The sequence below is a fragment of the Oncorhynchus mykiss genome, chromosome 2, assembly GCF_057628025.1.
Source record: "Oncorhynchus mykiss isolate SJ-2025 chromosome 2, ASM5762802v1, whole genome shotgun sequence".
Taxonomy (NCBI): domain Eukaryota; kingdom Metazoa; phylum Chordata; class Actinopteri; order Salmoniformes; family Salmonidae; genus Oncorhynchus; species Oncorhynchus mykiss.
In genome coordinates, this window is record NC_143023.1 from 90983245 (window position 1) to 91271602 (window position 288358).

Below are 288358 nucleotides of genomic sequence, written 5' to 3' on the forward strand. Positions count from 1 at the left end.
ACGCCCTGGCCTTAGTTATCTTTGTTTTCTTTATTATTTTGGTTAGGTCAGGGTGTGACATGGGGTATTTATGTGTTTTGTCTGGTCTAGGGGTTTTGTATGTATATGGGGTGTTTTCTAGTCTAGGTGTTTATGTAAGTCTATGGTTGCCTAGATTGGTTCTCAGTTAGAGGCAGGTGTTTATCATTGTCTCTGATTGGGAACCATATTTAGGCAGCCATGTTATTTGGGTATTTTGTGGGTGATTGTTTCCTGTGTCAGTGTTTGTGCCACACGGGACTGTTTCGTTGCCAGTTCATGTTGTTGTTTTGTAATTGTGTTCATGGTGAGTTTTCTTATTAAATACCATGGACACCTACCACGCTGCATATTGGTCCGATCCTTGCTACACCTCCTCTTCAGAGGAAGAGGAGGAAATCTGTCGTGACAAGCGCAACTTTTACAACATACTGTAGTTATTCTGTGTCACACCTCCTATAGGGAAATGTATTATATGACGCATGAAAATGGTCCTCATAAAAACATTAATTGAGATCCGAACTGAACAAGAAACAGAGAACAAGACCAGATTTTACTGTAGATAGTGGTTTCTTCTTTGCTTAATTATTTCTGTCAGAATTTCTGAAAATGACAAACCAATGTATTTCTTAGAAAGGGGTAGTTTCTGCGAATTGCTAGTGACACAACAGTAGATTTATTTTAGGACTGAACAGTCCATCATGAAGGGAGTTTACAAAAGTAGATACAAAACACTGCCTATACATAATCCTTGCATCCTGTTTGGAAATGAGCTAATGCACAGATTCTTATATTAGTTCAATTAACAACAAGAGAGGCGTTTCATTTGAAACCTCTTGAAAACCCCCACTCTTCCTTTATTGAATAGGGTGTCTGAAGTGGTGTCCCTTTGCCAAGAATGTGTTTCCCAGCTTCTACGGAAAATCAGATGGAATAAGTGCATTTTACCCTCAATTGTTGCTCTACTCAGCAGTACTGTTCCCAGTACTGTTCCCTTGTGAACGCAAATCTACTGTATCCTAAGATAACGTTATCTGTCACTGTAGTCAACATCTGCTGGGGCGGAACACTAAATGCAAGTAAGTTGCTGATAACATCTCTAAGGCTATTTACACTTGCAGCCCAATTCTGGGGGGGGGGGGGGTTCTCAGATAAGTTATTTTGTGCATAATTGGGCAAACGATCAGAATTGGGCTGCCTGTGTAAACGCAACCTATGGCTCCTACTATGCCTTTCAGCTGGACTTCTGGGGGAAACAGTTTGTGTTTCTTGCGCCTCAGGCACAAGTTTTAATCAAAGATTTTGTCATTGTTCTGTGAGCTCCATTCAGTCCTAGTGAAGGAGGAGGGCTGAAGGACAACAGCCATGTGCCAAATACTATAGATGAAGCAAACAGTCAGTCTAGTTCTTAAAATGTTTTGGGAACTGACGATGGATTGCAAATCATCCCTGTGTTTACTGACGACAAAATGTTATTTTTATTGTCGTCAGATCTGTATTCACAAAGAGCTCTAATTTAGTTTAATTGGTACACAGAACATTTTCCCCAGGATTTATGCTTGTTTAGGTGGGATTCTGAAAATGTTTATCAGGCTTTCTTCTCTCAGCTTCAGCAGTGGGGTCTTCCTATGTTTACCAATGACCAAATTAAGAATTCAATTAAAAAAACAACCTCTCTGAAATCAAAGATGGGGGGTTACTGGGCACCTTTAACGTGTGCATAGCATCATGAAATCAGCAGATTATCGGGTGTTTTGTAATCCAATGTTCAACCCAGTGTCAAAAAACTGGGTCTCCATTAAAGGTTGTGGGTCTTCCAGCAGGAGAACAACCCCAAACACACATCAAAAGCACCCAGGAAAGGTTCAAGAAGAGATGCTGGACTGTTCTGGAGTGGCCAGCGAAGAATCCAGATCTGAATCCCATTCCAAACCTATGACGAGAGCTGAAAACAGTAGTTGGTGGAGGGCAGCCCTCAAACATTGAATATTTAGAGGAGTGCAGCAAACCATTAGTAGAAAGGTGCTGCAAACTCATTGATGGCTACTATTCTGTCCATGCTATCTGTCTTTACCAAACGTGTATTTTTTTTTTCATAGATTTTTATTTTACTTTAAAGGAAATAGGGAATTATTTAAGAAAAGTGCAAGGGTGCCAATATATTTGGCCATAACTGAATGTGTATTTTTCTCCTGTCACTCAAACATGTCCAAAGCGTCAAGTGCTAATGACTCAGTAGGTTAATTACGCTGCTACGATAGTATAGCACACATCTGTTTCCCTGTTCATCCTTATTGCATGACAGTTCTCCTCGCATGTTTTGCTGTGATCATTTAGATGGGTGCTGCCAGCTGTCCAGTGTTGATGAGCAAGTGAGCATGATTGAAATTCAAACCAAACCCTCAAATGTCCAAGGACATCAGAAACGTCATGGATTCCTTAAATCTCACATATCTCAGTTTTGGAAAATACTGACTTTATGACCAAATGTATTCTACTTACAATTTGTTGTCAATTTTTGGACTAGAATTTATGTTTATTACTACTACCGATACCACATATGTCGTTTTCAACCCGAGAAGTCGATTTAGTTCCTCTTTCATTTATATTTGTAAATAATTTATGAATGTGTAAAAAAAAACGTTTTGATACAAGGGTTTGGATAGTTATTGCGTTGACAAATTCCACATGCTGCTGACTCCTCACCCTATTCTCACAAAAAAATGCATTTGAAACATATACTGAACAAAAATATGAATGCAACATGTAAAGTTTTGGTCCCATATTTCATGAGCTGAAATAAAAATTTAAAAAATGTTCTGTATGCACAAAAAGCTTAATTCTCTCAAATTTTGTGCACAAATGTGATTACATTCCTGTTAGTGAAAATGTATGCTTTGCCAAGATAATCCTTCCGCCTGACAGGTGTGGCATATCAAGAAGTTGATTAAACAGCATGATCATTACACAGGTGCACCTTGTGCTGTGGACAATAAAAGGCCACTCAAAATGTGAAGTTTTGTCACACAACACAATACCAACAGATGTCTCAAATTTTGAGGGAGCTTGCAATTTGCATGCTGACTGCAGGAATGTCCACCAGAGCAGTTTCCAGATAATTAAATGTTCATGTCGTTTTAAAGAATTTGGCAGTACATCTAACCGGCCTCACAACCGCAGACCACGCGTAACCATGCCAGCCCAGGACCTCCACATCCAGCTTCTTCAGCTGCGGGATCGTCTGATGAGGGGGAGGAGGAGGGGGGATGCTGAAGAGTATTTCTGTCTGTAATAAAGCCCTTTTGTGAGGAAAAACACATTCCAATTGGCTGGACCTGGCTTCCCATTGGGTGTGCCTGGCTCCCCAGTGGGTGGGTCTATGCCCTCCCAGGCCCATCCATGGCTACACCCCTGCCCAGTCATGTGAAATCCTTAGATTAGGGCCTAATGAATTTATTTCATTTGCCTGATTTTCTTCTATGAACTGTAACTCAGTAAAATATTTGAAATTGTTGCATGTTGTGTTTATATTTTTGTTCAGTACAGTTCCTTAGACTTCATGGTATCGTTTCTGCTCTGACATGCATTGTCACCTGTGGGACCTTATATAGACAGGTGTGTTTCTTTCTAAATCATGTCCAAACAGTTGAATTGGCCACAGGTGGACTCCAATCAAGCTGCAGCGACGTCTTAAGCATGATCAAAGTAAATTGGATGCACCTGAGCTCAGTTTGGAGTGTCATAGCAAAGGTGTGAATACTTATATAAGCTAAATATTTCTGTACTTAATTTTCAATAAATGTGAAAACAATTCTAAAAGCATGTTTTCACTTTGTCATTCTGTGTAGGTGGGTGAGCTTGTTTGGCCTACCACTTTGCAGCTGAGCCGTTGTTGCTCCTAGACGTTTCCACTTCACAATAAAAGCACTTACAGTTGACCAAGCAGCTCTAGCAGGGCAGAAATTTGACAAACTGACTTGTTGAAAAGGAGGCTTCTTATGACTGTGCTACGTTGAAAGTCACTGAGCTCTTCAGTAAGGCCAATGTTTGTCTTTGGAGATTGCATGGCGGTGTGCTCAATTTTATACACCTGTCAGCAACAGGTGTGTGTGAAATAGCTGAATCCAATAATTTGAAGGGGTGTCCACATACTTTTTTTATACACTACCGTTTAAAAGTTTGGGGTCACTTAGAAATGTCATTCTTTTTGAAAGAAATTTTAAAAAATGGTCCATTAAAATAACATCAAATTGATCAGATACAGTGTAGACATTGTTAATGTTGTAAATTACTATTGTTGCTAGAAACTGCAGATTTTTTTGGGGAATATCTACATAGGTGTACAGAGGCCCATTATCAGCAACCATCACTCCTGTGTTCCAATGGCATGTTGTGTTAGCTAATCCAAGTTTATCATTTTAAAAGGCTAATTGATCATTAGAAAACTATTTTACAATTATGTTAGCACAGCTGAAAACTGTTGTCCTGATTAAAGAAGCAATAAAACTGGGCCTTCTTTACACTAGTTGAATATCTGGAACATCAGCATTTGTGGGTTCGATTACAGGCTCAAAATGGCCAGAAGCAAAGAACTTTCTTCTGAAACTCGTCAGTCTATTCTTGTTCTGAGAAATGAAGGCTATTCCAAGCGAGAAATACAACGCTGTGTACTACTCCCTTCACAGAATTGCTCGCATGGAATAGCCTTAATTTCTCAGAACAAGAATAGACTGACGAGTTTCAGAAGAAAGTTCTTTGCTTCTGGCCATTTAAAAAGTATTCAGACCCTATACTCTGTACTTTGTTGAAGTACCTTTGAAAGCGATTACAGCCTCGAGATTTCTTGAGTATGACGTTACAAGCTAATTTCAGGTCTCTCATGAGATGTTCGATCGGGTTCAAGTCCGGGGTCTGGCTGGGCCAGTTAAGGACATTCAGAGACTTGTCCCGAAGCCACTCCTGCGTTGTCTTGGCTGTGTGATTAGGATCGTTGTCCTGTTGGAAGGTGAACCGTTGCCCAAGTCTGAGGTCCTGAGTGCTCTGGAGCAGGATTTCATCAAGGATCTCTCTCTACTTTGCTCCATTCATCTTTCCCTCGATCCTGACTAGTCTCCAAGTCACTGCCGCAGAGAAACATCCCCACAGCATGATGCTGCCACCACCATGCTTCGCCGTAGGGATGGTGCCAGGTTTCCTCCAGACGTGATGCTTGCTTCTCATGGTCTGAGTGTCTTTTGCATGCCTTTTGGCAAACCTCAAGTGGGCTGTCGTGCCTTTTACTGCTCCATTTTTATGGAATGGTCTGCCTACCCATGTGAGAGACGCAGACTCGGTCTCAACCATTAAGTCTTTATTGAAGACTCATCTCTTCAGTAGGTCCTATGATTGAGTGTAGTCTGGCTCAGGAGTGTGAAGGTGAACGGAAAGGCACTGGAGCAACAAACTGCCCTTGCTGTCTCTGCCTGGCCGGTTCCCCTCTCTCCACTGGGATTCTCTGCCTCTAATCCTATTACATTGGCTGAGTCACTGGCTTTCTGGTGCTCTTCCATGCCGTCCCTAGGAGGGGTGCGTCACTTGAGTGGGTTGAGTGGATCTTCCTGTTTGTGTTGGCGCCCCCCCTTGGGTTGTGCCGTGGCGGAGATCTTTGTGGGCTATACTCGGCCTTGTCTCAGGATGGTACGTTGTAGGTTGAAGATATCCCTCTCGTGGTGTGGGGGCTGTGCTTGACAAAGTGAGTGGGGTTATATCCTGCCTGTTTGGCCCTGTCCGGGGGTGTCCTCGGATGGGGCCACTGTACCCCGATCAGAAGGGGATTCATGGCTGATTTAACTAGTAATTACCAGTTGGAGGGCCGACTCATTGGAAGCACAAGACGTAGACCTACACTTTGACATATTGTGGAAGCATTGTAAAACATATAGTTTTTGTTTAAATCGATAAAAACTACAATACAAAAATATAAAAACAGCCTAGCGCCCGATTTCAGGTACTTATTTAAGAGAGGCACTTCCTATATATTTACTTTTTTGTTACCTCTTGAGGTGTGAAAACTTAAGTTTAATATGTTCTCTTTGGGACATTATGTTACAATTAGGTGAAATCAAAAAGAAAAACATTTACTCACTGTCACAATGTTTATTATATCACTGACAAAGTTTTGGCTTGGCGGATCAATACCTAAAAATGAATTTAATAAGCTGAATTAGGAACCACTTTGAACACCTGTAGAATAGACGTTATAGCATTGCATTTCTGGTATATTGTCAGGCATTGCATGCATTTGAGCAAAGATGGAAATGTATACTGAACAGAAATCTACAAGACCCTGCTAGGTAAAGTCCCCCCTTATCTCAGCTCGCTGGTCACCATTGCATCTCCCACCTGTAGCACACGCTCCAGCAGGTATATCTCTCTAGTCACCCCCAAAACCAATTCTTTCTTTGGCCGCCTCTCCTTCCAGTTCTCTGCTGCCAATGACTGGAATGAACTACAAAAATCTCTGAAACTGGAAACACTTATCTCCCTCACTAGCTTTAAGCACCAACTGTCAGAGCAGCTCACAGATTACTGCACCTGTACATAGCCCACCTATAATTTAGCCCAAACAACTACCTCTTTCCCTACTGTATTTAATTAATTTATTTATTTTGCTCCTTTGCACCCCCATTATTTTTATTTCTACTTTGCACATTCTCCCATTGCAAATCTACCATTCCAGTGTTTTACTTGCTATATTGTATCTACTTTGCCACCATGGCCTTTTTGCCTTTACCTCCCTTATCTCACCTCATTTGCTCACATCGTATATAGACTTGTTTATACTGTATTATTGACTGTATGTTTGTTTTACTCCATGTGTAACTCTGTGTCGTTGTATGTGACGAACTGCTTTGCTTTATCTTGGCCAGGTCGCAGTTGTAAATGAGAACTTGTTCTCAACTTTCCTACCTGGTTAAATAAAGGTGAAATAAAATAAATAAAAAAAGAAATATATATGCATCATACAACAATTTCAAATATTGTGCAACATTTGCCCATTATTCTTTTCAAAATTATTCAAGCTTTGTCCAATTGATTGTTGATTATTGCTAGACAATCTTTTTCAGGTTTTGCCATAGATTTTCAAGTAGATTTAAGTCCAAACTGTAACTCTGCCGCTCAGAAACATTCACTGTCTTCTAGGTAAGCAACTCCAGTTTAGATTTGCCTTTGTGTTTTCAGTCTTGCTGAAATGTGAATTCATCTCCCAGAGTCTGGTGGAAAGCAGACTGAACCAGGTTTTCCTCTAGGTTGTTGCTGTCACGTCCTGGCCATAGAGAGGCTTTTATTCTCTATTTTGGTTAGGCATGGCTGTGACTAGGGTGGGCATTCTATGTTCCTTTTTCTATGTTTTTCTATTTCTTTGTTTTTGGCCGGGTATGGTTCTCAATCAGGGACAGCTGTCTATCGTTGTCTCTGATTGAGAACCATACTTAGGTAGCTCTTGCCCACATGGGTTTTGTGGGTAGTTGCTTTTTGTTTTGTACCTGACGGCGCTGTTTCGGTTGTTCTTTTTGGTACTTTGTATTTAGTGTTCAGTTCTATTTAATAAATGAAGGTCCTCACCTTCTTCCACCAACGGCCGTTACAGTTGCCTGTGCTTAGCTCCATTCCATAAAAATTTTTCCCCAGTCCTTATTACAAGCATACACATGACATGATGCATCCACCACTACTGTATGCTTGAAAAAAAAAACGGAGCTTGGTACTCAGTAATGTGTTGAATTGGATTTGCCCCTTCAACATAACACTTTGTATTCAGGACAAAAAGTGAATTGCTTTGCCACAAATTTTCAGTATTACTTTAGTGCCTTTTTGCAAACAGTTTTGGAATATTTTTATTCTGTAAAGGGTTCCTTCTTTTCACTCTGTCATTTAGGTTAGTATTGGGGAGTAACTACAACGTTGTTGATCCATCCTCAGTTTTCTCCTGTCACAGCCATAAAACTCATGGTGAAATCCCAGAGCGGTTTCCTTCCAGTGACTGGGTGTATCGATACACCATCCAAAGTGTAATGAATAACTTCACCGTGCTGAAAGGGATAATCAATGTCTGCTTTCTTATTTTTATCCATCTACCAATAGGTGCCCTTCGTCGCAAGGCTTTTGAAAACCTCCCTGGTCTTTGTGGTTGAATGTCTGTTTGAAATGTACTGCTCAACTAAGGTATGTTACAGATAATTGTATGTGGGGTACAGAGATGAGGTCGTAATTCACAAATCTTGTTAAACACTATTATCATTCACAGAGTCCATGCAATTTATTATATGACTTGTTAAGCCCATTTTTTATTTATTTATTACAACATTTTCTCCTTAACTTATTTAGGCTTGCCATAACAAAGGGGTTGGGTTGAATACTTGTTGACGTTTCAGCTTTTCTTTTGTATTAATTAGTAGAAATGTCCAAAAACATAATTCCACTTTGACAATATGGGGTATTATGTGTAAGTCAGTGACAAAAAATCTCAATTGAATTCATTTAAAATTCAAGCTGTAACACAACCTGTGGAAAAAGTCAAGGGGTGTGAATACTTTCTGAAGGCACTGTAAATATTGGGCTGTGAGACCCCTTACAGCTTGGATTCCAACCCAGCCAAATGCGACTCTGTGTTACATTTGAGTCAGTTCCCACACATTTATACTTTCCATTTATACTTTCCAAAAACTGTAAATGAATTTATCATCTGGAACTAAACAGAAACATAACTACTCAACATCGGGTAACAATGTACTTCCTGACTGGATAGTGTGCTGACTTTACTGTTGTCTTGTGACACATAGTCAATATCGCCCATGGTGGTAATGTAGCAGGACTGTTGCAAGTATTTAAATATGTAGGGCAACTTGTCGCTCCAGGCGTTCCTCTTGATCCAACCCTCATTTACATCCTCAGCCAGAAACAACATTAACGTAGACATGCTGTTCCCATACTAGAATAGATTTAGAGGTGAAACAAGTGAAAGTTATTACACAGGCACTTACTCGCACTTACTATAAAATCAGATACTTTTCCTGGCAAAGAAAAACAGCTCCAGATGTGAAATTCTTTCATACCATTTCATAGTATGAGAAGTTTAATATTTTTCTTTACCTTAAACAAAAGTTTATGATACACTATATATTGTAGTACCCACATTGACAAAAAAAGTGTAGGTAGGATAATTGTTCTCATAAAGTCAGCATCTTCCAAAAGGAGATTTGTGCGATTTAGGGAGGATTCCTAAATCCTCAGATATTTGGGGTTTGGGTTTTGATTTCAATCATGCCCAGTCATGCCCAATAACACAGGATGGTAACGCCTAGGGAGGCAACATGATATGCACTGATTAGATTGTGCATTGTGTGACCGGTTTAATTACGACATATTTTGACGTATGTTAGCTGTCAGCTAGCTACCTGACGTATGTTAGCTGTCAGCATACTTTATTGAGATGTATAAAATATACGCTACATATGCAAAAGTATGTGGACACCCCTTCAAATTATTGGATTCGGCTATTTCAGCCTCACCAGTTGTTGACAGGTGTATAAAATTTAGCACACAGCCATGCAATCTCCATAGACAAGCATTGACAGTAGAATGGCCTTACTGAAGAGCTCAGTGACTTTAAACGTGGCACCGTAATAGGATGCCACCTTTCCAACAACTCAGTTCATCAAATTTCTGCCCTGCTAGAGGTGCCCCAGTCAACTTTAAGTGCTGTAATTGTGAAGTGGAAACGTCTAGGAGCAACAACGGCGAAGTGGTAGGCCACTCAAGCTCACAGAACGGGACCACCGAGTGCTGAAGTGCCTAGCTTGTAAAAATAGCATGTCCTCGGTTGCGATACTTACTACCGAGTTCCAAATAACTGTTTGTCGCAAGCGTCATGAAATGGGTTTCCATATTCGAGCAGCCGCACACAAGCCTAAGATCACCATGAGCATTGCCAAGCGACGACTGGAGTGGTGTAAAGCGCACCACCATTAGACTCTGGAGCAGTGGAAACGTGTTCTCTGTTATGATGAATCACACTTCACCATCTGGCAGTCCAATGGATAAATCTGGATTTGGCGGCTGCCAGAAGAATGCTACCCGTCCCAATGCATAGTGCCAACTCTAAAGCTTGGTGGAGGAGCAATAATGGTCTGGGGCTGTTTTTCATGGTTCGGGCTAGGCCCCTTAGTTCCAGTGAAAGGAAATGTTAACGCTACAGCATACAATGACATTCTAGACGATTCTGTGCTTCCATCTTTGTGGCAACAGTTTGGGGAAGTCCCTTTCCTGTTTCAGAATGACAATGCCCCCGTGTACAAAGCGAGGTTCATACAGAAATGGCTTGTCGAGATCAGTGTGGAAGAACTTGACTGGCCTGCACAAGCCCTGACCTCAACCCAATCGAACACCTTTGGGATGAATTGGAACACCGACTGCGAGCCAGATCTATTCGTCCAACATCAGTGCCCAACCTCACTAATGCTCGTGGCTCAATGGAAGCAAGTCCCTGCAGCAATGTTCCAATATCTAGTGGAAAGCCTTCTCAGAAGAGTGGAGGCTGTTACAGCAGCAAAGGGGGGACCAACTCGACTAACCTGTACTCCCACACATTGACTCGGTACCGGTACCCCCTGTATTTAGGATCGTTCTTGTTTTTTCTTTTTACTTTAGTTTATTCAATATTTTTTTACTTTAGTTTATTCAGTAACTATTTTCTTAACTCTATTTTCTTAAAACTGCATTGTTGGTTAAGGGCTTGTAAGTAAGCATTTCATAGTATTTTGTATTCGACGCACGTGACGAATAACATTTGATTTGAACTCCATATTCATTCCCATGATTTTAGAATGAGTTGTTCAATGAGCAGCTGTCTACATACAATCGATGAGGATGGAATTTCCATTGTTATAATAAAATGCACAACATACATGCCCATGGCCACGTTCCACATGTTGACGTGGCCTGCTGGCAATCAATAGGCTTCCGGCATTGCCGGTACATTGTTCTCTAACTTGCAGAGGTGGGTAGAGTACTGAAACTCTGTACTTAAGTAAAAGTACAGTTACTTAGATTGTCATTTACTCAAGTAAAAGTAGCCCTCTTAAGAAACTACAACAGTTTTTAGTCAGAAAACTACTTAAGTACTAGTTACAATTGTAGTTAGCAATTCTTTTACACCTTAAGGTAAACTGTTACAGCAAACAAAAAGAACAACAACTTGTTGATTTGACATTCATTTGTTATTTAAGGGTGCCAGCACCATTGTGCAGATGTCCTCCAGCACAGGAAGACACCAAACAGAGTCTCAATCAAGGTTGACTTAATAATACATTGGAATAATTTAGCAATTTCAATAGAATTAAATCAAATTCATTTCACAATATAATTTCAAGTACATGTGATGGTGAACGCAAGTGAAAGATTTTCACCAAGTGTGATGTTTCATTTTTTCCTCAGAATGAAATATCAAGGAGGATCAGGTTAGTGATACAACAGTCAAACAAGAATCAATATCGACATTCCACTATCAATCATGTTACTAGTATGCAAATCAGACACATTTCAGCGTGGAAATAAACATCAGCATCAAGGTAGTAATAAATAATCCAACAGTGCAGATATGAATTGTCATAATCAACTCAATCATGTCTTTCCTGCCAAGGTACTTGGCTGGCCACTTCTCCTCCCCCCCAGTTGTGCTGCTTCAAGCCCGAAAAAAATAGACATTTTTTATTTCTAGTTGCTAGCAATTTTGCACAAAAATCCTACCGATATGATGCACTGTATGACAGATATGCTTATAGGCCTTGTCATAAAAACAATGACATTTACACACACAGAGATTGAGAAAGAGCAATGGAGTGGGAGAAGGCTGTGCTGAACGGTTGATCTAACTAACGTTAGCTAGCTAACATTACATGGTTGACACTGTAGCTAGCTAGCTTAGCCAGGTTATCCATATTACAATAATAATAAACACAAAAATCTACAATAAGAAAAGCTAATGCTTTAAATATACTGAACAAAAAATATAAAATGCTACATGCAACAATTTCAAAGATTTTACTAAGTTACAGTTCATATAAGTAAATAATTCAACTGAAATAAATGAATTCAAATCAAAGTTTATTTGTCACGTGCGCTGAATACAACAGGTATAACCTTACAGTAAAATGCTAACTTACAGGCTCTAACCAATAGTGCAAAAAAGGTTTTAGGTGAACAATAGGTATGTAAAGAAATAAAACAACAGTAAAAAGACAGGCTATATACCGTAGCGAGGCTACATACAGACACCGGTTATTCAGGCTGATTGAGGTAGTATGTACAGTGCCTTGCGAAAGTATTCGGCCCCCTTGAACTTTGCGACCTTTTGCCACATTTCAGGCTTCAAACATAAAGATAGAAAACTGTATTTTTTTGTGAAGAATCAACAACAAGTGGGACACAATCATGAAGCTGAACAACATTTATTGGATATTTCAAACTTTTTTAACAAATCAAAAACTTAAAATTTGGGCCTGCAAAATTATTCAGCCCCTTTACTTTCAGTGCAGCAAACTCTCTCCAGAAGTTCAGTGAGGATCTCTGAATGATCCAATGTTGACCTAAATGACTAATGATGATAAATACAATCCACCTGTGTGTAATCAAGTCTCTGTATAAATGCATCTGCACTGTGATAGTCTCAGAGGTCCGTCAAAAGCGCAGAGAGCATCATGAAGAACAAGGAACACACCAGGCAGGTCCGAGATACTGTTGTGAAGAAGTTTAAAGTCGGATTTGGATACAAAAAGATTTCCCAAGCTTTAAACATCCCAAGGAGCACTGTGCAAGCGATAATATTGAAATGGAAAGAGTATCAGACCACTGCAAATCTACCAAGACCTGGCCGTCCCTCTAAACTTTCAGCTCATACAAGGAGAAGACTGATCAGAGATGCAGCCAAGAGGCCCATGATCACTCTGGATGAACTGCAGAGATCTACAGCTGAGGTGGGAGACTCTGTCCATAGGACAACAATCAGTCGTATATTGCACAAATCTGGCCTTTATGGAAGAGTGGCAAGAAGAAAGCCATTTCTTAAAGATATCCATAAAAAGTGTTGTTTAAAGTTTGCCACAAGCCACCTGGGAGACACACCAAACATGTGGAAGAAGGTGCTCTGGTCAGATGAAACCAAAATTGAACTTTTTGGCAACAATGCAAAACGTTATGTTTGGCGTAAAAGCAACACAGCTGAACACACCATCCCCACTGTCAAACATGGTGGTGGCAGCATCATGGTTTGGGCCTGCTTTTCTTCAGCAGGGACAGGGAAGATGGTTAAAATTGATGGGAAGATGGATGGAGCCAAATACAGGACCATTCTGGAAGAAAACCTGATGGAGTCTGCAAAAGACCTGAGACTGGGACGGAGATTTGTCTTCCAACAAGACAATAATCCAAAACATAAAGCAAAATCTACAATGGAATGGTTCAAAAATAAACATATCCAGGTGTTAGAATGGCCATGTCAAAGTCCAGACCTGAATCCAATCGAGAATCTGTGGAAAGAACTGAAAACTGCTGTTCACAAATGCTCTCCATCCAACCTCACTGAGCTTGAGCTGTTTTGCAAGGAGGAATGTGCAAAACTGATAGAGACATACCCCAAGCGACTTACAGCTGTAATTGCAGCAAAAGGTGGCGCTATAAAGTATTAACTTAAGGGGGCTGAATAATTTTGCACGCCCAATTTTTCAGTTTTTGATTTGTTAAAAAAGTTTGAAATATCCAATAAATGTCGTTCCACTTCATGATTGTGTCCCACTTGTTGTTGATTCTTCACAAAAAATACAGTTTTATATCTTTATGTTTGAAGCCTGAAATGTGGCAAAAGGTCGCAAAGTTCAAGGGGGCCGAATACTTTCGCAAGGCACTGTACATGAATGTATAGTTAAAGTGACTATGCATATATGACAAACAGAGAGTAGCAGCAGCGTAAAAAGAGGGGTGGGGGGAGGCACACAATGCAAATAGTCCAGGTAGCCATTTGATTACCTGTTCAGGAGTCTTATAGCTTGGGGGTAAATACTGTTGAGAAGCGTTTTTGTCCTAGACTTGGCACTCCGGTACCACTTGCCATGCGGTAGTAGAGAGAACAGTCTATGACTGGGGTGGCTGGGGTCTTTGACAATTTGTTGGGCCATCCTCTGACACCGCCTGGTGTAGAGTTCCTGGATGGCAGGTAGCGTAGCCCCAGTGATGTACTGGGCCGTACGCACTACCCTCTGTAGTGCCTTGCGGTCAGAGGCCGAGCAATTGCCGTACCAGGCAGTGATGCAACCAGTCAAGATGCACTCGATGCTGGAGATGTAGAACCTTTTGAGGATCTCAGAACCCATGCCAAATCTTTGTAGTTTCCTGAGGGGGAATAGGCTTTGTCGTGCCCTCTTCACGACTGTCTTGGTGTGTTTGGACCATTCTAGTTTGTTGTTGATGTGGACACCAAGGAACTTGAAGCTCTCAACCTGGTCCACTACAGCCCCGTCGATGAGAATGGGGACATGCTCGGTCCTCCTTTTCCTGTAGTCCTCAATAATCTCCTTAGTCTTGGTCATGTTAAGGAATAGGTTGTTATTCTGACACCACCCGGCCAGGTCTCTGACGAACCTCCAAACAAGCTTCAATGCCACACAACACTCCTTCCGTGGCCTCCAACTGCTCTTAAATGCTAGTAAAACTAAATGCATGCTCTTCAACCGATCGCTGCGCGCACCCGCCCGCACGCCCAACTAGCATCACTACCATGGACGGTTCTGACTTAGAATATGTGGACAACTATAAATATCTAGGTGTCTGGCGAGACCATAAACTCTCCTTCCAGACTCATATTAAGCATCTCCAATCCAAAATGAAATCTAGAATCGGCTTCCTATTTCACAACAAAGCCTCCTTCACTCATGCTGCCAAACTTACCATAAAACTGACTATCCTACACTCTACTCAGCAAATTGGATGCAGTCTATCACAGTGTCATCTGCTTTGTCACCAAAGCCCCTTATACTACCCACCACTGCGACCTGTATGCTCTCATTGGCTGGTCCTCGCTACATATTTGTCGCCAAACCCACTGGCTTCAGGTCATCTATAAGTCTCTGCTAGGTAAAGCTCCGCCTTATCTCAGCTGACTGGTCACCATAGCAACATCCACCCGTAGCACGAGCTCCAGCAGGTATATTTCACTGGTCATCCCCAAAGCCAACACTTACTTTGGGCGCCTTTCCTTCCAGTTCTCTGCTGCCAATGACTGGAACAAACTGCAAAAATCACTGAAGTTGGAGACTCATATCTCCCTCACTAACTTTAAGCATCAGCTGTCAGAGCAGCTTACCGATCGCTGCAGCTGTACACAGCCCATCTGTAAATAGCCCTTCCAACCAACTACCTGCCTCATCCCCATATTTGTTTTTTTTCCGCTCTTTTGTACATCAGTATTTCTACTTGCACATCCTCATCTGCACATCTATCACCCATGTTAATATGCTAAAATGTTGTTACTTTGTCACTATGGCCTCTTTATTGCCTTACCTCCTTATTTAATTTGCACACACTGTATACAGATTTTTCTATTGTGTTATTGACTGTACGTTTGTTTATCCCATGTGTAACTGTGTTGTTTTTGTCGCACTGCTTTGCTTTATCTTGGCCAGGTCGCAGTTGTAAATGAGAACGTGTTCTTAACTGGCCTACCTGGTTAAATAAAGGTGAAATAAAATGAATTAATTTCAGCTCAGGAGACATGGGACCAACACTTTACATGTTGTGTTTATATTATTGTTCAGTGAACAAATATCAATTTAATTCAACATTGACATTCTCTACAGATTCCTTTGTAAATGTCAAATCAATAAAGAGTAAGCTCTGTGGACTTGCTACTTCAGCATTGCCATGATCACCAGAAACTGTAGCAGTGCTTTTGAATAGTGGAGGCCCAGTGGCACTTGTTGCAGCAGAGGCATTATTTATTGCAAACCCATTTCTAATATTCATTTTGACCCCGATGAAGAAACACGTTACAGTAGCCTACTCTCAAACTTCATTTCCGAACGATCACTGAGGCACACTGTTTACCTAATGCTCCACCCACTACTATTCACTTGAATCAGCAGTAAATAGAGACATGCGCCTTAAGATGTTTTTATGATAGGTCTAAAACCCTGTCAATCATAATAAGCCTACTTGAGCCATATTTTATTTAATATTACAATTATTAATTTAAACTAAATAGGCAGAATATCAAAATCATACATAAGTGTCATAGCAACAAACAAACAAAATATGTCATACAAGATTTAATTCAACCATTTATTTTATTTGGACGGGCAACGAGGTATGATAGGGCAGGCATAGCCCCCTAAGGCCCGTGCACAACACCCGGGCTAGAAATTACAGCACTTTTTGTACATAGTCCTGGACAATCCACTGAGAAACAACATACAAATAAGTCACTCCTTTAATGCAAAATCAGTTATATGTGAGGCACAACAAACCTGTGACTTTGAGGGCTGACTTGAGGGCAATGGGCTAACTGAGGGCTGGCTGCAGGGATGACTCCATGACTTGCCACATGGGTGATAAACTCTAGCAGCCATTTTGTGCTAGAATTCTCACCACACAACAGTTCTGGGAATGGAGAGGCAAGGACTTCAGTAACGCTTTGTTTGGATATCCTCTACAAACTATGTACAGACTATCAGGAACATCTCATCTTGTCAGCGTCGTGTGTATAGGTGGCAGGGAAGTCAGGCGCAGGAGAGTCAAAAGGGAATGTAAATGTCTTTTAATAAATGTCCACGTAACATGCTCCATAACACTAAAATGTACAGACATAAACAAACATGGGTAAGAGGACCCGTCGCGCACCTATACAACATAAAACTACACTGACAATAAAATAATCTCTGACAAAGACATGAGGGGAAACAGAGGGTTAACCTGTTAGATCTCTAGGGGCGCTATTTCATTTTTGGATAAAAAACGTTAGGTTTTAAGCGCGATATTTTGTCACGAAAAGATGCTCGACTATGCATATTCTTGACAGTTTTGGAAAGAAAACACTGAAGTTTCAGAATCTGCAAAGATTTTGTCTGTAAGTGCCCCAGAACTCATTCTACAGGCGAAACCAAGATGATGCATCAACCAGGAATTAGCAGAATTTCTGAAGCTCTGTTTTCCATTGTCTCCTTATATGGCTGTGAATGCGCAAGGAATGAGCCTACACTTTCTGTCGTTCGCCCAAGGTCTTAGCAGCATTGTGACGTATTTGTAGGCTTATCATTGGAAGATTGACCATAAGAGACTACATTTTCCAAGTGTCCGCCTGGTGTCCTGCGTGGAATTCGGTGCGCAATTGCCAGCTGCTCGTACTTTTCCATTTGATATAGGGGAGAAACCATGTGTCCAAGAACGATGTATCAATGAAGAGATATGTGAAAAACACCTTGATGATTGATTCTAAACAACGTTTGCCATGTTTTCAGTCGATATTATGGAGTTAATTTGGAAAAAAGTTCGCGTTTTGAGGACTGAATTTTCGGATTTTTTTTGGTAGCCAAATGTGATGTATAAAACGGAGCTATTTCTAATACACAAAGAATCTTTTTGGAAAAACTGAGCATCTGCTATCTAACTGAGAGTATCCTCATTGAAAACATCAGAAGTTCTTCAAAGGTAAATGATTTTATTTGAAGGCTTTTATGTTTTTGTTGAAATGTTGCGTGCTGGATGCTAACGCTAATGCTAACGCTAAATGCTAACGCTAAATGCTAACGCTAAATGCTAACGCTAGCTAGCTACTTTTACACAAATGATTGTTTTCCTATGGTTGAGAAGCATATTTTGAAAATCTGAGATGACAGTGTTGTTTACAAAAGGCTAAGCTTGAGAGATGGCATATTTATTTCATTTAATTTGCGATTTTCATGAATAGTTAACGTTGTGTTATGCTAATGAGCTTGCTGATAGATTTACACAATCCTGGATACAGGGGTTTTTTCATAGCTAAACGTGACGCAGAAAACGGAGCGATTTGTCCTAAACAAATAATCTTTCAGGAAAAACTGAACATTTGCTATCTGAGAGTCTCCTCATTGAAAACATCTGAAGTTCTTCAAAGGTAAATGATTTTATTTGAATGTTTTTCTGTTTTTTTGTGTAAATGTTGCCAGCTGAATGCTAATGCTAAATGCTACGTTAGCCATCAATACTGTTACACAAATGCTTGTTTTGCAATGGTTGAGAAGCATATTTTTAAAATCTGAGATGACAGTGTTGTTAACAAAAGGCTAAGCTTGAGAGCTAGCATATTTATTTCATTTCATTTGCGATTTTCATGAATAGTTAACGTTGCGTTATGGTAATGAGCTTGAGTCTGTATTCACGATCCCGGATCCGGGATGGGGAGATCAGAAAGGTTAAATACACAACAGGTAATGAATGGGATTGAAAACAGGTGTGTGGGAATACAAGACAAAACCAATGGAAAATGAAAAATGGATCAATGATGGCTAGAAGACCGGTGACGTCGACCGCCGAGCCCCGCCCGAACAAGGAGAGGCAACGACTTCGGCAGAAGTCGTGACATCTTCATGTCTGTAGTCCATCAACAAACTATTTATTTCAACTGCTGTTAAATTGTGCAGTTGAGATGCTGCTGATAGTCTCCTGATTGTTTGTTGTTCCTCTTTAGATGGGCTTGGTATTTGTGCAAACAAAGGGACACACTGTTTGAATATTCCTGACAGGCTACAGATATGCTGTTGAAATGCTGTTGATAGTTTGTTGAACATCTGTAGATGTTTTACAAGCACTTTCTTGTTGAAAGTCAACAGAAATGCAGTTGACAAGTTCCTGATAGTCTGTAGATAGTAGAGCATCTACTGATGGACTATTCAGGGACGGCGGTTTAAAATGAGCTGGTTGGCTAAAACCGGCACTTTTACTGAAACGTTGATTAATCTGCACTGTCCCTGTAAAAATAAAAAATAATCATAAAAATAAACTTAAACTCAAACCAAGCATTAGCTGACAGTGAACTTCTCCCACTGTCAGCAAGTGAAGGAGGATAGTGTGCAAATGTAAAAAAAATAATTTAAAAAGTATATATACTTTTTGGGGTAAGCGTTGCAGCTTTGCTTTATAAACCAGATTTGTTTATATTATTTGCTTGGTGCAGGGACTCAAGACATACTCACTTATCAGCCAGGCCTTCCGAAATAGACTACAGGAATCACTCTTATTAATCCTTAATTGATTTGTGTTTGCGGACTATTCATAGGCATTAATTCATTAATTACAGATTCTGTTTAAAGCATATTACCAGATTAATTTCTCAATTGTTCTTTTTTTTGGTAACACAGAACACTGTAGAAAATACCTAACTTCAGAGAAGGATGTCCGTGCATGTTATTTTTCGGTGGAAAAGCGAGAAAAAAACAAATGTTGAGGTGTAAGAATTTGGACGTATCATTAAATACATTTCCAGAAGGAAATTGGATCAATCTTCATGTAACGTTCTGTAACGCAACCTTGAATTCTGAAAGGTAACAGTGAATCATACATGGAGCAGACGGGTTGAGTCTGTCATCATATGTGCTGTAGTTATGGCACAGTTTCACATTGTAAAAATGTGCACTCTTTATACTTTATCATAAATGAGAACAGAACTCCCTTATTTCATATCTGTATTGTTTTTTTAAAGAGGTACATAGTCCAATGAGACAGATCTTGCTAACCTTGTCTTTCCCTCCTGAATTCCCTTCTTTCATATCTTTATTGAGACAGATGAGATGGATGTATTTGGACACTGACACATTTTGTGTTGTTTTGGCTCTGTACTCCAGCACTTTGGATTTGGAATGATATAATGACTATTAATCTTAATTTGAGGGTATTTTCATCCGTATCTGGTGAACTGTTTATAAATTACAGCTCTTTTTGTACATAGTCTCCCATTTTAGGGAACCAACATTATTTGGACAAGTTCACTTGTCACTATGTGATTTGAAGAATTTAAAAGTTTAGTATTTGGTACCATCTTCCTAGCACGCAATGACTACATCAACATTGTGCCTCTACAAACCTCTTGGATGCATTTGCAGTTTTTTTTTATTGGCGTTTCAGATTATTTTGTACCCAATAGAAATTAACGGTAAAATTGGAGTTACTTTTATTGTAAATAAGAAAATAATGTGTTTCTAAACACATATTAATGTGGATGCCACCATGATTATGGATAATGAATGAATTGTGAGTAATGATAACAGAGAAGGTTAGAGGCATAAATGTCATATCCACCCCCAAAAATGATCACCTCTCCTGTTATTGGTGATGGTGAGAGGTTAGCATGTCTTGTGGGTATAATCTTTGATATTTTACCCGTACATTTCCCAGTTTCTTTCCTTGCCTTTGATTGTCAACACAGTAGACTTCTACTTGGGTGGCGTATTGCTCAACTGATGCAAATCGTAGGGCAATTGTACAGTACATTTATCATTCATATCATCAATTTAATAAAAAATTCCCGTAGAAGAGTAATTACAGGAAAGAGAACGCAGGTCAATCAAGAGATGTTGGGATACAGTGCAGTCCAACCGTCCTTCCTCTTCACCTCCACACTCCTCTTGGTCTCGACTGCATGCACACATGAACGCGCAAACACATACGCACACATAAAAAACACAAAATCAACCTTCACATGAAGAATTTCTGGGTCCATCGGCGATAGGCAAACTCCACAGGCTGCGGTGTAACCCTATCCAACATGGGACCTTCAGAGCCATTTGTTCTTTCAACCTATTTGACAGTCTCTGCATAAGAGACTCTCTGAACTGCCCTTGCTTTTGGCAATCTAAATCTCTTTCACCCTTTTCGGGCATTCTAACTTGACATGTGCCCTGCTCCGTAGATCAAAACATGACAACACAGCAAATCCATCAATTAGGGTGAGACCCAACACACGTATTTTCTTATCAGCAGAAACACACAAAATCAAAACAAGCCCACTTCTCCTGATTTTCTCCTGATCTTCTCCTGACCGTCACCTGATCTTCTCCTGATCTTCTCCTGCGCCTCACCCGATTTTCTCCTGACCTTCACCAGATTTTCTCCTGACCTTCACCTGCTTTTCTCCTGACCTTCACCTGATTTTCTCCTGACCTACACCTGATTTTCTCCTGACCTTCACCTGATTTCCTCCTGACCTTCACCTGATTTTCTCCTGACCTTCACCTGATTTCCTCCTGTTCTTCACCTGATTTTCCCAATGGTTTTACCACCATTTTAGATGTTTCAAACTGATACATTAAGTCACGGACTCACCAAGACACAAACACATGCTGTTTATAGTCATGAAGAGGCTATACACGTCACTCAGTGGAACATCATTAAATACCTTTGACCGCTTGGTGCCTGGCGGTCTGTGTCACCAAATCACATGAAGCTGATCTGAAGATGCCCGTCACTGCTGGCAGATAAACTGATTTAGTTCTACAGATCAACGAGGGCAAGTTTCAGGGGGGACGTCTACAAAGGCAAGACAAATAGACAGGGGTTGCGTCACAAATGGCCTTTTGCGCCTGGAGTTGCTGGCTGAGATGAGAGGGGCCCTGTGGATGATAATTGTAGGAGTTATGAGGGTGTATATTAAACATGAACAATAAAACAAATAATTTTTTTAAGCAGTCTAAGATTTGCTGCTGTTCAATGGTCATTTAAATTAATCATAATATACTGTCTTGATTATAAGTAAAACATATATAACCAATATTTCTTCTGGGCAAAGTACAACATACCATGTCTTCCAGAGCTGCTTTGAGAACCCAAGTGGAAATATTTTATATTTGAATAAATTACAAATAAACAACTAATGCATACACACTGAACAAAAATATAATCTCAAATTTTGCCAAGATAATCCATCCACCTGACGGGTGTGGCATATCAAGAAGCTGATTAAACAGTATGATCTTTACACAGGTGCACCTTGTGTTGGGGACAATACAAGGCCTCTCTAAAATGTGCAGTTTTGTCACACAACACAATGCAACAGATGTCTCAAGTTTTGAGTGAGCGTGCAATTGGCATGCTAACTGTAGGAATGTCCACCAGAGCTGTTGCCAGAGAATGTAATGTTCATTTCTTTACCATAAGCCGTCTCCAACGTCATTTTAGAGAATTTGGAAGTACGTCCAACCGGCCTCACAACCGCAGACCACGTGAATGGCGTTGTGTGGGCGAGCAGTTTTCTGATGTCAACGTTGTGAACAGAGAGACCCACGGTGGCGGTGGGGTTATGATATTGGCAGGCATAAACTACAGACAATGAACACAATTGCATTTCATCGATGGCAATTTGAGTGCACAGAAATACTGTGACGAGATCTTGAGAATCATTGTGAGACCCATTTTTTAAAAAGGTATCTGTGAGGAACAGATGCATATCTATATTCCCAGTCGTGAAATCCAAAGATTAGGGCCTAATGAATTTATTTTAATTGACTGATTTCCTTATGTGAAATGTAACTGTGATCTTCCTGTCTGGGTTGGCGCCCCCCCCCCCCCCCCCCCCCCCTTGGGTTGTGACGTGGCGGAGATCTTTGTGGGCTATACTCGGCCTTGTCTCAGGATGGTAAGTTGGTGGTTGAAGATATCCCTCTAGTGGTGTGGGGGCTGTGCTTTGGCAAAGTGGGTGGGGTTATATCCTTCCTGTTTGGCCCTGTCCGGGGGTGTCCTCAGATGGGGCCACAGTGTCTCCTGACCCCTCCTGTCTCAGCCTCCAGTATTTATGCTGCAGTAGTTTATGTGTCGGGGGGCTAGGGTCAGTTTGTTATATCTGGAGTACTTCTCCTGTCCCATTCGGTGTCCTGTGTGAATTTAAGTGTGCTCTCTCTAATTCTCTTTTTCTCTCTTTCTTTCTCTCTCTCGGAGGACCTGAGCCCTAGGACCATGCCTCAGGACTACCTGACATGATGACTCCTTGCTGTCCCCAGTCCACCTGGCCGTGCCTCTGCTCCAGTTTCAACTGTTCTGCCTTATTATTATTGGACCATGCTGGTCATTTATGAACATTTGAACATCTTGGCCATGTTCTGTTATAATCTCCACCCGGCACAGCCAGAAGAGGACTGGCCACCCCACATAGCCTGGTTCCTCTCTAGGTTTCTTCCTAGGTTTTGGCCTTTCTAGGGAGTTTTTCCTAGCCACCGTGCTTCTACACCTGCATTGCTTGCTGTTTGGGGTTTTAGGCTGGGTTTCTGTACAGCACTTTGAGATATCAGCTGATGTACGAAGGGCTATATAAATAAATTTGATTTGATTTGATTTGACTCAGTAAAATCTTTGAAATTGTAGCATATTGCATTTATAGTATTGTTTAGTATAATATACTCATATAATATATAATGTATTTTTCTACTATATCTTTAAATATGCTATCATTTCACTTCAAAAAACTGTGTATTTGAAATGAATAGTTCTTGGTCTTTAAGTATACTATATGTTCACTACAGCATTGCTTTTTAGTATTTTATTACACTATATGTTCCCAATCATTACACTAAAAGAGCGACTGCCTTTAAAAACAACGAATGCTTTTGAAAACGGATATTATTCAGAAACAGTTATTCTAGTGTCAAAATTGACTACAAAGTGTAAATAGGATCATTTTGGTCATAAAGTCTCGCCTTAAACAATTTGGAACATCCGTGTGTCACAACAGGTAAATGAAGGTTGCATTTTGATTTGAAGCTGTCCATTTGTCCACTATCATGGGGTGAACAGCTGTGGTGATTGCCCTCGATCCAATAGCATACACAGTGAGACAGACCTGCCAGGCAGCTCTGACATTGTTTACATAAGACAACACCTTGCACATGTTTTTACTTGAGAAATTCTGCACAAAACACCTTAGATGTAAATTTGCTCAACTATCACATCCTCTGCTAAAACATAAAAATGTATTACAGATCTCTTTATTACAGATCAATCTTAGATTGATTCTGGGGGTTCTGAGGAAGTGAAATAGCCTTCCACGTCTGCAATGTATCATGGGGGACAAACATCATTAGACAAACTTGGAATCAGTCAGGAAACACACTTCCAAGACTGAAATCTCATTTTTCTAATGAGCAACAGAAAAAAACACGTGCCAATCGGCATCTTCAGTGGCTCTTTAACTTCTTATGGCTGGGAGCAGTATTGAGTATCTTGGATGAATAAGGTGCCCAGAGTAAACTGCCTGCTACTCAGGCCCATTTGCTAACATATGCATATTATTAGTAGATTTGGATAGACAACACTCTGAAGTTTCTAAAACTGTTTGAATGATGTGAGTATAACATAACTCATATGGCAGGCAAAAACCTGAGAAAAAAATCCAACCAGGAAGTGGGAAATCTGAGGTTTGTAGTTTTTCAAATCATTGCCTATCGAATAAACAGTGTCTATGGGGTCATATTGCTCTTCCCAAGGCTTCCACTGGATGTCAACAGTCTTTAGAACCTTGTTTGATGCTTCTACTGTGAAGGAGGGGGGAATGAGAGCTGAATGAGTCAGGGCTCTGCCAGAGTGGCATGAGCTGATCACGCGTGCTCACGTGAGAGTTAGCTGCATTCCATTGCATTTCTACAGACAAAGGAATTTATGATAAAAACATCCTAAAGATTGATTCTATACTTCGTTTGACATGTTTCTACGAACTGTAATATGACTTTTCGTCTGGACTTGCCCGCGCCTCATGAGTTTGGATTGTGTACTACACACGCGAACAAAAAGGAGGTATTTGGACATAAATTATGGACTTTATCGAACAAATCAAACATTTATTGTGGAACTGGGATTCCTGGGAGTGCATTCTGATGAAGATCATCAAAAGTAAGTGAATATTTATAATGCTATTTCTGACTTCTGTTGACTCCACAACATGGGGGATATCTGTATGGCTTGTTTTGTTGTCTGAGCACTGTACTCAGATTATTGCATGGTGTACTTTTTCGGTAAATCTTTTTTGAAGTCTGACAGCGGTTGCATTAAGGAGAAGTTTATCTAAAGTTCCATGCATAACACCTGTATTTTCATCAACATTTATGATGAGTATTTCTGAAAATTGATGTGGCTCTCTGCAAAATCACTGGATGTTTCAGAAGCAAAACATTACTGAACGTAACGTGTCAATGTAAACTGAGATTTTTGGATATAAATATGAACTTTATTGAACAAAACATACATGTATTGTGTAACATGAAGTCCTATGAGTGTCATCTGATGAAGATCATCAAAGGTTAGTGATTAACTTTCTCTATTTCTGCTTTTTGTGACTCCTCTCTTTGGCTGTGTTTTTCTGACTAGGTGCAGACCTAACATAATCGTTTGCTGTACTTTCGTCGTAAACCCTTTTTGAAATCGGACACTGTGGTGGGATTAACAACAAGTTTATCTTTAAAATGGTGTAAAACACTTCTATGTATTTTAATGATGAGATTTTTGTTGTTTTGAATTTGGCACCCTGCACTTTCACTGGCTGTTGTCATATCAATCCCGTTAGCGGGATATAAGCCATATTAAACACACATATTAAAAGTGTACTTAAATGTCATACAATTTAATCAAAATGTAGTATATTTATTCAAAATACAGAGTTGTTCTTAAAGTTGAAGCATAGTTTTTGATTAAACTCTGCTCATGATTTTTGTTTATTTATTTCACCTTTATTTAACCAGGAAGGCAAGTTGAGAACAAGTTCTCATTTACAATTGCGACCTGGCCAAGATAAAGCAAAGCAGTTCGACACGAACAACAACAAAGAGTTAAACATGGAGTAAAACAAACATACAGTCAATAATACAGTAGAAAAATGAGTCTGTATACGATGTGAGCAAATGAGGTGAGATAAGGGAGGTAAAGGCAAAAAAGGCCATGGTGGCGAAGTAAAAACAATATAGCAAGTTAAAAAAATATATTTAAAAAATAAATAAACACTGGAATGGTAGATTTTACAAGGGTATGTTTGGCAGCATGAGTGAAGGAGGCTTTGTTGCGAAATAGAAAGCCAATTCTAGATTTAACTTTGGATTGGAGATGTTTGATGTGAGTCTGGAAGGAGAGTTTACAGTCTAACCAGACACCTAGGTATTTGTAGTTGTCCACATATTCTAAGACAGAACCGTCCAAAGTAGTGACTACTTTGGACGGGCGGTCAGGTGCAGACAGCGATCGGTTGAAGAGCATGCATTTAGTTTTACCTGTATTTAAGAGCAATTGGAGGCCACGGAAGGAGAGTTGTATGGCATTAAAGCTCGTCTGGAGGGTTGTTAACACAGAGTCCAAAGAAGGGCCAGAAGTATACAAAATGGTGCCGTCTGCGTAGAGGTGGATCAGAGACTCACCTGCAGCAAGAGCGACATCGTTGATGTATACAGAGAAGAGAGTCGGTCCGAGAATTGAACCCTGTGGTACCCCAATAGAGACTGCCAGAGGCCCGGACAACAGGCCCTCCGATTTGACACACTTAACTCTATCAGAGAAATAGTTGGTGAACCAGGCGAGGCAATCATTTGAGAAACCAAGGCTATCGAGTCTGCCGATGAGGATGTGGTGATTGACAGAGTCGAAAGCCTTGGCCAGGTCAATGAATACGGCTGCACAGTATTGTTTCTAATCCAATCCAAAATTGGTTAGGATGATATCGATGAGGGTGCCCGTGTTTACGGCTTTGGGGTGGTACCTGGTAAGTTCATTGATCATTTGTGTGAGATTGAGGGCATCAAGCTTAGATTGTAGGATGGCTGGGGTGTTAAGCATGTTCCAGTTTAGGTCGCCTAGTAGCACAAGTTCTGAAGATAGATGGGGGACAATCAGTTCACATATGGTGTCCAGAGCACAGCTGGGGGCAGAGGGTGGTCTATAGCAGGTGGCAACAGTGAGAGACTTGTTTTTAGAGAGGTGGATTTTTAAAAGTAGAAATTCAAATTGTTTGGGTACAGACCTGGATAGTAGGACAGAACTCTGCAGGCTATCTCTGAAGTAGATTGCAACACCGCCCCCTTTGGCCGTTCTATCTTGTCTGAAAATGTTGTCGTTTGGAATGAACATTTTAGAATTTTTGGTGGTCTTCCTAAGCCAGGATTCAGACACGGCTAGAACATCCGGGTTGGCAGAGTGTGCTAAAACAGTGAATAAAACAAGCTTAGGGAGGAGGCTTCTAATGTTAACATGCATGAAACCAAGGCTATTACGGTTACAGAAGTCATCAAGAGAGAGCGCCTCGGGAATAGGAGTGGAGCTAGGCACTGCAGGGCCTGGATTCACCTCGATATCACCAGAGGAGCAGAGGAGGAGTAGGATAAGGGAGTAAGTATGATGAGGGAGTATGATGACAAGTACACTATAAGTATAGTTTCAATGACATTAATGAGTTTCAAAGTTCTTGCTCAATTTTTGTTCAGAAGAGTGAAGAAAAAGAGAACGTTGACAATGAAATTGATTGTTTATTCTACATACGGGAACATGCACAGCTGCGAAACATGCTTTTTCATAAATCAAGAATATATACTTAAGTATTCTTCAAAAAGGTATATTTAACTTTAATATATCCTTTGGACATTTAAAGTATGCTTTAAAAAAAAGTATATTAAAAATAATCAGCATATTATCCAACATCCTTTTCTGCAGGCAAAGTATTAATTTATAATGTTTTTGTTTTTCACATTTAGCATATTCAATTGTTTTGATGTTCATTTTCCAACTGAATAATTTTATCAACTTAATATGAACAAATAAAATGTGAAATTCCACTGGTACAGTTTTAAAATCTGTTTCCATTAAAATCCCACTCCCTCCACAATCGCTTTGTAAATAGGCTGTTGTATCATTGACTGAGAGGATGCAGTTTTCAATCAAGGTAACCTTTGCATGGTTAATAACCAGGGGCACAACTTTCACTGGGGACCGGGGACGGGGGGACATTTCCCCCAGTTTTACCATTGGAATGTGATGAATATCTCCTTCAATGACACTTGGTCATGATGCCAAAATCAAGATAACAAACAGGTCAATAGGAATCTATGATTAAAGGGATAGTTTATCCAAAATGTATGTTTGGGTTAAAACTTTGAGTTGTATCTTTAGGCCAGAAGTAACAGCATCCACAATCATATGTTGTTCACTTTTGCCCCAGACAGGGGTTAGCATGATAAGCCCTGTCCATTAAGCCACTGGTGAGTTTGCTCACAGCAGGTAATCAATCTGCATTTGAGTGGCTAATGGAATACAATATAACACAACTTTGTTGTCTATGTTACAGCAAATGACAGAAACAGAAGTGGCTGGCAGGCTACATGAGGAAATAGTTCCAGTTTTAAGAAACAAGATTTCAGCGATTATTTCAGCAGTTTGCAAGTTTAAAAAGCCCTGTCGAAGTTGGTTTGAAATGTTTTTGAGGAAGTTTTGGCTTGCAACGCAGTTTTGCTTACGTCGGTACCATGTATTACATACATTTTGGAGGAACAATGCTAATGCTAACTCTTGGCTGTGGCAAAAATAAATAATTATTGTGGATGCTATCACTACTGACCTACAGACACAACTCAAGGTGAGAGGAATTTGATCCAAAACATACATTTTGGTTGAACTATCAGGAAAAATACTTTTTGATAAATCCCCATATGCATTTCTGTATCCTCATGGTGAGTGAACAAATTATATAATCTGTTCTTCAGAACTAACAAGGCTCAACATGTATGTCAGTCTTGCAAAACATACAGAAAGTACATCTTCAGCCCTCTAGGACATTGGAGGTTACAGAGAGATGTTAAATGCCAGTCAACATAATTACCATTACCAAACTATCCCAGATGATTACATCAAAGGAATGAAAAGTGAAGTGTATACCACAGAGCTTTAGAGTGAAGAAACACAGAAAATAACTATTATTTTGACCGCAGCAATGAACTAACTTCAACATGCTAACAACGAACTTCTAACTTACAATTAACAATTTACAACAACTAACTTCAACATGCTACAACTAACAATTAATTAACTAACTTCAACATGCTAACTGCATGTTACGAGGAGCTGGTGAAATCTGTCCAACCACCAAGTGACTGCTAACTGCCCCTCGGCTGCAATCATCATCAATGTGGCCCCCATAGAAGAACTTGGAAGAGCAATGCAGCCTACCACCTTTGAGATCAAACCTCTTTGTTCTGAAAGGTGGTTATGCAATTGGACACGTGATTGACAATGACTGAGGTATGAGCCAGAAACAATATACCATCTTGTGATTCAAGTCAAAAAGACTAATGCACACACACAAACAAGTTGTATACACACACACACACAGCCACTCAAGCACGCACACAGTCAAACACAGTCACAGTCACACACACAGACCTTGTGGAAGGCCCTCCGAAAATCTCTTCTCCTGTCCTCCTCTCCCTTGACATTTACCATCCCACCCCATTCTTCAACACTCCACAACTTCTTAAGACTTAAATCTCCCATCAACTCAACATAGAGGCAGTTCCACCCATGTGTTGTAATAAATCACCCATCAGAACAGAGTGTCCCAGATACCATTTATTTTAATATCCTGTCAGCTCTGTATGAGAGTCCCCAGAGGCATCCTCACGGCTCCCTGTGAACAAACGGCCATGCCCTATGACCCTTGACCCTGACTCATCGCCTGCCTTCCTTTGAGGTAGATTTTTCCTTTACTCTTTGATCTCAACTTTACTCTGGTTACATTTCAAAGACGAGACACACACTACCCACTGGGCACACACTGGTTGAATCAACATTCTTTCAATTTAATTTGTCAACACATTTTGACATGGAATCAACAGGGAGAATACATTGGACTTTAAAAAATTGTATCAACCAGTACTATTTTCATCTCATTTCAACCATCATTGTTAACATTGAAATTAGGGTAAAACTTCAAACTTTTTTTTATTTTTTATTTCACCTTTATTTAACCAGGTAGGCAAGTTGAGAACAAGTTCTAATTTACAATTGTGACCTGGCCAAGATAAAGCAAAGCAGTTCGACACATACAACGACACAGAGTTACACATGGAGTAAAACAAACATACAGTCAATAATACAGTAGAAACAAGTCTATATACGATGTGAGCAAATGAGGTGAGATAAGGGAGGTAAAGGCAAAAAAATGGCCATGGTGGCAAAGTAAATACAATATAGCAAGTTAAACACTGGAATGGTTGATTTGCAGTGGAAGAAAGTGCAAAGTAGAAATAAAAAATAATGGGGTACAAAGGAGCAAAATAAATAAATAAAATAAATAAGGTAGGGAAAGAGCTGGTTGTTTGGGCTAAATTATAGGTGGGCTATAATGTGCAGTAATCTGTGAGCTCCTCTGACAGCTGGTGCTTAAAGCTAGTGAGGGAGATAAGTGTTTCCAGTTTCAGAGATTTTTGTAGTTCGTTCCAGTCATTGGCAGCAGAGAACTGGAAGGAGAGGCGGCCAAAGAAAGAATTGGTTTTGGGGGTGACCAGAGAGATATACCTGCTGGAGCGCGTGCTACGGGTGGGTGATGCTATGGTGACCAGCGAGCTGAGATAAGGGGGGACTTTACCTAGCAGGGTCTTGTAGATGCCAGTGGGTTTGGCGACGAGTATGAAGCGAGGGCCAGCCAACGAGAGCGTACAGGTTGCAATGGTGGGTAGTATATGGGGCTTTGGTGACGAAACGGATGGCACTGTGATAGACTGCATCCAATTGGTTGAGTAGGGTATTGGAGGCTATTTTGTAAATGACATCGCTGAAGTCGAGGATTGGTAGGATGGTCAGTTTTACAAGGGTATGTTTGGCAGCATGAGTGAAGGATGCTTTGTTGCGAAATAGGAAGCCAATTCAAGATTTAACTTTGGATTGGAGATGTTTGATGTGGGTCTAGAAGGAGAGTTTACAGTCTAACCAGACACCTAAGTATTTGTATTTGTCCACGTATTCTAAGTCAGAGCCGTCCAGAGTAGTGATGTTGGACAGGCGGGCAGGTGCAGGTAGCGATCGGTTGAAGAGCATGCATTTAGTTTTACTTGTATTTAAGAGCAATTGAAGGCCACGGAAGGAGAGTTGTATGGCATTGAAGCTTGCCTGGAGGGTTGTTTTAACACAGTGCCCAAAGAAGGGCCAGAAGTATACAGAATGGTGTCATCTGCGTGGAGGTGGATCAGAGACTCACCAGCAGCAAGAGCAACATCGTTGATGTATACAGAGAAGAGAGTCGGTCCAAGAATTTAACCCTGTGGCACCCCCATAGAGACTGCCAGAGGTCAGGACAGCAGACCCTCCGATTTGACACACTTAACTCTATCAGAGAAGTAGTTGGTGAACCAGACGAGGCAATCATTTGAGAAATCAAGGCTGTCGAGTCTGCCGATGATGATGTGGTGATTGGCAGAGTCGAAAGCCTTGGCCAGATCAATGAATACGGCTGCACAGTAATGTTTCTTATCGATGGCGGTTAAGATATCGTTTAGGACCTTGAGCGTGGCTGAGGTGCACCCATAACCAGCTCTGAAACCAGATTGCATAGCAGAGAAGTTATGGTGAGATTCGAAATGGTCGGTAATCTGTTTGTTGACTTGGCTTTCGAAGACCTTAGAAAGGCAGGGTAGGATAGATATAGGTCTGTAGCAGTTTGGGTCAAGAGTGTGTCCCCCTTTGAAGAGGGGGATGACCGCAGCTGCTTTCCAATCTTTGGGAATCTCAGACGACACGAAAGAGAGGTTGAAAAGGCTAGTAATAGGGGTGACAACAATTTCGGCAGATCATTTTAGAAAGAAAGGGTCCAGATTGTCTAGCCCGGCTGATTTGTAGGGGTCCAGATTTTGCCGCTCTTTCAGAACATCAGCTGACTGGATTTGGGAGAAGGAGAAATGGGGAAGGCTTGGGTGAGTTGCTGTGGGGGGTGCAGTGCTGTTGACCGGGGTAGGGGTAGCCAGGTGGAAAGCATGGCCAGCCGTAGAAAAATGCTTATTGAAATTCTCAATTATAGTGGATTTATCAGTGGTGACAGTGTTTCCTATCTTCAGTGCAGTGGGCAGCTGGGAGGAGGTGTTCTTATTCTCCATGGACTTTACAGTGTCACAGAACTTTTATGAGTTGGTGTTGCCTGTGTATAATGGGGGCTGTTCGATGCCAATGCAGAACGCCATAGGATGAATCAGTTCACATATGGTGTCCAGAGCACAGCTGGGGGCAAAGGGTGGTCTATAGCAGGCGGCAACGGTGAGAGACTTGTTTTTTTTTAAAGTTGAAGTTCAAATTGTTTGGGTACAGACCTGGATAGTAGGACAGAACTCTGCAGGCTATCTCTGCATTAGATTGCAACACCGCCCCCATTGGCAGTTCTATCTTGTCTGAAAATGTTGTAGTTTGGGTTGGTCTTTTTGGTGGTCTTCCTAAGCCAGGATTCCGACACAGCTAGAACATCTGGGTTGGCAGAGTGTGCTAAAGCAGTGAATAAAACAAACTTAGGGAGGAGGCTTCTAATGTTAACATGAATGAAACCAAGGCTATTACGGTTACAGAAGTCATCAAAAGAGAGTGCCTGGGGAATAGGAGTGGAGCTAGGCACGGCAGGGCCTGGATTTACCTCTACATCACCAGAGGAAAAGAGGAGGAGTAGGATAAGGGTATGGCTAAAAGCAATGAGAATTGGTCGTCTAGATCGTCTGGAACAGTTAGGCTCAAGTTAGTAATTGATGGTAGCTTTTAAATGCACTATTTCTACACTGATATAAGGCTGTAAAAAATAATTTTGAGAACTTTGAGGGCTTTCAGAGGATAAGATTCAACCTTGCACACTTTCACTTTTGGAATTTAGGCATACTGTTGTCACAGATGGGTTAGGAATAAGTCCGCTGAGTATCCAATCCTCTTGGTGGTGCAGATGTAATATAACACGATTTTGGTATTCACTTTGATTGTTGAGGCAAGACACACCATGCAGCAACAAAATGTATGCAATTTCCTGTTAATCCCATGTCATTTAATTTGCAATGATGTCCAGCTGAACAGAATCACATCCCCACTTGAACCCTACTTCTATTGATATGGAAAACATAAGCATTTACTGACAATGTTTATCCTAGTGCAGCTGTGATATTAGCAATGAGAATGATGGAAGCAGCATAGCGTGTGTTTTCCCCCAGACCATGGTCCAGTGTTTTGCTCAAGCAGGTACAACAATCAATGTGCTGGTAGAATTTAGGTAGCCTTGTTCTCAAATTAGCTTTGTTATTTGCTTTGTTCAACAGTTGTCTCTCCTGCAGGAGTTACAAGATAGAGATAAGACATAACCCCTCTCTTTTTTATCATGCTGTGATGTCACTCTCTCTGTTGTGAACTTAAAGCAGATTAACTTCATAGAGGTTAGATGAGGTCACCATGAAAAATTGAGTCTGTGTGTGGAGCTGATGTCAAAGATAATGGTAGCTGATAGCTGTCAATAACAGATTCTAGTGTACTTTCATTTTTTGCAAAGAAACATGCAAGCTGACAGCTGCCAATAACAGACTAGTATACTTTAAATTTGTACATAAAAGCATGTCGAAAATATGACCTTCGGTGGAAAAGGTCCCAAGAGTGGATATACATTTATATAATCAAGAAACGATCTATGACCTAAATAACTAATATTATTCACTAGCTAATTGTATCCATCGCTTATCAACTAGAACGCAATCTACACAAGAGTGCAAAAGATGCAGCCAGGCTGGAAGTGTAGTCTTCATCGCCTTGACTGTCAGTAGTGCCCCATGCCCCAAGGACCTGGCTCTACACAACAGGGGCTGGGCCTTTTTCTCCCATGCACCACGCCTTAAGAACTCCCTTTCTGACAATCTGAGAGCTGCTCAAACTGCCTTTTAAAGCAGGTCCTAAGCCTCATCTCTATTGGCTGTTCTAGCCTTCCTCTGATACTTTGTTGCTTTCATGAGATATATATATATATATATATTTTTTTTTTTTTTTTTTTTCTCAACTCCGTATCCTCCAAAACAGCAGCCACCCATATGGATCCTCACAGAAGTGCTCAGGCCTGCATCATTCCCAAGAGCTTCTGTGTTTGAGACCATTGTTCGTGAGAGACATCAAAGCAACGGAGGAATTTTTTAGGTCATGGCCGATCAGACACAGCAGCCCAGATAGGGGTCATCCTCAAATGAAATCTGAGATCTGAGATTTGAGATTTGATCACAGCAAGTGTTGGGTTGCTTCCAAGTGACACATGCAGCATCACTGTGGGGTTCCACTTGACCGAGGGAGCAAACCAACCCTGTGGTTCAATGTATGAGGGAGAGGGAGTGAGAAATATTGAGAGAGAGGTTGACAGGAAGGGAGGGAGAAATATTGAGAGAGAGGTTGACAGAAAGGGAGGAAGGAGGGAGAGTTGAGGACATGCATCTAGCCTGCAAGCATTAGAGCAGTGGTGTCAAATTCATTTTGCACAGGGGGCTGCATTCGGTTTTCAATGAGGTCTTAAAAACATGCCCAATTATTGTTTTATTTAACATTGATGGTCCCTAGTTGTCTAGCTTTCATTTCAGTTATTATTAGCGAGCTGGATACAATAAAGTTTTAAATTGGTTTAATTTTATTCATTAAAAAAATATAATTCTAAAATAATATATATTTTATTTATTTTAACTCAAACCACCCGCAGGCCAGTTGGACCCCCTTGAAGGCCACATGTTTGACACACCTGCATTACAGAGAAAGGGAGAATGAAAGAGAAGGAGGGAGAGAGGGGGGGTATTAAAGTATGATAATTTCTTCTATAGATGTTAGTAGCCTATGAGAAACATTCTAGTGTCCAGTGAGGGTCTGACTACTGTACAAGTTCCTAACCGTTTGGGTTGAACACTTCCCTGGTCTAGAGCAGTTTCTCACCGTTTGGGCTGAACACTTCCCTGGCCTAGAGCAGTTTCTCACCGTTTGGACTGAACACTTCCTTGGTCTAGAGCAGTTTCTAACTGTTTGGACTGAACACTTCCCTGGTCTAGAGCAGTTTCTAACTGTTTGGACTGAAAACTTCCCTGGTCTAGAGCAGTTTCTAACTGTTTGGACTGAACACTTCCCTGGTCTAGTGCAGTTTCTAACTGTTTGGACTGAACACTTCTCTGGTCTAGAGCAGTTTCTCACCGTTTTGGCTGAACACTTCCCTGGTCTAGAGCAGTTTCTAACTGTTTGGACTGAACACTTCCCTGGTCTAGAGCAATTTCTCACCATTTTGGCTGAACACTTCCCTGGTCTAGAGCAGTTTCTCACCGTTTTGGCTGAACACTTCCCTGGTCTAGAGCAGTTTCTCACCGTTTTGGCTGAACACTTCCCTGGTCTAGAGCAGTTTCTAACTGTTTGGACTGGACACTTCCCTGGTCTAGAGCAGTTTCTAACTGTTTGGACTGAACACTTCCCTGGTCTAGAGCTGTTTCTAACCGTTTGGACAGAACACTTCCCTGACGGGGGTATCATCGGATGGGGCCACAGTGTCTCCTGATCCCTCCTGTCTCAGCCTCCAGTATTACTGGTGCAGTAGTTTGTCGGGGGGCTAGGGTCAGTCTGTTATATCTGGAGTATTCTCCTGTCTTATCTGGTGTCCTGTGTGAATTTAAGTATGCTCTCTCTAATTCTCTCTTTCTTTTTCTCTCTCGGAGGACCATGCCTCAGGACTACCTGGCATGATGACTCCTTGTTGTCCCTAGTCCACCTGGCCGTGCTGCTGCTCCAGCTTCAACTGTTCTGCCTGCGGCTATGGAACCCTGACCTGTTCACTGTGATTACTATTATTTGACAATGCTGGTCATTTATGAGCATTTGAACATCTTGGCCATGTTCTGTTATAATCTCCACCTTGCACAGCCAGAAGAGGACTGGCCACCCCTCATAGCCTGGTTCCTCTCTAGATTTCTTCCTAGGTTTTGGCCTTTCTAGGGAGTTTTTCCGAGCCACCGTGCTTCTACACCTGAGCAGTTTCTAACCGTTTGGACTGAACACTTCCCTGGTCTAGAGCAGTGGTTGTAACACATACATAGACTAATAGTGGTTCTAAAGGGGACGTTTCAACCAGTAGCCTTTGAGATAACTTGTATGTGTCCCAAATGGCACCCTAATGCTTCTGTAGTGCTCTATGGGCCCCGGTAAAAACGTGTGTGTTGGGTCTCACCCGAATTGATGGATTTGCAGTGTCGTCCTTTGATCTACAGAGAAAGGTACTTGTCAAGGGAGTCATTTCAGGAGTCGACATTGCTATACTTAAGAATGTTCCTGGAGTGGACAATGCACTAAGGATGAATCATGTGGTAAATGGCAAGAAAGAGAAGAGTGTCTCTTGTTTTATTTTAAATTTTTATGTGTACTGTCCAGTGAGAGCCTTTGTATCCAAACATTTGCAATGTAACCACTGTAAAATGTTTGGACATGTATCAAGTGTCTGCAGAATGGGAAAACGTGAGATATTATTAGCATTTTATTAGGATCCCCTTAGCTGTTGTGAATGCAGCAGCTGCTCTTCCTGGGGTCAAAACATGAAACATGACATAATACAGAACATTAATAGACAAGACAAGAACCGCTCAAGGACAGAGCTTCATAAATGTAAAATGTCACACATAGCCAACATACCGGAGGCATTTATTATTTTACCTTTATTTAACCGGCAAGTCAGTTAAGAACAAATTCTTATTTAAAATGATGGCCTACACAGGCCAAACCCGGACCGATTGTGCGCCGCCTTACGGGACTCCCAATCACGGCTGGTTGTGATACAGCCTGGATTCAAACCATGGTGTCTGTAGTGACGTCTCTAGCACTAAGATGCAGTGTCTTAGACCGCTGCACCACTCAGGAGCCCAATTGTGCCGTGAAGTGTGGCTTTATCTGTTTTTTTAAACCAGATTTGCTGTTCACTTGAAAATCTGAGATGGAAGGGAGTTCCATTCAATATTGGCTCTACATAATATTGTATGCTTTCTTGGATTTGGGAACTGGGAAAAGACCCCTGGTGGCATGTCTGGTAGGGTAAGTGTGTGTGCCAGAGCTGTGTGTAAGTTGGCAATGCAAATGATTTGGAATTTAACACATTGTTTCTTATAAAAATAAGAAGGGATGCAGTCACTCGCTCATCTACTTTTAGCCAAGAGAGACTGGCATGCATACAGTAGTATTGATATTAGCCTTCTGATGACAGTGAAGAGCAAGACGTGCCTCTCTGTTCTGGGCCAGTTGCATTTTTTTCTAGGTCCGCACTGAAATCTAACAGTACAGCTCCCACCATCTTCTTATTATCAATTTATTTCAACCAATCATCAGGGATTTGTGTCAGTGCAGTACATACTGAGTACTCTTCTCTGTTAACATGCTAAAAGTGTTGTTAATTTTGTTTACAAAGAAATTGTATTGTAGCTGTTAAAAAAAATCCCAAAGTGTGCTAAGAGTCAGCAGCAAGCTGATTGGTTGGCTGTTAGAACCAGTAAAGGGTGCTTTACCATTCTTGGGTAACGGATTGACTACGGCTGCCCTTCAGGTCTGAAGACAAACATTTTCTCAGATAAAGAATTACAAATAGGAGTGGAAATGTGGTCCTCTACCATCCTCGGTATCAATAGTAGGTGGTTTCTCATTATTGAAAAACAGTTTTTCCACCTCACCAACTTTACAGAATTCAAAATGACAATGCTTTTCTTTCATGATTTAGTCTTTTATGTATGAATATGATGTCTCACAGCTTGTTGGCATTTCATGTCTAAGTTTGCCTACTTTACCAAATAAATAGTCATTCAAGTAATTGGCAACATCAAAAGGTTTTGTGATAAATGAGCCATCTGATTCAATGAAAAATGAAGTTGAATTAGTCTTTCTGCACATTTAAAGTATTCAAAAGCTTTTTCCATCATACTTTGTCATTTACCTTGGTTTCATAACACAATCTTATTATTGCTCAGTCTACTCACATCATTTCTCAATTGACAGTGACAACTGCTCCAATTTAGATCATTGTGGGAATGACTGACGTATTTTTTTATTTGTCATTTTGCAGATGCTCTTATGCAGAGCAACTTACAGTTAGTGCATTCATCTTAAGACAGCTAGGTGGAACAACCACATACCACAGTCATAGTATGTACATTATTCCTCAATAAAGTAGATATTGGCAAAGTCAGAGTTAGTTAGGGGGGGGGGGGGTCAAATGTGTGTTAGATCATGATGGACTTATTTATTTTGGCGAAGTTAGGGAGGGGAAGTTCCTCTTGCTGCTCCATAGGGAAGTAACATGGTCTTGTAGTGGATGCGTGCTTCAATTGGAAGCCAGTGGAGTGTACGGAGGAGCAGGGTGACATGGGAGAAAAGTGTTGTAACTGTGGTGAAGACCATGAAGCTAAATCCTTGGAATACCCGAAAACAGTGACAGAAATTGAGGTTGCCAGGGCCTCCCGAGAGGCGCAGCGGTCTAAGAAACTGCATCGCAGTGCTAGAGGCGTCACTACAGATACAGGTTCAATCTTTGGCTGTGTCATAGCCGGCCACTACCGAGAGACCCATTAGGCGGCGCACAATTGGACCAGCGTCGTCCGGGTTAGGGGAGGCCTTGGCAGGCTGGGATGTCCTTGTCCGATTGTGTCAGGCTGGGATGTCCTTGTCCCATTGTGGCAGGCTGGGCTCATGCACCTTGACTTCGGTCGTCAGCTGTACGGTGTTTCCTCTGACACATTGGCTTCTGGGTTAAGCGAGCAATGTGTCAATAAGCAGCGCGGCTTGTCGGGTCGTGTTTCGGAGGACACACGGCTCTCGACCTTCGCCTCTCCCGAGTCCGTACGGGAGATCCAGAGATGGGACATGACTAACTACCATTGAGGAGAAAAAGGGGTACAAAAAAAAATAAAGATGTAAAAAATTGAGGTTGCCAAAGTCAGTTCAGAGAGTCTCGTAGGCGGATGCTGTTAAAAATGTTGATGGAACAAATGGCTCTGTAGGTCCCATGGTGGATGATGGGCTTACACCGCAGACAATAATTCAGAAAGTACTTTGAAACTCATTAATGGCATTGAAACTATACTTATAGTGTACTTGATCATTCACAATCAGTTTCATAAAAAAACAATGCTTCATCTTAAAAACAACTCCAAGTGCATTTTGAACGATTATACGAAATTACTATAAAATTGTATGAAATTGAAGTACACTTTTAATAAGTATGTTTAAGTATTGTATACTAAAAGACTGAAAAATAATGAATTTCAACTAAACTTTTAATGTGTTTTGAGGTGAAATTATAGTATATTTAAATATATACTGGAAAAATACATCTCGTAATTGAAGGATTTTATATTACAGTGCCCCTGGAAAGTATTCATGTCCCTTGACTTTTTCCACATTGTTGTATTACAGCTTGAATTTAAAATCGATGAAATTGTACATTTGTGTCACTGGCCTTCACATATACCCCATAATGTCAAAGTGGAATTATGTTTTTCAATAAAAAATGTTTACAAATTAATAAAAAATGAAAAGCTGAAATGTCTTGAGTCAAGTGTTCAACCCCTTTCTTATGTCAAGACTAAATAAGTTCTAGAGAAAATGTTTTGCTTAACAAGTCACATAATAAGTAGATGGCTCTCACTTTGAGAGTATGGGGGAGATATTAAATTACGCTTTGGATGGTGTATCAATACACTCAGTCACCATAAAGATACAGGCGTCCTTCCTAGGAAGGAAACCACTCAGGGATTTCACCATGAGGCCAATGGTGACTTTAAACCAGTTACAGAGTTTAATGGCTGTGATAGGAGAAAACTGAGGAAACTACTAGAAAACATCATAGTAGTTACTCCACAATACTAACCTAATTGATAGTGAAAAGAAGGAATATTCCAAAACATGCATCCTGTTTGCAAGAAGGCACTAAAGCGATACTGCAAATAAATTTGGCAAAGATATTAACTTGTTGTCCTGAATACAAAGTGTTATGTTTGGGACAAATCCAATACAACACATCACTGAGTACCACTGCAGAGATTGAAGAATTTTGAAAAGAATAATGGGCAAATGTTGCACAATCCAGGAGTGGAAAGCTCTTAGAGATGTACCCAGAAACATTGCTGTGGGAATTAGTTTGGGGGTGGGAATGCAGAAAAAAAACAATTGCCCGCACTTAAGATGTCTATATTGGTCACTAATACAGGACTAGTCACTAATACAGGACTAGTCCCTAATACAGGACTAGTCCCTAATACAGGACTAGTCACTAATACAGGACTAGTCACTAATACAGGACTAGTCACTAATACAGGACTAGTCACTAATACAGGACTAGTCACTAATACAGGACTAGTCACTAATACAGGACTAGTCCCTAATACAGGACTAGTCACTAATACAGGACTAGTCACTAATACAGGACTAGTAACTAATACAGGACTAGTAACTAATACAGGACTAGTCACTAATACAGGACTAGTCACTAATACAGGACTAGTCACTACTACAGGACTAGTCACTAATACAGGACTAGTCACTAATACAGGACTAGTCACTAATACAGGACTAGTAACTAATACAGGACTAGTAACTAATACAGGACTAGTAACTAATACAGGACTAGTCACTAATACAGGACTAGTCACTAATACAGGACTAGTTACTAATACAGGACTAGTCACTAATACAGGACTAGTCACTAATACAGGACTAGTCACTACTACAGGACTAGTCACTAATACAGGACTAGTCACTACTACAGGACTAGTCACTAATACAGGACTAGTCACTAATACAGGACTAGTCACTAATACAGGACTAGTCACTACTACAGGACTAGTCACTAATACAGGACTAGTCACTAATACCGGACTAGTAACTAATACAGGACTAGTCACTAATACAGGACTAGTAACTAATACAGGACTAGTCACTAATACAGGACTAGTCACTAATACAGGACTAGTAACTAATACAGGACTAGTCACTAATACAGGACTAGTCACTACTACAGGACTAGTCACTAATACAGGACTAGTCACTAATACAGGACTAGTAACTAATACAGGACTAGTCACTAATACAGGACTAGTCACTAATACAGGACTAGTCACTAATACAGGACTAGTCACTAATACAGGACTAGTCACTAATACAGGACTAGTAACTAATACAGGACTAGTCACTAATACAGGACTAGTCACTAATACAGGACTAGTCCCTAATACAGGACTAGTCACTAATACAGGACTAGTAACTAATACAGGACTAGTCACTAATACAGGACTAGTCACTACTACAGGACTAGTCACTAATACAGGACTAGTCACTAATACAGGACTAGTCACTAATACAGGACTAGTCACTAATACAGGACTAGTCACTAATACAGGACTAGTAACTAATACAGGACTAGTCACTAATACAGGACTAGTCACTAATACAGGACTAGTCCCTAATACAGGACTAGTCACTAATACAGGACTAGTAACTAATACAGGACTAGTAACTAATACAGGACTAGTCACTAATACAGGACTAGTCCCTAATACAGGACTAGTAACTAATACAGGACTAGTCACTAATACAGGACTAGTAACTAATACAGGACTAGTAAAGGCCCAGTGCACTGTTTTTTGTTTGTTAAACTAGTGTTTTCCAGCATTTGTAACTTGAGTCTGATAATTATCTGTACAAAACAGATAATCTGATAATACTTGTGGGATATAAAAATACTTGCTTGATATGTTTTCTAGTTTCTTGAAATACTTTGCAAATGAAACTTATTTCTATGTGAAAACTGAAATGGTCTATTCATTCCTTTTCCTAGACACTCAAAGCAGAGATGCTGAATTTGTTTTGTGCCCATGTTACAGACTTCTATATTGGTTCGCTAATACTAGTAAAGGCCCAGTGTAGGGCTGTGGTGGTCATCATTTTAGACAGGTGTAAATAAACATGATATAAAGAAAATGGAGTCTATTTCAAAAGAACAGAAAAGCATTCTTTGAGTTGTCCTTATGTTAGGCCCTGATCTGGCTGTGCCATATGACTGTGGGCTGCACTAGTTAATTTAGCAGACAACATTTGCTTAGAATTTCGTGGCATTATTCTATAGTATTTTATAATATGAAGAATACAATTGAACATAGCTGAATAAAATAGAAAGGCTATTTTCTCCAAACGATTTGAGGGAGCGCACACATGCGGCTATTCTGTGTTGAGCAGTTAAAGAAAGTTATTTATGTAACTTTAGTTGTCACACAAATGTTGGGCTATATGTTTAGATTTTTAATACATTCTAAGCATGATGCGGCTAATGATGATTTGAAAAAAGTTGAGTGAAAGGCATGAGCTCTGTTTTGTTTTTGTGTGCAGGCTGTACACACTTCATCAGTCTCTCACTCACAATTTGACAAGCAATTTGACAACCACGGCTGCATCCCCTTGGTGTGGACATAATGCCCCGTAAAAAAGCCATGCCTTTTGCGGCCAGTGGGCGTTGTGCCCTTCGACTGAATATAATAATAATTATAATTCCTTTCTCCAAACTGCATGTGGAAGTACCTCTCACTCACATGGCTCTCTGTCACGTGATTGGGTCTTTCTCACAGGCTACAAGTGAAGACAGACACATCGGGGATGCAACTTCTTATGTCCTTATCCAAGTCCGAGGAGCATATGAAAGATAAGGAACTGTCCACATTTACTTTTCGTCAGCCAACAAGATGAGTAGGCCTTACGAACAGCAAAAGCATTAGCCTATGTCAATCTACTATCCCCCATAGTACAAAAGTTGACCTATTCTATTCTGTGTGAGAAATAAACATTTCAAACATAGTCTGGGGCAGTTGTGGGATGCGATAGATCCCAAGTTAATACCATTGGTATAAAAAAATGTTTTAAGCAATGAGCCTGACGCAACAGGATGAGAATGTTTAGCTTAAACGCATGTAATGGTTTTATTATAAAGGTGCATTTTTATGGTGAGAATGATCTTCCTCAAACTTGAAACTCATGCTCTGCCAGTTAGGCTCTACTCCCATTGTAAAGCAGATTAATGTACTTCATTTTAAGAAGTTATTTGGCCACTTAAGTTGATTTAATTTAAAAATGGAAAAAGAGATTGAAAAAGAGATTGGAATATATACAAAAAAAGATGAAAAATACTAAAAGTAAACGAGAGGACGACAAACCACATCTGCACTGCTACACCATCCTGGAAATCAAATAATGTTTGACGAGAGTGCACAACAACAACAAACTTATCACGGCAACTGGTTTGATACATTCACCTCTGAAAGTAAATAATGTACATTCAGTAATCTTGCTCTGATGTATCATCTAGAGAGTCCCGGTTTGTTTTGTTTGATAATATCCATTTTTAAAATTCAGATGTAGGAGCTGAGATCTACAGTTTGAACCCTTGCTGTGTCTGGCTCCACACCCACCCCACCATCTAGATGTGTAAAATTTAGTTTAATAAGCTAATGATCCATCATGTATGACATTCCTGGGAATGTGTAAACTTAAATTTTGTATTACCATATCATTTTTGTATGTTCTCTATAGTTATGTACTTGAAAATGTATCAATTTACCAATTCGGCATATTTGGGTAGACTTGATACAAAATATTATCCAGTATTGCAATGTTTCACTGGATCAATCTGAAACTTTGCACACACATTTGCCATCTAGTGGCAAAAATCTAAATTGCACCTAAACTGCAATATTACATTATGGCCTTTATCTTGCATTTCAAAGACGAAAAAAAAAAATAATAATAATATACATGTTTTTTAGTTTGTATTATCTTTTAACAGATCTAATGTCTTATATTCTCCTACACTAATTTCACATTTCCACAAACTTCAAAGTGTTCCATTTCAAATGGTATCAAGAATATGCATATCCTTGTTTCAGGTCCAGAGCCATAGGCAGTATGTCATTTTAGGTGAAATTGTAGTAAAAGGGTCCGGATCCTTAAGAGGATTTATAAAGCCGCCGCCACACCTCTTTTGTTATCGTTTGAATTTTCCAAATGTACTTATTGAATTTATTATTTATTTGAATCTACAGCAAATATGACCTGATTCTAATTTAATTTTAATTGAACCTTTATTTAACTAGGCAAGTCAATTAAGAACAAATTCTTATTTACAGTGACGGCCTAGGAACAGTGGGTTAACTGCCTTGTTCGGGGCAGAATGACAGATTTGTACCTTGTCAGCTCGGGCATTCGATCTAGCAACCTTTCGGTTACTGGCCCAACGCTCCAACCACTAGGCTACCTGCCACCCCTAATATTTCCAAATAGGACAGCAGAATCTACAGCAAGTATGAACCGATTCTAATATTTCCCACTAGGACAGCATTCTCTGGTTGAACTCAAATGCACCTGAGATGAAAAGCATGCTTTGCTTATGTTAAGCTACACAAAAAAAAGTGATGTGCTTATTTGGAGTTCTAGGATTCTACCAACAGTGAACTACTGTGTGTTTTTGATTTTCCCAACAGGCTTACAACGAGCACACATGAAACAGTACAATGCCACTTCAATTGTCTCCTAACAACCTCGGTCATCAAGCCAATTTAGGGTATATTGTTAATTTCACTTGAGAGCTGTACCATGATGTTATCAGGCAGCTGGTCACGTGTATGCTTAAACTCGCTACATACAAATATAGAAAAAAATTAACACTAGGGAGCATGTGAAATGAGTCAGAACAATGCTTGGGATTTGCAACAGCTCAGAGCTGTTCTCATGCACGACGCAACACGGAATGCCTGGATACAGCCATTAGCTGTGGTATATTGGCCATATACCACAAACCCCTGAGGTGCCTTATTGCTATTATAAACGGGTTACCAACGTAATTACAGCAGTAAAAATAAATGTTTTGACAAACCTGTGGTATACGGTCTGATATGGCTGTCAGTCAATCAGCATTCAGGGCTCGAACCCCACAGTTAATAAAAAGGAACCGTTCACAGTAGAGGAAGAGGGGAAAGCAGCATCATTCTAACTCTACTAAGTCAGGACAAATATAGAGTCTTAAGAGGAAGTACACCATGTAAGAAAGAGCAACAGCTAACAATACAAACAGTCTTCCATTATATGTATTCTCATAGATCTCTATCTCCATGTCTTTGGGGCACAGACTGGCTCAAGAATGCACAAAGCGTAGGCATTTAAAAGCTAATAAGGTAGGATGACAAGAGATTCATTGAGCCTATAATTCAATGTTAAAATAGATGGTCCGATCACATGGATGTAATCACATTATAGTGCTGTGATCAAATGCCAGAGCAATAACAATCTCCCCTTGGCATCTGAGCATCATCTCAGGCCATCTGGACTGTTGCTCAATTGGCAGTCAGCTATCGTCATCACCCATGAACACGTACGCTCATAAACGCACACATAGGCAGACTTAAAATCACAGTAGAACATTAGAGAAGCATTAGCCATTTATGAAATCACAGTAGAGAACAAGTAAAGATAATTCAAATGTAACCATTAGCCATCTAATGAAATCAGAGCAGTCTTTTAACCACATCCTTCATGCATGCAAACAACTTAATTCACATGAGAAAGGATGTTGAAACGCTCTTTCAAGTATACAGGGTGTGTTTGATTTACCTCTTGAGCATCATCGAGGGCACACTGCCTGCCCTCCAGGACATTTACAACACCCGGTGCCACAGGAAGGCAAAGAAGATCATCAAAGACCGTATGCACCTAAACAACATCAAGAAGGCACAGAGACAGCACAGGTGGTTCAAAGCTGGAGCAGAGAGACTGATGAACAGCTTCTATCTCCAGGCCATCAGACTGTTAAACAGTCATCACAAGCTGGGCTCTGCCCAGAAACCCTTCCCTGAACCTTAGTCACTGTTACTAGCTGGCTTTCTTGAAAGAGAGACATGGTCATTAAACACTGGACACTTAAATAAAGTTTACATACTATTTTACCAACTTCATATGTACTTACTGTATTCTAGTAATGGCTCATTCTATACATATAACTACTGATTAATACACACCTTTTCTATTCATATACCAACCACACACACAATTCACAAACATTTATATTTACACCACTGTTCAAAAGTTTGGGGTCACTTAGAAATGTCATTGTTTTGAAAGAAAAGCACATTTTTTGTCCATTAAAATAACATCAAATTGATCAGAAATACAGTGTAGACCTTGTTAATGCTGTAAATGACTATTGTAGCTGGAAACGGCAGATTTTTAATGGAATATCTACATAGGCGTACAGAGGCCCATTATCAGCAACCATCCCTCCTGTGTTCCAATGGCACGTTGTATTAGCTACTCCAAGTTTATCATTTTAAAATACTAATTAATCATTAGAAAACAATTTTGCAATTATGTTAGCACAGCTGAAAACTGTTGTGCTGATTAAAGAAGCAATAAAACTGGCCGCCTTTACACTAGTTGAGTACCGATTACATGTTCAAAAGGGCAAGAAACAAAGTACTTTCTTCTGAAACACGTCTATTCTTGTTCTGAGAAATGAAGGCTATACCATGTGAGAAATTGCCAAGAAACTGAAGATCTCGTACAATGCTGTGTACTACTCCCATCACAGAACAGCGCAAACGGGCTCTAACCAGAAAATAATAGAGTAGAAGGCCCTGGTGGACAACTGAGCAAGAGGACAAGTACAGTCGTGGCCTAAAGTTTTGAGAATGACACAAATACGGATTTCCACAAAGTTTGCTGCTTCAGTGTCTTTAGATAATTTTGTCAGATGTTACTATGGAATTCTGAAGTATAATTACAAGCATTTCATAAGTGTCAATTACAAAGAGTCAATATTTGCAGTGTTGACCCTTCTTTTTCAAGATCTCTGCAATCCGCCCTGGCATGCTGTCAATTTACTTCTGGGCCACATCCTGACTGATGGCAGCCCATTCTTGCATAATCAATGTTTGGAGTTTGTCAGAATTTGTGGGGTTTTGTTTGTCCAACCGCCTCTTGAGGATTGACCACAAGTTCTCAACGGGATTAAGGTCTGGGGAGTTTCCTGGCCATCGACCCAAAATATTGATGTTTTGTTCCCCGAGCCACTTAGCGCTCACCTCGTCTTCTCCGGACAAGCTTTTTTCCAGATGCCCAAACAATCGGAAAGGGGATTCATCAGAGAAATGACTTTACCCCAGTCCTCAGTAGTCCAATCCCTGTACCTTTTGCAGAATAGCAGTCTGTCCCTGATGTTTTTCCTGGAGAGAAGTGGCTTCTTTGCTGCCCTTCTTGACACCAGGCCATCCTACAAAAGTCTTTGCCTCACTGCGTGCAGATGCACTCACACCTGCCTGCTGCCATTCTTGAGCAAGCTCTGTACTGGTGCGGCCCCGATCCCGCAGCTGAATCAACTTTAGGAGGTGGTCCTGGCGTTTGCTGGACTTTCTTGGGCACCCTAAAGCCTTCTTCACAACAATTGAACTGCAATCCTTGAAGTTCTTGATAATCTGATAAATGGTTGATTTAGGTGCAATCTTACTGGCAGCAATATTCTTGCCTGTGAAGCCCTTTTTGTGCAAAGCAATGATGACGGCACGTGTTTCCTTGCAGGTAACCATGTTTGACAGAGGAAGAACAATGATTCCAAGCACCACCCTTCTTTTGAAGCTTCCAGTCTGTTATTCGAACTCAATCAGCATGACAAAGTGATCTCCAGCCTTGTCCTCGTCAACACTCACTGTGTGTTAACGAGAGAATCACTGACATGATGTCAGCTGGTCCTTTTGTGGCAGGGCTGAAATGCAGTGGAAATGTTTTTATGGGATTCAGTTAATTTGCATGGCAAAGAGGGAAATCGCAATTCATCTGATCACTTTTCATAACACTCTGGAGTATTTGCAAATTGCCATCATACAAACTGGGGCAGCAGACTTTGTGAAAATTAATATGTGTCATTCTAAAAACTTTTGGCCAAAACTGAACATTAGAGTCTAGTGTCTAGTTTGAAAAACAGAAAGAACATTTGTGAGACGCAGACCAAATGAAAAGATGCTGGAGGAGTGCTTGAGTGCCATCTGTCAAGCATGGTGGAGGCAATGTGATGGTCTGGGGGTGCTTTGGTGGTGGTAAAGTGGGAGATTTGTACAGGATAAAAGGGAAGAAGAAGGAAGGCTATCACTCCATTTCGCAAAGCCATGCAATACTATACCCTGTGGACAGTGCTTAATTGGAGGCAATTTCCTCCTACAACAGGACAATGACCCAAAGCACAGCGCCAAACTATGCAAGAACTATTTAGGGAAGAAGCAGTCAGCTGGTATACCGTCTATAATGGAGGAAAGTCACCGGATCTCAACCCTTGAGCTGTTGTGGGAGCAGTTTGACCGTATGGTACGTAAGAAGTGCCCATCAAACCAATCCAACTTGTGGGAGGTGCTTCAGGAAGCATGGGGTGAAATCTCTTCAGATTACTTCAACAAATTGACAACTAGAATGCCAAAGGTCTGCAAGGCTGTAATTGCTGCAAAAGGAGGATTCTTTGACGAAAGCAAAGTTCGAAGGACACAATTATTATAACAATTAAAAATCATTATTTATAACCTTGTTTACGTATAAAGGTGAATAAAGATGAATAGAGGTGAAATAAATACATAAATAAAAATGGCTCGACTATATTTCCTATTCATTTTGCAACTCATTTCATGTATGTTTTCATGGAAAACAAGGACATTTCTAAGTGACCCAAAACTTTTGAACGGTATTGTATATTTTTATTTATACATTTGCTAAAATTTCAACAAAAAAATCACTTCATCATTATGGGATGTTGTGTGTAGATAGATGAGGGATAACCGTAATACATTTTAGAATAAGGCTGTAAACGTAAACGTAAAATCAAGGGTTCTGAATACTTTCCGAAAACACCGTACGTATAGATTGCATTTTGATTACTGTTACAGTGCTATATGGGTTAATTTGATTACTGTTGCAGCGCTATATGGGTTAATTTGATTACTGTTACAGTGCTATATGGGTTAATTTGATTACTGTTGCAGCGCTATATGGGTTAATTTGATTACTGTTACAGTGCTATATGGGTTAATTTGATTACTGCTGCAGTGCTATATGGGTTAATTTGATTACTGTTACAGTGCTATATGGGTTAATTTGATTACTGTTGCCGTTCTTTTTGGGTTAATTGGATTGGTGTTACAGTGCTATTTGAGTTAATTGGATTGGTGTTACAGTGCTATATGAGTTAATTGGATTGGTGTTACAGTGCTATTTGAGTTAATTGGATTGGTGTTACAGTGCTATTTGAGTTAATTGGAATGGTGTTACAGTGCTATTTGAGTTAATTGGAATGGTGTTACAGTGCTATTTGAGTTAATTGGATTGGTGTTACAGTGCTATATGAGTTAATTGGATTGGTGTTACAGTGCTATTTGAGTTAATTGGATTGGTGTTACAGTGCTATTTGAGTTAATTGGAATGGTGTTACAGTGCTATTTGAGTTAATTGGAATGGTGTTAGTGATATTTGAGTTAATTGGATTGGTGTTACAGTGCTATTTGAGTTAATTGGATTGGTGTTACAGTGCTATTTGAGTTAATTGGATTGGTGTTACAGTGCTATTTGAGTTAATTGGATTGGTGTTACAGTGCTATATGAGTTAATTGGATTGGTGTTACAGTGCTATTTGAGTTAATTGGATTGGTGTTACAGTGCTATTTGAGTTAATTGGAATGGTGTTACAGTGCTATTTGAGTTAATTGGAATGGTGTTAGTGATATTTGAGTTAATTGGATTGGTGTTACAGTGCTATTTGAGTTAATTGGATTGGTGTTACAGTGCTATTTGAGTTAATTGGATTGGTGTTACAGTGCTATTTGAGTTAATTGGATTGGTGTTACAGTGCTATTTGAGTTAATTGGATTGGTGTTACAGTGCTATATGCGTTAATTGGATTGGTGTTACAGTGCTATTTGAGTTAATTGGATTGGTGTTACAGTGCTATTTGAGTTAATTGGATTGGTGTTACAGTGCTATATGGGTTAATTTGATTACTGTTACAGTGCTATATGGGTTAATTTGATTACTGTTACAGTGCTATATGGGTTAATTTGATTACTGTTACAGTGCTATATGGGTTAATTTGATTACTGTTACAGTGCTATATGGGTTAATTTGATTACTGTTGCCGTTCTTTTTGGGTTAATTGGATTGGTGTTACAGTGCTATTTGAGTTAATTGGAATGGTGTTAGTGATATTTGAGTTAATTGGATTGGTGTTACAGTGCTATTTGAGTTAATTGGATTGGTGTTACAGTGCTATTTGAGTTAATTGGATTGGTGTTACAGTGCTATTTGAGTTAATTGGATTCGTTCCGACATTACAATGTTTTTTAAATAAAAATGTATTCCATGTCTTTGTGTCCTTGGACTCTTGTCCGGAAGTGAAGTTCCTGCAATTCTATCAAGTTTCCCATGGGGGTTTTGTGCTGTGTGTTTAAATACTGTATTGTGGATGTAGCTCATTTAATTACACTGCTTATACTCACCACATATTTATGGATATACTAGATTATTCTGTCAGTCTAATATATCTACTGCTGTACATATCATTCTTAGTATATCTTGTGTGAATTCATCCGGTGTATATATGTATAGATTGCATTTGGATTTATGTTACAGTGCTATTTGGGTTAGTTGGATTCGTTACGACATTTCAAGATGTATTACTTTTAGTTTAAAAATATTATTTGTGTGCTTGTTAACATTTTACTGCATTGTTAGGAGCTAGTAACGTAAGCATGTCGCTGCTCCCTCTATCTGCGTATGCGGCCAATAAACTGATTTGGTTCGATTTTGATTTGGAAGGATGATGCTGCGTTGTGGAACCTGAAAGAATTTCCATGATATATGGTCAAAGTATGACATTTAAAACCATCAAGGCCCTGACAGTTAAAATCTGCTTAAATGGAGCTAAAATACACATAGAGCACGATATCCAGGCTAATACCATTGAAATGCAATGTTGAAAAATTATCCATGCAACTAACTACTGTTCCCATGTGAGGATTTTATGAATTCCTCTTTATCACTGTGTAGATTTCCATTCCCATTTAAACGTTCTAACGTGTCAAACCGAACAATGTTTTCAACTGTTTATTCATATTACATAATGTGAAGAAACCATTATTCAACATCATGGTCATGTTGCAGCAGTTCCTACCCTGGTTATAAGCCTTTATTGTTTACATGGGCACGTGGTAAGTGGATGAGGTGATTTTGGTCTAGTCTGGATACCCCTTTAAGCAACAGGAAAAGGAATAAATCCAATTAGCTATTCATATAATGGGATTATGCACACAAAACATTATCAGCCTTCATTATCAGGTACCAATATTCTGTGGGACGGTACATAGTACCTTGGATGTAAAACTCCCTCAATCTTAATCAGAGAGGATGGTGGTTGGGTATACATTTCTGTTACTCACTGATTGATGTACAATTCGTCATCCTGTTCGTTGTAAGTTATTATAAAGCTTATTTCTCACTTTGTAAGCAAAGGTCTTCAGTTGCATGGGAAAGCACTATATCTGTCTGCCTACGTCCTTATTGTCATTCCACCACCGCAGTGGTCTACCTTGCACCCTTGCCTCCTATACCAGAAATACATCACGTTGAGTGCCAATTGACTTAGTAGGTGGGACTAGACTCAAGAGGAAGTGGGTTTGAAACTGAGCCAAACAGTAAGAGTTAAGGGTACAGCAATGTGCCGTGTTACCTCACTGCTTCCACCCTAATCAGGTTGGAGCCTGAGCATGTAATCAAATTTTATCTAACCTACCTTAATATTAATAAAAGATTGATTGATTTAATCATTAATCCTAATGATATTGTGTACTGTAACCTTACCTCCCACTGATAAAAACAGCGCTGAAATCAGAGAACAAGGTTGAGCTGCTACCATATTACTACATGAAGTGCCGAGGGACTGGTGCCAGAAATGAGGGCTAGGAGTTGTTTCTGGTCTAGGCCTGTGTAGTGCATGGGTGGCTCCAGGGAGAGGCCTGCTAGGAGTTGTTTCTGGACTAGGCCTGTGTAGTGCATGGGTGGCTCCAGGGAGAGGCCTGCTAGGAGTTGTTTCTGGACTAGGCCTGTGTAGTGCATGGGTGGCTCCAGGGAGAGGCCTGCTAGATGTTTCTAGTCTAGGCCTGTGTAGTGCATGGGTGGCTCCAGGGAGAGGCCTGCTAGGAGTTGTTTCTGGTCTGGGCCTGTGTAGTGCATGGGTGGCTCCAGGGAGAGGCCTGCTATGAGATGTTTCTGGACTAGGCCTGTGTAGTGCATGGGTGGCTCCAGGGAGAGGCCTGCTAGGAGTTGTTTCTGGACTAGGCCTGTGTAGTGCATGGGTGGCTCCAGGGAGAGGCCTGCTAGGAGATGTTTCTAGTCTAGGCCTGTGTAGTGCATGGGTGGCTCCAGGGAGAGGCCTACTAGGAGTTGTTTCTGGTCTGGGCCTGTGTAGTGCATGGGTGGCTCCAGGGAGAGGCCTGCTAGGAGATGAAGCTCCCTCATGAATACGTCTAGCACTCCCAAGAAGAATGTATTACTACATGCATGCATAATACAACCACCCCTACTCAATGACCAAGCTGTCAGAGGAGGCAGGTCTAGGCACAGTGAGAATTCCCTGGTGCTACCACTGGTGTAATGTGACCATACAATTTTTTTTATACCTCAGTCCATCTGTAGCACATCCTGTTAGCTAGTTTCAGAAACCCCAGACCTAGGTATGCCAGAACATTCTTAATGTGGAAGGCAACTGGTCTGCCTAGGGAGACAAGCTGTTACCAAAAAATTACACATGTAGAGGTGAGATGCAGTCATAAAGTAAACAGCCTTTATTTGAAAACCACAACCCTGAACCCTCCACTACCATCACCCACCCATGAGTCAACACAACCCTGAACCCTCCACTACCATCACCCACCCAGGAGTCAACACAACCCTGAACCCTCCACTACCATCACTCACCCAGGAGTCAACACAACATCTGGGCTGCTATTACAAAAAGGGATATAGCTTTAAAAATGTAAGTGTTTTTGGTTACCATACAAAATAATGTAGTTCAATGAAAAATGATTAATGTATCAATTAAATTACAGGTGAACATATGTAGGACCAAAGTGATAAATATGGTGATTAAAAATATTTGAAATGTTAGTTGGCTATCTTAGTGGCTGATTGACTAATGTCCTCTGTACAACTGATACCATTACAGGCGAGACAGTTCTTTAAAGGTATGTTTTCAACACTCTTGATTGATTACAATTGTAACACTTTCAGAGCACTTGTATTGCATGATAAAAGATAGCTATGCTAAACGTACCATATATTTCAAGTGGCAAACAATGACAGTACTTAGAGCTTACAGTGCATGTAAAACATGTACATGCATCTGTACACACACTAACTAGCACAATACGTTATTTTTTTAGGAGCTCAATGATAAGTAATGAATTATCATGTTGAAAATGCTTTTAGAGTTAAGGGGTCATACCTGTGGCGTAGGCCCCAGGCCAACCATCATATTACACTGACAATGTTTCTCATTTGTTGTTACCAGATTTTCCATTTGAGTAATGGTTACGGACAGAAATGGTTGATGAACAGATGGACACACAGTCATCATTTAGTTAGCGTGAAGAGAAAGGAACAGATTGACACTGCACATGACAGTATCTGTATGTAACTAATCACCAGGATACAAAGATCACAGTACACTGAGGGGTTAAATAAGGTTGTAAAAGCTAAACAACAATAGGCTGGAATAATCGCTTTTTGTTTCCTCATGACATTCCAGGTAGTTCCAACTCAACGACAATCTTCGTGTCCATGAGAATGACAGCCAAAGAAAATCAAGATAGCATCAAAAGGTAGCGCAATCCACTGTTGAAAAAACATTATTCAGATGGTTGCAGATGAGCGCAAGAGCAAGACGAGTGTGGGAAAATCTAGTGATATTTATTACATTCACTGTATGTGTTAGACTTGATGTTCATGAGATGGAGAGAGAGAAAGCGAGAAAGAGGGCGAGAGTGTGCGCGAGAGAGAGGACAAGGTCAACGATGTGAGCTACAGAAGGAGATAGAATCCTCTTTCTTTTACTCTTGTTCTAAGGAACTTAGCCTTAAAATGCTTTTGAAAAAATGGGCCTAGTTCAGTACAAGAAGTGTGCTGTGAAATCATCTCTCATTGAGAGAGGAATCTTCTGGTGTAAATGAGAAACAACACATGGCACAGCTTGAGGAAGAACATGGGGTGAGGAAAGAGGTGGAGAGAGGTGAAGAGGGTGGAGGAGGGGAGAGAGGGTTGAGGAGGGGGGAGCATATGTTAATCCTCACACAAACAATGCTGTTATTACTGAAATAAGATATACAGTATGATACGTGAAGACTAATATGCTCTGAGGCAACAAACAGGAAACCATACACCTGTCTTGTGGCGGGTCGGTTGGTGTGTGTGGGTAGGTGTGTGTGTGGGGGTTGAATGAAACAACAGCTCCAAATGGCATCACTGTAAGATAAGGGCTGTGCTATGAGCAAAGCAACACTGACTGCATGGAAATCAGGAAGCACAGGGTGAGATCAATAAGAGAAAATAGTAAGTGGAAGATGTCAGAGGAGGCGGGGCTTGGCGTCTGTCTGCACCGTGGGGTGTAATGTAGTATAATATGCAGGTGCAGCAGCTGTAGTAATGGGTTATTTGGAGATGCATACAACATACAGAGATCCTGCCTGCCTGAAGTGGGCCATGAGGTGTTCTTTATGTCATTTCCTTTAAGTCATTTCCTTTAATTGTTTGTGATGCAATCATTCCTTTAAAAAAAAAAGTGAGTGAGTTACACAAAAATCTAATAAAATCCAGTGATCAACAAGTAGGCTAGTAAACGTAGCAAATCAAACAAGCATAAATAATTAGCATACGATAAAATGCCATTCAGAAAAAAACAACACATAGGGTTTTGCACCTGTAGTGAAGATTTAAAAAAAAAAACTGTGCTTTTCTTGTGCTGTGCAAAAAAAATAAATCCCTTTTAGATTTTTGCAATGGTGTTAAAATAAAAGGGACACAGCAGGTAGGGCAGCCTGTAAGGGAACGCAGCAGGTAGGGCAGCCTGTAAGGGAACGCAGAAGGTAGGGCAGCCTGTAAACATGATAAACAAAACAAACGAACAATCAAAGGAGTTAAAGCATGCATGATGAAATGAGGAGGGCATTTGTTCATGAAAACCAAAACATCTTTATGGCTGTGTCCGAAATGCCACCCTAATTATTATATAGTGCACTACTATGGGCTACTACCCTATGGGCCCTGGTCAAAAGTGGTGCAAGGGGCCTTGCCTGCTGATATAGGGAATAGGGTGCCATTTGGGACGCATCACATCTGTGATTCAGGAGCTGTAACTAGCTCTACCAAAAAGTAGTCCTGCACTGCGGTAAATAACAAGGTTAATCACCGCTTAATATGCGCTCAATCTCCTCCAGTCTCTTCAAGGCGGCCGCCCGTTTCTTTTCTATGTCTTTAATCTCTTTTGTGGATTTGCTCTTAGTCCGCTGCTGCTTATCAGCCTGGCCATCGTCAAGAAGCTCTGACTGGATGTTGCCACTAAGGCTTTCTGCCGAGGAGGATTTCCGTACATTCTTCTTACTCCCGGCCCCAGCACTGCCAGTGGCTCCCCTCCCTTCCTCCTCTTCCTTTCCTCCTCCCCCTTTCTTTTCCTCCTTCATGGATGGCGTAGCTGCGCCCTCTGCTGACGCTGGGCTCAGCGGCTGCCCTGCCACGGACATGGCGGCCATCTTACCGCGCACGATGCCCAGGTGGCGACGCACATACTCCTCATGGGGTGCCAGGGCCAGCGTTTCCTCCAGGCACCGCTCCGCTCTCGGCAGGTCTCGCTCCTCAAAGTAGACCACACATAGGTTGTGTTTCCCCTGCACGTTGGTGGGGTCCATACTGAGGATTCTCTGGAAGCAGACCTTGGCCCCCTGGGTGTCCTTCTTGTGGTTCATCAGGATATCCCCCTTGAGAATCAAACCTTTAACATGCTCTGGATGGTGGCGTAGCAGCTCATCTAATACAGGCAGGGCATCCAGCTCCCGTCGGGACTGCGAGTAGAGCAGGGCCAGATTGAAGAGGGCGCTACGGAAGCCTGTCTGTAGACGGATGGCCTCCCTCATCCAGCGCTCGGCCGCAGTGTTCTCGTTGGCGTCCATGGCCAGCATGCCCAGGTTGAAGTAGCCGTTGGCGTCATCTGGCTCCTCCTGGACGTAGGTCAGGAAACGACGATTGGCCTCCGGACGGAACCTGGGCTCACCTGTAGAGCACACACAGACGGCGCGCAAGCACACACACACACACACACACACAACACACAAGTTAGGGTATTTGTTTATTTAACAACAATAATTGTTTTTGTAGCTGGAGGTAGGGGTGATTTGTTAATAAAGGCATTCCAATGGTTAGTAGTTAAAGGAGGGACAAACGCATTCAGCACATCAATATTTTCACATTTTTTACAGTATTTTATGTATTTGAATAATAAAAGTTCTAAATATGCTTCATAAGGGTGGGAACAAATACATTGTAAGTGGTTTTAATGGGGTTTTGCTCTTCTGATTGTTTTATACTGTTTAATCAAACTTTAACCAAAAATATGTTTCTGCATTTATCTATTTCTGCATATCCTTCACGCATTCGTTATCATTTCCACACTGTAAAACCTTTGTTTTGTCGTTTTATGCCTCTATTTTGTAAGAAAAGTTACTTTTCCTTTATCAGAATAATTATTCAAATCAAATCAAATGTTATTTGTCACATACACATGGTTAGCAGATGTTAATGTGAGTGTAGCAAAACGCTTGTGCTTCTAGTTCCAACCATGCAGTAATATCTAACAAGGAATGAATAAGAACATATGGAAGAGCGATGGCCAAACGGCATAGGCAAGATGGAGTAGATGGTATACAGTATTTACATATGAGATGAGTAATGTGGGTATGTAAACATTATATACAGTGGCATTGTTTAAAGTGACTAGTGATACATTTATTACATGCAATTTTAAATTATTAAAGTGGCTAGAGATTTGAGTTAGTATGTTGGCAGCAGTCACTCAATGATGGCTGTCTAACAGTCTGATGGCCTTGAGAAAGAAGCCGTTCTTCAGTCTCTCGGTCTCAGCTTTGATGCACCTGTACTGACCGCGCCTTCTGGATGAAAGTGGGGTGAACAGGCAGTGTGTAGTTGGTGAGCAATGTCCATTAGGATGTAGAGCAACATCATTCCTAAACACCAGATTTATTCATACTGGGTCCATTCCACACTACAGTTGTCCTTGGTGGTTGTCCTTGATGATCTTTTTGGCCTTCCTGTGACATCGGGTGGTGTAGGTGTCCTGGAGGGCAGGTAGTTTGTCCCCAGTGATGCGTTGTGCAGACCTCACTACCCTCTGGAGAGCCTTTTGGTTGTGGGCAGAGCAGTTGTCGTACCAGGAGGTGAAACAGCCTGACAGGATGCTCTCGATTGAGCATCTGTAAACGTTTGTGAGTGTTTTTGGTGACAAGCCAAATTTCTTCAGCCTCCAGAGGTTGACGAGGCGATGTTGCGCCTTCTTCACCACTTTGTCTGTGTGGGTGGACCATTTCAGTTTGTCCGTGATGTGTACGCTGAGGAACTAAAAACTTCCCACCTTCTCCACTACTGTGCCGTCGATGTGGATAGGGGGGTGCTCCCTCCGCTGTTTCCTGAAGTCCACGATCATCTCCTTTGTTTTGTTGACGTTGAGTGTGAGGTTACTGTCCTGACACCACACTCCGAGGGCCCTCACCTCCTCCCTGAACACTGTCTCTTCGTTGTTGGTAATCAAGCCTACCAGAAAATATAAAAAACGATCGGCCTATATCGAATCTCCATTGCTCTCTAAAATGTTTGAAAAAGCTGTTGCGCTGTAACTCACTGCCTTCCTGAAGACCAACAATGTATACGAAATGCTTCAGTCTGGTTTTAGATCCCATCATAGCACTGAGACTGCACTTGTGAAGGTAGTAAATTACCTTTTAAATGGTGTCAAAACCGAGGTTCTGCATCTGTCCTCGTGCTCCTAGACCTTAGTGCTGCTTTTGATACCATCGATCACCACATTCTTTTGGAGAGATTGGAAACCCAAATTGGTCTACACGGACAAGTTCTGGCCTGGTTTAGATCTTATCTGTCAGAAAGATATCACTTTGTCTCTGTAGATGGTTTGTTCTCTGACAAATCAACTGTAAATTTCAGTGTTCCTCAAGGTTCCGTTTTAGGACCACTATTGTTTTCACAATATATTTTACCTATTGGGGATGTCATTCGAAAACAATGTTAACTTTCACTGATATGCAGATGACACACAGCTGTACATTTCAATGAAACATGGTGAAGCCCCAAAATTGCCGTCCCTAGAAGCCTGTGTTTCAGACATAAGGAAGTGGATGGCTGCAAACGTTCTACTTTTAAACTCGGACAACAGAGATGCTTGTTCTAGGTCCCAAGAAACAAAGAGATCTTCTGTTGAATCTGACAATCTTGATGGTCGTACAGTCATCTCAAATAAAACTGAAGGACCTCTGTGTTACTCTGAACCCTAATCTCTCTTTTCACGAACATATCAAGACTGTTTCAAGGACAGCTTTTTCCATCTACGTAACATTGCAAAAATCAGAAACTTTCTGTCCAAAAATGATGCAGAAAAATTTATTCATGCTTTTGTTACTTCTAGGTTAGACTATTGCAATGCTCTACTTTCCGGCTACCCGGATAAAGCACTAAATAAACTTCAGTTAGTGCTAAATACAGCTGCTAGACTCCTGACTAGAACCAACAAATTTGGTCATATTAATCCAGTGCTAGCCTCCCTACACTGGCTTCCTGTTAACTTGTTGGGGATAGGGGGCAGTATTTTCACTTTGGATGAATTGCATGCCCATAGTGAACTGCATCCTACTCTGTCCTAGATTGCTATATATCTATATATCTATATATGCATATTATTATTACTATTGGATAGAAAACACTAAAGTTTCTAAAACTGTTTGAATTATGTCTGTGCGTATAACAGAACTCATAGGGCAGGCAATCTTGCAAACAGGAAGTGAAATTCTGAATGCGGGTCTAATTTTAAGTCATCGCCTCTTCACTTCCAAATAAGATATGGATCTGTTAGCACTTCCTACGCCTTCCACTAGACGTCCTCATTCAGTAGAACGTGGAATGGAGCCTCTGGTGTGAACTTTAACCGAATGGGAGGGGAATGAGTCACTGTCCTGGCAGAATGCAATTTCCCTGTTGTGCATTTGTCTGTTGATATCACCATCGTTCCATTTGGCTGCAGATGAAAACGTATGCTCCGGTTGGAACGTTATTGGATATATATGAAAATAACATCCTGAAGATGAATTCTCTACTTAGTTTGACCAGTTTATTCGACCTGGAATATATATTTTTGAAGTTTTCGTCCGAGTTCTCGTGGACCAGCGTTAGCTTTTGTGCTAGCAAATGCAGCTAATTGGACACTAGTATTGGACATTATGGAACAAAACAACGATTTATTGTGGAACTAGGATTCCTTGCACTGCATTCTGATGAAAGATCATCAAAGGTAAGGGAATATTTATGATGTAATTTCGTATTTCTGTTGACTCCAACATGGCGGAGAAATATATTTCCGTCTGAGCGCCGTCTCAGATTATTGCATGGTAGGCTTTTTTCGTAAAGTTAAAAAAAAATCTGACACAGCGGTTGCATTAAGCACCAGTGTATCTTTAATTATATGTAGAACATGTATCTTTCGTCAAAGTTTATGATGAGTATTTCTGTTATCTGGCGTAGCTCTCTGTAATTACTCCGTATATTTTGGAAGCATTTCTGAACATGGCGTCAATGTAAACCGAGATTTGTGGATATAAATATGCATATTATCGAACAAAACATACATGTATTGTGTAACATGTCATATGAGTGTCATCTGTTGAAGATTATCAAAGTGATTAATTTTATCTCTAATTCTGCTTTTGTGACTATCCTTGGCTGGGAAAAATGGCTGTGTTTTTTGTTTGTTGATTTGGTGGTGGTCTAACATAAATATATGTTGTGTTTTCGCTGTAAAACATTTTAAATATCGGACATGATGGGTAGATTAACAAGATGTTTATCATTCATTTGTTGTATTGGACTAATGTGTGAAAGTTAAATATTTCTAAAGAATATTTTTGAATTCCCCGCGCCACCTTTTCAGCTGAATGGGGGGGAGGGGGTTCCCCTAGGGAAGGCCTTGCCATAGCAGGTGGCAAGGGCTGATTTCAAGGTTTTACTGCTAACCTACAAAGCATTACATGAGCTTGCTCCTACCTATCTTTCCGATTTGGTCCTGCCGTACATACCTACATGTACGCTACGGTCACAAGACGCAGGCCTCCTAATTGTCCCTAGAATTTCTAAGCAAACAGCTGGAGGCAGGGCTTACTCATATAGAGCTCCATTTTAATGGAATGGTCTGCCTACCCATGTGAGAGACGCAGACTCGGTCTCAACCTTTAAGTCTTTATTGAAGACTCATCTCTTCAGTAGGTCCTATGAGTGTAGTCTGGCCCAGGAGTGTGAAGGTGAACGGAGAGGCTCTGGAGCAACGAACCGCGCTTGCTGTCTCTGTCTGGCCGGTTCCCCTCTCTCCACTGGGATTCTCTGCATCTAACCCTATTACAGGGGCTGAGTCACTGGCTTACTTGTGATCTTCCATGCCGTCCCTAGGAGGGGTGCGTCACTTGAGTGGGTTGAGTCACTGACGTGATCTTCCTGTCTGGGTTGGAGCCCCCCCTTGGGTTGTGCTGTGGCGGAGATCTTTGTGGGCTATACCCGGCCTTGTCTCAGGATGGTAAGTTGGTTGAAGATATCCCTCTAGTGGTGTGGAGGCTGTGCTTTGGCAAAGTGGGTGGGGTTATATCCTGTCTGTTTGGCCCTGTCCGAGGGTATCATCGGATGGGGCCACAGTGTCTCCTTTGACCCCTCCTGTTTCAGCCTCCAGTATTTATGCTGCAGTAGTTTTTGTCGGGGGGCTAGGGTCAGTCTGTTACATCTGGAGTATTTCTCCTGTGTGAATGAATTCCCTCCCTCCCTCTCTCTCTCCCTCCCGCGGGCCATGCCTCAGGACTACCTGGCATGATGACTCCTTGCGGTCCCCAGTCCACCTGGCCGTGCTGCTGCTCCAGTTTCTGTTCTGCCTGATACTCTCAATGATCGACTATGACAAGCCACCTGACATTTCCTCCTGAGGTGCTGACTTGTTGCACCCTCGACAACTACTGTGATTACTATTATTTGACCATGCTGGTCATTTATGAACGTTTGGACATCTTGGCCATTTTCTGTTATAATCTCCACCCGGCACAGCCAGAAGAGGACTGGCCACCCCTCATAGCCTGGTTCCTCTCTAGGTTTCTTCCTAGGTTTTGGCCTTTCTAGGGAGTTTTTCCTAGCCACGTGCTTCTACACCTGCATTGCTTGCTGTTTGGGATTTAGGCTGGGTTTCAGCTGATGTAAGAAGGGCTATATAAATACGTTTGATTTGAATGGAACATAGGACAAATATGCGCAAACATGACAGATATGGCAAACCTGCAACTCCATATTTGGAAGCGCTTAGGTCACCTGACTTTTGGCAGGGATTTGATGACAAGAAAAAGACAAGTTCTCACACGTAGACAAGTTCTCACAGTTACCACGGTAGAAAGTGTTTAGTATTAGAAGAAAAAAAGTTGATCCATTGATGCTGTTGACCTGGATCACTGGTTGCTACGGAAAGAAGGGGGTGAGTGTAACCGGTGTGAAATGGGTAGCTAGTTAGCGATGCTCGTTAATAGCGTTTCAATCGGTGACGTCACTCGCTCTGAGACCTTGAAGTAGGTGTTTCTCTTGCCCTGCAAGGGCAGCCACTTTTGTGGAGCGATGGGTAACGATGCTTCGAGGGTGACTTGTTAATGTGTGCAGATGGTCCATGGTTCAAGCTCAGGTTGGGGCGAGGAGAGGAACGGAAGCAATACTGTTACAAAGTCTGATCCCATATCCTACACCTCCCCTCTACCTTTTGCATGCCTCTCCTGGGGAAACGGCTAGAGGCCTCAGGAATACTTATGTCTCCTTAATGTTCATCGTCTGTGCAACATGAGACAGTGGATGGATTATAATCACTTACAATGTATGACAAATCCTTCACAATTTAGTGGTGCTATCACACTGGCCAGCTAATTCAAATATTTTGGTGATAAATGGGTGTACACAGCAATAGTGTTGCAAACATAGCATAATCTAGGGCTAGGGTTTTGATTATTTACGTTGGACATACTATGGTTACACAACATGGTTAAAATATTATGGTTACCATACTATAATTTCTGCCACCTTGAAAGGCAAGCTTCAACATGGACAAATGAGAGGCTGCCAGAGATTTATGGAAATTGCTTTCTATGGGTACAAACCTTTTTCTACGACTACAAAATCACTTTCTACAATAACTTTTTTATTTTCGAGAACTTCTTGTCTACGCGTGAGAACTCAAATCCCTGACAAAAGTCAGGTGACCTAAGTGCTTCCAAATATGGAGTTGCAGGTTTACGCATCTCTCTCCTATGTGCAAATCTTTATGGCATTCATTTTATTTAAGGCCCTCGATTTACAAATACAAATCAAAAGGTGTTTGTTTGTGGAAAGTGATTTCCATTTGTGGATTGGTGATTTCCATTTGCGGAAAGTGATTTATATTTATGGATTGGTGATGTACATTTGCGAATACATTTGGCATGATATTGATCCCATACATTCGGGCTTCCTTGAGATCAGAAGGGCCGCACTTAACATTGATTATCTTTAAATCGCCATCAATTTCCTCTATCCATTGCTTTTGACGCTCCCTGACCATATAACTTTCTTTTGACTGTTAGCAAGTTAGGCAGAGTAAAGAGCGTATAAATGTAGGTTCATTATCATTTCTACACAGGTTCGATTTGGTTTTAGTAATTTCAATGTCGATTGAGCTAATGTTTACCCGAGAAAATTAAAAAAATTACACACTCCCCTACGTATTTATTTGGACAGCGAAGCTAAAACTTTCAAATGTTTAATATGAGGTGACAGTACAGAATGGCTCCATTTATTTGAGGGTATCGTCTGTTCAGAAATTAAAGCACTTTAAGCATCTAGTACCCCCATTTGAAGGTGTCACAAGTATTTGGACAAATTCACTTATAGTGTATTACATATAGTGTTTGGTCCCATATTCCTAGAACACAATGACTACATCAAGCTTGTGACTACAAACTTGTTGGATGCCTTTGCAGTTTGTTTTGGTTATGTTTAGGATTATGTTGTGCCTAATAGAAATGAATGGTAAATAATGCATTGAGTAAATTAGGAGACACCTTTATTGTAAATAAGAATATGATCTGTTTCTCAAAACTTCTACATTAATGTGGGTGCTACAATGATTACAGATAATCATGAATGGATCCCGGAGCAAAAACCCTGTGCTATCCTGGAGCACAAGTACAAGACATTACAAGGCTGCTTCCGACTTTTCTACGACAGATGTCAGGAGCTGACACTGTTGTAGTCCATGTGGGGTCAAGCAACATTAGGAGGGCTAGCTCAGAACTTATGAAATTGGATTGTAAAGAACTGATTCTAGCACTAAGATTCCAAAAAGTGGCCAAATATTTCAGGTTGTACCATCGTTGGGCTGCGCGTATGAGATTCAGCAGGCTACTGACATTACACACCTGGCTAAAAGATTACTGTAGCTCTGTTGGAATCACTTTTACAGATAACTTTGACACCTTTTGGAAACAGAATGACGAAGTCCATCAAAATCGTCTTGGCTCATGGACTCATTTCAAGGCTGCGTTGACAGTTAATCCCTTCCATTGTGTCGCTGAGTAGTCATAATGCTGCAGCAAATGATCATTATCCAGGGGGCGTTGGCAGATAACGTAAGTAACTTAATTTGTGTCCCACTAACTGCCCTGAATGCCTCTACAGCTATTATATGGAGTAATTATGTGCCTATGAACCAGAGTTACAGTATACTGTTAGCACAGAGGTGGTGTGCCCTAGTAGGAAGTCACCCTGCACAAATATAAACAACATGAGCATGTCTACTTCTGATGAGCTTCCCACTAAAGCAATGAAAACAATAAAGCATCCTAGAAAAGTGATAAAATTGCACACATTTTCATACAGCACCAGTCAAACATTTGGGCACAGATTGAAGGATTTGTATTTATTTGTTCTATTTTCTACATTGTAGAATAGAAGTGAAAACATCCAAACAATGAAATAACACATGGAATCATGTAGTAACCAAAAAAGTGTTAACTTCTTAAGGTATAGGGGGCAGCATTTTTACTTTTGGATAAATAGCGTGCCCAATTTCAACTTCCTGCTACTCATGCCAGGAATATAAGATATGCATATTATTAGTAGATTTGGATAGAAAACACTGAAGTTTCTACAACTGTTTGAATCATGTCTGTGAGTATAACAGAACTTATGTAGCAGGCAAAACCCAGAGGACTAACCGTTCAGATTATTATATATTTTTTTTTAGGTCTCTGTCTGTTCACTGAGTTCTCATTGGCAAATGCTATTTTGTAGGAACTGTTTTCAGTTCCTACCGCTTCCACTGGATGTCACCAGTCTTTGGAATGTGGTTGAGGTTATTCATTTGTGCAATGAAGAAGTATGCCATCTAGGAACTGCGTAACACTGTTGAGAGTTGGCCAAGGCATGAAAAGTAGCGTTTGTTTCCTCTCGTCCTCTATTGAAAACAGATAGACCCGTATTCAATTTGATCGATTATTAACCTTTAAAAATACCTAAAGTTTTATTACAAAAATAGTCTGAAATATTTTGGCAATGTTTATAGGCAACTTTTAAAATACTTTGTAGTGACATTGCGCATTTTGGAAGCTGTTTTTTTCTGGATCAAACGCGTCAAATAAATTGACATTTTGGATATATATGGACGGAATTAATTGAGCAAAAGGACCAATTGTGATGTTTATGGGACATATTGGAGTGCCAACAAAAAAAGCTCAAAGGTAAGGCATGTTTTATATTTTATTTCTGCATTTTGTGTAGCGCCTGCAGGGTTGAAATATGTGGAGGCCAGGTCATCTGATGCAGCACTCCATCACCCTCCTTATTGGTAAAATAGCCATTACACAGCCTGGAGGTGTGTTGGGTCATTGTCTTGTTTAAAAACAAATGGCAGTTCCACAAAGCACAAACCAGATGGGACGGCGTATCACTGCAGAATGCTGTGGTAGCCATGCTGGTTAAGTGTGCATTGAATTCTAAATAAATCACAGACAGTGTCACTAGCAAAGCACCCCCACACCATCACACCTCCTCTTCCATGCTTCACGGTGGGAACCAAACATGCGGAGATCATCCATTCACCTACTCTGCGTCTCACAAAGACGGTGGTTGGAACCAAACATCTCAAATTTGGACTCCACCGGTCTAATGTCCATTGCTCATGTTTCTTGGCCAAGCAAGTCTCTTCTTCTTATTGGTGTCCTTTAGTAGTGGTTTCTTTGCAGCAATTTGACCATGAAGGCCTGATTCATGCAGTCTCCTCTGAAAAGTTGATGTTGAGATGTGTTTGTTACTTGAACTCTGTGAAACGTTTATTTGGGATGCAATTTCTGAGGCTGGTAACTCTAATGAACTTATCCTCTGCAGCAGAGGTAAGGCTGGGTCCTCCTTTCTGTGGTGGTCCTCCTGAGAGCCAGTTTCATCATAGTGTTTGACGGTTTTTGCGGATGCACTTGAAGAAACTTTCAAAGTTCTTGAAATGTTCCGTATTGACTGACCTTTATGTCTTAAAGTAATGATGGACTGTCGTTTCTCTTTACTTATTTGAGCTGTTCTTGCCATGATATGGACTAGGTCCTTTACAAAAAAAGGGCCATCTTTTGTATACCACCCCTACCTTATCAATACACAACTGACTGGCTCAAACGCAGTAAGGAAAGAAATTCCGCAAATTAAGGCGGCACACCTGTTAATTGAAATGCATGCCTCATGAAGCTGGTTATACAGGACTAAGATGTAATCCTACTCGTCGGATGTGGTAGGGCTTGAAAACTATTACTGACTACAAAGGGAAAACCAGTCGCAAGCTACCCAGTGACGCGAGCCTACCAGACGAGCTAAATTGCTCGCTTTGAGGCAAGCATCACTGAAACAGAGCACCAGCTGTTCCAGACGTCTGTGTGATCACTCTCTATGTAACCGATGTGAGCAAGACCTTTAAACAGGTAAACATTCACAAAGGCGCGGGTCCAGACGAATAACCAAGACGTGTACTCAAAGCATGCTCGGACCAACTGGCAAGTGTCTTCACTGCCATTTAACCTCTCCCTGATCAAGTATGTAATACCTAAATGTTTCAAACAGACCACCGTAGTCCCTGTGCCCAATATAGCAAAGGTAACCTGCCTAAATGATTACCGCCTCTTAGCACTCATGTCGGTAGCCATTAAGTGCTTTGAAAGGCTGGTTATGGCTCACATCAACACGATCATGCCAGGAAACCTAGAACCACTCCAATTTGTAAACCGCCCCAAAAGATCCACAGATGACGCAATCTCAATCGCACTCCACACTGTCCTTTCCCAACTAGAAAAAAGAAACACCTATGTGAGAATGCTGTTCATTGACTACAGCTCAGCGTTCAACACCATAGCACCCACCAAGCTCATCACTAAGCTAAGGACCCTGGGACTAAACACCTCCCTCTGCAATTGGATCCTGGACTTCCTGACAGGCCAACCCCATGTGGTAAGGGATGATCATCAACATAAGTTTCCCTCAAGGGTGAGTTTTTAGCCCCCTCCTCTACTCCCTGTTCACCCACAACTGCATGGCCAAGCACGACTCCAACACCATCACTGTTGCTGACGACAACAGTGGGAGGCCTGATCACCGACAACAATGAGACAGCCTATAGGGAAAAGGTCAGAGACCTGGCAGTGTGGTGCCAGGACAACAACGTCTCCCTCAATGTGAGCACAAAGGAGCCTATCGTGGACTATAGGAAAAGGAGGGCCGAACAGGCCCCCATTAATATTGACGGGACTGAAGTGGAGCGGGCTTAGAGTTTCAAGTTCCTTGCTGTCCACATCACCAACAAACTATCAAACACACCAAGACAAGTAGTGAAGAGGGCACGACAACACCTTTTCCTCCCCAGGAGACAAAAGATTTGGCATGGGTCCCCAGATCCTCAAAAACGTTATACAGCTGCAACATCTTCAGCATCCTAAACGGTTGCATTACCGCATGGTATGGCAACTGCTCGGCATCTGACCGGAAGGCACTACAGAGGGTAGTGCATAAGGCCCAGTACATCACCGGGGACAAGCTTCCTGACATCCAGGAGAAAGGCCCCAAAAATTGTCAAAGACTCCAGTCATAGACTGTTCTCCCTGCTAGCGCATGGCAAGCGGTACCGGAGCGCCAAGTCTAGGACCAAAAGGCTCCTTAACAGCTTCTACCCAAACCATAAGACTTCTGAACAGCTAACAAAATGGCTACCCAGACTATTTGCATTGCCCCCCTCTTCTACGCTGCTGCTACTCTCTGTTTATTATCTTTGCATAGTCACTAACTCTATCTACATGTACATATTACCTCAATTACCTTGACTAATCGGTGCCCCCGCGCATTGACTCTGTACCGATACCCGCTGTATATAGCCTCACTATTGTTATTTTACTGCTGCTCTTTAATTATTTGTTACTTTTATTTTTTTATACTTATTTTTCTTAAAACTGCATTGTTGGTTAAGGGCTTTGTAAGTAAGGATTTCACTGTAAGGACTACCTACACCTGTTGTATTCTGTGCATGTGACAAATTCAATTTGACTTCATGGTTAAATAAAGGTTAACTAAATAAACAACCTTCCCCACTGCTAAAAGCCCTGACTGAGCCAGGGTCGTATTCACTAAGAGCGAAACCAAAGCAAACGGGCTGAAACAGGAGGTGGGATCACCTGAACCTGTCCAATATGAAATACTTGTTTTAATTTCTGTTACATAACATTTAGCTATGGTGCTTACTAATGAACACAACCCTGGGCTGATCAGCCTGAGTAGCTAAGTCACTCACCAGATTCCTGCATGAGCAGGGCAGAGTTGAAGAGTGCCAGTTTGTGGCGTGGGTTGAGCTCCAGGGCATGGTTAAAGTTCTTCAGGGCCTCTGAGGGCTCCTTCATCTCGATGTTGACGATAGCAAGGTTGTACCAGAGGTCAGCGTTGGTGCTGTCCAGCTCCAGGGCCCGCAGGTAGGCGTCCCTGGCCTCCAACGGCTTGTTCATCTTCAGCAGCAGCTCCCCTCTGGGTTTGGAGTTTGCACAGAAAGAAAGGAGAAATTAAGTCTCCATTTTGGTTCTGGGGGGTTGAAGCAGCAGGCGGGAGCATTTCTCAAGCCAAATCTAAGCTCACCTTCACGACTGACTATTAAATTGAAAGAAAAAAAATAGTAAGAACAATTCCAACATCATCTATCTATTGTTATCCCTTGCTCTTACCTGTTCTTGATTATGGTGATACTATTTATCAAAGTGCAGCTGCCTCTACTCTTAAACCCCTGGATACCGTTTTTCATAGTGCCCTTCGCTTTATCACAGGAGACAGTGTTATTACTCATCACTGCATTCTTTACCAAAAGGTGGGCTGAACCTCTTTGAACTAAGATCACATCATGACTCTCTTTTTGTTTACAAAGCCTGCACCACAAGCTTCCGACTTACTTAACTTCACTGTTAAGAAATAAAATGAGCCAGCCTTTAGTTTTCTTGCTCCACACGTTTGGAATGAGCTCCAAAATATATTTGTAATAGATGTGTTAGTGTCCCTAGGGCAGTTCAGGCAGCGGACAGAGGATTCTTATAAAGAAGAATGTGTTTGTTTTAGTTGACTGTGTTTTGTGTATATTTATGTTTGTCTGTGCAATACACACTACCGGACAAAAGTTCTAGAACACTTACTCATTCAAGGGTTTTTCTTTATTTTTACTATGTTCTACATTGTAGAATAATAGTGAAGACTTCAAACCTATGAAATAACACATATGGAATCATGTAATAACCAAAAATGTGTTAAATCAAAAAACATTTTATATTGAAGATTCTTCAAAGTAGCCACCCTTTCTTTGCCTTGATGACAGCTTTGCACACTCTTGGCATTCTCTAAACCAGCTTCATGAGGTTGAACGCATTTCAATGAACTTTTAAGAAGGCACACCTGTTAACTTGTGGAATTTCTTTCCGTCTTACTGTGTTTGAGCCAATCAACTGTGTTGTGACAAGGTAGGGGATATACAGACTATAGCCCTATTTGGTAAAATACCTAGTTCATATTATGCCAAGAACAGCTCAAATAATTAAAGAGACAAAGGTCAGTCAATACAGAAAATTTGAAGAAGTTTGAAAGTTCAGTCGCAAAAACCATCAAGCGTTATGATGAAACTGGCTTTCATGTGGACCCACAGGAATGGAAGACCCAGAATTAGCTTTGCTGCAGAGGATAAGTTCATTAGAGTTACCAGCCTCAGAAATTGCAGCCCAAATAAATGCTTCACAGAGTTCAAATAACAAACACATCTCAACAACTGTTCAGAGCGGGACTGTGTGGATCAGGCCTTCATGGTCAAATTGCTGCAAAGAAACCACTACTAAAGGACACCAATAAGAAGAAGAGACATGCTTGGGCCAAGAAACACGAGTAATGGACATTGGAGATTTTTGGTTCCAACTCCTGTGTCTTTGTGAGATGCGGTGTGGGCGAATGAATGATCTCTGCATGTGTATTTCTCACTGTAAAGCATGAAGGTGGTGGTGTTATGGTGTGGGGGTGCTTTGCTGATGACACTGTATGTGATTTATTTCAAATTCAAGGCACACTTAACCAGCATGGCTACCACAGTGTTCTGCAGCTATATGCCATCCCATCTGGTTTGGGATTAGTGGGACTATCATTTGTTTTTCAACAGGACAATGACCCAACTCAACTCCAGGCTGTGTAAGGGCCATTTTGCCTAGAAGGAGAGTGATGGAGTGCTGCATCAGATGCCCTGGCCTCCACAATCCCCCGACCTCAACCAAATTGAGATGGTTTGGAATGAGTCGGACCACAGAGTGAAGGAAAATAAGCCAAAAAGTGCTCAGCATGCGGGGGAACTCCTTCAAAACTGTTGGAAAAGCATTCCAGGTGAAGCTGGTTGAGAGAATGCCAAGAGTGTGCAAAATGTATGTTCTGAAATTGTATATGCAGGCCTCCCACGTAAGAGACACTGGTCTCAATGGTGGCTCCCTGATTAAATTAGGGTAATTAGGGTAAATTATACCCCCTAATTAGGGTAAATTATACCCCCTAATTCCCTATTTGAGATATCAAACATAACACTAAAATAGGTGGTCAATATCCTGACAAACTATAATAAATAAATGCACATTGAATGCACACAAGTGGAAGCTTCTTATCACCGTCAGAGAGACATAGGTGAAGGGCAAGAAGGGTGATAATTTAAGTTGATGGAGATCAACAACAACCCATTCACACTACAGTATATGGGAGAACAGAAGCATGCCCATTGCCCTGCCTCTGTCACCTCTAGGACAGCCCAGAGAGGAAGAGAAGTGGAAGAAACAATAACAAAAGGAGGAGAGGGACATTACCTCTTCTCCTGTGATTCCAAATAATTGTCAGTCCGTTTCTGGTGAAGACACCACAGGCGTGTCTATCTACTTGTGGTCTCCAAACTCCTTCCAGCGCTTTGTTCCCTTGTTGAAATGTTTTATTGTTGCTTTCACATGTTAAAAACGACATTTGCGAAATCAATATTATATTACAATAGTTGATAACGTTTCACCATGCCATTCCTTTACCGTTTATTGCAACGTTTAAGACATTTCTGATTCAAGTGAGATACAGGCTAAATTGCTACGTTTTCATTTGCCTTGGGCGGAATGTTTATAGTGACCATGAGCGTTTACAACACTCACGAGGTAGAAGTTCTGATTATTTTTATTACAGTAACATGTAGGCCTATTTGTGTGCTGTTTGGTCCTGAGAGTTTCTCCGTCTCTATTTTGCCACTGTGAACGTGAATAGATGTCGCTGGCCTGAGCACCAGAATAGGTGTGGCCAAATGTGGCCAAGTGCCCATTTTGGAATGTTCCCCTCAGTTCAAGTTTGACAACTCATTGGGGAGGCTGTGTCTGAGCCTAAGAGACCCCACCTATGCCTTGCAATAACGGTTAGGACAGGTTTTGCCTGAGGCTTTTTTTTTTTTGCTGGCATTTTAAAATCAGAGGTCTGTATATACAGTATACTGGACAAAATAGAAATGCAACCATTTCAAAGTTTTACTGAGTTGCAGTTCATTTAAGAAAATCAGTCAATTCAAATGAATGAATTAGGCCCTAATCTATGGATTTCACATGACTGCGCAGCCATGGGTCGGGCCTGGGAGGGCATAGGGCGAACCACTTCGTAGCCAGGCCCAGCCAATCAGAATAGTTTGTTTCCCAACAAACAGGCTTTATTACAGACATAAATACTCCTCAGCACTGTTCCCGCTATGATGCGCACTGGCGCACATTAGCCCGAGCAAAGCCCTGCGACTGCATAGCAGAAGAAATACTGTATCAGCCCAAGAAGAGAAGCACGAGATTGAACTTCACTCAAATTTGTAGAGTTTTCCCTGTTAGTTAACATTTTCAACGTTTTCCTCTACTGTGGCAATTGTGATCGAATCAACGCAATATTATCCACTTTCAATGCAACATACCAAAACAAGCTATCCAAGAGATTTTGTTGTAGGCATAACGCATCGGAGTAGGATTCTATTGCATTTGATTTATTTAACCTTTATTTAACTAGGCAAGTCAGTTAAGAATAAATTATTATTTACAATAACGGCCTAGGAACAGTGGCAGAACAATAGATTTTTACATTGTCAGCTTGGGGATTCGATCAAGCAATCTTTTGGTTGCTGGCCCAACGCTCTAATCACTAGGCTACCTGCCGCCCCAGTCCATACAGCTACCCGGGTTCTCAGTACATTGCGCAGACAGGAATAAACACACAGGACTCAGCCAGTACTCTACACAGACCAGTGCGGCATAACCAAATCTGAGCTGCAGTAGGCCTATATGCAAATAGACCATTGCCATATATGGATCTGTGCCATTTACTTTGATCTGGACTGTGTTTACAGCAGTGGACGTGAGTAGATGAGCTTGTTTTGAGATCAAAGCGAGTGCTGCATGTAGCCACGTGTGCACATTTTGTTCATATCCTTTAATAGTTAGTGATGCGTAAGATGGCACCAACAGACAGGACCAGGAATATGACTTTCCCAAATTGGATCCTTTGTTCGCACCCCCCAGGGCAATTGAAATTATCCCAGGGGCTAGTCTAAGACGCCGCCGGCGGAGAAGAAGTATTCAGAGGACTTCTAGTCCGACTCAGGAGGAGGGCACACCATCCACTGCTTCCGAGTATATTACTCGCTGATGTTCAGTCTTCGGACAATAAAATAGATGAACTCAGGGCGAGGATCTCCTTCCAGAGAGACATCAGAGACTAACATACTCTGTTTCACAGAATCATGGCTTTCACCTGATATACTGCCCCTGCCCATACAGCCATCTGGGTTCTCAGTACATCGCGCAGACAGGAATAAAGAACTCTCTGGGAAGAAGGGCAGTGGTGCATGTTGCATAATTAACCACTCATGGTGTGATTGTGATAATGTACAGAAACTCATGTCCTTTTGTTCACCCGACCAAGAAAACTTAAATCAAATGCCAACTGTATTACTGCCCAAGAGAATTCTCTTTGGGTTATAGACACAGACGTATATACTCCACCTCAAGCTGATAACACAACGCCCTCAAGGAACTACACTGCACTTGATGCAAACTAGAAACTACATATCCTTATCCTCCTACATTTATTTTATCTGGGGATTATAAAGCAAATTTGAGGAAAACGCTACCGAAGTTCTCTCAACACATTGACTGTAGTACTAACGCTGAAAAAAAAAACGTGACCACTGCTATTCTCTCTTCCGGGATGCCTACAAGGCCCTCCCCGCCAAATCAAATCTTGACTCCATTTTGCTCCTCCCTTCCTATAGGCAGAAACTCAAACAGGAAGTACCCGTGCTAAGGCCTATTCAATGCTGGTCTGACCAATTGGAATCCATGCATCAAGATTGTTTTGATCATGCGGACTAAGGATATGTTCCGGGTATCCTCGGAGAATAACAATGTACACAGGGACATGGTGACTGAGTTCATCAGGAAGTGTGTAGGGGATGTTGTTCCCGCTGTGGCTATTAAAACCTACCCAAACCAGAAAAAGTGGATAGATGGATGCATTCACGCTAAACTGAAAGCGCGAACCACCCCATTTAACCATGCAAGGTGACTGGGAATATGGCAGAATACAAACAGTGGAGTTATTCCCTCCCTAAGGCAATCAAACAGGCAAAATGTCAGTACAGAGACAGAGTGGAGTCACAATTCAACAGCTCAGACAAGAGATGTATGTGGCAGGGTCTACAGACAATCACGGATTACAAAGGGAAAACCAGGCACGTCGCGGACCCAGACGTCTTGCTCCTGTACAAGCTCCCGTAAACACTTCTTTGGCCTCTTTGATAACACAGTGCCCGCTCCCAAGGACCGTGGGCTCTCGTTCTCCGTGGCCGACGTGAGTAAGACATTTAAACATGTTAACCCTCGCAAGGCTGCCGACCCAGACAGTATCCCTAGCCGCATCCTCAGAGCATGGCTGGAGTGTTTACGGACAGATTCAATCTGTGGCGGCAGGGTAGCCTAGTGGTTAGAGCGTTGGACTAGTAACAGGAAGGTTGCAAGTCCAAACCCCCGAGCTGACAAGGTACAAATCTGTCGTTCTGCCCCTGAACAGGCAGTTCCCTAGGCCGTTTTGAATTTAAGAATTTGTTCTTAACTGACTTGCCTAGTTAAATAAAGGTAAAATAAAAATAAAATCTCTCCCTATCCCAGTCTGCTGTCTCCACATGCTTCAAGATGTTCACCATTGTTTCCTGTACCCAAGAAAGCAAAGGTAACTGAACTAAATTACTATTGCCCCGTAGCACTCACTTCTGTCATCATGAAATGCTTTGAGAGGCTAGTTAAGGATCATATCACCTCTACCTTAGACCCTAGACCCACTTCAATTTGCTTACCGCCCCAGTAGACCCACAGATGATGCAATCACCATTGCACTGCACACTCCCCTATCCCATCTGGACAAGGGGAAAATCTAAGTACGAATGCTGTTCATTGACTGGGTCCTGGACTTCCTGACGGGCCGCCTGAAGGTAGGAAGCAACACCTCCACTTCACTGATACTCAACAAAGGGGCCCCACAAGGGTGCATGCTCAGCCCACTCCTGTACTCCCTGTTCATCCATGACTGCATGGCCAACTCAATCATGAAGTTTGCAGACGACACAACCATAGTAGGACTGATTACCAAAAATGACAAGAGGAGGTGAGGGCCCTGGTGGAGCGGTGCCAGGAAAATAACCTGAGCTGGACCAGCATCGTCCGGGTTAGGGTAGGGTTTGGCCAGCTGGGATGTCCTTGTCCCATTGCGCTCTAGCAACTCCTGTGGTGGGCCGGGATCATGCACGCCGACACGTATGGTGTTTCCTCCGACACATTGGTGCGGCTGGCTTCCGAGTTAAGCGTGCACTGTGTCAAGAAGCAGTGCGGCTTGGAGGGGTTGTGTTTCGAGGACGCACGGCTCTCAACATTCGCTTCTCCTGAATCCATACGGGAGTTGCAGCGATGGGACAAAACTAACTACCAATTGGACATGACGAAAATGGGGAGAAAAATATTGTAATAATTTTTTAAAAAGTAACAAAAGAGCTGATTGTGGAATTCAGGAAAAAGCATCAACGGGGGCACACTGCCTTCCCTCCAGGATACCTACAGCACCCGATGTCACAGGAAGGCCAAAAAGATTAAGGACATCAACCACCCAAGCCACGGCCTGTTCACCTCGCTATCACCCAGAAGGCAAGGTGAGTACAAGTGCCTCAAAAGCAGGGACCGAGAGACTGAAAAACACTATCACTGGCCTACACACAATACACCATAATGTCAAAGTGGAATTATGTTTTTCAAAATGTTTACCAACTAATAAAAAATGAAAAGCTGAAATGTCTTGACTCATTAAGTATTCAACCCCTTTGTTATGGCAAGCCTAAATAAGTTCAGGAATAAAAATATGCCAAACAAGTCACATAATACATTGAATGGACTTTGAATGTGATTTTTTTATGAGTACCTCATCTCTATACCCCACACATACATTTATTTTTAATGTCACTCAGTCAAGCAGCGAATTTCAAACACAGATTCAACCACAAAGACAAGGGAGATTTTCCAATGCTTTGCAAAGATAGGCACCTATTGGTAGATGGGTAAAAAAAAAAAAGAAGAAGCTAACATTGAATATCCCTTTGAGCATGGTGAAGTTATTCATTACACTGTGGATGGTGTATCAATACACCAAGTCAATACAAATATAACAATGTCTTTCCTAACTCAGTTGCCGGAGAGGAAGGACACCACTCAGTGATTTCACCATGAGGCCAATGGTGACTTTAATCGCTATGATAGGAGAAAACTGAGGATGGATTCATCCATTCATCCTGTTTGCAACAAGGCACTAAAGTAATAGAGCAAAAAATATTGCAAAACAATTAACTTTTTGTCTTCAATACAAAGTGTTATGTTTGGGGCAAATCCAAAACAACACATTATTGAATACCACTCTCCAATGTTATTAGTATGCTTGTAATTGTTAAGTACTAGGGAGATTTTCAGGATAAAAAATAAACGGAGCTACGCACAGGAAAAAATCCTAGTGGACAATCTGGTTCAGTCTGCTGGTTCAGTCTGCTTTCCGTGTGTTATTTCATAGTTGAGATCTTCACTATTATTCTACAATGTAGAAAAAAGTAAAAAATAAAGACAAATCCTGGAATGAGTAGGTGTCCAAAATTTTGACTGGTACTGTATGTATATAGTAACCAAAAAAGTGTTAAACAAATCAAAACATATTTTAGATTCTTCAAAGTAAGCCACCCTTTGCCTTGATAACAGCTTTGCACACTCTTGGCATTCTCTCAACCAGCTTCAAATGGAATGCTTTTCCAATAGTCTTGAAGGAGTTCCCAAATATGCTGGTCACTTCTTATCCTTCCCTCTGCGGTCCAACACATCCCAAATTAAATCAAATTTATTTATATAGCCCTTCGTACATCAGCTGATGTACAGCATCAAAGTGCTGTACAGAAACCCAGCCTAAAACCCCAAACAGCAAGCAATGCAGGTGTAGAAACCATCTCAATTGGGTTGAGGTGGGGTGATTGTGCAGGTCATCTGATGCAGCATGCCATCACTCTCCATCTTGATCAAATAGCCCTTACACAGCCTGAAAGTGTGTTGGATCATTGTCCTGTTAAAAAACAAATAATAGCACAAACCAGAGTTCGCCATGCTGGTTAAATGCGCCTTGAAATCAAAATAAATCACAGACAGAGTCACCAGCAAAGCACCCCCAAAACATCACACCTCCATGCTTTGCGGTGGGAACCACATGTGGAGATCATCCGTTCACATACTCTGCGTCTCACAAAGACTCGGCAGTTGGAACCAAAAATCTCAGATTTGGACTCATCAGACCAAAGGACAGATTTCCACCGGTCTAATGTCCATTGCTTGTGTTTCTTGGCCCAAGCATGTCTCTTCTTCTTATTGGTGTCCTTCAGTAATGGTTTCTTTGCAGCAATTCCACAGTTGAAGTCGGAAGTTCACATACACTTAGGTTGGAGTCATTAAAACTCGTTTTTAAACCACTCCACACATTTATTATTAACAAACTATAGTTTTGGCAAGTCGGTTAGGACATCTACTTAGTGCATGACAAGTCATTTTTCCAACTATTGTTTACAGACAGATCATTTCACTTATAATTCATTGTATCACAATTCCAGTGGGTCAGAAGTTTACATACACTAAGTTGACTGTGCCTTTAAACAGCTTGGAAAATTACAGAAAAGGATGTCATCGCTTTAGAAGCTTCTGATTGGCTAATTGACATAATTTGAGTCAATTGGAGGTGTACCTGTGGATGTATTTCAAGGCATACCTTCAAACTCAGTGCCTATTTGCTTGACATCATGGGAAAATCAAAAGAAATCAGCCAAGACCTCAGAAAATAAATTGTAGACCTCCACAAGTCTGGTTTATCATTGGGAGCAATGATATGAAACGCCTGAAGGTACCGCGTTCATCTGTACAAACAATAGCACGCAAGTATAAACACCATGGGACCATGCAGCCGTCATACCGCTAAGGAAGGAGACGCGTTAGGTCTCCTAGAGATTAATGTACTTTCGTGCGAAAAGTGCAAATCAATCCCAGAACAACAGCAAGCAAAGGACCTTGTGAAGATGCTGGAGGAAACAGGTCCAAAAGTATCTATATCCACAGTAAAACAAGTCCTATATCAACATAACCTGAAAGGCCACTCAGCAAGGAAGAAGTACCTGCTCCAAAACCACCATAAGAAAGCCAGACTACGGTTTGCAACTGCACATGGGGACAAAGGTCGTACTTTTTGGAGAAATGTCCTCTGGTCTGATGAAGCAAAAATAGAACTGTTTGGCCATAATGACCATCGTTATGTTTGGAGGAAAAAGAGGGAGGCTTGCAAGCCGAAGAACCCCAACCCAACCGTGAAGTAAGGGGGTGACAGCATCATGTTGTGGGGGTGCTTTGCTGCAGGAGGGACTGGTGCACTTCAAAGTAGATGGCTTCATGAGGAAGGAAAATTACGTGGATAAAATGAAGCAACATCTCAAGACATCAGTCAGGAAGTTGAAGCTTGGTTGCAAATGGGTCTTCCAAATGGACAATTACCCCAAGCATACCTCCAAAGTTGTGGCAAAATGGCTTAAGGACAACAAAGTCAAGGAATTGGAGTGGCCAACAAAGCCCTGACCTCAATCCTATAGAATATCTGTGGGCAGAACTAAAAAAGCATATGCGAGCAAGGAGGCCTACAAACCTGACTCAGTTACACCAGCTGTCAGGAGGAATGGGCCAAAATTCACCCAACTTATTGTGGGAAGCTTGTGGAAGGCTACCCGAAACATTTGACCCAAGTTAAACAATTTTAAAGGCAATGCTACCAAATACTAATTGAGTGTATGTAAACGTCTGACCCACTGGGAATGTGATTAAAGAAATAAAAGCTCAAATAAATAATTCTCTATTATTCTTCTGATATTTCAAATTGTTAAAAAAAAGTGGTGATCCTGAATGACCTAGGACAGGGAATTTTTACTAGGATTAAATGTCAGGAATTGCAGAAAACTGAGTTGAAATGTATTTGGCTAAGGTGTATGTTAGCTTCCGACTTCAAATAAATGTATGTGTGTGTGTGTTTGTATGTATGAATGTACACTGCTCAAAAAAATAAAGGGAACACTAAAATAACACATCCTAGATCTGAATGAATGAAATATTCTTATTAAATACTTTTTTCTTTACATCGTTGAATGTGCTGACAACAAAATCACACAAAAATTATCAATGGAAATCAAATTTATCAACCCATGGATGGAGGTCTGGATTTGGAGTCACACTCAAAATTAAAGTGGAAAACCACACTACAGGCTGATCCAACTTTGATGTAATGTACTTAAAACAAGTCAAAATGAGGCTCAGAAGTGTGTGTGGCCTCCACGTGCCTGTATGACCTCTCTACAACGCCTGGGCATGCTCCTGATGAGGTGGCGGATGGTCTCCTGAAGGATCTCCTCCCAGACCTGGACTAAAGCATCCGCCAACTCCTGGACAGTCTGTGGTGCAATGGAGCGAGACATGATGTCCCAGATGTGCTCAATTGGATTCAGGTCTGGGGAACAGGCGGGCCAGTCCATAGCATCAATGCCTTCCTCTTGCAGGAACTGCTGACACACTCCAGCCACATGAGATCTAGCATTGTCTTGCATTAGGAGGAACCCATGGCCAACCGCACCAGAATATGGTCTCACAAGGGGTCTGAGGATCTCATCTCGGTACCTAATGGCAATCAGGCTACCTCTGGCGAGCACATGGAGGGCTGTGCGGCCCCCCAAAGAAATGCCACCGCACACCATGACTGACCCACCGCCAAACCGGTCATGCTGGAGGATGTTGCCGGCAGCAGAACGTTCTCCACGGCGCCTCCAGACTGTCACGTCTGTCACATGTGCTCAGTGTGAACCTGCGTTCATCTGTGAAGAGCACAGGGCGCCAGTGGCGAATTTGCCAATCTTGGTGTTCTCTGGCAAATGCCAAACGTCCTGCACGGTGTTGGGCTGTAAGCACAACCCCCACCTGTGGACGTCAGGCCCTCATACCACCCTCATGGAGTCTGTTTCTGACCATTTGAGCAGACACATGCACATTTGTGGCCTGCTGGAGGTCATTTTGCAGGGCTCTGGCAGTGCTCCTCCTGCTCCTCCTTGCACAAAGGCGGAGGTAGTGGTCCTGCTGCTGGGCTGTTGCCCTCCTATGGCCTCCTCCACGTCTCCTGATGTACTGGCCTGTCTCCTGGTAGCGCCTCCATGCTCTGGACACTATGCTGACAGACACAGCAAACCTTCTTGCCACAGCTCGCATTGATGTGCCATCCTGGATGAGCTGCACTACCTGAGAACTTGTGTGGGTTGTAGACGCCGTCTCATGCTACCACTAGAGTGAAAGCACCGCCAGCATTCAAAAGTGACCAAAACATCAGCCAGGAAGCATAGGAACTGAGAAGTGGTCTGTGGTTACCACCTCCAGAACCACTCCTTTATTGGGGGTGTCTTGCTAATTGCCTATAATTTCCACCTGTTGTCTATTCCATTTGCACAACAGCATGTGAAATTTATTGTCAATCAGTGTTGCTTCCTAAGTGGACAGTTTGATTTCACAGAAGTGTGATTGACTTGGAGTTACATTGTGTTGTTTAAGTGTTCCCTTTATTTTTTTGAGCAGTGTATATACACACATATTATATGTATATATACACACATATATAAATATACATACACACATATACATATATATATATATACACACACTACCATTCAGAAGTTTGGGGTCACTTAGAAATGTCCTTATATTTGAAAGAAAATCCAATTTTTGGTCCATTAAAACAACATAAAATTGATCAGATATACAGTGTTGACAATTTTTAAAATTGTATTTATTTAATTTAACCTTTATTTAACCAGGAAGGGCTCATTGAGATTTAAAATATATTTTTCAAGAGCGTCCTAGCCAAGATAGGCAGCACCAAGTCATTACAAAAATTACAGACAAACAACATGAAAAACTACAAGTTATCTAGTAAAAACCATAGAATTCACAATAGTATAACAAAATCAAAAACAGCAAATTAAAAACATTGACAGGTCAGGGAATCAGTATCAAGATCATTCATCCGTGATTTAAAAATACCAATCGAGACAAGTTCTTCCAGTTTTAAACTCTTTTGTAAGGCGTTCCAAGACGATGGCGCAGAGTACATAAAAGCCCTTTTACCAAATTCATTTCGGACATTTGTAACAGTTAGCAGGATAAAGTCCAGCAAACGAATAGAGTACCCACCACATTTCTGACCAATAAAAATGCCCAAATTGTTGCTGGAAACAGCTGATTTTTACGGAATATCTATATGGGCGTACAGAGGCCCATTATCAGCAACCATCACTCCTGTGTTCCAATGGCATGTTGTGTTAGCTAATCCAAGTCCATCATTTTAAAAGGCTAACTGATCATTAGAAAACCCTTTTGCAATTATGTTAGCTGCTGAAGACTGTTTTTCTGATTAAAGAAGCAGTAAAACTGGCCTTTAGACTAGCTGAGTATCTGGAGCATCAGCATTTGTGGGTTTGATTACAGGCTCAAAATGGCCAGAAACAAAGCGCTTTCTTAGTCTATTCTTGTTCAGAGAAATTAAGGCTATTCAATGCGAGAAATTTCCAAGAAACTGAAGATCTCGTACAACGCTGTGTACTACTCCCTTCACAGAACAGCGCAAACTGGCTCTAACAAGAATGGGAAGAGTGGGAGGCCCCGGTGCACAACTGAGCAAGAGGATAAGTACATTAGAGTGTCGAGTTTGAGTCGCCTCTTCACTGTTGATGTTGAGACTGGTGTTTTGCGGATACTATTTAATGAAGCTGCCAGTCGAGGACTTGTGAGGCGTTTGTTTCTCAAACTAGATACTAATATACTTGTCCTCTTGCTCAGTTGTGCACCGGGGCCACCCACTCTTTCTATTCTGGTTAGAGCCAGTGCTGATAATGAGTCTCTGTAAGCCCATGTAGATATTCCATAAAAAATCTGCCGTTTCCAGCTACAACAGTCATTTACAACATTAATGTCTACACTGTATTTCTGATCAATTTCATGTTATTTTAATGGACAAAAAAAATCGTTTTTCTTTAAAAAACAAGGACCTTTTAAGTGACCCCAAACTTTTGAACGGTAGTGTATATAATTTTTTACAAATTGATACTTGAAGTAAAATAGCAATATAATATCTTACAAAAATATTATTGCGATACGCAACCATTGATTTCACCCCCCCCCTTTACCTACTGATATATAATGTTAGATAAGGGGCCTTGCCAGCTGATATATGGCTCTAGTAACGGGCCCTTACCTGCTGATATAGGCTTGTTTGAAGTCGGGCCTCATGCTGATGGCCTGTCTGTAGAGCTGGTCAGCCTCCTCCAGCCGTGAGTCGTTGGTACGGATCAGGTTGGCCAGGTTAATGTACACGTTCAGGTGGTTGGGCGCCACACGGGTGGCGTACTTCTTCCCTGGAATGATCTGGAAGAGCATAATCAATGATTATGCCCCTAATTTTAATTTGTTTATTTAACCTTTATTTAAATAGTCAAGTCAGTTAAGAACAAATTCTTATTTACAATAATGGCCTACCCCGGCCAAACCTGGACCACGCTGGGCCAATTGTGCGCCGCCCTATGGGACTCCCAATCATGGCCGGATGTGATACAGCCTGGATTCGAAACAGGGACTGTAGTGACAACTCTTAGACCGTTGCGCCACTCGGGAGCTCTGAGTTTACTATACATGTTTATTATACATGGACGGTATTAGATCACACTATACAACAAGTTTGCATTGTTTTGGTTAGCTCTGATAGGTAAGGGGTACTTGGACATTAGATATTCCAGGTTAACTTTAACCACCAGAGACTGTAGGGAATGTAGATCATGAGAGCCGTGTGAACACGTACTTAAATAAATAAAAACTTTTCACGAGCCTAACCAATGTTTCGGTATGTCCTTATTTTGTCAAGGAAAGCTAGGCAGAGAGAGACATTTTTAAAAAACCAACAGAAAAGAAAACTTAATGAGAAAACAAGTCCCACCATCTTGGAGGGCAAATAATGATTGAGCATATCTAGAATACCAATATAATTCAGATAGAACTTCAAAGTCACTGGAAACCTCTGATGTGGGCAATCTGCTCTGTCATGGCCAACATGGTGTCCCACATTACAGTGGGATTGTCAAGGAAACAAATTCTGTCATACATCTGTCATACATCTATACCCTCCCATTCAGAAAAGACAGTTCTACATTCCTACACTAGCCACACACATAGCTAGAGAGGTAGAAGATATATATTTTTTGTTTTCTTCTATTGAAGAAAACCATCTATCGAATCAGAGTTTACACAGTTTCTCAAATAAATCATGAGACCATGACAGACTGAGGCTAACAAAAGCTACGCTTTTCTATTCAATCAGTGTACATTTCCTCCATCGACAGGATCACAGAAGCTTATAAAACACGTACTAAAGCACCATATCGTTAAGTTTCATTCCATGGGGTTGTCGGTCGTTGGATTCCCAGACATAAGCGGAAATCTGGATATAAATAGTTAACTTATTTGGAAACCCAATAAATAAGAGCTATGATCAACATTAGTGTACTGTATCTAAGTGATTATCATTGGGCCCCACGCGGATATCCTGTTCAGGATCGTCAGCATGGGGCCATGGATACATGATAGCCATAGCCGCCTGCGTGCTTTAGCTGAAAAACCTCTTCAAAAGATACAACAAGGCCTCGCCTGTACTGTTTTGTGACGCTAACATTAAAGAAATCAGCCCCGCTGCTGATTCCCAAAATTGCAATTTGTTTTCAAAGCTGACCCATCGCAAGGGTAGTACAGATCAAATAAGTTTCCATAAATACTTTTTTTTTTTACAAGTAGATTGGATCACCAAACTCGTTTCATGTTCATTTTTCATGAATGATAGAATAGTGGGAACTGGGCAGTTACAGAGAGACAGTAAAGAGGCACAGACAGAATGGCCGAGACAGGGCTTGAAGTCTGGAGTTGGCAGCGCTACCGCTAGGCCAGCCTGAGGCACTGCCATTTCCTTATTTTACTTAATTCCTGAGATAAACAACTTTTAGGGATTGGGGAGGGAAATCAGGTCAGCCTCCCATTGATCTCTAACAACATCAACTAATCATAAGAGGCGACAGAGCTGTATGTCTTAGCATTATTTTTTATTTACCTTTATTTAACTAGGCAAGTCAGTTAAGAACAAATTCTTATTTTCAATAATGGCCTAGGAATAGTGGGTTAACTGCCTTGTTCAGGGGCAGAACAACAGATTTTTTAGCTTGACAGCTCGGGGATTCGATCTTGCAACCTTTCGGTTACTAGTCCAACGCTCTAACCACTAGGCTACCCTAAGAATGTGTTCTTGACTTGACTATTTAAATAAAGGTGAGCATGACCTAAGACTATTAAACTGACTATAAAAATGATCAAGTCCTCAAGAGACCTTTAACTGATGATCAACTATCTGTAAAGTGAAGAAGAGCCCCTTTAGTAACGTCACTCCTAAGATGGAGGTTTGGGTAGGAAGTCAGATTGGTATCTAAAAAACATCATAAACTCATTAACATACCAGAGGTAAATTACTTGCAATGCTTAACATTAGACAGCTAAACATGATTTAATGACTAAAAAAACAATCAATTCATGCCAAAGGTAGGCTTTTCAAAAGGCAGGGGTCCTCAGGTGCTCCTTTAAGATTATCCTGGTGCTCAATGATCTATCAAGCTTTGACAGGACGACATTGTAAATTATAATTTGTTCATAACTGACTTGCCTGGATAAATAAAAGGGTTAAATAAATCATATAAATACAAAAGGGTGAATGTAGCTGACAACACAGAAAACACAACACGTAGAGGGATTTAGTTTAAAATCCTGGCCCTGGCACAATGAACAACACTGTTCCTCCCACTCGCTGCTGTTACCTCCCAGCTACCGATTCCTCTCGTCGTCATGTCCTTCAAAGGATGATGAAGGTGAAACAGTGGGAATAACAAACATGACTGATGTTTTCCCTCTTAAATACACCTGGGTGTGTGTGGCCTTGTCACATACCTGTGGCATGAGGGATTTGGCAACCAGGTAGGCGTCCTCAGCCTCCTTGGACTTATTCAGGTTCTTGTAGGTCCTTCCCACATTCATATGGGCTCCAATGTCATCTGCAGGGACATGCCACAGGAGAAGGTACATGGGTTAGCAAAGACAATTTCGCAGGGATATCAAGCCTGCGTGGGGATTAGGGATTAGGAGCATATGCAAAGCCAGTCAGGTGGTGGCTTGGCTGGACACTGGCAGTACATCTGATCTGATGGAGTTTAGCGGAACATTGTGTGTGTGCCAATTGGCACCCTACATTCAATATAGTGCACTACTTGTGGAATGCATCCATTCAATAGGACCACATAATACAGCTCTACTGTGGCGGCGGGTGGCTGTGGGGTTTAGGGTTTAACGAGCGGAGCAGCTTGTATGAGGCATTGACATGATTAAGATTGCCAACGCTACAGGGATGTCACAGGATATGTCATTAGGTTAAAATGGGCATTTAGATTAAGTATTTGCAAACTACACAGCCCTGTGAAAAAGTATTTGCCCCCTTTCTAATTGTCTCTACTTTAGCATATTTTTATAATGAATGTTATCAGATCTTCAACCAGCACCCAATGTTAGATAAAGGAAACCTGAGTGAACAAATAACACAACAATCATATACTTATTTAATCTATTTCATAAACAAAGTTATGCAACACCCAATGCTCGTGTGAAAAAGTAACTGCCCCCTTACACTCAATAACTGGTTGTGCCACTTTTAGCTGCAATGACTGCAACCAAATGCTTCCTGTAGTTGTTGATCAGTCTCAAATCGCTTTTTGGCAAACTTGAATAAACTTTTTGGATGACATGGGTCCCATTACGCATGGCGAAATTCAAACACTGCATTCCACAGTAAGAATCTCATACCAACGGTAAAGCATGATGGTGGTAGTGTGATGGTTTGGTGATGCTTTGCTGCCTCAGGACCTGGACGACTTGCCTTAATAGAAGGAACCATGAATTCTGCTCTGTATCAGAGAATTCTTTAGGAGAATGTCAGGCCATCTGTTTGTGTGCTAAAGCGCAGCTGGGTCTTGCAGCAAGACAATGATCCAAAACACACAATCAAGTCTAAAAAGCAACGAATTTGAAGTTTTTAAATGGTCTAGTCAAAGTCCAGACCTAATCCCAATTGAGATGTTGTGGCAGGATTTAAGATGAGCAGTCCATGCTTGAAACCCCACAAATGTAGCTGAGTTAAATCAGTTCTGCATGCAAGAGTTGGTCAGAATTCCTCCACAGCGATAAGAGACCGTTCAACAACTACAGGAAGCATTTGGTTGCAGTCATTGCAGCTAAAGGTGGTACAACCAGTTATTGAGTGCAAGGGGGTAATTCCTTTTTCACACAGGGAAATTGGGTGTTGCATAACTTTAATTAAATTAAATAAGTATACTTTTTTTTTGTTATTTGTAAACTAAATTATTATTATTTGGCCCTGCTGGTCATCTATGAACATTTGAACTTCTTGGCCATGTTCTGTTATAAACTCCACCTTGCACAGCCAGAAGAGGACTGGCCACCCCTCATAGCCTGGTTCCTCTCTAGGTTTCTTCCTAGGTTTTGGCCTTTCTAGGGAGTTTTTCCTAGCCACCGTGCTTCTACACCTGCATTTCTTGCTGTTTGGGGTATTAGGGTGGGTTTCTGTACAGCACTTTGATATATCAGCTGATGTAAGAAGGGCTATATAAATACATTTGATTTGATCATCATGGTTATGAAAAGCAGACTGATGCTGAAAGACTGGAAAAAGCAGGAAATTCTGATCGGCTTACAGAGATAATCTATGGAAACTATTGAGGGACAAAACTTCGCAAATATTTATAGCTCAACCAAGTTTCCTGCTCAATGACACGACCAGTGAACATGACATGTTGGTAGAGAGGGCTTACCTGGCAGTTTACATAGGGCAACACATTGAGTAAAAATAGATTAACCTACCAGTATATTATTATTTTTCCTCTGCCTGCACTGTCACAGAAGTGAAGTTCTATGAGGACAGCCAAGTCATAACGTCTTAGTTCTACAAAAGTTAACCATGTCACACGCTAACTTGTATGGCAGTCAACCCTGTCACCCTGTAGGGGAGAGTGGGGTAAGTTGAGCCAAAGGGTTTTTGTTGTGTAGTTAGATTAACAACTCTCTCCACATAAACTGACGGGAGGATTCATGAACACCTCTCCTCAGCCAGCAATAACATCTTACTGAACAATTCTTGGATCTGTCCCAAATTGCAACTTTTGACCACAGTCCTTTGAACTATATGGGGGAAAAGGGTGCTATTTGGAACAAATCCCTCATTTCCAAGGCAACATCTTAAAGAAATGCAACTCCTTTTTTTTCCTTCTCCAACATAAAAATATATTATCTGTAGCTGTATAAGCGATTAGCAAGGCTTTGCGTGATTCAATTGAAATATGACTGTTCTAGAGGAGCTCAGAAAATAAGTTCCTTTTCACACAAGTACATCACAATACAAGTACTTTACATTACAATGCAAGTAATGTGCATTATAATGCAACTAATTTTACATTACAAGTACTTTAAGCATTGTTTTTCATAATAACACCATTGAGCAGACTCAATTATATTATATTGATCAGAATCTTGCTATCTTGTCATCGTCTCATCTTCAACCACAGCCTTGAAGCCCACCAGAAAATAATGGGAGATGTCTTACCTGGTTGGACCCGGGTGGCCTGAAGGAAATATCTCAGAGCTTTTTCATAATTGTTTTGATTTTCCAGAGCATGACCAACATTATTCCATAGCTTGGCGTTGTTCTTGTTGACCTGAGGGGAGACAAGGCAATCAATCGAAGAAAAAAAACGGAGGAAAAACGAACAAGGAGAACAATCTTGGTGAGTTTACTGTAAGTTAGGCCAAGAATGAGGAGATGTGGGCGACATACTTTTAGGGCTGAGGTAAACAGTGTATATTCAGATTCCCAGTCCCAGTTTCTGTTGAAGGTCTTGACTGCGTGTGTGGCGAGGAGGACTCCAATCATCAGCCAGGAGATCTTCCTCAAGTGTCTGGTCAATTGAGGGAGAAAGAAAATAGAAAAATGGTGATTCTGTTAAAATACTGTAAAAGACAATAGAAAGCACAAAAAATACCCCACTCAAATTGATAAATGGTGTCTATTGATTAAATTTTTTTTTTTATTGTGGCTACAGACAGTGAGGGCTGGTTTCCTGGACACAGATGAAGCATTGTCATGGACGATTGAACGTGCTTCTTTTTATTTTAATTGTATTATTTCACCTTTATTTAACCAGGTAGGCTAGTTGAGAACAAGTTCTCATTTACAACTGCGACCTGGCCAAGATAAAGCAAAGCAGTTCGACACATACAACAACACAGAGTTACACATGGAATAAACAAACATACAGTCAATAATACAGTAGAAAAAGTATATATACAGTGTGTGCAAATTAGGTAAGATAAGGGAGGTAAGCCAATAAATAGGCCATGGTGGGGAAGTAATTACAATTTAGCAATTAAACACTGGATTGGTAGATGTGCAGAAGATGAATGTGCAAGCAGATACTGGGGTGCAAAGGAGCAAGATAAATAAATAGAGTATGGGGATGAGGTAGTTGGATGGGCTATTTGCGGATGGGCTATGTACAGGTGCAGTGATCTGTGAGCTGCTCTGACAGCTGGTGCTTTAAGCTAGGGAGATATGCGTGTCTCCAGCTTCAGTGATTTTTGCAGTTCATTCCAGTCATTGGCAGCAGAGAACTGGAAGGAAAGGCGGCCAAAGAGGAATTGGCTTTGGGGGTGACCAATGAGATATACCTGTTGGAGTGCGTGGTATGGGTGGGTGCTGCTATGGTGACCAGTGAGCTGAGATAAGGCGGGTCTTTACCAAGCAAAGACTTGTAGATAACCTGGAGATAACCTGGGGTTTGGCGACGAGTATGAAGCGAGGGCCAGCCAACGAGAGAGTACAGTTCGCAGTAGTGGGTAGTGTATGGGGCTTTGGTGACAAAACAGATGGCACTGTGATAGACTGCATCCAATTTGTTGAGTAGAGTGTTGGAGGCTATTTTGTAAATTACATCGCCGAAGTTGAGGATCGGTAGGATGGTCAGTTTTACGAGGGTATGTTTGGCAGCATGAGTGAAGGATGCTTTGTTGCGAAATAGGAAGCCAATTCTAGATTTAATTTTGGATTGGAGATGCTGAATGTGAGTCTGGAAAAATAGTTTACAGTCTAACCAGACACCTAGGTATTTGTAGTTGTCCACATATTCTGTCAGAACCGTCCAGAATAGTGATGCTGGACGGGTGGGCAAGTGCGGGCAGCGATCAGTTGAAAAGCATGCATTTAGTTTGTCTTGCATTTAAGAGCAGTTGGAGGCCCCGGAAGGAGAATTGTATGGCATTGAAGCTCGTCTGGAGAATAGTTAACACAGTGTCCAAAGAAGGGCCAGAAGTATAGAGAATGGTGTTGTCTGCATAGAGGTGGATCAGAGAATCACCAGCAGCAAGAGAGACATCATTGATGTATACAGAGAAGAGAGTCCGCCCAAGAATTGAACCCTGTGGCACCCCATAGGGTAGTTGGTGAACCAGGCGAGGCAATCATTTGAGAAACCAAGGCTGTTTAGTCTGCCGATAAGAATGTGGTGATTGACAGATTCGAATGCATTGGCCAGTTGGATGAAAAGTTCTTAGTCCAACACTAGGTTTATTATCTGTGTCCGTAAACCATCCTTGAGAGTGGTCCATTTTTAAAGCACTTATTTTATGCTTGGGAGACATTTATTACCCCATTACACTCCATGCGAGTAAGTGTTGGAAGGGAACTACTATCTCCATTGGTACCAGATTTGTTTGTGCCGTCTTGCCAACTCCTTTGGTCATTGTTGGAAAGACCACACAAACAGATCTGGGAAGCAGGCTAACTACTGTAATACTCACCTCTTATGGGAAACAATCCTGAAGCCATGTGCCACGAGGACACAGAATCCCATACTGGGCACATAGAGCACCCTCTCTGCCACCACAAAGCCCACAGGGAAGAAGAGGTTTGAGGCTGGGATGAAGGGGAGAACAATCAAAGACAGGGCCTGGAGAAGGAAGAGGAGGAATACAACCTTGAATGAGCCTACTTAAATACACGTATTGTTGTATTTTAATGTTCTTCTTATGAGTGCACTGGCACAGAGCAATGGGTTAACATAGATTTCAGCTGTTTGGATACGCAGTATATACACAGCACAGAGTAAACACACCATATCAGTTTAAGACTTTCCCTTACATGTTAGCATATCTACATGATAAATATGGCAAGATAGTTATGTGACCAATTCAGGCTGATGGGAGGACACCAGGATAAATCTGTTAGGAGTTACTTATCACTTCACACACCATATCAGTAGAGCACTCTAAATGAATGATTAAGCAAGGTAGAACTTTCCCAGCATGCATGTGACTCAATTCCTTCTCTCTTATCTGTTGCAATTACAGAGTCATTTTTGGAGGAAACCCAGTTTCAAAGCTTTGTACTAGTTGTGAACTAGGGAGGCAAACGAAGGTATAGAAAATAACTTGGCAGGGAATGCAACGCATGTTATGTTACTTTTATTGCCTTACAAAAAATAAAGAAGAAATGCTAATCCAGATTTAACAGAAGCACAGCAGTAGCATAGTAGGTAGGATTTACTATTGAGGCCTGGTCTAAGCCTCGAGGAAACAGAAGAGTAGGTGTGAAGTATGGAATTCAATGACTGTCGTGTTGAGTTCAGCAGTTTAAACTGAGATTGTGTGACTGTGAAATCCAGCAGTGTGCTGTGGTAAATTCTTAGTTCACGAGTGTTGTCAAACATAACGTCTGTAAGCTGTTTACCTGCTTGCAATATGATTTTAAGTGGCCCCCATTTGACACCTCAAAAACTAGCCTGTCAGATTATTCAAAAATAATATTTGATGTTGGAGAAGTACAAAAGGCCAAATGCTGTTCACAATGAAGCAATTGCTTCAGTGGACTCAGAACTTGTCATGGAGCTTTGAATTATGAGTTTGTAGAGGATTATGCCTATATTAGGATAAAACTGTAAAATAACAAATGTTCTATTGTGGTACAGTTTCAGACACAACCCAATAAGGCTGAGCCAAAATCACGCCCTTCATTTACAGATGAAGGTCAATTGCACAACTTTATAACCAGTTATTATGCTGTTACTATATATGCACTTCTGTATGATTTTATACACATTTTGTTTTTCTATCATTTTGATGTAAGCCTATTGCAGTGGTTGGTGATTTTCTTGCCACCCCAAAACTTTTTTTGTAAAAAAAACTAACCATTTTAATTCAATGTAATTCAAGGTATGAAATTGTTATTTTCAAAAACAAATCTCTTTTTAGACATAGTTCTGGTCAATTTGCAGTGTACAAATTATTAGAATTATGTTCCGGCCCACTGACCATGAGCTCCAACAAAAATCATACCGCGGCTGAATCTAGTTGCCAACCTCTGGCCTATTCACAAGATATTCTTCAAGTTCCCCATGCGCCAGTCCGGCAGGCGGTACCCGGTGCATCAAGGCTCAGACAAAAATACTTCTAAACAGCTTCTATCCCCTGGCCATAAGGCTGTTAAATGGCTAACAACTACTGCTCTCCCGTTCCCACAGACTATCCAAACTGACTCTGTCCCCATCCACAGGTCTCTACCCACACCGATACAACCTACTCTGCAGCTAAAATGATTACTGATTAGTATTACTCCATTAAACTGCTGCTCATTAATTATTGATTGCTATAAACATTAGTATTTATCCTGCTACTGGTCACAATTCCTCACGTTTACATGTATATACACTGCTCAAAAAAATAAAGGGAACACTAAAATAACATCCATCCATCTGAATGAATGAAATATTCTTTTAAATACTTTTTTCTTTACATAGTTGAATGTGCTGACAAAAATCACACAAAAATGGAATTGCAAATTCGCCACTGGCGCCCTGTGCTTACAGCCCAACACCGTGCAGGACGTTTGGCATTTGCCAGAGAACACCAAGATTGGCAAATTCGCCACTGGCGCCCTGTGCTCTTCACAGATGAACGCAGGTTCACACTGAGCACATGTGACAGACGTGACAGTCTGGAGGCGCCGTGGAGAACGTTCTGCTGCCGGCAACATCCTCCAGCATGACCGGTTTGGCGGTGGGTCAGTCATGGTCTGCGGTGGCATTTCTTTGGGGGGCCGCACAGCCCTCCATGTGCTCGCCAGAGGTAGCCTGATTGCCATTAGGTACCGAGATGAGATCCTCAGACCCCTTGTGAGACCATATGCTGGTGCGGTTGGCCATGGGTTCCTCCTAATGCAAGACAATGCTAGATCTCATGTGGCTGGAGTGTGTCAGCAGTTCCTGCAAGAGGAAGGCATTGATGCTATGGACTGGCCCACCCGTTCCCCAGACCTGAATCCAATTGAGCACATCTGGGACATCATATCTCGCTCCATCCACCACGCCACGTTGCACCACAGACTGTCCAGGAGTTGGTGGATGCTTTAGTCCAGGTCTGGGAGGAGATCCCTCAGGAGACCATCCACCACCTCATCAGGAGCATGCCCAGGCGTTGTAGGGAGGTCATACAGGCACGTGGAGGCCACACACACTACTGAGCCTCATTTTGACTTGTTTTAAGGACATTACATCAAAGTTGGATCAGCCTGTAGTGTGGTTTTCCACTTTAATTTTGAGTGTGATTCCAAATCCAGACCTCCATGGGTTGATAAATTTGATTTCCATTGATCATTTTTGTGTGATTTTGTTGTCAGCACATTCAATTATGTAAAGAAAAAAGTATTTAATAAGAATATTTCATTCATTCAGATCTAGGATGTGTTATTTTAGTGTTCCCTTTATTTTTTTGAGCAGTGTACATTTGACTAGTCATGCTTATCAGTCTGTGGGTTAATTGGCATAATTTGGGGAAATTAAATTGCCGCATGTTTAAGAGATAGTATATTCTTTTTATATCTTATCACACACATATAGCATACAGATACAGATACTTTGAGCAGAAAATATGTCGGACAGCGTGAGAGCTGCTGCTACAGAATCTCAAACGGCAACAGAAGGCAAACTTCATCAGCATGTCACACACCACTTTGCAATGAGCTGAAGGCTATGCATTTAGAAGAATATACTTAATTGTTTGAAACCTGAATGTTCTAATACATATGAGGCATGTTTTACCTTGCATCAAAGTAGCCTATTAGATCTCCTCTCTTTCTAAATCTCAAACTGACATTTCGTCCACTTAAAACCGCTGGCATTTGCAGAGCCCTTTTGACAAAGGTGTTTTCCTGCTAATTGCATTATGGAAGGAACATCATTGCTGTGCTTATAATGTGAAGAAAAAACAGTTCATCAAAATGTTAAGCTAAACATTTTGATATGTTGCTTCACACTCATTGCTTTTTAACATACACAATATATATGCGACTCGTTTCAAGAAACTAGGCGTATGTCGCAAGTCACTACTTCACAGGAGAGGCATTTTAAATATTTTTTGGGGGCAGAAATGCCTTCTGGAACATGTGAACTTTCATGTGCTTTAATAACAAACTTGTTTTCCATCCATAAATATGAATAAAATTGTTAAAATTACGAGCATAATTTGTTTAGCCACGGAAAAAGCCAGGAAACTTCCCGCTAGCCATGATTGGCTGAGATAATGGATGGGCTGGACATGACGGGAGACGAGTTTGGATTGGTCTGCCATGTAGCATGCTTCCATTTATAACGTGAGCTGTTCAGTATGTGTTCACAATCCTTTCTACCGCACCATTTTTGAAAGATATAACAGCCATCGAGAACCACAAACGTTTTGTTACTTTTCTCAACAACGATTCCCTGAATTTAGCAGCAGCTGATAACAATAGTGACCCATCCACTTAGCTAGATGTGGCTGGGGTTGGTTATAGCATTTCCTTCACATGGCCCATCAATTTAGACAAGTGTGTCTGATAAGCATCATCTAATAATGATAAAATATTTATACAATTTGTTTATCTGGACACTTTCTGTTTTTGATATTGGTGCTATGCAAGTAACCACTTCACTGTACTGTTTACACCTTCTGTATCCTGTGCATGTGACAAACTTAGATTTTATTTGACAAAGCGTGTGTTTACCACATGGACTCACGTGAATCCTTAAAGAGATGGGTGGGGCTAAGGCTTAAGAGGGTGTGAACGATGCTGAATGGGTGTAGACAAAGAGCTACGGTATGTGCGGTATGTATGCGGTATGTGTTACAAAACATTCAAGGGCCATTTTCTCAAAAGCAGTGTATGATATAACATTTTCTAGCTCTTAGTCTCTACTTTTGTCCAATATAAAAAACACCAAATTGTGATACTTAAGACCGAATCGAGGCGGTCTGTCACATATACAAAAGACACACCTTCAAATGAGTGGATTCAGCTATTTCAGCCACACCGGTTGCAGACGTATATAAAATCGAGCACACAGACATGGAATCTCCATAGACAAACATTGGCAGTAGAATGGCTTTACAGAAGAGCTTAAATTACTTTCAATGTGGCACCATCATAGGATGTCACCTTTCCAGGTCAGTTCGTCAAATTTCTGCCCTGCTAGAGCTGCCCCGGTAAACTGTAAGTGCTGTTATTGTAAGTAGATACATCTAGGAGCAACAACGGCTCAGCCGTAAAGTGGTAGGCCACACAAGCTTACAGAACGGGGCCGCCGAAGCCTGAATGCTGAAGCCTGTAAAAAAGTCTGTCCTTGGTTATAACACTCACTACAGAGTCCCAATCTGCCTCCAGAAGCAACATCAGAAAATAACTTTGTTGGAAACTTCAATGAGTTTCATGGTGGAGCAGCCTAAGATCACTGTACGCAAAATGCCAAGCATCTGCTGGAGTGGAGTAAAGCTCACCGACATTGGACTCTAGAGCAGTGGAAACGCGTTCTCTGGAGTGATGAATCACACTTCACCATCTGTCAGTCTGATGGCCTAATCTGAGTTTGACGGATGCCAGGAGAACGCTACCTGCCCAAATGTATAGTGCTAACTGTAAAGTTTAGTGAGGCGGAATAATGGTCTGGGGCTGTTTTTTATAGTTTGGGTTAAGCTCCTTAGTTCCAGTGACGGAACATCTTAACACTACAGCATATAGTGACACTGTAGACGATTCTGTACTTCAAACTTTGTGGCAAGTTTGGGGAAGTTCCTTTTTCAGCATGACAATGCCCTGGTGCACAAAGCGAGGTCCATACAGAAATTGTTTTTCCGAGGTCGGTGTGGAAGAACTTGACTTGCCTGCACAGAGCCCTGACCTCAACCCCATCAATCACCTTTGGGATGAATTGGAACACTGACTGCGAGCCAGGCCTAATTGCCCAACATCAGTCGCAGACCTCGCTAATGCTCGTGGCTGAATGGAAGCAAGTCCCCGCAGCAATGTTTCAACATCTAGTGGAAAGCCGTCCTGTTGTTACAGCAGCAACATGGGGACCAACTCCATACTAATACCAATGATTTTGGAATGAGATGTTCGACGAGCAGGTGTCCACATACTTTTGGTCATGTAGCATTTTTTTTAAATTATGTAGCCTAGGCCTACTGGTTGTAGGAATTTGGGATTTATCCACATCTGTCCCAGAGCCTGTTTGGAATAAGCTCTTTATTTATATGGTCCTAGTCGACAATTACCCTGAGTTATCCCCCCTTCCTATGTGTTACAGTCATTATATGATATATATAACAAACAGCATGATTGCTTCGGCAGCGCTTCAGAGGGCCCAGGAAGACAGTTGCGGAGGGTGTGTGGACCTGCAGACACCTAGCTAAAAGAAGACACAGGGCCGGGCTGCGTGAAATAACGCAAGGTGTTTTTTTGCTGTTGTCTATTTTCACATACTCGGGGAGATCCAAGGGCCAGTCAACTTGGATGAAAGGGTTTGAAACAGCTACATTACAAAATATGCATTATGTAATAAACTCTAATTTAATGTTAACGGTTAATGCAGCATGACTTAGGGCTACACTCCTCATCTTCCATGGGTGGAAATAGAACATCATGTTGCTGTCATCACAGCAGGTGGCTACAAAGTCCAAATAGATGCCAGGTCCTATTAAAAAGGTATTTAAGACCTGAAGTAGACCTATAAATAATAACAACTGCCACATTTGTTTTCTTTAGTTTTTTGTTAATGTGGCTCATTTTCTTCTCTACCCATTTCACCCCATCATGTTATATTTCCTTCCTTTTGGAATTTGTATTGGTGAACAACAAGCTTGGTAATTCCACCAATTCTTTGCTCATTGCAAAACAACAAGCTTGGAAATGCCACCAATCTGGAACATTAGTTAAATAACTCTAGTAAGTGTTCCAAATTGAGAAGTCTGTAGTAGCCTAGAATCTACAACACCCCTGGGAACAATGGTGACCCATCATTCAGGGCCCCACCTGTTTTGAGACCTACCTGTTTTGCATGTAATTCTGTCATTATTTGGCATCACATGTCAGTTTAGCAAATGTAAAAAACAAAACAAATAATCCTTGAGTTAATAAAGCCTAGCTCAGTGCTATCTGTGGTGGAGGGACAGTCAGCGAAAGCACAGAGCTTAGGTGTTGTTAATCTTCTCTGGTTGCGCCATGATTGGCTCAGGGTTCTGTCACTCATTGGAACACTCAGTCACTGCAGAATCTACGGGAGAGCAAGGCAGTTCAAGCCCCCCTAGGGTGCTACCATAGATTTACAGTAAATGTCCATCCAAGAAGGCTCAAGGTCATTGGCCACAGATAAAACGATGTGAAATCACGTTCTCTCTCCCGTAGCTTTGATTGGACTGATGACCACTATAAATCTCCCGTAGCTTTGATGTAAACATCATATTTTCTAAATCTTAGCTAGCAAACTAGATAAGCAGTCATCATGAATGACGTCGACAATCTACTCCCAAAGCTGACTCTCTCCCCTCTGTTCTCATCTTCCTAGATCAATCTGCTGCCGTCGACTCTGTGAACCATCAGATCCTCCCCACCCTTTCAGGGCTGGGTCTCAGGCTCTGCACACTCTAGAATTGCATCCTACCTTGCAGGCCGCTCTTACTATGCCTGTGATATGGTTGTCCCACCTAGCCATCTTAAGATGAATGCACTAACTGAAAGTCACTCTGAATAAGAGTCTGCTAAATGACTAAAATGTAAATGTAAATGTGAGAAAACAACTCAAACGTTCATCGACCACTGGACATAAACAATACACGACAAGTCGGAAAATCTCAAATTAAAAAATGATCGGTTTGGAAGGAAGCAGTGGCTAACTGCGAGAGTCGCAAATAAATAACTATTTTGCTTCCCCTGCCTGTTATTCAGTGGAGAGGGTGTGTGGTCCAAGTCTGGGTTTAAGGACTTAAAACATCTGTCTGAAAAGGTCTCAAAACATGAGAATTGTGTATCACATGTAGACAATGCTGTTTAACACGGATAATTGGGAAATCAAACATTGTGGCTCAGCTACACACCGCATATAACGAGCCATCGACCTTTATAACTAACAAGCGGAGGAGAATAGGTATGTGCTTGACAGAATTACAGCATGCATTAAATTGTGTGGTTGAAAGAATAGGCTTATAGGTTATGTCTGTTTCTTAATCTAAATTATGGCTTTTATCCGTTTCTTCGTTCCCTTATGCCATAGTTTGTACATCTCCTTTGTTATATTGCTTATATACTGTAGATATATCTTATTCATAATTTTAGGCAATATTCCAATTATGCATTTCATTATTTTGCTCACTTTGTGTATTAATTAGCTCATGTGCTTTTCACCGCCAGGAGGAAGTCTAATCCCATTCAAATATTTTTGTTAAAACAAAACTTTCAGGAATAGGCCCATGTAATTTCAGTTCATAATGCGAGGGTTGTTTAGTTTGTGCAATGTGCTATCTGTGTCAGTATATTGTGGATCCTCATGATTGTATTTTCCATCCTTTATAGACCACATAATAGAACACTTCAAAATGGTAGGCTAACCACTGACTCTCACCCCCTCGCTCTGTCTCTCAACTTAAAGACTAAAGTTTAAGGTCTTAACATCTTTCTGAATTTATCTGAACTAAGATTTATTTAAATGTCTTTTGCTTTCCATTTCGTAAGTGCCGAACGAATAGGTCTACTTCGTTAGAGATCGTTGGCTTGCACTAGCTTATAACTAGAGCTAAGTGTTAATGACATATTAATAAAAATATTATGAATTTACTGAACATAAATGTAATAAAGTTTGTGTATGGTTCAAAAGTCAAAACTCATGTTTTGTTATTATAGAAGGAGAATGTGGTTCTTATCGACTTACACAAATCCCCAAGGAATCAGCAGAAACCATGTTTATTTAAGCAAGTCAGCTATATCAGCTTTGGGTTTTAAAAAGGCAAGTAAATGAGGCGGAATGAACTGTTTCACTGCCAGACGAGGCCCCACTGATAGCCAGGTGTAGTGGTGGTAAGGTTTCACTCCATGGTGCTGAAGGAAAGCTCGGCTGCTGGGACAAGCTTTATGTAGGCCCTAACAGTTTGTGGTAACCGTTTTTCACCGCTTTCGTGAATTGAATGTATTGTTTAGCGTTGTGTAGTGTAGTGGCGTCGCTGGTATGCATCTAAAAATATTGGTTGAATTTGACCCACCAAGATTTACATGCTAAAATTGCCACTGCCTGGGAAGGCAGTTGATTACCAGCATCCCTTGCAGACAACACAAAAGCTCATTCAAATTTCACACCTTAAAAGGGCTCGGTGGTTTCCCAGACCCAGATTAAGCGCTTTCAAATGGAGAAAGTGTTCAGGAGTGCAAGTGTAGCCTTATTAATCTGGGTCCCGGAACCCAGCCCATAAGGGACAATTCAGAGTTCTAGGCCTAATTCTATATTAGGATATCTCCGATGTTCTAGATTATCATGCAGCCTCAAGTGTAACAAAAACTGACATTTAATGTAATTAAATTAGACATTTAATGTAATTAAATGTAATTAAATAATTTCCATTATTATCAGGACATACATTCTGAGTTCGGCAACAGTGGTGGACTCAAATAGTTTGGTTTGGAAGACACTACACGAAGAACAGAAACAATCCATCAATATAGCCGAAACAATGTTTCCTATTGGTCTAAAATAAGTAGGCTATGGGGGATTTCTGCAGTGGGGATAAAAAAAGAACAAAAAAACTCATAATAATAGCCAAACCAAATAGGATCTAAATGTAGTCTCATCATATCCTTAAGCTAGCTGTTGAGCTATGAGCTTTCTTTCTCTTAGAAATCAGAGTAACCATTTCTTCTACATTATTGTGATTTGTCGTGGGGAGGGTAGGGAGGGTAGGGTAAAAGCAACATTGTGAGCAAGTTCACTGACCCGTGTTGATTCGGAGAGAACACACTAAGGAAGAAGTCATTGGTCTGTTACTCTGTTACACTCCGTTCTATCACTTTCTCTTCCGCTATCTATGGGCACGCAGAGGATACAGTAGAGCAGATTCAGGGCAGGCATCCACACTGCTGAACTTTCCACTAAATTTCATTCAGGAGAGAACAGAAGTGGTGTAAGCCAGGCTGAGGATACAGAGAGATGCCATCTGTTGTGACAAAAGAGTAAAACAACATCCCAGGCTTCCATGGTATGTTGTACAGAATATGAATTGTCTTGACTTTATAAACACAGAAGGGTTAGGCTGTGTGTAAAGTAGATGGCACAGTGAGTGAAACTCAACGCCAAGAGGTCATCATTCACTCTACAAGTCGAACTTATTGGCCCAATGTGGGAATTTCCACAGTGATGTTTTGATGTCTTTGTCGTGACTGCAGTTAGGTTATTGTCAAGCAAATAACTGCCGGTCTTACGGTAATTGAGAAGTCTGTATAGCCTTCAAGCCACTGACGCAGACCTTGGGACCGTCTACATTTTAAAAAGTCTAATAAGTCAATTTAATATAGCCTACACAAATCACAATAAATCCATTATTTATTTTAGACAAGTCTACATAAACATGATATGAAGGAAATGTAGTCTATTTCAGAAGAAGAGAATAGCATACTCTGAGTTGTCCTTATGTTAGGTCCTGATCTGGCTATGCCATATGGCTGTGAGCTGCACTAGTTAATTTAGCAGACAACATTTGCTTAGAATTCTGTGGCATTATTTCGTATTATTTTATAGTATGAAGAATATAATTGAACATAGCTTGCTAAAATAGAAAGGATATATTCTGGCAACAATTTCAAAGGAAGTGCACACATGCGCACAGACGGTTATTTCAAACATGAACATATGCTTTATTCTGTGTTGAGCGGTTAACAAAGAAACTGGTCCTCCTATATGCTTAATTTAGAGGTATTTATGCAACTTTAGTTGTGATACAAACGTCGGGCAATATGATTGGATTTTTAATACATTCTAAGGCTGCATGATGGGATTCTAATGATGATTTGAAAAAAGTCGCAAGCTGCACACACTTCAGTCTCATTCACAATCTGACAAGCACTTGATAATATTCTCACCAGGTCTTGAATTTTCCCAGTGGCACCCCCTTGTGTAGCCGTAATGCCCCATAAAACAATCCATGCCTTTTGCGGCCAAAGTGGGTGTTGTGCCCTTCGGCTGAATATAATAATTATAATTCCCGGCTGCTGTGCTCTGAAGCACTTCTCACTCACATGGCTCTCAGATGTAGCCAATGCCCGTCATGTGATCGGGTTCCTTCTCACAGGCATTTCAGCTAAGAAGTAGGCTTCAAGGGAATGAAGACAGACACACTGGGGACGTTACTGCGCATATTGAACATGATAGAGCTGTCCACATTTAGCCTACTTTTAGTCAGCCAGCAAGATGAGTAGGCTTAACGAACAGCAAAAGCACTGTCCTATGTCAATCTATTATCCCCCATAGTAAAAAAGTTGGCCTATTCCTTCGGTACAATAAATAAATATACCAAACACTCTGGGACCGTTGTGGGATGGAATAGATCCCAAATGAATACAACCCCTAGCATGAAAAAAAAGTTTAAAAGCAATGAGACTGATGCAACAGATGAGAACTTTTAGCTTAAAATGTTGTGCCCGGGTTGTGCTGTGGCGGAGTTCTTTGTGGGCTATTCTCGGCCTGGTCTCAGGATGGTAAGTTGGTGGTTGAAGATATCCCTCTAGTGGTGTAGGGGCTGTGCTTTGGCAAAGTGGGTGGGGTTATATCCTGCCTGTTTGGTGCTGTCTGGGGGTATAGTCGGACAGGGCCACAGTGTCTCCCGACCCCTCCTGTCTCAGCCTCCAGTATTTATGCTGCAGTAGTTTATGTGTCGGGGGGGTAGGGTCAGTCTGCTTTATCTGGAATATTTCTCCTGTCTTATCCGGTGTCCTGTGTGAATTTAAGTATGCTATCTCCGATTCTCTCTTTCTTTCTCTCGGAAGACCTGAGCCCTAGGACCATGCCTCAGGACTACCTGGCCTGATGACTCCTTGCTGTCTCCAGTCCACCTGGACATGCTGCTGCTCCAGTTTCAACTGTTCTGCATGCGGCTATAGAACCCTGACCTGTTCACCGGACGTGCTACCTGTCCCAGACCTGCTGTTTTCAACTCTCTAGAGACAGCAGGAGCGGTAGAGATACTCTGAATGATCGGCTATGAAAAGCCAACTGACATTTACTCCTGAGGTGCTGGCCTGTTGCACCCTTGACAACCACTGTGATTATTATTATTATTATTATTTGGCCCTGCTGGTCACCTATGAACATTTGAACATCTTGGCCATGTTCTGTTATAATCTCCACCCGGCACAGCCAGAAGAGGACTGGCCACCCCTCATGGCCTGATTCCTCTCTAGGTTTCTTCCTAGCCACCGTGCTTCTACACCTGCATTGCTTGCTGTTTGGTGTTTTAGGCTGGGTTTATGTACAGCACTTTGTGACATCAGCTGATGTAAGTGCTTAATAAATAAATTTGATTTGATTCTTCACATTACAAATACAGCAGTGCACACAGGGCAGTAGGCTATAAGTGCAAATGTTCCAAAATGCAATCAATTAGCGGGAAAACACTTCTCGAAAGTGACGCTAAATGTGATTATGCATGTAATACTTTATTACAAAGGTGAATTTTTAATGGTGGAAATTATCTTCCCCAAACTTGAAACTCATGCACTGTGTATATTATGCCAGTTAGGTATCGGTTATAAAGCAGATTAATGTCCTTTAATTTGAAGAAGTTATTTGGCCACTTTGGTTGTGATACAAACCTAATCAAAACATATAGGCCTATGGGCTAGGCTACATGAGGTGTGATACTAACCTTATTAAAACATATAGGCCTACGGGCTAGGCTATATGAGGTGTGATACTAACCTTATTAAAACATATAGGCCTACGGGCTAGGCTACATGAGGTGTGATCCTAACCTAATCAAAACATATAGGCCTACGGGCTAGGCTACATGAGGTGTGACACAAACCTAATCAAAACATATAGGCCTATGGGCTAGGCTACATGAGGTGTGATCCTAACCTAATCAAAACATATAGGCCTATGGGCTAGGCTACATGAGGTGTGATCCTAACCTAATAAAAACATATAGGCCTATGGGCTAGGCTATATGAGGTGTGATACTAACCTAATCAAAACATATAGGCCTATGGGCTAGGCTACATGAGGTGTGACACAAACCTAATTAAAACATATAGGCTTATGGGCTAGGCTACATGAGGTGTGATCCTAACCTAATAAAAACATATAGGCCTATGGGCTAGGCTACATGAGGTGTGATACTAACCTAATCAAAACATATAGGCCTATGGGCTAGGCTACATGAGGTGTGATCCTAACCTAATAAAAACATATAGGCCTATGGGCTAGGCTACATGAGGTGTGATACTAACCTAATCAAAACATATAGGCCTATGGGCTAGGCTACATGAGGTGTGATCCTAACCTAATCAAAACATATAGGCCTATGGGCTAGGCTATATGAGGTGTGATACTAACCTAATAAAAACATATAGGCCTACGGGCTAGGCAAAAAAAGGCATGCGCTGTTCCTTGACTTACTGCTCAAGCTGAGTATCATTCAAGGGATAGGCTAATATTGTCACCCACCAGACTACTCTAGATTTAATGTTCTTTACATACAGTGCACAAAATAATATATGTGTGAAATGAGTTTAGATTTAGAATGGACCATGATCATGCACCTGTCGGGGTATAGGGGTATTGTTGGAAAAAATACATGTATTTAAACAGCGAAAGGAGGATGCTTTTAATGTGGTTCATTTTCATGCCAGCCATGTAGGCCATACTCCTGTTGTAAAGCGAAGCAATGTGCTTAATATTAGGAAAGTTGATAGATAAATAAATATAGTAGCCTATAGAAAGCTGATGGGATCCTCTTTTTAATAGATGTCATCAAAACTCTGTTTTCTCACGCAATTGCATAGCCGATAGAAAGATTTCACAAAATGAGCTCATGGGCAATAATGAACTATTTGATTAGATTTCAGTACATTTGCATTGACGTCAGAGTGATTAGAGGGACAATAGAGTGCTGAGTACCAGGCAGTTAGAAAGTTTGGTGGGTTACTAATGATCAGCAGCATCAGAGCTTGGAGAAGCCTATTTACGTGACTAAACAGTCATGTGGAATTTGAATGCTGTTATGACCGCTGGTGTGGAGGTAATACGGTAAGCCGTAACAGCCCTAGTTACAACTGGTAACTTCAGGTCAGAAACAAACCATACTAGTGCAGAAAAATTCCACACCACAGATAATAATTTCCATGACAGCTGCCAAAAGCACATTGGACAATGCAACGTGTAATAGCAAAAGAAGAAAAATAAATGTATTTTGATCTGGCAAAACCACAACCACCAATAAAAAAAGGCAGCGAGATTCACTTATGCACGGTATCACAAGTCTTTATAAACCACAAACTCTAACTCCACTAACCATGAGGACGGTCTTGGCGGAAGAGTGTGAGTGGCGGAGGCTGTGAAAGGCCAGCAGGCCCAGCAGGCTGTAGAAGGCCAGGGTGGCCAGGTTCCTCAGGTCTAGAGGGCTTTCCACCAGAGGAATGGTACCCATGGTCCAATCACAGCAGAGCTCCGAGGGGTTCAGAAGGAGCCAGGCATTTAATGGCAGCAGGTAGTTGAAGGTCAGCTGCCGGGCCGGAGTCGGGCTGACAGCCGCGGGGTTGTCAAACCTGGAGAAGAGAGGGGAAATGATGTTAGGGACCATATAGGATGGAATCACAAGCTAGAATATAAAATACATTAAATCTGCTCGCCTAAATGGAGATGTTCTATTTCCGGTCCTTGTTAAAGGTAACAATCCTTAGTGGAAGTGCCTACTATTAGGCACATTATTCGTCAATTGTGGGAATTTATGAAAAAAACTAAATGTAGTACAACCGAGGCAAAAGGGTTATAAATGCTAATGGCTGCTAATCTGGTTTTATCCTGTAAGTGGCACTTCGTGCTCTTTTCAAGGAATGGGACCCAACTTCTTAAAGGCTCTAGGATCCATGTGTACAGGGGTGGTCTGCCAGTCAAAAGGACGACAACCCTACATGGGATGGGGAAGGTTTTTGTGGGAGGGAAAATGGAGGACAACTTAGAGCCAGCTGGAGCTACAGTATGCTTAGCAGGGCATCTATCAAGGTACAGCTTCGTGGATAACGGAAAGGCGTTGATTCTGGTGGTACTGGTAGATATGAATAAGTATCTCAAATTAGTGGCAAGGATAGTGGTAAGTACACTACATGACCAAAAGTATGTGGAAGCTTGTTCGTCGAACATCTCATTCCAAAATCATGGGCATTAATACAGAGTTGGCCCCCCCTTTGCTAATATAACAGCATCCGCTTTTCTGGGAAGGCTTTCCACTAGATGTTGGAACATTGCTTCCATTCAGCCACAAGAGCATTAGTAAGGTCGGGCACTGATGTGGGGCAATTAGGCCTGGCTCGCAGTCCGAGTTTCAATTCATCCCAAAGGTGTTTGATGGGGTTGAGGTCAGGGCTCTGTACAGGGCAGTCAAATTATTACACACCAATCTCAAACCATTTCTGTATGAACCTTGCGTTGTGCACGGAACTAAGGGGCTTAGCCCGAATCATGAAAAACAGCCCCAAACCATTATTCCTCCTCCATCAAACTTCACAGTTGGCATTGTGCATACGGGCAGGTAGCGTTCTCCTGGCATCCACCATACCCAGATTAGTCCGTTGGACTATCAGATGGGAATTTGGGGCAGAAATTTGACGAACTGGCTTGTTGGAAAGGTGGCATCCTATGACGGTGCAACATTGAAAGGCACTGAGCTTTTCAGTAAGGCCATTCTACTGCCAATGTTTGTCTATGGACATTGCATGGCTGTGTGCTCGATTAAATACCTGTCAGCAACGGGTGTGGCTGAAATAGTTGAATCCACTAATTTGAAGAGATTCTGAATATTATGGACACTTTGGAATTGACTGATATTTGGAGGCTTAAAAACCCAGATCTCGTAATATATAATTGGAGGAGGCTTAATCAAGCTAGTCAGATTTATTATTTTCTCATATCCTTTTCAATGGTGGCAAAAGTAAAGAAAAGTATTGATTGAGGAAATAAGATCATCAACTTATATACCTCCATATATCTATGACAGACTTTCCACGAGGAAGGGGGCATTGGAAATTTAACTAAGGTTTATTGACTGACAGTACTTCCTTGGCAAAAACTAAAGAATTCATATAACTTTTTCTTGCACAATACAGGAACAGCAGACCCACTTATTCCATGGTATGGCTTTAAAATGTGCCTTTAGGGTCAATTCAATTACATTTCCATTGCAAAAACGGTATCGGTCAATGTAGACAAGACTTACAACAGAAATAGAAAATCTAACATTACAAAAAGCAAAACAATAGGACGTTATTGAGGAAAGATAGGGTTTCACTTATCTAAAACCAGCAAAGTTTTTCCTAAACCATTAAAATAGAAACGCAACCAAAAATAACCTACAGAAAATAGACTTAACAAAAATATAAAACGCACCACGCAACAATCAACAATTTTACTGAATTACAGTTCATAAGGAAATCCGTCAATTTAAATAAATAAATGAATAAATGAGAAATCTATGGATTTCACGACTGGGGAGGGGCGCAGCCATGGCTAGTCCTGGAAGGGCATAGGCACACCCACTTGGGAGCCAGGCCAACCCACTGGGGAGCCAGGTCCAGCCAATCAGAATGAGTCCCCCCCCACCCCAAAAGGGCTTCATTACAGACATAAATACACCTCAGTCTTATCAGTTGTCAGACGAGCCCACGGGTGAAGAAGCTGGATGGTCCTGGGCTGGCATGATTACACATGGTCTGCGGTTGTGAGGCCGGTTGGACATGTCGCTAAATTCTCAAAAACAAGGGAGGCGGCTTAGGGTAGAGAAATTAACATTAAATTCTCTGGCAACAGCTCTGGTGGACATTCCTGCAGTCAGCATGCCAATTGCATGATTCCTCAAAAGTTGAGACATCTGTGGCATTGTGTTGTGTGACAAAACTGCACATTTTAGAGTAACCTTTTAATGTCCCCAGCAAAAGGTGCACCTGTGTAATGATCATGTTGTTTAATATGCTATTTCTAAACTTTCTTGCCTAGCTAAAATGTTAGAATCGTTGATTCCTTCTCAGCTAAGAATTTTCTTATCTTTGAAATATGTTATAAATGTACATCAGTCAGTTTTAGACCAGGCCATAGCACTATCTCTGCTGTATCCCAAGTTATAAACAATGTGGTTAACTGTATGGATAAAAGGCAACATTGTGCTGCCCTCTTCATTGACCTTCCATACTGTTGATCACTCACTACTAATTCAGAGGCTTTCCTCAATTGGTCTAGATCAGGCTAAATTGTAACTGGTGTAAAAGTACTTGACAGATAGAACTGTGTATCTACTGATGGTATAACTACTGACCCCCTGCAGGGGTCAATACTTTGTCCTTCTTACGATTTACATTACCAATATTGACTAGTCTGTAAAAATGAAATGAATTGAATTCAGGTAAAACTAAGTATATATTGTTCTCTAGAGCACATACAAATAACTGACGATTTCAACATACAGTTGAAGTGGGAAGTTTACATACACTTAGGTTGGAGTCAATAAAACTCGCCTTTCAACCACTCCACACATACTTTTTCCAACAATTGTTTACAGACAGATTATTTCACTTTTAATTCACTATCACAATTCCAGTGGGTCAGAAGTTTAAATACACTAAGTTGACTGCACCTTTTAACAGCTTGCAAAATTCCAGAAAATTATGTTATGGCTTTACAAGCTTCTGATAGGCTAATCGACATAATTTGAGTCAATTGGAGGTGTACCTGTGAATGTATTTCAAGGCCTACCTTCAAACTCAGTGCCTCTTTGCTTGCCATCATGGGAAAATCAAAAGAAATCAGCCAAGACCTCAGAAAACAATTGTAGACCTCCACAAGTCTGGTTTATCCTTGGGAGGAATTTCAAAACGCCTGAAGGTACCACGTTCATCTGTACAAACAATAATACGCAATGGGACCATGGGACCACGCAGCCGTCATACCGCCCAGGAAATAGACACGCTCAGTCTCCTAGAGATTAATGTACTTTGGTGCGAAAAGTGCAAATCAATCCCAGAACAACAGCAAAGGACCTTGTGAAGATGCTGGAGGAAACAGGTACAAAAGTATCTATATCCACAGTAAAACAAGTCCTATATCAACATAACCTGAAAGGCCGCTCAGCAAGGAAAAAGCCACTACTCCAAAACCCCCATAAAAAAGCCAGACTACGGTTTGCAATTGCACATGGGGACAAAGATCGTACTTTTTGAAGAAATGTCCTCTGGTCTGACAAAACAAAAATAGAACTGTTTGGCCATAATGACCATCGTTATGTTGGAGGAAAAAAGGGGGAGGCTTGCAAGCCGAAAAACACCATCCCAACCATGAATCACGGGGGTGGCAGCATCATGCTGTAGGGGTGCTTTCCTACATGAGGGACTGGTGCACTTCACAAAATAGATGGCGTCATGAGGAAGGAAAATTGTGGATATATTGAAGCCAACATCAAGACATCAGTCAGAAAGTTAAAGCTTGGTTGCAAATGGGTCTTCCAAATGGACAATGACCCAAAGCATACCCACAAAGTTGTGGCAAAATGGCTTAAGGAAAACAAAGTCAAGGTATTGGAGTGGCCATCACAAAGCCCTGACCTCAATCCTATAGAACATTTGTGGGCAGAACTGAAAAAAACTTATGCGAGCAAGGAAGCCTACAAACCTGACTCCGTTACACCAGCTCTGTCAGGAGGAATGGGCCAAAATCCACCCAACTTATTGTTGGAAGCTTGTGGAAGGATACCCAAAACCTTAGACCTATTTTAAACGGCAATGCTACCAAATACTAATTGAGTGTATGTAAACTTCTGACCCACTGGGAATGTGATGAAAGAAATAAAAACCGAAATAAACCATTATCTCTACTATTATTCTGACATTTCACATTCTTAAAATAAAGTGTGGATCCTAACTGTCCCAAGTAAGGGATTTTTTTACTATGATTAAATGTCAGGAATTGTGAAAAACTGTGTTGAAATGTATGTAAACTTCCGACTTCAACTGTATGTACTTTCAGATGGTGTCCAAATTTTGGTGTTCCTGCTTACAAATATTAGGGCATCTGGATAGATGAAAATCTGTATTTATTTTTTTTAAAGCATATTGATGAGTTAAGGTGAGAATAAAAATGGTTATCTTGTATAGAAATAGGCCATGCTTCTTGCTAAAATGTTTGTTTTTTATTACAATTTATTTATTACTATTTTATCTTTCATTATGTATTAATATTTTGAGGTGTGTCTTTTCTGTAATTTATATAATTCAGGGCTCATTTGTAAAATAAACCTTGGTGTCAGTATGTCTCCCTGATATAATAACGGTTAAATATACATTTTTTTTATTCTCCTACCTCAGATGACGATGAGTTTCGTGACATCCTTCTCCCCCAAAATAATGTTAAACTGTCTGCGACACACAAAACATTTTTGTTCAGGCCTAATTACATTGGATAATTAAAGTTGAAAATGGATTCCTTTCAGATAGGGAAAACCCCTGGCCTTGATGGCATTCAAATAGATATATCAAACTTTTTATGAACCATTTTAAGATCCATTATCATCATCATCATCATGATTTAATTACTCTTATATAAATGTCAAACTGCCGGACAAACAAAAAGAGGGGCGGATCTCTCTCCAACTGAAGCAGGAGCCAGGGGTGGCAGTACAAAAACCCAGTATCTTAAAAAAAAATTGAATACCCCTCACACTTCAATGTTGGGATGCTAAAATATTGGCAAACTGTATTGCTCACAGAATTAAAAAGATTGGGATGAAACATTTCACGTGTAATCAGACAGGATTCTTAAAAGGAAGATATATTGGAGACAGACAACTACAAGAAATAATTGAAAACTATGAAAATGCAGGGAAACCAGGTATAATCTTTATAGCAGATTTTGAGAAAGCTTTCGAGACAGTACATCTAGAATCTGTTCAAAAGTGCCTGGTTTTATACATTTTTTTACTTTGGAGAATCTCTCATAATATGGGTAAAAGTCATGTACAACAATACTTTGTCAAATAAAAAAACATTACTTCTCTGACAACTTTGAATTGTCAAGAGGATGACAACCTTAATTAAAAACCAGTTGAGTCTATGGGGGCGCTATTTCATTATTGGATAAAAAACGTTCCCGTTTTAAACGCAATATTTTGTCACGAAAAGATGCTCGACTATGCATATTATTGACAGTTTTGGAAAGAAAACACTCTGAAGTTTCAGAATCTGCAAAGATATTGTCTGTGAGTGCCCCAGAACTCATTCTACAGGCGAAACCAAGATGAAACGTCAAACAGGAAATGAGCAGAATTTCTGAAGCTCTGTTTTCTAATGTCTCCTTATATGGCTGTGAATGCGACAGGAATAAGCTTAGACCTTCTGCCGTTTCCCCAAGATGTCGGCAGCATTGTGACGTATTTGTAGGCATATCATTGGAAGATTGACCATAAGAGACTACATTTTCCAAGTGTCCGCCTGGTGTCCTGCGTCGAAATTGGTGCGCAACGCCAGGTGCAAGTATTTTTCCATTTGATAGAGAGGAGAAACCAGGCTTCCACGAACGATATATCATCAAAGAGATATGTGAAAAACACCTTGAGGATTGACTCTAAACAACGTTTGCCATGTTTTCAGTCGATATTATGGAGTTAATTTGGAAAAAAGTTTGCGTTTTGAGGACTGAATTTTCGTTTTTTTTTGGTAGCCTAATGTGATGTACAAAACGGAGCTATTTCTAATACACAAAGAATCTTTTTGGAAAAACTGAGCATTTGCTATCTAACTGAGAGTCTCCTCATTGAAAACATCCGAAGTTCTTCAAAGGTAAATTATTTTATTTGAAGGCTTTTCTTGTTTTTGTTGAAATGTTGCCTGCTGGATGCTAACGCTAATGCTAACGCTAAATGCTACGCTAGCTAGCTACTGTTACACAAATGATTGTTTTCCTATGGTTGAGAAGCATATTTTGAAAATGTGAGATGACAGTGTTGTTTACAAAAGGCTAAGCTTGAGAGATGGCATATTTATTTCATTTGTGATTTTCATGAATAGTTAACGTTGCGTTATGGTAATGAGCTTGAGTCTGTATTCACGATCCCGGATCCGGGATGGGGAGATCAGAGAGGTTTTAAGGGGCAAAACATTTATGATTAGAGACAAAAGTATTAAATGTACGCTGATGATTCATGTTCGAGTCATCAATCTTCAACCTTGAAGGGCATTAATGAGGACCTGGATAATTTCTCCAGTTTCTCTGGACGAAAACCCAACGATGATAAATGCTATATTTACATAAGTATTCAGAACCTTTACTCAGTACTTACTCAGTACTTTGTTGAAGCACCTTTGGCAGCTATTACAGTCTCGAGTCTTCTTGGGTATGATGCTACAAGCTTGGCACACCTGTATTTGGGTAGTCTCTCATTCTTCTCTGCAGATCCTCTCAAACTCTGTCAGGTTGGATGGGGAGCGTTGCTGCACAGCTATTCTCAGGTCTCTCCAGAGATGTTCAAGTCTGGGCTATGGCTGGGCCACTTGAGGACATTCAGAGACTTGTCCCGAAGCCACTCCTGCATTGTCTTGGCTGTGTGCTTAGGGTTGTTGTCCTGTCGGAAGGTGAACCTTCACCCTATATATCTCTTTGTACTTTGCTCCGTTCATATTTGCCTCAATCCTGACTAGTCTCCCAGTCCCTGCCGTTGAAAAACATCCCAACATCATGATGCTGCCACCAACATGCTTCACCGTAGGGAAGGTGCAAGGCTTCCTCCAGACGTGACGCAATGCTGTGTCGGAGCTCTACGAACAATTCCTTCGACCTCATGGCTTGGTATTTGCTCTGACATGCACTGTCAACTGCGGGACCTTATAGACAGGTGTGTGCCTTTCCAGATCATGTCAAATCAATTGAATTTACCACAGGTGGACTCCAAATCAAGTTGTAGAAACATCTCAAGGATGATCAATGGAAACAGGATGCACCTGAGTTCAATTTCGAAACTCATAGCAAAGGGTCTGATTACTTATGTAAATAAAATAGTTTCTAAAAACCTGTTTTCACTTTGTCATTATGGGGTATTGTGTGTAGATTGAGTAGTATTTTTATTTATTTAATCCATTTTAGAATAAGGTTGTAACGTAACAAAATGTGGAAGGGAAGAGATCTGAATACTTTGCGAATGCACTGTATATCAACAATCACACCAAGAGTCTAATTAAATCTGTCTTTTAAATCTGCAACGAACCGTGTGTGATTCGGGCAGACACACACCACACAGCTAGTGGGTAGGGTTAAGCTGCATTTATATTGGTATGACCTGGGCCAATTAAGTACCATCAATTATCTGTGAATTAGAGTTTGGAGCAGTGTGCCCATAAGTCAAATGCATTTTTGTCCAATTCCCCGAATCTGAATTCCTTGTCGAACTGACATGCTATCATGGTACATTTGCTTGCGCCATTGGGGACCACTGACGACACCGCTGAAAATAAGCTTGGATAAAGAGAGCAGCCCATGAGGAGGACAGGGAGGGGGAGGAGAAGTAGGAGGAGGAGGAGAGCAGGAGGCAGTGCCAGGAAGGGGGGGGGGGAACCAAGGCAGTGCCAGGACAGTGAACTTAAAAGTGAATTCACTTGGCTGTCTGGTTAAACAATAAATCAGGTCTACAGAGCTACAGTGCCTTGCGAAAGTATTCGGCCCCCTTGAACTTTGTGACCTTTTGCCACATTTCAGGCTTCAAACATAAAGATATAAAACTGTATTTTTTTGTGAAGAATCAACAACAAGTGGGACACAATCATGAAGTGGAATGACATTTATTGGATATTTCAAACTTTTTTAACAAATGAAAAACTGAAAAATTGGGCGTGCAAAATTATTCAGCCCCTTTACTTTCAGTGCAGCAAACTCTCTCCAGAAGTTCAGTGAGGATCTCTGAATGATCCAATGTTGACCTAAATGACTAATGATGATAAATACAATCCACCTGTGTGTAATCAAGTCTCCGTATAAATGCACCTGCACTGTGATAGTCTCAGAGGTCCGTTAAAAGCGCAGAGAGCATCATGAAGAACAAGGAACACACCAGGCAGGTCCGAGATACTGTTGTGAAGAAGTTTAAAGCCGGATTTGGATACAAAAAGATTTCCCAAGCTTTAAACATCCCAAGGAGCACTGTGCAAGCGATAATATTGAAATGGAAGGAGTATCAGACCACTGCAAATCTAGCAAGACCTGGCCGTCCCTCTAAACTTTCAGCTCATACAAGGAGAAGACTGATCAGAGATGCAGCCAAGAGGCCCATGATCACTCTGGATGAACTGCAGAGATCTACAGCTGAGGTGGGAGACTCTGTCCATAGGACAACAATCAGTCGTATATTGCACAAATCTGGCCTTTATGGAAGAGTGGCAAGAAGAAAGCCATTTCTTAAAGATATCCATAAAAAGTGTTGTTTAAAGTTTGCCACAAGCCACCTGGGAGACACACCAAACATGTGGAAGAAGGTGCTCTGGTCAGATGAAACCAAAATTGAACTTTTTGGCAACAATGCAAAACGTTATGTTTGGCGTAAAAGCAACACAGCTCATCACCCTGAACACACCATCCCCACTGTCAAACATGGTGGTGGCAGCATCATGGTTTGGGCCTGCTTTTCTTCAGCAGGGACAGGGAAGATGGTTAACATTTATGGGAAGATGGATGGAGCCAAATACAGGACTATTCTGGAAGAAAACCTGATGGAGTCTGCAAAAAAATTGGGCGTGCAAAATTATTCAGCCCCCTTAAGTTAATACTTTGTAGCTCCACCTTTTGCTGCGATTACAGCTGTAAGTCGCTTGGGGTATGTCTCTATCAGTTTTGCACATTGAGAGACTGAAATTTTTTCCCATTCCTCCTTGCAAAACAACTCGAGCTCAGTGAGGTTGGATGGAGAGCATTTGTGAACAGCAGTTTTCAGTTCTTTCCACAGATTCTCGATTGGATTCAGGTCTGGACTTTGACTTGGCCATTCTAACACCTGGATATGTTTATTTTTGAACCATTCCATTGTAGATTTTGCTTTATGTTTTGGATCATTGTCTTGTTGGAAGACAAATCTCCGTCCCAGTCTCAGGTCTTTTGCAGACTCCGTCAGGTTTTCTTCCAGAATGGTCCTGTATTTGGCTCCATCCATCTTCCCATCAATTTTAACCATCTTCCCTGTCCCTGCTGAAGAAAAGCAGGCCCAAACCATGATGCTGCCACCACGTTTGACAGTGGGGATGGTGTGTTCAGCTGTGTTGCTTTTACGCCAAACATAACGTTTTGCATTGTTGCCAAAAAGTTCAATTTTGGTTTCATCTGACCAGAGCACCTTCTTCCACATGTTTGGTGTGTCTCCCAGGTGGCTTGTGGCAAACTTTAAACAACACTTTTTATGGATATCTTTAAGAAATGGCTTTCTTCTTGCCACTCTTCCATAAAGGCCAGATTTGTGCAATATACGACTGATTGTTGTCCTATGGACAGAGTCTCCCACCTCAGCTGTAGATCTCTGCAGTTCATCCAGAGTGATCATGGGCCTCTTGGCTGCATCTCTGATCAGTCTTCTCCTTGTATGAGCTGAAAGTTTAGAGGGACGGCCAGGTCTTGCTAGATTTGCAGTGGTCTGATACTCCTTCCATTTCAATATTATCGCTTGCACAGTGCTCCTTGGGATGTTTAAAGCTTGGGAAATCTTTTTGTATCCAAATCCGGCTTTAAACTTCTTCACAACAGTATCTCGGACCTGCCTGGTGTGTTCCTTGTTCTTCATGATGCTCTCTGCGCTTTTAACGGACCTCTGAGACTATCACAGTGCAGGTACATTTATACGGAGACTTGATTACACACAGGTGGATTGTATTTATCATCATTAGTCATTTAGGTCAACATTGGATCATTCAGATATCCTCACTGAACTTCTGGAGAGAGTTTGCTGCACTGAAAGTAAAGGGGCTGAATAATTTTGCACGCCCAATTTTTCAGTTTTTGATTTGTTAAAACATTTCGAAATATCCAATAAATGTCATTCCACTTCATGATTGTGTCCCACTTGTTGTTGATTCTTCAAAAAAATACAGTTTTATATCTTTATGTTTTAAGCCTGAAATGTGGCAAAAGGTCGCAAAGTTCAAGGGGGCCGAATACTTTCGCAAGGCACTGTACTTGCCTAAGCCTCCCCTCCACCCAAATCCAGACAGCAGATGTTCTGAAAGAGCTGCAAAACCTGGACCCCTACAAATCAGCTGGGCTAGACAATCTGGACACTCTGTCTAAAATGATCCTCCGCCATTGTTGCAACCCCTATTACCAGTCTGTTCAACCTCTCTATCGTATTGTCTAAGATCCCTAAAGACTGGAAAGCTGCCGCGGTCATCCCCCTCTTCAAAGGAGGTGACACTCTAGACCCAAACTGTTATAGACCTATATCCATCCTGCCTGCCTTTTTAAAGACTTCGAAAGCCAAGTTAATAGATCACTGACCATTTCGAATCCCACCGTACCTTCTCTGCTGTGCAATCCGGTTTCCGAGCTGGTCACCGTTGCACATCAACCACGCTCAAGGTGCTAAAGGATATCATAACCGCTATCAATAAAAACAGTACTGTGCATCAGTCTTCATCTACCTGGCCAAGGCTTTCAACTCTATCTATCACCGTATTCTTATCGGCAGACTCAATAGCCTTGGTTTCTCAAAAGACTGCCTCGTCTGGGTTCACCAACTACTTCTCAGACAGAGTTCAGTGTGTCAAATCGGAGGGCTTGCTGTCCGGACCTCTGGCAGTCTATGGGGGTACCACAGGGTTCAATTCTGGGGCCAACACCTTTCTCTGTATATATCAATGATGTTGCTCTTGCTGCAGGTCCTGGAGTGGCCTAGCCAGTCTCCAGATCTCAACCCCATAGAAAATCTTTGGAGGGAGTTGAAAGTCCGTGTTGCCCTGATCCACCTCCACACAGATGACACCATTCTGTATACATCTGTCCGTTCTTTGGACACTTAACTAACCTCCAAACAAGCTTTTTTTAACATTACGGAAAAAGCCTAACATTGCAATAATCTGAGACGGCGCTCAGACGTAACAATATTTATCCGCTATGTTGGAGTCAACAGAAATACAAAATTACAACATAAATATTCCCTTACCTTTGATGATCTTCCATCAGAATGTAGTGCAAGTAGTCCTAGTTCAACAATAAATAGTTTTGTTTCATAATGTTCAATTCTAGTGTCCAAGTAGCAGCATTTGCTACCACTTTCAGCTCAAATGCCCAAAAAATGACTTCAGGACCAGGATAACTTTGCATCAAAACTTCCAAATTACATATTACAGGTCGACGAAACTGGTCAAACTAAGTGCAGAATCAATCTTCAGGATGTTATAATCATACAGATCGAATAGCATTCCAACCGGACCATTCATGTTCATCTGGGGCTGATTGGAACAGCCGAAGCACTCGAACGCAAACGCGTCTCAAGCACATGGAAATATTTTTCGACACTTACTACTTTCCTTCCCATTAGGTCAAAGTTCACAGCAAATGCTCCATTACACTTTCTACTGAATAATAACAATATGCATATATTAGCAATTTAGGACAGATTTTGATGCAGTTCATTATGGGCACGCAATTCATCCAAAAGGGAAATACTGCCCCCTGGCCCCAAGAGGTTTGAAGAGGCTCCTCTGTCCTCCACTCGTTACCTGTATTAATGGCACCTGTTTAAACTTGTTATCAGTATAAAAGACACCTGTCCACAACCTCAAACAGTCACACTCCAAACTCCACTATGGCCAAGACCAAAGAGCTGTCAAAGGACACCAGAAACAAAATTGTAGACCTGCACCAGGCTGGGAAGACTGAATCTGCAACAGGTAAGCAGCTTGGTTTGAAGAAATCAACTGTGGGAGCAAATATTAGGAAATGGAAGACATACAAGACCACTGATAATCTCCCTCGATCTGGGGCTCTACGCAAGACCTCACCCCGTGGGGTCAAAATGATCACAAGAACGGTGAGCAAAAATCCCAGAACCACATGGGGACCTAGTGAATGACCTGCAGAGAGCTGGGACCAAAGTAACAAAGCCTACCATCAGTAACACACTACGCCGCCAGGGACTCAAATCCTGCAGTGCCAGACGTGTCCCCATGCTTAAGCCAGTACATGTCCAGGCCCATCTGAAGTTTGCTAGAGAGCATTTGGATGATCCAGAAGAAGATTGGGAGAATGTCATATGGTCAGATGAAACCAAAATATAACTTTTTGGTAAAAACTCAACTCGTCGTGTTTGGAGGACAAAGAATGCCGGGTTGCATCCAAAGAACACCATACCTACTGTGAAGCATGGGGGTGGAAACATCATGCTTTGGGGCTGTTTTTCTGCAAAGGGACCAGGACGACTGATCCGTGTAAAGGAAAGAATGAATGGGGCCATGTATCGTGAGATTTTGAGTGAAAACCTCCTTCCATCAGCAAGGGCATTGAATATGAAATGTGGCTGGGTCTTTCAGCATGACAATGATCCCAAATACACCGCCCAGGCAACGAAGGAGTGGCTTCGTAAGAAGCATTTCAAGGTCCTGGAGTGGCCTAGCCAGTCTCCAGATCTCAACCCCATAGAAAATCTTTGGAGGGAGTTGAAAGTCCGTGTTGCCCAGCAACAGCGCCAAATCATCACTGCTCTAGAGGAGATCTGCATGGAGGAATGGGCCAAAATACCAGCAACAGTGTGTGAAAACCTTGTGAATTACAGAAAACATTTGACCTCTGTCATTGCCAACAAAGGGTATATAACAAAGTATTGAGATAATCTTTTGTTATTGACTCAATACTTATTTTCCACCATCATTTGCAAATAAATTCATTAAAAATCCTACAATGTGATTTTCTGGATTTTTTTTCTTCTCATTTTGTCTGTCATAGTTGAAGTGTACCTACGATGAAAATTACAGGCCTCTCTCATCTTTTTAAGTGGGAGATCTTGCACAATTGGTGGCTGACTAAATACTTTTTTGCCCCACTGTAAATGGACATTTTGGATATATCGACGGAATAAAATCGAACAAGGACCATTTGTGATGTTTATGGGACATATTGGAGTGCCAACAAAAGAAGCTCGTCAAAGGCATGAATTATATTTTTATTTCTGCGTTTTATGCCGCGCCTGCAGGGTTGACATATGCTTTTATCTCTTTGTTTACGGAGGTGCTATCCTCAGATAATAGCATTGTTTGCTTTCTCCGAAAAGCCTTTTTGAAATCTGACATGTTGGCTGGATTCACAAGTGTAGCTTTAATTTGCTCTCATGCATGTGTGATTTAATGAAAGTTTAATTTTACAGTAATTTATTTGAATTTGGTGCTCTGCATTTTCCCTGGCTAGCATCCCACATATCCCAGAGAGGTTAAACGCTAGTAAAATGAAATGCATGCTTTTCAACCGTTCGCTGCCCGCACCCGCCCGACTAGTGTCACTACTCTGGACGGTTCTGACTTAGAATATGTGGACAACTACAAATACCTAGGTGTCTGGCTAGACTATAAACTCTACTTCCGGACTCATTAAACATCTCCAATCCAAAATAAAATCTAGAATCGGCTTCCTATTTTGCAACAAAGCCTCCTTCACTCATGCCGCCAAACATACCTTCGTAAAACTGACTATCCTACGGATCCTCGACTTCGGCGATGTCATTTACAAAATAGCTTCCAATACACTACTCAGCAAACTGGATGCAGTCTATCACAGTGCCATCTGTTTTGTTACTAAAGTCCCTTATACCACCCACCACTGCGACCTGTATGCGCTAGTCGGCTGTCCCTTGCTACATATTCGTAGCCAGACCCACTGGCTCCAGGTCATGTATAAGTCTATGCTAGGTAAAGCTCTGCCTTATCTCAGCTCACTGGTCACGATAACAACACGCGCTTCATAGCACGCGCTTCAGCAAGTATATCTCATTGGTCATCCCCATATTGTTTTTTACCGTTCTACTCTTTTGCACACCAGTATTTCTACTTGCACATCATCCTCTGCTCATCTATCACTCCAGTGTTAATTTGCTCAATTGTAATTACTCCGCTTCTATGGCCTATTTATTGCCTTACCTCATGCCATTTGCACACACAGTATATAGACTTTCTTTTAATTTCTATTGTGTAATTGACTGCACGCTTATTTATTCCATGTGTAACTCGTGTTGTTTGTGTCGCACTGCTTTGCTTTATCTTGGCCAGATTGCAGTTGTAAATCAGAACTTGTTCTCAACTAGCCTACCTGGTTAAACAACGGTGAAATAAAATAAAATAAACACTTTAAAATTCCCCGAGCGGCACCAGAACATCTAACTGTAATTAGTTTAATTGTTCAGTGATGTGCATTAAAACAAAAAGTGGATTTATTTAATTTGGTGGAGACTCGAGGAACCTCAAGGGTTAACCAACCCTGCGAATAGATTTGGTAAATCACGTCAGAAGCTTGTGTAGTAGAGTTTTGAAAACAAAAGGGAATAGTGAAGATCTCCGGGACTTTAAATGAGGACCAGCCGACCTTTTTAACTAGCTCATCAGTATGTTTTTTAAACATTAAATACTTGTCAATCCAAATGCCCAGATATATATAGGCTGGAACCCAATCAATGGGATAACCATTCAGTAAATAAATATGTAGTCTTATCTGAAAAATGTTTGCAGGAATTAGAGAACATATACTCAGTCTAGTCCACATTATACAGCTTTTGTAAGGAAACAAAGTCAGAATGCAGCTCTAACAATGCCTGGTCTACATTTGGGGCAATGGCATACATAACAGTATCGTCTGCATACAGATGAATATTACAAGAGATAGACCAATATTTTTGTAAATGGTAAAGAGAACAGGTCCCAATATTGACCTCTGGGGTAAACCTTTCAAAAATATCCAGGAAACTAGACTTAACACCATCAGAAATCAGTGTCCTGTGACAGATATTCTCAAAAAAATTGCAAGAAGCCTGATCCAGGCCTATTTAATTCAACTTTTGAATGTGAATGTGATGGTCAAGTGTCAAAGGCCTTGGAAAGGTCTATAAATAAGGCAGCACAATGATTTTTATGATAAGCAATTTAACACATCTAAAACAATAGTAGCAGCTGAAACAGTGCTATGTAAAACCGGTAGGGCTGTCCAACAAAAATAATAATCTTTGACGACAAAGTCTGTTCTTTCTTTCCAATTGAAATGTTTAAATGTTTTTTTTCCATATATTGACACATCCTATATGTTTTAATCAAATCAATTATATTCACTGAGCTTGTTTGATGCTAAAGCACATGTTTTGATTAAATAATTAAGATACACAAATGACTAGAGGGAGTCCGACCAGCAATTGATTAGATTGTGCCGGGCTGTGCTCAGACTTGCTGGGCTGTTAAAAAAGACAGCGAGTGACTGTGACTAGCACCAGTTGTCTTTCTCCTCCCTGCTGCAGCGACCACCACAGAACATCAACAGTATTAAATCGCTCTCTTCGTGTTGCTGAAGCTGCAACATAATTACGGCCATTTCTGCCTGAAAAGTTAACAAAATACTTCATTTGTTTAGGAAAAACATTCCCTATTCCCTCAACCCTTGCTCGCTTTACATGACACACGTATGCATCGCATGCACGTGACAAAATACCTATTCGAACGGGACAGGTATTACTAGAGAACGTTGGTTCTGTAATTCTTACTCTAGAATGTCCATTATTCCATAGGACGAGTCGGACAGGATTAGTTTTTTCCAAACTGCCCCTTGTAATTTTGATTTTTTTCCCCAATAAATTGACAGTTGTCATGACGTTGGCCTGATGGGGGGGATGTTTATGACCACCATAAATATCTTTCACCTTTTCTCTCTCCCTACTCTACAGTGTGACTCTTGGAATGTCCTTTGTTAACATAGTCTTATAACATCAAAAGGGTGGGGAAAGTAACCATATTTCGGTAATCCAACCAGCTAAAAATATGCATTGGTATTTAAAGAATATGATGCCAGATCAGTTGTCATGAGACATTATTAATTAATGATAGGATGACAAACTGTATCTTGGAAAGTCTACACATTATACTTATCAGATTCACATGTAATTGTTGTGCAATTTAAATGTTTAAATATTAAACTATTTGTGAAAAGATGAAATGTAATTTAGCTTCTTAATAAGAGAACGGTTTGTCATAGAGTAAACTCTGCCAACTCAGTGGCTCCGCCCATGTGAACAGACAGTGGTTGTAAACTATGAAACACGGCCCTCTCTCCCAATCCTATACAAGCCCGTTGACGAAAATGTAACTTCCTGTTCCAAGGACTGGCAGTCCCCACGTTGAAAGGACAAAGACCACCTACAGAACTAAGCCAACATCAGCAAGAACCTAACGCAACTGGCATCGAATTTCAATGTGAAGGTGATGACCTACACGCCGGAAGGATGAATTAACTATACCAGCCAGAATATAGCATGAGCTTTAAGTATGGCAACTTGGTGTGAACTTTGAACTCTTATTTACTAAAGAAGCGCTACCTCCTCCGCCCGCTAAACGTGGGCTAGGAGAGGACGGACGGAGTATCCATTCTACCATGCTCCAGTTCACCACAAGACAGTCTACAGAGGACCAGAGATCCATGCTGGACTCCCGGCCTCCCATCTTCGACCAACAGATCGAAGCGCAGCTCAGAGTAAATATTAATTGCATTTTCCTTTTCCAAATGGGAGGTTATTTAGAATGCATAAGATACTGTATTTATGATAGGGTAGCTGCCTACGGCCCAATAGACATAGCTTCTCCCTTTATTCCTCAGTCTTCCCGCTCTTTCATTCAAACCCAACCCCCTTTTCTTTGTGTAACCAGCCGTCATGTCGGCTCGTCCACCAGGGACGTTTTCTTTATGACATAATTTGTAATCAATGTATGATCCATTCTGTGTAGATGTAATTCTGTGATTATTTAGTAAATAAATAACCCAATTTTGTATTGCTGATTCAACTTGTTAGCCAGGGTTCGTGAAGATAACCAAGAATTTACAACTTTCAGATGAGACTAAACAAGGTGACGATTAAATATTGACTGCTATTGATGTAAAATATTACTAGGTCTTTAAGAGTTTATTCGGAAGATAACAGCTCTATAAATATTATTTTGTGGTGCCCCAACTTTCTAGTTAATTACATTCACCTGATTAGCTTAATCAGGTAATATGAATTACAGAGAAATTATTTTTATAGAATAGCATGTCATATCACTTAATCCGGCATAGCCAAAGACACGACACAGTTATGACTCAAGCCTGGAAGTTTTTATTCTAGGCGTGAAGATACAGTATTGATGGGGCAAAACTGATAACTCTAGCTTGGTTCCCAAGTTTCTAAACCATACTTCCTATGATCATAATCATTAGGATATTTTAGAGATCCGCAGTATGTTCGAAATGACTCCCAGCCTTCAGACGTGAGCTAAACAGTGCAATTGCACTTGAGATGCATTTTAAGGCTATGGATGAGAAAGTTAACCTATCATTTCCAAACATTTAGGTCAGTTGTATGCTGCTGCTTTGCAATCTATTAACAGCAAGGGTTGCATTAAATAGGCTCAATATTTTTTACTGATGCATTTGGTAATATTCAATTCATACGCACAAAACATGTGAAAGTTGATAGGCTACATGTAGGCTATTTAAACATAGATTATGCGCAGCACTTAGTTCAATTGATCAAATCAGTTATTGTTTTCTTGCGCTAAATGCGAGCAACACCTGTCAAACTCAGGCAGTTCTCTCAAAACACAAGGATGTCAATTCCCAGGGGACTAACATTATCAGAGGACATTGGAGTTCGCCAGAAAACGGTAGGTTATTTTTGCTGTTGTTACTCTTCTGCCATGTAAAAATTACTGCCAAATTACTGCCATGGGACAAAAATTACAGGTGTGACCTACAGCCGGACGTTGAAAATATGTCTAAGAGGTATTTTCGACGTTGAAGTTACATTCAAATTAGGATCTGAATGAAAAGGTGAAAAAGTATTTTCTGTATGTTTAAATTATTTATTTTCCAGGATGCTGAAAAAGCATCTTTTCCGGACGTTGAATAAAACTGATTTTCGGGACAATGAAATCAGGTTCATTTTCTGTTCTGATAAACAGTTGAAAATACTTATTTCCCTGATATTGAAAATACTTATTTTACAGATGTTATAAGCAGGCTCATTATTGGTTCTGAATGAAAGTTGAAAATATGTAATTTATAGACGTCTATGTTTGGGCCATTGCATTGGCTTTATTAGTCTGGATTCCAGTGAATAATCAATTTGGCTATTTAAGCTCTGAATATTAGCTACACAACTTTATCAGGAGTTATCGCTTGCATATTGGCAATGTGTTTACTCAGCGGCAATGCAGAAGTATTTTATTTTTCGCTATGAAACCACTGATCATGTCAATGGGGTAAAAACTCCTGGACAACAGTTGATTGTCCATTTTACTTTAACCTGTCCTGTTTTTAGGATATGTTGCTTTGTTAACATGACAGCTAATGTTTTTTATTTGATTGAACGGCGTTGAGGTTAGGCTACATAATTGGAGAATCCTGCATTATGTAAAATGTGTCTCTCATTACATTGTCATACAATTTATCTCCAGCCTGAAGGCTTCAGAAAAGGCCACATTCTTTCTACCATATCCTATATCGGCTACAGAATTTATGTTAGGTCATTTTTTCCACTGAATGTTGCGTCTCTACAACAGCAACCTGGAGAGGAGTGCTGGGAATGGACATGCAAAATATTTACGCCCCTGCCTTTGACAAAGTGTGCACTGCTTGTCAAAGGGCGGCATCAGCGCTCACCTAAAAAGCCCATATGCCACTGGTTGAGAGAAATGGTCATTGTTTTTCGGCAGAATTATGAGAGGTTTTATGTGTTGTTGGAGGTACGTAATGGTCAGTTTAGCTCAGGAAATGCCACCCTCGTCAATCTGCCGCCACAGGCAGCCGCCTAATCCTGCCAAATGAGCGGGCAGGCAGTGCCTATAGCATAATCACATCAATGAATTGGTTATAAACTCTGAACACCGTAACATGTTTTTTAATTTTATTTCACCTTTATTTAACCAGGTAGGCCAGTTGAGAACAAGTTCTCATTTACAACTGCAACCTGGCCAAGATAAAGCAAAGCAGTTTGACAAAAACAACAGAGTTACACATGGGATAAACAACGTACAGTCAATAACGCAACAGAAAAATCTATGTACAGTGTGTGGAAATGTAGAAGAGTAGGGAGGTAAGGCAAAAAATAGGCCATAGAGGCAAAATAATAACAATTTAGCATTGACACTGGAGTGATAGATGTACAGATGATGATGTGCAAGTAGAAATACTGGGGTGCAAAAGAGCAAGAGGATAAGTAACAATATGGGGATGAGGTAGTTGGGTGTGCTATTCACAGATTGGCTGTGTACAGTAAGCTGCTCTGACAGCTGATGCTTAAAAAGTTAGTGAGGGAGATAAGTCTCCAGCTTCAATGATTTTTGCAATTAGTTCCAGTCATTGACAGCAGAGAACTGGAAGGAAAGGCGACCAAAGGGAAGTGTTGGCTTTGGGGATGACCAGTGAAATAAACCTGCTGGAGCACGTGTTATGGGTGGGTGTTGCTATGGTGACCAGTGCGCTGAGATAAGGCAGGGCTTTACCTAGCCAAGAATTATAGATGACCTGGAGCCAGTGGGTTTGGCGACAAATATGTTGGGAGGGCCAGCCAACAAGAGCATATAGGTCGCAGTGGTGGGCAGTACATGGGGCTTTGGTGACAAAACAGATGGCACTGTGATAGACTACAGACAGTTTTCTAACTAGTGTGTTGGAGGCTATTTTGTAAATGACATCGCCGAAGTCAAGAATCGGTATGATAGTCAGTTTTACGAGTGTATGTTTGGCAGCATGAGTGAAGGAGCCTGTGTTGCGTCACATCGCTGACGTGGTCTTCCTGTCTGGGTTGGCGCCCCCCCTTGGGTTGTGCCGTGGCGGAGATATTTGTGGGCTATACTCGGCCTTGTCTCAGGATGGTAAGTTGGAGGTTGAAGATATCCCTCTAGCGGTGTGGGGGCTGTGCTTTGGCAAAGTGGGTGGGGTTATAGCCTGCCTGTCTAGCCCTGTCCGGGTGTATCATCGAATGGGGCCACAGTGCCTCCTGACCCCTCTGGTCTCAGCCTCCAGTATTTATGCTGCAGTAGTTTGTGTCGGGGGGCTAGGGTCAGTCTGTTATATCTGGAGTATTTCTCTTGTCTTATCCGGTGTCCTGTGTGAATTTAAGTATGCTCTCTAATTCTCTCTCTCTTTCTTTATTTTTCTCTTGGAGGACCTGAGCCCTAGGACCATGCCTCAGGACAACCTGGTATGATGACTCCTTGCTGTCCCCAGTCCACCTGGCCGTGCTGCTGCTCCAGTTTCAACTGTTCTGCCTGCGGCTATGGAACCCTGACCTGTTCACCGGACGTGCTACCTGTCCCAGACCTGCTGATTTCAACTCTCTAGAGACAGCAGGAGTGGTAGAGATGCTCTGAATGGTCGTCTATGAAAAGCCAACTGACATTTACTCCTGAAGTGCTGACTTGTTGCACCCATGACAACTACTGTGATTATTATTATTTGACCATGCTGGTCATTTATGAACATTTGAACATATTGGCCATGTTCTGTTATAATCTCCACCCAGCATAGCCAGAAGAGGACTGACCCCTCCTCATAGCCTGGTTCCTCTCTAGGTTTCTTCCTAGGTTCTGGCCTTTCTAAGGAGTTTTTCCTAGCCACCATGCTTCTACACCTGCATTGCTTGCTGTTTGGGGTTTAAGGCTGGGTTTCTGTACAGCACCTTGATATATCAGCTGATGTAAGAAGGGCTATATAAATCAATTTGATAAATATGAAAACAGAATATTTACAATATTTACGTAAGTATTCAGACACTACGCTAGGAGAATCGAAATTAAGCTCAGGTGCATCCTGTTTCCATTGATTAACCTTGATGTTTCTACAACATGATTTGAGTCCACTTGTGGTAAATTCACTTGATTGGACATGATTTGGAAAGGCACACAACTGTCTATATAACGTCCCACATTTGTCAGTGCATGTCAGAGCAAAAACCAAGCCATGAGGTCGAAGGAATTGTCCGTAGTACTTGAGACAGCATTGTGTCGAGGCACAGATCTGGGGAAGGGTACCAAAACATTTCTGCAGCATTAAAAAGGTACATAATAACACAGTGGCCTCCGTCATTCTTAAATGGAAGAAGTTTCAAACATTCCTAGAGCTGGGCACCCGGCCAAACTGAGCAATCGGGGGAGAAAGGCATTGGTAAGGGAAGTGACCAAGAACCCGATAGTCACTCTGACAGAGCTCCAGAGTTCCTCTGTGGAGATGGGAGAACCTTTCATAAGGACAACCATATCTGCGGCACTCCACCAATCAGGCCTCTATGGTAGAGTAGCCAGACGGAAGCCACTCCCCAGTAAAAGGCACATGACAGCCCGCTTGGAGTTTGCCTAAATGCACCTAAAGGACTGACCATGAGAAACTAGATTCTCTGGTCTGATGAAACCAAGATTTAACTCTTTGGCCTGAATGCCAAGTGTCACGTCTGGGTTAAACCTGGCACCATCCCTACGGTGAAGCATGGTGGTGGCAGCATGCTGTGGGGATGTTTTTCAGCGGCAGGGACTAGGAGACTAGTCAGGATCGAGGGAAAGATGTACAGAGATCCTTGATGAAAACCTGCTCCAGAGCACTCAGGACCTCAGACTGGGGAGAAGGTTCACCTTACAACAGCACAACGACCCTAAGCACACAGCCAAGACAACGCAGGAGTGGCTGAATGTTCTTGAGTGGCCCAGCCAGAGCCCACCACTTGAAACCGATCAAACATCTCTGGAGAGTAGAGGTCATCCGATTATGATTTTTCAACGCCGATACCGATTATTGGAGGACCAAAAAAGCAGATACCGATTAAAATCGGCCAATTTTTATTTATTTATTTGTAATAATGACAATTACAACAATACTGAATGAACACTTATTTGAACTTAATATCATACATCAATGAAATCAATTTAGCCTCAAATAAATAATGAAACATGTTCAATTTGGTTTAAATAATGCAAAAACAAAGTGTTGGAGAAGAAAGTAAAAGTGCAATTTGTGCTATGCAAGAAAGCTTACGTTTCAGTTCCTTGCTCAGAACATGAGAACATATGAAAGCTGGTGGTTCCTTTTAACATGTGTCCTCAATATTCCCAGCTAAGAAGTTCTAGGTTGTAGTTACTATAGGAATTATAGGACTATTTCCCTCTATACCATTTGTATTCCATTAACCTTTGATTATTGGATGTTCTTATAGGCACTTTAGAATTGCCAGTGTAACAGTAGAGCTTCCATCCCTCTCCTCGCTCCTCCCTGGGCTCGAACCAGCAACACAACGACAACATCCACCATCGAAGCAGTGTTACCCATGCAGAGCAAGGGGAACAACTACTAGAAGGCTCGGAGCGATTGACGTTTGAAACGCTATTAGCGCGCGCTAACTAACTAGCCATTTCACTTCGGTTATACCAGCCTCATCTCGGGAGTTGATAGGCTTGAAGTCATAAACAGCGCAGTGCTTGACGCACAACGAAGAGCTGCTGGCAAAACGCACGAAAGTGCTGCTTGAATGAATGTTTATGCGCCTGCTTCTGCCTACCATCGCTCAGTCAGATACTTAGATACTTTTATGCTTGTATGCTCAGTCAGATTATATGCAACGCAGGACACTCTAGATAATATCAACCATGTGTAGTTAACTAGTGATTATGATTGATTGATTTTTATAAGATAAGTTTAATGCTAGCTAGCAACTTACCTTGGCTTACTGCATTCGCGTAACACTCCTTGTGGAGTGCAACGAGAGGCAGGTCGTTATAGCGTTGGACTAGTTAACTGTAAGGTTGCAAGATTGGATCCCCCAAGCTGACAAGGTGAAAATCTGTCGTTCTGCCCCTGAACAAGGCAGTTACCCCAGCGTTCCTAGGTCGTCATTGAAAATAAGAATGTGTTCTTAACTGACTTGCCTAGTTAAATGAAGGTATATAAAAAAAAAGGCAAAAAAAAAAATACAGATTTCCGATTGTTATGAAAACTTGAAATCGTCCCTAATTAATCAGCCATACCGATTAATCGGTCGACTTCTACTGGAGAGACCTGAAAATAGCTGTGCAGTGATGCTCCCCATCCAACATTACAGAGCTTGAGAGGATCTGCATTGAAGAATGAAACTCCCCAAATACAGGTGCCAAGCTTGTAGCATCATACCCAAGATGATTCGAGTCTCTAATCACTGCCAAATGTGCTTCAACAAAGTACTGAGTAAAGGGTCTGAATACTTATGTAAATGTACCATTTCAGTTTTATTTTATACACCTGTAAAAAACTGTTTTTGCTTTATGGGATATTGTGCATAGATTGACGAGGGGACAAAACATTTAATAATGCTGTTAGTTCCTTCTCCAAGCTACAGGTATCGTCATATCGCGAAAACCCTAGTTGAAATGAAAATAAAGTATGCCAGTTTAGTGCATCATGCGCTACATTCTATTCTGAATTGACTAAAGGACTCCCTCCAGTGGAATGAGATACATTTTCAGAGACTACATTTTCAAACAGGTGGCAAGCTGAAGCAAAATGATTATTAATATCCCCACAAAATTCCATTTTGGTCTAGTATGGGACCAGAGGCTGACAAAACCTGCTGGGTAAACAAGGGGGTGGAGACTTGTTTCAAATATTTAACCACTTTCCAGAAATTAGCACCGGTCTCCGAAATACACAATTCAAGAAATATGTTGATTTTGCTTTTCTAACCAGACATCTATTTCTCAAATGTGTGAAGGACTGTCAGACATATAATCAGTCAGTCTAGCCTTAGACCAAGCTAAATGTATTTCCTGTAATTTCACAGGCAATTTATTTGTGAACTAAGGATTAGATCTCTTTTACCCTTAGCTTTTTGTACGGCACATGATTATCTGTAACAAAGTTATACAGGGAAATAAAACAATTGGGGGCCTGATCCAAGTCAGTGATAGCTGACAACCTACCAGTCACTCAACCCCAGTTAAGAGAAATGTTTCTCATAAAAATTCCCTAAATGTCTCTGTAATAATGCATAAGCGAGATGTAGGCATCTTACCATTTCTTATGCAAGCAATGGGACAATGGTCACAGAACTCAAATATCCCATTGGCTATAAACTTTTATAAACTTATAAGCATTTGTTGGGGTGAGTTGGTTTAATTATCAGCCAAGTTAGATTCAGCTCAGTACAAATATCTTTCAGTTGATCGGATTTAGCATAGTTAGACAGCAGGTCAGACAATTTACTAAGAGCATATAATGAGGCTTAGGGAGGGCAATAAATTCCCACTAGCATCAGATGGACATTATTACTAAGGCCCACATTCAGGACTAGACATCCAAATTGCTTAGATTTAAGTTGCTCTGTATGTACAGTATATGGCGACGCCCCCTTCTCTGTCAGACCTAAAAACATTGTAAGAGACGCATACATTGTCAGAGACGCATAGACTTCTTTAACCAAGGTTCAGTTATAAACAGAGTATCTGCATTGGTTTGAAATCAAACTTCTGCCATTTACGTCAACCAGCCCAATGACGCAGATGACAGATATTTCATGAGGACGTGGATTAAAACAAGAGTAAATGAGGGTTAGCTGTTGTGGGCAAGTACTGATATCCTATCATTGGCAGCAGTCATTTAGCTGTGGCGCCGTGGTATGGAAAAACCATTGTCGCCACGCCCCAAAAACATAGAACATGGAGAAATATTTCCGCTGAGGTCGATTTTGAAGATGCTGGAAGGGTCCACATTTACTTTGAAATATTCCTCTCAAAGCGCATTCCAGTTGTAAATATTCCTCTCAAAGCGCATTCCAGTTAGCATAGTTAGACAGCAGGTCAGACAATTTACTAAGAGCATATAATGAGGCTTAGGGAGGGCAATAAATTCCCACTAGCATCAGATGGACATTATTACTAAGGCCCACATTCAGGACTAGACATCCAAATTGCTTAGATTTAAGTTGCTCTGTATGTACAGTATATGGCGACGCCCCCTTCTCTGTCAGACCTAAAAACATTGTAAGAGACGCATACATTGTCAGAGACGCATAGACTTCTTTAACCAAGGTTCAGTTATAAACAGAGTATCTGCATTGGTTTGAAATCAAACTTCTGCCATTTACGTCAACCAGCCCAATGACGCAGATGACAGATATTTCATGAGGACGTGGATTAAAACAAGAGTAAATGAGGGTTAGCTGTTGTGGGCAAGTACTGATATCCTATCATTGGCAGCAGTCATTTAGCTGTGGCGCCGTGGTATGGAAAAACCATTGTCGCCACGCCCCAAAAACATAGAACATGGAGAAATATTTCCGCTGAGGTCGATTTTGAAGATGCTGGAAGGGTCCACATTTACTTTGAAATATTCCTCTCAAAGCGCATTCCAGTTGTGAGTGCCAGAGTGAGGGAATTCCCAGAATGGAATATAAGCTGCAAAAATAGGCTAAATAAGCTGCAACACACGTTTACATTTTATATGGCCTATGTATGTTCTAATGGACGACAGCCTGAATTAATTAATGGTTGTTAAAAAGTGTACCTTCTTGATTATTTTTTTTTCTTCCAACCTGCAATGTAATTGTTCTGAACCACAAGCTGAAAATGTTTTCATTACACCCGCTACTCTACTAATGACTAGCCCAATAGGGTAAAAATGCAGATAGACAAGCCCATGCTTCAGCCTATTTATTTATAGCCATTACACTGCATCAGATGGGCTACAGTTGATAATGATTATTGCTAATAGCATACCATGCATAGGCTATATGCATGGTCCAATATGTTAAAATAATTTTTACAAACAATTTAACCAATATATTGTTTGCCTCATTTCTGGAAGTGGAAATTATATTTTAGATATCAGCATAATTGTATTTCCATTCATTTTGGAGTAGAATGCCGTTTTAATGTTCTACCCGTGGAGTCTGACTTCAGAAACCACTACTAAGAAGCGCTGTTTCAGAGACGGCCAGGGTGCCCTGATGAACAGCTATGGACCAGTCTGAAACCCCCTGGATGTGAGCCCCCTCCGTTTCAACTCCAAACTACCTCTATTGTAGCTTTCCCCCTGGGGCTGAATGCTCAAGCCATGAATGAACTACCCTGCCTGCCATGATTGTCTATTGACCCATTTGTCTTGTTTTCCAAAATTGCATGTCTTTTTTCCACGCTTAAAGCGATTTGAGAGTTTAAAAAAAGTGCTATAAAAGTTAAACTCTTAACACTACAATGGCTTCAGTATATATATTTTTTAGCCTTCACCACCTCCCATTGACCCTCGTTTGGTTCCAAAGAAAATAGCCTCTCATGACTGTGGCATTCATGATTCACATACCTCAGGACCACGAGATTTATGGAGTTATAGTCTACATGGCTCTAAGGAGGAGGCACCATTCAGACGTCATCAATAAGGGATAAACCAATGACTATTAGCTCACACACAAAGATGGTGATTATCCAAATATGCAGCATTATTATGTCTAGGAAATTGTTATTTTTCCGATAACACTAATTCAGCGATACAATCTGGAGACAGCCAGTGGATAAACTGCTCAAGAATTACAACAAAAAACGAATCTTTAGGAATGTTATTGACATGATGCCATTAAGTTGTTCCTGTCTGTGGATTGACAAGTTCTTCTGATGCAGTTGAGCCGGACACTCCCTGACCCTGTTAAGGTTTAAAACCTGGAACAAAAAACAATATTTCACATTCCACTGAGGAATTATACAATGACCATGGATTTAGTTTAAATCCCTGGATATCCTAAAAATATGTCTGCTACGTATCCACATTTTGTCTGTGCGTGTGCCTGGACTCCCGGAATCCAAATGTGTTCCATCATACCTGGCATGAGTAAGCAGGGGGTTGGATTAACCAATACATTCAACGACCACCGCACCGGCCTCCCTCGGTCACAGGACCACAATGACTGACTACTCTCTCGTCCACCACTCACGCTGCGATTGTACAGCCAACCACTGACCCCATGCATATTAACGTTAACATACACTGGACAGTTGTTACCTCTGTGCGGGGGTGGGGGTGCATTGCTATTAGCACAATGACATGCTATCTGTTCCCATAGACTTCCAGTCATTGAGCCAACAACCATCCATTTAAAAGCTTAGTCTAGGCACAGCTATTTTCAGGTCTCTCTAGAGATGTTCGATCGGGTTCAAGTCCGGGCTCTGGCTGAGCCACTCAAGGACATTCAGAGACTTGCCCCGAAGCCACTCCTGCGTGGTCTTCGCTTTGTGATTAGGGTTGTTGTCATGTTGAAAAGTGAACCTTCGCTCCAGTCGGAGGTCCTGAGCGCTCTTGGTGCAGTCTCAAAAACCATCAATCACTATGATGAAACTGGCTATCATGAGGGACACCACAGGAAAGGAAGACCCAGAGTTACCTCTGATACAGAGGATAAGTTCATTAGAGTTACCAGCCTCAGAAATCAGCAAATATCAGACACATTTTAACATCAACTGTTCAGAGGAGAAGCGTGAATCAGGCCTTAATAGCTGAATTGCTGCAAAGAAACCACTACTAAAGGAAACCAATAAGAAAAAGATACTTGCTTGGGCCAAGAAACATGAGCAATGGGCATTAGACAGGTGGAAATCTGTCCTTTGGTCTGGAGTCCAAATTTGAGATTTTTGGTTTCAACCGCTGTGTCTTTGTGAGACGCAGAGTAGGTGAACGGATGATCTCCGCATGTGTGGTTCCCACCATAAAGCATGGAGGAGGTGTTATGCTGTGGGGGTGCTTTACTGGTGACACTGTCTGATTTATTTAGAATTCAAGACACACTTAACCAGCATGCCTACCACAGCGATACGCCATCCCATCTGGTTTGCGCTTAGTGGGACTATCATTTGTTTTCCAACAGGACAATAACCCAACACACCTCCAGGCTGTGTAAGGGCCATTTGACCAAGAAGGAGAGTGATGAGCGCTGCATCAGATGACCTGGCCTCCACAATCACCCGACCTCAACCCAAATGAAATGGTTTGGGATCGCAGAGAGAAGGAAAAGCAGTCAAGTGCTCAGCATATGTGGAAACTCCTTTGAGACTGTTGGAAAAGCATTCCAGGTGACTACCTCATGAAGCTGGTTGAGAGAATGCAAAGCTGTCATCAAGGCAAAGGGTGGCTACCTTGATGAATCTAAAATATATTTTTTTATTTAACACTCGTTTGTTTACTACATGATACCCTATGTGCAATTTAATAGTTTTGATACCTTCACTATTATTCTACAGACGTAGAATTTACTATGTAGATAAAAGTAAATATAAAGAAAAACCCTTGAGTAGGTGTGTCCAAACTTTTGACTGGTACAGCAAATGGATGATTTATAAAGCCAGGCACATTTAACTATTGATTATAGACCCTTTTTATTTAGAGTTTCCTCTCTCCTCTCTTGTCTTAAACGATAAGACAAGGGCAGTTTTCTCATCTCCCCATTCTGCTGCTGCAACCGCCGCATTGTTCTCAACACCAATATACTGGTTAACTTTGCTATTAAGCACATGGTCTAAGAAAAGGCACTAATTCAACAGCGCACTATTGTGTTTCAGAACTGCGGACAGCAACCACTACGTAAAGCGGGAGGAAACGCATTTGTTACAAAATAATATAATTTTGGCATCTCGAGTGGTGCAGTGGTTTAAGGCACTGCATCCCAGTGCTTGAGGCGTCACTACAGACCCGGGTCGATCCCAGGCTGTGGGGTTTAGACGGTGTTTCCTTTGACACATTTGTATGGCTGGCTTCCGGGTTAAGCGAGCAGTGTGTTAAGAACCAGTGTGGCTTGGCAGGGTCGTGATTTTCAGAGGACACATGGCTCTCGACCTTCGCTTCTCCCGATTCCGATGGGACAAGACTAAGCAACCAAATTGGATATTACTATGTAATATAACCATTTACAATTTCAGTAGCACATATCTTAGACTGATAGAATGTGCCATCCCCACAGCCTCCACAATGTATTAGTCCACTCAGACAGGTACGAATCAGACTGCTGTCTTGAACACAATTATATATATATTACACACACACTGTTCAAAAAAATAAAGGGAACACTTAAACAACACAATGTAATTCCAAGTCAATTACACTTCTGTGAAATCAAACTGTCCACTTAGGAAGCAACACTGATTGACAATAAATTTCACATGCTGTTGTGCAAATGAAATAGACAACAGGTGGAAATTATAGGCAATTAGCAAGACACCCCCAATAAAGGAGTGGTTCAAGGACATTACATCAAAGTTGGATCAGCCTGTAGTGTGGTTTTCCACTTTAATTTTGAGTGTGACTCCAAATCCAGACCTCCATGGGTTGATACATTTGATTTCCATTGAGCACATTCAACTATGTAAAGAGAAAAAGTATTTAATAAGAATATTTCACTCATTCAGATCTAGGATGTGTTATTTTAGTGCTCCCACAGTGAGTGAGTGAGTGAGTGAGTGTGCGTATATATATATATATTTTTATGCTATTGCTCGACTAAAGAAATCTTGGTCGACCAACAGCCTATGGACCAAACAATCGGCCAGTCAACTAAATGGGGTCCGCCCTATTAGCTAGCTAATAAGGTATCTTACTTTACAAATTGAAGACCAAAGGTAAACGGCCCGTGAGTAGTTTTAGAATGGCCCACGACATGGTTTATGAATGAATGACAAATTAATGCAAAAAAACAACACTTTGAAACCTTTTCAGCGTGATTAGAATGAAACACTTCCTTCGTTGCGGAGGCAAAGTTTTGGCGCATTCCATGTATGAGGGGTTAAGAGGGAGCCTAAGATGATGCATCTCAATTGGTCTACCGGTTTTGGAGTGACAGGTCAGGCTCACCCAATGATCCAGTTTGTTTACATCCTAGCTAGATGTAGGTCCTGTAATTTCTGGACTTTTAAGCGCACCTGAATATAAACCGCACCCACTGAATTTAAAAAATATATGTATTTTGTACATAAATAAGCCACACATAACTCTAAGCCGCAGGTGCCTACCGGTACATTGAAACAAATGAACTTTACACAGCCTTTAAACGAAACACGGCTTGTAACAAAAATAAAAAAAATAGCAGTAAACAGTAGCCTACCAAGAAAGTCATTGGTCACCATCTTCCTCCTCCTGTGCACTGAAACCACTGAAGTCATCTCCTTCGGTGTCGGAGTTGAATAGCCTCAGAATTGCTTCATCCGATGTTGGATCGCTGCCCTCTTCAACACGCAGCAGTCCAGCCTTTCGAAACCCGTTGATGATAGTGGATTTTTTGACAATGCTCCATCCTGTCAGCAGCTCTATTTCCTTTTCCAACAGCCAGATCGATCGCCTTCAACTTGAAAGCTGCATCATATGCATTTCTCCGTGTCTTTGCCATGATGAGGGTGACAAAATGACTATCGTAATCAGAATGATGGGAAGTTTGAGCGCGCTCGATTTATGTCACATTATGTGACGGTGCTCAGTTTTTTGGCGGCATGAATCTTGTGAAAGCGGGAAAAATCCATAAATTAGCCGCGGCATTGTATAAACCGCGAGGTTCAAAGCCTGGGAAAAAAGTAGCGGCTTATAGTCCGGAAATTACGGTATGTAATATTAGACAGGATACAGTGCAATCGGATAACTTGCTAGTAACTGGTGACTGCCGGTGTGGCGGTAATAAGTTCAACGCAACAGCCCTAGTCAGTCCCAGTGGGCCACTGTGCCCTTTTTTAGCCTAAATGTAAAAGTAAAAGGAATCGAACATAGCTGTACTGGCCATCATTATAAGCTGCTAGCTGGGATATATAATTAGGATGAACCGTCATTCCAAAAATCGGTTGACCAATAGAATCATTACACCTCCCTCTAAACCCCTCATTACACCTCCTTCTAAACCCCTCATTACACCTCCCTCTAAACCCCTCATTACACCTCCCTCTAAACCCCTCATTACACCTCCCTCTAAACCCCTCATTACACCTCCCTCTAAACCCCTCATTACACCTCCCTCTAAACCCCTCATTACACCTCCCTCTAAACCCCTCATTACACCTCCCTCTAAACCCCTCATTACACCTCCCTCTAAACCCCTCATTACACCTCCCTCTAAACCCCTCATTACACCTCCCTCTAAACCCCTCATTACACCTCCCTCTAAACCCCTCATTACACCTCCCTCTAAACCCCTCATTACACCTCCCTCTAAACCCCTCATTACACCTCCCTCTAAACCCCTCATTACACCTCCCTCTAAACCCCTCATTACACCTCCCTCTAAACCCCACCTAAATGGAATGAACGTGCTAAAACTTTGCAACTGCAAAAAAAAGGCAGCGAAAGCAAAGGGCAGGGTAACGTAACCCAAAAATGTTTTGCATTAATTTACAATTCATTTGTACTTGCCTTTGCAATGCGTTTCTCACTATATCTAGGCCTACACTTTTAAGGTCGAACATTACACTGATTAGGTAATAGACTATGTCAACCTTCAAATGGTGGGGCTACCATGTGCAAAAAAATGGATTCTAACATAAACAAAAATATGCACACCATCTTTTCTGCCAAATTAGCAGCTCCACGCACCTGGTAAAAACAGGAAGCTGTGATTGGATGACCTGGACCCTGATGATGACCAGCAGCAAGGTGCTGATGATGAGGACGATGAGCTTGAGGAGCGTCTGCAGGACAGCATAGGGGAAACCATCTTTACCCCTCAGCACCTGGAGGAGTGTATCCAACAGCATGGGCAGTGTGAACTGAGAGAGGTGGGGGGAGAGAACAAGAGGTGGGGAGAGAACGAGAGGGAGATTGAGAGAAACAATTTAATTTTTTTATTTTACCTTTATTTAACTAGGCAAGTCAGTTAAGAACAAATTCTTATTTTCAATGACGGCCTAGGAACTAGTGGGTTAACTGCCTGTTCAGGGGCAGAACGACAGATTTGTCAGCTCGGGGGTTTGAACTTGCAGGTAACTAGGTTACTAGGACTAGTAACTAGGTTACTAGTCCAACGCTCTAACCACTAGGCTACCCTGGCGCCCCATTAAATGACTTATCTGTACACAGGATTCACAATGGTGTGGGAGAGGTCAGTTGTGTCGATTTTTCATTCTAGTCGACCTCCAGTTGAGAAACACTGATCAGTTAACAATGTTTTCTGGATACAAGGCCTAGCCTTGTCTGAATACTAAGCTTGAAGGCAAATCAACAGAGTGAAATCAAGCATTTAATCCAAACAGTGGCTGTTCTATGAAGTGCAAACAAATCCTCAACTAATATAACCAGATGGATCAAGATCCTTAAATATTTGGGGGCAAAAATAGACTAACGAGTTACATGATACAAACGCATCAGGGAGCCAAAGCCAAGACTCCTCTTTATATGCAAGCAGGAGCCTTATCGTTGATAAAGTGTCCGAGACGAGGGAGAGATGCCAAAACAGCTGCTCACCATCATTCCTTTTCAAGTAACCCTTTTGTAGTAAAAATGGGAGCTAGCCAGTATCATAAAAAAAAAAATCATCCAATAACTCAAATCCATTACTGGGTTTCGTAAGCGAGGGCGTGACCGTGCAGGGTGAGTAATTGTTGAAGCGATGGAGAGTGTTGCACTGTGGAGCGAGGTTACGGGCATGGCCTGCCTTAGCCGTTGTGCAATTTTGTCCAATCCCATTTTGTTGTCATTCTGATAAGGGTCATTGACGGTGTAAACATCCTGTTTTTGACCTAAATTACACTATGTTAATAAAGTATTACGTGTTTAATTGTAAGTGAGCGTTAAGCCTTCTTTTCAAAAGCTCGTATCATGTTATGATTGCACCTTGTTTCACATTGGTTGAGCGCCTACTTCCCCTCCAAAACGTACCCCTTGTGCAACAAACACCTCGTGGACACAGCAGATGGCGATGACTGTGATGCCTTGCTCCTTGCATAAAGTGGCTGCAGCCACCAGAACAACAGTCACAGCAATGGGAGTCCACACTAGAGAGAGAGAAAGAAAGGTTGAAAAAAATAAGGAAAATAGAGAATAGGATATTGCCAGGGGTCATATTCATACACACAATCATATTCTACAAAAATGTATGCATTTCCACACCACTTGATTTATGCCTTATTCTACCTCATTGCTGACTATACCAAATTCAGCCAGAATGATGCAAAACATCAGCTTGCTTCTTATTAGCGTTGCAAAGCTACCAGTAATTTACCAAATTTAACAAAATCGTCAGTCATTTTGGTAATTAACAGAAAATATGGCAATCTTTGGTCATTTATACTTGAAAAGCCATATATATATATATATATATATATATATATATATATATATATATATATATATATACATATACAGTGCCTTGCGAAAGTATTCGGCCCCTTGAACTTTGTGACATTTTGCCACATTTCAGGCTTCAAACATAAAGAAAGAGGTCCGTTAAAAGCGCAGAGAGCATCATGAAGAACAAGAAACACACCAGGCAGGTCCGAGATACTGTTGTGAAGAAGTTTAAAGCCGGATTTGGATACAAAAAGATTTCCCAAGCTTTAAACATCCCAAGGAGCACTGTGCAAGCGATAATATTGAAATGGAAGGAGTATCAGACCACTGCAAATCTACCAAGACCTGGCCGTCCCTCTAAACTTTCAGCTCATACAAGGAGAAGACTGATCAGAGATGCAGCCAAGAGGCCCATGATCACTCTGGATGAACTGCAGAGATCTACAGCTGAGGTGGGAGACTCTGTCCATAGGACAACAATCAGTCGTATATTGCACAAATCTGGCCTTTATGGAAGAGTGGCAAGAAGAAAGCCATTTCTTAAAGATATCCATAAAAAGTGTAGTTTAAAGTTTGCCACAAGCCACCTGGGAGACACACCAAACATGTGGAAGAAGGTGCTCTGGTCAGATGAAACCAAAATTGAACTTTTTGGCAACAATGCAAAACGTTATGTTTGGCGTAAAAGCAACACAGCTCATCACCCTGAACACACCATCCCCACTGTCAAACATGGTGGTGGCAGCATCATGGTTTGGGCCTGCTTTTCTTCAGCAGGGACAGGGAAGATGGTTAAAATTGATGGGAAGATGGATGGAGCCAAATACAGGACCATTCTGGAAGAAAACCTGATGGAGTCTGCAAAAGACCTGAGACTGGGACGGAGATTTGTCTTCCAACAAGACAATGATCCAAAACAAAGCAAAATCTACAATGGAATGGTTCAAAAATAAACATATCCAGGTGTTAGAATGGCCAAGTCAAAGTCCAGACCTGAATCCAATCGAGAATATGTGGAAAGAACTGAAAACTGCTGTTCACAAATGCTCTCCATCCAACCTCACTGAGCTCGAGCTGTTTTGCAAGGAGGAATGGGAAAAAATTTCAGTCTCTCGATGTGCAAAACTGATAGAGACATACCCCAAGCGACTTACAGCTGTAATCGCAGCAAAAGGTGGCGCTACAAAGTATTAACTTAAGGGGGCTGAATAATTTTGCACGCCCAATTTTTCAGTTTTTGCTTTGTTAAAAAAGTTTGAAATATCCAATAAATGTCATTCCACTTCATGATTGTGTCCCACTTGTTGTTGATTCTTCACAAAAAAATACAGTTTTATATCTTTATGTTTGAAGCCTGAAATGTGGCAAAAGGTCGCAAAGTTCAAGGGGGCCGAATACTTTCGCAAGGCACTGTATATCAACATAACCTGAAAGGCCACACTAGGCAAGGAAGAAGCCACTGCTCCAAAACTGCCATAAAAAAAAGCCAGACTACAGTTTGCAACTGCACATGGTGACATAGATTGTACTTTTTGGAAAAATGTCCTCTGGTTTGATGAAACAAAAATATAACTTTTTGGCCATAATAACCATCGTTATGTTTGGAGGAAAAAGTGGGAGGCTTGCAAGCCGAAGAACACCATCCCAACCGTGAAGCATGGGGGTGGCAGCATCATGTTGTGGGGGTGCTTTGCTGCAGGAGGGACTGGTGCACTTCACAAAATAGATGGCATCATGAGGCAGGAAAATGGAGATAATGAAGCAACATCTCAAGACATCAGTCAGGAAGTTAAAGCTTGGTCGCAAATGGGTCTTCCAAATGGACAATGACCACAAGTATACTTCCAAAGTTGTGGCAAAATGGCTGAAGGAAAACAAAGTCAAGGTATTGGAGTGGCCATCACAAAGCTCTGACCTCAATCCTATAGAAAATTTGTGGGCAGAACTGAAGAAGTGTGTGCGTGCAAGGAGGCCTACAAACCTGACTCAGTTACACCAGCTCTGTCAGGAGGAATGGGCCAAAATTCACCAAACTTATTGTGGGAAGATTGTGGAAGGCTACCCGAAACGTTTGACCCAAGTTAAACAATTTAAAGGCAATGCTACCAAATACTAATTGAGTGCATGTAAACTCCTTGGGAAGTTTGGAATATAAAATAAATAACTGAAATAACTCACTACTATTATTCTGACATTTCACATTCTTAAAATAAAGTGGTGATCCTAACTGACCTAAGACAGGTAATGTTTACTAGGATTAAATGTCAGGAATTGTGAAAAATATTTTCCCTTCAGCACCTGGAGGAGCCAGAAGAGGACTGGTCACCCCACATAACCTGGTTCCTCTAGGTTTCTTCCTAGGTTTTGGCCTTTCTAGGGAGTTTTTCCTAGCCACCGTGCTTCTACACCTGCACTGCTTGCTGTATGGGGTTTTAGGCTGGGTTTCTGTACAGCACTTTGAGATATCAGCTGATGTACGAAGGGCTATATAAATACATTTGATTTGGAGGAGAGTACCCATTGACTTTTCACAACTGCCACCAGTTTCATGCAAAAACAGTAAAATATATATTTTTTAATATGTAAGTGTGTACAACAACAAAAATAAGTATTAATATTCCATGCTGAAACTCATTAAACACCAAACGGTATTCAGTAGGTTGATGGTTTATATTTAGGATTATGTTTTACAGCTTTTATAATTGTTTCATATATTTTTCATGTCCACACAGAGGGCCAGAGATGATTACAGATACCTGTAATAATCTGATGTGCCCAAAAGGGCCACTAGATGTCTTGTGAGACTACATAAAATGCTTGAAAGATACCACAATTCTGGTAGTTTATTGGTCAACTTCAAAAGTTTCCAATAATATACTCTCACTTGGCAACCGTACTTGTTAAACAGTGTAAACACACCTCCGCCTCATCACCAACTTCATCCTGCAGCCATCGTCTGCATTATGGGAGTCTATTGTCAACCAATCATTAGGGTGTTTTTGTTTGACTCGTGAACATGACGAAAGACAAATGACACAGGAACCAATTTGCCGCAATTTGTGTGTACAGTGGATATATGCTATTGGAAAACCAGTGGCCTACTTTCAGCTGTTGCATCTCCCCTGACTTCACTCTAAAACTTTCGTCTAATTTGTTGCTTTAGCCTTACCTTTCAAAATGCGCCCGTTGCTGCTTGTGGCAATGTCGTCTAGCTGAGTCTACGTATGAGATTGACTTCATAATTTAATGTGAAATGCCAGATTCAGAAGCTTGAAAACCCCATTAGATTTTAACCCCCATAAAAAACTTAAACTGAACATAATTCTGGATTGTTTATATTTTAGTTGGAGTCACTACATTTTTAGTTTCTATAACAGGTTTGTTTATTATTTTATTTCAGTTTACTAAATTGTTTATGATTCGCTTAAGTTTTAGTTCGTTAAAATAACCTTGGTGTCCTCAAATCATTCCTTGAGTTGATATCTACCTTGTTATTTTCCTTAACCAATTGACACATTCTTTCAGACACTTAACTTCCCCATTCTGACAGTTGTCCTCATGAGAACTGTAATCTTTCAGAAATCAAACCCTAAGATGATTCAATGGGAATTAATTGCATCTTCAAATGTAATCTTTCACAACGTGAAGCCTTTATCTATCAACACGGCCGCCTACACAAAGCCTGTAATAATAACGGTTGATCTGACATTCCGAATACTTCCAAGGTGTGCGGTGCAAAGCGAGACTTGGTGATGAATACTACCCCAACCGCCTATGAGGGTGCCATAACGAGTCAGGGCATGGGTCTTGTTGTCTTGTTGTTCTCTGAAGGCTCGCAACCAACAGGGGGAGGGGTACAGAAGACTCACTGAATAACAGGCTAGCAAGTAGGAGCATGCATCTCATTGTCCTGTTTTCCTCTGAAACCTGTGTGTGTGTGTGTCAAACAGGGGGACAGTATTGGTGGAGGTCTACAGTAAAAGTAGTTTCACCGATGGATTGGTCAGCTCCATTAGATCTGGTGTAGGCCAGGAACGCCGCCAGGAGGAAGATGGAGGACAGGAGCTCCGCTCTTCCTACGACACCCGTCACCTGTAAGAGGAACCAAAAGTAAAAAAGTTCAAAGTCAACATTTCTGGCACAAATATGTTATTCTCTCACCAATCAATCGAGGAGGTCCTCACTCCCCATGGCACCCATCACCTGTCAGTCCATGGTATCAGGGACCCTTTGGATGTCCCAACACCATCAAAATGTAAAATGGTTAGGGTAGGTGTTAAGGTTAGGTTAAGGATGTCCTAAGGAACCCGGAGAGCACAAAATGTACAGTCAGGGGGGTACAAAGTTAAAAGAAAATGTTCAATGTCAACATTTCCAGGACAAAGATAGTTTTCTCATGAATCATTCTGATCACTCAACAACCTTTAAAACACTTCCTCCTCAGTCTCCATGGAAGTTCACACCTCTCAACATGTCTACCAGGTATGCCTGGAATCTTCTGCAACCTGATTCTCCGTCCACCTAACTGTGAAAACCACAAGCTGTGTGAATCAGATCGCAGCAGAATCCAGGCTGTGAAAACAATCAAAAAGATGTCCGGCACCTAGCCTAGGCATCAGAGCCTAAAATCAACACCCGCCAAATGCAGGTAGATTTTGGCATTTGTATTTATTAGGGATCCCCATTAGCAGCAGCTACTCTTCCTAGAGTCCAAACACATTAAGGCACTTACATTACATATAAAATAGTACATCATATAACATTATTACACCACTACATATCTACAATACAAAATGTATAATACCAACAACAATATTACAATGTATGCATGTGTCTGTACCTTTGCGTGTCTCTTCACAGTCCCTGCTGTTCCATAAGGGTGTATTTTTACCAGTTAAAAAAAAAAAAAAAAAAAAAATCTGACTCTACTGCTTGCATCAGTTACCTAATGTTCCATGTTGTCATGGCTCTATGAAGTACTGTGCGCCTCCCATAGTCTGTTCTGCATTGGCAGGTAAGATGCCCATTTCACTAGCCACGTTGGGTGGTCAAGGTGTGAGCATTTCTCAAGTGAGAGCATTTCACTGGCAGTTGTGAATACAAATAGTCAAGTATGATCACATTTAAAATGCATTCGGAAAGTATTCAGCCCCATTTACATTTTGTTACGGTACATCCTTATTCTAAAATGTATTAAAATCTTCCTTCCCCCCTCAAATCTACACTCAATATCCCATAATTACAAAGAAAAAACAAGTTTAGAATTGTGCAAATTTATTATAAATACAAAAATGGAAATATGACATCTACATAAGCAGTCAGACCCTTTACTCAGTACTTTGTTGAAGCACATTTGGAGGTGATTACAGCCTCGAGTATTCTTGGGTATGACGCTACAAGCTTGGCACGCCTGTATTTGGGGAGTTTCTCCCATTCCTCTCTACAGATCCTCTCAATCTGTCAGGTTGGATAGGGAGCATCGTTGCACAGCTATTTTCAGGTCTCTCCAGAGATGTTCGATCGGTTTCAAGTCCGGGCTCTGGCTGGGCCACTCCAGGACATTTAGAGACTTGTCCCGAAGCCACTCCTGCGTTGTCATGGCTGTGTGCTTAAGGTCATTGTCCTGTTGGAAAGTGAACCTTCACCCCAGTCTGAGGTCCTGAGTGCTCTGGAGAATGTTTTTTTTCTCAAGGATCTCTCTGTACTTTACTCTGTTCATCTTTCCCTCGATCCTGGCTAGTCTCTCAGTCCCTACACCTGAAAAACATCCCCACAGCACAATGCTGCCAGCACCATGCTTCACCATAGGGATGGTGTCAAGTTTCCTCCAGACATGACACATGGCATACATGTTCCATCTTGGCTTCATTAGGTGCATTTTGGCAAACTCCAAGCGGGCTGTCATGTGCCTCTTACCATAAAGGCCTGAATGGTGGAGTGCTGCAGAGATGGTTGTCCTTCTGGAAGGTTCTCGCATCTCCACAGAGGATCTATGTAGCTCTGTCAGAGTGACCATCGGATTCTTGGTCACCTCCCTGACTAAGGCCCTTCTCCCCCGATTGTTCAGTTTGGCCGGCAGCCAGGAAGAGTCTTGGTAGTTCCAAACTTACTCCATTTAAGAACAATGGAGGCCACTGTGTTCTCAGGAACCTTCCATGCTTCAGAAATGTTTTGGTACCCTTCCCCAGATCTGTGCCTCGACACAATCCTGTCTCGGAGCTCTACGGACAATTCCTTCAACCTGATGGCTTGGTTTTTGCTCTGACATGCACCGTCAACTGTGGGACCTTATATAGACAGGTGTGTGTCTTTCCAAATCATGTCCAATCAATTGAATTTACCACAGGTGAACTCCAATGTTGTACAAACATCTCAAAGATGATCAACGGAAACAGGATGGACGGGAGATCAATTTCAAATCTCTTAGCAAAGGGTCTGAATAGTTAAGTACTTTTACATTTTTATATATTTGCAAAAATGTCTAAAAACCTCTTTCGGCTTTGTCATTATGGGGTATTGTGTGTAGAGGGCTGTGTGCTCTTGAAGAACTAAGTGAAAGACAGATTTTTAGAAGCACGGTTGTTACAGGCATAAAAGTTGGTCTAATTTACTTGAAACTAATGAGGAAATCAGTCAATGGAAATACATTCATTAGGCCCTAATCTATGGATTTCACATGACTGGGAAATCAGATACCCAGATACAGTACCTAAAAAAAAAAAAATGGGCCTCAGGATCTCATAACGGTATTTCTGTGCATTCAAATTGCCATCGATAAAATGCAATTGTGTTCATTGTCTCTAGTTTATGCCTGCCCATACTTTAACCTCACTGCAACCATGGGGCACTCTGTTCACAACGGTGACATCAGAAAAGCGCTTGCCCACACGATGCCAAACACGAGGTCAGCTGACCGTACTGACTAATTCTTTAATACGTCTGAGGTGGCTTACGGTAGAGAAAATGTTGATCACTGGCAACATCTCTGGTGGACATTACTGCAGTCAGCATGCCAACTGCACACTCCCTAAAAACTTGGCACAGTGTGTCGTGACAAAACTGCACATTTTAGAATGGCCTTTAATTGTCCAAAAGGCTCCTTAACCGCTTCTACCCCCAAGCCATAAGAATGCTGAACAATTAATCAAATGGTCATTGGACAATTTACATTGACCCCGCCTGCCTCCATTTGTTTTTTTACACTGCTGCTACTCGCTGTTTATTATCTATGCATAGTCACTTCACCCCTACCTACATGTACAAATTACCTAGACTAACCTGTACCCCCGCACATTGACTCGGTACCCCCTGTATATAGCACCGTTATTGTTAGTTTATTGTGTTACTTTTTATTAATTGGTTATATTTTAATTCAGTATAGAAAAACATTGTTTTAAAAACCTTAGAATGCACACTTCGGTTTCTTTGTGTTTTATTGGTGTAATTTTAGCAGCTGGTTCATTTTTCTTCTTTCCATCTACCTGCTACAGTGGCTGGTGGACTAAAATGTTTATTTTATGCCCTGCCAGGCATAAATCATGGAGGGAGACCACAGAGGTGGCTCGCAGTGGCTCTTGCAGTACAGGGGCCTCTAGCAGAAATATGTGAATGCTGACTGCCACCTTATGCGAGCACATGGAACTGCACGTTTTCTTTGCACAGGAGCGGCTGGGCTAGGAGATCCTCCACCATGAAGAGAGCATGTTGAGAAAACATTTGGAAACGCCTTGAGGTACTACCTGGACTTGTCCAATAAGAAACAGATGTGTGTTGCAAAATATTTTTGCTTTGCTGAAAGTGGTCCGGCTGAGGTTGACTCTCTTTCTATTTAGGATGTCATACAAATGTAGTTCAATCTAAATATGTTCACTATGTTGAGATACCAGACACAGATTCAGCACAAATACACTGAACTACACATTCAGAAAGACAGACACTAAGAGGCTCACAACAGTCTCTTTGTCAGTGTTGATCATGAAGGGGACCTTCAGTACATCAAATGAAAAACAAATGATCCGTTGAGAGAGAGATTCCACATCAAGATAACGTGATTGCATTGGTCGTCCAGGGGCTTCTTTTGGACTACGAGTGAAATGGGCCCTTTCAAAGGACTGTCAGGCTGCACTCAGCTGAAGGAGAGAACACCATGAGGAAGATGAGAAGCAGTTTGAGGGAGCACTGAGCTATGTAACATTACCACTCCCTTTACCAGAGCAGCAGAATGTTGTCTTTGTTCTTTTTCTATCCTGTTTTTCTGTTCTATTCTTCTAAGGCCTGTCTGGTCGCCGGTGCAACTCAATTGAATGGGGCAAAATGGGGGGGTAAAGGGGTTAAGTAAATAGGCGAGAGGAGAGAAGTTGTTGTTGAGGTAGACAGTAATGACATTGATGGGTTAAATTCGAGTTCATTCCCAATTCATGTATTGAAAAGCACATATCAAATGACCAATTCAGTAAAAACAAATTTTGTGAAGGAACTGACGGCAACTTCAGAATTCCAGTATTTTCATGTCACTAACTACATGCAGGTCTGTACAACTCATATACAACGCCTACTACATAAAGTTATGCAACTCTTGCTCGCCCTCTGTGCCATTGATCTTCTAAACTTGGTGGAAAGGACAAACTTTGGCATGGGAGCTTTCGGCCATGAACTTCTATGCTTCTGTTTAAATCTGTGCAACCCTTTCCTTTAGTTATTACAAAGCACACCCCGCCTAATAGTTGGGGTAAGGATTTGGGGAGAGTAAAGACCTTCCCACACTGTACATCTGATTCAGTCTTTTACAATTATTACATGTAACACTGCGCGATGTGACCATTTACAAAAATCGTAGCGCATTTATCGGAGTTGACACATTTGAGAAAATACACTGATTAAAAAAAAAATCTTCTTTGGGATAGGGGGCAGTATTTTCATGTCCAGATGAACAGTGTGCCCAGAGTAAACTGCCTGTCACTCAGGCCCAGAAGCTAGCATATGCATATAATTGGTAGATTTAGATAGAAAACACTCTAAAGTTTCTAAAACTGTTAAAAGTATGTCTGAGTATAACAGAACTGATATGGCAGGCAAACCCCAAGGAGCTCCTGATGTCCACCAGATGCAAACACTTTGATACAAAAAACAATTAAACACTTGAGTTTATCCATTTAAATTATTATACAAAATTCTTGCCACCAAGAGAATGCTATATATATATATATATATATATATATATATATATATATATATATAGGTCATACAACAATCTCAGCTCTGTAGATTTTGCTGCGAAGAGACAATCACTAGATCATTTATTCTGGCATTGCCCCTACGTAGCTCGTTTCTGGTCACTGTGTTAGGAATGGTAAAAAAAAATATGTATATATATAAAAATCACAAAATTCACTTAAAATTAACCATCCAAATAGCAGTGCTGGGCAATTTGGAAAGCCATAGTCAGTCAATAAATAATACTTGTAGGAAAGGTTTTCATCTTTTGCTCATATGAATATAAAAAGTACCATGCATGTGTATGCAAATGTATGTAGTAGAAAAGAAGATCTGTCCTCCGAAGAGGGGGGGTGGATGGGTTAATAAAAAGTCATGCTCCAGTGCATTTGTCTGAGTTGGCACATCTGAGAATAAACCCTGATATGCTAAAATCTGAGTTACTCAGCCGTCCCTCAGGCACAGGGTGTATAGGGCTTTCCTCATGCTCTTGAGGAAGACTATAGTCAACGGTGACTGCAGTGGCCACAGGCAGAACATCACTACCGGTTTTCACTGATTTTGCTGCCAAATCGTAGAGGGTGAAGTATGAAGTTTTTTTTTCCTACACTCGTGTGGCAATGATGTAATCCAGATTTATTTTTAAATTCACTATGGGGTAAGGGCTTGAAAAGCGAGCTTGCAACAGTGACCCCAGTATGGGCAACAAAACCAGGACTTGCCCCCACATCGAAAGTGCAGTTTCTGGCCTTTTAATTGTACCAAACTTTCAATTTTGTTTGCGCTTTCTCCAGATTCTCAGAGGCAAAGTCACGCACCGGGTGAAATCTCTATTGAAAATCATTAACAGATTTGGTTTTGTATTTCAGGTGTTGACCTGCAACAAACTCTCTCAGCAAGCTCAAAAGAACTCAAACTCATTCTGACTAAAACCGCAAGATTCCTAAAGAACCACCCACACTGCAAACAGCACAAGAGGCACCCCTCCATCCCAATCTTTCTCAAACTCGAAGCAGTAAGATTTCAACATAGACTTCAAAGTTTGATTAAATCTCACAAAAGCACCTTGAGACTGAGTGGAAGGCACTAGAGGGGCAATAGGTAACACCCAACTGCTGTAGGACTTGCTTATATTTGAACCTTGGTCTGACTTCACAACCTGCGGATGTCCAAATATTTAAAATAATTTCACCAAGGCCTTAACAATACTAGGAGCCGTGATTTTCCTCAGTTTAATGTTCTCTGGGAAACGAGTGGCAGCGCACATGATGGTCAAGAGAAACTGATTGCCACTCTGCGTTGGGCAAATGACCAACACATTCCACCAGGACTCCAAAACGTTTGTCAAAAGCAGGAATAAGCTGCAGAGCTGCAACACGTACAGCTTGATTTGGTTTACCTGTCTTACGTCAAACAGTAAGCCACAACATCCTGATTCAGACCAAGCCAGAAGAAGTTATGCAAGATAGTCATAAGTCCTGTTGACCCCAAGATGGCCCGCCATACTACCATAGTGAGCCAACCTCAGTATCTCTTCTCGAAGTGTAACTGGAACAACAATTTGAGATACACTGGGCCACTCGTCTTGCCCAGAAGTGGCACGAGAAAGCCATTTCCTCACGAGAACACCATCTGTCAAAGTAACCCACAAAATACGAACCCCTCTGGATGAATCTCAGCAAGAAGATGGGAGACTGTTCAGCAATCAGCTGCTTCCTAGACATCAAACTGTCAACTTTAGGGATCCTCCTTTCTCTGGTCCTACAAACTCGCTCACCTTTGGGGTTTTCAAATGAGAGGTCAACTCAGGAGGTTTATCGAAATCTGGAACACAAAGCTGTCTCAGACAGATCGATCATGGTGGGATCGCTGACATCCTCAACACTAAACTTGCTCCCGGCAACTTTCTGAGACAAAGCACATGTAACGGCACACGCTGGGAACACTCTAGGGTAATTATCTGATAATCCATCAGGTTCCTCTACTCTGGGTTCCTTACAAACGACAGGATTTGGCACAACCTTCCCTCTATCCAAATTGTTTCTGAAAATGAATGAGACGCCCTCCTCTCCCTGTTAGACTAGGTCTCACTCCAAAGACAACGGAACCAGAAACAAGATCAGACGAGTTCCACCTTATGCAAAAGGAACTTCCATGCAACCCATTCCCACACCTTGTACTAACAAACTGTAACCAGCTGCTGAAGCATCAGACAAAGACAAAACACTCCCTGGGCTGCCCCAGTGTTTTGCAGTATCTTCACCGGCTGCATAACAGAATTGCCACTTGTTTTCAGAAAATCCTTATCTTTGGGCATTCTAGAAAAAAACAAATTAAATACCTGCAGTTAAATGCGTTACAAGATGAAGCAGATCGCCTTCTTCATTTCACCTGTCACATTATGAAGCTTAAAAAGTTCCACAGAACAGTTGAGCCAGTCATGGGTTTGAAAATAGCACAATGGGAGAAAGTGGGAGAAGGTGAGTCCAGCTGTGTATTGGCAGGTGTCATATTTATATTGAACATCTGTGTGTGTGTGTGGGGGGGGGGGGGGGGGTCCAAGAGTGATCAGGGGCATGCAACTATAGCTTTCCTTCAAAGAAAATACACAGAAGAAAAATATAAAACGCAACATGTAAAGTGTTCATCCCATGTTTAAAATGCTCTGAAATAAAAGATCCCAGAAATTATTCACTCACGTAAAAACATTTAAAATGTTGGGCACAAATTTGTTTACATCCCCGTTACTGAGCATTTATTTCTCCATTGCCAAGATAATCCATCTACCTGACAGGTGTAGTAAATATTAAAAAGCATGATCTTTGCGCAGGTGCACCATGTGCTGGAGACAAAAGGGCACTCTAAAATGTGCAGTCTAGTCAAACACCACAATGGCATAGTTTAGAGGGGGAGAGCAATTGGCATGCTGACTGCAGCAATGTCCATCAGAACTGTTGCCAGAGAATTGACAGTTAATATCTCCTCCATAAGCTGCTTCAGACATCGTTTTAGAGAATTTGGCAGTACATCCAACCGGCCTCACAAACTCAGACCACGTGTATGACGTTGTGTGAACAGAGAGCTCCATGGTGGCGGTGGGGTTGTGGAATGGGCAGGCATATTGTTGTGTCTAGAAAGCCAGCATCCCAGAGTCGCCTCTTCAATGGTGACGTTGAGACTGGTGTTTTGCGGGTACTATTTAATGAAGCTGCCAGTTGAGGACATGTGAGACGTCTGTTTCTCAAACTAGACACTAATGTACTTGTCCACTTGCTCAGTTGTGCACTGGGGCCTCCCACTCTTTCTATTCTGGCTAGAGCCCGTTTGCGTTGTTCTGTGAAGGGAGTAGTACACAGCGTTGTACGAGATCTTCAGTTTCTTTGCAATTTCTCGCATGGAATAGCCTTCATTTCCCAGGACAAGAATAGACTGCTGAGTTTCAGAAGAAAGTTCTTTGTTTTTGGCCATTTTGAGCCTGTAATCAAACCCACAAATGCTGATGCTCCGGGACTCTCAACTAGTCTAAAGAAGGACAGTTGTATTGCTTCTTTAAATCAGGACAACATTTTTTAGCTATGCTAACATAATTGAAAAAGGGTTTTCTAATGATCAATTAGCCTTTTAAAATGACAAACTTGGATTAGCTAACAACATGCCATTGGAACACAGGAGTGATGGTTGCTGATAATGGGCCTCTGTACACCTATGTATATATTTCATAAGAAAACCAGCCGTTTCCAGCTACAATAGTCATTTACAACATTAACAATGTCTACACTGTATTTCTGATCAATTTGATGTTATTTTAATGGACAAAAAAAGTGATTTTCTTTAAAAAACAAGGACATTTCTAAATGATCCCAAACTTTTGAAAGGTAGTGTACATTATTGCAACACAATCGACAAAAAATAGCTTTCATCTAATTTTCATTAGATAACAGAAGTGCAACGGTATTTGGATGGCAGCCACACAAATAAATTAGCTTACAATGAAAAGGCTGTTGTTGCAGAAACGATGCATGGTCATCATATTTCTAATGTTTTGGTCTATCAGTTTGGTCAACTGAAGCACAACATGAGTCTGATGCCTAGCAGAAATGACAATAAGAAGCTTTTTAGATCTGCATTTACAAAATGCAGCAAGATTTCTCATGCATTCGATTTTTTTCCTACATGAAAAACACAGAATTCAAGATAAACTTAGGGGTCATGTTAAACTTTATATCTAAGTAAGTGGCTGAAATATTAAGGTGACTGGGCATCATATTGTGTTAGCTTTCTGCCGTGTTTGAGAAGTCAAAGCGCTTTGGATGCGTTATCTATACAGCTGCCACTGCCATCTTGATTTCCTTGCGTTTTTCCTCCTCTTCATTCTCGGCAGTCTGCTGCTCCTCCCACTTCTCTGAGCAGAGCAGGCAGGCCCGTTGCCCTAACGACTTCAAAATCCACAGACACAGCATGTAAGCATGCTGATGGAGAGCCAGTACTGTTCTTCCTTCAGACTGGCATGGTTTCACGTATACTTGTAAAGGTCAAAACTCACCAATAATGAAATTCAGTGCCCCACAGTGCATTTGGCAAGTATTGAGACCCCTTCGCTTTTTCAAAACAATTTACATAGCCTTATTCCAAAATGTATTAAATTGTTTTTTCCCCTCATCAATCTACACAATATACCATAATGACAAATCTTCACAAAATAATTACTGAAATATCACATTTACACAAGTATTCAGACCCTTTACTCAGTACTTTGCTGAAGCACCATTGGCAGCGATTACAGCTTTGAGTCTTCTTGGGTATTACACACACCTGTATTTGCAGAGTTTCTCAATATTCTCTGTAGATCCTCTCAAGCACCGTCAGGTTGGATGGGGAGCGTCGATGCACAGCTATTTTCAGGTCTCTCCAGAGATGTTAGATTGGATTCAAGGCCGAGCTCCAGCTGGGTCACTCAAGCACACTCCGAGACTTGTCCCGAAGCCGCTCCTAAGTTGTCTTGTCTGTGTGCTTCGGGTCGTTGTGAACCTTCGCCCCTGAGCGCTCTGGGCAGGTTTTCATCAAGGATCTCACTGTACTTTACTCCGTTCATCTTTTCCTCGATCCTAACTAGTCTCCCAGTCTCTGCCACTGAAAAACATCCTCACAGCATGGCGTTGTCGCCACCATGCTTCACTGTAGGGATGGTGCCAGGTTTCCTCTAGACATGACGCTTGGCATTCAGGGCAAAGTTCAATCTTGGTTTCATCAGACCACAGATTCTTGTTTCTCATAGTCAGAGTACTTTAGGTGCCTTTTGGCAAGCGGGCTGCCATATGCCTTTTACTGAGGAGTGGCTTCCGTCTGGCCACTCTACCATAAAGACCTGATTGTCGGGGGGCTGAAGAGATGGGAGAACCATCTCCACAGAGGAACTCTGGAGCTCTGTCAGAGTGACCATCGGGTTCGTAGTCACCTCTCTGACCAAGGCACTTCTCCTCCAATTGCGCCGTTTGGCCAGGTGGCCAGCTCTAGAAAGTGCCTTGGTGGTCCCAAACTTCTTCTATTTAAGAATGATGAAGGCCACTGTATTCTTGGGGATATTTTAATGCTGCAGAAATTGTTTGGTACCCTTCCCCAGATCTGTGCCTCGACACAATCCTGTCTCTGAGCTCTACGGACAAATCCTTCGAACTCATAACTTGGTTTTTGCTCTGACATGCACTCAACTGTGGGACCTTATATTTATTTAAGCTTTATTTAACTAGGCAAGTCATTTAAGAACAAACTCTTATTTACAATGATGGCCTACCATCATTATATAGACAGGTGTGTGCATTTCCAAATCATGTCCAATCAATTGAATTTACCACAGGTGGACTAATGTTGTAGAAACTCAATTAAAATCGCACAAAATCAAAGAACAAATCCTATATAGCCAACCCACCTCATGCTGCAACACTCCCTGGCTGAGGGCTGTGTGGTCTTGAAGAACTAAGTGAAAGACATTTTTAGAAGCGCTGCGGACAGGCATAAAAGTTGGCATAATTTACTTGAAACTAAAGTCTACTGAAGTGAGACTTTGTCCTTGTGGTTCTTGGCAATTTATACTGAAGCTAAATATAAAACAACTATTTCAAAGATTTTACGGAGTTACACTTCATGAGGAAATCAGTCAATTGAAATAAATTAGGCATTAATCTATGGATTTCACATGACTGGGAATACAGATACGCATCAGTTGGTCATCGATACAGTACCTTAAAAAAAATAAAATGGGCCTCAGGATCTCGTAACGAGATTTCTGTGCATTCAAATTCCATCGATAAACTGCAATTGTGTTAGTTGTCCGTAGCTTATGCCTGCCCATACTATAACCCCACCACCACCACGGGGCACTCTGTTCACCCGTTGACATCAGCAAACCTCTCGCCCACACGACCTCATACACGTGGTCTGCAGTTCTGAGGCTGGTTGGACGTACTGACAAATTCTCTAAAATGTTGTTTATGGTAGAGAAAGGAACATTTAGATCTCTGGCAAAATCTCTGGTGGACATTCCTGCAGTCAGCATACCAACTGCACGGTCCCTCAACTGTGACATAGTGTGTGACAAAACTGCACATTTGAGAGTGGCCCTTTTATTGTCCCTAGCGCAAGGTGCACCTGCGTAATGACCATGCTCTTTAATCAGCCTCTTGATATACCCCACACCTGTCAGGTGGATGCATCATCTTGGGAAAGAAATGCTCGCAACAGTGATGTAAACAAATTTGGGTACAAAATCTGAGAGAAATAGGCTTTGTGTGCATGGAAACTTTCTGGGATCTTTCATTTCAGATCATGAAAGATGGGACTAACACTTAACATGTTGCATTTATATTTTAGTTCAGCTTAGTAATACATTTGTTTTTAAAACATTACAAAGCATGCTCATCTGTTTTTTGTGTGTTTTGTTGGTGTCTGGATACTGCCCACCCCTAGAAGGTAGTTTAATGTGTCAACACAAACTCATCTGCAAGGACTGAAGCTTTCTCAAGAGTGAGATCCTTGTGCTCATAAACGTAGGTAGCAACCCTTTCGTGAAGGCAATTCTTGAAATGCTAGAGAAATACGAGTGTCAAAGTCCTTAAGGTCCTTGACCTCTTGAGAACCACACGACCGATCAAAAATACATACTTGTTCCCTTGCTAAATCAACATGGCTTTGTGACTCTGTCTTTCGTAATTGACAGAACCATTGTCTGTATGCCTCTGGGACCAACTCGTAAGCCCGAAGGATAGCAGCTTTAACAGTGTCATAATCTGAACTCTGATCAAGAGATAAAGCAGCGTACCCTTTCTGAACTTGTCCCACAAGAACACTTTGGAGGAGCAGTGACCAACGATCTTGCAGCCATTTTAGGAATGTGTCAATCCGCACAAATAAAATGTACATCTACCCCCTTTTCGTTGAAAGGTGGTACAAAGCCGGCTGTTCCGACCAACATCAAACTTTGAGGGAGCAAGATAGCCTGACATGATTTGGAGTACTTCCAGATCTATTTTAATCTAATGGCATGCACCCGATCTTCTTGTTCTATTCTGGCTGCACATTATCTTTCCCTTGTGTTCAAGCTCAAATTTCTGTTGTTCCCATTTTGTCTTTGGTTCTACCTCTCGCATTTGCACGTCTATGGTGTGTACTCTACCACTCGTACGACCCTTTTCATCATCCTCCCTCTCCGGAAGGACTTTCTCCTTCACCAAAGCAAGATAGACTAAATGACTACAGCTTTCGAATCAGCAAGGGCCACTTTGATGTCATAATGCTTTGCAATGACGAGCAGATTCGCCTTCATACATTTATCTAGTATCTCCCATGTAGGGTTTTCCACAAATGCGTCCAACTTAAAACCTCTTATGGCTGCGATCCCCGTACAGGGATCAACATCAGGGGAAATTTCAGAGTGACAACTAAAAATACAACGTCGTAACATTAAACATTCTTGAAAATGCAAGTGTCTTACACCCTTCAAAAGATTAGGATCTTGGTAATCAAACTACGTTTTCCGATTTAAAATAGCTATTACAGAGAACAAATACCATGCTTTTGTTTGAGAAGAGCAATCAACAACAAAAACATTTTCCGCCATGACAGTTTTTACACATTCACATCTGAAGGTAAAATGATGACTTACATTCTGATATCATGCTCTTATTTCTCTTCCTGAGGGTCCCAGTGATCAAATAAAGTGCCATTTTCTTTGATAAAATCAATTTTTTACCCTAAATCGAAACATTTTGTAACCCATTTGTGCCGTGAATTCCGTCTATTATTTTTTTACGGAGCATTCGACATAATTACACACGGTAAACAAATCGTTTATCTAGTCATGGTTGGTTTCAGTGCATTCCTCTGGATGTTTGCAACACAGCCAAACATCATTGTTTTTTTTGCGGGGAGTATTGACCGAAGTGAGCTGATTTGAAGACAACGAGCAATGACTACCTTGCGCACCAATAATTTTAGCGAAGCTTCGTTGATTGACTGTATTTCTGCCCAATGACCACTGATCTTCTTTAAATCTAGCTGGGTAGATAGCCAATGAGCTGAGGTAAACGCCAGTATGTAATGGTTTTGGGTTGGACGACCATTCCTTGCATGTAAAGGCACGCGTAACGAACTCCATTCTCGCCTTGACTCTCAGAGGAGTTGCTGTGACGCTTGTTACACGCAGCAGTATTTCGGAAAGTTGCATTTTCAATGATTTCATTGAAGACATCATGGCGAATAAATCAGGAAAAGCAAAGTCAAAGTCTAAAGTGAAAAAGTGAAAGTCAGACAGATTTTTTTGTTTGAGGAATCTTTGAGTGTTATGATTCAAACAGGAACTGAGGAGCTGTTTCTGCAAGGACAGGACGTACTTCTGAACGGGTAAGTGCTAATGCCGTTTTATGAAATGTAAATATATACACTGCTCAAAAAAATAAAGGGAACACTTAATCAACACAATGTAACTAAAATAACACATCCTAGATCTGAATGAATGAAATATTCTTATTAAATACTTTTTTCTTTACATAGTTGAATGTGCTGACAACAAAATCACACAAAAATGATCAATGGAAATCAAATTTATCAACCCATGGAGGTCTGGATTTGGAGTCACACTCAAAATTAAAGTGGAAAACCACACTACAGGCTGATCCAACTTTGATGTAATGTCCTTAAAACAAGTCAAAATGAGGCTCAGTAGTGTGTGTGGCCTCCACGTTCATGTATGACCTCCCTACAACGTCTGGGCATGCTCCTGATGAAGTGGCGGATGGTCTCCTGAGGGATGTCCTCCCAGACCTGGACTAAAGCATCCGCCAACTCCTGGACAGTCTGTGGTGGATGGAGCGAGACATGATGTCCCAGATGTGCTCAATTGGATTCAGGTCTGGGGAACGGGCGGGCCAGTCCATAGCATCAATGCCTTCCTCTTGCAGGAACTGCTGACACACTCCAGCCACATGAGGTCTAGCATTAGGAGGAACCCAGGGCCAACCGCACCAGCATATGGTCTCACAAGGCGTCTGAGGATCTCATCTCGGTACCTAATGGCAGTCAGGCTACCTCTGGCGAGCACATGGAGGGCTGTGCGGCCCCCCAAAGAAATGCCACCCCACACCATGACTGACCCACCGCCAAACCGGTCATGCTGGAGGATGTTGCAGGCAGCAGAACGTTCAGCAAACCTTCTTGCCACATCTCGCATTGATGTGCCATCCTGGATGAGCTGCACTACCTGAGCCACTTGTGTGGGTTGTAGACTCCGTCTCATGCTACCACTAGAGTGAAAGCACCGCCAGCATTCAAAAGTGACCAAAACATCAGCCAGGAAGCATAGGAACTGATAAGTGGTCTGTGGTTATCACCTGCAGAACCACTCCTTTATTGGGGGTGTCTTGCTAAATGCCTATAATTTCCACCTGTTGTCTATTCCATTTGCACAACAGCATGTGAAATTTATTGTCAATCAGTGTTGCTTCCTAAGTGGACAGTTTGATTTCACAGAAGTGTGATTGACTTGGAGTTACATTGTGTTGATTAAGTGTTCCCTTTATTTTTTTGAGCAGTGTATAGCCTGTGTGTGTTTATGCAACTTTAAAAATGATTCCACCAATCTTATAACCCTCGGGGTGACAAACTACCACAAAAGTGTCTGTTGAACACTCAAATATATGGGCACAGCAGAGCCTCAGAGTAGGGAATTAGAGCGACTACCATACTCCTGGGAAACAAGATCCCGGGCGAGCCCCATTTTTGTTATATTCTCCAGCAAGAAAATCAAAAACAAAGAGTCACTGACTGTTTTAAGAGAGGTTCTGAAAGACACATGAGGGTGTCCACTGAAAGCAACAAAAACTGGAAATTAAAAGACACCCACTAAATTTGCACAAGAAGTGGCAAACAAAATAAAACACACCAAATGTAAAAACTGTCAGAAAAAAACAAAAAGTGGAGCGAAATGAAAAACAGGGACGATCAGATCAAGGATTGTTTTAGAACTCAAATGGGGACCGACAACTAAAGGTGTTCACCCTCCCTCCACATCTCTCAAGACAACTGGAGCACTGGCCAGACAACTGCAGCATAGGTGAAATGCCTTCTGACTAACGAGATGACAAACCAGCACAGTGTAAAACATACTGACACCAATCGGTGCGCCTAACGTGTTAATGTCCAACCTTGAAATGGAAATGGAAAAACCAAGGCCTGTAACTTCTACCCAGTCACACATTTATACTGACTCTACACACAATAATTTAGCCTAGTCACCTTACCCCTCTACATATAGTATTTACCTCTATCACTCCAGGATCTTTGCACATTGTAAATATGGTATTGCAACTGACCTTGTATATAGCTTCTTATTTTCTCGTTTTCCTTAGTTCCTATTTCTTGTGTGATTTGTTCTACCTTGTTATTTTTTGTGCTTCGCATTGATTACTGCATTTTGGGGTTTGGAGCTGGCAATAAAGGCATTTGACTGTACTTGTGCATGTGACATTAAAATTAAGATTATCCTAGATCTGTGCCAACAGTTGAGCAGACTTCCAGCCTTTGTGTGGACGGGGTGAACAGCAGAGTTAATCTGATCCTAGAACAACAGACTTACGGCCTCTGTGTGGATGGGGTGGACAGCGAACAGCAGGGCCGCAACCAGGCTGGAGGTCTTGTCCAAGAACAGACGGCAGAACCTCAGAAAAAGCACACACACCACAGAATGCAGCACCACGTTGAGCAGGTGGTAGGATGCAGAACTCAGCTCACTGAAGAGATAGTTCAGACGGAAGGTGAGCACTGTCAGGGGCCGGTAGGATTTGTGGCTCCGCTCCTGTAATGAGACAAAGATATGACAGGGAGTTATTAGCTTCAAATGCATAAAGACTGATTGAGGATAGTTGAGACATCAATTCAAAACGATTTTAGCATTAGATACAAGTCAACCCTGCTGTCAACTACAAATTACTTTTCACTCTAGGAATGTAGTTCTGGTACCAGGTTCTGTCAGTGTCTAAGAAGAGATGAATTGACTAATCTTGAACATAGTATAGCAATTGGTTGTTAAAACCACCTTAAGCCAACATAGGGATAGAGGATGGTAATAAGAGCTAGAGAAAGCTCACACCACTTGTGGGTGTGATGTGCTGTAACGGACTCAAACAAGAGAACGAACATCTTGAACATCTACAATACTTCAGGTTTGTGTACCAACACTAAAGGGGACCACGTGACGGCACTTTGTGGCACACTTGTGCTACCTAGGGAATAACGGTCAGGAAAATAGGGCTGTTGTGAATATAGGTGATTTTGTAGGAACTTGAAGTTCAACTCCTCTGACAATTGTTATGATGCGAAAAATCATAATCAGCAATATTGACAGCCATTGAATAATTGACCATAAAACATATTTGAAATTCTCTCAGCTCAAATTTAACTAATTCCTATTCACTTGTTCAAACGCATTTTTTGCTTGGGGAGCATAAACAAAGTATGACATGGTGCATGCAGAAGAGAACGGACTGCCCCCTCTGAAGTCACAGATGTTCAAGGCGGTACTGCAGGCATTGTTAGCAGAAAACAGAATAGGCCACTAAAGTGAATAGAAAAATGTCAATCTTCGTGTAAATAAAAAACATTTGCAAAGACAATCATGGTACCAATAATTGGGTCAAATAGACCAGATGTATGTCCTTGAAACGATTATTTTAAAATCGCACCCTGAAGAAGTTAAGGATAATTTAGTTGTTAACGGCAGCTTGCCGTAACCAGGTCGGCCTTAAATTGCGCTACTCAATGAGGGTGAAGAACAGCGCAAGGCTGCAAAGTTACTTCCTGTAATAGCTCAAACTGCACATGCTATATGTCTCCATAAGACACCATCTTAACCAACTTCATTTAGCGTCAAAGCGCGACTGAGTCAAAATACAGAACAGTATGAAGATGGGCAGAAACTGCTTCTCAAATATAAATCAAGCTTGTAGGTGATGGCACAACGTTGTCTAGCTAAGCTCATGCGCAGAAACCAATGATGTACATGAACCCTAACGCTATGTATATTAAGCCACCGGACGGTCAAATTGGCAATCTCCAGTAGGAGAGGTCCTCCCTAGGAATTCTACAGCATTTCAAATAAATGTTTCAAGGACAGAATGACATGTATTTAAGTATTTTTCTGCTGTAGTGGGGACAGTAACATTAGTAACACACATATGTGTGTGTGTATATACTTATTTTCCACCATAATTTGCAAATAAATTCATTAAGAAATCCTACAATGTGATTTTCTGGATTTTTTTCCTCATTTTGTCTGTCATAGTTGAAGTGTACCTATGATGAAAATTACAGGCCTCTCATCTTTTTAAGTGGGAGAACTTGCACAATTGGTGGCTGACTAAATACTTTTTTGCCCCACTGTACCTCATTCACATATTGTTTTATTGACTTTTCTGCTCTTTTGCACACCAGTATCACTACTTGCACATCTGCTCATCTATCACTCCAGTGTTAATTTGTTAAATTGTAATTACTTCACTACTATGGCCTATTTATTGCCTTACCTCATGCCATTTGCACACACTGTATATAGACTTTCTTTTTTCTATTTCGTTATTGACTGTACGCTTGTTTATTCCATGTGTAACTCTGTGTTTGTGTCGCTTTGCTTTATCTTGGCCAGGTTGCAGTTGTTCTCAACTAGTTTACCTGGTTAAATAAAGGTGAAATAATGTGTTTTTTAATTCAGGAGACTAAAAAGATTTGGCATGGATCCTCAAATAATTAAACAGCTGCACCATTGAGAGCATCACTTTCTGGTATGGCAACTGCTTGGCCTGTGACCGCAAGGCACTCCAGAGGGCATACGATCATTCATATCACTGGGGCCAAGCTTTCAGCCATCCAGTACCTCTATACCAGGCGGTGCCAAAAATTGTTTAAGACTCCAGCCAAGGACTGTTCTCTCTGCTACCGCACAGCAAGCAGTGCCGGAGCGCCAAGTCTAGCTCCAAAAGGATTCTAAACAGCTTCTACCCCCAAGCCATAAGACTCCTGAACATCTAATCAGAAGGCCACCCGGACTATTTTCCTTGCCCCCACCCCCCCACCCTCTTTTACACTGCTGCTACTCTCTTATTATCTATGCATAGTCACTTTAATAACTCAACATATACATATTACCTCGACTAACTGGTGCCCCCGCACATTGACTCTGGACCGGTACCCCCTGTACATAACAATAGTGAGGCTATCTTACTGCTGCTCTTTAATGGTTAAAGGCTTGTAAGTAAGCAATTCACTGTAAGGTCTATACCGGTTGTATTCGGCACATGACGAACAACATTTGCTTTGATTTGAGTAGGTGTTCTAAAACTTTTGACCGGTAGAGAGAGTGAGAGACCGGTACCGTTCAAAAGTTGGGGGCCACTTAGAAATGTCCTATTTTTTAAGAAAAGCCCTTTTTTCTCCATTAAAATAACACAATGTATCAGAAATAGTGTAGATAGACATTGTTAATGTTGTAAATGACTACTGTAGCTGGAAACAGCAGATTTTCTATGGAAAATCTACATAGGCGTACAGATGCCCATTATCAGCAACCATCACTCCTGTGTTCCAATGGCACATTGCGTTAGCCTTTTAAATGATCAACTTGGATTAGCTAATTGGTCATTGGAAAACCCTTTTGCAATTACGTTAGCACAGCTGAAAACTGTTGTTCTAATTAAATAAGCAATAAAACTGGCCTTCTTTAGACTAGTTGAGAATCCGGAGCATCAGCATTTGTGGGTTTGATTACAGGCTCAAATTGGCCAGAAACAAAGACCATCCCTCTGAAACTTCTCAGTCTATTCTTGTTCGGAGAAATAATGGCTATTCCATGTGAGAAATTGCCAAGAAACTTACGATTTTGTACAACGCCGTGTACTACTCCCTTAACAGTACAGCGCAAACTGGCTTTAACTAGAATAGGAGTGGGAGGCCCGCAAATCACCAGTCTCAACGTCAACAGTGAAGAGGTGACTCCGAGATGTTAGCCTTCTAGGCAGAGTTCCTCTGTCCAGCGTCTGGTGTTCTTTTTTCCCATCTTAATCTTTTATTGACCAGTCTGAGATATGGCTTTTCTTTACAACACTGCCAAGAAGGCCAGAATCCCAGAGTCGCCCCTTCACTTTTGACATTGAGACTGGTGTTTTGTGGGTACTATTTAATGAAGCTGCCAGTTGAATACATGTGAGGCATCTGTTTCTCAAAGGGAGCAGTACACAGCGTTGTACGAGATCTTCAGTTTCTTGGCAATTTCTCGCACGGAATAGCCTTCATTTCTTAGAACAAGAATAGACTGATGAGTTTCAGAAGAAAGTGCTTTGTTTCTGGTCATTTTGAGCCTGTAATCGAACCCACAAATGCTGACGCTCCAGATACTCAACTAGTCTAACGAAGGCCAGTTTTATTGCTTCTTTAATTAGCACAACATTTTTCAGCTGTGCTAACGTTATTGCAAAAGGGTTTTCTAATGATCAATTAGCCTTTTAAAATGATAAACTTGGATTAGCTAACAACGTGCCATTGGAACACAGGAGTGATGGTTGCTGATAATGGGCCTCTGTATGCCTATGTAGACATTCCATGACAAAATATGTCTACACTGTATTTCTGACCTCATGGCAAGCGGTACCGGAGCGCCAAGTCTAGGACCAAAAGGCTCCTTAACAGCTTCTACCCCCAAGCCATAAGACTGCTGAACAATTACTCAAAAATGCCACCGGACTATTTACATTGACCCCCACCCTCAATTTGTTTTGTACACAGCTACTACTTGCCGTTTATTATCTATGCAGTCAGTTCACCCCTACCTTCATGCACAAATTACCTCAGCTAACCTGTACCTCACACAGTGACTCGGTACCGGTAGCCCTTGTTTATAGCCTTGTTACTGTTATTTTATTGTGTTACTTTAGTTTATTTGGTAAATATTTTCTTAACTCTTCTAGAACTGCACTCTTGGTTAAGGGCTTGTAAGCATTTCACGTTAAGGTTTACACTTCTTGTATTCGGTGCATGTGACAAATAAAGTTATATTGATTTGCTTTAAGAGCGGCTTGAATCTAGGTTGTGCCCTTAGTTGTTTATTTTCTAAATCTACGGAAGAATGTTTCGCTTCTCTCATTGACGTCTCAAACCCCGGCCTCTTCGGCTTGGCAAGCTTTCTCAAAAGTCTTGCGATGTTGCATCTTTGGGTGTAGAAATTCTTCACATAGTAATGAATGGTGTCACATAGTCAGTGGCTTTGTCCATTCATATATACAGTCATTGGTCACATGATATGTCATGGGTAATCTAGTGCACCAAACAGATTCAAATCACCTCAGCCATGGGTGTGCCCCAGAAGTCATTGAGGAAGAGGTTGCGGAGAGGGGTGGCAGGCCGCAGGTCCTTGTTGTCCAGGATGGCTGAGACATCATCGAACACAAAGCCGCAGGACAGACTGTTCCAGTAACACCCCACCACCAGTCCAGTCAAAAGCAAGATCTCCATCCACGACACGACAGCCATTGCTGACCAACGGCTTCATTGATCACTGTGATAGAGGACAGAAGAGATCAGACTAGAGGATTTCTTTGTTCATTATCACATTATGGTTCACACATACAATGTGTCCAGCCCAGATTTGCTAATGATTTGCCAATGACACAGCCTGGTGACAAGAGACTGGCATCACAACAATGTATGCCTTCTAGTAAACTCTGATTCATGTTCCCATTCAACGCAGACAGATTCGATTAATACTAACGATGATGACCAGGGAGATCATATTAAAACTTGAAAGGCTACAATGTAGTGTGCTAGCTTTAGTCCCTGGCATTAGTTAGCTTAGTTCCTCACTAGTTAGCTAAGCTATCCATCGAGAACACGATTCGATTGGAATCATGCCGTTTCAGTCATGTTAGTTATACATGTTACATTTAACATCGATAAACGTCAAACATTATCATGTAGCTAGACAGTAATTGCGACGAATTAGACGCAAAACAACTACTAACGTTAGCTAGGACCGTAGGTCTTTCTACGCCTGCTAGTTCTACGTCGGTTAAACTCGGTAAAATGTTTGGATATCTAGCATTTGACTTATCTCGTTTACAAACTACTGATAAAAATTGCTTGCATTTCCTAAAATGTTATGTTCAATAACAATGTTAGAATTAGTGTGAAAATACAGAAACATACGTGAATTAGAGTATTTTATCGGCCATTGACATTCTAATGTGGCATACGCTAACAACTAGGAACATAAAAACTCCCAAAAAGGCTGGCAATAAATCCCAAAACATTTCCGGGGCAAAGTTGAAAAAAAAGTGACATTGATTTCTGAAACAGCCGTGACTATAATGTTGTTGTCACACATCCAATGACACTATAAAAATATAAAAAATAAAGTGGAGAATACAATGTATTTTCTATAAAACTTGAAACGTGTTTTAAAGAGGACGGAACGCGCTTTGGCTCGCTGAATAGCTTTTGCAGCAGTGACACGACGTTATCTGCCGTAAAGTTGTAGTTTGTACGAATTGACCAGCTGAGGGCAAAGATCCCCGTTGTATGTAACTCTCGTCGTTTGAGTCATTATCTGTTCTTTTGAGTTTTGAAATTGAGTCTTTGCCTGACAAAGTGAAGTTAGGATATATAAGTTATCCTGTACAAGCGTATGTGCCGAATACATTAAGACGCTACAGGTGTTAAGCTTATGGGCATGTGGCAGCAGTGTGTAGGCGGTAGGGTCCAAGGTGTGAGAAATGTGCAGAAGGGCATGAGACAAAGTAATGTGTAGTATTGGGGAAAGTATTGGAATGTGTTAATTGTAGGGGTGCCCATGGAGCTGGGGATCAGAAATATCCCATGCAAGAGAGGCAGGTGGGGTTTCCAGGGGTAGAGCAGAAGTTGTCATATGTTGAGGCAGTTTAGAAAGTAGAGGAAGATGGGTTAAGGGGGAGGAGTGAGGAGAGTAGTAGAGATATACCAGTGCAGAGGGATAGGCCAAAAAGTGAAATAAGTTTCAGTAAGATTGGATTTTTAGCATTTATATCAATGGTTATCAATTGTACTGCATGGATGGATCGGAAGTCTCAGAAAATTGAAGTTGTGGTGGCAGCTGCAGAGAGGTATTTGTGTGTGTGAGACTTGACAGCAGAAGAGTTACAGGATTTAAAAAATATATATATGTATTTCACCTTTATTTAACCAGGTAGGTTAGTTGAGAACAAGTTCTCATTTACAACTGCAACCTGGCCAAGATTAAGCAAAGCAGTGCAACACAAACAACAACACAGAGTTACACGTGGAATAAACAAACATAGTCAATAACGTAATAGAAAAAAAGTCTATACACTGTGTGCAAATGAGGTTAGATAAGGGAGGTAAGGCAATAAATAGGAAATAGTGGTGAAGTAATTTGACACTGGAGTGATAGATGTGCAGAAGATGAATGTCCAAGTAGAGATACTGGGGTGCAAAGGAGCAAAATAAATAACAGAATAGGGATGGGCTATTTACAGATGGGCTATGTACAGGTGCAGTGATCTGTGCTTAAAGTTAGTGAGGGAGATATTCATGTAATATCATTTTGAAATTAGTGAGTATAGTGTTAGATGGTAGGGTATTTAGTACATTTTGATTTTTCAAGTAAAGTATAAGGGAGTTGTACTCCCGTGTAGTAGGTGGCGGTAATGCAACAAATTGGATGCCAACTGCCGTTAAACGTCATAGACGAAGAAGAAGTTGTACTAATCGATTTACGACTGTTGTCAACGGTAACTTAGCAACTGGAGTAGCCGTTGAAGATGGCTAGTTAAAATAGCCAGTGAGCTAGCCAAACAGTACGTTGTAGCGGGTATATGAAAAAAAGGTTAGGTAAAAGTTAATGTCTTACTGATAAAAGGAAAGTAATACATATCGCCATATGTTATTCATATACATTTTTGAATGTATTTTTGCGCCGCCCAATGCAAAACATCTTGAAGCAAATAGCAGAAGCAAATAGCAGAAGCTAACGTTAGCTAGCTACATAGCCACAGATAAAATGCATTTTGCAAGGATAATAGCCATAGCTATGTTGTCCCTTTACAGCATTACCCTAACTTACAATGTGTGTCTGTCCATCTATTTGTTCCACAGTTCCTGTTAGCTAACACAACTGTCACAATTGTCAAAATGCCTCCTCATCTTGACTGGAGAATGGTGATGGATGCTGACCCAGAACAGCTGCAGGAGAGTGGAGATGCAGAGATAATCAACCACATGTTTTTACAGGTACGTTACTGTTCCTAGGTGTCCATGCATGCACCTCAAATGTTATAATCTGATAGTACTGTTTCCCAAGTCTGATCAATCAAATATTCCAATCTTGTGAGTGGTCCGGCTGTCCCTGACAAAAGCATCATACTGACTGGGAGTATGGCTAGACTGTACACTGTCCTTCTCTCAGCACATATCAAAGCTGCAGGCTGAAGTTAAATCTAGACTAAATCTTCACCCCAGCTGCCAAACTAACCCTGATTTAGATTACCATCCTACCCATGCTAGATTACGGAGACATAATTTATAGATCAGCAGGTGCTCTCGAGCAGCTAGATGTTCTTTACCATTCGGCCATCAGATTTGCCACCAATGCTCCTTATAAGACACATCACTGCACTCTATACTCCTCTGTAAACTGGTCATGTCTATATACCTGTCGCAAGACCCAATATATTATTCTTATTTAGAAAACCCTCTTAGGCCTCACACCCCCCTATCTGAGATGTCTACTGCAGCCCTCATCCTCCACATACAACACCCGTTCTGCCAGTCACATTTTGTTAAAAGTCCCCAAAGCAAACACATCACTGGGTCGCTCCTCTTTTTAGTTTGCTGCAGCTAGCGATTGGAACGAGCTGCAACAAACACTCAAACGGAACAGTTTTTATCTCAATCTCTTCATTCAAAGACTCAATCATGGACACTCTTACTGACAGTTGTGGCTGCTTTGCGTGATGTATTGTTGTCTCTACCTTCTTGCCCTTTGTGCTGTTGTCTGTGCCTAATAATGTTTGTACCATGTTTTGTGCTGCTACCATGTTGTGGTGCTACCATGTTGTTGTCATGTTGTGTTACTACCATGCTGTGTTGTCATGTGTTGCTGCCTTGCTATGTTGTCGTCTTAGGTCTCTCTTTATGTAGTGTTTTGCTGTCGCTATCAGCGGAGGCTTGTCTGACAGCGAAACAGTTCATTCAGCCTCATTTACTGCCTTTTAAAAAACATAAGGGGACGACAAGTGGATAAGAGACAGTCCGTAATTTCAATTAAGATATTAATGAGTGAGCTAGGACAAACGTAGTCAATATATTTGTTAAGCACTTTTGAAATGTACAGCGACAAAATTCAGAAAATGGGCCATTCTTACAGTGTTCTCCCTGTACATCAAGTCAGAACCGTAGGATAAATAAAGGCGGCATATACACTACCGGTCAAAAGTTTTAGAACGCCTCATTCAAGGGTTTTCTTTATTTGACTATTTTCTACATTTTTGGAATAATAGTGAAGACATCAAAACTATGAAAAAACACATATGGAATCATGTACAGTCGTGGCCAAAAGTTGAGAATGACACAAATATTAATTTTCACAAAGTTTGCTGCTTCAGTGTCTTTAGATATTTTTGTCAGATGTTACTATGGAATTCTGAAGTAAAATTACAAGCATTTCATAAGTGTCAGGCTTTTATTAACAATTACATGAAGTTAATGCATAGAGTCAATATTTGCAGTGTTGACCCTTCTATTTCAAAACCTCAGCAATCTGCCCTGGCATGCTGTCAATTATCCTGACTGATGGCAGCCCATTCTTGCATAATCAATGCTTGGAGTTTGTCAGCATTTGTGGGGTTATGTTTGTCCACCTGCTTCTTGAGAATTGACCACAAGTTCTCAATGGGATTAAGGTCTGGAGAATTTCCTGGCCATGGACCCAAAATATCTATGTTTTGTTTCCCGAGCCTCTTAGTTATCACTTTTTCCTTATGGCAAGGTGCTCCATCATGCTGGAAAAGGCATTGTTCTTCACCAAACTGTTCCTGGATGGTTGGGAGAAGTTGCTCTCAGAGGATGTGTTGGTACCATTCTTTATTCATGGCTGTGTGTCACGCCCTGACCATAGAGAGCTGTTTATTTTCTATGTTGGTTGGTGCGTGATAGTGACTATAGTGGGTCATCTAGGTGATTAGTGATTTATGTTGGCCTGGTATGGTTCCCAATCAGAGACAGCTGTTTATCGTTGTCTGATTGGGGATCGTATTTAGGTAGCCATTTTCCCCATTGTGATTTGTGGGATCTTGACTATGTTTGTGTGTAGCTTCACGTTTCATTTATTCGCTTTATTGTTTTTGTGCTTTAAGTTTCTTCTAAATAAAAGGATGGAAACATACCACGCTGCATCTTGGTCCACTCATTATGACGAGCATGACACTGTGTTCTTAGGCAAAATTGTAAGTGAGCCCACTCCCTTGGCTGAGAAGCAACCCCACACATGAATGTTCTCAGGATGCTTTACTGTTGGCATGACACAGGACTGATGGTAGCACTCACCTTGTCTTCTCCGGACAAGCTTTTTTCCGGATGCCCCAAACAATCGGAAAGGGGATTCATCAGAGAAAATGACTTTACCCCAGTCCTCAGCAGTCCAATCCCTGTACATTTCGCAGAATATCAGTCTGTCCCTGATGTTTTTCCTGGAGAGAAGTGGCTTCTTTGCTGCCCTTCTTGACACCAGGCCGTCCTCCAAAAGTCTTCGCCTCACTGTGTGTGCAGATGCACTCACCTTCATGAGCAAGCTCTGTACTGGTGGTGCCCCGATCCCGCAGCTGAATCAACTTTAGGAGACAGTTCTGGCGCTTACTAGACTTTCTTGGGTGCCCTGAAGACTTCTTCACAACAATTGAACCTCTCTCCTTGAAGTTATTGATGATCCGATAAATGGTTGATTTAGGTGCAATCTTACTGGCAGCAATATCCTTGCCTGTGAAGCACTTTTTGTGCAAAGCAATGACGACGGCACGTGTAACCTTGTCAGAGGAAGAACAATGATTCTAAGCTCCTTTTGAAGCTTCCAGTCTGTTATTCAAACTCAATCAGCATGACAGAGTGATCTCCAGCCTTATCCTCGTCAACACTCACAACTGTGTTAACTAGAGAATCACTGACATGATGTCAGCTGGTCCATTTGTGGCAGGGCTGAAATGCAGTGGAAATGTTTTTTGGGGATTCAGTTCATTTGCATGGCAAAGAGGGACTTTACAATTAATTGCAATTAATCTGATCACTCTTCATAGTATTCTGGAGTATATGCAAATTGCCGTCATACAAACTGAGGCAGCAGACTTTGTGAAAATTAATATTTGTGTCATTCTCAAAACGTTTGGCCACGACTGTAGTAACCAAAAAAGTGTTAAACAAATCAAAATATATTTTATATTTGGATTCTTCAAAAAGACCCCCTTTGCCTTGATGACAGCTTTGCACACTCTTGGCATTCTCTCAACCAGCTTCATGAGGCAGTCACCTGGAATGCATTTCAATTAACAGGTGTGCCTTAAAAGTTAATTTGTGGAATTTCTTTCTTTCTTTATGTGTTTGAGCCAATCAGTTGTGTTGTGACAAGGTAGGGGTAGTATACAGAAGATAGCCCTATTTGGTAAAAGACCAAGTCCATATTATGGCAAGAACAGCTCAAATAAGCAAAGAGAAATTACTTTAAGACATGAAGGTCAGTCGATATGGAAAATGTCAAGAACTTTGAAAGTTTCTTAAAGTGCAGTTGCAAAAACCATCAATTGCTATGATGAAACTGGCTCTCATGAGGACCGCCACAGGAGTGGAAGACCCAGAGTTACCTCTGCTGCAGAGGATAAGTTCATTAGAGTTACCAGCCTCAGAAATTGCAGCCCAAATAAATGCTTCACAGAGTTCAAGTAACAGATACATCTCAACATCAACTGTTCAGCGGAGACTGTGTGAATAAGGCCTTTATGGTTGATTTGCTGCAAAGAAACCAATACTAAAGGACACCAATAATAATAAGAAGAGACTTGCTTGGGCCAAGAAACATGAGCAATGGACATTAGACCGGTGGAAATTTGTCATTTGGTCTGGAGTCCAAATTGGAGATTTTTGGTTCCAACCGCCGTGTCTTTGTGAGACGCGGTGTGGGTGAACGGATGATCTCTGCATGTGTATTTCCCACCGTGAAGCATGGAGGAGGAGGTGTGGGGCGGGGGGGAGGGTACTTTGCTGGTGACAGTATCTGTGATTTATTTAGAATTCAAGGCACACTCAACCAGCATGGCTACCACAGCATTCTGCAGCGATATGATATGATATGATATAGGCTTAATGGGACAATGACCCAACACACCTTCAGCCTGTGTAAGGGCTATATGACCAAGACGGAGTGCTGCATCAGATGACCTGGCCTCCACAATCCCCAAACCTCGACCCAATTGAGATGGTTTGGGATAATGCTGGTTACCTGTAGAGTGAAGAAAAAGCAGCCAACAAGTGCTCAGCATATGTGGGAACTGCTTCAAGACTGTTGGTTGAGCTGGTTGAGAGAATGCCAAGAGTGTGTAAAGCTGTCATCAAGGCAAAGGATGGCTAGTTGAAGAATCTCAAATTTAAAATAGATTTTGATTTATTTAACACTTTTTTTTGGTTACTACATGATTCCATATGTGTTTTTTCATAGTTTTGATGTCTTCACTATTATTCTACAATGTAGAAAATAGTAAAAATAAAGAAAAACCATTGAATGAGTAGGTGTTCTAAAACTTTTGACCGGTAGTGTAAGCAGACAATGAAAGGTCTTACAATATTCGGTGATTACATATCTCTAAAACAGGCTATAGTCTTCATGTGCACCACCAAGTCAGAACAGTAGGCGAAGTAAAGAGGGGAAAATAGACTTACTACACAACATACACTTAGTATTACTTTCTTATTTACAGTATACATATACAGTGGGCCAAAAAAGTATTTAGTCAGCCACCAATTGTGCAAGTTCTCCCACTTAAAAAGATGAGAGAGGCCTGTAATTTTCATCATATGTACACTTCAACTATGACAGACAAAATGAGGGGGAAAAATCCATAAAATCACATTGTAGGATTTTTAATGAATTTATTTGCAAATTATGGTGGAAAATAAGTATTTGGTCACCTACAAACAAGCAAGATTTCTGGCTCTCACAGACCTGTAACTTATTCTTTAAGAGGCTCCTCTGTCCTCCACTCGTTACCTGTATTAATGGCACCTGTTTGAACTTGTTATCAGTATAAAAGACACCTGTCCACAACCTCAAACAGTCACACTCCAAACTCCACTATGGCCAAGACCAAAGAGCTGTCAAAGGACACCAGAAACAAAATTGTAGACCTGCACCAGGCTGGGAAGACTGAATCTGCAACAGGTAAGCAGCTTGGTTTGAAGAAATCAACTGTGGGAGCAATTATTAGGAAATGGAAGACACACAAGACCACTGATAATCTCCCTCGATCTGGGGCTCCACGCAAGATCTCACCCCGTGGGGTCAAAATGATCACAAGAACGGTGAGCAAAAATCCCAGAACCAAAGTGAATGACCTGCAGAGAGCTGGGACCAAAGTAACAAAGCCTACCATCAGTAACACACTACGCCGCCTGGGACTCAAATCCTGCAGTGCCAGACGTGTCCCCCTGCTTAAGCCAGTACATGTCCAGGCACGTCTGAAGTTTGCTGGGGAGCATTTGGATGATCCAGAAGAAGATTGGGAGAATGTCATATGGTCAGATGAAACCAAAATAGAACTTTTTGGTAAAAACTCAACTCGTCGTGTTTGGAGGAAAAAGAATGCTGAGTTACATCCAAAGAACAACATACCTACTGTGAAGCATGGGGGTGGAAACATCATGCTTTGGGGCTGTTTTTCTGCAAAGCGACCAGGACGACTGATCCGTGTAAAGGAAAGAATGAATGGGGCCATGTATCGTGAGATTTTGAGTGAAAACCTCCTTCCATCAGCAAGGGCATTGAAGATGAAACGTGGCTGGATCTTTCAGCATGACAATGATCCCAAACACACCGCCCGGGCAACGAAGGAGTAGCTTCGTAAGAAGCATTTCAAGGTCCTGGAGTGGCCTAGCCAGTCTCCAGATCTCAACCCCATAGATAATCTTTGGAGGGAGTTGAAAGTCCGTGTTGCCTAGCAACAGCCCCAAAACATCACTGCTCTAGAGGAGATCTGCATGGAGGAATGGGCCAAAATACCAGCAACAGTGTGTGAAAACCTTGTGAAGACTTACAGAAAACGTTTGACCTCTGTCATTGCCAACAAAGGGTACATAACAAAGTATTGAGACAAACTTTTTGTTATTGACCAAATACTTATTTTCCACCATAATTTGCAAATCAATTCATTAAAAATCCTACAATGACCCTGGGTTCGCGCCCAGGCTCTGTCGTAACCGGCCGCGACCGGGAGGTCAGTGCGGCGACGCACAATTGGCCTAGCGTCGTCCGGGTTAGGGAGGGATTGGTCGGTAGGGATGTCCTTGTCTCATCACGCACCAGCGGCTCCTGTGGCGGGCCGGGCGCAGTACGCGCTAACCAAGGTTGCCAGGTGCACGGTGCTGGTTTCCGGGTTGGATGCGCGCTGTGTTAAGAAGCAGTGCGGCTTGGTTGGGTTGTGTATCGGAGGACGCATGACTTTCAACCTTCGTCTCTCCCGAGCCCGTACGGGAGTTGTAGCGATGAGAATAGATAGTAGCTACTACAACAATTGGATACCACGAAATTGGGGAGAAAAAGGGGTAAAATTCAACAAAAAATAATAATAATAATTTCCTACAATGTGATTTTCTGGATTTTTCTTTCTCATTTTGTCTGTCATAGTTGAAGTGTACCTATGATGAAAATTACAGGCCTCTCTCATCTTTTTAAGTGGATGAACTTGCACAATTCGTGGCTGACTAAATACTTTTTTTGCCCCACTGTATCCCTGGCATATAACATAATTTATGCAGCAGCATACAATACATTTTTGGACTCACCTTGTTGTGCTTTGCTCATTTGAACAGGAAGGTGGCAAGGTGGTCCTTCATGGGCAAATTTTGTCATCAAAGTCTGGCATTCTATGGATTTATGGTGCTTTCAAGACAGCTGGGAACACTGAAAAAGGTTGAATCATGATATATCATGATCATATTTATGCAAAAATAACATGCAACAGGTAACGTGGCTCTGTCCCAACTGCCCTTAATGATGAGTCACCACTGGACAGGAACATGCATAAAATACCAAGCAGTACTTGTTCCTGGGTCTTGACAGACTGTTATGCTCAGGGTTTACTTAATTTTGCACGAAGCAGTACTGTTGTTGCTGTGTTTCTGCCTGAGGACAATTTTGCTTTATGTTTCATTGAAAAGCAATGGTGCTCTATTTCTCTACAGGTCAAACGATGGGAGCGGGAGTTGAAAGATGGAAGCCCAGAGAAAATTGTTCACCTCTTGCGAGTCGTTCAAGGCCTTCTGAAGGTGTCCAATGCTATTATTACCCAGACACATCCAGAGATGCATTACTCAAGCTCACTAAAACTGTGCTGAAATGATTTTATCCAGTGTTAATATCAGAGTGGAATACATTACGTAGTTGCTTTGAAGGAATAAGCTCTACACAGTGTGGTATAATTAATATAGAAAAGTTTGATTATATTTGCTTCAGATACTTGACCTGCTTTTGGGTGGATTTACAGTATTCATCTGTCATAGTCTCAGTTTCATGTAACATACAGTTGCGGTCAAATATATTGGCAGCCTTGCACTTTTCTTAATTAAATAATTCCATATTTCTTCTAAAACAAGTTGAAATTGAAAATAATTTTTGGTCTCCACACCTTGTTATTGGATGTTCAACATTGCAGAAACCAGTTAAATTTTTGTAAACTTAAGTTTACAATTTTGATTTAGGAAATCAAAGTAAAATGGCATGGACAAAATGATTGCCACCCTGGAGCTGGTACTTGGTTACACAGGCTTTGGCCACGATAACTGCCACAAACTCTTCTTGTAGCCATCAATGAGCTTGCTGCACCTTTCTACTGGCAATTTGGCCCACTATTCAGCACGGAACTGTGCTAATTCTTCAATGTATGATGGGTGCACTCCACCAACTACTGTTTCCAGCTCTCGTCATAGGTTATGGATGTGATTCAGGTCATTGATGGTTTGTGTTTGTCTGCAGTTATCTTGGCCAAAGGCTGTGAAACCAAGTACTAGCTCCAGGGTGCCAATAATTTTGTCCATGCCATTTTTCTTTTATTTATAAAAATTGTGAACTAATATTTACTCAAATAAAATTATTTCTGCAATGTTGAAAATCCAATAACAAGGTGTGCTGACCAACATTTTCTATATAAGGTACACCGCCCAAGCTTACTAAAATTGTTTTATTTGTTTGCAGTTGAAGAAAGAGGAGGTTACTATGGCATTTGAACTCATCGATAATGCCGGGACAGAACAAGCTAGATCAGGTAGGTGCATAAAGCATTGTTTTCTATCCAGTTGTTGGGACGAATATTTGAAATGAATGGCCCGCAGTAGATACTACAACAGTATCTCTTTCATGTCTTACAGAAAATGAGTGGAAGGCCAAGGAGTTAAAGTGGGAACAAGAGTTAGAGGTAAGGCTTGGTGTGAATGTTGTCATTAAATTGAACTGTGAAGCATTAGGGTCCAATCAAAACTGCAGTTTCTGGAAAGCAGTTTTGATTGAATTGGAGCACAGGTCATTTCAACTCATGCTCAGTTTTCTTCAATAGGACTTAGTACACCTCTCAACCAATAGTAAAGTCCCTCACTGTCCACAAAGGAGATTGTAAGCTGTGACCATAGAATGACGGCACTTAAGGAGATTAGAGTGCTCTGCTACGCTGCAGTTTGTTGAGCTGTTCTCTGCGTTTCCTGAACAATAATCTGGCCCTGGGACTTCTTTCACACGTTCATAGAAGCAAATGGAGACATAACCGAATCTTGTTTTTCGAGAGACTGGTGGTAGTTTAAGTACATGAGTAAGTGTTGTAAACAGAGGGGGCCTGAGAGTTTGTTGTCTGCTTGATTTCCTGTCCAGATGGCCAAGAAGTCGGGCGTTGGCGGCGGGCCAGATACTCGCTTCCTGCGGGACGAGATGCGCACACTGGAGGCCCAGTTGAACCGTAGAGAGAAGGATATCCAACAGTTGGAGAAAGAGACGAGCAAGGAGAAGAAAATCAATGAGGAAGTATGACCTTATGTTATGAGACGTCATTAATTCCATAGTGAGCTAGTGTTAATGTGTGTCATTGTGTTCTCAACACTATACTAAGATCTTCCTACTTTGTGAAAAATGTTCAATTGATTTTATTGTATGTAGCCTATACAAAGTAATCTCCCATTGTGTTCACAATTCCAATGCAACTAATATCTCCCATGTGTTCCCACAGTTGATGATTCGGGCAGAGGAGGCTGAGGATGAGAGCAGGAAGCTGAAAAGAGAGGTTAGTGACAACATAGTCGTGTCTGAATTGGGGAGGCACTACCTGAACACTCATTTTTGTTTACGTTTCAAAATGTTTTGCTACGTTGTGCCCAAATTATGATAATACCCTTTTTAGTGTAAGAGCTGTTTGAAAAGACGGCCTGAAATTTCTGCCTGTTTTGGTGGAAAGGAGCTTTGGCCTGCGGTACATTTCATAATAGATCAATAAGAAAGAGAGTTCCAAACCTCTCTGACAATAACAGTTAGTTTTCTGTTTTCCCCTCCCCACTCAGACCACTCCCAGACAGTGGTAGCAAAATTCTTGTTTGAGAAATTGCTTTTTGCCAATAAGCTATTTTAGTTTGTTTTTGACCATTTTAAATGAAAACAATCACATTACGTATACGTATATGACAGTATACACCAATATAAGTGTGTGTTAACTGTGTGTTAACTGTTCATAATACGTATATGACAGTATACACCAGTATAAGTGTATGTTAACTGTTCATAATACATGTATGACAGTATACACCAGTATAAGTGTATGTTAACTGTTCATAATACGTGTATGACAGTATACACCAGTATAAGTGTGTGTTGTAGTATGTGGTTGGACAACTATATGATGATGCAGTAGTTAACCTGTGAGAGTAGATTAGGCACTGGGTCCCACTACTCCTCTCTAACTGTGTCTCCTCTCCTGCGGTGTGTGTCAGAACGAGCAGCTCCAGCAGGATGTAGACTTCTACAGGAGGGAGCTGGACCAGAAGGAGCCGGTCCAGTCCAGAGAGGAGAGTACTGAGACACAGAGGAGACTCAACTCAGCCAACAGACAGCTCTACCAGTGCATGGAGGACGTTCAGGTACTGCAGACCCCTTTCATACAATTTATTTATTTTATTTAACCTTTATTTAACTAGGCAAGTCAGTTAAGAACAAATTCTTATTTACAATGACAGCCAACCCCGGCCAAACCCTAACCCGGACGACCCTGGGCCAATTGTGCGCCGCCCTATGAGACTCCCAATCACTGCCGGTTGTGATACAGCCTGGAATCGAACCAGGGTCTGTAGTGACGCCTCTAGCACTGAGATGCAGCGCCACTCGGGAGCCCGAAACTTCCCTGATTTGGATATTACCCTAATGCGTAACCAGGCCAGTGCAGTACAACTCGCCTTGACTTGGCTAAGTAGTGTCAAAGGGGTATTAAAGACAAGTCGTGACTTGAAAAACACATGGACATGATATCATTGCATGATTTACAGTACGTTTCTTACTGTACTAACCCCAGACCTGTGTCCTCATTCCTCTACCTCTAGCGTGCGGAGGAAGAGGTCGCCCACCTGAAGACACAGAACGATCAGATGCAGAAGAGCCTAGAGGAGTCAGTGAAGGAGATGGAGACGATGACGGACGAGTACAACAAGATGAAGATCGTTGTGCAGCAGACAGACTCCATCATGGACCAGCTTAGGAAGGAGAGGGACCACGCCAAGCTACAGGTAACCTAGAGGGACAAAATTACAGGTTGCAATCTGGTTTTCCGGTTATACGGACAAATGTAAAGGTTGAACCTGGGAAAGTTTCAGCACGGCTTTGCATAGACTTTATGAAGCATTTCTAATATTGAATCATTATTGGGAATTGACAGTGTAAATAACATACATTCATTGGTGTTGAATAAAAACAATATACTGCTGTGTTCTTCACTTCAGGTCAGAGAGCTGACAGAGCAGATTCAGAGCCGGGCGGAGGAAGATGACCCAGTCATGGCAGCCGTGAATGCCAAGGTGGACGAATGGAAGGTGGGTGTTCACACATTATTTACCTGGCTGAGAGAAAAGGCAGCAGGCGATACACTGATTGTATCAAGTACTGCATGCTGCTGTCTGTATGTTTTCTGAATCATTAAAGAACTTGACAGCACACAGCTAATTACAGTACCAGTCAAAAGTTTGGAGACATCTACTCATTCAAGGGTTTTTCTTTATTTTGACTATTTTATACATTGTAGAATAATAGTGAAGACATCAAACTATTAAATAACACATACGGAATCATGTAGTAACCAAAAAAGTGTTAAACAAATCAAAATACATTTTATATTTGAGATTCTTAAAAGTAGCCATCCTTTGCCTTGATGACAGCTTTGCAAACTTTATCCAAACTTTTGACTGGTACTCTATGTATAGAGGAAATATTTACATTTATTCTTCACACTTCAAACATTAGTAGTCAATCAGCATAAATTAAAACATTTTAGCCAGGGGCCTGTCCTCATCAAAGCATACTGCCTGGTTAGTTGCAGCTGTGTTGTTTTGTCAGTGGCCCTGGTGATCTCTGCGTTTTTCTGAGTGGCCTTGATTGTGTCTGTGTTTTGTGATTTTCAGAGAGTGCTGGCTGGGAAGGATGAGGAGATCATGGAGTACCAGCAGATGATCCGTGAGCTAAGGGACAAGCTACGCTCGACCCAGATGGACACGGACAAGAGCAACATCATCGCCTTGCAGCAGGTCCGTCTCAAAGCTGAAATCCTTATCTTTATGTAAATACATACATATTAATACATCTAAGGAACTTGGCTAGATCTGAATTTTACATTTACATTTTAGTCATTTAACAGCCGCTCTTATCCAGACCGACTTACAGTAGTGAGCAACTTACAGTACGTTTTCAAACTTCAATTGTTCCTGTGAGGGAACTTTTTGTGCAGTATTTGGTACATACAGTACATGCAACGACAAATTACTTTAAAAACGGTGGCATTTTATACTATATTAGGAAATCTCTAAATCTATCTGTTCAAACAGTGTGTTTTTTGTTTATCTTCATCTTTGAAATATCTGTCTGTTGAAAGATATATATTTCAACTGTGAAAATATTTAACTTAGTGCCAGGGGCTAAGTTTCTACTAAGATAACATATGGAATTGTTTTAAGATGGTCATACCAAGGATCATTTAGCTATTTGATTTAGAATTGTAGTATCCCTATAGGTATAAAAAATATATATACAGTACCAGTGCAAAGCTGTAATTTGTTTAACACTTTTTTGGTTACTACATGATTCCATATGTGTTATTTCATAGTTTTGATTCTACAATGTAGAAAATAGTAAAAATTAAGAAAAACTTTTGAATGAGTGGGTGTGTCCAAACTTTTGACTGGTACTGTATATAAAGACATTGAATTGGGCTTTTCGGCTATCAGCCCATAGAAACACATTGAATAACAGATTCATACATGGAAAAATAGATATTTTAAAATTATTTAAAAGGAAGTATGTTTGGAAGTGGCTGTCCTATATCTGAAAGATATAAGAAGTATGTATTTATTTTTTACCGTGGAATGACCACCTTTGACTTGGAAATGCCCTATTCACTTCCATTCATTTTTTGGCCCAGTACCAGATAAACTTCAGACAAGTCCTGTGACACTTGTGGGGGTTGTAGGTAAAAACTGAGAACACCATCTTGTTCATGAGAGTCTCACCTTCTATGGAGGGGTCATATTAGTGTGTAGCCCAAACCATTCAGACACTACAGGCAGATGTTGGCACATCGGCGGTACCGACTACAGACAAGATACTGTATCTTTGTGTTCCATCTGTCATTTCCAATGCAGCTTCTCTTCTATTCATTCTGTTCTTTTCTCCTGTTTTCTCCTGTCTTTACTTGCACTCCCGTCACTAACTCGTGGCCAGGTCATATATGAGCTATGTGGTGTAAGTTACTCGGTCCTCCATATTTCTTGTCTATTTTACAGACCTCTCTCTGCTTTCATTTAATTTCACAAGATCTCATGTCTTTTATTACACGTTATTGTACACAAATCACAACCTGCTGTGCTCTTCCGTGGTTGTCCTTGTACTAACGCTGGTTCCAAACTAATAAAATGTTTGTGAATGTCTTCAAGGCCGTGCTAGAGAGAGACAATCAAATCAAGATGCTGACAGAGCAAGTGGAGCAGTATACGGGGGAGATGGAGAGAAATGCCCTGCTCATAGAGGAACTCAAGAAGCCCCTGAAGAAAGACAGAGGTGCGTGTCAAATTGTCTTGTTGTAAAAGCACATGGATCTGGATGCTGTTAACAAGGAATGTTGTTCTGGTGTCAGCCAAGGCTGCTATGCACCGACATTGCTATAAGATTGAAAAAGTGTGGGTGTTCTCTGCAGGTTAGTTGGCGCCAACTTTACAGTATATTTTTTAGCTTCAGACAATTTAGCTACATTTTTTCTTAAAGGGAAGACATTTAGCACGTTAGGATTAGCATTTGTATCTCTAGTGTAGCACAGAGCCATAAACTCTGATTTAGCATTATTAGCAATAGCTTATAGCTCAAAGTTTTTCCCCAGGTCTGCCCTCAGCCATCCAGCAGAGGAAGCTGGACGAGCTAACCGCTAAGCTGCAGGCCACAGAGACAAGAGCACAGGAAGCAGAACGTGTGGCTGAGCTAGCCGAGACAGACGCCAGGGACAAGGACAAAGAGCTCAGTGACACATTAAACAACATGAGACTCTATGAGTCTGTAAGTCTGCCTAGCCTGCCCAATTTCACAAATGCTCAGTTGCTTAAGGTCCTCCAACATATTAAGTCCCCAAAAACTATTTTCCCCCATCCCTGTGGTGATTCTCATGACTCATGCAACAGGCTTTGTTTTTGAGATGTCTGGTCTGTCAAATCTTGTATCCTAGATTAAACAAAGTATGAAAGCCATGGCTGATCTCTCTTGGCTCTCTTTACTGTCCTGCAGGGCACTGATGGTCTGCAGGTGGCCATCGCTGAGATCAAAGAGTGTAAGAATCAGATGAGAGTGCGAGACCGTGAGGCGGAGGCTATGACCAGAGAGATCAACCAGCTGGAGATGAGAATCAACAACCTTCTGGATGAGAACGAAGATCTTAGGGAACGACTCGGTAAGTCACACACAAAACAAATGTAATTAACAAACTTCAAGTCACATTTTATTTATGTTAATTTCACAATGTCTCAACATGTTACAGATATAAATTTAAAATAAGAACTGGAAACAACAACAAAGAAATCAAAAACAGGGAGACCGCAGACGCAAAATTAATTTCCTGTTGGATTGTGTTATATTTCATAAAGTTAATGAATGATGTCATTAGCTAGACATTTTTTCATTGTTGAATATCCTTTCATTTAATAACAAATAACAAGCAACAAACAACAAAGACATAAAAAACAGAGAGACAGCAGACATATTTGATTTCCTTTTGGAAGGTGTTATATTTCATAAAGTTAGTGAGTTACCTTATTAGCTAGACATTTTCATTGTTGGATATCCTCTCATTCAGGTTCTGTATTCATCCATCATCCTCTTTCATAAGGTCTGGAGCCCAAAGAGGAAGTGGATCTGACAGAATTCAGAAGAACCAAATCCCTGAAACAGAGGCAGTTCCAAGCAGAGAACCAGGTTCTCACCAAAGAGGTAGATGGAGATTGGAAGGAACCTCTTGACGTCAATTTGACTGTGTCCCATTTAGTACCTTGTTCCCTACATAGTGCACTAAAAGAAGTAGTGCACTCTACTATGGGCACTGGTTAAAAGTAGTGTACTATATAGAGAATAGGGTGCCATTTGGAACGAAACCTTTAGCTCAACCTGTGGCCCTGTTTCCCTTACGACCCCACTTGACTCCACAGATCGAACGACTGGAAGAGGAGAGACTTGAACTGAAGAAACAAATCAGGCGAATGGTAAAGGACAAAGGTAAATATCCGCTCCATGCTACACAACTATAGGAGGGAGATATGAGTTGGTTAGCCAGCATGCCATACAAGTACTGATAACAAGTTAGTAGTATTTCATCCCCCATTTAACTAAGTCTATCTCTATTTTTGTGCTGACAAACCCACTTTTCTCCATCATAGGGATCACAGTGACCAGCTCATTGCTAGAGGATGATGCCAAGCCCACCAGATCCATCAAACTGACACCAACACCAACGTTCAGTTCTGCAGATGAGGAGGAGATCAAAAGCAAGGTCAGATGACAGAAGGAGATGTCAGAATTCTGGTAGTTTAAAAGACGTTTAAAAATGGCCTTTATAAATCAGTATATGACCTAACCATGACATCACCGAAGACATCACCCTGACATTTTTTTGCCAGTTTTTTCCACTGTATGGTTTATGTGGGCTATATCCTGTCTTATATACATCCTTTCCCACTTGTTTCACAGTATGAGCATCTGAGGAGAGAACTGAACCATAAGGAGAGAGACTTGGAGCATCAGAGGACCCAGTCATCTCAGTTTAAATCCAAATGTATGTACAAACTGGCAGTATATTGTATAGTAGGAAATGTTGAAGTAGTTTTATGGCTACTCACAGCATTTCATTCTATACGCTGTCAGAAATGCACACTATGTCTTCCTCAATACTATTTCCTAGTAAAGGACTAGGTAGTGTCAATGCATTGAGTGAGAAACGTGGATGTCCAAAGGAATCCCTGAACACAGTTGGATAAGCGCTGCTCTCTTCTCTTTGTGTCCCTTAGTGGAAGACTTGTTTAAGGAGAACAAGCAGCTGGAACAAGGTATGAAGGAGATCCTTCAGGCCATCCAGGAAGCTCAACAGAAAAACCCCACCTCACAAGCTGCAGTCTCTATCCCCAGTCTGGAGAAGCTGGTCCGTGTAAGTGTAACCAGTAGCATCATCACAGCTGTCCACATTTTACATGTCGTCACTATTGTTCTTAGAATGTTCATTCATGCCCTGAATTGAAATGGAATTGACCCCAATCCTGCTCCGCCATGTTCCATGTTCCAGGCAATAGAGATGAAGAACTCTGATGGGAAGTTTGACACCAGCCTCCACCTGAAGGCCCAGGTAGACCAGCTGACGGGAAGGAACGACGAGATCAGACAGGAAATGAGGGCAGCTCGGGAGGAAGCTGCCAACACCATGAGTCAACTGGTCAAAGCCAAAGAAAAGGTATCCAGCTGGCTGGTTGTACTTACTGTACAGTATGTAGGGCAAGTTATGAGAAAGCCACATAATTATATTTTGCTGTTGTATGAGTGTATATACATTTTCCACAAAGGGCCAAATAATGTCTGTCCATTTCTTTCTTTTGTCAACTTGTTATATATTATTTTTGCCACATGCAGACTGTTTTTGAAGGCAACAATGTAGTGTTGTTAATGGCAGAAACAATCAAGTACCTGCAGGCTATGAATAACTCAATGTTAAGTAGTAATGGCATCCAATCCATATGAACCTCATACCTACTGGCACTGTAATTCCATTCCACCTCAAAAGCTTAAAGCTGGACTCCTTAATTGGTGAAACTGCCACGTCCATCTGCAATATTCCAATAACAAAGAGGTTACTGCAAACAACCAGCACTGTTTCTTTTCTCCTCTGACATCGTTGCCCGCGTGATAGAACACCAGAAGATGTAATGCATGTATTTTTACCATGCTCCTCACCTCCGCTTCGTCAACAAAACAAAAACAGTAACAGCGGTGGTGGGGCGGACAGTGGCGCTGTTTCCCTTACTTTGATTCCATCGTTAAATTGTTCCATGGATATTGTTGCATATCTGTGTCTTTTTCATTGCAGTCTTTTGAATGTCTAGTAAATAGGCACTGTACTGCTGCCATTGATACCATTTAAGACTAAATCTGTAATAGAGGATACCATTTAAGACTACATCTGTAATAGGGGATACCATTTAAGACTACATCTGTAATAGGGGATACCATTTAAGACTACATCTGTAATAGGGGATACCATTTAAGACTAAATCTATAATAAATCTATAAAAAATTAAAACTGTTTCCCTTCTATCTCTGTTGGTCAGGTGACCCGTTTGGAGGCCGATATGGAGGCGCTGAGAAAGTCCAAAGGGGGCGGGGTAATCTTTAGGACCCTGAATCTCCCTGACGACATGGCCCTATCCAGCACTGAGGTTATCAGCTCTCTGAATGAGTATGCCGTTCGACTGTTACGGGTCAGTCTCGCCCATCACTGTTAGCCTAATCGATTGTGTTTGAGATTGACAACAAAGCAGTTGGCGACTGCAATGCAGTCGATCTCAAACACGCACTATTTTCTTGTATTATTCTCTGTAACTCGTCTCCCAAATGATCTGAGAGACATTTTCACATATAATGTTCTTTTTTAGGAGATTAAAAACAAAGAGGAGTCAAGCCAGCAGCTGGTGGCAGCCTTGGAAGAGTACAAGGGGAAGTTTGCTGTGATTCGCCATCAGCAGGGACTCCTCTACAAGGAGTACCAAAGGTACAGTAGGGTAGTTGGTTGAGATCATCTGCAGCTAGAGGACCAAGCTTACTGTACATCAAATGTATTTATAAAGCCCTTCTTACATCAGCTGATGTCATAAAGTGCTGTACAGAAACCCAGCCTAAAACCCCAAACAGCAAGCAATGCATGTGTAGAAGCACGGTGTACAGTATGACAGTGGTGCTGCGTACCTACTAGAGGTCGACCGATTATGATTTCTCAACTCCGATACCGATTAATCGGCCGATTTTTATTTATTTATTTGTAATAATGACAATTACAACAATACTGAATGAACGAACACTGAATGAACACTTATTTTAACCTCAAATAAATATGGAACATGTTCAATTTGGTTTAAATAATGCAAAAACAAAGTGTTGGAGAAGAAAGTAAAAGTGCAATATGTTCCATGTAAAAAAGCTAACGTTTGAGTTCCTTGCTCAGAACATGAGAACATATGAAAGCTGGTGGTTCCTTTTAACATGAGACTTCAATATTCCCAGTTAAGAGGTTTTAGGTTGTAGTTAATATAGTATTTATAGGACTATTTCTCTCTATACCATTTGTATTTCATATACCTTTGACTATTGGACGTTCTTATAGGTACTATAGTATTGCCAGTGTAACAGTATAGCTTCCGTCCCTCTCCTCGCCCCTACCTGGGCTCGAACCAGGAACACATCGACACCAGCCACATTCGAAGCAGCGTTACCCATCGCTCCACAAAAGCCGTGGCCCTTGCAGAGCAAGGAGAATAACTACTCCAAGTCTCAGAGCGAGTGACGTTTGAAACGCTATTAGCGCACACCCAGCTAACTAGCTAGCCATTTCACATCGGTTACACCAGCCATTAGGCTGATAGGCTTGAAGTCATAAACAGCGCTGTGTTTGCGAATAGCTGCTGGCAAAACGCACAAAAGTGCTGTTTGAATGAATGCTTACGAGCCTGCTGCTGCCTACCATCGCTCAGTCAGACTGCTCTGTCAAATCATAGACTTAATTATAACATAATAACACACAGAATACGAGCCTTTGGTCATTAATATGGTCGAAGGGGTAAACTATCATTTTGAAAGCAAAACGTTTATTATTTCAGTGAAATACGGAACCGTTCGGTATTTTATCTAACGGGTGGCATCCCTAAGTCTAAATATTCTTGTTACATTGCACAACCTTCAATGTTATGTCATAATTACGTAAAATTCTGGAAAATTTGTTCGTAATGAGCCAGGCTGGTCAAACTGTTGCATATACCCAGATTCTGCGTGCAATGAAAGCAAGAGAAATTACACAATTTCACCTGGTTAATACTGCCTGCTAACCTGGATGTCTTTTAGCTAAATATGCAGGTTTCAAAGTATATACTTCTGTGTATTGATTTTAAGAAAGGCATTGGTGTTTATGGTTAGGTACAGTCGTCCAACGATTGTGCTTTTTTCGCAAATGCGCTTTTGTTAAATCATCCCCCAGCGCTGCATCAATTATATGCAACGCAGGACACGCTAGATAAACTAGTAATATCATCAACCATGTGTAGTTATAACTAGTGATTATGATTGATTGATTGTTTTTTTATAAGATAAGTTTAATGCTAGCTAGCAACTTACCTTGGCTTCTACTGCATTCCCGTAACAGGCAGGCTCCTCGTGGAGTGCAATGAGAGGCAGGTGGTTAGAGCGTTGGACTAGTTTACTGTAAGGTTGCAAGATTGGATCTCCCGAGCTGAGGCAGTTACCCCACCGTTCCTAGGCCGTCATTGAAAATAAGAATGTGTTCTTAACTGACTTGCCTAGTTAAATAAAGGTATAAAAATAAAAAATAAACTTTGTTTTTTTAAATCGGCGCCCAAAAATACAGATTTACGATTTCCGAAAACATGAAATTGACCGTAATTAATAGGCCATTCCAATTAATCGGTCGACCTCTATTACCTACCAAATCAGAGCACCCCCTTATGCTTGAAAATATCAACATGGACACCCCCTTATTGTTCAGATTATTTACCCTAACCCAGCCCCCTATTTTTAGGGCACCAGAAAAGTTAATGTGTCATTTGAACCCGGTCCTCCCTACACACCTGCGTACAGCAAGACTGATACCCACAAAGCTGAATAGAACACAAAACTCTTAACTTATCTTTGAGTATTATGATGGTGTAGTGAGAAGGAGGTCTGGCAGAAGGAAAAGGAGGCACTCAGAGAGATGAAGAACAAGCTGGAGGAGCAGAAGCTGGTGGACACAGTAAAGATCAAAGAGTTCAACGTGAGTGACAGAGCCAAACATTGCTCACTGTATCTCTAAACTCTCTGCATTATATTCAATGTATTTCTAATCCCCACTGTGTCCAATAGCACTGGCTGGAGGCACTGCAGAAGGATCCAGAGGAGCTGCGGAGGCAGGTGGCGGAGGCGGCCCGGAGGATGACGGTTCTGCGTGTGAACGAGAAGTCTCTAACACATCGCTACACCACCCTGCTGGAGCAGGAGCAGCACCTCCGCAAGGACAACAACAAACTGAGGGATGACTTCAGCACCATGCAGGCCTCTGTCACACAGAGGATGGGATACCTGACCAGATACAAGGTACACTTGCCCTCTGATTGTCTGAAATGTTGCCATATTGCATACACCTATCCAGGAACAATAAAAGAAGGGTTAAGGGTAGAAGAGTTCACTTGACTGAAAAACGACCAAGAAATAACTTTGAAGTGTATACTTTTAATGACTGGTATAGACAATAATTTAACTCCCAATTCAATCGTTTTCGTCACAAGACTTGATATAGCATTTTTTGTAGGACATGGCAGCATATAAGCTGGCAGCGCTGCAGAAAGCCCTGGATGACAGCGTCCCCTCATCAGAGCTGGAGAGGGCCAACAAGCAATACACAGAGCTGACGGTGAAATACAGGGACATGCTCCAGAAAGACAACCACCTGGTGCAGAGGACCACCAACCTAGAACACCTAGAGGTAGGTCTTCCTCTCCCCGTCTCCTTTTCAGGACTGGTGGAATCTCAAATGACTTCATATTAGTGCAAATGAAGAAAAGGAACTTTCGTTTAGTAGTTAACAGTGAATGTGTCGAATTAAACCTTTTATTAGTGGATAATTATTGACGGTATGGCTCCTCTTTCGTTGATTGAGTTCTCTATAGAGCTTTTTGTGGACTCATACCGTATCTGTCTTTTTCCCTTCTACTTTTAGGGTGAGAACATTTCTCTCCGTGAGCACATCACTGCCCTCAATAAAGAGCTGGAGATTACCAAGGAGAAACTCCACACTCTGGAGCAAGCCTGGGAGCACATCAACACATTAGGTAAGCTTCACAACTCAGGATTGAAAATACTTCACTTTTAGAGTCTGTATTGTCTCTCCAAAGCCCTATAATTTCTGACAAGGGTTGCAAAATTCCCTGAACTCTCTTGAAGTTTCCGAGTTTTTCAGAAATCTCATTTGGAAGATTCTTTGAATTTTCCAAATGGATTTCTGACCCTGGAGCGTTTTTCTATTCCCAGGTGGCGAGAGCAGCATGGACAAGGCAGCAAAGGCAGTGGCCAATAGTGAGATTATATCAACGTCCAGGAGGATCACCACCTTGGAGATGAAGGAGCTGAATGAGCGGCAGAGGGCTGAGCATGCCCACAAGATGTACGAACACCTCAGGAACTCTCTCAGACTGGTGGAGGAGCGCAACGTGGAGCTGGAGACAAAGTTTGCAGAGGTAGGAGAGAGCTATCTACATAGTGTAGGAGTTAGGGAAAGGACAAAGCATCTATTCCGCCATAAGCAAACAGGAAAATGCTCACCCAGAGGCTGCACTCTTAGTAGCCGGGGACTTTAATGCAGGAAAACTGAAATCCGTCTTACCAAATTTCTATCGGCATGTTAAATGTGAAACCAGAGGGGAAAAAACTCTGGACCACCTTTACTCCACACACAGGGCTTGCAAACCAGTACAGACTACAAAGGGAAGCACAGCCGAGAGCTGCCCAGTAACACGAGTTTACCAGATGAGCTAAACTACGTCTATGCTCGCTTCGAAGCAAATAACACTGAAACATGCATGAGCGCACCAGCTGTTCCGGAAGACTGTGTGATCACGCTTTCCGCAGCTGATGTGAGTAAGACCTTTAAAAAGGTCAACATTCACATGGCCGCAGGGCCAGACAGATTACCAGGACGTGTACTGCGAGGATGCGCTGGACAACTGACAAGTGTCTTCACTAACACTTTCAACCACTCCCTGTCCGAGTCTGTATCACCACCATAGTCCCTGTGCCCAGGGACGGTAAGGTAAGGTAACCTGCCTAAATGACTACCGACCCACTCACATCTGTAGCCATGAAGTGCTTTGAAAGGCTGGTCATGGCTCACATCAACACCATTATCCCAGAAACCCAAGACCCACTCAATTTGGCATACAGCCCCAACAGATCCACACATGATACAATCTCTATTGCATTCCACACTGTCCTTTCCCACCTGGACAAAAGGAACACCTATGTGAGAATGCTATTCAATGACTACAGCTCAGCGATCAATACCATAGTGCCCTCAAAGCTCATCAATACTTCCTGACGGGGCGCCCCCAGTTGGTAAGGGTAGGTAACAACATCCGCCACGCTGATCCTCAACACAGGGCCCCTCAGGGGTGCGTTGTCGTGGAAATTTCCTGTATTACGACAGCGTGCTCAGTCCCCTCCTATACTCCCTGTTCACTCATGACTGCACGACTCAAACACCATCTTTAAGTTTGCCAATGACACAACAATGGTAGGCCTGATCACCGACAACGACGAGACAGCCTATAGGGAGGAAGTCAGAGACCTGTCCGTGTGGTGCCAGGACAACAACCTCTCCCTCCACATGATCAAGACAAAGGAGATGATTATGGACTACAGGAAAAAGAGGACCGAGCATGCCCCCATTCTCATTGACGGGGCTGTAGTGGAGCAGGTTGAGAGCTTCAAGTTCCTTGGTGTCCACATCACCAAAAAACTAACATGGGCCAAGCACACCAAGACAGCTGTGAAAGGGCACGACAAAATCTACTAAAAAGATTTGGCATGGGTTCTCAGATACTCGAAAGGTTATACAGCTGCACCATCAAGAGCATACTGACTGGTTGCATCACTGCCTGGCAAGGCAACTGCTTGGCCTGCGACCGCAAGGCACTACAGAGGGTAGTGGGGCCAAGCTTCCTGCCATCCAGGACCTCTATATCAGGTGGTGTCAGAAGAAGGCCCTAAAAATTGTCAAAGACTCCAGCCATCCTAGTCATAGACTGTTCTCTCTGCTACCGGATGGCAAGCGGTACCGGAGCGCCAAGTCTTGGTCCAAGAGTCTTCTAAACAGCCTCTACCCCCAAGCCATAAGACTCCTGAACATCTAATCAAATGGCTACCCAGACTATTTGCATTGGCCCCTCTCTTTTACACCGCTGCTACTCTCTGTTGTTATCATCTATGCATAGTCACTTTAATAATTCTACCTACATGTACATATTACCTCAACTAACCGGTACCCCCGCACATTGACTCTGTACCGGTACCCCCCTGTGTATAGTCTCGCTATTGTTATTTTACTGCTGCTCTTTAATTACTTGTTACTTTTATTTCTTATTCTTACTCATGTTTTTTTGTTTTTTTTACTGAATTGTTGGTTAGGGGCTCATAAGTAAGTATTTCACTGTAAGGTCTACTACACCTGTTGTATTTGGCGCATGTGACTAATAACATTTGATTTGATTTGAAAAGACACATCTCTGTTTCCTGTGGCAATAGACAATCATTTCAATTTCATTTGATAGTTTATTGGATAGGGACAGATGCAAACACATGGAAGCATTGAACAACTAATAATATTTTTCACTGCATATATAGTGTGTTGATCATGGCAATTCTCAACACCTGTCCCTAGTAGAGAGCATGGCTGGACAAGGCCATGCAGTATCCTGGACTATGTCTTATAGTGACACAAAGCCCCTAACCTGAAGTGTTGTTGGTCCCCAGCTAACAAAGCTGTACCTGGGGGCCCAGAGAACGGAGCGGGAGCTGAGAGATGAGCTGGCCGACAGTGTCTCTAAAGACGGCAGCAACGCCGACCGCGCCAGGATCACGCAACTGGAGAAGGCTGAGGCCGAACTCAAGGTGGAGGCCTCAATGTATGTACTAAATCCACTCATGGAATATGTGATAATTCCTCCTGTGATCTAGTTACATTTACGTGTGTATGTGATTCTGTCTAATGAAACTGGACTAATGCCCTAGCCTAAATGCAATGTGCCCTGATCCCATCCCTGATTTAGTAAGCTTTACTACTGCTGCCCAGTAAGCTTGCGTTTTATAATGGCAGTTGGTAATGGGATAAGGTGCTAACCCCATGCTGTGTATCCAGGTTGAGGGAGGTGTCTGACGTGGCTAAGATGCAGGTGTCCACCCTGGAGGCCAGACAGCAGTCCAGAGAGAAGGAGGTTGAAGCTCTAAGGAGGCAGGTCCTCGACTATCAGGTAACGCAACACAACACGGACGCTATTCAACCCTATTTAACCTTATTCATATAACTGATCCTCATTCTACTCAAGTAACTCAACCACGAGAGATGAGAAATCTTCTTATTATCAATAGTTGATAAAGTTTAGCAATGATACCATTGCAAGAATGACTGGCTATTCATTGTGCATACCGGTAGTTAGAATAGCTAACTACCATGTTGCTCAAATTGATCTCACTACTAGCATTGTTGCTAATGCTAACTTTTCCCTCCTGTCCTGCTCTGCCTTGTTTGCCCACCCAGTCCCAGTCAGACGAGAGAGCCCTGATCGCCAAGCTCCACCAGCACATTGTAGCGCTGCAGCTCAGCGAATCAGCCGCCGTGGGGAAGCTAGAGGCCACCGCCACCCGGATCCAGCAGCTTGAGGCCTACTTGCTCCGTGCCGAGCAGAAACTGGACGCCAGCGAGAAATCCCTGTACCACGCTCGCCAGGAGAGCCGGAACCGAGCCAGGCACCTCCAACAGTCCATCCAGTCTCTCCGCAGGCAGTTTGCCGGGGCTCTGCCCTTAGCCCAGCAGGAGAAGTTCTCTCAGACCATGATGCGCCTGCAGGAGGATAGAGGAACTGCGCAGGAGGAGAAGAGGAGAGCGGAGGAGGAGAGGAGGAGGATGGAGGGGAAGGCCCAGGAGCTGGAGCTGAGGCTGAAAGGGTTAGAGGAGCTCATAGCTACGCTGAAGGATGTGAAAGGAGCTCAGAAGGTGGGTGGGCAAGGACCAATGATGTATATAAACCCTGGATTGCTGATGCTATGTAATGGCCAGTGAAAGGCTTTGAAGCCACCAGCCGCCATATTGGTACTCCACAGAAGGAGTTAATGGAATTCTACAGTATTTCAATCAAATGATTAATGGACTAAATTACATTTATTTAAGTATTTATTTGTTGTAGTGGGGACAGTAATATTAGTAGTCTCTAAAAAAAAATGTTTTATATAATAAAAAATATATATATATATGTTCAGTTCACATAATATCATTTAAAAGTAAGCATTAAGGCATATGTAACAGAATATATTTGTAAAAAAATGATCTAGACATTAATAAATGCATTTCTATAACTTCCAAAATATTTTTTTACAGTGGAGGACGAATACCTAAAGGGGTGCTAAAATTCCAAATCAAATAGCTAAATAACCATGGCAACCCACCCAGACCTCTTCATAGCCCTTCACTCCAGAGCTCGTCATTTGTGTTGAATTGTAATCGCTTTATTGTTATTGTTCAGGTTTATACACTATATGACCAAAAGTATGTGGACACCTGCTCATCGAATATCTCATTCCAAAATCATGGGCATTATTATGGAGTTGGTCCCCCCCTTTTCTGCTATAACATCCTCCATTCTTTTGGGAAGGCTTTCCACCAGAACAGGGGTACTCAACTCTTACCCTACGAGGTCTGGAACCTGCTGGTTTTCTGTTCTACCTGATTATTAATTGCACACACCTGGTGTCCCAGGTCTAAATCCCTAATTAGAGGGGAACAATGAAAAAATGCAGTGGAACTGGCTTTGAGGTCCAGAGTTGTTCCAACACTAGATGTTGGAACATTGCTGTGGGGACTTGCTTCCATTTAGCCACGAGCATTAGTGAGGTCAGGCACTGATGTTGGGCGATTAAGGCCTGGCTCTCAGTCGGCGTTCCAGTTCGGTTTGGGGTCAGGGCTTTGTGCAGGCCAGTCAAGTTCTTCCACAACGATCTCGACAAACCATTTTTGTATGGACCTCGCTTTGTGCACGGGTGCATTGTCATGCTGAAACAAGAAAGGGACTTCCCCAAACCGCTGCCCCAAATTGAAAGCACAGAATCGTCTAGAATGTCATTGTACTCTGTAGCATTAAGATTTCCCTTTACTGGAACTAAGAGGCCTAGCCCGAACAATGAACAACAGCCCCAGACCTTTATTTCTCCTTCACCTAACTTTACAGTTGGTACTATGCATTGGCGCAGATAGCATTCTCCTGGCATCTGCCAAACCCAGATTCGTCTGTCAGACTGCCAGATGGTGAAGCGTTTCTACTGCTCCAGAGCCCAATGGCGGCGAGGTTTACACCACTCAAGCGGACGCTTGGCATTGAGTATGTTGATCTTAGGCTTGTGTGAGGCTGCTTGGCCATGAAAACCCATTTCATGAAGCTCCCGACGATCACAGTTCTTGTGCTGACATTACTTCCATAGGCAGTTTGGAACTCAGTAGTGAGTGTTGCAACCGAGGACAGACAATTTTTACGCTCTACGGGCTTCAGCACTTGGCTGTCCCGTACTGTAAGCTTGTGTGGCCTACTAAATTCGCGACTGATCCGTTGTTGCTCCTAGTCGTTTCCACTTCACAATAACAGCACTTATAGTTGACTGGGGCAGCTCTAGCAAGAATAAATATATATATAGTGTAAATGATCCTTGGTATGACCATCTATTGCAATCCTTCTGTCATTGTATAGCTTTTCTTCCCCTCCTCACCAAACTCCAGTAGTAGAACTTTCCCTCTTCACCAAACTCCAGTAGTGGAACTTTCCCTCCTCACCAAACTCCAGTCTATTGTCTTCCATGGGAAAATGTGTTTTTCCTCATGTTGTCTACTCTATATGAATGTTCTCAGGTGAACGAGTGGCACAAGAAAATAGAGGAGGTCAGACTGCAGGAGCTGAGACGGGGCCGGGAGCTGGGGGTCCAGAGAGAGGAGATCAGTTACCTGAGGAGCCTGGTGGCCGAGCAGGAGAGAACCATCCGTACCCTGGAGGAAGACAGCGTACAGCAGCACACTGTGAGAAGAGAAAATACACACTTCAGACAGACACAACATCTAGTGAAATTGTATTTGTCACGTGCGCTGAATACAATGGGTGTAAACTTGCTTTCTCATGAGCCCTTCCCAACGATGCAGAGTTAAAAAATATTAATAAAAAGGAAAATAGTAACACAAGGAATATAATAGACAAGAATGGAGCTATATACAGGGAGTACCAGTACCAGATCAATGTGGAGCTATATACAGGGAGTACCAGTACAATGTGGAGCTACAGTGGGGAGAACAAGTATTTCATCCACTGCCGATTTTGCAGGTTTTCCTACTTACAAAGCATGTAGAGGTCTGTAATTTTTATCCAGAAAATCACATTGTATGATTTTAACTTCTTGAGTGTAGGGGGCAGGATTTTCGTTTTTGGCACAAAAAAAACATACCCATTTGAAACTGCCTATTTCTTGGGCTCAGAAACTAGAATATGCATATAATTGTCAGATTAGGATAGAAAACACTCTAAACTTTCCAAAACTGTCAAAATACTGTCTGTGAGTATAACATAACTGATATTGCAGGCGAAAACCTGAGGAAAATCCAACCTGGAAGTGCTGTTTTTCCTGAAATCTCTCTGTTCCATTGGATGACTTTTCTCCATTTAAAGGGATATCAACGAGAGTCTTTAGACATAGTTTCAGGCTTTTATTTTGAAAAATGAGCGAGAAAGATCACATCGCGTCAGTGGATAGCTGGGTGTTCAGAGTTTTGCTTGCGCAACAGAGTGGGGCAACCATTGTCTCTTCCTCTCCTACTGAAAAAGATACAGTCCTGGTTGATATATTATAGATTATATATTTTAAAAACAACCTGAGGATTGATTATTAAAAAAAAAGTATGACATGTTTCTGTGGACATTACGGATACTATTTGGAATTTTTGTCTGCGATGTCGTGACTGCTCGAGCCTGTGGATTTCTGAACATAACGCGGCAAACAAATGGAGGTATATTGGATATAAAAAATAATCTTTATGGAACAAAAGGAACATTTATTGTGTAACTGGGAGTCTAGTGAGTGCAAACATCCGAAGATCATCAAAGGTTAGCGATTTCATTTATTGCTTTTCTGACTTTTGTGACCAATCTACTTGGCTGCTAGTGTTTGTAATATTTTGTCTACTGAGAGAGATGTTCTTACATAAACGCTTGTTGTGCTTTCGCCGAAAAGCTGTATTTAAATCTGACACGCCTGGTGGATTAACAACAAACTAAGCTGTGTTTTGCTATATTGCACTTTTGATTTCATGAAAATTAAATATTTTTAGTCATTTAATTTGAATTTGGCACACTGCAATTCAGCGGGTGTTGATGAAAATGATCCCGCTAACGGGAAAGGGTGCGTCAAGAAGTTAAGTAATTAATTTGCATTTTATTGCATGACATAAGTATTTGATCACCTACCAACCAGTAAGAACTCCGGCTCTCACAGACCTGTTAGTTTTTCTTTAAGAAGCCCTCCTGTTCTCCACTCATTACCTGTATTAACTGCACCTGTTTGAACTTGTTACCTGTATAAAAGACACCTGTCCACACACTCAATCAAACAGACTCCAAACTCTCCACAATGGCCAAGACCAGAGAGCTGTGTAAGGACATCAGGGCTAAAATTGTAGACCTGCACAAGGCTGGGATGGGCTACATGACAATAGGCAAGCAGCTTGGTGAGAAGGCAACAGCTGTTGGCGCAATTATTAGAAAATGGAAGAAGTTCAAGATGACGGTCAATTACCCTCTGTCTGGGGCTCCATGCAAGATCTCACCTTGTGGGGCATCAATGATCATGAGGAACATGAGGGATCAGCCCAGAACTACATGGCAGGACCTGGTCAATGACCTGAAGAGAGCTGAGATCGCAGTCTCAAAGAAAACCATTAGTAACACACTACGCCGTCATGGATTAAAATCTTGCAGCGCACGCAAGGTCCCCCTGCTCAAGCCAGCGCATGTCCAGGCCCATCTGAAGTTTGCCAATGACCATCTGGATGATCCAGAGGAGGAATGGGAGAAGGTCATGTGGTCTGATGAGACAAAAATAGAGCTTTTTGGTCTAAACTCCACTCGCTGTGTTTGGAGGAAGAAGAAGGCTGAGTACATCCCCAAGAACAACATCCCAACCATGAAGCATGGAGGTGGACACATCATTCTTTGGGGATGCTTTTCTGCAAAGGGGACAGGACGACTGCACCGTATTGAGGGGAGGATGGATGGGGCCATGTATCGCGAGATCTTGGCCAGCAACCTCCTTCCCTCAGTAAGAGCATTGAAGATGGGTCGTGGCTGGGTCTTCCAGCATGACAATAACAAGAGACACACAGCCAGGGCAACTAAGGAGTGGCTCCATAAGAAGCATCTCAAGGTCCTGGAGTGGCCTAGCCAGTCTCCAGACCTGAACCCAATAGAAAATCTTTGGAGGGAGCTGAAAGTCCATATTGCCCAGCGACAGCCCCGAAACCTGAAGGATCTGGAGAAGGTCTGTAAGGAGGAGTGGGCAAAAATCCCTGCTGCAGTGTGTGCAACCCTGGTCAAGAACTACAGGAAACGTATGATCTCTGTAATTGCAAACAAAGGTTTCTGTACCAAATATTACTTTTCTGATGTATCAAATACTTATGTCATGCAATAAAATGCAAATTAATTACTTAAAAATCATACAATGTGATTTTCTGGATTTTTGTTTTAGATTCTGTCTCTCACAGTTGAAGTGTGATAAAAATGATAAAAATTACAGACCTCTGCATGCTTTGTAAGTAGGAAAACCTGCAAAATCGTCAGTGTATCAAATACTTGTTCTCCCCACTATATACAGGGAGTACCAGTACCAGATCAATGTGCAGAGGTATTTGAGGTAGATATGTACGTGAAGGCAGGGTAAAGTGACTAGGCATCAGGATAGATAATAATAAGGTATTTGAGGTAGATATGTAAATGAAGGCAGGGTAAAGTGACTAGGCATCAGGATAGATAATAATAAGGTATTTGAGGTAGATATGTAAATGAAGGCAGGGTAAAGTGACTAGGCATCAGGATAGATAACAATAAGGTATTTGAGGTAGATATGTAAATGAAGGCAGGGTAAAGTGACTAGGCATCAGGATAGATAATAATAATGTATTTGAGGTAGATATGTAAATGAAGGCAGGGTAAAGTGACTAGGCATCAGGATAGATAATAATAAGGTATTTGAGGTAGATATGTACATGAAGGCTGGGTAAAGTGACTAGGCATCAGGATAGATAATAATAAGGTATTTGAGGTAGATATGTACGTGAAGGCAGGGTAAAGTGACTAGGCATCAGGATAGATAATAATAAGGTATTTGAGGTAGATATGTACGTGAAGGCTGGGTAAAGTGACTAGGCATCAGGATAGATAATAATAAGGTATTTGAGGTAGATATGTAAATGAAGGCAGGGTAAAGTGACTAGGCATCAGGATAGATAATAATAAGGTATTTGAGGTAGATATGTAAATGAAGGCAGGGTAAAGTGACTAGGCATCAGGATAGATAATAATAAGGTATTTGAGGTAGATATGTACGTGAAGGCAGGGTAAAGTGACTAGGCATCAGGATAGATAATAATAAGGTATTTGAGGTAGATATGTACGTGAAGGCAGGGTAAAGTGACTAGGCATCAGGATAGATAATAATAAGGTATTTGAGGTAGATATGTACGTGAAGGCAGGGTAAAGTGACTAGGCATCAGGATAGATAATAATAATGTATTTGAGGTAGATATGTAAATGAAGGCAGGGTAAAGTGACTAGGCATCAGGATAGATAATAATAAGGTATTTGAGGTAGATATGTACGTGAAGGCAGGGTAAAGTGACTAGGCATCAGGATAGATAATAATAAGGTATTTGAGGTAGATATGTACGTGAAGGCAGGGTAAAGTGACTAGGCATCAGGATATGATAAAGTAAAATAAAGAACCGAATAGCAGCAGCATACAGACACTTTCTACAGACAGAGAGAGAGACATAAATTGAATGAACATTCACATATTCACAAATTTTGGTAATTATAAATGTGAGTGGAGCAATTTCATGTGTTTAAAATTTTCATTTGTCTTCAGTAAATTGATGAATCTGTTTATATTTGTCTTCAGTGAATTTATGAATCTGTTTACAATTTGTCATCAGTGAATTTATGAATCTGTAACGTCATCGCCCCATGACATTGGACTTTATAGTGTAACGTCATCACCCCCATGGCATTGGGCTTTATAGTGTAACGTCATCGCCCCATGACATTGGGCTTTATAGTGTAACGTCATCCCCCCCATGGCATTGGGCTTTATAGTGTAACGTCATCGCCCCCATGACATTGGGCTTTATAGTGTAACGTCAACACCCTCATGGCATTGGGCTTTATAGTGTAACGTCATCCCCCCATGGCATTGGGCTTTATAGTGTAACGTCATCACCCCCATGACATTGGGCTTTATATTGTAACGTCATCACCCCCATGACATTGGGCTTTATAGTGTAACGTCAACACCCTCATGGCATTGGGCTTTATAGTGTAACGTCATCACCCCCATGGCATTGGGCTTTATAGAGTAACGTCATCGCCCCCATGGCATTGGGCTTTTTAGAGTAACGTCATCACCCCCATGACATTGGGCTTTATAGTGTAACGTCATCACCCCCATGGCATTGGGCTTTATAGTGTAATGTATCTCCCCATGAGAGTCAGTCATAATCAGAACAAGAGGAGAACATAGAGGACTTGTTGTCTCTATTTATGTGTTTGATGCTCAGATGGTTTAGTTTTATGCCCCTAAAAATACAGTGCTCCAGATGGACTCCCTAAATACTAGTACTGTTGGCTTCAGACCATGTTCTCCAGATCTTGCTATGCTAGGACAATGGTTGTGTCCAAAAGGGCACCCTATTCTCTATAAAGTGCACTGCTTTTTACCAGAGCCCTACATGGGCCCTAGTCAAAGTAGTGTATATAGGAAATAGGATGCCATTTGGGACACAGACAAAGTCACAATGGCATGATGACAGAGCTCTGTTTAACAGACACTCACAAAGACAGACATTCACACAGTCTGTGTCCCCCCTCCCCAGGTTCAGGAGGAACGTCAGATGTTGTGGGATCAGAGAGAGGTGGAGTTGGAGCGCCAGCTGGATCTTTATGAGAAACAGCAGAACCTAATCATAGGCTCTGCCCAGAAGGTCCTGTCTAACACCAAACAGACACACACTGGTTGTGCCCCAAATGGTATTCTATATACTGTAGGGTATAGGGTGCCATTTGGGACACAGACTCTGACATTCATTTACTGTACACTAGCCTCCCCACTGTCTGCCAATCGGAATGAATTTAACGTTTTGTTTCTGGTTGTTTTATTTATATTTTTTATTTTAACTTAATTTAAGAATGGCAAGTTGGTTAATAACAAATTATTATTTACAATGACGGCCTACCCCAGCCAAACCCTAGCCCGGATGACGCTGGGCCAATTGTGCGCCGCCCTATGTATTTCCCAATCATGGCCGGTTGTGATACAGCCTGGAATCAGGGTCTGGGTCTGTAGTGATCTCTAGCACTGAGATGGAGTGTCGTAGACCGCTGCGTCACTCGGGAGCCCAGGTTAAAGAAGGATATTTAAGCCTTGATACAATTGAGACATGGATTGTGTATGCGTGCCATTCAGAAGGTGAATAGTCAAGAACTGCAACGCTGCTGAGTATTTCACATTGAACAGTTTCCCATGTGTATCAAGAATGTTCCACCACCCAAAGGACATTCAGCCGACTTGACACAATTGTGGGAAGCATTGGAGTCAACATGGGCCAGCATCCCTGTGGAACGCTTTTGACACCTTGTAGAGTCCATGCTCCTATGAATTGAGGCTGTTCTGAGGGAGGGGGTATAACTCAATATTAGGAATGTGTTCCTAATGTTTGGTATACTCAGTGTATGTACTTGAATGCTCAATATCAACTGTATTTTCAATAAATAATCTAGTCACACATGATTAGGGTTGCAAAGCTACCAGTAATTTACCAAAGTTACTGAAATCTTCAGTAATTTTGGTAATTAACAGAAAATATATGGCCATCTATCGTAACTTTGGTAATTTATAAAAAAAATTAAAAAATGATAGTATTCATTTTTTATATCTGTGTCCATGTTATCCATGCGTTTCTAGACCACATGGTTCAAGAGAAAATAGCCTAATTAATGAAAAAAGTATCTAGTCAACAATGGCATTATTTTCAATTAACTTTGCAACTCTTCCAACTTTTGCATTTTTTCACGACTGCCACCAGTTTGATGCCAAAACATTGACAGCAAATACATATTGACCGTTTTTTTTTTTCTTCACTTTTATTTATTTTACTAAGTAAATACCAATTGTATTCACTAATTTGATGGTTTATATTTAGGATATGTTTAACAGATTTGTCATTTTATTTTATAAAAAAATTATAAATGATTTCATATATTTTTCATGTGATAAGGCCACACAGAGGGCCCGAGATAATTAGACACCTGTAATAACATTCTTGAAAGATACCAAGATTCTGGTAGTTTACTGGTGAACTTACAAATTTTCCATCTTTGCTTTGTAACCCTAGATTTGATACTGTATATTACTCATAACTCACAAGGTCACAAACTGCTTGCTACCAAGTCAACCAAGGATTTGGACTCCTCCTCTCAGTTAATCCCAGTGTGTATTGTATGTAGTTTGAGGAGGCTACCGGAGCCTTGCCAGACGCAAGCCTTCCCCTGGCCCACCAGCTGGACTTTGCCCTGAGGAAAATCAAAGAGCATGTCCGCACCATCCTGGAGACCCAGGCCACCTGCAAAACTCTAGATGAGGTGATTATACTGTAGCATGTATTTGTTTACAATATTATTACTTACCCCACAGTTGACACACAGGAAATGCCTTAAACACACATTATGGTGGACGATCACACCACATGCCTTAGAGCACCATCCCTTGTAAAAGATTGTAAAAGGCAAGTATAAAAGTAAGTCTAAACGTGATTCATCTATGAGGCTGTCTCTCTTCTGTTCCACTCTCCCTGAGCAGAAGCTGAAGGAGAAGGAATCTGCCCTGTGGAAGGCAGAGCAGAACATCCTCTCCAGGGACCGGGTAATCAATGAGCTGCGTCTGCGGCTCCCTGCGGCTGCAGACAGGGAGAGGCTCTTGGCAGACCTGGCCAAGCACCAGGAGGACCAGAGGGAGAGCCAGCCGGCCCTGAAGGTGGCCCACCAGACCATCAACAACCTGCAGGGACGCCTGGACCAAAAGGAGGAGGTCCTTAAGAAGTACCAGAACCTACTGGCCCGGGCTAGACAGGTACAGCAGGGGGTAGAGAACTATAGGATTTCTAGGAAGCAACAAGCCTGCTAAGTGTATCTGCATTTGATGCACAATTTGTGGTTGATGTTCAGATTTAAACACCAAATGGCCATTTAGACATATTAGAAAGTGTTAGAGAAAAAGGGGGTGCGAGAAGTTGTTTTAACTGTCTCCGTGTGGACACCTGCTTGTCAAACATCTCATTCCAAAATCATGGACATTAATATGGAGTTGGCCCCCCATTGTTGACATAACAGCATTCCACTAGATGTTGGAACATTGCTGCAGGGGACTTGCTTCCATTCAATCACAAGAGCATTAGTGAGGTCAAGCACTGATGTTGGGCGATTAGGCCTGGCTCGCAGTCGGCATTCCAATTCATCCCAAAGGTGTTCGATGGGGTTGAGGTCAGTGCTCTGTGCAGGCCAGTCAAAGTTCTTCCACACCGATCTCGACAAAACATTTCTGTATGGACCTCGCTTTGTGCACTGGGGCATTGTCATGCTCAACAGGAAAGGGCCTTCCCCAAACTGTTGCCACAAAGTTGGAAGCACAGAACAGTCTAGATTGTCATTGTATGCTGTAGTGTTAAGATTTCCCTTCACTGGAACTAAGGGGCCTAGCCCGAACCATTATTCCTCCTCCCCAAAACATTACAGTTGACACTATGCATTGGGGCAGGTAGTGTTCTCCTGGCATCCACCAAACCTAGATTAGTCCGTCGGACTGCCAGATGGTGAAGCATGATTCATCACTACAGAGAACGCGTTTCCACTGCTCCAGAGTCCAATGGCGGCGGCTTTACAGCACTCCAACCCGACGCTTGGCATTGTGCGTGGTGATCTTAGGCTTGTGTGCGTCTGCTCGACCATGGAACCCCATTTCATGAAGCTCCCAACGAAGAGTTATTGTGCTGACGTTGCTTCCAAAAGCACTTTGGAACTCAGTAGTGAATGTTGCAACCGAGGACAGAAGATTTTTACACTTCATCACTCAGTGGTCCCGTTCTGTGGGCTTGTGTGGCCTACCAACGGCTGAGCCATTGTTGCTCTTAGACATTTCCACTTCACAATAACAGCACTTACAGTTGACCGGGGCAGCTCTGATGAACTGACTTGTTGGAAAGGTAGCATCCTATGACTGTGCCACGTTGAAAGTAACTGAGCTCTTCAGTAAGGCCATTCTACTGCCAATCTTTGTCTACAGAGATGCATGCCTGTATGCTCGATTTTATACACCTTTTATACACCTGTCAGCAATGGGTGTGACTGAAATTGCTGAATCCACAAATTTGAAAGGGTGTCCACATACTTTTGTATATATAGTGTATCCTTATATGGCTGTGGTGTGTACTGTTGGTTATATTGGTTCTGACTGCTGTGGCCTCCTAAATTAACCCCAGGAGCAGGAGGATATCACCAGGAGACATGAAGAGGAGATGAGGACACTGCACCAGAAACTGGACCTGCACACTGACACCTCCCTTGACCGCTTCAAACAGACCGCACTGGTATGTAGCCCAGCCTAGCTCTACCATGGCTCTCTCTTGGTCTGTGTTAGGGTTACAACGTTTCAGAAACTTTCTCTGGCTTTTCAGATATTCTGGTCTTAGGATTCGTATTTGGTAGGATCATTGATGTCTACCATCAATGCAAGATTGCTATGGACTTTTATCATGTTACTCACTATTCTTTATTTGTCCCGGTAAAAAGATCATTCCAACAATTCTGTACCTTTTGAAAGTGTAACTTGGTCAAAATAAACATTTGCTTTCACCTTATTTTAACACTCTGTCATAAAAAGCACATGTTCAGCTTCATAAAGAACATGTTTTCCCATCTCAAGAGGTTAAATAAAAAGACTATAGTATGTGTTTATGAAGTGCCAAATAAAGTAACAGGGTTGACCGCTCAGTTTTTCATCACAAAACACCAGAAAATGTCCAAAAAGCGTCTAACAAGCCCACCTGCTTTCACACTATTATTTGACTATTAGATGTTCAATGTTTCTTTTGAAAAAAAACAGTTTTTTAAGGAATATTAGAACGAGAGTTTTGTTCATGTAACAGGGTTGACCTTAAAATGAGGGATCTGGTTTCAGAGCTGGTCATGGGTGCACCTCAGCCACGCTCAAGGTTCTAAACGATATCTTAACCGCCATCGATAAGAAACAATACTGTGCAGCCGTATTCATTGACCTGGCCAAGGCTTTCGACTCTGTCAATCACCACATCCTCATCGGCAGACTCAACAGCCTTGGTTTCTCAAATGATTGCCTCGTCTGGTTCACCAACTACTTCTCTGATAGAGTTCAGTGTGTAAAATCTGAGGGCCTGTTGACCGGGCCTCTGGCAGTCTCTATGGGGGTGCCACAGGGTTCAATTCTTGGGCCGACTCTCTTCTCTGTATATATCAATGATGTCGTTCTTGCTGCTGGTGAGTTTCTGATCCACCTCTACGCAGACGACACCATTCTGTATACTTCTGGCCCTTCTTTGGACACTGTGTTAACAACCCGCCAGACGAGCTTCAATGCCATACAACTTCCGTGGCCTCCAACTGCTTAAATACAAGTAAAACTAAATGCATGCTCTTCAACCGATCGCTGCCTGCACCTGCCCACCCGTCCAGCATCACTACTCTGGACGGTTCTGACTTAGAATATGTGGACAACTACAAATACCTAGGTGTCTGGTTAGACTGTAAACTCTCCTTCTAGACTCACATAAAACATCTCCAATCCAAAGTTAAATCTAGAATTGGCTTTCTATTTCGCAACAAAGCATCCTTCATTCATGCTGCCAAACATACCCTTTACCCTCGACTTTGGCGATGTCATTTACAAAATAGCCTCCAACACCTTACTCAACAAATTGGATGCAGTCTAGCACAATGCCATCCGTTTTGTCACCAAAGCCCCATATATTACCCACCACTGCGACCTGTACGCTCTCGTTGGCTGGCCCTCGCTTCATACTCCTCGCCAAACCCACTGGCTCCAGGTCATCTACAAGACCCTGCTTTGCAACCATGGCCTATTTATTGCCTTTACCTCCCTTACCTCACCTCATTTGCTCACATTGAATATATACTTATTTTTCTGTATTGACTGTGTGTTTGTTTTACTCCATGTGTAACTTTGTGTTGTTATATGTGTCGAACTGCTTTGCTTTATCTTGGCCAGGTCGCAGTTGTGAATGAGAACTTGTTCTCAACTTGCCTTCCTGGTTAAATTAAGGTGAAATTTAAAAAATAATAATAATAATTTTCAGGAATAACTTTGTCAAAGCATCTAAAATAACTACTAGTGCTTTATAATGATAGACATTTTAGATTAAGTGGGTTGAAATCTTCCTAGAAGTGACACAGTGTTGGATGGACAGGTCAAAATGCTGAATTTTGGCACTTTAGCAAGCCGTTATTTATATAAGAAACCGGTTGTATTGAATTTTCCATGTGTTCTATATTAAAGGACACTTCATTTAATATAACAGGCTTTTGCAATTAAATATTGGTGCACAATTTCTACTTAAATATCAAAGAGATGCAAAAGGCACTGTTTTCCTGGAACGACCCAAAAATCTCTTCTGTTAATCTCCTTGTTGTCCCCAGGAGTTAATGAAGAAGCCCACCATAACGGTGCCGACCACCAAGCACCTGGTTCGCCTAGCTGAGATGGAACAGACGGTGGTGGAACAAGACCGCTCTCTGTCCTCCATGACCGACCGGCTGAAGGGCCTCATTGCAGAGCTGGACAGGCAGAGAAACCTCACAGCCATGCAGGCCAAAGAGCACGCCTCAGAGAGGGCTAAGTAAGTCACTGGCTGGCTTAAGATGCACACCAAAGATACTCAGTGCTAAGCTACATACATTGTTTACCTGATCTGTCATGTAATTGAGAATTGAGATCTGCATTTACGTTGGCCTACTGTATGTGATCAGGAATAGTGAATTTGATGGCATCCCAGGCCTAGGAAAAGTTAGAAAGAAACAATAAATGATAAAGCTATATGTAAACTAGGATTAGGCTTGTTTAACTCACAAAATGTTGATTCTTTAGTTGTCTTTGTCAATAATTTCATCCTATCTATACAAACTGTGTTTAACCAATTTGACCTGTGCCCTGTGTTTAGCTTAACCCCACTGTGTGTGTTCCAGGCTGGAGGAGCGTCATGCAGCCCAGGCCAAAGCTATGTCAGGGGAGGCTGAGGAGCAGCGGGCTCAGCTGGGTCAGATGGAGAAGGAGCTGCACTACCTCCGCACAGAGCTGGAGGCCCAGAAACAGGCCAACATCCGCTCGCCCAGCAACACCATGAAGAACCTGGTGGAGAGACTCAAAGCACAGCTCAACCAGAAAGAGAAACAACTGAAGGTGAAGACTAGGAAGATACAGTTGTGGCCAGATATATTGGCACCCTTGCACCTTTCTTAAATAATTCCCTATTTCTTCTCAAATAAGTTGATGGTCATGTACTCTTATAATCTCCACCCGGCACAGCCAGAAGAGGACTGACCACCCCTCAGAGCCTGGTGCCTCTCTAGGTTTCTTCCTACATTCCTGCCTTTCTACGCTGGATTTTCTAGGGAGTTTTTCCTAGCCACCGTGCTTCTACATCTACATTGCTTGCTGTTTGGGGTTTTAAGCTGGTTTTCTGTATAAGCACTTTGTAACAACTGCTGATGTAAAAAGGTCTTTAAAAATAAATGTGATTGAATTTGATTAATTGAAAACTTTTGGCCACCACACCTTGTTATTGGAATTTCAACATTGCAGAACAAATGGCATGGACAAAATTATTGGCATCCCAGAGCTAGTACTTGGTTGCACAGCCTTTGGCCAAGATAACTGCAGACAAACACAAACCATCAATGAGCTTGTCTACTGACAATGTTGCCCACTTTTCAGCAGCAAACTGCTAAAATTCTTCAATGTTTGACGGGTTCCTTCCACCAACTACTGTTTTCAGATCTCGCCATAGGTTATGGATGTGATTCAGATCTGGACTCTTCGCTAGCCACTCCAGAACAGTCCAGCATCTCTTAACCATTCCTAGGTGGTTTTTAATGTGTGTTTGGGGTCATTGTCCTGCTCTAAGACCCGAAACCTTCAATGGAGACCCGGTTTCAATGTTCAACTCAGTGTCCAAAAACTGGGTCGCCTTTGAAGGTTATGGGTCTTCCAGCAGGACAGCAACCCCAAGCACACATAAAAAGCACTCTGGAATGGTTCAAAAAGAAACGCTGGACTGTTCTGGAGTGGCCAGTGAAGAGTCCAGATCTGAATCACATCCATAACCTATGGCGAGAGCTGGAAACAGTAGTTGGTGCAGTGCACCCTTCAAACATTAAAGAATTAGAGCAGAGTGGGCCAAATTGCCTGTAGAATGGTGCAGCAAGCTCATTGATGACTACAAGAAGCATTTGTTGGAAGTTATCTTGGCCAAAGGCTGTGCAACCAAGTAAAGGCTCCGGGGTGCCAATAATTTTGTCCATGCCATTTGTGAAATTAAAATTGTCAACGTAAGTTTACAAAAATAAAATTGGTTCTGAAATGTTGAAATTCCAATAACAAGGTGTGGAGACCAAAAGTGTATTTAAAAAAAATGGCAGCTCATTTTAGGAGAAATAGGGAATTATTTGAGAAAAGTGCAAGGGTGCCAATATATTTGGCCACTACTGTGTTTGTTGGTCTTATGGTCTGCTCTCTATAGAACTGTGTTAGTGTAATTATAGCATCTTGGGAGCATGAACATGACTGCCAAACGTCACAATAGACTGACTAAACAGACCGGAACTATATTATGCCTCTCCACTTCATCCTATCTATCTCCCTTTCCCTTTTTCCCCCTTTCTCTCTCTTTCTCTCAGGCTCTGAGTAAGGCCCTGTTGGCGCTGAGGGCAGAGATGACGTCCCATGCGGAGCAGCAGATCATAGCCAATGCATCTCACAGAGAGGATAGCCTCAATGTCCAGCTGCTGGTAGACAAGCATACCAAGGACCTCAAGGTTGGTCCCCATCATTCTCTCAGTCTCATAGCATATTAGGTACCGTGCTATTAATGAACTAGTGCTTACATAATTTCAAACCCTTAAAACACAATCTGCTAACACTCGTAAGTGATAGAGGGTTTATCTTTCCTGATAAGTGTTAAGAATTCCAGTCATGACACATAATCAGCATGTTATGCTGCACATGTTTTTATATCCCAATTATCAATACAGAATAACTTTTGTCAAGTCGCACAGTATCCCTTGAATGCATACCAATCTGGTTATTTCCATCAGGCTCGTGTGCAGGAGCTAAACGAAGAGCTCCAGGGGGCGAAGGAGGCTGTGAAGGCAGGGAGGGGGAGGGAGAATACCCTGAAGGAGGAGGTAGAGGGCCTGAACAAGGACCTCCAGAAGAGCCTGAAGACCCACAGCAAGCTGCAGGGGGAGAAGGAAGAGAGAGACGAGGAGATCCAGGAACTCAAACAGCGAATCAAGAGGCTCAACAGCGGACTGCAGGTCAGTGACACAGTCCGACTTGTTTCTGTGTCCAATCGGAAAGCTGGGGAGTAGGAATATGCTTATTTCATTATTATTATTATTATGTAATCCAATTGGATGGACAATAGTTGTGTAATTTATCAATTGATTGGGGGGTGACTCTGTTAGTGTGTTTGATTGATCATCTATTTGTGTTATCAATCTATGTAATTGTTTAAATTGTGTATGTGGGAGCGTGTCTGCATGTACGCATATGTCTGTGTCAAAAAAAAATGTCACTGTAAATGATTATGACTGTGTGTGTGTGTGTGCAGGGTCAATCTGAGCCTGAGGGAAAGGGGCCCACAGTAGAGGCACTGCAGAAGAAGATCCGTAAGTTGGAGTCGGAGCTGGAAAGGAGAAGTGTACCAGAGTCAACAACAGAAAGGAAAGGTCTTGGCCTAAAGGATGACAAGGTGAGTACATACTCTTTTACCCACTTCAGGTACAGTTGAAGTCGGAAGTTTACATACACCTTAGCCAAATACATTTAAACTCAGTTTTTCACAATTCCTAACATTTAGTCCTACTAAAAATGTCCTGTCTTAGGTCAGTTAGGATCACCACTTTATTTTAAGAATGTGTAATGTGAAATAATAGTAGAGAGAATTATTTATTTCAGCTTTAATTTCTTTCATCACATTCCCAGTGGGTCAGAAGTTTACGTACACTCAATCACTCAATTAGTATGTGGTAGCATAGCCTTTAAATTGTTTAACTTGGGTTAAATGTTTCGGGTAGCCTTCCGCAAGCTTCTCACAATAAATTGGATGAATTTTGGCCCATTCCTCCTAACAGAGCTGGTGTAACTGAGTCAGGTTTGTAGGCCTCCTTGCTTGCACACACTTTTTTTAGTTCTGCCCACAAATGTTTTATAGGTTTGATGTCAGGGCTTTGTGATGGCCACTCCAATACCTTGACTTTGTTGTTTTTAAGCCATTTTACAACATTGGAAGTATGCTTGGGGTGATTGTCCATTTGGAAGACCCATTTGCAACCAAGCTTTAACTTCCTGGCTGATGTCTTGAGATGTTGCTTCAATATATCCATGTAATTTTCAATCCTCATGATGCCATCTATTTTGTGAAGTGCACCAGTCCCTCCTGCAGCAAAGCACCCCAACCACATGATGCTGCCACCCCCGTGCTTCACGGTTGGGATGGTTTTCTTCGGCTTGCAAGCCTCCCCCCTTTTTTTCAAAACATAACAATGGTCATTATGGCCAAACAGTTCTATTTTTGTTTCATCAGACCAGAGGACATTTCTCCAAAAAGTACAATCTTTGTCCCCATGTGCAGTTGAAAACCGTAGTCTGGCTTTTTTAGGGCGGTTTTGGAGCAGCAGCCTTTCAGGTTATGTCGATATAGGACTCGTTTTACTGTGGATATAGATACTTTTGTACTTGTTTCCTCCACATCTTCACAGGGTCCTTTGCTGTTGTTCTGGGATTGATTTGCACTTTTCGCACCAAAGTACGTTCATCTCTAGGAGACAGAACGCGTCTCCTTCCTGAAAGGTATGACGGCTGCGTGGCCCCATGGTATTTATACTTGCGTACCATTGTTTGTACAGATGAACATGGTACCTTCACGTGTTTGGAAATTGCTCCCAAGGATGAACCAGACTTGTGAAGTTCTACAATTTTTTTCTGAGGTTTTGGCTGATTTCTTTTGATTTCCCCATGATGTCAAGCAAAGAGGCACTGAGTTTGAAGGTAGGTCTTGAAATACATCCACAGGTACACCTCCAATAGACTCAAATGATGTCAATAAGCCTATCAGAAGCTTCTAAATCCATGATATCATTTTCTGGAATTTTCCAAGCTGTTTAAAGGCACAGTCAACTTAGTGTATGTAAACTTCTGACTCACTGGAATTGTGATACAGTGAAATAATCTGTCTGTAAACAATTGTTGGAAAAATTACTTGTGTCATGAACAAAGTAGATGTCCTAACCGACTTGAGAAAACTATAGTTTGTTAACAAGAAATGTGTGGAGTGGATGAAAAACGAGTTTTAATGACTCCATTCTAAGTGTATGTAAACTTCCAACTTCAACTGTATATACTGTATTCTAGTCAAGGCTCATCCTCTATAACTACTACTGTACACAACTTTTCTATTCAAATACTGTCCATAATGTCAATACACACCTTCATATATGTACAGTATATATTTATATTCTGGACTCTGACATTGCTCATTCTAGCATTTCTATATTTCTTAATTCCTTTATATAAATGTTTTGGATATTTTTGTGTATTGTTAGGTAGTACTGCACTGAAACATAAGCATTTTGCTACACCCGCAGTAACATCTGCAAAATATGTGTACACGAACAATAACATTTGATTTGATTTGATATGGCAACTGCTCAGCATATGACAGTAAGGCGCTACAGAGGGTAATGCCCAGTACATCTTTGGGGACAAGCTTACTGACATCCAGGACTAGAGGTCGACCGACTATGATTTTTCAACGCCGATACCGATTATTGGAGGACCAAAAAAGCCGATACCGATTATTGGAGGACCAAAAAAGCCGATACCGATTATTGGAGGACCAAAAAAAGCCGATACCGATTATTGGAGGACCAAAAAAAGCCGATACCGATTATTGGAGGACCAAAAAAAGCCGATACCGATTATTGGAGGACCAAAAAAGCCGATACCGATTATTGGAGGACCAAAAAAGCCGATACCGATTAATTAATCGGACTATTTTTTTATTTGTAATAATGACAATTACAACAATACTTAATTAACACTTATTTTAACTTAATATATATATATTTACCTTTATTTAACTAGGCAAGTCAGTGAAGAACAAATTATTTTTGTACCTTGTCAGCTCGGGGGTTTGAACTTGCAACCTTCCGGTTACTAGTCCAACACTCTAACCACTAGGCTACGCTGCCGCCCCTAATACATCAATGAAATCAGTTTAGCCTCAAGTAAATAATGAAACATGTTCAATTTGGTTTAAATAATAAGTGTTGGAGAAGAAAGTAAAAGTGCAATATGTGCCATGTAAGAAAGCTAACATTTGAGTTCCTTGCTCAGAACATGAGAACATATGAAAGCTGGTGGTTCCTTTTAACATGAGGCTTCAATATTCCCAGGTAAGAAGATTTAGGTTGTAGTTATTATAGAAATTATAGGACTATTTCCCTCTATACCATTTGTATTTCATTAACCTTTGACTATTGGATGTTCTTATAGGCACTTTAGTATTGCCAGTGTAACAGTATAGCTTCCGTCCCTCTCCTCACTCGTCCCTGGGCTCGAACCAGCAATACAACGACAGTTAGCGTGCGCTATCTAGCTGGCCATTTCACTTCGGTTACACAAGCCTCATCTCGGTAGTTGATAGATTTGAAGTCATAAAAAGCGCAATGCTTGACGCACAACGAAGAGCTTCTGGCAAAACGCACGAAAGTGCTGTTTGAATGAATGTTTACGCGCCTGCTTCTGCTACCACCGCTCAGTCAGATACTTAGATACTTGTATGCTCAGTTAGATTATATGCAACGCAGGACACGCTAGATAATATCTAGTAATATCATCAACCATGTGTAGTTAACTAGTGATTGTGATTGATTGTTTTTTATAAGATACGTTTAATGCTAGCTAGCAACTTACCTTGGCTTACTGCATTCGTGTAACAGGCAGTCAGTCTCCTTGTGGAGTGCAACGAGAGAGAGCCAGGTCGTTATTGCGTTGGACTAGTTAACAGTAAGGTTGCAAGATTGGATCCCCCGAGCTGACAAGGTGAAAATCTGTCGTTCTGCCCCTGAACAAGGCAGTTAACCCACCGTTCCTAGGCCGTCATTAAAAATAAGAATGTGTTCTTAACTGACTTGCCTAGTTAAATAAAGGTATAAAAAAATAGATTAAAAAAATTGCGCCCTAAAATAACGATTTCCGATTCTTATGAAAACTTGAAATCGGCCCTAAATAATCGGCCATTCCGATTAATCAGTCGACCTCTATCCAGGACCTATATAGTAGGTGGTGTCAGAGGAAGGCCCAAAAAATTGTCAAAGACTCCAGTCACCCTAGTCATAGACTGTTCTCTGACAGTCCCCTCCCTTTGTTTTTACACTGCTGCTACTCACTGTTTATTATCATAGTCACTTTACAAATACTGTACCCCCGCACGTTGACTCGGTACCGGTACCCCCTGTATATAGCCTCCACATTGACTCGGTACTGGTACCCCCTGCATATAGCCTCCACATTGACTTGGTACCGGTACCCCCTGTATATAGCCTCCACATTGACTCGGTACTGGTACCCCCTGCATATAGCCTCCACATTGACTTGGTACTGGTACCCCCTATATAGAGCCTCCACATTGACTCCGTACTGGTACCCCCTGTATAGAGCCTCCACATTGACTCGGTACTGGTACCCCCTGTATAAAGCCTCCACATTGACTGTGTACTGGTACCCCCTGTATAGAGCCTCCACATTGACTCGGTACTGGTACCCCCTGTATAAACCTCCACATTGACTCTGTACTGGTACCTCCTGTATATAGCCTCCACATTAACTCTGTACTGGTACCCCCTGTATATAGCCCCTTCATTGACTCGGTACTGGTACCCCCTGCATATAGCCTCCACATTGACTTGGTACTGGTACCCCCTATATAGAGCCTCCACATTGACTCCGTACTGGTACCCCCTGTATAGAGCCTCCACATTAACTCGGTACTGGTACCCCCTGTATAAAGCCTCCACATTGACTGTGTACTGGTACCCCCTGTATAGAGCCTCCACATTGACTCGGTACTGGTACCCCCTGTATAAACCTCCACATTGACTCTGTACTGGTACCTCCTGTATATAGCCTCCACATTAACTCTGTACTGGTACCCCCTGTATATAGCCTCATTATTATTATGTACATTTATTGTGTACATTTTTGATTGATTAGATTTGTTTTACTTTAGTTGATTTAGTAAATATTTCAATAACTCTATTTCTTGAACTGCATTGTTGGTTAAGGACTTGTAAGAAAGAATTTCACAGTAAAGTTTACACCTGTATTCAGCGCATGTGTCAAATCAGATTTGATTTGATCCCTCCCTCCCTGTCCCACTGCATGTTGGCTCCATAGAGATCCTATAATTATATTCCTGTATTTCATGGACATTCACAAATACAAGGTATTTGAGTATTGAAAGGAACCTATGTGTGACATGCCTCATCATCACACTATCTATCCTGCAGACAAATAAAGAAGAAATAGTGCGGTGGGAGGAGGGCAAGAAGTGGCAGGCCAGGATGGAGAAAGTGAGGAACATTCTGAAGGAGAAGGAGAGGGAAACCGAGTCTGTCTCTAAGCAGCTGAGTACTCTCAAGGAGCTCTACGCCAGGTTAGAACCAAGACACTCATGGTGCAAGGGGTTTAGCCACACACCATAAGAAACATACACATCCCACACACTTCATGAAGACATACTAAGTACAGACATTTTGACTGACACACACGGACGCACATGCACACGGACAAGACCAACAAAAGGTTCACAGAATCACATGACCCTGCTTACTCATACACAATAGATATCGAACACTCACTCACTCCTTCACTCCAATACTCCTTAGCCATATGGTCTTACGTTGTGCCATGTCCCTGGTTGTCCCTCTGTGTTCAGACTGGAGCAGGAGAAGGCAGGTCTGCAGAGGAAACTGAAGGGTCGTGGTGTGACGGCAGATCAGGTGGTGGGGGTGAGGACACAGGAGTCTGAGAAAGAACTGGTTGAGCTGAAGAGGAGGAACGCTGAACTGGAGCAACAGATCCTCACCATAAAGTAGGTGTTTCAGACATTGTAAACTGTGCTGCTGTTGGTTTGTTTAATAGCAACTCTTTTTCTTTAGAAGCTCAAAATCATAGGGCTTTTTCTGGTGGACAAATAAGATGGTGGGAACACATCAACAGCACTATTATGTATTGTGTTTGCAGTATAACCAGACCAACCCTTGTAGGACTAACATTTTCCTCTCTGTCCATTCCAGACAGCAGCAGGCCCTACCCAGAGATTCTGCAATGGAGGACATGAACCTGAGGAACCACTACCTGGAGGACAGGCTTCACTCCCTGGAGAGCCAGAAGTCCTCTGTAAGACTACACACTGACTGACTCAAATATGATCTGAGACTGCACTACCTTTTACACACAAACACAACAAGACAGGAAAACATACTTAAACTGCCGGGCTTGACGTTGAACGTTTGTGAAAACTCACTCAGACACAACAGACAACCACTGTTTACAAATATTGCCAACTGTCTTTCATCTCACTATGTACGTATGTTTGCATTAATTTCACATTAAGTCATTAGGTTTCTACACTTTCTTTATTCTCTTTTCTACTTCTCTCTTTCACCCACTCCTCAATCCCATTCGATGCACGTGAAGGAGGGGAGAAGTTTGGTCTCCCCGTCCGTGTCCTTGAAAGAGCTTCGTTCGCTGACGTTTGATGTTGGTGACGTACATGAGAAAAAGAGGGTCCTGACCTTCTTAGCCAATGACAGTGTAGCCTGTCAGAGAGATGGCGCGTCAGCCCACAAGGAGGGGGCACTACACCCAAACCAAGAACAGAAAGAAACCCAGACAGTCTTTGATGGAACAAATGACTGTGTACCTGAGACCGAGCAGACAGAGAAACCAAGCAGGACAGAGCGTGGAGAACAGGAAAGAACAGATGAGACTGGAGAGGGAGGACATGAAGAACAGACTGAAGATACAGAAGAGAGAGATGGGGAAACAGAAGAGACTGACAGAGAGTCCAAGCAGGAGAACCTGGAAAAAAGTGGCGCAGAGTCAGAGAATGTCAATGAGGTGGCTGTTGCTGAACTAGTGGACATAACCACAGAGGAGAATCTCATTGTCAGACAGGATTCCACAAGTGACACTGTGCTGGATTTGAGTGTACCCAAACCATAGAAATAGAATGAATAGAACAGGCTTGGAACCTCTAACCCTGGCAATTTGACTGGTGAACTCATTGGTACACTCGCACTGGCTGCCTGGTATTGTGATGCAATAATTTCCATTGTAATATAGAATGTTCCTTCAAATTATGTTAACTGATGTGGCTCATGCAATATAATGGAATTTTTGTAATGTCAGTTGAGTATAATCAACATATTACAGCACATATTGATGAGTACACAATAGGAGCAAAGCAGGACGTTAAATAAAAAGTGCACCGTACACTTCCTTTTTTCTTCCATTATTTTTACTTCCTGCTTTGCTCCTATGGATACACTCGCAATGACCACAGTCCACCCATTATGCCATAGTTTACTTGAATGGGGACATTCTTTCTATTCATTATATTTCTGCGATCCAAACCTCCTAAATCCAGAATGAGCCATCAACCTCTGAGAGGCTTGAGTCAGCGAAACCTGCATCTGAGCAAGGAGAGGTGACAGCAGTCAAGTAGTGTGATGGATACAGATAATGCAGAGGATACAGGGGGAGACAGAGATGGAGGAGATGGAGACACAGAGGGAGGTGGATATGGAAATTAAGTGGGACAGTGGAGGAAACGTCAGGAAAGAAGAGGACTTCATAATGGAGGTCATCGCTGACCCCAGTGCTGACCTCATTGACGGCGAACCTGACAGTTTTGTCATCAAGGAACTCGACATTGACGATGTCACAGACAGGAAGCTCGAGTTTGTTTCGGAGAGTACCCGTGGTGCCGAGCTTGAGGTCATTACCAATGACATTGAGAAGATAAGACAAAAGCTCAAACCTATGTCTCCCAAAACTCATAAGGTACCAAAGGCTGCCCCTGGCTTCCACCCTGACAAGATGCTAGTGCAGTGTTTGAGCTAGCAGAAAGTGTGTAGTGTTTGGCTTGATAGGCTCCCAGTCTGTGTTTTATTTTTATTTTTTTACCTTTATTTTAACTAGGCATGTCAGTTAAGGACAAATTCTTATTTACAATGACGGCCTACCCCGGCCAAACCCTGTGTATAGTACCTCCTTCCAGTCCTAGGCGCTACGTTTTTGTATGTTAATCCATGTGGTCACCACCTTACACTTCCTTTCTTTGCTCCCTTCATCTCTTCCCTCTTCTCTCCTAATAAATTGTTATTTTTGTGCTTCGTCACATTCTGATTGCGTAAGCGTGACGGCTGTTATTTCTTTCTTCTAGACATCAGGCACCCCCTCGCAGAAAGAGTACGAGCTTCAGAGAGAGAACCTAAAGCTTTCCTCCGAGAAGCTGGAGCTCTGCTTTCAACTGGAACAGGCCAACAACGACCTACCCAGACTAAAGGTATGGTAGATACATTATGGGGGGGGGTTTGACTAAAAACATAGCTGTAGATCATTAGCTCCCTTTCAACTGGGGCCTTGAAGCCCAATAACTTAAGCCATGTTAAGCAACCGGTTAAGACCTCAGTGGATAGGTGGATTTTAAGACCTTTGGTCTGTTAATACCTGCCAGAGATGTTTGTTTTCCAGCTTATCCAATGATACCCTCTCTACTTTACTGATAGGACCAAGTTGCAGACCTCAAAGAGATGTACAACGTTCTGAAGAAGGAAAAGGCGGAGGTGGAGAAAAAACTGGGCCACGTCCGTGGGGTAGGTCAATCCTAGTCTTGTGCAGGGGTTAAAGTTCTCAGTCTCTGCAACAGATTTTAGTCATATGGATGACGCATTAGGTTTGAGTCTAAAATAATATTTTTTGTGGGGGGTTATTATTTAGGGTTAATATTTATATATATATTTTCAAATAACTGCCCATTTTTCTGGCCCGTAAACCCATTTTGACAAACAAATCAGTCATTAAAAAAAGGCTGTCCGTTAAATTTCAAAATCCTGATGTGGCTCTAGAGCCAAAAGGTTTGCCATGGAATTTTTTGACTGAAAAAGTTTAAATCATGGGATTTTTTTTGTGCTTTAATGCCTGCTTGTGTACGCTGGTGACTAGGTATCTACACTGAGTATACAAAACATTTAGAACAGCTGCTCTTTTTTTACATTTTATTTCACCTTTATTTAACCAGGTTGAGAACAAGTTCTCATTTACAACTGCGAGCTGGCCAAGATAAAGCAAAGCAGTTTGACACATACAACAACACAGAGTTACACATGGAGTAAACAAACATACAATCAATAATTGTATTTTCCATGACATAGACTGACCATGTAACTACTTAATGTATAACCTAGAGCAGGGGTTCTAAATCTTTGTTTCGTGACCCGCCAATTGAGGTGTCTTTTGATTCACGACCTACCATAAGGGTTAAGCGGTGAAAAAACATACATAGACCAAAGACTCTTTCCATGACACAGACTGACCAGGTGAATCCAGGTAAGAACTATGATCCTTTATTGATGTCTCTTGTTAAATCCACTTCAATCCGTGTAGAGATGAAGATGAGCAAGACAATATTAGGAAGGTGTTCTTAATGTTTTGTAAACTCAGTGTATACAGATGTCGTATTCCCATGTGGTCAGGCTGTAATTCTACTCTATCCACCTGTCTGTTTTCACTCTTGTTTTACTGACATGGCTCGTAGAGAGGTTCTCACTTTACAGTCAATTTAACCATCTAGTAACAGTGTATTATACAACAACTGGATCACACGACTGAATGAAACTCTTTCCTGTCCACTGTAGGCGGGTCGCAGCGGTAAAACTGTGCCAGAGTTGGAGAAGACCATCGGGCTGATGAAGAGGGTGGTGGATAGGGTGCAGAGGGAGAACGAGACGCTGAAGAAAACTCCAGCAGCACTGAGTCAGGAACAGCTCACAGCTCTGGAACGCAAGCATGAAAAACTCAAGGTGAACTCTAGTTGAACTACTTGTGTAATAGGGCATGAGTTGTCCTATTACATGTTTAACAACCAGTGGAGCTGTTATAGCCCTTCAAAACTGCTCGAAGGTTATGCTGTTCAAGTTCAAATGTTTTTAAGATGTATTTTGTCCTCTGGCTCTCCATCTTCTCTAGAATGATTACGAGAAGCTCAAGAGAAACACAGAAACACAGCTGAGCTCCAGACTAGAGACCAAAACCAAAGGAGTGGAGAAAATTGTGATGGAAAACGAACATTTACGGAAAGAGATTAAAAGGGTATGTGTTCCGCCCCGTCCCCTTCTCATGGGATGCATAATAGTTACAACATTTAGTCAAGTCTCAGGACTCATTTAAAAAAAAATGTGTTGCAGGAGACTGAGGCTACGGAGAGGCTGAGGATGGCCAAGACCAGTCTAGAGATGACCAATGAGAAGCTGGAGGCTGAGCTGGAGGAGGCCAGACAACAGCTAGTGGCAGCCCAGTCCAGGGTCATCCCTGAGGGGGTCGAAAGTAAGACCTGGAAGGCCACTGTGGTAACAAGGTGAGGGATCCGTTGAAATTAACGAAGTCAACCACTCAGTCCTCACTCCTGTTCTCATCTGACTAAAAGACACGAGTGAACTCACTAACCCTGTTTCTTGGACTGTAACTACTTAATGTATAAGCTAGAGCAGGGGTTCTAAAACTTTGTTTCGTGACCCGCCAATTGAGGTGTCTTTTGAGTCACGACCTACCATAAGGGTTAAGCGGTGAAAAAACATACATAGACCAAAGAATAAGTAAAAATATATATATAATCTTGGCAGCAGAAAATGTTGTAGTTAAGCTAATTTCCTGCAATTCTACACATTTTACCATGGTTAATGCTGTGTTTATGCTCAAACATTATAACAAAATCAATGGGGGCCTGATTGTCTAGTGTTTCTTTTGTTGATTGTAAGTTCTCCAAGATTATAGGCTATTATTTAAAAATATATACGCTACCTTTCAAAAGTTTGGGGTCACATAGAAATGTCCTTGTTTTTGAAAGAAAATCAAATTTTTTGGTCCATTAAAATAACATCAAATTGATCAGAAATACAGTGTAGACATTGTGAATGACTATTGTAGCTGGAAACGGCTGATTTTTTATGGAATATCTACATGGACGTACAGAGGCCCATTATCAACCACCATCACTCCTGTGTTCCAATGGCACGTTGTGTTAGCTAATCCAAGTTTATAATTTTAAAAGGCTAATTGATCATTAGAAAACCCTTTTGCAATTATGTTAGCACAGCTGAAAGCTGTTGTTATGATTAAAGAAGCCATAAAACTGGCCATCTTTAAACTATCTGGAGTATCAGCATTTGTGGGTTCGATTACAGGCTCAAAATGTCCAGAAACAAAGAACTTTCTTCTGAAACTCGTCAGTCTATTCTTGTTCTGAGAAATGAAGGCTATTCCATGCGAGAAATTGTCAAGAAACTGAAGATCTCGTACAACTCTGTGTACTACTCCCTTCACAGAACAGCGCCAACTGGCTCTAGCCAGAATATACAGAGTGGGAGGCCCCGGTGCACAACTGAGCAAGAGAACAAGTATATTAGAGTGTCTAGTTTGAGAAACAGATGCCTCACAAGTCCTCAACTGGAAGCTTCATTAAGTGCTACCCACAAAACACCAGTCTCAACGTCAACAGTGAAGAGGCGATTCAGGAATGCTGGCCTTCTAGGCAGAGTTCCTCTGTCCAGTGTCTGTGTTCTTTTGCTCATCTTAATATTTTATTTTTATTGGCCAGTCTGAGATATGTATTTTTCTTTGCAACTCTGCCTAGAAGACCAGCATCCCGGAGTCGCCTCTTCAATTTTCCGGATTGACTGGCCTTCGTATCTTAAAGTAATGATGGACTGTCATTTCTCTTTGCTTATTTGAGCTGTTCTTGCCATAATATGGACTTGATCTTTTACCAAATAGGGCTATATTCTGTATACCACCCCTACCTTGTCACACCACAACTGATTGGCTCAAACTCATTAAGAAGGAAAGAAATTCCACAAATTAAAAACAAAGCACACCTGTTAATTGAAATGCATTCCAGGTGACTACCTCATGAAGCTGGTTGAGAGACTGCCAAGAGTGTGCAAAGCTGTCATCAAGGCAAAGGGTGGCTACTTTGAAGAATTTAACACTTTTTTGGTTACTACATGATTCCATGTGTTATTTCATCGTTTTGATGTCTTCACTATTATTCCACAATGTACAAAATAAGAAAAACCCTGAAATGAAGTGTGTCCAAACTTTTGACTGGTACTGTTCAGAAAATTGCAATGCACAACAGTTTTTATCCCGCAACCTGCATGGACCCCTGCCACAACCTACAAGTGGGTCCCGACTGACAGTTTGGGAACCACTGACCTAAAGAACAAACATCTAGATCTGGTAGAATACCAAGCCAATGTAGACTACAGTGGGGTGTCTTGAAACTAGATAGCTGACTGAAAAGGGGTTGGTTTCCCTCCCTTCAGGATGTTTGAGAGTAAGATGAAAGCACTGGAGCAGGACATCAGCCAGAAGAACTCCAGTCTCTCAGAGGTCAGGCTGCAGCTGCGAGAGGCCAGTGAGAGGGAGGAGAAAGCACAGCGAGTCGCCAGCCAACTACAGGAGCAGGTAAGCGTAAGAGCTCCACACAGAGAAAAATTAAGAATCGCACAGTGATTTCACAGTCTACGCAATCAGAGCTATGTCGGATCTGTTGCGTAGACTGTGAAATCACTGTGCGATTCTTAATTTTTCTCAATGGTTGAGCCTCAAATGGCACCCTGTTCCCTATATAGTGCAATACTTTTAACCACGGCTCATAGGGCTCTGTTCAAAAGTAGTGTACTACATACAGAATAGAGTGCCATATATGATGTACTATTGTCGTTCTGGGCCAATCAAACCAGATTGTTTATATAAAGACAATGAAGTAGCATTCTAGTACTATGCTACATTATTTTCATGGTGGTGAAAACTGTTTTTGTTTGTTCTGAAGGTGAAGCTGTTAAACAACTTTCCCACCACAGCAAACACTGAGTCAGGCCTCGCCAAGGAGTTCCAGTCAACGAGGTGAATATATCCTATAGGCCAGCTCTTCAATGTAGACAAACTTGTGATACATCTAACCTGATTGCCTTTGCATACAATAGCATTACAAACATATGGTTCACACATAGCTAACATGGGAATGCGTAATCAAAATGTGTTAGCTATGTGTGAACCATATGTTAATGTAAAACCAAAGTGAAGGAAATTGAAAACAGCATTTATGTTTGTAATATCCATTACTACTCCAACGGGTCAAATTTGGTGATGAAAATTATACATTTGATTTGCCATCCATTAGTCACACAGGAATGTCTATCCCATTTTGTCTTTAGATTGACCAATAACCAGCTTGAGAGGGAGAAGGAAGAGCTGGTACAGAAGTGTAGTGACTACACTAAGAAGTATGAGACAACCTCTGCTAGGCCAGGTGAGACATGTAAAAGCAAAGTGGTCCTGTTTGACAACTTTCCACTTCAAGGTGGAAGATGTGCATTATTGATGTGTTCATGCATGTTCTGTGACGTCAAACAAAACATGTACTGTTCAGGAATGATGCAGAACCTAAACAGGCGCAGTAACGAACTAGCACAACTTGCACATCAACAAGTGTCATGTTTTTGTCGTCAGGGTATGAGGAGCTACAAGCCCTGCTGAAGGCCACTGGAGAGGAAAAAAAACACTTGCAGGTATTGTGACTTCTCCGATCTATTACCTCATCTATTTGGGTTGTTTTGAGTGTAGAAAAGTAAAAACATTAAAACAAATTGTATCTATTCCTCTGTGAACATATTTTTGATTACCTTCCCGATTCCAGGCCGAAGTAAAAAAGATGAAGATGGAACTGGAGAACTTTGACCCGACATTCTTTGAGGAGATTGAGGATCTAAAGTTTAATTACAATCTGGAGGTGAAGAAGAACATTGTTCTGGAGGAGCAACTGAAGAAAGTGTGTGAACAGTTTGGTGTAGCAGCTGCAGATATCCCTGATGTGTCCATCAGCTAACACAGGATGGATATTGTGCCTTTTAAACCATTAAATGTCTTAAATATATAGTATTTATATGGTTTTAATGTGAATGTCGTCTAGAAGATGAATGTAATTGTGTTTCTCCTCCTAAGGCAGTTTTGTTCAGACAATGTAGCAGGGATTTTACATGTCAAACAGTTTTGTACATTTGTATACAGTGCCTTCAGAAAATATTCATACCCCTTATTCCACATTTTGTTGTGTTACAGCCTGAATGTATTTTATTTATGTTGATCCATCTACACACAATTCACCATAATGACAAAATGAAAACGTGCTTTTAGAAATGTATTGGAAATGAAGTACATATATCTAATTTGCATAAGGATTCACACCCCTGAGTCAATCAATCAATACATGTTAGAATCACCTTTGGCAGTGATTACAGCTGTGAGTTTTTCTGCGTACTTCTCTAAGAGCTTTGCACACCTGGATTGTACAATATTTGCACATTATTGTTTTTACAATTCTTCAAACTCTGTCAAGTTGGTTGTTGATCATTGCTATAGACAATTTCAAGTCTTGCCATACATTTTCAAGCTGATTTAAGTCAAAAATGTAACTAGGCCACTCAGGAACATTCAATGCCTTGAAAAGCAACTCCAATGTAAATTTAGCCTTGTGTTTTAGATTGTCCTGCTGAAAGGTGAATTTGTCTCCCAGTGTGTTGGAAAGCAGACTGAATCAGGGTTTCCTCTAGGATTCTGCATGTGCTTAGCTCTATTCTGTTTATTTTTATCATAAGAAACTCCCTAGGCCTTGCCAATGACAAGCATACCCATAACATGATGCAGCCACCACCATGATTGAAAATATAAAGAGTGGTACTCAGTGATGTTGGATTTGCCCACAAAGCTTTGTATTCAGGACATAAAGTTCATTTCTTTGCCACATTTATTTTGCAGTTTTACTTTAGTGCCTTATTACGAACAGGTTTTGCATGTTTTGGAATATTTTTATTCTGTACAGGCTTTCTTCTTTTCACTCTGTCATTTGGGTTAGTATTGTGGAGTAACTACAATGTTGTTGATCCATCCTCAATTTTCTCCTATCACAACTGTTTTAAAGTCATGGTGAAATCCCTGAGCAGGTTTCCTTCCTCTCTGGCAACTTAGTTAGGAAGGATCCCTGTATCTTTGTAGTGACTGGGTGTATTGATACACCATCCAAAGTGTAATTAATAACTTCACCATGCTCAAAGGGATATTCAACGTCTGCTTTTTTATTTTTTACCCATCAATAGGTGCCTTTTTTTCCCGGTTGAATCTGTGTTTGAAATTCACTGTTCAATGTCATTGCTGGGGGGTGCTAGAAAGTTAGCTGTCAGAAATATTACAACTTAAACTTGCTTTAATTACATCTGTCTGCATATTTCAAGACATGCCATATGGGGGTATTGTGAGATACACAATGTGCTGGACGATTATTTTCTCATTTTTTATTAAAGGCTTGGAAGTAAATCAATCCGCCATCATTGACACAATGGACAAATCTAATTATATATTATTGAAATAGCATGGGTGACTGAGAAGAACAAATTGGTGCAATTTAGGCCCAGGTGGCAAGTGATGATGCAGGCACTGGGAATGGGTGTGTGAGCATGCATGTCTGGGCAGAAGAGATTTGGTTACTGTTTGTATGTAAATACGTTTGTTTTGTTTTGGAGGAGAGAAAAGGGACAAATAAAATATTTTAAAATTTAAATTAACTTCTCAACTAAGGGACATTACAGATAATTATACCTGTGGGGTACCGAGATGAGGTAGTAAATCAAAAATCATGTTATAAAAAAAATCTATTCAACTTTTGAAAACATTAACTTTTTTTCCATAACAAAGTGGTTGAATACTTAAGACATTTCAGCTTTTCTTTTTTAATTTAAAAACATAATTCCACTTGGACATTGAGGTATTGTGTGGAGGCCAGTGACACAACATCTCAATTTAATACATTTTAAATTCAGGCTGCAACACAACAAAATGTGTAAAAAGTTAAGGGGTGTGAATACTTTCTGAAGGCACAGTATGTTGGCTAGATTGTGTTTGATACGTTTTCTATTGCGTTACTTCTATCAATAAAGTAGATTTAATGTGCATATGTGTACATCAGTGGCCAAACTGTGCTTTTAATTTAAGGGCAAAAACCATTTGGAATAGCTTTTGAAATAGATATTTGGTCAAAATATATGTACATTTACATGATACTTAGGCTGCACATATTCAATATATTTACAGGCTTTTTATTGGGCAGGTTCGTTCATATTGGAAGACATATAGCCAGGTTAAACCAGATTGAACACTGCACTCACCATTGTGACTGGTGACCCCACTATTTAGTCTGGTTCAACCATACTAATGGTAATACAGTATGGAAGCTTACAGTCCTGGAGCAAGGCCCCTAAATCTGGACCGTCAGGCTCTCTTGTGGTGACGACATCTCAGTGATTTCTTAAGGTCTGTCCCTCGAGTTAGAACATGTGTGATAGTAGTACAGCAATGGTAGCTTTCTCTGCGTTCCATCAGAGACATTCTTAAGAGTGTTCAGGACCATCACAGGATTCACGCATGAACCCCACATAATTTTTTCCCCCAACATGGCCGCCAAACAACTAAAAAGGGTCTTATTGGATAAATGTTGCATTACCATACCTGTATGAAAAAAATGATATTATTCCCAATATCTTGAAATGTTCTTAGTGATGTAGAATACACAACCAAATTAGCCAGGTGTGCTATAACATATAACAATGTTAAATGACTTGACATAATTGTGGTTAGAATATGCCCAAGAAGCTGTTATGATCAGTAATTGCTATATTTAATCTTCAAACATGGATATGTACATGTGAATAGACATGGATGTGAGCTGATGAAAATTATATTAACTGTTTTCATTAACAGAGGACTGCATACATTACAATGTAAAATTCCATAGGAATGCCAATACGTTTTAACCTAATATCTGGATGATGAGAGCAGCAAACCATTACACATAGTTAGTCTAAATCAAGATGTATTCTAATACAATTATATTCCATACAGGTATGGTAATGCAAAATGTATCCGATAACACCCAATTGAGTTGTTTGGCGGCCATATTGGAAAAAGGCTTCAGTGAGGTTAATGCTGTAGTGGCCCTGTATCTACAAATATGTTTTAAACCCTGTTCTAGCTGAGCGTGTGAAATGTGGTGTTCCTATCACCGAAGATACAATCCAAAGGCGTAGCTGCCCCATTACATGTAATTCAATGGTTAAGCTTAAAATGTTCTAATGTCAACGGCACAATATGGGTGATTTTATTTTTACAATAGTTGTAGCTAGCGCATTCAAAGTAGGTAATATTATATATCATTTGAAATGTAATTTCATGACTTGTTAAACAAAGTTTTAAATGTATGCGGATTTCCTTTTTAAAGCAATTTATACAGGTCCATCTAATATGTACCATAGAGGTCAAAGTTCTGTTGACCTGAACATTGCGAGAATGTATCTGATGGATAGCTGTGAATCTAAGCTTTCTAATGCTATATGATTACAGGGTATACGTGAGCAATAACTTGTTGTATACTGACATTGTCTGTCATAGGGTAAAATCCCTATGGGAAAAATTAATGGGATGGAGGGATGAATGAAAGTGATAACACAGAAAGCTGCCATTGCTGCACTGCCATCTCACATTTCCAACTCTAAGGACATAGACCTTCACATAATCACTATGAGACATTATTACCCCAAGTGAGCCTGACCGACCCATGAATTATTACAAACAGGAATGTTTCTTAAGACTCCGGGCAGCTCCTGGTGGATTTAGGGATAAAGGTCTTCTGACCTAAATAGGACTTCCTGGTTAAATAAAGGTTAAGGGTCAAACTGGATGTCCTGCAGTCTGCTGAAGCGATGTCCGTTTAACTGGGATAGAGATGTAAACAAGTCCTTGCTGGTGATGTCATACTCTCGTATGGTCCCGTCGACGTGGACGACCACAGGCCGAGCGTTCAGGATGGTGTCGCCATCCGGCCATCTCAGCCCCAGGTGATGACGATGGAGCTACAGCCAAACAAACAAACACTGGTTTTACCACTTAAATGTCAAAGCTTCTGACCTAGAGGTAACAAAATAACACACTTTTCATAATTTCATTATGATGTGACGAAAGAAAACTAACAAAGAAAATCTGAAGACATACCACAGTCCAAGTCTCAATTTAATTGCATAATAGGAGGAGCCTCTGATGGGTTCTAGAGCGCTTACCTTGACCAGTGTCCCGTCATTACAGTGCCAGACAATGCCCTCAACACGGCCCTCCTGGCTGTCCTGGAACCAGGAACACAACTGCTGGTAGTCCACCGGGGGAGGGTTCCTGATGTGTACACTCCCATGGGCAACCAGGACGTGGACAGGCTGCTTTTTACTTCCCAACCCTGTCAGAAACGACACAATATTTAGATGATCTTGCTAAAAGGCCACGTTCAGAAGTGCATGTATACATGTACAGTGGAGGACTTGGACTGTATGTCACATTTACCATATGGGTTCCCATTGACGTTGGTTCCAATAAGCTCCAGGGTTTGCTCCAGGAGATCAGCCAGTGGTACCATGGTGATCTCTAGCAGGTCTTCATTCTCAGCACTGGGCCTCAGAACCAGCGCTACACCAGCATCATAGTCCACAACAGACGAGTGCCAACAGTACTGCTTGTTGTCTTTCTCCACTGGAACCCAACCTAAACATACATTGAAAAAGTACAATCAGTATTTTAGTTTCCATATAAAGGACATACTGTTTGTAAATAGAAAATAGTGAAAAGCGAGTGACAGGCCTTTTAGTTAATCAGTGTCCGGGAAACCAGCTCGAGGAGTGTGTCCATATATTAGTGTCCCACCTGGGATGTGTCCGTGGTCATCTGGTACAGGCTGTCCATTGTGGTGCTGAACTCTGTGTGCCGGGACCCAAGACTCTGGAACCGTCTTAAAGTCTTCTTTCACATTCCAGGTGAAACCTTTGTAACTTTTGTGGGAATACTGATGCTTCTTGAACCTCTTGTCTGCCTGCTTGGTGGGCTTCCGATCTAGTCGAGCCCAGAGGTATGATTGCCCTGGAAAAGAAAGAAACCATTTACAGTGTAGACATTTCATTGAGGGAGCTTCATTTTTTCCATAACGAGGGCATAAAGGCCCAGGTGTGTGGACTGCAATGTTAATTTATGCAGTGTTAATTTATGCAGTTCAACGCTCACCTTTATAAATTGAAACATAGCAGCAGGTGCCATCCAGCTTTTCTGTGGCAAGTGCACAGTCAATATTCGATTCCAGTGCTATAGGGTTCACATTTTCAGTGGCTACAACCTGAAATTGCTGTTAGAAAAAAAGATAACAAAGAGGGACATGTCATTACAGCGAAGATTTCCTGCATAGTAGGTGCAACTGACTGTCTTTTTTTAGCAGCTACCGGTAAATCAAAGTTGCTAAAAAATATATATATCAATCATAACCTAAAAACTATGGTCATATTTTGTTGTATTATGCAATATCAATTGAAATGTGTTTGTTGTCATAGAATATACATGAAGATATGTGCATCTTATGGTGTTTTCACATATATTCCTCTAACTCTGGGGTAAAAAAGGAAAATAACTGTTCTCTTTGTATTCACACTTCCCTTGCCTTTGAATGAGGACTCAGCTCTTGCCAGTTCCTTTCACCTATTTTGTGATTTGAGTTCTCCTTGCCTTCACATTGCTATGTTTAGAAAGTTACCAAGATATTTTTCTAACAATCCACTCTGGGTTTTTACCTTGTGCAAGACAAGCCATTCTATCAGAATGTGTTATCAGACAGCTAGATATACTAACTTACATTTTGGAGGTTAATAGATTGCATTTAGTTAAAAGATGAGAGAATACATTGTAATCAGAAGATACTATGAACATGTAAATATAATTGGTAACAGAATAAATAGCCGTTTATTCTGTAACACCGTTTCCCCTGCCATAACCCCTCATATTGGTGCCACAAAAGAGAGAAGATGGTGAAATCACCCTTACATTGGACACATTTCAAGAGCTCAACTGGGCCGCGTTCAGCAGGACAACGTTGATAGAAATGTATGATGTAGCTAGAGCAAACATATCTTTGGTATATATAATATTAAATCACGTCAGCTTTAGTCATGGCATTTCTATCTGCAACGTTCCACGTTTTCGTACTAAACATGGCTCTGGTTTTCATTCAATGGGGTAACATTAGACTGCATCACTAACCAATAAACTGCTGCTGTGTTGACGTATTAGCTAGTTAGCATTAGCTTAGTATCCACCTAACTATTGTGCAGAGTAAGAATCATAACAAAACGTAGCTATTAGGACAACAAATACAACATTAATCTTCAAAACCATTAATATATACAGTAGTATTTAGGATATATTCCAACTGTTAATTTGAGTTATTTTACCTGTTATTTCACCTAACTAGTTTGCAACGCACGTTAGCGATCTAACGTTAGCTGCTAACTGCAGTAATTCATACTCACTTGACATTCGCGTTTTCTGGATTGTTCCTCTTTCACCTCAGTCAAAAACACACAAGATATCTTTTGCTGCACAGAACCGAAACGTCGCATTATGGCAGACTTCCGTTAATACGGAATAATTCAGATCAAAGAGAGAAGTAATGTTCTGCCTCGAACTCGTTATTTTCCGGGTATAGTAACCACTAGATATTATTGAGCATGCGCAAAGCCAAAATCGACAGTAGGAACACCGTGTTGTGTTTATTATGGATCCCCATTAGCTGCTGCTACTCTTCCTGCGGTCCAGTAAAATTAAGGCAGTTTATACATTACATTACAATACATTCACAATGTCTCTTCTCCACCGGTACCACATATCTAATAGTACAAAATCCACGTGTACATGTGTGTATGCATGTGTCTGTGCCTATGTTTGTGTTGCTGCTTCACAGTCCCCGCTGTTCCATAAGGTGTATTTGTATCTGCTTTTCTGCTTTTTTAATCAAATTTTACTGCTTGCTTCAGTTACTTGATGTGGAATAGAGTTCCATGTAGTCATGGCTCTATATAGTACTGTGCGCCTCCCAAAGTCTGTTCTGGACTTGGGGACTGTGAAGAGACCTCTTGTGGCATGTCTTGTGGCGTATGCATGGGTTTCTGAGCTGTGTGCCAGTAGTTCAAACAGACAGCTACAACTCGGTGCATTCAACATGTCAATACCTCTCGTAAATACAAGTAGTGATGAAGTCAATCTCTCCTCCACTTTTAGCCAGGAGAGACTGACATGCATATTATTAATATTATTAATATTAGCTCTCTGTGTACATCCAAGGACCAGCCATGCTGCCCTGTTACGAGCCAATTGCAATTTTCCTTAGTCCCTTTTTGTTGCACCTGACCACATGACTGAACAATAGTCCAGGTGTGACAAAACTAGAGCCTGTAGGACCTGCCTTGTTGATAGTGCTGTTAAGAAGGTAGAGTAGCGCTTTATTATGGACAGACTTCTCCCCATCTTAGCTACTGTTGTATCAATATGTTTTGACTGTGACAGTTTACAATCTAGTGTTACTCCAAGCAGTTTGGTCACTACAACTTGCTCAATTTCCACATTACTTATTACAATATTTAGTTGAGGTTTATGGTTTAGTGAATGATTTTTCCCAAGTATGCTTTTAGTTTTAGAAATATTTAGGTCTAACTTATTCCTTGCCACCCACTCTGAAACTAACTGCAGCTCTTAGTTAAGTGTTGCAGTCATTTCAGTCGCTGTTGTAGCTGACATGTATAGTGTTGAGTCATCCTCATACATAGATAGACACACTGGCTTTACTCATTAAAGAAGCCTCTCCTGCCAGTAGATGGCAGTGAAACGCAACCCTTACAAAAAAAGATTGCCGTTTTAAAACTGCAGTAAAAGTGCAGAATCTGCAGTCAACTGTGGTATTTTGGATGCAGTAATTATAGAATAACTGCAGTATGCTTTTGGATGCAGTATGCAGTATTTTCAGCAAACTGCAGTTACAGTATACTGCACTCTAACTGTAGTTATACTGCACTCTGACGGCAATATTTTTTTGTAAGGGAACAGTCTCCACCAACCCAAAACGTATTCTCTAGGCCAGTGGTTCCCAACCTATTTAGGTTACTGTACGCAGAGGCATCATGCCCATAGGGGGCACAGGGAGACATGCCCCCTTAGATTTGTCCTGTAACAATAATAATTTACAATTATATTTTTTTGGTTTTGTTTCTCTGTAATACTGCTATAGTCACCTTGCAATTTTATGAAAGCCCATTTAGGTTCCCAATCTCCCAACCTCATAACTAATGTTAGCTACCAAGAAGCCATTTCAAGCTATCAATTAAGTTAGATTCACTAGCTTGTCTAACTATCTTAGCTGGCATGCCTACTGGCAAGGTTGGTAGACTTTAGAAAAGCATGCAATAACTAAATGTACTGAATAAGACTCATATTCCTTTCTGTTACACGGATTTTATGTAGTTTCTGTAAAAAATTAAAAAAAACACCAGTCAGGAGGATACAGACAGCTCAAGATGTATGCTTAGATATGCAGAATTTTTTATATATATATTTTCTGACATACACTGCTCAAAAAAATAAAGGGAACAGTAAAATAACACATCCTAGATCTGAATGAATGAAATATTCTTATTAAATACTTTTTTCTTTACATAGTTGAATGTGCTGACAACAAAATCACACAAAAATTATCAATGGAAATCAAATTTATCAACCCATGGAGGTCTGGATTTGGAGTCACACTCAAAATTAAAGTGGAAAACCACACTACAGGCTGATCCAACTTTGATGTAATGTCCTTAAAACAAGTCAAAATGAGGTTCAGTAGTGTGTGTGGCCTCCACGTGCCTGTATGACCTCCCTACAATGCCTGGGCATGCTCCTGATGAGGTGGCGGATGGTCTCCTGAGGGATCTCCTCCCAGACCTGGACAGTCTGTGGTGCAACGTGGCTTTGGTGGATGGAGCGAGACATGATGTCCCAGATGTGCTCAATTGGATTCAGGTCTGGGGAACGGGCGTGCCAGTCCATAGCATCAATGCCTTCCTCTTGCAGGAACTGCTGACACTCTCCAGCCACATGAGGTCTAGCATTGTCTTGCATTAGGAGGAACCCAGGACCAACCGCACCAGCATATGGTCTCACAAGGGGTCTGAGGATCTCATCTCGGTACCTAATGGCAGTCAGGCTACCTCTGGCGAGCACATGGAGGGCTGTGCGGCCACCCAAAGAAATGCCACCCCACACCATGACTGACCCACCGCCAAACCGGTCATGCTGGAGGATGTTGCAGGCAGCAGAACGTTCTCCACGGCGTCTCCAGACTGTCACATTTGTCACATGTGTGCAGTGTGAACCTGCTTTCATCTGTGAAGAGCACAGGGCGCCAGTGGCGAATTTGCCAATCTTGGTGTTCTCTGGCAAATGCCAAATGTCCTGCACGGTGTTGGTCTGTAAGCACAACCCCCACCTGTGGACGTCGGGCCCTCATACCACCCTCATGGAGTCTGTTTCTGACCGTTTGAGCAGACACATGCACATTTGTGGCCTGCTGGAGGTAATTTTGCAGGGCTCTGGCAGTGCTCCTCCTGCTCCTCCTTGCACAAAGGTGGAGGTAGCGGTCCTGCTGCTGGGTTGTTGCCCTCCTACGGCCTCCTCCACGTCTCTTGATGTACTGGGCTGTCTCCTGGTAGCGCCTCCATGCTCTGGACACTACGCTGACAGACACAGCAAACCTTCTTGCCACAGCTCGCATTGATGTGCCATCCTGGATGAGCTGCACTACCTGAGCCACTTGTGTGGGTTGTAGACACCGTCTCATGCTACCACTAGAGTGAAAGCACCGCCAGCATTCAAAAGTGACCAAAACATCAGCCAGGAAGCATAGGAACTGAGAAATGGTCTGTGGTCACCACCTGCAGAACCACTCCTTTATTGGGGGTGTCTTGCTAATTGCCTATAATTTCCACCTGTTGTCTATTCCATTTGCACAACAGCATGTGAAATTTATTGTCAATCAGTGTTGCTTCCTAAGTGGACAGTTTGATTTCACAGAAGTGTGATTGACTTGGAGTTACATTGTGTTGTTTAAGTGTTCCCTTTATTTTTTTGAGCAGTGTATAATTAAGCATAATCAGTGCAGGAGCTCACCGGCACCTCAAATGTTCTACTGCTTGAGCTCCTGTTCCTCTTATAGAATATTAGCTCAAACATACCTGCAACCAAAATTGGGGCGGTAGGTAGCCTAGTGGTTAGATTGTTGGGCCAGTAATCAAAAGGTTGCTAGATCAAATCCCTGACCTTACAAGGTAAAAATATGTCATTCTGCCCATGAACAAGGCAGTTAACCCACTGTTCCCAGGCTGTCATTGTAAATAAGAATTTGTTCTTAACTGACTTGCCTAGTTAAATAAAGGTACATAAATAATGAGTACCAGAACCTGTCCAAGTCCATCACTGAGCATCATGCTCTGAAGATTGCAGTATAAAGTTGTTTCAGGTGTTTGAAAAACCTACATTTATCCAACTAGGCCCCCCGAACCAACTCCAGCCACCCTCAAGTACTTTGTGCCCCCTCAGATTTTTGGGGTGCGTGATGCCCCTGACTGTACCACCAGCTGCATTTTTTTTGACTGTACCGCCAGCCCTGAGTTCCTCGGAAGTACCCCCTCATGTGCATTGTACCAGTAAGCAAATACAAATCAGCCAGGCTAGACAATCTGGACCCTTTCTTTCTAAAATTATCTGCCAAAATTGTTGCCACCCCTATTACTAGCCTGTTCAACCTCTCTTTCGTGTCGTCTGAGATTCCCAAAGATTGGAAAGCAGCTGCGGTCATCCCCCTCTTCAAAGGGGGGGACACTTGACCCAAACTGCTACAGACATATCTATCCTACCATGCCTTTCTAAGGTCTTCGAAAGCCAAGTCAACAAACAGATTACCGACCATTTTGAATCTCACCATACCTTCTCTGCTATGCAATCTGGTTTCAGAGCTGATCATGGGTGCACCTCAGCCACGCTCAAGGTCCTAAATGATATCTTAACCACCATCGACAAGAAACATTACTGTGCAGCCATATTCATTGATCTGGCCAAGGCTTTCGACTCTGTCAATCACCACATCCTCATCGGCAGACTCGACAGCCTTGGTTCCACCTGTCCAACATCACTACTCTGGATGGCTCTGACTTAGAATACGTGGACAACTACAAATACTTAGGTGTCTGGTTAGACTGTAAACTCTCCTTCCAGACCCATATCAAACATCTCCAATCCAAAGTTAAATCTAGAATTGGCTTCCTATTTCGCAACAAAGCATCCTTCACTCATGCTGCCAAACATACCCTTGTAAAACTGACCATCCTACCAATCCTCGACTTTGGCGATGTCATTTACAAAATAGCCTCCAATACCCTACTCAACAAATTGGATGCAGTCTATCACAGTGCAATCAGTTTTGTCACCAAAGCCCCATATACTACCCACCATTGCGACCTGTACGCTCTCGTTGGCTGGCCCTCGCTTCATACTCGTCGCCAAACCCACTGGCTCCATGTCATCTACAAAACCCTGCTAGGTAAAGTCCCCCCTTATCTCAGCTCGCTGGTGACCATAGCATCTCCCACCTGTAGCACACGCTCCAGCAGGTATATCTCTCTAGTCACCCCCAAAACCAATTCTTTCTTTGGCCGCCTCTCCTTCCAGTTCTCTGCTGCCAATGACTGGAACGAACTACAAAAATCTCTGAAACTGGAAACACTTATCTCACTCACTAGCTTTAAGCACCAAGTGTCAGAGCAGCTCACAGATTACTGCACCTGTACATAGCCCACCTATAATTTAGCCCAAACAACTACCTCTTTCCCTACTGTATTTATTTATTTATTTTGCTCCTTTGTACCCCATTATTTTTATTTATACTTTGCACATTCTTCCATTGCAAATCTACCATTCCAGTGTTTTACTTGCTATATTGTATTCACTTTGCCACCATGGCCTTTTTTTGCCTTTACCTCCCTTATCTCACCTCATTTGCTCACATCGTATATAGACTTGTTTATACTGTATTATTGACTGTATGTTTGTTTTACTCCATGTGTAACTCTGTGTCGTTGTATGTGTCGAACTGCTTTGCTTTATCTTGGCCAGGTCGCAATTGTAAATGAGAACTTGTTCTCAACTTTCCTACCTGGTTAAATAAAGGTGAAATAAAAAATAAATGAATAAAATAAGTCTATGGTCTCGAGTCCTCTCAAGAACACACTGTGGATAGGCCAAGTACCCCCAGGGGTCCTAGTACCCTTGGCTGGGAACTACTGTGGATAGGCCAAGTACCCCCAGGAGTCCTAGTACCCCTGGTTGGAAACCACCGCACTAGACCCTACCCAATAAATCAACATTTTTGTAGCATTCATTTTTTGATTGAACAAAAGTGAAGATTTGCTGCAACTCATAAAACAAAATGTGACTTAAAACTGTACAAAAATACAAGTTGGACAGACAAATCAAATAAATCAATAAAAACAACTGAAATAAATAGATGACAGTGAATCTAGGCAAAGGAAAATATTTTAGTTCAATCATTTATAAAACAAAAAATACATTGAATTATCAGAAACATTATCTGAAAAAAACCTCTGCAGAGCTCTATTATTTTTACAGTTCCTAATACTTATTTCTGCAGTTCCTGTTAGTCAACAATATATTTAGCTAATGTATTTTTCAGCACTGTAAATCCCCCTCAACATGGCCATATACAGTGGGCCAAAAAAGTATTTAGTCAGCCACCAATTGTGCAAGTTCTCCCACTTAAAAAGATGAGAGAGGTCTGTAATTTTCATCATAGGTACACTTCAACTATGACCGACAAAATGAGAAAAAAAATCCAGAAAATCACATTGTAGGATTTTTAATTAATTTATTTGCAAATTATGGTGGAAAATAAGTATTTGGTCAATAACAAAAGTGTCTCAATACGTTGTTATATACCCTTTGTTGGCAATGACAGAGGTCAAACGTTTTCTGTAAGTCTTCACAAGGTTTTCACACACTGTTGCTGGTATTATGGCCCATTCCTCAATGCAGATCTCCTCTAGAGCAGTGATGTTTTGGGGCTGTTGCTGGGCAACACGGACTTTCAACTCCCTCCAAAGATTTTCTATGGGGTTGAGATCTAGAGACTGGCTAGGCCACTCCAGGGCCTTGAAATGCTTCTTACGAAGCCACTCCTTTGCCCGGGCCGTGTGTTTGGGATCATTGTCATGCTGAAAGACCCATCCACGTTTCATCTTCAATACCCTTGCTGATGGAAGGAGGTTTTCACTCAAAATCTCACAATACATGGCCCCATTCATTCTTTCCTTTACACGAATCAGTCGTCCTGGTCCCTTTGCAGAGAAACAGCCCCAAAGCATGATGTTTCCACCCCCATGCTTCACAGTAGGTATGGTGTTCTACTTACCCTACATTATTCATCTCATATGCATACGTATATACTGTACTCTATATCATCGACTGTATCCTTATGTAATACATGTATCACTAGCCACTTTAAACTATGCCACTTTGTTTACATACTCATCTCATTTGTACATACTGTACTCGATACCATCTACTGTATCTTGCCTATGCTGCTCTGTACCATCACTCATTCATATATCCTTATGTACATATTCTTTATCCCCTTACACTGTGTACAAGACAGTAGTTTTGGAATTGTTAGTTAGATTACTTGTTGGTTATTACTGCATTGTCGGAACTAGAAGCACAAGCATTTCGCTACACTCGCATTAACATCTGCTAACCATGTGTATGTGACAAATCAAATTTGATTTGATTTGATTTGATTTATTTGATTTGGATGCAACTCAGCATTCTTTGTCCTCCAAACACGACGAGTTGAGTTTTTACCAAAAAGTTATATTTTGGTTTCATCTGACATTCTCCCAATCTTCTTCTGGATCATCCAAATGCTCTCTAGCAAACTTCAGACGGGCCTGGACATGTACTGGCTTAAGTAGGGGGACACGTCTGGCACTGCAGGATTTGAGTCCCTGGCGGCGTAGTGTGTTACTAATGGTAGGCTTTGTTACTTTGGTCCCAGCTCTCTGCAGGTCATTCACTAGGTCCCCCCGTGTGGTTCTGGGATTTCTGCTCACCGTTCTTGTGATAATTTTGACTCCACGGGGTGAGATCTTGCGTGGAGCCCCAGATCGAGGGAGATTATCAGTGGTCTTGTATGTCTTCCATTTCCTAATAATTGCTCCCACAGTTGATTTCTTCAAACCAAGCTGCTTACCTATTGCAGATTCAGTCTTCCCAGCCTGGTGCAGGTCTACAATTTTGTTTCTGGTGTCCTTTGACAGCTCTTTGGTCTTGGCCATAGTGGAGTTTGGAGTGTGACTGTTTAAGGTTGTGGACAGGTGTCTTATACTGATAACAAGTTCAAACAGGTGTCATTAATACAGGTAACGAGTGGAGGACAGAGGAGCCTCTTAAAGAAGAAGTTACAGGTCTGTGAGACCCAGAAATCTTGCTTGTTTTTAGGTGACCAAATACTTATTTCCACCATAATTTGCAAATAAATTCATTAAGAAATCCTACAATGTGATTTTCTGGATTTTTTTTCTCATTTTGTCTGTCATAGTTGAAGTGTACCTATGATGAAAATTACAGGCCTCATCTTTTTAAGTGGGAGAACTTGCACAATTGGTGGCTGACTAAATACTTTTTTGCCTCACTGTATCGCTACTAAGGGCCATTTGTTGTGGTCTCTGGATTACTGACGATGATGTCACTGGTGAACTTCCTGTCTCCATTCTCCTCTCCTCCTTCTCTCTGTTGTGGGTCCTGCAGATCCATCTCACTGTCCGTGTGTCTCCACATCTCAGTCTCTATGTCATCCTTCAAGTTGTGCTGTACTCTGCGCCAGAATTGGATTGGGAATACACCCCTGGTCCTTTGAAGTAAATTTAAAGTAAATTTACATGGAGAGAAGAAGAGCAAATGGTAACATGTTACACGAACAGTTCTAGTGCATTTTTACCACAGACCGAAGATGCAACCCAGACACGTCAAAGGGGGTATAAAGCTGAAGCATCCGTTTAGTATATTTTCTCACCACCAAATTTGGTAGTGAGAAAAAGTCCAGTCACGGGTAGTGGGAGAGGATGGAACTAGGTGAAACTGAGCCGACATTCTGCTAATTTTCTCATCGACGAAACATCTGATCTCAATACATTTTTCTTTTCCCAAAACTACACTCTGTTACGAACAAAATTCACTACGTTTTATAGACTTGACGCTTTGCCAAAGTTTTTAAAAATTGCGTTGTTTCGAAGGAGTGCAAGGTCGAATTGAGTTTGTGCACATGCGCACTTCACAGAGGAGACGTTCCGTAACGGAAATATGCAAATACATGCTACAACGCGCCAATAGGATCTCGCTAGCTCGTGCTAGGCTTTGCCCACCTCTGCTTGTTCTGCATACCATGCTTCATTTGCTTCCACTGTAAACGACACAGATAAACTATTTTTGGTTAGTTATAAATATCTTCACGTATAATCATGTATAAAATCCTTATAATCAACGTCTAGTATAATATGTATAACATGCTTATGATCAAAGTACACAGCAATATAAACATAAGACCCACGTTTTGTAGTAACACACTGCTACTGCCGCAGCCAGCAAGGGTAGAACGACAAGGAGCGCCGTAGATATTGCTGAAAGGATAAAGGTGTGTCAAATATATTATAACAATCTAAAATGGAAGCTGATCATAAATGTAATTGACAATACAAAAAAAGCAATTTAAGGATTACCACCTACCTCCGACTGGGCTCTCGATGTGGTTGGAGGTGTTTTGAGAAGGAGAGGAAACGAGGGAGGAAGAGGTGAAAGACAAAAACGAGATGAGAGGTGGAGATGAGGGAGAGAAAGAGCTGGGGAGAGAGCGTGATGATGTGGGAAGTAAGTGAGAGAGGGAAGTGGGACAAGGGAGGGAGGAGGGGGATGGGGAGGGAGGAGGAGAAGTGGAGATGAAGCTGGTTGTTGACTGGACCAGGTAAGTGGTCGTTGTTGTGGTAGTGGGGGCCAATCTTGAGACTTGTGTTGTTGATTTAGGTGCTGGAACTTTAGGTGTTGTCTTGACCCTGTTTTTCACAGTTCTGGTAGTAGTTGGTGCTGATGTTGAGACTGTTGTAGTGGTCATAGTTTTTGTTGTGGTCTGGACTTTAGGTGTTGTGATATCCAAAGGATTCTCTAAATCTGCATGGGGTGAGCGAAGGCATTTTCAAGTCAATTTTCTAAAGTAAAGCACATTCAAACTATTTTTCAAATGCATTTTTCATTGCAACATGTTTATGATCAATGCTTTGCTTTAGTTAATTTAACATTCATTATAATTAAATATATGCAAGTTATATGTATGTACCTGTTAAATTGAAACAAAACACATGAAAGGGTTTGTTAATCGGTGCTCTCCATATTATTAACCCAATGTTATTCCTGCCACATTTCATGCTCTTCACAATGCGAGGGATAACTGCAATCTGTTCATCTATCCAGCCATATCTGTTTGAAAGACCACACATGAGATTATTTTGTAGTGGATATTTAAAAAAAGAGATATTTTATTTGTGCTGTGCTTTTTACAAATGTATTGGTAAAATGTATAATGTCTCTAGGAGATGTACAGTACAGATCTCCATCTTTAACAATACAGGAATTGTTACTTCTTGGAATTTATATTAATAAATATTTTACTATTTTGGTTAAACATGTAGAACTATCGACGTAATTTAACAAGCCTATTACCTCCACAATCCTGAATATGCACACATACACAATTTGCACTCCCTTAAAAGGGGACATACCCAGTGGGACATTTCTGCCACCACTCCACCCTACAGTGTTCAGCATACCCGCATGTCTCCAGTCCATGTTGGTGAGCAGTATGGACCTGTTCCCAGGTCGCTATGGTGATGTTCAGGAAGAGGCACATAGCTCTAGCCTGAGAGGCGTTCAGGGCATATTGATTCCCGTAAGACACCATGGACACTCCAGAGTTTCTGCCAACCTCAGGGAAAACTGCACAAGTCAAATCCATCAGATGGAATGTATTGCAATAAGAGTAGACTACACACAAGAGTACTGAAAACTGCAAAAAAATAAGTAACATTACTCTTATTTAAATAGATCTATGTGTAATGCATTGTAAGACTTGTCATAAGTTGTTGACTTTGAATAACTTGTTATAATGTCTTACTATCATCTAAAAATTATCCTAAATGACTTAATGTTTCATCCATTAAAGAAATTCCACATAGAAATACATTATATTATAAGCACATAAGACTTATGAGTGCTCATGCAAGCTTATAACAAACAATAAAGCATTATATCTGATTGCTTCAGGGAAGTGTAATCAAAATGGTTATAAATATGTATTGCCCGGGCCCATAGCAATGCAACGAAACTCTAAACATTTGCAGCATCCCTTCTTTCATATTGATACATTTACATTTTTTTTAAATCCCATCATATCAAAAAAGGTGCCTTACCTTTAATGAGATTGAATTCAAAAGTCAGTACATACACAGCCATGGTGAACAGAAAGCAAGAAAAGAGCCAGACCCTTGCCATGGTTTGTCTGGTAACATTTAATATCAGACTCTTAATGGTGCACTATAGTGAAGATGCTACCAGAATGAAGAGAGTGAGCGGGGCAACTTTCACCAAACAATGTCCACTTCCAGGGGTGACGACAGAGGTTGTGTCCAAAATGCCCTCTTATATGTATGGGCCCTGGTCAAAAGTAGTGCTCTTTAAAGGGAATTAGGGTACCATTTGAGACATAGTCAGAAAGGACACTGGGAAAGAGGAAACAGGAAGAGGGGCCAAATCTGTTTGGAGCCCCCGAATCGGGGGCCACACATACCTTTAAAAACCAAATGGGGGCATCTCTGGAGCACAGCCTGTTCTGGATTCACCTCTCACACATATATGTTTTTATTATTACATAATAACATATGGATTGTGAAATAACATCTTTTATTTGTAGAATATATTTTGGGTTCAGGAGGAGGGCGAATGTGAGCATTTGACCCAGGGTGAATTCATCATGAGATGTGATGAAATGTCATAACAAACAGCCAATGCATTGTCTACAAATGCACATAATATCATATGTAGCGGTTGATTTAGACCACAGTATCTGCCAGACAGGAAAACAATCAAGGACCCATTACTCATTTCGACAGGACCGGTTTTCAACCACTTCTGTTTTTGTTTCGCCAGCACTTAGTTCTAGCAGAGTTATGGTTGGTGTGACAGGCCAATCTATAATTGGAGGAGGCTCTTCTTCACAACATAGCACTGATTCTCAAGGGGTTTCCCCCCTGCTGCCTTTTGACCTGGTGATTGGAAGCTCTTCCCATCTCTTTAGAGCAACATGGAACTGTAGAATACCTGTCGCCAGGCACTCACATCAAAAGAATACAGGCGTGTTCACATAACCCAGTGAGGGTCAGTGGGTGCAACCAATTGATTTTTAAAGGGAGGCTTGGCTGAGGAAGATGTTGTGGCTTCGTTGTCGGGTTACTGCTTGAGATCGGAAACTATGTTTTAAGAATGGGACACGTTAACGAGTGATGTTCGGAATCAGAATTTTTTTCTCTCACACAACACAAAATAATTGCCAATTCCCCTTCCCATAATGACATCAAGAGAGTCATTAAGAAGACAGGAGGAAAGCCATTGTTGAATGAAAACAATTCATCAAACTACTAAACGATGCCACACTGCCTCCATCTTCCTGATAAACAACATAAACACACACAGAGGAAGTGTTAAAAAAAAATCCCGTATTTTCTCTGCGTCAAAGATTTTATGGTCTCATCTTCTGATCTGTAGATTTCCACGGCAAAACACCACATTTGATAGGTCCCATAGGAAACACAGGAAGCGGGTCGTAATGCATGGGATATTAGTATTGAGTCTTGTGATGTAATGCACGGTTCATAAACTGAGGATTGGAGGGGAGGGGGGGATCCTATCCTTTAAAACAGTTGCCACACTGATACAGTTGTGTTGAAATCTACACTGGATTGGTGTATAGCAGGGGTTCCCAACCTTTTTCAATTACTGTACCACCAACTGTATTTTGGCCTGGAGTACCCCTCTGGCTTTGTACCCGACTTACATATCTTAGACCACCTTTTGCAAAACTTTAAATACAAATGTCATCAGTGAATACACTGTTGTGTTTTGTTCACAGAATAGTAAGACATTATTTTCATCAGATAGGAAATTTGTGCACTTATGTTAACGGTTTCCGGCAGTCAGTAAATACTACTGCACAAAATTATAAATCATCCCATCAGTGTCATACCATGTACAATATAGGAAATATCTAGGCAATGGGACTGTCTAATGTTTATTTGTTACAATATCGTGGACATGCATAGATGCAGAGAATGAAGTTGGGTTAGTTCTAAGTAACTTTGGGTTACTCGGAAGTCATCATCCCCAACATTGTGACCTTCCATCACAGAGCTTTACTTTGTTACTTTGGTGTGGATTGAGGCCTATACATTCATATCAGTTGTGTTCCTTCACTGTATTCATCTTTCCTTATTTCTATTGTGGATTGTGTTTCTGTGCACCAATGGTCTACAAAACTATGAGCAAACCAGCCTATGTATTGAATACATGGATTTGGATGATACCGATTATTGAATCCAGCACACAATGTGCTTATTTTTTATTCAAATATTTATCAGGAATAATATTTGTTTTGATGTGTATGAAATATTTTGGTAAAATATGCATGAAAGGAGAGTAATTCTGCACCTTTGAATATTAATACTTCCAATTTTGATCATAATGATTTAGTGACTGCATTTTTTTTTTTAATCTATCTACTGGGATTTTAACTTTGTTTTGTCTGCTTGGACTTGATCGATAGGTATGATTTTGTTGATCTTTTTTTGGAGGCAGTCGAGTTCTTTTGATGAATGTATTTGCAATTTTCACATTATAATATATTTTTGATTAATATATGTATCTTTTGATACTGCATTTACTGTTTTGAAAATCGACGGCGTTCCAAAAAATGCTTGTACAGAGTGATAAAAACAGTAACTTGTACGTCATCTGAATATCTCAGTGTTAAAGACCTTGTCAAGCACATCCTGCCTGTTCAAGGTTACTGTAAAATACGGCCCTACACAGGTCTTGTGTCAAGGCCATTCTTTCTGGATACCATGCCAACCCCCAAACAATGCATCCAAAGCGCGTCATTCATAGAATACAGGAATTTCCCCAATTAAAATTTGTATAGATATAGTTTTAGTTATACAGGTTTTTGTCATTGAGATACTATCTCTTTTCCAAGAGAGACCTGGTCCAATAGCAGCAGGGGGAACAACGTTTCAGACAAAACAACTTACATACACTAACATAACATTAAACAAAACTATAAACACATACAGTACAAAAATGACATATTACGTTAAAAACACAAAAAAAACACAAAAAACACAAAAGTCTTGACTAAAAACAGCTGTCCTAAAGACAATTACACTATCATATATACATCGATCAAGTGCTTAAACTCCACCAACAAAACTAGATCATCAAATTTTAAAATGTCCAGGAGAGAATTCCAGGACCACGGAGCTAAGTAACTAAAACTATTTCTACCATGACCTGTTCTAATTTTTGGTACTGTTAGAAGCAAATGAGAAGGTGACAGTAATTTTTATTTATCTACTGACCTGACTAAAAAAGAACAGAGATAAAATGGCATGTTACCCAATTTGGCCTTAGAAATCAGTGTATACCAGTGTTTAAGCCTACGCAAGGTCAATGACGACCAGCCAACAGTGCTGCAGAGATTACAATGTGTTAGACGTTATTGATTTGTAACGAACCTGAGGGTTGCATGATAAGCTGAATCAAGTGCTCTCAGGGTAGTGGTTGAGGCCTGCATATATAAAACACTAAAATCTAAAGCCGCCAGTAATGTACAGTTGAAGAGCGGTATGACGGCTGCGTGGTCCGATGGTGTTTATACTTGCATACTATTGTTTGTACAGATGAACGTGGTGCCTTCAAGCGTTTGGAAATTGCTGCCAAGAATGAACCAGACTTGTGGAGGTCTACAATTTTTTTTCTGAGGTCTTTTTTTCTGATTTCTTTTGATTTTCCCATGATGTCAAGCAAAAAAGGCACTGAGTTTGAAGGTAGGCCTTGAAATACATCCACAGGTGCACCTCCAATTGACTCAAATGATGTCAATTAGCCTATCAGAAGCTTCTAAAGCCATGACATCGTTTTCTGGAATTTTCCAAGTTGTTTAAAGGCACAGTCAACTTAGTGTATGTAAACTTCTGACTCACTGGAATTGTGATACAGTGAATTATAAGTGAAATAATCTGTCTGTAAACAATTGTTTGAAAAATTACTTGTGTCATGCACAAAGTAGATGTCCTAACCGACTTGAGAAAACTATAGTTTAACAAGAAATTTGTGGAGTGGATGAAAAACAAGTTTTTATGACTCCAACCGAAGTTTATGTAAACTTCCCACTTCAACTGTACATACATTTTTATTTTATTTTATTTCACCTTTATTTACCGAGGTAGGCTAGTTGAGAACAAGTTCCATTTACAACTGAGACCTGGCCAAGAATAAAGCAAAGTAGTTTGACATATACAACAACAGAGTTACACATGGAATAAACAAAACATACGGTCAATAATAGAGTTGAAGAAAATCTATATACAGTGTGTGCAAATTAGGTAAGATAAGGGAGGTAAGGCAGGTGGAAAGCATGGCCAGCGGTAGAAAAATGCTTATTGAAATTCTCAATTATAGTGGATTTATCGGTGGTGACAGTGTTTCCTAGCCTCAGTGCAGTGGGCAGCTGGGAGGAGGTGATCTTATTCTCCATGGATTTTACAGCGTCCTAGAACTTTTGGGAGTTTGTGCTACAGGATGCAAATTTCTGTTTGAAAATGCTAGCCTTAGCTTTCCTAACTGCCTGTGTATATTGGTTCCTAACTTCCCTGAAAAGTTGCATATCACGGGGAATATTCGATGCTAATGCAGAACGCCACAGGATGTTTTTGTGCTGTTCAAGGGCAGACATGTCTGGAGTGAACCAAGGGCCATATCTGTTCCTGGTTCAACATTTTTTGAACGAAGCATGCTTGTTTAAGATGGTGAGGAAAGCACTTTTAAAGAATAACCAGGCATCCTCTACTGACGGGATGAGGTCAATATCATTCCAGGATACCCCAGCCAGGTCGATTAGAAAGGCCTTCTCGCTGAAGTGCTTTAGGGAGCATTTGACAGTGATGAGGGGTGGTTGTTTGACCACGCAATTCGGCAGTGATCTCTGAGATCTTGGTTGATAACAGCAGAGGTGTATTTGGAGGGCGAGTTGGTTAGGATGATATCTATGAGGGTGCCCGTGTTTACAGATTTGGGGTTGTACCTTGTAGGTTCATTGATAATTTGTGTGAGATTGAGGGCATCGAGCTTAGATTGTAGGATGGCCGGGGTGTTAAGCATGTCCCAGTTTAGGTCACCTAGCAGCACGAGCTCTAAAGATATATGGTTGCCAAGGCACAGCTGGGGGCAGAGGGTGGTCTATACGGTGAGAGACTTGTTTCTGGAAAGGTGGATATTTTAAATTAGAAGCTCAAATTGTTTGAGTACAGACCTGGATAGTAGGACAGAACTCTGCAGGCTATCTCTGCAGTAGATTGCAACACCGCCCCCTTTGGCAGTTCTATCTTGGCGGAAAATGTTATAGTTAGGATGGACATTTCTGGGGTTTTGGTGGTCTTCCTAAGCCAGCATTCAGACACGGCTAAGACATCCGGGTTTGCAGAGTGTGCTAAAGCAGTGAATAAAGCAAACTTAGGGAGGAGGCTTCTAATGTTAACATGCATAAAACCAAGGCCTTTACGGTTACAGAAGTCAACAAATGAGAGAACCTGGGGAATAGGAGTCGAGCTAGGCACTGTAGGTCCTGGATTAACCTCTACATCACCAGAGGAACAAATAATGTTATCATGATGCCACTTTGATTGAACGACGTTGTCATGGATGTTGTGTCTATTCATTCTTTGTAGTGATTCACGTGGAACCAAAGCAGGGCAGTGGGATTTGTTCTACTTTGACTGCTGTGTGTAAATAATACATCCAAAGAGGAGAAGGGTTAGTTTCCTGTTCTGGGGTAAAATGGATCACTGGAGCTCAGTGTTTGTAAAGGATACGACGAGAGCCTATCAGAAAGTGTAGTAGAAGCTAATTGGCCACACTTCCTAAGTCAGGAGTGACCACCAGTCTTTTCCAGTAGTGTCGGTGAAGAGTGTAGAAACAAGTGTGGGATATTATGTCACGCTATAAAAAACACATCCAAGCGTTCTGGTAAATAGTGTGATAATTGTTTGTCTGTAAAGTCAGAGTCCCCTGTTCTCACTTTCCTGATATTCATAAATCTAAAGAGAAGTTATATGATAATCTGATCCTCTATAGTGATTCCTTCATAGAGGATGATATCAACCACCTCTAAGTAGTCTCTAAGTAGCAGTGTAATTAATCAAGCTAGCAGGCCCCCACCCCAGCACTTCTGCCACCTGTTAAGGTTTCCAAGCACCAATGGTAGAGTACGGTTTCTCTCCAGTCCCTCGTGCTGACCTATCACATTACCCAATGAATATTTCATCCATTCCTCCAGTGATAGGATCCTTCACCTCCCAGAGACCAGTGGAGTAAACACAACACTAGACAAGGACTTAATTCCTGAAGTAAGGAGAGTATCTCTTGGTGGGATTTGGCAGTTGATGAGTTCCATCCATACTCGAAGCCTAGTATACCTACTTGTCTACTTGTAAGGTTGAATCAGGTGGAATCGGACCACATCTCTGGATGTGGATTCAACATGTCGCTGAGAGCCACATCTCACAGCAACCTGCAGTGCCTCTCCTCACCAAAGCCTCTGGCGCTGGACAACGGGATATACAAGTCTTTCTCCCTGAGCAGCAGCAATATGAATGGGAACGGGGGAGGTGGCGGGAGGATAGTGTTTGGGAAGGAGCAGGTGGAGGAGGTGAAGGGGTTCTCTACGCCACACAGGAGGCCTGTGCGGGCCGTCAGACCGGTTAGTGCCCACAGCGTTAACGTCAGCGGATCCTTCCTACAGATCAACCATCTGCAAGGAGAGCTGGTGAGGAAGAGAAAGGTACGGTCTGGGAGGGAAAGGGGGATACCTTGTCAGCTCTAAAACTGAATGCATTCAACTGAAATGTGACTTCCGCATTTAACTCAACCCCTCATCGGTGCCCTGGAGCAGTTGTTGTTGGAGGTTAACTGCCTTGCTCAAGTGCAGAACGGCAGATTTTTCCACCTTCCGGCTCAGAATTCAAACCAGCGACCTTTTGGTTACTGGCCCAATGCTCTTAACCACTCGGCTACCTGACGGCAGTGTGTGCATGCATGTGTTGATTGTATGAAACCCAGAAATGTAGAAGTGAAAATGTGTCTGTCTTGTTTCCATGTTTATGTAAACCTTAGGAATGTGAAGACCTAAAGAAGGAAAATAAGTATCTATCCAATGAGATCCACATGGAGCGGATTATGATGCGGACAGAGAATGAACTCACCATGAGGAACCTGAGAAACCTTAACCAGGAGCTCCAGGCCCAGGTCAAAGAGGTACTGTCCCTCTTCCTCTCTCCAACACAGCAGAAAAGACAGGCCCTATTTAACGGCGATGCAGTAGAAAACACGAGCTAATTCAACACATTGAGCAGTACTTCCAGTTCTCATAGGTCATTTGCCAGTGCCACTATAGCTTTTCAACTCCACTTGAAAATCATCATTCTTAAACTGGTCTAATCCTGCATCGTCAAATTACAGCTGAGAACAGTAACATTCCTCCTCTGTGTGTAAAACCCATTCGCTCTGGCCTCCGCAGCTGAAGCACAAGGTGTACCTGGCCCAGCAGAGGGCGACGTTGTGCACCCGAGTGGCGGATGAGGCGACCGATGCGCGGGGCGAGGCAGAGAAGCACAGGGCCCTTGCAGAGGCCCGGGCCCACAGCCTAAGGCAGGACAGAGAACTGACAGAGGCAGACAGGAGCCAACTGAGCGAGGACCTGCTGAAGCTAAAAAAACAGGTATCTAAAGACACGCAGGAACACAGACATTCTCTCAGTTTGCGACTAATTACAGTCCTATAGTAGTGCAACAAGTAATAGTACACACTAACCTTTGGCTCAGTCAGGTTTGCCCTATGTAGAATACAAGAGACCCAGTAGCTTGTGATGATGTCTATGCTGTCTCCAACAGCACCAAGACGCTCAGCTTCTTCTGGCACAAACGGAGAAGAACTATTTTGAGACAAGGCTGAAGCTAGACAGGATATCAGGAGAGAAACAGGCTCTGCTGGAAGAGAACAGATGTCTGGAGGGGGACAGGGATGCTCTGAGGCACAAACTCAGACAAGTGATGGATGAGAACACAAAAGTCAACGAAAAGTAAGGCTACAGATGTGGCATCATGTAGTTATGTTATATATTCTATGTATACGCAGTATAATGCATTCTGTAGGAGAATGACAACTCGATAAGACTGACACACGTCCTGCTGAGCATGTCCTAATATGGACACCATAACCGTACATGCCATGCCAGGCTTTAAGGCTCTCCTATAAAATAGTCGTAGACCACACAGTTGGTGAATTAGACTATCCACTGTGATGTCTGTCTGCAGGGAGTTGAGTTCGAGGCGCAGGGCGTTGGTAGCAGAGGAGCAGAGTGAGAAGGACAGCCAGGCGAAGCAGGAAGCTAACCAGGAGAGGCGGCTGGTGGAGAAGGAGAGGCAGGAGCGCACAACCGAGTGTCTCAACTGGAGGGAGAAACATCAGGCTCTGGCAGACATCTTCAAAGCCCAGGAGGACCTCAAGTCTCAGAGGCAGAGCAAAGCAGTGAGTCAGACTCAGACCCCTTCTGCAGCACCAAATGTATCAGCAACAATCCCACTTTTGTCTTTCAGTGGGCTATAGTCTAATGAATATCTGGGATGTCAATCAGGTCCCATTACAATAACAGAGGTAGTTGAGATGAGACAATAGCGCCATCTAGCTGTTGACCAGGCCTAGGATAAATTGTCAGGCCTAGGATAAATTCTTACTCACTAGTTGTTAATTTATGTTGACTTTTCTCTCCCCAGTGTCAAGCTACTATCAAAAGCTTTTTCCTCTGCATGACAGAAAATGACCAGAGGGTGAAGATTCTGAAGAATCAAGATGGCACTCCCAGGAACTTCACAGTGAGAGGGTTTAACCATCATTGCACATATCACACTATAGGTCAAGTGATGTTGGTGCAAACTGAAGGCTATTCTATACTCTTCCTTGCCCTGCTGCAATCAATTTCACTCTCTCTTGCAGGAAGGGGATCCAATCTTCATCTCCACACCAGAGCATGGGGCTGAGGATGATGACAGGAGCTCATCCAGGTAACCAAGGACTTAGGATGCCTTGACCATTTTTATTTTTCTAGAATCCCAGTGGGTGTTTTTTTCCAACCCTTGAATAGGTTGTTCCAAGTCAGGTTGAGCTTGAAATAGACAGTCAGAGGTACAGTACTAAACATGTTCACACTTGAGTGACTGCTTCCTTTTCCCAGGAGCCTGTTCAGAGTATCTGCCCCGCGAGTGGGAAAGGACCTGGGCCCATCTCACTTTGGTGATCTGTCTCCCGGCCTGGGAGGGGAGCACGAGGCCAGGCATCCACGGAGAAGCAGGAAAACGGTGGAATATTTCTGGATCCCAACAGATGAGGAATGACGGCATTATGCACATTGTTCACTGACGAGTTACAACCCATTTCGGAATAGCCTGTTTTGTTTGTTGATGCTTTTCTATTTACCAAGGGAAAAATGGAATGTGTCGTTTAAATGTAAAGAGTAGTCAACTTTCATGATGCGAAAGATGAAATGACAATTAATCATGGGGCGGCAGGGTAGCCTAGTGGTTAGAGCGTTGGACTAGTAACCGAAAGGTTGCAAGTTCAAATCCCCGAGCTGACATGGTACAAATCTGTCGTTTTGCCCCTGAACAGGCAGTTAACCCACTGTTCCTAGGCCGTCATTGAAAATAAGAATTTGTTCTTAACTGACTTGCCTAGTTAAATAAAGATAAAATAAAAATAATCAGCACGGGAAAGTGAACACCATTTATAAAGACATTTGTAATAGTTTGAATTAAAAAGTGCAAAGGACAACAAGTTTCAGTGCTCAAGTATTGGACTTTATTGACAGTTATGCAATAGGTGCACAATAGTCATTCCTTGAATACAACATGATCAAAATCTATTGCTTTCTAACTACACATGGCTTGAGAGCACATTGGCTAATCTTGTTGGGCAAAGTTAAAATTGTATTTCTCATGATTTCATTAAGACTTGAGTTACTGGTCTGTTGAGCCTTTTTTCCTGATCTACAAGTGGACGACCGAAGCAAGAGTACTTTCTCTATGTAAACCTTTATTCACCAATAAAGACAGGATAAAATGTATTTGGTTCCAAATTTCTGGTTTGAGAAACAAATCAAAAAGATCGTTCTACTTTCTTAAACTCAATATGCTGGGGAGAATATATTCCTGAACCACAACTTTGACAAATTGCAGGCAAAAGAGATAGGGAACAACAACGAGTTATCCAATTCAAGTTAAGTGTATTTTTCTTACGTTCTTAAACACTAGAGAACCGCATAAGGGGAGCTCCATTGGAAGTCCAATCCAAGGTTGTATTGTGGAAGTAGACCGCGATATTCATTTCGAAGACTTCTGCATTTGCTTGGGCTTTTTAGTATAAGTCTCTCTAAAAAAGATATTCTGTATCCCAGCACACAACACAAAGCCCATCTAACTAAGAGGTAGAAACAGACAACTTTTGAAACGTTACGGCAGCACACCAATGATTAACTTACAGTTTATATGATTCCATGTTAACGGAGTCTTGCAGCAACTCAGGTATGACAGAAGGATGTGTGTCTTAAGTCTACAGCTTTGCTTGAGGAATAGGTTCCCCATATACACAAAATGTAACATGTTCCTCATCAGCGACAGGGCATTGAAGAGCACTTTGGTTAAAAAAATAATAATGGGAGAATGTATTTCAGATAAGCGTCGGTTGACCAAGCACACAAAATCCATGGTTTTACTAAAGTTGACCCACTGTCTAGATTGGGCATCTTTTGGATGACCTTTAGGGGAAATACTTGAAGGCTAAAACAGGTGTCAAATACAAGCCTTTTCTTCAAAGGGGATTAGAAATAATACCACGAGGAAATGCAATACTGCTGTCACAATGAGTAAATATGGCAAAACTAACTACATCGTCACAGTAGGAGAAAACCTACAAAAGTACAGATGTCGTTTGAGTCAGTCCATAGGCAACATTCAACTCCTATTGCAGAAACAGGACCCAAAACAAATCAACCTTTAAAGGTGAAATGGAAGGTACTATAAAAACAGAAGCTTCTGTAGCCTCTCTAGACCACAGAGACAGACAGTTATCTACTATGCCCTGATAACATGCTTGGCTTTATATTGCAGGACATAAGCAGTCTCTGGCAGTGGTTATGTTCAGTAGTTTAATAATGGGGGGAGGTGATGGTGGTAACATATCTGTACTGAATGTTAAAGTATGTTTCTCTGCTCTATGGTGCCTGGCAGTTCTGGTTGGTTTCTCAGTCGGCCTCTTCTTCAGACTCCTCTTCCTCCGCTGTTTCCAACCAGGTTAGCCACTGGTTGACCTAACAGGGGAGAAGGGTTATACAGGGCCATGTTAAGTTAGTGTAGCAAAATGTTAAGCAAAGGATAACGAAAATCTATTACTGGACAAGTTCAGGTAGTAGGCTACCTCCCCGTTTCACACCATTTCAACATGCTTTCCACCAACTGAACGCAACCCTGTTGTGGTTGCTAGCATAAAGACTTGATTTACTCACATAATTAAGGACTGGGTCCACATGGTTCAGTGTAATAGCTACCCATGGGTGAAATGTTGGATTTTTCCCAAAACAAGTACCTGGAATAAAGCTTTTCCTTTTCCAGGGAATTCTTGGGTAATATCTTCTTTCCATGCTAGGAAGGCTTCTTCTTCAATGATCTCCATGTCGTAGAAGTGGACATAGTAGCGCAGCAGCATGCCTGAAAAACACAACATTATGACATCTCTACCACAGTATGCTGCGGCAGAGACAGTTGCACTGAGGTCAAGACAGTAGAATATCCTACTTCCATGTCCAAAAACAATTAAAATCTTGATCACTGACAACTGAAGGAAAACAAACAGGTGAATGGGTTTCCACCACATTGACACCAAATGATTAATTTCGAATGGACAGCCTGGTCAGTGACGTGGGCCAGTAAACCTACCTTTGGGGAAGTGGCTGGCGTTACAGTGCACTTGCAGGGCGTACAGGGCGGAGACCTGCAGCTGAGGCTGGTCATGTAGGAACTTTTGCATGACTGGTTTGAAGGACAGCAGCAGCTGCTTCTCCTGGTCAAGCTGTTCTTTGGAGGGCCCTGCCACCTGCTCTTCTCCACCACTGCCCTCCTCCTCTTCCTCCTCCACCACCTCCACACAACACAGCTCCCCTGAGATGTACTGCAGGAAACTGAGGAGAGGGGAAGTAAGAACATGTTCAAATAAAAATTGATACCATTTGTGTCTTTTCCACATTCCATAGGTGTATGCATGTCTTGCCGCCCCCCCCAGGGTACATGAAAGTAAAAAAATAAAAATTGACTGCTTGAAAGGGAGATTCTACATTGTGACAAGTACAGTCCAGACTGTCATATTGGGCTCGAGCCTTGAATGAATACCTTTATTCAACCATAAGTAGTCTAAATACAGCCGAATTAAAAAGCATTCTCCATCCTGGAGGTTCAGTACCTACCTGGTCATGAGGATGTTGACAAAGCCCTTGTCAGTGTGGAGCTTGGGGGAAATGTTGTCTTTGATCCACTTGTAGATGGCCTGGGGAGAGGGGTCAGCCTTGATCTGCAGCAAAAGGTCCTTCTCCAGCTTCAACAGGGGGAACAAGAAGCTCAGACCCTTACCCTCCAGGATCTCCAGCATGCGGTCCTTGTTCTGGTCTATCTCTGGAAAACCACAACGGACAGACAGGTCAGATCAGCCATAGCGTCACTGATATGGAAGATGAATGTGCTGCAGTCTCTAATGATCACAAGATGTCATCACATGACAAATTAAACATCACAGTGAAATGAAAAACATTTCAGTCAATGAAGCGCCTTTACCGGGAGTATGTAGGAAGGAGGGTCGTCTACCTACCGGGTAGCATCTTCTGCATGTTGACCTTGCTCTGTTGAAAGAGGTCAGTGAGCCACTCCTTGTCCTTGAGTCTGGCAGTCTGCTGCAGGCAGAGCAGGAAGAGGGGGAAATGGGTTCCATTCTCCAGTGGTTGGGCCAGCTCGGCCACGCCCACGAGCTCAGATATAATGGCCCGTGCTGCAAACTGGGCCAGGTACGACTTGACCAGGGGAACATCCACCTCGATCTTAGGACACTGGTCCAGCACGTTGAGGAAAGCCTAAGTAGTGATGGAGGGTGAGAGACTAATAAAGTTAGGCCAAAGATATTGGTGAGAGAAAAACAAAGCTTTATCAAGCGCATGATATTAATTTGACCCACGTAAGCAAAACTAAATCCTAGTGATCACTGATCCTATTCCAAAATGAACAGACAGAATCAGACAATCATGTCCTAGTGAATGTGCTGTAGCATTAGCTGTAATCCGCTAACTGAAGACACGTACCTGCATGAAGTTCTCCCCGGTGATGAGGCCCTCGGTACGTAGTGTGTGGATGAGGGTGCTGGCGTGCTCCTTGTCGTCGTCAGACCGGTCCAGCGACACCACGATGACCTTACCCAGCATCTCTGCCAGAAAGTGCTTGGGAGCCTTCATGTCTCTGATGCCGTTAACAGCTTCATCAATGTGCTTACCGTTCAGGTACTCTGTCACAACTGTCTCCTAAAGGGGAGGATTGTGTTAGTGTTGCATCAGTGCCAATGGTAGGTCACAATAAAGCCTCACGATACCAATGATATCTACATTTTAGAAAACAGTACCGTTGCATAAGGTTTCATTCTAAACTCTGCAAAAAAAGAAACGGCCCTTTTTCAGGAACCTGTCTTTCAAATATAATTTGTAAAAATCCAAAATAACTTCATAGATCTTCATTGTAAACAGTTTAAACAGTTTCCCATGCTTGTTCAATGATCCATAAACTATTAATGAACATGCACCTGCACATTTATGAAAACTTACGACACTAAAGAGACCTTTCTACTGACTGAAAAACACTAAAAGATGCCCAGGGTCCCTGCGTGAACATGCCTTAGACATGCTGCAAAAAAGCATGAGGATTGCAGATGTGGCCAGGGCAATAAATTGCTATGTACATACTGTGAAACGCTTAAGACAGCACTACAGGGAGACAGGACAGACAGCTGATCATCCTCGCAGTGGCAGACCATGTGTAACACAATGCACAGGATCGGTACAGCCGAACATCACACCTGCTGGACAGGTATAGGATGGCAACAACAACTGCCCGAGTTACACCAGGAACGCACAATCCTTCCATCAGTGCTCAGACTGTCCGCAATAGGCTGGACTGAGGGCCTGTAGGCCTGTTGTAAGGCAGGTCCTCACCAGACATCACCGACAACAACATTGCCTATGGGCACAAACCCACCGTCGCTGGACCAGACAGGACGGGCAAAAAGTGCTCTTCAATTATGAGTCGCGGTTTTGTCTCACCGGGGGTGATGGCCAGATTCGCATTTATCGTCGGAGGAATGAACGCTCATCATACACCAAGGCCTGTACTCTGGAGCGGGATCGAGTTGGAGGTGGAGGGTCCATCATTGTGTCACAAAATCATCAGACTGAGCTCGTTGTCATTTCAGGCAATCGCAAAGACATCCTCCTCCCTCATGTGGTACCCTTCCTGCAGGCTCATCCTGATATGACCCTCCAGCATTACAATGCCACCAGCCATACTACTCGTTCTGTGCGTGATTTCCTGCAAGACGGGAATGTCAGTGTTCTGCCATGGCAAGCGAAAAGCCTGGATCTCAATCCCATTGAACACTTCTGGGACCTGTTGGATCGGAGGGTGAGGGTGAGGGCCATTCCCCCCTGAAATGTCCGGGAACTTGCAGGTGCCTTGGTGGAAGAGTGGGGTAACATCTCACAGCAAGAACTGGCAAATCTGGTGCAGTTCATGAGGAGGAGATGCACTGCAGTACTTAATGCAGCTGGTGGCCACACCAGATACTGACTGTTACTTTTGACCCCCCCCCCTTTGTTCAGGGACACATTACTCCATCTGTTAGTCACATGTCTGTGAAACTTGTTCAGTTTATGTCTTAGTTGTTGAATCTTGTTATGTTCATACAAATATTTCCAAGTTTGCTGAAAATAAATGCAGTTGACAGTGAGAGAACGTTTCTTTTTTTTGCTGAGTTTGTCAGTCACAGGTACAAAATGGTTGCCTACTGTTATTTTTAGCAGCTCTTCCCTAGCCGGCGGTGGTTTCTTGCTGCTCTTCTGAGGTTTCTCCTGAATGGGAAGAGGGTTGCTTTTGAGGCCGAGCTGTGGAGACTGGGAGAGAAGAGGGAAGCCCAGGTCAACTACATTGGACCATCCAACAGGACAAGCACCCAAAACCCCAGTTGGAATCAGTAGGGGGTCAATTCCTTTTCAATTCAAGAAAATTATATTCAATGTTCAAATGAGGAATTTCAGTTTTCTTCCGGATTTGAAATTAAATTACCCCAACAGTTAGAAATGCTGGGGTGTTAAAGTTGAGGGCTTTTGCTGTGCTCGGTCTCACCTGTCCCATTGGAGGGGTGTTGGTGCTGGGGGGGATCATAGTGGGCATCTGGGGCTGCAATTTGGGAACCTGGTTCTTGTTGAGGAGGAAAGACTGAGCCGGTCTCAGGCTGATCTACAACATAGAAGGTCGATGTGAGGGGAAACAGTAGCAGAATGGTTATAACGCATGGCATCTTGGAAAGGACAATATTCTGAGATGAGCATAACACCATGCCCTCGTGTCTCACAGTCAATGGACCAGAAGAAGCGATGTAGCGTAGGAGAGCAGGGAGTAGGAGACAAGAGACAGTTTAATTCAGTCGTTTTATAATCTGCTTGCTTTGAGTAGACCAAAAACCACAGAACTAATGTCTTCCCTCACAGTAAGATGTTTAGGGCTGATTTCATGGACTAAATGTAATCTTAGACCACACTCTCCCAATGGAAATTCTACATTAAATTCTTTTTAATCCATGACTAGGCTTATTCTCAGTCAGGCAAACCAGCAGTGTTCAACTTGTGTTCTATAGTCAGTGGGGTTTTTCCTCTGACTAGGAATGTCGCCAGACTGGTGGTAGATTCCTGTACCTCATCTAAGTTGAGTTGTCCCTTCTTGCTGAAGCGTGGAGGCATGTCCTTGTTGGACTGGACCTGCTGGTTCTGGAAATGCTGATTCTGCACCTGGAAAACAGACCAGACAAAGAGTATCAATAGGTGGCACTAGCAAGAAGTGTAACAGGTTTCCTTTCCACAAGCAGGAAGGAGAGACAGCTCATCTCGGTTGTGTATACATGCCCTGAAAACAATGTTTTATTTATGCTGAAAGTTGACTAAACCATCAATCTGGCCAACTCGCTCCTGTTCTTAAAAACATTAAAACTGCATTAAATCAAAGTAGCTGATCAGATCCAATGATTTACTGCTAGTTTGATAATCATCAAGGCTGTAAGATTACCTGGTTGGACTTGATGAAGGGCTTGTTGGAACCCATTTCGAACTGAGACTGTGGTTGGGGGGCGGTGTTGTGGCTGTTGTGTCCGTTGCCGTTGTAGAGCGGATTGGAGCGATGACGTCCCATAGTGGGAGAGAACCGGTCCTGAATGACCCCCGGGCCCGTCCCGATCCCACCGCCTGAGAGTGCAGGAAGTGACAAAACTACTTTTTGCTGTCACAGTTTTAAAGTGCTGATCAGGATAAACGATCCCCGCAAACACTGTCAGACAACTAGTGTTTAATGGAGGAGCAGGAGAACACTCCGTTTGGAATGGGTTATCTACAACAGGGGGTTCTCAAACTTTTTGGGCACGGGGACCCATTTTGTGATAGAACATTAATCAGGGACACACTCAATCAGAACACAACTCCAGTGAGAATAACATACAACTTTTACTACGACATCAGGACTGCATGAAACATTAAAGCCCACACCTACCTGGCATTTGCCCAAACATGTCAGCCAATCCCCCGAGAGTCTCCATTTTCATTCGGTTGGGCATGAAGGGGCCTTCCAAGAAGAAGTCCATCTTCATCCCCTGAGCCATGGTCGCTGGAATGAAAACACCCAAATCCTGTGGAGGGAGAAGACACATACCAATGAGCTGGGCTCAAAAAGGCCCAAAACACATCGTATTTGTTGGTTCTTGATGCTGTAGTAATATAGCCATGGGCATTCTCTGCCACTTACCACTCTTAGTAGATGCTTGCTCAGTGCATCTAATGGAAGCATGCGATCATTCAGAAGACAGATTTTCTCTGGTGTATAATACATTGCAAGTTTCTTTTAAAAGAGAGACCCGGTGGGGTTGCCAGGAAGCATCAGTTATAAAACAAGCCTAGGGCTGCTGTAGCAACTGTAGTTTGGCCTGAGAGACCACAGGTAGGGCATCACAGGTTCAAAGACATTGCACCAACCAAATGCTACTTTGCCTTAAGATGTTTGTATACACAAAAGTCCTCAATTTGTGTCCCCCCCCCCCCCCCTCACCTGAGATGGAACAACAAGACTCTCACAGTCCATAGTGTGGACAAAACTGGAACTGACTCACTTTCACTGCCTCCTGGCGGATCTGGTTGATGGTCTTTGGTCCATTGTCGATGAATGCTTTGCGGGGGACCCAGTTGTTGTCCCGCAGCTCCACCGTGTCCTGCAGCAGGAAGCGGATCCTGGCAGGCAACTCCTTGTTGTTCATTAAGGATAGCATACGGCCAAAGTACTGGTCCATTAAAGACTGGGAAGATGGACAGTGGTGTTAGGAGACGGGCACATACACACTCACAAATCGCATTGGGCCAAAGTACTGATTGATTTAAGACTGGGGGAACAGCGGTGTCATGACAGAGAGAAGTTGAAGTGGGAAGTTTACATGCACTTCGGTTGGGAGTCATTAAAACTCGCTTTTCAACTACTCCAAATTTCTTGCTAACAAACTATAGTTTTGGCAAACCAGTTAGGATATCTACATTGTGCATGACATGTAATTTTTCCAACAATTGTTTACAGACAGATTATTTTACTTCTAACTTCCTGTATCAGAATTCCATTGGGTCAGAAGTTTACATACACTAAGTTGACTGTGTCTTTAAACAGCTTGGAAAATTTCAGAAAATGTCATGGCTTTAGAAAATTCTGATAGGTTAATTGACATAATTTGAGGTGTACCTGTGGATGTATTTCAAGGCCTACCATCAAACCCAGTGCCTCTTTCCTTGACATCATTGGAAAATCAAAAGGAATCAGCCAAGACCTCAGAAAAAAAACGATTGTAGACTCCCACAAGTCTGGTTCATTCTTGGGAGCAATTTCCAAACGCCTGAAGATACCACGTTCATCTGTACAAACAATAGTACACAAGTATAAACACCATGGGACCACGCAGCGGTCATACCGCTCAGGAAGAAGACACGTTAGGTCTCCTAGAGAGTAATGTACTTTGGTGCGAAAAGTGCAAATCAATCTCAGAACAGCAGGAAAGGACCTTGAAAAGATGCTGAAGGAAACAGGTCCAAACGTCTCCATCTACAGTAAAACGAGTCATATATCGAAATAACCTGAAAGGCCGCTCAGCAAGGAAGAAGCCACTGCTCCAAAACCGCAATAAAAAGCCAGACTACGGTTTGCAACTGCACATGGGGACAAAGATAGTACATTTTGGAGAAATGTCCTCTGGTCTGATGAAACAAAAACAGAACTGTTTGGCCATAATGACCATCGTTATGTTTGGAGGAAAAAGGGGGAGGATTGCAAGACGATAGAACACCATCCCAACCGTGAAGCACAGGGGTGGCAGAATCATATTGTGGGGGTGCTTTGCTGCACTTCCTAAAATAGATGGCATCATAAGGCAGGAACATTATGTGGATATATTGAAGCAACATCTCAAGACATCAGTCAGGAAGTTAAAACTTGGTCAAAAATGGATCTTCCAAATGAACAATGACCCCAAGCATACTTCCAAAGTTGTGGCAAAACGGCTTAACTTCTCTAGGGTAGGGGGCAGCATTTGGATGAAAAGCGTGCCCAAATTAAACTGCCTTCTACTCAGGCCCAGAAGATAGGATATGCATATAACTGGTAGATTTGGATATAAAACACTAAAGTTTCCAAAACTGTTAACCAGTTAGAGCTCTAGGGGCGCTATTTCATTTTTGGATAAAAAACGTTCCCGTTTTAAGCGCGATATTTTGTCACGAAAAGATGCTCGACTATGCATAGTTTTGGAAAGAAAACACTCTGAAGTTTCAGAATCTGCAAAGATTTTGTCTGTAAGTGCCCCAGAACTCATTCTACAGGCGAAACCAAGATGATGCATCACCCAGGAATTAGCAGAATTTCTGAAGCTCTGTTTTCCATTCTCTCCTTATATGGCTGTGATTGCGCAACGAATGAGCCTACACTTTCTGTCGTTCGCCCAAGGTCTTAGCAGCATTGTGACGTATTTGTAGGCATATCATTGGAAGATTGACCATAAGAGACTACATTTTCCAAGTGTCCGCCTGGTGTCCTGCGTCGAATTCGGTGCGCAATTGCCAGCTGCTTCTACTTTACCATTTGATTCAGGAGAGAAAGCATGTGTCCAAGAACGATGTATCAATGAAGAGATATGTGAAAAACACCTTGATGATTGATTCTAAACAACGTTTGCCATGTTTTCAGTCGATATTATGGAGTTAATTTGGAAAAAAGTTCGCGTTTTGAGGACTGAATTTTCGGATTTTTTTTGGTAGCCAAATGTGATGTATAAAACGGAGCTATTTCTAATACACAAGGAATCTTTTTGGAAAAACTGAGCATCTGCCATCTAACTGAGAGTATCCTCATTGAAAACATCAGAAGTTCTTCAAAGGTAAATGATTTTATTTGAAGGCTTTTATGTTTTTGTTAATGTTGCGTGCTGGATGCTAACGCTAATGCTAACGCTAAATGCTAACGCGAAATGCTAACGCGAAATGCTAACGCTAGCTAGCTACTTTTACACAAATGATTGTTTTCCTATGGTTGAGAAGCATATTTTGAAAATCTGAGATGACAGTGTTGTTTACAAAAGGCTAAGCTTGAGAGATGGCATATTTATTTCATTTCATTTGCGATTTTCATAAATAGTTAACGTTGTGTTATGCTAATGAGCTTGCTGATAGATTTACACAATCCTGGATACAGGGGTTTTTTCATAGCTAAACGTGACGCAGAAAACGGAGCGATTTGTCCTAAACAAATAATCTTTCAGGAAAAACTGAACATTTGCTATCTGAGAGTCTCCTCATTGAAAACATCTGAAGTTCTTCAAAGGTAAATGATTTTATTTGAATGCTTTTCTGTTTTTTTGTGTAAATGTTGCCAGCTGAATGCTAATGCTAAATGCTACGTTAGCCATCAATACTGTTACACAAATGCTTGTTTTGCAATGGTTGAGAAGCATATTTTGAAAATCTGAGATGACAGTGTTGTTAACAAAAGGCTAAGCTTGAGAGCTAGCATTTTTATTTCATTTCATTTGCGATTTTCATGAATAGTTAACGTTGCGTTATGGTAATGAGCTTGAGTCTGTATTCACGATCCCGGATCCGGGATGGGGAGATCAGAATGGTTAAATTAGTGTTTGAGTATAATAGAACTGATTTGAAAGACGAAAACCTGAGAAATCCATTCAGGAAGTAGGATTTTATTTATTTATTTTTCCTATTCAATGCCATTACAGTATCCATTGACATAGGACTAAAATTGCAGGTCCTATGCCTTCCACTAGATGTCAGTCTTTAGAAATTGTTTCAGGCTTGTATTCTGAAAAATGAGGGAATAAGTGCAGTCTGAATGAGTGGACCCTGCCGTGTCACAGAGCTTTTTCATGCACGCGACCGAGAGAGTGCCTTTCTTGCTTACCTTTTATATTGACAACGTTATTGTCCGGTTTAAATATTATCGATTATTTCGGATAAAAACAACCTGAGGATTGATTATGAACATCGTTTGAAATGTTCTACGAACTTTACGGATGCTATTTGGATTTTTTGTCTGCCTGTTGTGACTGCGTTTGAGCCTGTGGATTACTGAACAAAACACGAACAAAACGGAGGTCTTTGGATATAAAGAGACTTTATCGAACAAAAGGAACATTTATTGAATAAATTAATGTCTTCTGAGTGCAACCATATGAAGATCAAAGGTAAGTGATTCATTTTCTCTATTTCTGACTTGTGTAACTCTTCTACTTGGCTGGTTACTGTTTGTAATGATTTGTCTGCTGGGTGCTGTTCTCAAATAATCGTATGGTATGCTTTCGCCGTAAAGCATTTTTTAAATCTGACACCGTGGTTGGATTCACAAGAAGTTCATCTTTAAACCCACGTAAAATAGTTGTATCTTTTCTGAATTATTATGAGTATTTCTGCATTTGAATTTGGCGCTCTGCAATCTCACTGGACGTGAGTTTAAATGCATTTGGCTAAGGTGTAGGTAAACTTCCGACTTCAACTGTACATGAGACATACTGCTTGGCTGTGTGCCAAGTGGAGCAGCAGGGACCACAGCCAGACTGATAGGGAAAAGAGAACGTACCTTAGCTTTGTCATGGTCGAGTCTAGGGCCCACTGTTCTCATTATCTGACAGAGGCACTCCACATCCTCCCCCATATCCTTGAGCTGGACTCTCTTCTTCTTTTCCAAAAGCTGGGGAGAGGAAGATGACGGCGTTATACAAGTGGCATATTAGGGACCCGTGCCAGTAGAACATGTAACTAAGATTGTCAAGCATAGCAGAAATCAAATGTATTCAGGGACAAAGTTGTAATCGGAAGTTGTCAATCAATGATAAAAAATAAAAAATCCAAAAGAACTAGACTGAACGTACTGTTTTGATGCACTTATGAAGGATAGATTCATGGATGAGGTCGAGTTTGCCAAGTTCCGAGATGAATTTAATGTTTCCAAGCATCTTGATCTTGGCAATGGCACGCTGCTCCTCCTCCTCAGAAGTAAGAGGGTTGTCATGTTTGTCATAGACTACGGGAAGAAAAACAGAGTTAGTGTACAATGGTGAGTCAATGGGTGGTTGGACTTTTTCCAAAGGAGCCGTGTAGGGGAGATCTAGTACTCACTTTCAACATTTCTGCTGCGATTTTCAAATTCATCTTGAAGCTTGGAAATTAGAAGTCTTCTGAAGGTCTGCAAAAATCAGGAAAACATTTGAGATTGAACACCAGGACCAGTGACATTCTATACAGCCACTTGGACATTAAGAAAATAAATATTGCATTTTCTAGACGCTAATGTACAGCAGTTTTAAGTTGATTAGAAGACAGAACCATGCAGAATAAAAGCTATCCAAATGTGATGCTTACAGTGCTCTGCTTTTGGGATGTTTGGATTTCGGATGAAGGGCCATCAAAGTTTGGTGCGTCCTCTGCCAAACGCAGACATAGCTGAGCATAGAGCGAGCTATATTTGGGCTCTTCTAGGGCTTTGTCTACAATCTGGACAGGAGGGAGGAGAGAAAAAGGCCATTTAAAAAAACAAGTATGAGTCATGCATGGAGGATGCCAAGGAATTGTGGAATACATTTGCAAAGAGCAGACAGTTAAGGGGAAACAGAGCCTTACTTACCAGCAAGATGATTGCTTTAAGGACGAGTTTTGTATCTACGCCCACGTTGAGTAGCTCAAGGCATAGCTTGTCAAACTTCTCAGGCGTGAGCTTGTTGAGTATGCTACAGAGGAGAAGAGCAGGGAAAGGAAAGAACAGGAAAATGTCAAGTCAGGGGTACATGCCTAATCAAGAGGGGTTGAGAAAGCAAGAAGCTTTGCTTGTTAGCCAAATAAAAGAGTTGCAGTTCTCTGCTGTAGTAAACATCACCTGATAGAGAAGCATGTGCTCATGCAGGCAACAAGCATGATAAAACCAAATCACACAACTGAGAACATCTTGTCAGTGAGGCGATTACACTTAAACCAATTGGTGGCCAAATTGCATTTCTTGACACTGACTTACCCCCTCACTTTCCTGAAGATTGCATCGTGTCGCTCTTTTTCATTGCTGGAGTTGGCATCTCGTCTAGTGCTTCGTGAAGGAACCCATTTCGGAGCGCTGTGCCCTGGGGGTTTCCCCAGGAACTCGCTGGAGTAAGAGAAAGGAGACTGTTGAGCTACGGCTCCAAGTGATCACACTGGCCACCAGTACATAAAGGTGACAGAAAACACACAGAGGATGACATTTATCATTAAAGAGCATCATCAACTCCACTCAAACACATAGGCCCCTAGTTGACATACAAAAAGTGTATAGGGCTCCCGAGTGGTGCAGCAGTCTACGGCACTGCATCTCAATACTAGAGGCGTCACTACAGACACCCTGGTTCAAATCCAGGCTGTATCACAACCGGCTATGATTGAGAGTCCCACAATTGACACAGCGTTGTCCGGGTTTGGCTGGTGTAGGCCGTCATTGCAAATAAGAATTTGTTCTTAACCGACTTGCCTAGTTAAATAAAAGGTGTTTAATTATTTTTTATTTTTTTTATGTTTTAAAGGCCTTATAGCTAACCACTAGGCTACCTTAGTGGTTAGAGCGTTGGACTAGTAACCGATAGGTTGCAAGATCAAATCCCCGAGCTGACAAGGTAAAAATCTGTCGGTCTGCCCCTGAACAAGGCACTGTTCCTAGGCCGTCATTGAAAATAAGAATTTGTTCTTAACTGACTTGCCTAGTTAAATAAAGTTAAAATATTTTAAATAAAAAATAAATAAAAAAAACATTTTAGGATTTAAATGGGGAAAATGACCCCTGTGCAGAGTTTATTATTTGAGGACCCTTAGGGAGAGTTTCTGGGGATCATGCCTGTGTGGTAGGCCTACCTGTTGCCGACAGTCTTGGGATTGTGCTGAGGTGCACCCCTAACACCTCCTCCTCCCGAAGAAGCACTGTTAGGATAAAAAGAGAACGTTATTCATTATGCAAGACCATCGCACATGAATTGTCAATGTTTTACTAATTGAAAATATTGCTAGCAGCTTCACACACCCCTCTATATTCCAATAATGTCCTGTAAGTGGAAGCTAAAAAGTGCTTGTGATTTAAGGACCATACAGTTGGTTCCCCAAGATATGTCAATACATTGTTACCCAGAGCCTTATATATATATATATATTAATTAAAAAAAAAACACACACACACACATACACACGGCTCCGTTGTCATCTATTCATCTAGGACTTTAGCCTACTTCAAGCTTAAGTTACCACTGTTACTGTCAAGGAGAATCTGGAAACACATTGGCCTATGTCAGCCATAAAGATATGACAAATCACAATGGATTGACATAGGACCGTGTTATCATCACCATAGTAATATCACCACTGTGGATCGGAACACTTATTTACATTCAACATTTTGAGCATAAAGAGTAACCCACTTTTCCTTGATTTTGCTTTGTTGAAGCCATTCTTGTTGCATAATATCCACGGTCTTAATCTTCATGGAAAGCAAGTACATTAATTATCACATTAGGCAGATCACATTATTGGGATAACATAGCCTACCCCTGGATGGGTAAGCCAGTGAGGCCAAATAAACAAGTCATAACGATTAATTGCAATATTGACTGTGAAACAATGGTGGAAATAGGGAGAAATTCAGTCTTGCCATCCCTGGTTCCAGCGTAACCAAAAAGGGGTGTGGTGCAGATTTCAATATCAGTACATCCGAAATGGTAGTGGCGTTTTAGTGACCCTGAAATCTTTATGAATAAACATTGGTAATTACAATTGGCAACATACAGAGGACACAAAACATTTGTCACTGTCAATTGTTTGGGAGCAGGAGCTGGCTGGTACGACATTGTGCACATTCAGAGTAGGAAGAATAATCTTATCAGTCAGTGCTATACTATTTTATGTTATACAGTGTCAGTTTGACACATTTTTGAGTCATAGCTTTGAATGTGGTTTGACAGCATCCTGACCCTAAAGCCCTTGGATGACATCAATGTCAAGTGACATGTTTGGAAGATCTCTGTGGGGCAGAGACTATACGGTTGGATTGCTGTACTATTGTGTAATAGTTAAGAGCCAGGGACCATTGAAAAACGTATGCTAAACATGTGTTCCTGACCAATAGAATTTGATTTGAGAGCAGCGGCTTACTGATCCATTGGGGTGGGTAGTTTCTGATCATCAACGGACAGTACTCAACGTACTAGCCATGTACTTCCATACAGCTAAAGGGTGGGTTATGAGGAACAAATGCCACAGCACAGAGAGCAGATGCTGCTGATGAAACCCTATTGTGTGAGTAGCTATTTGGAAGTGTCCATTCATTTTCTAAAAGGGATTCCTACCAAGGGAAGAACATACCTGAAACGAGAAGCACCCCCTTCTGCAATCACACTCTCCACTTTGGCGGCTTGACAACGATGAATCTTTAAAATAATAATAGGGAGGGGTGGAGAAAACGGTGCTGTAGGAGAGAAAGATATGCATCATACACTAACGTTAACATCATGAGTTGCATACTCTACCAACAAATACAAGGGTTGTTCACTAATTAGCCTGCCGGTAAAGATGTCTTCGACGGCAGTCTTTGTCAAGCGCAACAAAGCAAAGGCTAGCTGGCTAATTAGCTAACGTTAGCTACGCCAGCACTCCCTGTCAAGGCAAGTTTCTCCAGTTGACGTTAAAACCTGCTACTTTTAGCAATTTGTTCAAGACACACACGTTTGTTCATTGTGGAATAGTGAATGTGTACATCATCTTAGTAAAGTGAGATCAGAAATGTGTGATATTAGATAACGCTAGATTGCGCTAGCACTAATCATAGAAAAAAAGTATGACTAGAACGGGCTTGGAACATTGAATGGGGACGACGGTTCTATTTATTCTTATTTCTATGGCTCTACCGTTACCTAACTAGCATGCTAGCCCCTTGGCTTGAACGTAACGAGCTAGTTAGCTAGCTAAAAGGAAGTATAATGTTCTGTATATTGTGTTGAACTGTTGATCATGTGTCAGACAGTGTATAACAAAGATGTTTGTAATGTTTCAATATTTGTCTATAATTAGCCGGTAACCGCATGGCAGCATTAAAACATGACCATGTTATTCCATCACGACGCCATTTTATGCAGTAATCAGCTGGCGAGGCTATCTAGCTAGCATAGGGTAGCCATTTTAGAAAAACTGGTGCAAATGTGTAAGGAAATTTGAATCTTACCTTTACTAAAAGAACTTCAGTGTTGTATTTTTGGTGGGCACAAAAGAAGAAATGTAAAATAAAAATATAAAAAAAGGTTATTTGAAAGCGTGAGAGAGCCAATGATATCAGGTACGACAGAGTAGCTATCTGAACGTACACTTTTCCTTCGTGCTAGAGAAGACTAAAAGGTAGTCTATCTACGACGTCATTCTTGAACTCGATCTGTAGCGGCCGAAATGTCACAATATGCATTGTTCACGCAATTCGTTGCTATGTTTCTTTTAGCGAATCACAACTAAGACATATTTGAAGGCAGTGCCTACATTTAATATTACCCAATGAGAGTGGCTTTCAGCTAAGGGTAACCGCCCCTTGTAGTTGATTGACGTAAATTTCACTCAGCCGCAGTGCAGGGAAAGAGATTTGACGTTTATGAAATATACAAGAAACAGCAGCCGTCCAAACCTTCCTAGGGGCAAGGATGAGTAAAATGCACACTGCAATTTTTTTGTGCATGCTGAAGGTGGATAGGATACTCGTGAACGCACACTTCGAGTATCAGAAGTGTTCATTTAGTTCAGCCTAAAACTAGAAATGAGCCTGATTTATAGAATAAGAAGTTGTCTGTATCCCTGTCACCATCACTAGTGGGGGGTAGGGCAGAGATAGGTCAACTAGTCTATCTCTGGCTCGGCTCCAAATGACAAATTCAACTGTTACTGTGCTATATTATCAAAATGCATTGAAACCAATGTCTGATAGGCCCACATCTCTTCAGTGGAGCAGAAGAATATCATGGTGCTACCTAGTCAAATCAAATCAAATTTATTTATATAGCCCTTCGTACATCAGCTGATATCTCAAAGTGCTGTACAGAATCCCAGCCTAAAACCCCAAACAGCAAGCAATGCAGGTGTAGAAGCACGGTGGCTAGGAAAAACTCCCTAGAAAGTCCAAAACCTAGGAAGAAACCTAGAGAGGACCCAGGCTATGTGGGGTGGCCAGTCCTTTTCTGGCTGTGCCGGGTGGAGATTATAACAGAACATGGCCAAGATGTTCAAATGTTCATAAATGACCAGCATGGTCCAATAATAATAAGGCAGAACAATTGAAACTGGAGCAGCAGCACAGCAAGGTGGACTGGGGACAGCAAGGAGTCATCATGTCAGGTAGTCCTGAGGCATGGTCCAAGGGCTCAGGTCCTCCGAGAGAGAGAAAGAAAGAGAGAAAGAGAGAATTAGAGAGAGCACACTTAAATTCACACAGGACACCGAATAGGACAGGAGAAGTACTCCAGATATAACAAACTGACCCTAGCCACCCGACACATAAACTACTGCAGCATAAATACTGGAGGCTGAGACAGGAGGGGTCAGGAGACACTGTGGCCCCATCCGAGGACACCCCCGGACAGGGCCAAACAGGAAGGATATAACCCCACCCACTTTGCCAAAGCACAGCCCCCACACCACTAGAGATATATCTTCAACCACCAACTTACCATCCTGAGACAAGGCCGAGTATAGCCCACAAAGATCTCCGCCACGGCACAACCCAAGGGGGGGCACCAACCCAGACAGTAAGATCACATCAGTGACTCAACCCACTCAAGTGACGCACCCCTCCTAGGGACGGTATGAAATAGCCCCAGTAAGCCAGTGACTCAGCCCCTGTAATAGGGTTAGAGGCAGAGAATCCCAGTAGAAAGAGGGGAACCGGCCAGGCAGAGACAGCAAGGGTGGTTCGTTGCTCCAAAGCCTTTCCGTTCACCTTCACACTCCTGGGCCAGACTACACTCAATCATATGACCCACTGGAGAGATGAGTCTTCAGTAAAGACTTAAAGGTTGAGACCGAGTTTGCGTCTCTCACATGGGTAGGCAGACCATTCCATAAAAATGGAGCTCTATAGGAGAAAGCCCTCCCTCCAGCTGTTTGCTTAGAAATTCTAGGGACAATTAGGAGGCCTGCGTCTTGTACGTGTAGGTATGTACGGCAGGACCAAATCAGAAAGATAGGTAGGAGCAAGCCCATGTAATACTTTGTAGGTTAGCAGTAAAACTTTGAAATCAGCCCTTGCCTTGACAGGAAGCCAGTGTAGGGAGGCTAGCACTGGAATAATATGATCAAATATTTTGGTTCTAGTCAGGATTCTAGCAGCCGTATTTAGCACTAACTGAAGTTTATTTAGTGCTTTATCCGGGTAGCCGGAAAGTAGAGCATTGCAGTAGTCTAACCTAGAAGTGACAAAAGCATGGATTAATTTTTCTGCATCATTTTTGGACAGAAAGTTTCAGATTTTTGCAATGTTACGTAGATGGAAAAAAGCTGTCCTTGAAACAGTCTTGATATGTTCTTCAAAAGAGAGATCAGGGTCCAGAGTAACGCCGAGGTCCTTCACAGTTTTATTTGAGACGACTGTACAACCATTAAGATTAATTGTCAGATTCAACAGAAGATCTCTTTGTTTCTTGGGACCTAGAACAAGCATCTCTGTTTTGTCCGAGTTTAAAAGTAGAAAGCTTGCAGCCATCCACTTCCATATGTCTGAAACACATGCTTCTAGCGAGGGCAATTTTGGGGATTCACCATGTTTCATCGAAATGTACAGCTGTGTGTCATCCACATAGCAGTGAAAGTTGACATTATGTTTTCGACATCCCCAAGACATCCCCAAGAGGTAAAATGTATAGTGAAAACAATAGTGGTCCTAAAACGGAACCTTGAGGAACACCGACATTTACAGTTGATTTGTCAGAGGAAAAACCATTCACAGAGACAAACTGATATCTTTCCGACAGATAAGATCTAAACCAGGCCAGAACTTGTCCGTGTAGACCAATTTGGGTTTCCAATCTCTCCAAAAGAATGTGGTGGACAGATACCACAAGGACAGAAGCAGAGCCTCGGTCTGATGCCATTAAAAGGTCATTTACCACCTTCACAAGTGCAGTCTCAGTGCTATGATGGGGTCTCAAACCAGACTGAAGCATTTCGTATACATTGTTTGTCTTCGGGAAGGCAGTGAGTTGCTGCGCAACAGCCTTTTCTAAAATTTTTGAGAGGAATGGAAGATTCGATATAGGCCGATAGTTTTTTATATTTTCTTGGTCAAGAGAGGCTTTATTACTGCCACTTTTAGTGAGTTTGGTACACATCCGGTGGATAGAGAGCCGTTTATTATGTTCAACATAGGAGGGCCAAGCACAGGAAGCAGCTCTTTCAGTAGTTTAGTTGAACCCTAGGTAGCTGTGTTCTAGGATTGAACACTTGAGCAGGGCTCTCCAACCCTGTTCCTGAAGAGTTATAATCCTGTAGGTTTTTGCTCCAACCCTAATCTAGAATCTAGCACACTTTATTCTAATAATTAGCTGGTTAATAAACTGAATCAGGTTAGTTACAACTAGTTGGAGTGAAAACCTACAGGAGGATTGGAGAGCACTGCACTAGAGTAAATTAGCCTACAAGACAACCATGAGCACAAAGTTCTTAAAAAACTATCATGTGTAGCAGGTGAAATCCATGCTTTTAGTTATTAATAATAATTTAGGTTTGGCATTTGGATTTATGCGTTTGACTAGGGTATGATAGAAGCTGTTGCTTTGGTAACATGGGATATGTTGGAATTGGAAAAGCGGTAGAGTAAGCAGAATGTTTGAGGATGGGTCTTGGCAGTAGGCCTACAACAGCAGTGGTTTTAGCCAATATCTCAGGTTGCATAAATACATGAAATTAATTCAGAGTATATGCAAATGTCAGCAGAGAGCATAGGTGTAGTAGAGTGAGTGGATCAGGAAATAGCAGGGGGCACCACTCAAAATGTACGTCAGCTCTTCATCAGTGGTGGAAAAAGTACCCAAATGTCATATTTGAGTAAAAGTAAAGGTACCTTAATAGATAATGACTCAAGTGAAAGTCACCCAGTAAAATACTACTTGACTAAAAGTCTAAAAGTATTAGGTTTAAAATATACTTAAATATCAAAAGTAAATGTAATTGCAAAAATAAAAGTATCAAAAGTAAAAGTATAAATCATTTCACATTTCTTACATTGAGCAAACCAGATGGCCTTATTTTTACGGATAGCCAGGGGCAAACTCCAACACTCAGACATAATTCACAAACTAAGATAGGCAGTAGGGATGACCAGGGATGTTCTCTTGATAAGTGTGTGAATCGGATCATTTTCTGTACTGCTAAGCATTCAAAAGTACTTTTGTGTGTCAGGGAAAATGTATGGGGTAAAAAATACATTATTATCTTTAGCAATGTACAAATACCCCCCAAAAAACAAATTAAGTAGTATATTTACTTTACACCACTGCTCCTCACCTGAGGGATGAAATTAGTTCACAAACTCTTACATGGAGTTGCTCTCTCTCTGTATGTGTATGTATATCATCTGAGGGATGAAATGAGTTCACAAACTCTTACACGGAGTTGCTCTCTCTCTGTATGTGTATGTATATCATCTGAGGGATGAAATGAGTTCACAAACTCTTACACGGAGTTGCTCTCTCTCTGTATGTGTATGTATATCATCTGAGGGATGAAATGAGTTCACAAACTCTTACACGGAGTTGCTCTCTCTCTGTATGTGTATGTGTATGTATATCATCTGAGGGGGGAAATGAGTTCACAAACTCTTACATGGAGTTGCTCTCTCTCTGTATGTGTATGTGTATGTATATCAACTGAGGGATGAAATGAGTTCACAAACTCTTACATGGAGTTGCTCTCTCTCTGTATGTGAATGTGTATGTATATCATGCGTGCATACCCATAGCCAAGGAAAGTAGTTTTGCTGTGGGGGTATAATGTGGCGATGCAGATTATTATTATTATTTTTTTTTTTACATCCGTCTATTAATACAAGACTAGTAAAGCCCCAGTGTACTACTTTTGTGAAAACAAAAACACTCCCCTACTTGCTGCGGCTTTTTACATTTGTCTATTAATACAGGACTAGTAACTACTTTTGTGAAAACATTTTTTTTTTCAGGGGGTGCTTCAACTCCCCTACTTCCTGTGGCTTTTTACATCCGTCTACCTGTACAGAGAGTATCTCCTTCTTCTGTCCTCCATTAGAATTCCAGCTCTCTCTGAAGCTCCCCTGAATCCCATTACCTTCTCCATCCCACCACTGACTTAAACCCTCAAGACAAAACAAGTGATTGTCTGTCGTACCCTTGACAGCAGTTCTCCCCCCCTTCCAGGTGTAGTCTCTCGTTCTCTCTCCAGGTGAAGTAGTCTCTCTCTCTCTCTCTCTCCAGGTGAAGTAGTTTCTCTCTCTCTCTCTTTGTGAAGTAGTCTCTCTCTCTCTCCAGGTGAGGTAGTCTCCCTCTCTCAATTCAATTCAATTCAATTCAAGGGCTTTATTGGCATGGGAAACATGTGTTAACATTGCCAAAGCAAGTGAGGTAGAGAATATACAAAAGTGAAATAAACAATAAAATCAACAGTAAACATTACACATACAGAAGTTTCAAAACAATAAAGAATTTACAAATGTCATATTATATATATATATATACACTGGTTTAACAATGTACAAATGGTTAAAGGACACAAGATAAAATAAATAAGCATAAAAATGGGTATTTACAATGGTGTTTGTTCTTCACTGGTTGCCCTTTTCTCGTGGCAACAGGTCACAAATCTTGCTGCTGTGATGGCACACTGTGGAATTTCACCCAGTAGATATGGGAGTTTATCATAATTGGATTTGTTTTCAAATTCTTTGTGTATTTGTGTAATCTGAGGGAAATATGTCTCTCTAATATGGTCATACATTGGGCAGCAGGTTAGGAAGTGCAGCTCAGTTTCCACCTCATTTTGTGGGCAGTGAGCACATAGCCTGTCTTCTCTTGAGAGTCATGTCTGCCTACGGCGGCCTTTCTCAATAGCAAGGCTATGCTCACTGAGTCTGTACATAGTCAAAGCTTTCCTTCATTTTGGGTCAGTCACAGTGGTCAGGTATTCTGCCGCTGTGTACTCTCTGTTTAGGGCCAAATAGCATTCTAGTTTGCTCTGTTTTTTTGTTAATTCTTTCCAATGTCTCAAGTAATTATCTTTTTGTTTTCTCATGATTTGGTTGGGTCTAATTGTGCTGCTGTCCTGTGGCTCTGTAGGGTGTGTTTGTGTTTGTGAACAGAGCCCCAGGACCAGCTTGCTTAGGGGACTCTTCTCCAGGTTAATCTCTCTGTAGGTGATGGAAGGTTATGGTTGTTATGGAAGGTTTGGAAATCGCTTCCTTTTAGGTGGTTATAGAATTTAACGGCTCTTTTCTGGATTTTGATAATTAGTGGGTATCAGCCTAATTCTGCTCTGCATGCATTATTTGGTGTTCTACGTTGTACACGGAGGATATTTTTGCAGAATTCTCCGTGCAGAGTCTCAATTTGGTTTGTCCCATTTTGTCAAGTCTTGGTTGGTGAGCGGACACAAGACCTCACAACCATAAAGGGCAATGGGCTCTATGACTGATTCAAGTATTTTTAGCCAAATCCTAATTGATATGATGAAATGTATGTTCCTTTTGATGGCATAGAATGCCCTTCTTGCCTTGTCTCTCAGATCGTTCACAGCTTTGTGGAAGTTACCTGTGGCGCTGATGTTTAGGCCAAGGTATGTATAGTTTTTTGTGTGCTCTAGGGCAACAGTGTCTAGATGGAATTTGTATTTGTGGTCCTGGTCACTGGGCCTTTTTTGGAACACAATTATTTTGGTCTTACTGAGATTTACTGTCAGGGCCCAGGTCTGACAGAATCTGTGCATAAGATCTAGGTGCTGCTGTAGGCCCTCCTTGGTTGGTGACAGAAGCACCAGATCATCAGCAAACAGCAGACATTTGACTTCGGATTCTAGTAGGGTGAGGCCGGGTGCTGCAGACTTTTCTAGTGCCCGCGCCAATTCGTTGGTATATATGTTGAAGAGGTTGGTTGGGGCTTAAGCTGCATCCCTGTCTCACCCCACGACCCTGTGTGAAGAAATGTGTGTGTTTTTTGCCAATTTTAACCGCACACTTGTTGTTTGTGTACATGGATTTTATAATGTCGTATGTTTTACCCCCAACGCCACTTTCCATCAGTTTGTATAGCAGACCCTCATGCCAAATTGAGTCGAAGGCTTTTTTGAAATCAACAAAGCATGAGAAGACTTTGCCTTTGTTTTGGTATGTTTGGTTGTCAATTACTGTGTGCAGGGTGAATACATGGTCTGTTGTACGGTAATTTAGTAAAAAGCAAATTTGACATTTGCTCAGTACATTGTTTTCATTGAGGAAACGTACGAGTCTGCTGTTACTGATAATGCAGAGGATTTTCCCAAGGTTACTGTTGACGCATATTCCACGGTAGTTATTGGGGTCAAATTTGTCTCCACTTTTGTGGATTGGGGTGATCAGTCCTTGGTTCCAAATATTGGGGAAGATGCCAGAGCTAAGGATGATGTTGAAGAGTTTTAGTATAGCCAATTGGAATTTGTTGTCTGTATATTTGATCATTTCATTGAGGATACCATCAACACCACAGGCCTTTTTGGGTTGATGTGTTTTTATTTTGTCCTGTAGCTCATTCAATGTAATTGGAGAATCCAGTGGGTTATGATAGTCTTTAATAGTTGATTCTAAGATCTGTATTTGATCATGTATATGTTTTTGCTCTTTATTCTTTGTTATAGAGCCAAAATGATTGGAGAAGTGGTATTCGTGTTGTTGTTTGTTTAGTGTTTTCCAATTTTCCCAGAAGTGGTTAGAGTCTATGGATTCTTCAATTACATTGAGCTGATTTCTGACATGCTGTTCCTTCTTTTTCCGTAGTGTATTTCTGTATTGTTTTAGTGATTCACCATAGTGAAGGCGTAGACTCAGGTTTTCCGGGTCTCTATGTTTTTGGTTGGACAGGTTTCTCAATTTCTTTCTTAGATTTTTGCATTCTTCATCAAACCATTTGTCATTGTTGTTCGTTTTCTTCGGTTTTCTATTTGAGATTTTTAGATTTGATAGGGAAGCTGAGCGGTCAAATATACTGTTAAGATGCTCTACTGCCAAGTTTACACCTTCACTATTACAGTGGAACGTTTTACCCAGGAAATTGTCTAAGAGGGATTGAATTTGTTGTTGCCTAATTGTTTTTTGGTAGGTTTCCAAACTGCATTCCTTCCATCTATAGCATTTCTTAATGTTACTCAGTTCCTTTGGCTTTGATGCCTCATGATTGAGTATTGCTCTGTTTAAGTAGACTGTGATTTTGCTGTGGTCTGATAGGGGTGTCAGTGGGCTGACTGTGAACGCTCTGAGAGACTCTGGGTTGAGGTCAGTGATAAAGTAGTCTACAGTACTACTGCCAAGAGATGAGCTATATGTGGACCTACCATAGGAGTCCCCTCGAAGCCTACCATTGACTATGTACATACCCAGCGTGCAACAGAGCTCTCTCTCTCTCTCTCTCTCTCTCTCTCTCTCTCTCTCTCTCTCTCTCTCTCTCTCTCTCTCTCTCTCTCTCTCTCTCTCTCTCAATTCAATTAAATTCAATTAAATTCAATTCAAGGGCTTTATTGGCATGGGAAACATGTGTTAACATTGCCAAAGCAAGTGAGGTAGACAACATACAAAGTGAATATATAAAGTGAAAAACAACAAAAATTAACAGTAAACATTACACATACAGAGGTTTCAAAACAGTAAAGACATTACAAATGTCATATTATATATATATACAGTGTTTTAACAATGTACAAATGGTTAAAGGACACAAGATAAAATAAATAAGCATAAATATGGGTTGTATTTACAATGGTGTGTGTTCTTCACTGGTTGCCCAGGTGAAGTTGTCTTTCTCTCTCTCCATTTGAAGTATCTCTCTTTCTCTATCTCCAGGTGAAGTAACTCTCTCTCTCTCCAGGTGAATTAGTCTCCCCCTCTCTCTCTCTCCATTTGAAGTATCTCTCTTTCTCTCTCTACAGGTGAAGTAACTCTCTCTCTCTCCAGGCGAAGTATCTCTCTCTCTCTCTCTCTCTCCCTCTCTCTCTCCAGGCGAAGTCTCTCTCTCTCTCTCTCACTCTCTCTCTCTCTCTCTCTCTCTCTCTCTCCAGGTGACAGTGTCTCTCTCTCTCTCTCCCGCTCTCTCTCCAGGTGAAGTCTCTCTCTCTCTCTCTCTCTCTCTCTCTCCAGGTGACATAGTGTCTCTCTCTCTCTCTCCCCAGGTGAAGTTGTATCTCTCTCTCTCACTCTCCAGGTGAAGTAGTCTCTCTCTCTCCCTCTCTCTCTCTCCCTCTCTCTCTCTCCAGGTGAAGTAGTCTCTCTCTCGCTCTCCAGGTGAAGTAGTATCTCTCTCTCTCTCTCTCTCTCTCTCTCTCTCTCTCTCTCTCTCTCCAGGTGAAGTCGTCTCTCTCTCCCTCTCTCTCTTCAGGTGAAGTAGTGTCTCTCTCTCCAGGTAAAGTAGTCTCTCTCTCTCTCTCTCTCTCTCTCTCTCTCTCTCTCTCTCTCTCCATTTGAAGTATCTCCCTTTCTCTCTCTACAGGTGACGTAACTCTCTCTCTCTCTCTCTCTCTCTCCAGGTGAAGTTTCTCTCTCTCTCCAGGCAAAGTATCTTTCTCTCTCTCTCTCTCTCTCTTTCTCTCTCCAGGTGAAGTAGTCTCTCTCTCTCTCTCTCTCTCTCTCTCTCTCTCTCTCTCTCTCTCTCTCGCTCTCTCTCTCCAGGTGAAGTTTCTCCCCCCCCTCTCTCTCTCTCTCCATTTGAAGTATCTCTCTTTCTCTCTCTACAGGTGAAGTAACTCTCTCTCTCTCCAGGTGAAGTTTCTACCTCTCTCTCTCTCTACAGGCGAAGTATCTCTCTCTCTCTCTCCAGGCGAAGTATCTCTCTCTCTCTCTCTCTCTCTCTCTCTCTTTCTCTCCCCAGGTGAAGTAGTCTCTCTCTCTCCAGGTGAAGTAGTCTATCTTTCTCCCCCTCTCTCTCTCCAGGTGAAGTAGTGTCTCTCTCTCTCTCCAGGTTAAGTAGTCTCTCTCTCTCTCCAGGTGAAGTTTCTCTCTCTCTCTCTCTCTCTCTCTCTCTCTCACTCTCTCTACAGGCGAAGTATCTCTCTCTCTCTCCAGGTGAAGTAGTCTCTCTCTCTTTCTCTCTCTACAGGTGAAGTAACTCTCTCTCTCTCCAGGTGAAGTTTCTCTCTCTGTCTCTGTCTCTCTCTCTCTCTCTCTCTCTCTCTCTCTCTCTCTACAGACAAAGTATCTCTCTCTCTCTCTCTCTCCAGGTGACGTAGTCTCTCTCTCTCTCTCTCTCTCTGTCTCTGTCTCTGTCTCTGTCTCTGTCTCTGTCTCTGTCTCCAGGTGAAGTAGTCTCTCTCTCTCCAGGTGAAGTAGTCTCGCTCTCTCCAGGTGAAGTAGTCTCTCTCTCTCTCCAGGTAAAGTAGTCTCTCTCTCTCCAGGTGAAGTAGTCTCTCTCTCTCCAGGTGAAGTAGTCTCTCTCTCAAATTAATGTTCAAGCTGCTTTTTTGGCATGAAAAACATACATTGTAATAAAATAATGAATAATAATATAAAATGGTTGTAAATAGTAATACAAATAAAGAAATAGCTAAAGAAAATAACAACAATAAAATGGTAACAGTCAATAGTAGAAATATAATAAATATAAAAGGCTAAACATAGTTATGGTTTTATTTTCTAACTGTCATTCTCACCATTACATCAGTACTACAACTTCCATCATTATTACTACTACTACCACCATCATTAAACTGCTATTATTGCCATCTCCCCTACTACCCCTACCACTACTATTTTGAATATTAATAATAGTCATAACAATAATACAAATAATAAGTAAGTAACTGCTTACTATGTAGATGTTATTATTCAGTATCCTTCAGGTTATGTCAGGCAAATGCATATTTGACTGCAAGAGGAGACGTTGCTGCTTCGCCCATGAGTATTTTTTGTTTTTCCTCTGAGTTAAGTAAGTTAATCTATCTCTGTCTGTGTGTGTGTGAAGTAGTGCACTAGCTGAGCAGCACAGACAGAGCATTGATATCAGTAGCCTGATGGGGAGTAGAAACCTCTGTGTTTTATGAGGAGAATGAACGGCCCTGAACCCAATTATCTTTCTTTGTTAAATAAAACTCTGCTGGCCCTCATTTCAACATGCCCCCCCCCCCCCCCCCCCCTCTCTGCTGTTTTTACACTACAAAGTGATTACAGATTTAATTAGCTGAGGACCTTGCTTCAGGGAGACTCATGAATCTATATTGATATTTCTGCAGAATGTGGAGATAGGGCCTCATCCTCATGATGAGCTATGGAGACGCTACTGGAGAAAAAAATAAAGGAGGATGAAGTGATGATTTGGAACTTTCACTCTCCTGTTTACTTTTTCCTCTGAGGCTAATATTTTTATTGCTCTATGAGGATGAGCAGCATGGCTGAATTATGCAGAGCATGACAGCAGCAATCAATGCTGTCTCACTGTGAGTAGCTTGGATTAAAAGAGACCTGCTGTCAGGAGAGCAGCATTTCTCCTAATGATGAGGATCAGTAATCACAGTTATTGATTTTGTTAGACAAGCTCAGTCTTGAGATATCATCATTTACAGCGATATTCAATGCGTAATCACACGCGCACACTTACTGCACACACTTGCAGGTGTACACTCACTCACACACGTCGCATTTAAAGCAATTGTTCAACAATACAGCAATTGGCCTCTGAGTGGGGCTGATGATTCAAGAATGGGATCAGTGAACGTCACATCTTTATGGCACACCTGCCCAAAAGAGACTAAATGGATGGCTTCTTCCAAACTACTGTGTCATTTAAGTGGTGATCAGATTGAGGGATCAAAATCAATTCAAGACAATGTTATGAACTCCCTCTGGGGCAATTCAGAGGGCATTGTCAGACCACAAACACAATGACATATATTCTCAATATAATATCTGCAACCTACATTCAAACTGTACAGGTGTAAAATAAAGGTTGAATAGAAATAATACAAAAATAGGGGAGAGACAATACGGACACTTCTGGTGCTTAAATTTACTCTCTCTGTAAATAGGCTTTAAAGGACAGGTTCACTTTTTTTCACCTAATCTGTATTTTGAATGTAAATGGCATGTTATAGAAGTGTCCAGACACTTTTCTTTTGTGATTTCAGAAACGCATTGGTTTTGAGAAACTTACCCCACCAGCGATAGACTTCCTCATGCTCGTTCTGCAGTTGCAGTGCCACAGATAAAACATGAATAAAGTCTCCAAAAACAACCAAATACTTCCTGTTAGAAACAAAACAATGATCCTCATGAAGTAGCTAGGTTTGCTTGCTAGCTAGCCAACAATGTGATACCTCTGATTACACAGTCTGAGATACAAGTAAATGACTTGTATTTGTTAGGAACATTTCCTCCCGCGAGCTCTAAAAGCCAGAATGTTGAATTTACTCTACTGGTTCCATTATCTGTGTGGTTCGTCCTTTTTGAGAAAAGATGTCCACAGGAAAGTCTTATTAAAGTGACTTTTCAGAACACTGGTCCTGCCGTTGACAATTCTATCACCTGGCACATGCGCGAAACCATGTAAACACCTGCAAGACCTTGGTTAGTATGCATTCATCACGTGCATGTACTTCTGTAAATTTTTGCTTCATGAAGTAATCCAAAAATGTATATGTCACCCTCTCAGAGTATTTTTCTCTTCTCTCATTGATTGAAAAGATGGGTACTCCAAAGTGCTGCACATCATGTGCAAGACTCAGAAATCAAGTGTCGCTTTTAATGATACTCACCTATCTCAATAAATGAGAGAAGACAAAGATAATTGAAGATGGCAGCATATACAGTAGCAGTCGAAAGTTTGGACACACCTACTCATTCAAGGTTTTTTAAATTTTTTACAATTATTTTCTACATTTTAAATGAATAATGAAGACATCAAAACTATGAAATAACACCTATAGAATCATGTAGTAACCAAACAAGTGTTGCACAAATCAAAGTATATTTTAGATTTGGATTCTTCAAAGTAGCCACCCTTTGCCTAGATGACAGCTTTGCACACTCTTGGTGTTCTCTCAACCAGCTTCACCTGGAATGCCTTTCCAACAGTCTTGAAGATCCCACATATTCTGAGAACTTGTTGGCTGCTTTTCCTTCACTCTGCAGTCCAACTCATCCCAACTCATTGAGGTCAGATGATTGTTGAGGCCAGGTCATCTGATGCAGTACTCCATCACTCTCCTTCTTGGTCAAATAGCCCTTACACAGCCTTGAGGTGTGTTGGGTCATTGTCCTGTTGAAGAACAAATGATAGTCCCACTAAGCACAAACCAGATGGGATGGCGTATCGCTGCAGAAATGCTGTGGTAGCCATGCTGGTTAAGTGTGACTTGAATTCTCAATAAATCACAGACAGTGTCACCAGCAAAGCATCATCACATCCCCTCCATGCTTCATTGTGGGAACCACATATGCAGAGATCATCCGTTCACCTACTCTGCGTCTCACAAAGACACGGCGGTTGGAACCAAGAAATCGCAAAAAATCTTCTTCTTATTGGTGTCCTTTAGTAGTGGTTTCTTTGCGGCAATTCGACCAAGAAAGCCTGATTCACGCAGACTCCTCTGAACAGTTGATGTTGAGATGTTTTTTTGGGCTGCAATCTGTTGTGCTGTTAACTCTAATGAACTTATCCTCTGCAGCAGAGGTAACACTGGGTCCACCTTTCGTATGGCGGTCCTCATGAGATCCAGTTTCATCATAGCTCTTGATGGTTTTTGTGTATGCACTTGAAGAAACTTTCAAACTTCTTGAAATTTTCCGTATTGACTGACCTTCATGTCTTAAAGTAAACGGACTGTCATTTCTCTTTGCTTATTTGAGCTCTTCTTGCCATAATATGGACTTGGTCTTTTACCAAATAGGGCTATCTTCTGTATACCACCCCTACCTTGACACAACACAACTGATTGGCTCAAACGCATTAAGAAGGAAATAAATTCCACAATTAACACGCATACCTGTTAATTGAAATGCATTCCAGGTGACTACCTCATGACGCTGGTTGAGAGAATGCCAAAGGTGTGCAAAGCTGTCATCAAGGTGGCTACTTTGAAGAATTTAAGATCTAAAATATATTTAGATTTGTTTAACACTTTTTTGGTTACTACATGATTCCATATGTGTTATTTCGTAGTTTGATGTCTTCAATATTATTCCACAATGTAGAAACTAGTAAAAATTAAGAAAAACCCTTGAATGAGTAGGTGTGTCCAAACTTTTGAGTGGTACTGTACATTGTTGGATTGCTTCATGGAGGAAAAACATATTTAATTTACTTTCAAAATTCCATCGTTCCACCTGCAACAAGCCATGGGAGTTTGGAAGGCACCAGTGACTTCCGAATCGAGAACAAAGAAAGTATTACCAAGTAAAGGTTCTGATTGTGGCTAAACAGAAGCATCTTATCAATGGCTATCACAAGCTAATTCAATTAATTCGCTAATGATGATAATTGTTTGATTTGATATAGACTAGCCAACAGTGTGTGATACAAAATTATCATAACTAACCCCTTTCAACTGTGGTGTAGTCTTAATAATCGCTAGAGATCTAACAATGCTGTCATCCCTTATGAAAAAAAAATGCAGTCAGATTGCAGTATAACTGCAGTATTCTTCAAATACTGCATCCAAAATAAAAACATTTTACTGCAGTAAGTTTGCAGTGTAACTGCAGTTACAGTGCATCATAACTGCAGTTATTTCTGCAATTACTGCATCCACAATACCACAGTCGACTGCAGTTGCTGCACTTTTACAGCAGTTTCAAAACTGTAATGCTTTTTCGTAAGGGATGTTTTGAAGTAGGTTTGGAAAATCTCCTTAAACGAAAACTGACAACAATCTTGTTAATATGTCAAACTATTTACAAAATAAAGGAAGTGTGATTCTCAGCAAGTTGTACCAGAACTGAATGTTGAGATTAGATGAAACAGAAATGATTAAGCCTATGATTGAGTCTGTGTTCTTCCCCCTACCAACTGAGCCACACTTGAATGCCTGCTAATGGTCTCTTCTCACCGCCGTTGTAGGTTGTGAGATGAAATATGCTTAGAACTCTTTTATTCATTACTCCTCAGGTTCATTGTCCTATGTCTCCGTGTCTCCATGTCCCTCTCCCTGGAGTAGTGTGGAATATCTTTATTAGTCTGTTGTTGTCTCTCCTATTCCCACCAGCCAGTTTACTCATTGTTCCTGGCAGCCTAGACGTCCTCTATCTGTTCGACAGGGTCATTCACTCTGCCAATAATACACAACCATCCTACCTATTTCCTCCTCTGGACACCATAGACACCTGAACTTAATACAAACGTGAAGAAAACACCCAGAGAGTGTCTGACACTTCTCACACTCCCAGTCATTCTGATGTAATTCGGTGGAGATATATCTTTGCTATTTCGCAATATGGATTTTTTTTCTTCAATACTGGGTCATAGTAATGGGGATTGGAATGGGTTGTGGTTCAAAACTTCAATATTGCCGAAGATGGACTGTGTGCGACCCCTTACTCCTTCCCCCTGTCCCCAGAGTCTTGTTGAGAATCACTGGGAACAGTGATCGTCAGGCTGTCTGGCTGCAGAGAAACTGATAAAGTGCAGAAGGTTGACACGTGGCCCTTTTTACAGGTGGATCAATAATGTACAATGATCTCATTTTTATTTCTCTTGGTAAATTACATTTTACATGACAGGCTCATGTGATGGGAAATGATGTCTTCTCTTTACCTGGCCTTTGACTGTTGGTTGTTCCTCAGATAAGAACTAGGCCTATTATTTGTGTTTTGGACTGTTAGAATTTGAAGAAGTAAAGCAAGATGATTTTGTCAAACCTCAGGCTTCACATCGACTGTGAAAAGAAAGGGAATTCACATGTTAAAATCAATAAAATCAACGGATTTCTGCCTAGACTTCGGGCTGTTGATTTATCAAAGAAAGTGCACTGATGGGAACAATTGATTGGTTGTTCAAAGCTGCTGCATTGTGTCAGACAGATGAATGATACCCCAACACTCAACTATATTTCAGCAATGAAACAGTAAGATTTCTTCCCTGATCACTGAAGTTGTAGTTTCCAAAGTTGTGTTGGTATTGCAGGTAACCTTTGCCCACTTTACACTGGGGTCAACAACAGTGTTCCTCAACCTCTGTTCCCTGCTAGGATGATTCTGTTTAGTCCCTGAAATGGTTCTGACAGCCTAACACTAATGTAATTGTTTTAAGATGGTCATACTATGAATTATTTAGCTATTTGATTTTGAATTTTAGGACCCCTTTAGGTATCCCAAAAATATAGAAAAATAATGAATTTGATAAAATATTGATTTTGGCCATAACTACTAAATCCTATACAAAGACGTTGAACAACACATTCATAAATGGCAAAAAGGACAGTCAAAAAATAAATAATAAAAACAAGGTGTTGATGTGTCTGTTCTAAATATAGGAGATATACTGTATAGATATATATATACAGTGCATTGCGAAAGTATTCGGCCCCCTTGAACTTTGCGACCTTTTGCCACATTTCAGGCTTCAAACATAAAGATATAAAACTGTATTTTTTTGTGAAGAATCAACAACAAGTGGGACACAATCATGAAGTGGAACGACATTTATTGGATATTTCAAACTTTTTTAACAAATCAAAAACTGAAAAATTGGGCGTGCAAAATTATTCAGCCCCCTTAAGTTAATACTTTGTAGCGCCACCTTTTGCTGTGATTACAGCTGTAAGTCGCTTGAGGTATGTCTCTATCAGTTTTGCACATCGAGAGTCTGACATTTTTTCCCATTCCTCCTTGCAAAACAGCTCGAGCTCAGTGAGGTTGGATGGAGAGCATTTGTGAACAGCAGTTTTCAGTTCTTTCCACAGATTCTCGATTGGATTCAGGTCTGGACTTTGACTTGGCCATTCTAACACCTGGATATGTTTATTTTTGAACCATTCCATTGTAGATGTTGCTTTATGTTTTGGATCATTGTCTTGTTGGAAGACAAATCTCCATCCCAGTCTCAGGTCTTTTGCAGACTCCATCAGGTTTTCTTCCAGAATGGTCCTGTATTTGGCTCCATCCATCTTCCCATCAATTTTAACCACCTTCCCTGTCCCTGCTGAAGAAAAGCAGGCCCAAACCATGATGCTGCCACCACCATGTTTGACAGTGGGGATGGTGTGTTCAGGGTGATGAGCTGTGTTGCTTTTACGCCAAACATAACGTTTTGCATTGTTGCCAAAAAGTTCAATTTTGGTTTCATCTGACCAGAGCACCTTCTTCCACATGTTTGGTGTGTCTCCCAGGTGGCTTGTGGCCAACTTTAAATGACACTTTTTATGGATATCTTTAAGAAATGGCTTTCTTCTTGCCACTCTTCCATAAAGGCCAGATTTGTGCAATATACGACTGATTGTTGTCCTATGGACAGAGTCTCCCACCTCAGCTGTAGATCTCTGCAGTTCATCCAGAGTGATCATGGGCCTCTTGGCTGCATCTCTGATCAGTCTTCTCCTTGTATGAGCTGAAAGTTTAGAGGGACGGCCAGGTCTTGGTAGATTTGCAGTGGTCTGATACTCCTTCCATTTCAATATTATCGCTTGCACAGTGCTCCTTGGGATGTTTAAAGCTTGGGAAATCTTTTTGTATCCAAATCCGGCTTTAAACTTCTTCACAACAGTATCTCGGACCTGCCTGGTGTGTTCCTTGTTCTTCATGATGCTCTCTGCGCTTTTAACGGACCTCTGAGACTATCACAGTGCAGGTGCATTTATACGGAGACTTGATTACACACAGGTGGATTCTATTTATCATCATTAGTCATTTAGGTCAGAGGTTCAGAGATCCTCACTGAACTTCTGGAGAGAGTTTGCTGCACTGAAAGTAAAGGGGCTGAATAATTTTGCACGCACAATTTTTCAGTTTTTGATTTGTTAAAAAAGTTTGAAATATCCAATAAATGTCGTTCCACTTCATGATTGTGTCCCACTTGTTGTTGATTCTTCACAAAAAAATACAGTTTTATATCTTTATGTTTGAAGCCTGAAATGTGGCAAAAGGTCGCAAAGTTCAAGGGGGCCGAATACTTTCGCAAGGCACTGTATATATATATATTTTTACACATATTTAACTCCTTTTTTGGGGTAGGCACAAATCTACCTTCTAACTTCCATAAAAAAAAATTCTACTGGTACCGGTTATCTTCAGACAAGTCCCACTTGTGGGGGTATTAGAGCAAAAATGGAGAACACCATCGTGTTCATAAGCAATGTTCCTACACATTTCTTGGGGCACTGAGCAAATTTTTGGTATTGTGAGTGGAAACGTGAAAGTTGTGAGAATTTTGTGCAACTTCCGGTGTGCGTTTACAGTAAACACTGAGGCTGTGCCCTTACAATTTTAGAAAGTAGCCAATAGGCTAATGTGGCTATTTGAGCATAATGTAGGCCTACCAACAAAACCAATGGAGCAAAAACCATAACATTTTCACGTGGAAATAGTTTTGATTTCTATGATATAGCCTACAGTAACCTATATGTGGTGTTCAATGCAGGCCTACATTGCATGAGACTTAAAAAAAAAAATGTTTACATTATGAAGGGCTTGATATGAATTAATGATATTTTACTTGATCTGTAACACCATGGGCCAAATAGGTGACTGTAAATTGTGTTGTATACTGAAAGAAACTACTTTACAAATTGTAATCAATTATTACCATACAGATAATTAGACAATGTAGGCTACCCCTCTGCCTACATATTCAAGCCTTTCTGAAAATATAACACTGTCCCTTTAATTAAGATGTAAGCTTTTTACCTGACTGGCTTTTCAAAGACAGCTTGAAATGTAGCCTACAAGTTTGGTACTCTTGTAGGAAGCGTAACTCCCCATTGCTGACCTACACTTTGTTGAATTGAAAAAGGGCTGATAAAATGTTGATTCAATCACAGACTAAATGTTGATATATAGTGCAAGCTAACGGGGTGAACTCAGTGCAGTTCAATCGGGGCATGGCATTTCTTCTATGTGTCAGTCCTGGAGGAAGTGCACGGCTGCCATGCCCCTTTCCACATTGGGGTCCCATTAGTTTGTAGCCTAAACGGTTCAGACGCTACCAAACAGAAGTTGGCACATTGATGGTACTAACTTCAGACGAGTCTTCTGACACTTGTGGGGGTCGTAGAGAAAAACTAGGAACATGACCATCATGTTCGTGAGTGTCTCAACCTTTCCATAGACTGGTCATAAGTTTCTAGGTCAAACCGTTCATACGCTACAGACGTTTAGTTTATGTGAGAAGACTGATTTTCGAGATGTCTCATGGTCTGTGACAAACACCCCACTTTCGCGCAGATGCGGAAGTGAGACACTGGCGGATGTGGTGGATTGAGACGTATCCAATGCAAAGAAACCATATCTCTAGCTTAATCTGACAGATTTTAATGCAGATTATTTTCTTATGTAATTTAGATTGACTCACCGGTGCATGAATGGACTCTAGGGGGATAAACACTAATTATTTTAATAGTCACCATTGGCCTCATGGTGAAATCCCCGAGCAACTTAGTTAGGAAGGATGCCTGTATCTTTGGAATGACTGGGTGTATTGTTACACCATCTAAAGTGTAATTAATAACTTCACCATTCTCAAAGGGATATTCAATGTCTGCTTTTTATTTTTTTTACCCATCTACCAATAGGTGCCCTTCTTTGTGAGGCATTGGAAAACCTCCCTGGTCTTTGTGGTTGAATCTGTGGTTGATATTTGCTGCTCGACTGAGGGACCTTACAGATAATGTGACTTGTTAAGCATATTTTTACTCTTGAACTTATTTAGGCTTGTCATAACAAAGGGTTTGAATAATTATTGACTCAAGACATTTCAGCTTTTTGTGTTTTATTAATTTGCAAACATTTCTAAAAACATCATTCCACTTTGACATTATGGGGTATTTTGTGTAGGCCAGTGACACAACATCTCAATTCAATTCAATTCAGGCTTTAACACAACAAAATGTTAAACAAGTAAAGTAGAGTGAATAGTTTCTGAAGGCACTGTATAGGCCTACACTGTACAGGCCTACACTGTACAGGCAATGATAACATCTGTGGCCAATAACTTTTCTGAGCTATGCTCTAACAAAAACAATTTCTGGGAGGAAACGCTGAAATATGTTTGCTTGTTTGTTTTTCTTTTCACCGAATGTGTTTCTGTCATGGGAGCGAGGGATTCAAATATTAGCACTTCCTATTCAAATGCTTTCCCTCCACTTCACAACAGTATAGATATGAACTTCATTATGTAAAAATGTTCAAAGCAACTTCAGTCCCACGGGGATGCCTCTCACTAGGAGGCTTCTACACTGTTTGGACTTGGGGATATGTCCTCCTGAAGTAATGAAAGATTCTGATTGAAAGTAAATGTTTTTCAAGTCTTCTTTTTAAGTGAGGGGTGAGTGCCATGTTGTTGGTATAATTGAATCAATGAGACTTTATATTTCATTTAAAGGTGTTTTGTTCCTTGGTCTTATGTTTGGGTAATTTCGGCTCGCAGAGTCTAATAATTGAGGGACATTAAAGGGAAATCCTTGCATTGGTATGTAATTGATCTCTATACACAAATGTTTTGTTTGTATTTTGGGAATATACTTTATCAGGAACTGATTGCGGTTCAGAAGTGTTCACATGCATGATATAGTTGTGACATAGCCTTGGCCTATATCATTAGTAAGCAGCCTTGCTAAGACAAACTGCTACTCCTTTGAGCCAATCTGCTGTTTCTGTAGCATGAGGTGCAAGTACACCGCCTGGACAGGATGCTAGTCCATCGCAGGGCCTTAACCCCAATCTATCTCCTTAATGCTGAGTGCAAAGCAGAGACGTATTGGGTCCCATTTTTATAGTCTTTGTTACAACTTCGCTGGGGATCAAACTCACAACCTTCCAATCTCAGGGCGGACTCTCAAACCTGACTAGTGAAATTGTATCTGTCAGCTGGATAGAAAGAGGGATAGAAAGAAGGAGCATCAGAGAGGTGGCATTCAGAGGTTAAGGCTAAGAGCATCAGAGAGGTGGCATTCAGATGTTAAGGCTCAGAGGAGCAGAGCATCAGAGAGGTGGCATTCAGAGGTTACGGATCAGAGGAGCAGAGCATCAGAGAGGTGGCATTCAGAGGTTATGGCTCAGAGCATCAGAGGAGCAGAGCATCAGAGAGGTGAGGTGGCATTCAGAGGTTACGGCTCAGAGGAGCAGAGCATCAGAGAGGTGGCATTCAGAGGTTAAGGCTCAGAGGAGCAGCTCCGTATCGACTGGATGACATCAGATCCTAATCAGACGAGGTTATTAATTCAAGGTTTTAGTAAAATGGCTTGCTGAGTTTGCTGCCTGGATCATGACATGAGCAGACATGCACACTGAACACAATGTAAGCTACAGTGGGTGTGAGAAATAAGCTACCAAATTAAAGATCATGTACTGTATTTCCATCAGGCCTTCTCCTCTCTGCTGTCCCTTCACTCAGTTAGTACAATCTGTTTATTGTGACATCTCGAGATGGCAGCCAGTAGTCTCATACTGTTGGTACCCTCTCCTGGGCGAAAACCTCCTGGAAGACCACATGAAACCTTCCTGGACAACATCTGCCGGGGCACTGGTCTCAGAACAGAGGCACTTCCAGGTGTCATGAACAACAGAGAGCTATGGCATGTCATCATCTGGTCATTGCATCGCCATAAGCAAGGAGACTTCATATGGAGACTTCATATAGGTATAACTATAGAGATGTGACCTACAGACAGACAGAACCCACACACAAGCAGAAATCATGTCTGCATACAGTTTGCAGTGCAATCAGTGACATTAAACATGCCTGTTAAAGACATAATTATAAATGTGAGTGCCAAACCTGGTCCAGAAATGGTGGGTCTGTATGATTGCAGCATCTAATATACAATACAGGAGAGGGTCCATTTACAATACAGGAACAAGAGATGAGGAAAAAACATTAACACCATCATTAGAGTTATATTCAAATGAGCTGTACACAAGAAAATTGGATTTTATATTATCTTCCAAAGGCATTGTTATTTTTATGTTAACATTCATCTCTGTGGATCAGAGGCAATTCCTCATTCTGCAGCACAGAGAAAGGTACATCCACAAAGAAACATCATGCACCAAAATTAACATCAGCCCCATTGTCAAAACCTCATCTCCTTCTCTTCTGCAAGGAGGTGCTAAGCTAACACAATAACCCCTGGCCCTTTAAGAAATATATTATTTTGACATTTACACATGAAATATACTCTTTATTTTAACATTAACTTCAAAGCAGAATGTATGTAGGACAGAACTGGGTGAAATCTCTTCATGGGGCAGAAATAAAGTAATTCAGTTTAGTACCCCTGAGGAGGACTTGGACCAAGACAATGTTGTGTCCTAAATGGCACCCAATTCCCTACATTGTGTACCCTATTCCCTATGGGCCCTGGTCAAAAGTGGTGCACTATGTAGGGAATAGGGTGCCATTTGGGATGCAACAAATAATGAGATGGTTGACATCATCCATCCCTCAGTGCTCTGTCACTGTTGTGATGATGTCATTCTGAAAAGAGTCATTATGATGCAAGATTACCTGTTGTGATGGATAGAGAGTAAATGGCTGACTACATGGCAGAAAAAGATGACCTGTTGTGATGGATAGAGAGTAAATGGCTGACTACATGGCAGAAAAGATGACCTGTTGTGATAGATAGAGAGTAAATGGCTGACTGCATGGCAGAAAAAGATGACCTGTTGTGATGGATAGAGAGTAAATGGCTGACTACATGGCAGAAAAAGCAACGTAAAAATGTATTCAATGTAATTAGTATGACACTGCTTTGACAGCTTTGTGGAAGTGTCAGTATCTAGTTAGTTATTGTGTAGCCTAAAGGATGACGGTCGTGTCATCATGCTATATGCTGCCTGTGTCATTATGGAAGTCATTGTTTGTCAGTGGCTAGGAAAAACTGATAACTCATGTTACTGTAGGTCTCGGTAAATAAATTAAGAGAACTCTGAATATATAAGGCCTATGTAATGAAGTGCATGGATACGCCTACAGAAGCTTGCATGTCAGTGACTGTATCCATTAGGTAGTCTATAATTTCATCTTTAAAGTGTCAATGGTATTGTAGTGGTGACTGTTCAATCCAATAACAAATGCAAACACAGCAGCGCAAAGATAAGGTTTGATTACATTTACTTTTTCAGTGTTGCATCCTCTTTCGTCTTTTCATGTGAAAATGTGTCTGCTGGGCTGTATATTGATATCAAGTTCCTCGTAAAAAAAAAAAAATTCATCCACACCGAAGCTGAGCAACATGAAATTCGTATGTTTAATTTATGTTTATCTCTTTCAATATTTAATGAGGCCTCCAGATAGTCTTTGGAAAAACACAGACCGGAAACTAAAAAATGAATATGCAAATGAAAGGACAACATAAACAAATGTGATGCTAGAAGTCTCCCCCTTAAAACAGTACAGATCACACAGTCACACAGTCCAACAACTCCAACCTCTGAAGAAATACAAATACGCTCCAATTTAATAATCCATCTAATGTTTCCTGTTTTGTTTGTTGGCAAAAGCCATAGTTCTGAGCCAAGATATTCCATCAGTGTTGGCACACACTGGTCCGGCGTTGCCTCAAAATCTAATTGATTTACAACCCAGACCGGGGAGTGTGTTGAGTGCTGCTGGTGACTTAATTGTAATAAGGTTAATTAAGATAATGTGTAATTATTCTCCTCAAACAACAGGGAAACGTCAACAGTGGATTGGCTGTCAGTGAAAAGAGGAACTGGATTACAGCTGAATGATGTAGTGGTGAAACAGTGATGTCTGTGCATGTCTGAATTAGACTGAATTTGGGAGGTTGGAAGGCAGTAAGTTGATGGCTGATTAGTGATAGGTTTCTCATTCATTCAATA

General features: G+C 41.5%; 6 protein-coding genes and 1 long non-coding RNA gene across 14 annotated transcripts; 3 read left to right on the forward strand and 4 right to left on the reverse strand.

Annotated features, from left to right (window-relative positions):
* Window positions 1-17144: 17144 nt before the first annotated feature.
* Window positions 17145-23868, forward strand: LOC149985301 (uncharacterized). The gene is made up of 3 exons (XR_016489353.1): window positions 17145-17751; window positions 18135-18196; window positions 23008-23868. It is a non-coding gene; the product is annotated as an uncharacterized LOC149985301 (long non-coding RNA).
* Window positions 23869-52953: 29085 nt separating this feature from the next.
* Window positions 52954-164264, reverse strand: tmtc3 (transmembrane O-mannosyltransferase targeting cadherins 3). The gene is made up of 14 exons (XM_021576723.3): window positions 163922-164264; window positions 163061-163274; window positions 158310-158528; window positions 141964-142063; window positions 137561-137676; window positions 136280-136452; window positions 103791-104043; window positions 89739-89887; window positions 87721-87841; window positions 87490-87601; window positions 84771-84874; window positions 81991-82160; window positions 68336-68562; window positions 52954-56452 (listed from the first exon to the last, which is right to left on the reverse strand). The coding sequence occupies exons 2-14, from the start codon at window positions 163247-163249 to the stop codon at window positions 55587-55589; spliced, it is 2799 nt and encodes a 932-aa protein (XP_021432398.2). The 5' UTR covers window positions 163250-163274; window positions 163922-164264; the 3' UTR covers window positions 52954-55586.
* On the forward strand, window positions 164052-222783 carry cep290 (centrosomal protein 290). Of its 3 annotated transcripts, none has more exons than XM_036958919.2 (53): window positions 164052-164291; window positions 165866-166000; window positions 173207-173290; window positions 174216-174285; window positions 174389-174435; window positions 174882-175031; window positions 175234-175287; window positions 175988-176134; window positions 176591-176773; window positions 176987-177076; window positions 177662-177784; window positions 179186-179309; window positions 179626-179798; window positions 180024-180186; window positions 180622-180722; window positions 180938-181004; window positions 181166-181278; window positions 181476-181560; window positions 181793-181929; window positions 182065-182229; window positions 183101-183250; window positions 183425-183540; window positions 185706-185808; window positions 185898-186128; window positions 186343-186516; window positions 186751-186862; window positions 187062-187267; window positions 189558-189709; window positions 189943-190054; window positions 190342-190797; window positions 192697-192861; window positions 197974-198081; window positions 199604-199738; window positions 199956-200225; window positions 201631-201738; window positions 203840-204039; window positions 204386-204599; window positions 206096-206233; window positions 206513-206734; window positions 207031-207171; window positions 211991-212136; window positions 212419-212574; window positions 212780-212882; window positions 214933-215055; window positions 215279-215365; window positions 216407-216571; window positions 216738-216860; window positions 216956-217125; window positions 219092-219233; window positions 219601-219674; window positions 219986-220080; window positions 220281-220339; window positions 220468-222783. In XM_036958919.2, exons 2-53 carry the CDS (start codon window positions 165902-165904, stop codon window positions 220654-220656), a joined length of 7320 nt encoding a protein of 2439 aa, XP_036814814.2. In that variant the 5' UTR covers window positions 164052-164291; window positions 165866-165901; the 3' UTR covers window positions 220657-222783. The 3 variants fall into 3 exon arrangements, with proteins under 3 accessions (XP_036814814.2, XP_036814799.2, XP_090068469.1); XM_036958904.2 differs by lacking the exon at window positions 164052-164291 and adding an exon at window positions 165481-165596; XM_090212343.1 differs by lacking the exons at window positions 164052-164291; window positions 214933-215055; window positions 215279-215365; ... (6 more) ...; window positions 220281-220339; window positions 220468-222783 and adding exons at window positions 165481-165596; window positions 213183-213832.
* On the reverse strand, window positions 222534-227645 carry rlig1 (RNA 5'-phosphate and 3'-OH ligase 1). Its single transcript, XM_021576729.3, has 6 exons — window positions 227210-227645; window positions 225918-226035; window positions 225564-225776; window positions 225207-225404; window positions 224933-225102; window positions 222534-224728 (listed from the first exon to the last, which is right to left on the reverse strand). Exons 1-6 carry the CDS (start codon window positions 227297-227299, stop codon window positions 224540-224542), a joined length of 978 nt encoding a protein of 325 aa, XP_021432404.1. The 5' UTR covers window positions 227300-227645; the 3' UTR covers window positions 222534-224539.
* A 5640-nt stretch (window positions 227646-233285) lies between these two features.
* lyve1b (lymphatic vessel endothelial hyaluronic receptor 1b) lies at window positions 233286-238502 on the reverse strand. 2 transcript variants are annotated; one of them, XM_021576734.3, is made up of 7 exons: window positions 238298-238502; window positions 237659-237824; window positions 237169-237308; window positions 236565-237002; window positions 236389-236458; window positions 236204-236241; window positions 233286-235692 (listed from the first exon to the last, which is right to left on the reverse strand). In XM_021576734.3, exons 1-6 carry the CDS (start codon window positions 238377-238379, stop codon window positions 236229-236231), a joined length of 909 nt encoding a protein of 302 aa, XP_021432409.3. In that variant the 5' UTR covers window positions 238380-238502; the 3' UTR covers window positions 233286-235692; window positions 236204-236228. The 2 variants fall into 2 exon arrangements, with proteins under 2 accessions (XP_021432409.3, XP_021432408.3); XM_021576733.3 differs by lacking the exon at window positions 236204-236241.
* On the forward strand, window positions 236241-248039 carry LOC110499641 (uncharacterized). 4 transcript variants are annotated; one of them, XM_090212392.1, is made up of 8 exons: window positions 236241-236472; window positions 245325-245465; window positions 245728-245928; window positions 246101-246288; window positions 246524-246737; window positions 246983-247081; window positions 247203-247270; window positions 247441-248039. In XM_090212392.1, the coding sequence occupies exons 2-8, from the start codon at window positions 245376-245378 to the stop codon at window positions 247598-247600; spliced, it is 1020 nt and encodes a 339-aa protein (XP_090068518.1). In that variant the 5' UTR covers window positions 236241-236472; window positions 245325-245375; the 3' UTR covers window positions 247601-248039. The 4 variants fall into 4 exon arrangements, with proteins under 4 accessions (XP_090068518.1, XP_090068516.1, XP_090068523.1 ...); XM_090212390.1 differs by lacking the exon at window positions 236241-236472 and adding an exon at window positions 236563-236705; XM_090212397.1 differs by lacking the exon at window positions 236241-236472 and adding an exon at window positions 236726-236799.
* Window position 248040: 1 nt separating this feature from the next.
* eif4g2b (eukaryotic translation initiation factor 4, gamma 2b) lies at window positions 248041-264650 on the reverse strand. 2 transcript variants are annotated; one of them, XM_021576730.3, is made up of 22 exons: window positions 264365-264637; window positions 263509-263611; window positions 262569-262627; window positions 262012-262077; window positions 261149-261274; window positions 260765-260867; window positions 260503-260634; window positions 260260-260326; window positions 260013-260164; window positions 259721-259831; window positions 255714-255896; window positions 255101-255236; window positions 254624-254799; window positions 254257-254349; window positions 253688-253801; window positions 253351-253455; window positions 251602-251817; window positions 251118-251376; window positions 250720-250924; window positions 250196-250437; window positions 249846-249967; window positions 248041-249570 (listed from the first exon to the last, which is right to left on the reverse strand). In XM_021576730.3, the coding sequence occupies exons 3-22, from the start codon at window positions 262607-262609 to the stop codon at window positions 249505-249507; spliced, it is 2715 nt and encodes a 904-aa protein (XP_021432405.2). In that variant the 5' UTR covers window positions 262610-262627; window positions 263509-263611; window positions 264365-264637; the 3' UTR covers window positions 248041-249504. The 2 variants fall into 2 exon arrangements, with proteins under 2 accessions (XP_021432405.2, XP_021432406.2); XM_021576731.3 differs by lacking the exon at window positions 262569-262627 and having other exon boundaries at window positions 264365-264650.
* Between the last annotated feature and the right edge of the window lie 23708 nt (window positions 264651-288358).

Bases quoted from the DNA above. Each gene is read 5' to 3' on its own strand.
- eif4g2b (XM_021576730.3), bottom strand. From the start codon at position 262,609: ATGCAACAAGAATGGCTTCAACAAAGCAAAATCAAGGAAAA. The intron at 259,832-260,012 runs GTACGTTCAGTC...TCCTCTCCCCAG, and splicing joins TTCATAAGTGCATCAAAACA to CTTTTGGAAAAGAAGAAGAG. The intron at 251,818-253,350 runs GTAGGCAACCAT...CCTCCCCTTTAG, and splicing joins AAGAGCTGCTAAAAATAACA to GAGACAGTTGTGACAGAGTA.
- tmtc3 (XM_021576723.3), bottom strand. From the start codon at position 163,249: ATGGCTGTCGTGTCGTGGATGGAGATCTTGCTTTTGACTGGACTGGTG. The intron at 142,064-158,309 runs GTAAGTCTGTTG...TTCCTCTTACAG, and splicing joins ACCCCATCCACACAGAGGCC to GTGACGGGTGTCGTAGGAAG. The intron at 56,453-68,335 runs GTGAGTGACTTA...TGTGCTCTACAG, and splicing joins CCTGCTCATGCAGGAATCTG to GTGAGCCCAGGTTCCGTCCG.
- LOC110499641 (XM_021576732.3), top strand. From the start codon at position 244,693: ATGTCGCTGAGAGCCACATCTCACAGCAACCTGCAGTGCCTCTCCTCA. The intron at 246,738-246,982 runs GTGAGTCAGACT...TTCTCTCCCCAG, and splicing joins CTCAGAGGCAGAGCAAAGCA to TGTCAAGCTACTATCAAAAG. The intron at 247,271-247,440 runs GTAACCAAGGAC...TCCTTTTCCCAG, and splicing joins GATGACAGGAGCTCATCCAG to GAGCCTGTTCAGAGTATCTG.
- lyve1b (XM_021576733.3), bottom strand. From the start codon at position 238,379: ATGGCAAGGGTCTGGCTCTTTTCTTGCTTTCTGTTCACCATGGCTGTG. The intron at 237,003-237,168 runs GTACATACATAT...CACCCCATGCAG, and splicing joins GTTTTGTTTCAATTTAACAG to ATTTAGAGAATCCTTTGGAT. The intron at 236,459-236,564 runs GTAGGTGGTAAT...TTATCCTTTCAG, and splicing joins CATCGAGAGCCCAGTCGGAG to CAATATCTACGGCGCTCCTT.
- rlig1 (XM_021576729.3), bottom strand. From the start codon at position 227,299: ATGCGACGTTTCGGTTCTGTGCAGCAAAAGATATCTTGTGTGTTTTTG. The intron at 225,777-225,917 runs GTGAGCGTTGAA...TTTCTTTTCCAG, and splicing joins CTATGTTTCAATTTATAAAG to GGCAATCATACCTCTGGGCT. The intron at 225,103-225,206 runs GTAAATGTGACA...CGTTTCTGACAG, and splicing joins CGTCAATGGGAACCCATATG to GGTTGGGAAGTAAAAAGCAG.
- cep290 (XM_036958919.2), top strand. From the start codon at position 165,902: ATGCCTCCTCATCTTGACTGGAGAATGGTGATGGATGCTGACCCAGAA. The intron at 179,310-179,625 runs GTGCGTGTCAAA...GTTTTTCCCCAG, and splicing joins GCCCCTGAAGAAAGACAGAG to GTCTGCCCTCAGCCATCCAG. The intron at 183,541-185,705 runs GTACAGTAGGGT...ATGATGGTGTAG, and splicing joins CTCTACAAGGAGTACCAAAG to TGAGAAGGAGGTCTGGCAGA.